The sequence below is a fragment of the Vulpes lagopus genome, chromosome 1, assembly GCF_018345385.1.
Source record: "Vulpes lagopus strain Blue_001 chromosome 1, ASM1834538v1, whole genome shotgun sequence".
NCBI lineage: Eukaryota > Metazoa > Chordata > Mammalia > Carnivora > Canidae > Vulpes > Vulpes lagopus.
The window spans coordinates 93,031,470-93,319,827 of NC_054824.1; the positions used below are offsets into that span (position 1 = coordinate 93,031,470).

Consider the following 288,358-nt stretch of genomic DNA (forward strand, 5'->3'; position numbering starts at 1 on the left):
ACTATTTTCTGGGACTATCTTAAGGATAGAGGTAGTGAAATTATAGCATCCTCTGGCTCTGTATTTGCAAGTCCCCATCTCCAGGGCCTATTAATATTTGGATTTTACCTATGGCAGTCACTATACTTCTGATATCTTGACATTACAAACTATATATAAATCTAGTTTCTGGCCATAAACAGGGTGGATCCCACTGACGTTCAAGGACCATCAATTTCTACAGTTAATTTTAGCTCATAGCTCATTCCCTTCTCTGCCATATCTTTTTTGTTTCATCAAAAGTTATTCATTCAAGTTCTATTTGCCCTTTTTCCAGCATAATCTGATCCGGCCTTGTTTTTTTACATGTCAGGTGAGTAATTGAATTTACACTGATATAAAGCAATTTCCTTCGCTCTCAGCACCCCTCCCCAATCGTTTTACTATTTGGACAAGCTAGCATATATTAAATAGTTTCACATATTGTGCTTACCTCCTTTTCTATTTTTAATGTGGATTTTACAATACATGCATCATTATGACCTCTTTGGAATGAATCCTACCTATTCCATTTCAGACTTCAAGTAAACATTCTTTGTTTCTAGAGTGATAAGCTTCCTTAACTGGTTAAGTATTACTTATTAGTATTAGACTTATTGAGAGTCTCCTCAAATCCTGATTCAGCCCAGCTCTTTAACTATGGATTATATATGAAGTTATTGTAAAGTTTTGTCTTCTCTTAAATTTTGATTTCTTAACCTTTGGGGTGCCTGGGTGGCTCAGACAGTTAAGTGTCTACCTTCAGCTCAGGTCATGATCCTGGGGTCCTGGAATGGAGCCCCATGTTGGGCTCCCTGCTCAGCAGGAGCCTGCTACTCCCTTTCCTGCTCTCCCTGCTTGTGCTTTCTCTCTCATTCTGTCAAATAAATAAATAAATAAAATCTTTAAAAAAAAAAAAAAAGCTTAGCCTTTGATGATACCTCAAGAGAAGTGTTGAGGCATTCCTAATAAAAAGGCTTACCCATTTCAGGCAGTAGCTAAATGTCATTTGATGTCTTCTTTCACATAAATGTTGAATTTAGTCCATAAGAGAAATTGCCTAAAGTGGATTTGAAGACTCTTCCTTTGATTCTAGTGTAGAAGTTGTTTAAGGTAAACTTGAAAAACTTTCTTGGATTTGGGCCTGCTGTGTGGTAAATTGTGCTATCCATCCATAGAGTTTGGGTGTGTGTGTACATGTGTGTACATGTTTTAACTGATGAATAGTGAAAAAGTTTATTTATTCAATTAACAAGATAGATAAAAAAAATAGCTGAGTAACATTTTGGATGAAATATACTTGAGCTTGAGCTTAAACTAACAAATGAGCCCATAGACCACAACTAATCATATAGAAGACTGCCTTAATAAGCTTACAGTCTGAGTAATAACTAAGTCCAAATATATTCTGTAAGTCCACATATAGCAGTATTCATATTTGAGCATCATACTTTTTAAAGACTTTATTTTCTTAGGACAGTTTTAGGTTCACAACAAAATTGAGAAGGTACAGAGATTTCCTTTTTTTTTGTTTGTTTGTTTTTAGATTTCCTATATTCCCTCTGCCCCTACACATGCATAGCCTCTCTCATTATCAATATTGACCAGCAGAGTGGTACTTTTGTTACAACTGATGAACCTGCATTGATGCATCATAATTACCCCAAATTCCATAGTTTACCTTAGGTGAGGATCATAGTCTAAGAGAGAAAAATAAGTTGGAGTATGACCCTTTAGGGTTAGAAACCAATGATCTTGATGACTAGTTTAAGAAACTAATTTATCCTAAACAATAGAAGGTTCAGCCCTTGTGCACTGTTGGTGGGAATGTAAATTGGTAGAAACACTATGGAAAATGGTATAGAGGTTCTTCAAAAAACTAAATAGAGAAATACTGTATGATCCAGTAATTCTACTACTGGGAATTTACCCAAAGAAAGTGAAAATACTAATGCAAAAAACTATATGCACCCTTATGTTTATTGCTGCATTTTTAAAAATAGCCAAGTTATGGAATCAACCTAAGTGTCTGTTGATAGATGAATGGATAAAAAGATGTAGCATATATTTAAAAATGGAATATTACTCAACCATTAAAAAGAATGAGATCTTGCCATTTACAAAAACATGGATGGACCTAGAGGATGTTATGCTGAGTGGAATAAGTCAGACAAAGAAAGAGAAATGCTATATGATTTCATTTCTGTGTGGAATCTAAAAGACAAAACAAATGAATAAATAGACAAACAAAAAGCAGAACAGGCCCATAAATATAGAGAACAAACTGATGGGTGATTGCCAGAGGGGAGGGAGATGGGGGATGAGCAAAATGGATGAAAGGGAGTGGGAGATACAGGCTTTCAGTGATGGAATGAGTAACTCATGAGAATAAAAGGTACAGAGTAGGGGATATAGCCAACGGTATTGTAATAGCATTGCATGGTGACAGATGGTAGCTACACTAGTTGTGAGCATAGCATTACATATAAACTTGTAGAATCATCATGTTTTTACACTTGAAACTAATGTAACATTGTGTGTCAATTATATTTCAGTAAAAAATTAATAAAATTAAAAAAATATGTACTTAAAAAAAGAATAGAAGGTTCAGGGGGCTATATGTTGTCATACTGATATATTGTGAAGAGCTTTCAACCAAAAAGAAGATTGTGCTTTTCTCTATGGTTTCAAGTGGCAAAAATGAGGTCCCTGAAACATCTCTGAGTACATAGATTTGGACTGTCTGTAAGGAAGGGCTGTCTTCTTACAATCAGAATTAGCTAGATGGGAATGGAATCCCATTCTTGACTTCTATTTTTATCAAATACATATATGTTCATATATGTTATCTTTTTACTTCATTTAATTTTTTAAAAAAGATTTAATTTATTTACCTGAGAGAGATAATGAGAGAGAGAGAGCACACAAGTAGAGGCAGTGGCAGAGGGAGAAGGAGAAGCAGGCTCCCCCTGAGCAGGGAGCCCCACGTGGGGCTCCATCCCAAGACCCTGGGGTTATGACCTGAGCCGAATGCAGATGCTTAACCAACTGAGCCACCCAGGCGCCCTGTTATTTTTTACTTCATTTAAATTCATATTCAATGAGTGTCAAAGTCATGATCTTTCTTCTACTTTAAAGTGTGTCTAACATTTATCCTTCTAATTTCTCCCTACAACCCGTCATTCCAGATCCCAAACTGCTGAAACCCAAACTGAGTCAATAGTTTCCTAGCAAGAGCCCTCATTCCTCTTTTCTTTATTTCCGTATTTTCTTAGACAGCCTACCATACTAATAACAATGTCCCTCAAATACTGATTTTATTTTCCCCTTACCCTCTTCGGTAACCCCAAAGCTCCCTTTATACTTACCAGATCTGTACAAACTCCCAATGACATTAGACTCTGAAAAAACACATCCCCATCAATGTCCACAGGTAAGAGGAAATGCTTCCATCAGGTGCATTGTGGCTAAGAGGCAGAGAATAAGCCATCTACACCAGAATTTGGAAAATATTCTTGCTTGAAAGCTGGATGAACATGGTAGCACCTCAGTTTATTTTTAGTTCTGCCAAGAAATAGCTAATTTCATACAAGAATTACCTTGACCCTGGCCCAGAGTGAAGACTCTCTGGCTATTCTTTATATACATTAATGCAATAGTAGCATTGTTTAATACTTTAAAAAAAAAGTAAGGACAAATATGAGAAAAAGGAGAGAGAGACTTTTAGGGTATGAATTAACTTCCTTCCTTCCATCCTTTCGTCCTTCCTTCATCCCTCTCTCCCTCCCTCCCACCCTCCCTCCCTCCCTCTTTCCTTCCTTCCTTCCTTCCTTCCTTCCTTCCTTCCTTCCTTCCTTCCTTCCTTCGGCAGACTTACTGTAATTGGGGAAAAATTGTTAAGAGATTTAGCAACTGGGAAGAGTCAAGGTGGTTATTTACTCCAAGAATTTTTATAAATATTTTTTTCTAGTGCTTCTTTCAGAAATTGACCAACTTTCGTAGGTGGTAGTTAGGTGTCTTTCTCTCTGCTGTTGATATTAAACTCCCACAATCCCCTCGTTTATTTTTCTATGTACATTAAAAAAAATCAATGCTCACAATTTTGATTGCTTTCTCAGCAATCTTTTGTTACCTGTGGGAGTAAAATGGAAAACTGAGAGGAGGTCATTTAAAGAGCAGGCATAGGAGAAGAAGAGTAGGAAATTAATTGTATTCATCACCTCAGTCCCTTCCCAGAGGATGCCTTCCAAAATGCCATCTTTTATTTTCAAACCCATTTTTCTTCATATTTAGATGCAACTGTAGCTGGTAAGCAAGCTTTTGATCTATATTTCATAGGTCAGTATTATTTATGTGAATATTCCTTTTCATTACTGTAGAAAATATAAGCTGCTCATATCCCTTGACTGAGCCTCTCATCCTGGCTTGCTGGTCATAAAATTATATTTTAAAAGTACATCTGTTTTCTCATTAATACCAAAGATTAAATAGCAACATGAAGCCTTCTTGATCTTTCCTTCTAATATTGGAAATAGACACTTTCTTCTGGTTAGCAGGCAAAATGAAAACAAGATGTGACAGAGAAAAAAATGCATATAAATTGACCAAGTGACTTCCTGCTGGGGAGGTGTTTAATGTGGCGATGGGGTGTTGGGGTGCACAGAACCAAAATCATCAGCCCTACCCAAGCCTGACATTTCATAAAATGCTACTTGATGAAGACATCCTACTATCCTGGGATGACATGTAACTATTTGGAAAATGATAACACATTGAGCTCATGTACCAATCCTGTGAGAAAATTTGTCATCATTTTCTAACCAAGCAAGTGGGGGATGGGGACATGGAGAAAGAGCAGGAGGAGAGAGAGAAAACAGGAGCTGACCTGGAAAAATTGAATACAACCTGAATACTGTGTATACAACGTGGGTACCCTGTGCCATTAAAGAACAGGAACAGCTGGGTCCTAGTAATTGGAGATTGGTTAAGTAAAGCAGGTTTAGTTGGATGGGTCACATAAAGGTGTGAGAATGTGTGTGCATGCACACGACGTGTGGAAGGCAATAACATGAAGTGAGACAGGAACATATACATCCTTTACTCAGATCGAGAAATTAATATGACATATAGTAAGGCATGTGGTAGTCCTGAAAGTTGGCTGTGGTGTGTCCCATGTTTCTGTAGGTCACCTTAGAAGGCTCCTTTGTGGGGCACCTGGGTGGCTCAATGGTTGAGCATCTGCCTTCGGCTCAGGTAATGATCTCAGGGTTCTGGGATAGAGTCCTGCGTCGGGCTCCCGGCGTGGAGCCTGCTTCTCCCTCTGCCTAAGACTCTGCCTCTCTCTCTCTATGTTTTCGCATGAATAAAGAAATAAAATCTTAAAAAAAAATCTGTCCTACTAAAAAAAAAACAAGGCTACTTTACTTCTCGACAATTACTGTGTCACTCAGTGTGAAAAGGCACAAAGTTAGTGGTTAAAATATACAAATGGATAAAAAGCCAATAACCCTCTTGATTTTTAAAAATGTCCTTTGTAGTCTGGGGCAACTATTTAAAAATGGTAAAATGAATTTAATAGTTTTGTTTTTAAATGTTTTATTACTTTGTGAAAAATATATTACCATGAACATTTTAATTGATTGATTTTTAAAGATTTATTTTAGAGACAGAGTGAGAGAGAGAGAGCACACACACATACATGCTCACACGCGTGACTAGGGAGAAGGGCCGCAGGAGAGCAAGAGAGAGAGAATCTCAAGCAGACTGTACATGAAAGTATATCTAATGATATAAAAGGCTACGAAACTGTAAAATTTTACACAAGCACCTGCACGCAGGCTGAGCAAGTAGAATGATTTCTTTTGAGGCTGGATCATTATAACATGGCTTTGATGATGCTGTGATGTGTTAAGACTCTACGTGAAAAAGATAAGCATCTTTTCTTTTCTGTGTGCCATCTCTTCCTTCCTGACCCATCTTGAACCTTAGAGCTGATCATCTCAACTATACTATCTCAACAAAAGATTTGATTTTTTTTTTTGATTTGTTGATTTCTTTCATTTCATTTTGTACTTCTGCAACAACTGTTCAATCAAAACACAAACCTGTTTTGGGGCTATGATCTTACTTTCCCAGCACTATCTAATCCATGGTCTCCAAACTCCCCTGCATTCTTAGGGTAGATTCTGTGTCTTTCTCTTGTCCTTTTTCTTTTCTTCAACTCAAAACCTTCACCCTCTTAAATCCTCTTCAATTTGAGAAGTCTAGGTTGTTTACCACTTTATCTAGTAGAGTTAGAAGCCAGCAAACATGGCCACCCTCAACCTCTTATCACCTCTAGAAATATATTTATAATAAAAGTATGCACACTTTTATGGAGATTATTATTTAAATATTTTTCTCTTTCTCCCTTTTCATTCTCAGAGGGTCTCCTAGTCTTCCTTTCTTGTAGGATAACATGCCCCTTAATCTCTTTCTTTCTAATTTATTTCTTGACATGTACACTCACGCTTAAATGTTTTTCATTCCAAAACTTTGCCCTCCCTAACTCCACCCAATTCTGTGTTTATCCATAGATAACATCTAAGTTCTCTTCTCCATCCTTACACAGATTCCTTAAAAGACTAATCTCTACTTTTCTGTTCCTCGTATCCCATTCTTTTCTTTTCTTCTTTTAAGATTTTGTCTATTTATTCATGAGACGCACAGAGAGAGGCAGAGACATAGGCAAAGGGAGAAGCAGGCTCCCTGTGGGGAGCGTGATGCGTGACTCGATCCCAGGACCCCGGGATCACAACTTGAGTCAAAGGGAGATGCTCAACCACTGAGTCACCCAGGTGCCCCTCATTATTTTATTTTTTTAAAGATTTAATTTATTCACTTGAGAGAGAGAGAGTATATGAGTAGGGGGAGGAGCAAAGGGACAATCAAACTCCCCACTGAGTGTGGATCCTGAAGCTGGCCCCTGAGATCACGACCCAAACTGAAGTCAGATGCTTAACTGACTGAGCCATGCAGGCACCCTCATATCACATTGCTTTCAACTCATTCTTCAATTGACATTGTTCTCATTAAGGTCACAAATGGTCTTTCAATTACTAACTCCAATGGATATTTTGCATTTTTAATTGTACCCCTCTCCTACGATTGAAATTGTTTTTTGTGGAAACACTAGACTCCCCTGGTTTTCAGGATACCACACCCAACTGGTTTGTGATCCTCCAGCTTTTTGTGATTTCTTCTTTTCTCTGAATTTTTTCTCAATGTTGATCTTTAACGTTCATCTCTCAACTCAATGTTCGACTTATCCCAGATAATCTCCCTTTAGGCGATCACAGCTCTCAGGTATTACTCATTTGTTAATGTTGCCAAACCTATGCTCATGTATTTCCAATCATCTCACTAAAATATCCTTCTGCTTACTTGATAGTTGCCTTAAATTGTTTATTTTTAAAAACCAAATTAATTTTCCTTTCCCCCAAAATAGACTATCCTTTGATATTCTCTGTGATAATTGTTGAGGTTCTCTTTTGCCAAGTCATTAAAATTGGAATATTGATCATCATTCTTGACTCCCTCCATTTTATGCACTTTCCATACTCATGTATTTATCAGTGGCTACTACATTAATTAAGCAGATTCTCATCCTCAGTTGCTAATTAGGGTCCCCTAGTGAACTTTAAAACCATCCTAGATCAATGAAAGCAGAGTGTCTGGGAGGAAGGCTCGGAAATTTGTTATTCTAATAGGCAGAGAAGATTGGAAATCAGTTTTTTTTTCAGTATTTCTCAAATATCTCACTTGATTTTGTTTTTGTTTGTTTTTTACCTCCAGTACCACTGTTTCATTTTAGGTCATTCATCACTTATTGCATATGCTCTCCCTTGCCACTCTGGTTTCAATTTTATCCCCCTATTGTCAATCTGACCATTAGGATGAACACTCTGGAATATGAATGTTACAAACTCATATACCTCATTCTTCTAATCCTGTGTACTCTCCCCTGGCTTAAAACCCTTCAATGGTTCCCCATCAAAAAAAGATAAAATCCAAGTCATTAATTGGGTACCTGAGGCCTTATTTTAATTTACTTTTCATTTGCCACTTTTTCCCTTTGATTTACCTTTCTCTGCTTCCCACAAAATGGACCCACTTATTCCCCGTGGATACAAAGTTTTTTTCTTTCTTTTATGTCCTTATATGAGGCCTCCTCTGTCTAGTAATGACCTTTTGTAATTAACTGCTAATCCTGTTTATGTTTCAGCTTTGTAACCACTTTTTCCAAGCTGAGCTAGGTGCCTTTCCTCAATTTCTCATAATGATCTCTGCCTTAAGAAATTACTGCTTTTACCACTCGAGTTTATAATGATCTCTGAATATGCCTGCTTTCTCTTTGAGAACAATGACTAGTGCTTAATCATCTTTGTATTCCCTGGTGTCTAGCATAATGCTTGGCATATATTAGATGCTCAAAAAGTTTGTTGAATAAATGAGTAAATGAACAGTTAGATGTCATAGCTGATAAAATAAAGTTGGATGCCTAATAGATGCTTTGTCTGAAAACAATCAAGAGATTTAAAATAGAAAAGGATAATTTTTGTCTGTTGAGAATTGGGAACTTGGGAACCAGTAGGGAGACATTCTGTAGATTTAGAATATATTAGATCTCTGCTGACATTATTAGAGCTACTCCTGGAGGTAATGTGCTTCTGATTTATACATTCTAGAGCTTTCTGGTTATAATTTGGCTTCATGAGTAGAGAAAGGAATATAGAGCTGGTCTATATTAATACTGGACTGATTAGCAATTATATTTCTCGCACGACGATGTAGTTTGTATATTACATGTTAATCTCCTGAATTTGAGTGTATTATCTATATTTTTTAGGGTTCAATCACCATGAACAAATTTTCCACTTTCCAGATCTGCCAAACTGAGTGATGTGATCGGCACCCAAATCCCCTTCAGCTTTGAAATTTTGAATTTATATTTTAATTGAAAAATTAAAATAAAAATTCAAATTTGTATTAATGTTGTATAAATCAAAATGCACAGGGACTGGATAGAAATTATTGTGACACATTCTATCAAATTTTACATTCCTTACGCGTACTCTTGAGGGGAAAGAAAATTATCCACATTTTTCTGAATCAAGGCATGGTAGGGGAACATGGAATATGTACTGTGAAATATGAAGAATGCAGTGGACGTATGAAAGAATACAGAGCTGAGGAAAAGCAATAGGTTTGACCCAAATTGTGAAGTAGTTATATTTAACACATTAGTGTAAGTCCTTTTTATTACAAACAACTGTTAAACCATTTTCTGGAAGATAATTGAGATGATTGGTCTGGGAATCAAATGTTCAGGAAAGATCACAAAGAAGTGATTTTTAAGGTGTTTTTTTTTTCTCACATAAGTAACTGTCTAATCTGATAAACGCTTTTACAGTACAACTGTATTAAGGTGGTTGCTTACTTGGTTTTGCCCGTTCTACCTCCTGTGATATTGAATTGTTCAGGATAACTGAGCCCTCGTGCTGTAATGAGAATTACATATAATTTACTATGCGTACTTTCATATAATAAACTTTAAGCATATATCTATGTAGTAATAACAGACACTACTTTTTGCTAAGGAACTGATAACTTATTATAATATACATATTTATATATATGTCATATATTATGTATATTATATTATACACATATATGTATATGTTCTGGATTTCAACTGAGTATCCTACATTTTCATTATTCCATACCCCCAGCATTGGAAACTCTAGTTTTTGCTTAGACTGATTTATTAACCATAAGTTTATGATTAAAACTATAGTTTTAATCACCAGCCTGTAAACTATAGTTTTAATCATAAGTTTAATTCTTAGGACAAAATCTTTGTGGTAGGATTTGCCAGTTTCCTCCCAAACACCTATTAACTAACCCCTTTCTCTTTAGAATCCAAACTCTAATTTTAAGTTGGTTATATTGCTTCCTTTTTTTTTTAAAGATTTTATTTATTTATTCATGAGAGACACACAGAGAGAGAGAGAGAGGCAGAGACACAGGCAGAGGGAGAAGCAGGCTCCATGCAGGGAGCCCGATGTGGGACTCGATCCCAGGTCTCCAGGATCACACCCTGAGCTCTAAGGCAGTGCTAAACTGCTGAGCCACCGGGGCTGCCCTATTACTTCCTATTATAAAAAGCACATTGTCTTCCAGACATTTTTGCAGCTAAGTATGGCCATGGGACTGAGTTCTGGTCTTTAAAGAAATATTTGCGGGAGTTCTCTGAAAATTGCTTAAAGGGGATTGACTGAGCTAGAAGTTCAATATAGCCTTTCCTTTTCTTCTTAGCTTGTAGTCTGAAAAATCAGTGGGAAGAGCTGGAGCACCCACAGCCACCTTGGGTCCTGGGATGATACAGAAGAAAGATAGGAACCATTCCTATCTGTAATTCCTACTTCCAGACTTCTGTGTGTGAGAGAAAGAAGGTTCTATCTTGTTTGTTATTCTTATTTTTGTTGTTGCTGTCACTGCTAAGGAAGAATTCCAGCTGAGCCCAAGCTTGTGCTCAAGAGTGGTTATGTCTGATGAAACTGTATTTCCACCAACCCTTATTGCCAACTTTTATTATGTGTTGTTAAAAGACAAACGGAAATCTATTCCTCTTAACAAGGAATGACCTGTTAAACCCACATATGACGAGGCAGTAACGTTCTTATTTCTCTCTAGCCTGTGAATTTGTGTCCACTCCAAACAAATCTCTGGAAGACTTAGGTTTTTTTTTTTTTTGTGTATGTGTGTTGTGTCATTTTCTATTTTTGTGTTAGGAGAGGCATTGGAAATCTGCCTTGCAGGAAATGTAACATCTTGCTTAGAATTGTGAATACAGTGGATTCTCCATTGCACAGAAACAGGAGTGGCCTTATATTTCCTACGTGATACCCTTAAACAGTCTATTCATTCATGCAACAAGTATTTTGTTTTTGAGTAGCTATTATGGGTGGAGTAAATTATGGGAAGGCTTTGTTACTAAATAACATGTCTATATCAGCTCATGTCTATTATCACATGACACCTGTGAATTTGGAGAAGTTTGGAAAAAAGAAAAAAAATTGAACGAAAAAAAGTCTAAAACTTTGTCCCTAAAAGTTATCTTCCTTTTAAAAGTTTTTCCCTGTGTTCAAAGATAGGACTATAATCTACATTCCCCAGATGGCACCAGCCTGTAATGTTAAATATGAATGCTCAAATTACAAGGGTTCACCAGTTGCCATTACAAAATTTCTCAGTAATCCTGCCACAAAGTCTTCCAGTCTCTTCTGGGAGTCCTAGGGGAAGGGTCTCCCATGTGCTGATGATCAGCCCCTTCATATTTTTCACTTACTGGCTGCTATGCTGCTTGCAAGACTCTTAGGTGGGAGTCTCTTACCATTCTGGCTCAGTTCAGGATCTTCTAGGAGAGCACTCCTCTCCTGGAGAGATGCCATATCCAAGTTCTCTGTAGGTTACAAATCACCACACTGGCAAAGGATGCTGCTTTCATGTTAAACTGCACTGTGATAGAAATGGATTTGTTTCATGTAGATATGAGAAAAGTATTTCTCCAGTCAGCTCTGCCACCTTGAAGCACCATTGTGTACGCTCCTAAGTCTCCTATGAACGCTTCTCCCCCCCATCCTACAGCCCCCCCCCATCCGCTCATATGTATAGTCCTTCAGTATGCAGCCCTTTCTTATACCCTATCATTTGTGTTTCCATTGGAGGCTCCTGGGATATGAAGCTTTATCCCAATAGGTCCTTATTTTCCCATGTATATCAACTCATGCTAACAGCTTGCAGGAAGGGCTACTGCCCCACCAATTAATCAGACATAACACATAATCAGACCCTGAACAGCAGTTTGGGCTCAAATGGGAACTCTGCTATGTCAGAACTTGAGTTAGACTCTAGATGATTTTGACAAAGTTGAAAATGAAGCGGTAATATTTTATGTTGTGTTTGCGTATATTATATAGGTGTGCATATATATATATGCATATATGCATTACCGTAGCCCATAAAGCTTATAATTTGTATCAATATGATATGCTTGAAACACAGGCAATGCGTTTTCTCACTAAGTCATCTCTTTCAATTACAAAACTAATGGAAGAGGAATGCCACATGCTATAACATGTATTTTACTTACTCTACACTTATCCAGATGTGAACATGAGTAATGCACTTAGTTATAGTGTTCCCTTAAGCCACTGTTTTCCTACGTGCTGAAAAACCTATACACAGTTTATACACTTTTGAATTTATTTAAGAAGGGGACCTAATAAATGTTTCCCTTTTGCAGCGTTAGCAAATGTAGCTCCTGTTACCACGAGTAAAGGAGATAGGAATGGGTGGAGGAGATATGGAGAGGTCAGCACTATTGTAGATAAACACAATGTAAAGACAAGGAACTACTCTTTAATTATTGGCATAGAAATATTGGCAAGAAACAAAATTACTTCCTGAACGACGCTCCATCACCTGACTAGCAGCAAAGAGCTCGTTTTGCCCGTTTTCACCAAATGAAAATCCTAACCACCTGAATTCAGGGCTGTAGAGTAAATGGCAACAACTCAGGACCCTTGACAGTGGTCATCACAGCACTAAAATGTTTCTTTAGCTGGAAAGTGGTTAGAACCATTGCGAAATATTTTATCAGGTTAACAGCTTAGAGGAAAAAAAAAATAGAAATACTTTTTTTTTTTTTTTTTTTTTTAAGACACAACATATCACAACATCTGAGAAGCCAAAGGTGTAAAGCGTATCCAGCACTACCAACCACAGTGGAAAGAAAATTCCAAAGCAGGACAACCCAGAGCAATTGTTGGTAGCACCTGTGGTAGGAGTGAAGCTAAACAGAAAGAAACAGGGGGCATTTGTTTAATGTATGATCTGTTGAAAGAAGGGCCCTGGCACAGTAGACTTTTTTTTTCCCCTTTTAAGACTAGCCAGATGTGGTTCTTTCAAAGGGCATAGTGAGGGGACCACAGAGGAGAGCTCACAAATGCTAGAGGCGAGCGGCAGATGCAGTAAGGGGGTTCTTCAGGCGGCATCTCTACAAAGCTGCCTCCAACAAAACACAACAAAAAGCTGTTTCCCCTTCAGTCATTTTTGCAGAAACTTGTACTAGGTTAAAAGGCGTGAGGCACGTGCTAGCAATTGCTGCAGCGCCCGGGCCTGAGTAGCGGAGACTGGTCGGCGCCGTCACCTGCACGGGCTTCATCAGCCCGCTCCCGGTTTGAGCGGCACCGCCCCGGGGGCTCACCGTAAGAGGGATCGCTCGGGAGCTCCGGGACTTCGGGCCGGTGCGCGTCCCGTCCCGGGGGCGGCGGCGCCCGAGCCCTGGGGGCTGCCGGGATCCCGCGGCCGCGGCCCCGCCCCCGCCCCCGCCCGGGACGCCCTCGCGGCCACTACTCCGTTGCTATGAAACAAAAGACCAGGAAGGTGCGCGGAGCAGGAAGTCCCGCCCTCCGGCCCCCGGCGGCTGGGCCCGGGATCCCCAGGCTCACGCCCACCCGCCCACTCCTCATTGGCCCGTTCCCCGGCGCCTGGCATCCTTTCTCCCATTTCCTTGCCCGTTTCCACTTTCGGCCCCGGGTGAGCCCAGGGCGCCCATGTCCCCCCCCGCACCCCGCGTCCCACCCCCCGAGGCCCTGTCCGTGGGGGACGTGCCGCGAGCCGGCCTCGCTCGGGGCCATTGTGTACCGTGGGAGACGTGGACCGGGAGCCGGGGCGAGGGGCACGGCCGCCTCCCGCTCATTGGCGCCGCCCGCTGTCGCGCAGTGCGGCGGCGCCCGGGATTGGCCCAGCCGCGCGCGGCCCCGCCCCCGGCCCCGCCCCCGGCCCGCCCCGGCCCCCGTGTGGGAGTGCGCGCGCGCGCGTGTCCCCGCCAGGGGTGGGGTGTCCCGCCAGCGGTCTCCGCCTCCTGGAGCGGCGCTGCGGCGGCCCGCGGCCTCGCCGGGAGTCGGCCGGGCGGGGAGGGCGGCCGTGGATCGCGCTCGACGGTAATTGCAGCGTCTCCGCGGTCCCGGCGGCCTGCGCTCCGGGCTCGGCTCCCTCCTCGGGGACGTGCGCGCTCCGGCGCCCCGGGCTGGCGCGTGGAACGCAGGGCCCGCGCACACGCGTGTCTGCGGCCGGCGCGGCCGGGGGGCGGCCCGGGAGCCTCGGGACCCAGCCGGCGGGCGCGCAGACCCGGGCGGGCGGGAGGGGGCGGCGGCGGCGGCGGCGGCGGCGGCCGGGCTGCGTCCGCGTGTGCGCGCCTCGCCCCGCGCTGGGCCCGGGCGGGGCGCGGAGGGGCCGACCCCGCTCCCGACCCCGCTCCCCTGGGGGGGCCCACGGAGCGGCCAGGCCACGGGACTCTCCTCCTCCCTGCGCCCGCGCTTGTCAGTTTCTCACCGCTCCTCCTCTTCTTCTTCTTCTTCTTCTTCTTTTTTTTTTTAAATGGGTTATTTGTTGGTTTACTCGGCTCCTAACTTGGAGCCAACTCCTGCCCGCGTTGCCGTAGAGAACTGCGTGTGCGTGTGTCCGAGTCCGTGCGTCCCTACTTGTTGGTTCCAGCGGGGACAGCCCAGGTCCTGAGGCTGCGTGGACGACACGCCTGCCCCTTGGGCTCCTGCAGAACCGTCGTTACGTTTGTAGAACTCGGCGGGTCCGACCGTGCAAGTGAGGTTCCCTGGGAGCTCGGTGCAGGGTGCGCTGCGTTGAGATGAAGGCAGGGATGAGGAGGACAGTGTGTCCTTATCTAGTTGGGGGATATCTAGTTGGAAACCTGTGCAAGTTGTGGGGTTTTTGTTTGTTTGGGTTTTGCTTGTTTTGTTGTTGTTGTTGTTGTTGGTTTTTTTTTTTTTTTTGGTGTGTGTGTGTTCTGAGGAGTTGGGTGCTAGTGGAGGCTTTGCTGCATGAAATGTGAGAAGGGTGCATCTTTAACTCTTAGTGCCCCCAAAGCAAGTCTGAGGCTACTTACTGTTTGTCCTGCGTACAGAGGGAGGGTGCAGACTCAGAGGCTCTTGAAAAGTTGAACCTGGGACCCTGGATTTTGTTCTCACGGATGAAGGAGGATGGAGTTGGGTACAAATTAACCTGTTCAGTTTTCTGCTCGGGGAACATTTTCATGACCAACTAACTTTTTTCTTTTCTTTTTTTTTTTTTTTTTTTTAAAACTGCCTTTCAAAGAACTAAGGTTCCAGATGGCAAATTCTATGAATGGCAGAAACCCTGGTGGTCGAGGAGGAAACCCCCGAAAAGGACGGATTTTGGGGATCATTGATGCTATTCAAGATGCAGTTGGACCTCCGAAGCAAGCAGCAGCAGATCGCAGGACGGTGGAGAAAACTTGGAAACTCATGGACAAAGTGGTAAGTTCCGTATGACTGCGCCTGTGCATTGCCTTATTTGTCCTGGGTATGGTTTCTTCTCCTATGGTTGTACTTACACCACTCATTAATGTTATTGTTACCGTTAATTCATAATTATTGTTTTGGCAACAGCCTTTTGATTTGGAGTGACCATTTTTCTTACATCCACTCTGTGTGTTTTAAAAAGTTGGATTCAGAGCAAAGACTTGTTGTTTTACCTTTTGTCCTACTCTTCAAGGTTCAGAGTTCCTCTATATGAGTCAGATATGCAAAGTTTTTACTGTTGGCTGCTCTTTGTTGGTACATGGCCATAGAATACTTTGGAAGTGTTTGCTCTGTCTTTATGAGGTTGTGTTGCTGTTGAATAACAGAAGAATGCAAACAAGTATTTTTAAGAAAACCCTCTGAGGGACCACTCTTGACAACCACGGTGGGTGACGCTGAAGACAATTACTTAGGGGAAGAACCAGATTAGACCTTAAGTGAGGAAGCAGTATCTGAGAGAGAGTTTCCATTTTCATCTGTGACAATTCATTTTCATTAAGAAACTTTTTGTTTTTGTTAATGGTAGAGTTACAGTTTCTTTCATCTATTCCATTTTGAAACAGGAAACCTTTTCGATTGCACATTGTTTATTGTGAAAGGAAAATTTATGATGGAGGTGGTGGGGCTGAGAGTATCAGAAACCTCTGTGGTTTCTGCATGTTGCTTTCAGATGAATTATAATTTTACAAGAAGAAATCAAGCTGGATGTCAGTACCCTGAGAAGTCTAGGCATGCTGGATATTCTACAGGAGTCTCCTGAGAAACTAGCTGTCAGTGTCCTATCTTACTAAGGAGGATTATGAAATAAATATGATTAAGGTGTAGCTTGCTGCTGTGCAGAATTAATAGTTCTTGTTTTTGAAGCAATAGTACTGTCCCCTGTATGTCGGTAAATGTTTGTAGCACCATCTGGTTTCATTTCATAGATATTTGGGGCTAATTATGAATGTAGTTGATGCAAGGCTCCTGATATTTTTGTGACTGCAGAAATAGAGGTTTTTTTTTTAAAAAAAAAAATATCCTTTGTAGGGATGTGCTGAAGCCTCCTTGAAATCATATGGTAGCAGTCGCTTTTACTTTGGCTTGTAACTGTGTACTGATATTTGCCACAAAAAAGCCACTGTCAGCGTGTAATTATCAGCGATACAGGAAGGTAATAAGATTTGTTTTATTTTCATTTATGCTTATGGAAAGTACAAATGGATAGATGACTGATAGGCCTGCCATTCTAGAGCCGATGGTGGTATATGCAGAGCCAGAAATCTTTGCCAGATAAATATCCTTAGTTTTGGGCTTCAGTGTGACCTATTTAAGCTTCTGCCAATTTATTCAAATTGTGATTTTAAAATGCTCCAGACAGAGTGATGTCATAGTGTCAGAACATTACAACTTGCTACTTGAGGTCAGGCTTGGATTTTAGCATTGGATACTTAAGAATGAAGAGTATGCAGTGGGAAGAACTGCGTATATTTGGCAAACACAAGACTAGCTGTCTTTGCTTTTCTAAAGAGGATGCAATTTAAGGTCACTCTCATTGCCTCAATCATTGGTTGGGCATAAGAGAAGGCATTCAAGGTTTTCCCCTAATTCACCTGTTATATGAGTGGCAATACATGGGTCAGATTCTAGCAAGCACCTGCACCTCCCACCTTTCTGTGAGTGGTCAGAATTTGTACATTTGTGAGTGAACATTAGCACGTCAAATAAAAAAAAATGATATTAGGAAGTGGTGAGCTATAGTTAACATAAAGCCATTATTATTTCAAACATTAAGAAATGTATTCATAATTTTGGTTTGTAACTGATGGTTAACATAAGTTTTATCCACTTTTAATGATTTCACCATGGGTTAGGGTTAAATAGATGGTTTTTGGGTAGTTAAGCTTCTGCCATTGTTTGTTTTATTAACCCTTTTGTGGGTTTGGGTTTGGTCTCTCCAGTTGAGAAACTTGACTCATAAGGAAAACTGTTATTGAAAGTCTCTACTTAGTGGAATGTGGGTAAGGGTGTTGGCAAAGGTGCACTGGTATGGCCTTCCCTACTTCATTATTTGTCAGGAAGGGCAATTATTGTGTTCATTTATGAATGCATCTATGGGCTTTGTGGAGAGGAATCACATAAATAGCTAAAAAAGAGTAGATATCACTATCACACAGTGATAAAAAGGCATTGATAATTCCTAACTGAAAATATATTTTATTTAATTGTGTAATGCAGAAGCATCCCTCACATGTGTTTACCTTTTTTTCTTTGTCAGTGATGAAGGAAGTGGTTCATAATCTCAACATTGTCCTGGTAATCACATCAGGATGCTTATTTTGTTAGTCCAAAAGTTAATCCCTCGACATATTATCTAACTGTTTTATTTATTTATTTATTTATTTATTTATTTATTTATTTATTTATTTATTTTTTAATAAATTAATTTTTTATTGGTGTTCAATTTACCAACATACAGAGTAACACCCAGTGCTCATCCGTCAAGTGTCCCCCTCAGTACCCGTCACCCATTCACCCCTACCCCCCGCCCTCCTCCCCTTCCACCACTCCTAGTTCATTTCCCGGAGTTAGGAGTCTTTATGTTCTGTCTCCCTTTCTGATATTTCCCACACATTTCTTCTCCCTTCCCTTATATTCCCTTTCACTATTATTTATATTCCCCAAATGAATGAGAACATACACTGTTTGTTTATCTGTTTTATAAAATAACCGCGATAATCTGAGTTTAGCTTGTGAATAAGAGAAAACAGTAACTTTCAGGTCTAACTGGTAGTTATGTGAAAGGCAGGGTTAGGTGTTTAGTTAGCTTTTTTTTTTTTTTTTTTCTTTAGGAAGCCCCTTCCCACAAGGGCAGATCTTAGAAGTATAAATATAAAACAAACTTTAAGTTTGGTACATTTCAGCTACCTACAAAATAAAATAACTTCTTTTACAGGGGATAGGAAGCAGTCTCAGACTGTAGGAGGAATGCCCAGTAAGTGTGTCGTTTTACTGTTCCCTGACCCTTAGAATTTAAAACAGTCAGCTGAGATTCCAGTTCCAATGAATTGTTCTGTTGGCAGAGGACAGACTTTCTATACAAGGTCACTGAGAGTAGGAGGGAGTCATTGCTCAGTTGTGTGTGTGTGTGTGTTTTGTTTTGTTTTTGAGAGATGTTAAGTGTTTTGTGACCAAACATCAGTCTACTGAGAAAAAGAATGGTGGCATATCCCAAAGCATCTCCTTTGGACATATTTTCTGGCCTTTGCTCTGCGTCAGTTTAAGTCAACAGCTCACCCCGAACTCTTCCAATCTTTGGATGCCTGGTTGATACAGTGATAGAGCTGTTACTCATGACTACGCATCCCGGTTCAAATATACCTGAAATACGGAATCTGCTCCAAAGCTATTACAGAGATGGGTCTCTTAAACCCTTAAACATTTATTGAGGGCCTACTGTGTTCCTACTAAGTGTTGTCACGAGGGACACAAAGCTAGATACGATGTAGAACTCTGCCTCTGACCTGTGAGGGAACACGCACACCACCAGCAGAGCCAGGCATGTAAATGATAACGTATTACTTATATTATATTTATCAGGTAGTTGCCGTGTAGTATGGACGAGGCTGTGATACAGACCTTTGGGAAGTACAGTGGGGGCAAAGTGAAGAAGGACTTCCTTGTTTTTTGGCCACTGTTCAGACAGTTGTCTGTCTGGATTCTGCTGGGCACTAGGACCAAATGCATTATTGTACTCTTGTTGGAAATGCTGAGGTGAGGGTAAGGAAATGATGGCTAATCAGTATGGGAGGAATGATAATTTATTAATGTGAGGTTCCTGAGTATGGTTTTCACAAGCGTCTTAGCCAGGTGACGGAAAATGGAAGAAACAGTTCTCCATCTAATAGATACTAAATGTACTGAGCTTACATGAATGTTCAGGAAATTAGAAAAGAATTAATTGATGCCAAAGAGCAAAGCCAGTTGAGTACCTGCCTACGTTTTGTCTTGCTGTCCTTGTCATTTATTTGAAATTACATTGTTGAAAGAGTTTTAAAAGCATTTAAAAAGTGATGATGCCAAATAGCCTTTTCCTGCCTTTTACCCTCAGTACATTCAGTGCATTTGTCAAGCTTGGAACGTAATTCATTCTCGATCTTTATAATTTTACTGCGACTATATTTTAAAGGTTGTCAATCAAAGGTACTTGGAATACATGCAGCTATTTTGACAAATAATAGTAGGTATTCTTTTCTAAGATGAACTCCTCAGTCTTCTGAAAAATACTATATGTGGGATAAAACTTAGATTTTGGATGCCTATTGTTTGTGTTTGTTGGGTTTGAGAGTCCACTGTCATTGGGCCCTTGGAATAGGGAATATCGTTTACTTGAATTATTCTTCATGTACTTCCTTGTTCTCAGCAAGTTTTTCCATGTTAGCAGAATCATGGGCACCACGAGACTTGGGTAGATGATAACATAGTAGGTGTCTGACCAGTGTTTAATACTGAGATTTTGAACTTGTGCTTGGCTAAGTGAAGTGATCCCAGAGTTTGCTCCTTTCTACTTTTAGGGAAAACTTTCGATAAAGTAAAAGGTTTAAAGGAATCCTGCCATGTTACTTTGGTTTATCCTTGTGACATAGGACATTCATTTCACAGAAGCCTTACTCAGTTAGTCATCTTTTCAGCCCTTATAACATCTTTACCATTCAGATTTTAAATCAATTCTTCCTTTCTTCAAAGTTGCTTTGTGTGCTCTCTGTTGATTTCATCATTCGTTTATCAAATTCCATCTACGGAAAGATCGAGATTTGTAAATACCCATTCCATTCCATTCCATTCCACTCCATGTAGTGTGTTCTATATACTGCAGAGTGTAGTAAGTGCTGTAATGGGGTTTAAATAAAGTGCTGTGCCATAGGGTGTGATGGGAGAGAACATGCTTGCTGGGGGTGAAGAGTTGGTACAGAATGCAGCATGGTAGAAATGTTATCCAGCTACTCTCTCCAGAATGTTTTGGATTCCAGTGAGGTGCAGGACACATCAGGCTGAAGGAATGTGGGTAAAGGGAGATTATTGAGAAGGTAAGTTAGAGAAAGATGGAGAGACTTGCACTCTTTCAAGGAGTTTGGACTTTATTAGGTAGAAAAGTGTTAAAATTTTTGAGCAGGGTGTGAAAAACAGTCAAGGCTATTCTGTGGTAGTTGACTCCCTTGACTCTACAAAGGACGGATGGAGAGAAAAGAAGCTTAAAAGTAGGAATAATGATCAAGAGGAATTAAAAAGATTGGGCAAGAAATAATGAAGGGCTGAGCCAGAGAATTCAGAGTCAATGGAGCAAGTGTAGGTTCAAAGGTGGGAGGCATCTTGAAGGTAAAATTTACAGGTCCCTATGACCCTTTAAAGATAGAGGATGAAAGAGAAGGTGAAGTGAAAGTGACTCGAGGTTTTTAGCCTGAAGGCAGCAATGCTCTTAATGAGACAAGGAGCATAGTAAAAAAAAGAGGAAGCTTGGGAACTGGTGCATACGTTTGTTTTTGGCCATGTTGAGTTTGACTGCCAGAGTGAAATCCATTTTGAAGTCAGAAAGTTGAATGTGCAGTTAAACAGAGAAATAGAAACTGGAGACATATATTTGGTAGATATGCCCACAGAGGTAGCGTTTTAAGCTGTAGACCAGCAAGAGGTATGCAATGTAGAACAGAAGATGAGAGTCAGAGAAAAAGTCAGAGATTGGCATTTTGGCTCTGTATGGGGTTGTACTTAAAATTGGATGGCAGTGAAAGAGAAGAGAATCCTGTGAAAAACAGTGATGAGAGAGGTAGGACAAGAATTAGGGCCGGCTGATTTCTTGGGTAGAGACAGCTTCAATTAAGGAGATAGTTTCCAATTCTGAGAAAACCAGATTCAGGTCCAAGTGGAGAAAACCAAACAGGATGAAAATTTAAGAAGTCGCTGAATATCATGAGTAGAGATCATTGTTAACCTTTCAGAGTAGTTTCATTTACACGATGGGGCTAGATTAAAAAGAGTGTGTGGATTACTGAACAGTTGTTCTACAAGTATGCCAGCTGGTGAAAAGGAAGAAAGTTCCGATAGACAGCTTGAGAGTTTGAGCCGAGTTTAACTTTGTGTGTGTGCCTGGCACCATGGGAGAGGCTCACAGATTGAGGGGGAGGGATGTCTATAGGAAGCGCTCTAAAATATAAAGGATGAAGAAATCATTAAGTGACCTCTGAGATTACAGTGTGGGAGGAAAAGTCTAAGGACAAGCAGAAGAGTAAACCTTGGTAGGTAACGAACTTCTACTTAGATAAGAGGGAAGAAAGGAAATATACAGAGTTTTGAGAGAACTTGTAAATTTTATGCTGGGTTGTCAGGAAGTGATATAAGGCATAACATTTGTAATGTTTAAACCACGTTTCAAAATTGTGTATTATTGAATAAACAATATATATTTTAACCCGTCTCCTAGCAATTAAGTGGGTAAATAAGTAAAGCATTGAGATAGAAATGAGTTCTTATCCTGTATATTAAGATCATTTTGGAAACATGCTGTGACTTAAGTGATGCCACAACACTACTTTTGTCTCCCCTGCTTGGGCATATGGGTTAGTTTTTGTTGTTTGTTTGTTTGTTTAGTATTTGTCAGCTGCTGCTATTTTCCTAGTAATGAAAGAAACATTTCAAAAATGACCAAATTTTTAGCTCTTTAACATATTAGTGTTTAAATAATTGTTAAGCTCACTCATGCTGTCTTCCAATAGCAATAACAAAAGTAGTTATGAAAGATTCCTCATCAGCTGAGTACTACCGATGTATTAATTCCAAGTCAGGGGTACTGACCCGGGCGTATTACTGTTTGCTGCTTTGCTGCACAAAACGCTGCAGACTTTCACAGGGTTTCAGGTAGTATAAAGAACTTTAGGAACTTAAAGAACTCCTGTTAATCCTCAACAGGGCAGTCAGTGCCCTTGGTATAATTATCATATGTAGGCAAAATCTGCCGAGTTTACCGTGTTGTGGTATAATATAAAATTTGGAAGAAGAGGAAGTACTGAGAAGTACCAAGTGCCAACTATGTGCTAGGTGCTGTGCAGAGTACTTTACATTTCCTCCTCTCAGAATCATAACATCCTAAGAGTTTTCTGGAAGAAACCGGCCCAGAGTTGTAAAGCTAATTAATAAATGTTAGCACCAGATCCTACGTGATTGATTTTGGCATCTGTGTTCATGGTATGAAAATTCATGCACACCGTTCCATGGAATAATACAATTCTTCCTTTTCCCGTGAGAAGTGGATCAAAAGGCTCTTTACCCCCTAATATTTGATATGATCCCATTCTTCTCAAAACGTTGTACCCATTTATACAGGTTTACTCACTATGGTTGTCCTATTTGTTATTTCCTTCTTCTGAGTTCTTTCTTAGTTCCTCTCCTACACTTTCTTTTCCACCAACAAATATTTATTGTGCATCTACTATATGCAAGATTCGACATTAGGTGATGGAGACAGACCAGTGAGAGATATGGTCTCCACCCTTAGGGAAGATCAGTTGTCATTTGGAAGGAAGATAGTGAACAAATGAATGCACAGTTGATATTTTCATTACAGCTAGTCAGTTATTTAATGATGCTTATATTTAAAGAAAGCTTCATTGAAATGATTTGTTGTTGCCCCCAAGTCCTACTATAATTAAAGTGGGAAGAACTCGAAGAACTCATGGATGCTTTGTATCATAATAATATACTTTTGTGTAATTGCAGTGAGGAACCTCTTAAAACATTTATGTGAGGAGCACAGACTAAGGATTCTTTCAGGTTTTCCATATTGTTGTTAAAAATGGAGTTATTTCACTTCGTGGGTACATTACTTGATTTAATATAACTGAATCCTCCATGGAGTGAAATGTGCTTTATAATGAAAGTCTGTTGCAGTAGAGGCACAATTCCTTACTGTGGAAGTTTCCATTTGCTTCAGTAGAATTTCTTTCATACATTTCAGGGACTGGGGTGAACCTGAGAAATATGCTAGCTGACCTAATGCCTCTTTGTTAACTTTTGATTCCAAGTTTTAATTAAGGCACAGTGGGGAAACTCTTTAAATACAGGGGTGCTCCAAGAATAATTAATGGCTTTAAAATTCTTGTAGCACTAGCAAATCCTGTGTTTATATTTGTACCTTTGCTTTGATATGGTCAAATATATATTTAATGTATGTGAATACATATTCATACATAACAGTATATATATAGATTAGACATATTTTTATGTATGTGAAACGGTGCAGACATATATAGAGAGGCCCTCATAAAAATCTCTAAATACATTCAAATAAATACAACAGGCAGTTGCATAGTGTTATAGAGAAAGAGCCTGACTTTCAAGTCTAGACATTAGGGTTTGGGTTATTATTTTTATTTTATTTATTTATTTGACACAGGGAGGGAGGCAGGGAGGGGGGACAGAGAGAGAGAGAGAGAGAGAGAGAGAAAGCATAAGCAGAGGGAGCAGCAGGCAGAGGGAGAAGCAGTCTCCCCGACCCATGCAGGGCTGACCCATGCAGGGCTGACCCATGCAGGGTTGATGCAGAGTGGGGCTGATGGGATGCAGGGTTCCATCCCAGGACCCTGGGATCATGACCTGAGCTGAAGGGAGACACTAAACTGACTGAGCCACCCAGGTGCCCCTAGACATTAGGGTTTTTAAACTCAGATATGTTCCATTTTTTTGGTTTTTTGTATTGTTCCATCAAAAGGAGAGAATTGGTCATTGTGATTTCCAAGGTCCTCTTTAGCTCTAACATCCTCTGACTTGATGACTGTAATGGAATTTGTAGCCTAATTCAATACTAAGCGTTTTGCCTTTTAGTTCAAAAGCAAAGAGTAACATTGTTAATGAACCAATCCTTTTATGCACTAGTTGGTGCCCTAAAAAGTTTGTCATTGTATAATGCGACTGTAGATTTATTCTTTTTAAGGCTTTTCTGTGTTGGGAACCACTTTCATTCTAGGGAGCAACTTAGATATTTCTAGAAGACATCTAAGTCATTTGAATCTGAACTTGAACTTTGTGGGGAGCTTGATTTTTCTCCTTAACATACTGCTTTTAGAAAAGCAATTTTTCTTTCTCTGACTTTCGCAGTTCCTTGCACATAGCAGGAACTCAATAAATATTTATTGGATTGAATTTGACCTGCTTAGAAGTCATAGTCCTAGCATAGGGTTATTCATTTTTGGCAGAAGCTGTCATAAATCACAGAGTTTAATACTAATCCAACTGATGAACTGTACATTCAGCAGCATATCATAGGTCAGCATGGTATGTTACACTTTCCCAAATGCAAATTTAGAAAACTGTGTGGCCCACAGGGGCCTTGATGAACGGAATCTATCCTATTTTGAATCTACTTGTGCCACTTACCCTCAGGCTCCCTGTGCCCTCACCTCTTAGAGTGATTGCATGGACTCCTGGCTTTCTGCTCTTCTCTCTGGGTATGCCTCTCAAGCCTTTGCATACCCTTTTGCCTGGAATATTCCTTTTGCAAATCTAGGTATGCCTTTCTTGATACTCTCATGACAAGATGTGAGTGAGCTGCTGCTTTATCCTCCTCCAGCACTTTGTACTTCCCTCCGTTGCGGCACTTAAAGTCTCCTATAATTCTTTTTTAAGCCATCCGTCTTTTCCACTGGAAAACTCCTTGAGGACAGGTCTGTGATTTATTTCATTCTGCCTTCCCCAGGGTCTGAAACAATGCCTGACACGTCGACGTGTGTAAAATTAACAAATGGGCCCCAACGTTCACGGAAATTTGCAAATGGGGTCAAAATAAAAATGTAAATGAGGCTAGCCAGGGATCATTAATTATATGCCTAATTCTAATTAAATTGTGATAAAGTTAGAAAGAAGATCAGCCTGAGATTCAGAAGATGCAGGCTCTTGTGTTGGATTAATGATTTTTTAATAGCCCCTTAATCTTTGTAGTTCTTAGTTTCTTTATCTGAAAATGAATGGATTGGACAGGATCTTTCCAAAGATTCCTTAGAGCAAGAATTACATTGCTCCTAAGTTAATTATAGAGAACTAGGTCTCTTCTGCAAGACTCCTTGAGGCAGGAAGTATGTTCTAGTCGTCTATAATTTCCTGGCAGTAAGCTCAGTACTTGGTATATAGCAGTTATGCAAACAATTGTACTGCATAAAGCAATACATTTCCAGATAGAATTACAATTGAAATAGAGCAAATGAGAAAAAGGTCAGGTAGAGAATAGTAAATTAAAAATCCGTAGCACTTAAAATAATCTGTTAAAGAACATTTACTTTAAACGTCTGAAGAAAATACCTGAGAGAAAATTTTTATCAGTTAAGTGTTCACCAGTAGACAAAATTAATATGAAACTGCCTATTCTCCTAGCTACAGGTTAATACTTTATCAATTTGTGACAGGCTGTACCAAGTTCTGGGTTGCTGACATTAGACTGTGCCTGCTGTAGCATGTGGCTGGCAGTATATTTGAAATTTGTGGTACTGTCTTGTAGTTTTAAGAATTGAAAAACTATATACTATATATCTTTTTCAACCAAGATTTGTTAAATCATTGACGTACTTGGGACTTCATCAGTCTTTAGGGCACAATGAGCTTCTCTGGTTGTATCAAAGTCGCACAAATAAAAAGAGGGTAAAAAGCTTTGTTAACCCCTTTAACTATACTTTTCTCATGATTTGACATTATTTCCTAAATTATATGCATCCTACCTAAGAGATTTTGAGGATCGAAATAATATTCTTATATTTAATCTTCGCTTGTGCCTTTGGGTTATTGATTTGAATACTAGTATATTCAATCATGAAAATAAGGAAGTAATATAATCATACTATTTGTGTGTGTGTGTGTGTGTGTGTGTATGTATATGTATGTGTATAATATGTACATACATGAAGTATTTTAGAGACTCAATCAGCCCAGCCATCTATACATCCATTTATTACACCGGTACTATATGCTAGGCTAGGTACTTCTGTTTTAGGTATTGTATAAAACAACAAGGAGGAAGATATGATAATGCCCTCAGTTAAAGTGAGAAGTGGTTGTCTTAAATTAAGGGCTGATGCTTGATAGTTTGAGCCAGATTTTTCTCCCTACCAAAAAAAAATAAAAGTTATTTCTTAAAGCAAGTGTGATAATAAGTGTGAATACTTTTTTTCATTTGTTGTTTCCTGGGTTTATTGTGTTTGTGGTTCTTGAAATTATTACTGTTCAACTTTTTTCTTTTTGACTCAAGCACTCTGTGAGTACCAGGAGTTTTGTAGAAACTGAATTTGGAGGGGTCCTTTTAAAGAAAAATAATACAAAATTGGGTATGAAATTGAGTATGAAAGTGAATTTTTTTCTATTGACAAAAGAGACACAAGTTGTAAAATTTTAAAACATTGATAAACCCACAAACATCAGAGAAGTAATATCGACTCTATACACTTTATACTTTGATTCTCTTCCATTGCCCAAGTATATTTCCAGTCCTGGGTGCCATTGGAGACAGTTAAATGACCGTATCTGAATTGGGTATTCCTCTCCATGCTGTGTGCTGTCCATAGGTGTTTGGAGTATGTCTGAATCCATTGTGGCATTGCTTTGGCTGAAAACAGTTGTAACTAGTTCCAGAAGTGACTGGGCATCTCACATACCTCCTACAAAGCCACACTAAGTGGATTTCCAACTCAAATCCCCATCACCCCGACTCAAAAAATGTGCCACCTAGCAGGAGGTTAAGTCATACAAGAAAAAGACACCTCAACCAATTGTGTTTAAAGTATCTTGCTCTTAGAAGTGTTACAAAGAATGTGTGATGAAGGCTTTGGAAGAGGGCTAGCTATTGGAGGGACCCTCACACTTATGGTTCACTGGCTTCTCAGTGAAGCTGCCTCTATGTGTGAGAGTGTACTCCTTTACACTATGTATGCTCTTGTGCAATAGCCAATGATTTCATTTAAAAATTGTTTGATTGGTGGTTCCTTACACCCTGGTTTGAGGGGTAGGAATAAGATGGGTTAACTTACTTTTTTTTTTTTTTTTTGGGTTAACTTACTTTTAACAGAAATTATTTTCAGCTCTGCAGGCAGCCCTGAATGCCCCAGTGGTTGGGTGGCACCTGATGGAGTGACTGAACCATTATGTAACACATGTTTAGAGGCATGGGATATAATATGGGGAGGTGGAAAAGACTCGTTCTGACCTGGCACCCATTTACTACTTAATAACTCAGTTAGTAAAATTGTACCTCTTTGTTTTATTCTTCTCAGGGTTTCAGGAACAATATACCAAAGCATTAACTTAAATCTATGAAAGAGCTTTAGTGTGGGGAGTTCGGTGTAGTAAAATAATATCTAAATGTGAGACATTAGTTGCCAGCAGAAGGGGCCCATTTCCTAATTTTTATTTTAAAAAAAGAGATTATTGGTGGTGTACAATGATTAGCACACTGGAGTTCTGTGAAGCCACGAACAATGGGATATTGTAGAAGAGAGAATGAAAACTTTAGAGGTGGAAAGTAAAGATGTGACTTAGAAAAAAATGAATGGAAGGAGAAAATTGGATTTAATTGTATCAAGAAGGATGCAGATATACACCAGTTCTTTGCAGATTGGAGATAATAGTTTTAAGATCAAAATGTATATTATGGAAAATGAAGAACCGGTACAGTTTGGTAAATTTCTTAACTTTTCTATGCAAGATATTATTGTGGTTCATATGAAAATATTTTATGTTTCTCTTTTTTTAGGTCAGACTGTGCCAAAATCCCAAGCTTCAGTTGAAAAATAGCCCACCATATATACTTGATATCTTACCTGATACATATCAGCATTTACGACTTATACTGAGTAAATATGATGACAACCAGAAACTTGCCCAACTCAGTGAGAATGAGTATTTTAAAATCTACATCGATAGTCTAATGAAAAAGTCAAAGCGGGCAATAAGACTCTTTAAAGAAGGCAAGGAGAGGATGTACGAAGAGCAGTCACAGGACAGGTAAGAGTGTTTCAGCTTTTATTGTTTTTAATGGTAAGGTTATATTTATGTGGCTTTTTGTTCACAGCATAAATATCCCCAAGTATTTGTTTCAGAAGAAATATTGCATTTCTATATTTACTTTTCACATTATTCAAGCCTTGTAGTTTTATTTAAATTTCTTTGTGATAAGAGCTACTTCATGAGGCACTGTTGTTGTTGGTTTTTTTTTTTTTTTTTTTTTTTTTTTAAGACTTTAGTTCTTAGAGCAGTTCTGGGTTTATAGAGAAATTACTCCAAAGTGCAGAGTTCCCATTCCACGCCCCCACGCCCCCACCCCCCCACCAACATGCATTTCTTCTGTTATTAATATCTTGCCTAATGTGGTACATTGATAAACCAATATTGATATAGTATTATTAACTGAAGCTTAAAGTTTATATTAGGATTCACTCTTTGTTTTGCACAGCTCTGTGGTTTTTAACAAATATATAATGTTGGGTATCTACCATTACAGCATCATATAGAATAATTTCACTGCCCCAAAAATACCCTGTGCTCTGCTTATTTATTGCCCCTCTACTCCCCCACCGCCTCCCCTGCCCCACACTTTCTGAATCCCTGGCAACCCCTTGTCTTTTTACTCTCTTTATAGTTTTTCCTTTTTTAGAGTGTCATACAGTTGAAATCAAATAATATGTAACTTTTTCAGACTGGCTTCTTTCACTTAACTATGTGTTTAAAGTTCCCCCTTGTCTTTTTGTAGCTTGATAGTTCATTCTTTTTTTTATTACTGAATAATACTCCATTGCATTGATGTACCACCATTTGTTTATCTGTTCATCTGTTGAAGGATATCTTGGTTGCTTCTGATTTTTGGCAGTTATGTATAAAGCTGCTATAAATATTTGTACACAGGTTTCTATGTGCACATAAGCTTTCAGTTCATTTGAATAAGTACCTAGGAGCAGGATTTCTGAGTCTAATGGTAATAAGCCTATAGTAGCTTTGTAAGAAACTCCCATACTCTCTTCCAAAGTGGCTGTATCGTTTCTGCATTCCTACCAGCAACAAATGAGAATTCCTGTTCCTTCCCATCCACCAGTATTTGATATTGGAGGGAGTGTCTTTAAGACACAGTCTTGATTGGATATGTGCATATGATGGATGTGGGTGGGAGATGACTCTTGATTCTCAGGGTTTGACTGCTGAGTGAGAAACTGAACAGGAGTGGCAAAGACATCAACTGAATCCTCACTTTACAGCCAGGATTCCAGATTTAGAGACTCCCCTTTAGGACTTATTCCCTTTTTTTAAAAAATTTATTTATGATAGTCACAGAGAGAGAGAGAGGCAGAGACATAGGCAGAGGGAGAAGCAGGCTCCATGCACCGGGAGCCCAACGTGGGATTCGATCCCGGGTCTCCAAGATCGTGCCCTGGGCCAAAGGCAGGCGCTAAACCGCTGCGCCACCCAGGGATCCCGAGACTCCCCTTTAAAGTTTGTTGTTTGGCTATTTCAATGTTACATTTCATGATCTATCTTAAATTAAGATATTAAATTAAGTGAAAGAAATTAGTTTTCCATTTCTTGGATATTTTAAATATATCTAGAATATTGACAGATGTCAATAGTATATTTACATTCCTAAATTTGAAAACAAATATTAGTTAAAATATATGATATTTTAACATAGGTAACCTGAATTTTAGTTTAAGACCCTTAATCTCTCTGGATTTTAGTTTCCTGACATATAAGGAAAACCTCCAGGGAACCTCTAATGTTTCTTTCGGGTCAAAAAAAACTAGCCTCATGTAGTCTGATAAAGAATAGGGTTGTATAATAGCAAATTCACTTATCTAAGTGTGTAGACTGAAAACTTGTCTGTAAATAATGGCCACAAAATACCCAGAATGAGTAAAGCCATCAAAATCAGAGAAAAACTCTCTGCCAAAATGTAAAATGGCATAAATGTTTACTTATTTATAATTTTTTCTCTAAATTAGTGATGAACTCTAATGTAATCATGAATGTCTACCCAATTATAACTGTGGGCTCATTGCTTAATATACTTGGATCACAGTGTACACATCTTGAGGGTGGTGAAATCTTGCAGTTGCCTTTTAGTTTTAACCCACTAAGAGTCTCTTCAGGACTGCTAAGAAGAATGTGAATCACCACATGGTATCAGAGTAGAGAAATATGATATTGTTTCAAGAATGGTATCAGAAGTAAAGTAGAGAAATATTATATTCTTTCAGAAATGACCAAGGTTATGGGGAAGCCAGCTGTTTATATTTAAAACTATGTTTTTACTTTGTAGGTCTACCAGTGATCTAGTTAAAATCAAGTTATTTTATAACTGTATTTATACTTCCTGCTCAAATTTAGTAGCCCTGAAATTCTTTATGAACCAGCAAAGGAATCCGTTTAATTTCACTTATTAAGATATCAGGTCAATGAGAAGGCTTATAGTTTCTCAGTCTGGGAATTTGAGTGGATACTCAAATGAGTGTTTTCATTGGATGTAGTCATATATGAGGTGGTAAACCTGTACCCCACTTTTATGACTTCTTTGGAAACCTGAAACATTTTCTAACCCAGTAGATGTCTTGTAATTACCATTCCATTTATAAATTTTGATATTTCTGGCTTTTTTGGGGAGAGTATCATGGGGAAATCTCTATAAATAATGGTTGCTTGTGGTAGATTTCCACAGATGATGATAGGTTGCATAATGCTGATGGATCATGTTGAGGTGACTATAAATTCTGTGTTTTAAGTGTCTAAGTAAATTTTGTCACTCTCCTAAATTCAACCCTAAGGCAAAGCTTATTAGTTTCTATGCTGGTATGGCATAATCCTAAATGAGTTTTATTCTCATTCCTGTTCCATTTTCTGATAGTGTTCTGTGACCAGCTCTTTTTATGCAGAACTTACATTTGATACATGTTTAATCAAAATTCGTAATAATGGACCATTCTTGGTACACCATACCAAGGACATAGATTTTGATTTATGTTTCTTTTGGTGGTAATCTATTTTTACACATCTACTTCTGGGTTTCCTTGGGGTTTTAAATGCAAACTGGGGCTAAAGTGTGCCATTATACATGGAACTCTGGGACGTTTTGCTCTATAGAAAATAAAAGAATCTTCTTAGAATGTTCTTATGGTTCTTAGGCAACAAGGTATATTCTATTTGGTAGAATAGGTGACACCCTGATTACTGGGAATATTCTAAATTCTCTGAAAAATCTTTACTTCTGCACATAACGTCAGCAGGGACATTGGCATTATTAAGCTAAAAACTGAAGGGGGCAGATATAGGAGAAGTAGTGATTTGGAGCTCACTGACTATACCAGTATTGCCCCGAGTAATAATGTACTCTATTGAAGCAAACTCTGTACGTTGCTGGGTGAGTTCATGAATTAAAAAAGTTTAATGTTCCTGCTGTGTCAGGAATAAGGTTCTTTGTGGATTTGTTCTAAACATAAGGGCAAGTGGGAAAATTTCAGATATCAGCTTTGAATAAGCTCAGTTTTAATTGCTGAAATGTGAGTAGCCTGATTTTTTTTTTACAGCAATTTCACATGATTGTGACAAACACCATAAATAATAAATGAAGCAATATAGCAAATGGCATGCAATGTATTTTGTGTATAGGTGAGGGGTAGAAATATAAACATATTTATTTGCTAGCAAAATAGATATGGCTTTTCACTATGTGAAAGCCTCTTTGGGAATGGATGGAATGGTGATTTCTGGGGAGAGGCATGCTACATGCTTTGCTTGACTTTTACAGTAAACCTCTTCTCTAGTATTGCTTCTCCCAAGTTTTTTTTTTTTTTTTCTCTTCTCCTTCCTACAAACAGTTGAACCTCATACCAAGTTAGTGCACCTCCAGCTGAATGTCTAAACCATTCTGAATTAGTGTTATGGGGAGGAGTAGTTCATTGATTTCTGGCACACATAAAGTTTTCGTGTGTATGTGTGGGGTGGAAGTTGGGGATCATGGAGAGAAGGGACAATTTGTAGTCTCAAGCATAGAGGAGAGGTGAAACTTTTATCATCTGGCTTAAATTTTTAATGGCAAAATCAAAAATGAGTGTGAAGGTAGTTATAATTAAATGTAGAATTGACAGGAGGGGCCCTTCTTCAGAATGTGGATGCATAGTTTTATCAGTTGGCTGTGTCAGTAGTAAAATTTACTCTTTCATATAAAACATGTGCTGTTCACCTGCTCAGCAAGGCCTGGTTTGGGACTCTGTTTTAGAATACCCAGAGGGGATGGCCTAAGGATACTCAGATTTTCCATATTTCAGAGCTGCTTCAGTGAGCCAGAGTGCAACAACTAGTTTTCCCCTCCCACACACTGGTTTATAACCACTGAAACAAAACCAAAAGTTAACTGAGGTGGAAAAATAGCTCTGCATTTGATGACCTCTCAGTGAAGAAAAGAAAGGCTTTTAAAAAATTCATGCCAGAGAGTAATACATAGATGTTGTCTTCTTATTAATGTCATTTCAAAGCCCCTGCACCATTCCTTATGCACATGAATTGTAGAAAATCATAGTGTGCAATAGCTTGTATAAAATAGGCTTTCCAAGAAGATTTTTTTAAAAAGTATTTCAACATAGAAAAACTAGTCCTGGAAGATGCTAGCCTTTATTTAAAATCCTTCAGGAGTATCAGGCAAAAATCTTTCTCTCCACTGACCATTTTAACAAAGAAAAATGTATTACCTGCTACATTAATAAAGTGCTTTTCCTTATACAGGACTATAAATCACTATGCTCCCTGTTTATACCTGTGCTGTAATTTATGAGATAGTGTATCAAGGACAGTCTGGGACTGATATTTTAAAGATACATGGTTAAGTTAAAAGTTGAATAAAAAAATATCAGCAACAACAATAACAGGAACAGTAAAACACAAAGCGGCAAACAAACCTACTTGACTTTCTTCAGACCACTGTATGCTGACATTGCTTTGGCCAAATCATAATGTATCAATTTAAATGTTTAAATTTGTATAAATGCAATTGATTGCGTCAGTCATGGAAGTAGTCATGAAATTCCTCCTGGATTTTCAGTTTAACCATATAAAGAGATCTACCTGTATGCATAATTTGGGCTTTATGGAATAGTTTTCATGATGATTACTAGAATTTATAGGTTAATAGCCTTGTTTAAAATGCCACATTAAATTCAGCATTTTCTCCCAGGCAGCTCTGTATGTTACAAGAAGAAAATGAGGAAAGAGTGCTATTGAACAGTCTGATGCCATCTCTTCTCCAAGTGTTCTTTGTAGCCTTGGTTGGTTTCCTGACTCCAATCTCTGCTTTTCAGTCTTTACATTATTTTCTGTATGGCCACCATATTTTTTGGCTCAATCATATCAACATCATAAAACAAAGATGTAGTTTGTTTCAAACCAAAGGCTACTGTTGCTGTGTCAGTCTACTAAGTAATCTTTCAAATCCAGTAGTAGTTTCTAGTAAAAACACTGTTTTTGTTATTACAGCAATCATTTTCAGGAGAATTAGTCTTAGGGAAGTTATGTCTTTCTTGCTTGTATAAATAATTTGTACAGTATTGAATGTATTTCATATGTTTTATGAAATATCTGTTTAATGATAGATGAGAATGATTTATTCTCTTAAAAAGTAATCTGACATTAAAAAAATTAACCTAGTTTTTCTATTTCTCTCTCTCACTTTTTTTGTTGTTGTTTATTAATGTTGCAAATTGTAGTGCTTTTGCATTTCATGAGGACAATGGACAAGCTGCAGGTAGAAAAATATGATTTCTAAATCAAAATAGGTTACTAATCTTTTTTGAATGCAAGTGCTTTAGTATAAACATTCATTTGCTATTTAACTTTTCAACTTTTGCTTTCTGAGCATGTTTTCTTATCCATAGAGAATAGAGGAACTAAAGGATTAGTTTTTGATATTTTAAAATATGTAACTTGGATTGAGAGGACAAATAGTAGTCAACCCTTTTGAATAGCAGTGTCTGCCAGGTAGGAAATGGAATTTTCTTTAGAAAGCTTGGACATCTTCCTTTGATTGAGTTATCATAAACGAATAGAAAGTTTATTTAGTCTTGATAAGAGAATGCTTCCATTCATATTTTTTAAGCGTCTGAGAGATGTGAGTATACTTTTCTAAAGTTAGGAAATGAAGGGGTTATTTCTTAACACACTGTGAAAGGAGAGACCACAAGAAAGTTATTTAGACAAATGTTTTCAAAGTTAAACAAAGGGAGTCTGTTAGAGTGGGCAGGTGAGAGCTTGAAGAATCTTTGACTGTTAAGAACTTTATGACCAACTACATCTAATCTGCTTTTGCTAAGTAGATACAAAGTAATTTTCTTATTGATTTTCATGTAGGTGAAAAGTGAAAGGGGTTTTGCCAACAATTTCTCCTTTGGAGTGCATTTTTAAAATCCAAAGAAGTTACTAAGATATAATTTAAAGTTAAACCTGCTGTTTTTAAAAATTTTTAAATGTTTACATTTAATTCATTTTATTTATTTTATTTACTTTTTTCCTCCCCCAGCCCTGTTAATATCAAGCAGCCTCTAACTTCTGATTTATTAGCTTTTAAAAGCTTTATTGGAATTTATTTAAATTCCTTTCAAGTCAAATTATATATTATACCCATATGAAAATTTGATTTTAAAATTGGAGAATTTTTTTCTCCCCCTAGCTTAGAGCTTATTAAATGTTTACAAATTCCTGAGAACAATAAGCATCATATTCTAAGACAGTAAGCTAGCTCACAAGACTCAAGTGAACTTAGCTTTATGGTTGAATACCTTTTATGTTTTTCAGTCTTAAGGCAGCTTATTAAAATTGATGATTTCCTTTCAGTAAATATCTGGTGACATTCAAATTTGATAATTAAAATCCAAAAGCACTCAAGAAAGAATGCCTGTTTTTAGTTTCATAATAACCATACTCTCAACAAAGAAGGTTGATGAATGATGTCTTTGAAGGAGCAGATTTGTTATTTAGTTAAAGACAGCTCCTTTGGCAGTTTCTTAAAAAACTAAATTGAAGTCTGTTTATAAAACAGACAAGCTGCAGTAATAATCGTATAGCCTAAGGAATGCTTGGAAATTTAGCCCAAGAAGCACCTTTTTCTCCCCCTAGTGATTTAACAAAGTGGAGTTTCCCGGAATCCAAACAGATTAGCATCCAGCACTAATTGGGTAGGTCATAAAATAGTACTCATGTCTGACTGTTTTGAAATAAAGGGCTTCAGAAATATTCAGTTTTCTAAATCCATTTTTAATATTAATCTTTAGTCTCTTTAAGTGCACTGTTAGAACATTGAGTTCTTGTTTGAGTTTGCATTTATATATCAATTGTTTACAGATGCACAGGATACACATATGTGAGGGTATTACAGAAAGTACTCATTTATAGATTCAGGTCATAGAGATTGAGGCTGTTCAGTTTGGTAGGACCATAGAAGAAAAGATAATTTAGGTTTATTATTGAACTGTATTACTTTGAACATCTGATCATATGATTATGTAATCGTATGTAATCAAACATGTTCATGTGTTGCTTTCCTAGGATTGCCCTAAGAAAATGTTATGAGCTGAGTGGCTATAACAACAGTTTATGTTGTTTAAGTTGATTCTCTCACACTAATGGAGCCTGCAGTCTGAAATCAAGGTGTCAGCAAGGCTGTGCTCCTTCCGACTCTAGGGCAGGTGCTTCCAGGACCCTTTCAGTTTCAGTAGCTCCAAGCTTTCCTTGGCTTCTAGCAGCATAACTTTAATCTCTGCCTCTGTCTCACAGGGTGTTCTTGTCCCTCTGCATGTGTCCCCATTTCCCCCTTTCTACAAGAAAGAATACCAGTCACATTGGATCCGGGCCTTGCCTAATGACCCTATCTTAACTTTATTACATCTACAAAGATCCTGTTTCCAAATATGGTCACATTTAAGATAGGGTTGAGGTTAAGATTTCAATGGTCTTTTTTTGTTTGTTTGTTTTAGAGAAAGAGAGAGAGAGAGCGAGTTCAGGGGGTGCAAGTGTGGAGAAGGGAGAGAGAGAATCTGAAGTAGACTCCACACCAAGATCAAGCTCATTAATTTCTTGGTTAATTTTATGCTTATATTAAAAACATGGTATGATCTACACTTTCATCAATATATATAAATCAACATAAATGAATTTATAAGTACCTTGTTACAACAAATGTTCTTACTGATTTCAATGTTATGTCTCTCTTTAGAAATTATTAATACTATAGATTTGTATGATTAAAGGTTATAATACTAATAGCCCTGATTATCACTTGATTGAGATACCCTGTTTTACTCTTTTATTTTGTGATAAAAACTCTGAAGGATTAATTAAAATAGTTGATTATGACTTACATCATTATTGTTAAATCTGTTCAGAAAGTTTTCTGTATTGCAAAAAAAAAAAAAAAAGTGTGAGGCGGGCTCCACATTGGTGGCACATAGAAGGCTATATCTTACATCCACTTGTGCCTTTAATATTAAGATGTAAAGTATTGTAAGTATGGATTTCAAATTAAAATTTTAGGGAATCAATTCAAAGATCTTTGTTTGAACAAGAGTAAATAATTGTTTCTAAAGTGGCATGTTGAATAGCTTAAACCAGGGGGTGGCAAACTATATAGAGTTAGATGGTAAATATTTTAGATTTTGCCACATGGTCTCTGGCAACTACTCAGTTGTACCTTTATAGTAGGAAAGCAGACATAGACCATATGTAAATGAATTGACATGGCTGTGTTCTAATAAAACTTTATTTACAAAAGCATGTGGTAGACTAAATTGGCTGTGGGCTGTAGTTTGCCAACTCTTGGCTTAAAGTACTTATCTCATTTTTGGACGCTAAAATTTTGAAAATGTTTCATCAACACGACCAAGTGTATAAGCTGCATGCATTAAAAATGTGTTTGGCTAAAAGTAGCAGTACCTGATCAACAATAGTTTACGAGTACAGGGATATATAAATTTCTCAACGATGCTGTCAGAGACTCAAGTTCTTTCTGGCTTTGTAGTCCCCTTCCTTGGTTGGGTTTGTTCTCATTCTAGTCACCTTGTGGTTGTAAAGTTTCTGCTCTGGTTTCATCTTTGTTAAGGCTACTAGACAGGAAAGAAGGGCAGGCCGGCACCACATATGTCCGTCCTCTTTATATCATAGATCAAAAAGATGCCTGGGAGCTTTCTACCTGACTTGCTCCTTTCAGCAGATTTCTCTGAGGCCTTTTTAGGACGCCGAGTCTCCTCTTGCTGCAAAGGTGGCTGGTCTATTGATAATTTTACATTTCAGTGTCCCTATTAGTTGAAAGGCAAGGGAGAAGGGAATTGGGAATGGGTATTCAGTCTACAGTGCCTGCCCAAATAGATAACCCAATATGCAGAGACGCAATGAATTTAGAAGTACTTTATTTATTTATTTATTTTTATTTTTATTTATTTTTTTATTTATTCTTGAGAGATAGAAGGAGAGACAGAGCCAGAGACACAGGCAGAGACAGAGCCAGAGACACAACACAGGCAGAGGGAGAAGCAGGCTCCATGCACCGGGAGCCCGACGTGGGATTCGATCCCGGGTCTCCAGGATCGTGCCCTGGGCCAAAGGCAGGCGCCAAACCGCTGCGCCACCCAGGGATCCCTAGAAGTACTTTAGAGTGTAATTTGGCTTTAGGGCTTAGTTCTTTAAAAGTATGTTGTCAAAAAAAAAAAGTATATTGTCAAGAACTAATTTCAAAGGTATGTTGTCCAAAAAAAAAAAAATATATATATATATGTATATATATATATATATATATATATATACATATATATAGTCAAGAACTAATTTCAAAGGTAATCAGCCAAACTTCATAAATACTGACAGAAGACATAAGAATGGTTGGAGAAAGGGGGATCCCTGGGGGGCTCAGCGGTTTGACACCTGCCTTCGGCCCAGCGCATGATCCTGGAGTCCAAGGATCAGGGGACTCTTGTCCATCCAGTGGGTTGCACCAGAGAAGAACCCTGAGCTTAAGGAACCTGCATCTTTTATAATGGGAGGTAAACTGGCCTGACCTTTGCACTGGAAGGAGACACTGGAGAGTAAATCTTGTTTTTGTTCCAGAAGGAGACACTGTTGCTGTCCTCCAAGGCCATTTGCTATAGAATGTCTCTGAAAGGACAGTCCCAAACAAAGGGTGTCAGTGTCTGTGTTCATAATGCACGCAGACATGTGAGAGACCCATGGACAATTTTCTCCTGAAAGGTGTATGTTCATTTCTTTCCTAGAAACCAGAATTGTGTCTTACGAAATTTGAATATCACCGAAGAATAAGATATTATGGTAATATTTCACGTTGTTAGTTGGACCAAAATCTTGGGTTCTGCTATATGTAATAAGTTGTGTATTATTAAATATCTAATATATATTTTAGGAATCTCATATGTATAAAATAATTGTGACATCCAGGACAATAGTGAAAACTTTTTAAGACTTTTCTATTCTTATCGGCTTTATAGGAAAAGTGGTATTTAAAAATAAAACAAGGGGGGGCACCTGGGTAGCTCAGTGGTTGAGTATCTTCCTTCGGCTCAGATTGTGATCCTGGGGTCCTGGGATCTAGTCCTGTATCGGACTTCCCGTGGGGATCCTGCTTCTCCCTCTGCCTATGTTTTTGCCTCTCTCTCTGTGTCTCTCATGAATAAATAAATAGAATCTTTAGAAAAAATAAAAATAAAAAAATAAAAAAAGGAACAAATTTACCAAGACAGTTTCATCTCAACCTCATTATCCTATAAAAGAGAAAACATTTTTTTTCTTTTTTTATTGAGTAATACCTCTTTTAAACCTTGACTACTGTAAACTTAGGTTTAAACACAAGTAATTAAAAGCAAATACTTTGTTTCAGTGGTAAGGAAGATTGAAATTGTTTTATAAGAAATATGTTTTTTATCTTTGTCATCAATGACTACACCTCATGAATAGTTAGTATTCTAATTCCCTTTTCTGTTTGGAGAAGCCAACTTGATTGGAAGTTACATGACTTGACAAGAATTGTATATATTTACATGTGATGTATTTCTCCTCTCTTTTTCTTTCTTTCTTTTTTTTTTTTTTTACATGTGATGTATTTCTAAATGATGACTCGTTACCAAGTTGGCATGTGTGAGCCTGCAACCATTGGCATCTGAAGGGTATCAGGATTGCAAACCTTTTCACCTTTATTTCAGGAGGACTCCTTTGAACAATTAGTACATTTTATACTTGTGAAAATAAGGTGTTTTCTTATCTTTATTAAATTAGTATTCTGTATGTCAAATGGTCAGTAAATGCAACTTTTGTTTTAATAAGACAGCTTATATTTGTTAGTTAAATTCAGGACTGTTTATTGAAAGCTTCATTTCATATGCCTTTTTGTGTGTGTTGTGTGTGTGTGTGTGTGTGTGTGTGTGTGTGTGAGAGAGAGAGAGAGAGGGAGGTGTGAGGGAGGGAGAGAAATGTTGCCTGAGAGAAAGAAAAATACTGCCTTTTATGCCTTTAATTTTCTAGATGAGCAGGGTATTTTTCTTTTTTTCCTTTAAGGAAGTTGGAAAGTTTAACTGAATTTTTTTTTTCTGAACTTTTTTTTCTTAAAGTAAATTATTAGCTTATTTTACAGATGCTGCAAACATGTCAGTGATGGTTTTGTAAAGCAACTGAAGTTTGGAGTTGGCAATTCATCACAGTACTTTTGTAGTACTGATAAAGTACCCACTTTATCAGTATTTGGTAAACTGCAGCCTGTGGGCCAAACCTAGTCTGCTTTTCTTTCTGTAAATAAGATTTCAGGGGCACGTGGACATGCATTGTCTGGCTACAGTGGCTGAAGTGGGTAGCTGCCACAGATTATATGGCCCACAAAGCTGAAAAAAATTTGCTATCTGGGACTGTAGTGACCAAGTTTACCAACCCCTGCACGACTGATCCAATCGCCTCTGGCAATCTGAGAAACTTGGTATTTTTAAAAGGAAACATTTTCCTCACTTTTCTTTTTTCCCCTGTTTCTGCCCATAATGCTTTATGAATTGCTGGCCATTGTAATCCTTTAGGGGCAATAAACTATTAATGACGGGGGCTGTCCGTGACCTAGGGCTGACGTTCTTAGAGACCTCCATTTCCAATCTTGTGGCAGTATTCTGGTGTATATAATTTTAAAGCACATAACATTTAAACCTTTCTTAATCAGAAATAAATAAATAAATAAATAAATAAATAAATAAATAAATAAATAAATAAAACCTTTCTTAGTTTTTTTTTTTTTTTTTTTTTTTTAGCACAAGATATGTTACTAGTGTGTTTGGTAGTCATCTATCTAGTGTCTTCACTACAAAGTCCATAGACCAGGGACCAGGTGCTGCATTCTCATCTTTTAGAATGTTAGATTGCAGTCCTTGACTTTGTACTGTACCTCTGTCCTTACCAGCTGGCCTCTGAGTTTCCATATTTTTAAAAGTGCCCTGGCTATGTTTGATGTCGTGCTTGTTCTCAGGGCCTCCCTGAGTGAGAGCACCTCACCTTCGATGTGCGGTTCTCAGGGACTACTGAGAGGGTGGAGGTGGACGAAGATCCTGGGTCTGACTCCTTTTATCACCACTGCAGGGCCCCACTCCCCGTCGTGTGACCTCCAATCCGGTTAGCTTCTCTACTCCCAGGTGTACCTTATTTTATTTTATTTTATTTTATTTTATTTTATTTTATTTTATTTTATTTTATTTTATTTTATTATTTTATTTTATTTTATTTTAATTTAATTTAATTTTATTTATTTTATTTTATTATTTTATTTTATTATTTTATTTTTTATTTTTTATTTTTTTTAAAGATTTTATTTATCCATTCATAGAGACAAAGAGAGAGAGAGAGGCAGAGACAAGGCAGAGGGGGAGAAGCAGGCTCCGTGAGGGAGCCTGACGTGGGACTCGATCCCGGGTCTCCAGGGTCACGCCCCAGGCTGCGGGGGGGGGGGGGTGCTAAACCGTTGCGTCACCAGGGCTGCCCTTTTCTTTCTTTCTTTTTTTTCTTCTTCTTTTTTTTTTTTAAAAAAAGATTGGTGTACCTCATTTTAAAGGATCCCCAGGAAAGAGAAGTTTGGTGAGGTCTTTGAAGGAATTTTGCTGGAAAAGAAGGATTGTAATGACCTTTTTAAGGTCATTGAAATGACCTTTCAAAATTCTTTTGAGAATTTACCTTGGTGTAGCCTTGTATCCTATCATTTTCCCCTCACATCTCCCGTTTGTGTGGATCCTTTCTAATTATTAATATAGCTAAAGCCCCCGCTTGGTCCCCACTCTCATCCGCTTCTTCTGATCACTCTTGCCAAACGCCTCTTCCCCCATTTATCAAGGCCTTTCAGGTAGTGCTTAAATATACATTGTCAAATAGTCAAATATTACTGTCTTTTGTTAAAAGGATCATTTTAAATATTTCATTACCTCATCTTGAAAAAGTAAAGTCCCGTGTAATCTTTCACAGTATCGAGGATTGCTTCGTTGGCACTCATAACTCTGTCATTATTTTGGTGAACTTTTTTTTAAGATTTATTTATTTATTTGAGAGAGCACTTCAGTGATGATAAAGGCCTGAGATCCTAGAAACATTGAAAACATTACCCTGGAAAGTGTCCGGAGGCGTAACTTTTAGAATTTGTAAATGAGCTCTGAATATCAACTTCAGATTTAGCAATGAGTGCCATTGATTTTAGAGGTTAACAGTGTCCTTAAGCATAGTAGTCACACCATTATTATTTATTGTAGATTACTTCTATTTTAAAACAGTTTTTGAAGTCTATGTGTACACAAAATATCTTTAATGCAGCAATATTTTTGGGTAAAGTTAGTGAAATTACTAAGGTTGGGGAGCATTTCTTTAATGGAGTGACCTTGTAGTTACTCTTAGCACCCATACGATAAAGCCCTTAAAACCCACAGCTTTACCATTCAGCCTGTTCCCACAAACTGCACATGGCAACAAGCCATGGCTCTCCTATTGACTTATTAGTTCTCCATCTGAGCTCTTATGAGTGTTTTCACTTCCTCTTATTCTGATTTCAACATTTCTTCAAAGACTGTTTTTGTTTCTGTGCTATATTGTATATATGACTCTGAATACACAGGCCTTTTCAGCAACTGGGGAATCCTCCAAAAATCTATGCTTTCGACATGAATAGTCCAGTTTCGTTTGTTATGTATTTTGCCAAAAGTACTTCATCCTCTTTATAGCTTGCTGTGCGGCAGACGGTAGTTACATCATTTCATGACTCTTCCGAGAGTGCCTAAGTATGTGTGCACCAATTTAAGAAGTCTTATTGTAGGAATCATCTTGCGTTCTTATGGATCGGATTCTCTGATACGAATAAAGATTTTCAAACTTGAAAATCAGTTTTCAGATTTTAGGTAAAATTCTTCTGTATTTATGTAAGGGCCATCTCTTTTTGCTTCCCTTTGTTTTACTCTTTTAAAAAAGATTTCTTTGTTATTTTGAGAGCCACCGAGAACATGCAGTGGGGAAGGGTGGAGGGAGAGGGAGAATCTTAAGCAGGCTCTGTGCTGAGTGTAGAGTCTGATTGGGGGTGGGGAGTCAATCTCCTGACCCATGAGATCATGACCTGCGCCAAAACCAAGGGTCAGATGCTCAACTGACTGAGCCAAAAAGGCAAGTTTGGATGGTTGAATCTGGTATTTCTGCCATATATACTGTCTGGGTTTTTTTGTTTGTTTGTTTTTATTTTTGTTTTTTGCATGAGGGTACTAGCTCTGAGGGACATCTGAGACATTTTGAATTTGTAGACAGGGATTTTAAAGAAAGGAATTGCTGTTCTCTTACATCAACCATGCAGACTCAGAAGCAGACTTTAAAGGAAAACAGAGGCATGTGTGTTCTCACTGTGTATTATTGTTGCGCCCCCTCACATAGCTGTTAGGATTTGTCAGCAGTTTGTTTTGACTCACTATACCAAGGTGGGGGTGGTTTTGTGTGTTTTTGTAAGTTATCTAGTGTGGGATGTCAGTAATCTCAACTTTACCATTTTGATTGGCTGTGATCCATCCACTTCTTAGCCCATATTTTAGTCCTGAAACTTGCCCTAAAAGTATTTGCCAAATAGTTTTTCTCTTTCTGTAACAAAACCTGATTCTTAAGATATATGCCCTTTTTTTTTGGTTTCACATTGCCTTTGTGATATATTCATGGTATTTTCCTACACTAATTTGGGAACCTCCTTGAGTTACCCTTTTCAATTTCTCTTGATAGTTTTTCTTCCATAATAAAATTTAATTTTATTTATTATGTTGAGACTGGGAACACTCCTAAATCCACATCTCATTTCCTGGGAGGTGGTTTTAGACACATATAACCACAATAGATTGTTTTGATCAGGGATGAGGAAGTCTCTGTCTGAAGGAGAAGATAGGGCTCCTGAAATTGATTTAAATGGGTCTTCTGATTTCAGGAACCATTTATAAAGAGAAGGTGGTCTAGGCAGACATGTCTTGACCCTTTCACTGTGTTCTAAGAGAAATGGCACTCCAGGGAGTAATGGCACATGATGGTCCTGGCACATCGTTTACATGACTTTAAGGTGGGGGAGTAAAGCCTTAGATGAGACACAGAAGGCAAAGTGTTTTCCTTTAATCACCCAAAGTAACCATTACATTTAAAGGATAGTGTAAATGTCTTCTTGGGCCCCTGATAACTTTCCATTATGTAACTACTTTTTATTTTCCTCACTATATATGCGGCATTATTCCAACAGCAAGTTAAGTTTTTCACTGTATGCATTTACCATAAATTGTCATTTATGTGGGATTAAAATAACTGGAATACTTTTAGCATTTTCAGTACTTGACATTTAGGAGAGAGACAGATGGCAAGTAAAGGTGAGGGCAGGACTTTATTTGCTGTATTACAATCTCAAACTACTGTAAATAATTTTAATTAGATGTTATTTTAGGAAGTTTCCAATTCACTGCAGGTCACTGAAGCTTGGACTGAAGCAGAATGCACACCGAGTGTTTTAGTAGATCAACACAATCTGCTGCATGTGGCTGAAAGTTCGTCTGGATCTAGTAGGTTACATTTTTAAGAGTGTAAAAATTTTACTAGATGGGTCCTGGTGTGCCTTAGAGCAAAACTATTTTTCTTCTTAATTTTTAATACTATTTTAAACTTCTAGTTGAAATTCAGAATCAAGTATGTTTGGTTTAAAGATTGAAAAGTTTCTTCTGATATTTTTCCTTTTTAGTAAGCTCATTTTTGTTTTTCTTCATGGTGATTATTTTTAATTTCCCACAGCTCTACCGAGGTTTTCTCACTGCGAGGTAGTAGTTGTTACACGTACTTCAAAATTCAGTTCTTCAGTTTTCAAAAAGAATTTCTGTGAAATAGGACTTCAAAGTTGTTGTTGTTGTGGTGGTGGTTGTTTTCAGATAGAAGCTAGTTTTAGAACTATTCATGGTACAGGAAAATAAAGCCTTCTCCAGTTATTCTTTGTGTATTTCTTTTCATCTATACAAATAATATGAAGATCTTGAAAAAAAAGAAACAATTGCTTCTCACCATTAAAATAAAAATAAAGAGCCTAGAAATATGACTGGTACCATAGTTCATGGAGGTCAGTAAGTGATATATGCAAAGGCAGTCTGTTCTTGAATTACAAAATATTGCATAGTCTGTACAGCTTACCAGCTCTGGTAATAGCATGTATTTGTAGTTGAATTAGTGGACAAGAAAACTTCAAATGAAAAGTTCTATAGATGATTCTTTTCTCTCAAGATTACAGTATTTCTGAAGAATAGTCTCTCCTGATACGGCAGTAGTGAAGTTAAAATTGAAAAGCCACTTTCTTTAAATGTTATAAACTTAGAGAAGATAACATTAGAATTTTGAGAAAGACCTGTAGACACTGTGTGTTTTGTTTGGTTTTAACATGAGTCCTTTTTGTTTCTTTTTTCATTTTGGGTTTGTAATTAATTTACATAGTGAATTTTGTGCTAAAATTTGTTATAAATACAGTATGATACCGATATTATGTAGTCCTCTCCCCTCCTTAATTTTATTAATCTTCTGGATTCTCTTCAATTGCTAGAAATATATTTGTGTTTCCTTCAGCTCATTTGTTTAAGTAGCACTTAGCATTGTTTTATAGGAACAATACCACCTGCTGTGTACAAATGTATAAGAAGTAATTTCTTAGATTCTGAGTGAAAGTCCTACAAATTTGCCATCAGGAAGTCTATTATACTATTGTATGTTATAGAATTTTAAGAACTATTCCTCCAGATGATGTCAATAGGGTAAAAGGAGTGCAGAGTCATGACATTCTTATTTGGGCTAGATCTTCCCCATGTAATCTGTCTTCTTATTATCAGAGTTACATCAGTCCTTAACAATTTATTTTTGAATTACTTGGCTCATTTGAATATGCAACTGGGAAATCTTGCTTGATACAGTTCTTAAGGAGGTAGAGTTAATTACGGTTTGCAGTGAAAGCCAAACAAAAAAACCCAAAACATCAGTAGTAAAACAGAGAGGGGCTATTTAATGGATGATTTGAGAGGGTCTGTTTATCCTGGACCTGAAAATCTTAAGATGTGGGGAAAAGAATAACTTTTAGGTTTTTTTTTAATTAAAAGTTTTACATAATTATCAAGTTCTAATTCCTTTAGAATACTGGCGTTTAGTAACTGTTCAGCTGTCTTAGAGGAAACTGTTATAGAAAGCTCAGAATTTTCATTTTAAAAATTTTGCTGTTCCAGGATTAAAAATAAAAAAGCTGTGTCTCGAAATTATTCATTATTGTTGTCACTAGATTTAAGAGAGAAGCATATTTGATTTTTGAAATTTCTATGAATAATGAAATTTTTGAATTTTTAAGGAAAATGCCTAAGAATGTGGGCCTTCCTTTTTTTTCACATCAGGATTAAAATTGGACATTTATGAATGCAACACCTCTGGATACCGAAAACAAATCTTAACAGCATTTCTTATTCAGAAAACGAAAGTGATCATAAGCAGAACGAAAATGTCCTACTGATTGCTTGAAAACCACGAGTTGCAAAAAACGTAAAAGTCAGTGACTTTAGTCTTACATTCAGGTTTAAAAATTTGTCTTTAGTTTATACTGGTCATGGAAATTAATCAGCCCATTTGACCCAGAGAAGGTATTTAGTCTACCTTCATTCTTCTCCTGGAAGGAAGACTCAGGAATGCCGTCCTGCACGGTCATGCCAAATGAGTCATTTTTCTTTGCTAGCCTCAAAAATTGGTTCTCCCCGTCCAGGGCCGATGGTTGAGATGAGGAGACTGCGATGGCTAGAACCCAGAGTCAGAAGGCAACAAACACCACTGTTTATACACATGAGTGCTTTGTTATTCCTGGATCTCCGTTCCCTTTCTTTCCAGCCTCATCTCAAGACAAGCTCCCTCAGATTTTTGCTTCGGCCCCTCGTCTTTCAGTTTTTCAGGCTTTTGGGACCTCCACCTCTGCAGCTTCATCTGCCCAGAGGCTTTCGGAGCTGTTTCACGCTGATTCCTCCTTCAGGTCATAGCTTCAGTGTCAGACCCTCGGAGGCACTTTCCTTGACCCATCACCCTAAGCTCTTCTGCGCTTTAGTTTCCCTACAATGCTCTGTTCTCTCCTCTCCAGATCCTGTTGTAGCTTATATAATCTTGCTTTGGTTTACCACTGCCCTCCTGGGGCCTGCTCCAAACCCTACACACAGTAGGTATGCAGTAAACACATCTGCCAGGCACAAGGGATGTCCTCAAATGCCAAGCTGTGTGCTATTTAAGGAGTCTCTCGAAACTTCTAGGCGTTCTTGAACCTATATATAGACAGAAGCTGTTGTTGGTTTGTTTTTGTTTTGTTCATTTTTCTTTATGGGGATGGAAGGAGAAATTTAATAGTTACTAAGCCAGAGAAATTTAATTAAATTGGGTTTACTAATCTTCTATGGTCCAGAGATACTTCTTTTAATCATCTGGGGATTTTATTTTCATGCGACATTATAGAAAGGATGAAAACCTTGAAGCTGCATGCATGTTTCTTCCTGTTGACCCATAATTAGAACCAGTGTCTAGAATCTGTTTTAGTATAGAACTAAAGAGCACAGAAACATCAGCATTACAAGTGAAACCACTTGTCACATATTTGTTTGTTGTCTGTCCTTTACTGCTTCAAATTAGCATATTTAAAAGTTTTACTGAGAAATATGAAATTGGAATCCGATGTGTCCATGTCATGTTTTTCTTCATGGAACGTAAAGTAAAATTTCAAAATCCCTATAGCAAAGCTCATTGGGTAGTTTTAGTCGTAAGTTAATGAACATGATATTATGAATATATTAAATACGGGAGTCCTTTGATACATGACTCTCATCATGAAGCAGGTGAATAATAATCAGGCATTACTGCCTTCCTAAATGAATTACCATCCTCTGTTTTAATCATTATATCATGCATGATTATTTTTATGACAGTTTTTCCAGTTGTATCAGCCTGAACTACTTGAACTAGCTTTTGGCTCTACCCTGCTTTTCTGAACTATATTCTCTAGCTCCATCCATTACTCAGTATCCCATACTACAGTATGTTCTCCACATAGTTTCATTTATTTAGTTCCCTTAATTTGAAATAATTTTAAAAATTACCACATTACTCTCTTGCTTTCTCTTGAATAATTAAACTTTGCCTTACTTGTCTAATTCCTGGATTGTGCCAACATCTTTTCCACTTTGTTGCCTTTTCAAATACCTTTCCCTTCCTAAAAAGCTCTTCCCTTCACTTTTCATATTTTTAGAGGTTGAGGCAAAGATCTAAATGCACATGTCACCTCCTTTGATGGGTCTTCTTTGACTACCCTGAGATAAGTTGTCCCAATTAGTATTTTGAATGTTTGCTGATGTTTTCTTCTTTTCCCCAATTATGTCACTTTTCTTTCAATATATAATTGAAGTTCTAATTCTTGATACATTTTTCTCAGTTAATTAAGTGCTAGAAATTGAGTTTTCTGAGCTTTTGCTATTTGTCAAAACACTGTCATTGGTTGTGTAGAAACAGAGTTCAGTCTTGGTTCTTTGGATGTCTGATACCCAGTTGATGAAACTCAGGGTCCTCAGGACTCACAGAGGAGGATACCTGAATCCACCTGGGGGTCAGGGAAGATGTCTGGTGGGGAATTACATATGAGCTGAAGCTTGAGGGTTGAATAGCAGGGCAAAGGTATCATGGAAGATCTTTTAAAGAAATGGAGTGTACCTGTCTCGCTCAGGAGTATGTGAAAGCATATTGTGTTGGGGTTATGTGGTTTTGGGTACTAGAAGGGTGGGAGTTTGGGGATTAGGGTTTCTGTTTTTAGGCTTCTCCTCTTTTGCTCTTCTGACTTTTCCACTATGCATATGATTATGTTTATGATGTGGGGATCATGTTTATGATGAAATTGAATTGTGGGGATATACAACTGGAAAAATTGTCATAAAAATAATCATAATGTTATGATTATGTTTTATTCCCATGGTGCATTGGGACTAAAAAGAAAGGAGGACACCTTGATAGTATACCATACAACTTCATATTTAAATGACAGTTTTGCATTTTGGATATTTCATGTGTGTGTTATTTTAAAGTTTGGTACTACTGATTTGTAGTTTTGGTGTTTCATTTGTTTTAAATGCTTTGTCCTACACCATGTGCCATATGCACAATGGGCACTCAGTTAACACCTGAAGGAATTGATCAATTTTTGAGAAAAGAGTTTGATCTTTAATTTTGGTGACTTTTTTTCGTTGTGCCCGATTGAAGTTGCAGTAGACATTGCACTTCCCATTAGGCTCAGGAGATAATCAGATGTGTGTTATTTCTATACCCTACAATGGTTTTGTCTTTGAAATTATATAATCAGATATTTTCCTATCATATAATTTCAACTCTAAAATTTAATCTTAAAACTACAGGTTGTTGTTGTTGTTTTTAACAAACTGTTAGTGACAGAGGTGGTTTTTTAAAAGAAAAAAACCATGTAGTTCTCATCTGTCTCCTGTCCCTCACAACAAAATCTGATCTTTCATATTATTATATGATGCTTCACAAAATTGATCCTGAATCAAAGTTACCAACACTTTCCCTAACAGAAGAAAGATATTCAGATTCTTGTATTACTGACTCAGGGGAAAGTATTACACACAGAGGAAAAGCCTTTGGTAGACAGTGTTGCTTCCTCTAGGAAATGAAGTACAAGGATCTAAATAACTGTCATACAAACAAGGGCCAACCTTATTAGGCAGTTTTGGATACCTATTGAGTGGCTTTATTACAAGATTTTTCCTACCATGGTTCTCCAGGATTTATCAAGTGGTTATGACACAGACAGTCTCATAAGTTGTTTTGATGTTGATAGCAGTGCATTATGGGGGAGGGATAGGAAGCACAGATTATAACTGTGCATTATTGCTTGCTTGCTTGCTTGCTTGCTTGCTTGCTTTCTCTCAAGAGGGAGAGAGAATCTGAAGCAGGCTCCACTCCCAATGTGGAGCCCTGCTTGGGGCTTGATCTCACAACCCTGAGATCATGGCCTGAGTGGAAATCAAGAGGACATTTACCTGACTGAGCCACCAGGCACCCCAGCTCTTAATTCTTTGTTAACATCTAAAGCAGTAGAATTCCCAAGTAAGTGTTTAGGTGAAAATTGAGTCACATCCAATATGATTGTTGGGGTTCTTTGGTTTACATTTGTGCTAATTACATAGAACATGAGATAGTTCTTTAAATTAACAGTCAGTATTTGAAAACAGCACTTCAAATATTGTTATCAGGACTGTACTGTACTGAGTTCAGTTTTCAGTAGTAATAAATTAATTCCACTTCTTGTAATGACTTTCAGTAGCAGGAATTTATCTTGCAGAGAAATTTGTTAGCAATATGAAGAGATGTTTCCAAAATGATAATGTATCTTTAAAAAATTGTGATGTGCTAGGTGAAGTGATAGGGAATTTTATTTTTTATATTTTTAAAGAAATTTATTTATTTGAAAGAGAGAGCATGAGTGAGGTGGAGAGGGGCAGAGGGAGAGAATGAGACGCAGACTCCCCAGTGAGGTGGAGAGGGGCAGAGGGAGAGAATGAGAAACAGACTCCCCACTGAGCAGGGAGCTCAATGCGGGATCGATCTGAGGACCCTGAGATGTTGACTGGATGGGAGTCAGGCTCCAGCTGAGCCAGCCAGGCACCTGGTGAATAGGGAATTTTAGATTAAAGGGAATGCTAATTAGCTTTCAGAGGATTTTCTTTTTAGAGTCTTGGTTCATCCTAAAGAGAACTGGGGGAATTGTGGAGTGATGCAGGGCTAGGGATTACTGGAATCAGGTCTCATTCCAACAGAAGTAGAGGAGGACATAGAAAAATTTGACTTTAGAAGGAAATCTTCCATCTCATAAAGACTGGGACAGTTTTGTGTATAGGAGTTGATCTTCTGTCTTCACTGGGGGAAAACTATAAACAGTATTCATTACATTTATTTCACGTGTGTGTTTAACACTAGAGTGTTTATTTAGCCATAAACCAGATTGGAACAGTAATCTGTATTTCCTGATGTATACATACTTCATGAACTTTATAAAAATGATATATATTTTTTTAAAGATTTTTTGTATTTGTTCATGAGACACAGGCAGAGGCAGAAGCAGGCCTCCTGCAGGGAGCCCGATGTGGGACTCGATCCCGGGATCACGCCCTGAGCCAAAGGCAGATGCTCAACCGCTGAGCCACCCAGGCGTCCCTGTAAAAATGGTATTTTAAGATATTATTTTATTATTACATTACCGGACATTACAGTGTCTCTTTAGCGGTTATGACATGAAGGGGATAGAAGGTTAAAAAAAAATTGTTAAATTGCTTTTTACTTTCATAAAGGACTTGTAACTTAAAAATAATTGCAGCAGGTTGGACATGTTAAATGTTCTGGTCTAGAAATGTGGCATAGAATTTCCCTAGAAGCTTCTGTTCCATTGTGGTTGAAGTGTTTTCTCACCTTTTTAGACTACTTCATTACTGCTGAGGTAGGTGATACTTTGAGATGTGCCAAGAGAAAGTTGTGTAAAACTTCCTTTGACCTTTTCTATGCTAAAGGCTAAGTGAGATGCCTTAGACCTGCTGATTACTTTAAAAATCAAGTAGATTGTGTTCAGATAAGTAAGTTTACTTATTAAAATACTTCCGTAAATATTTCATATATAATCTTCTCTCTCTTGTAAATTTATCATTTAAAAAAATGGTAGTATTTTGCCCCAAGGTTAAGAGCATTATCATGGAACATTTTGGTACGTATGTATTTGTTTATTATTTATTACTCCGTGCTAAAAATATTTGAGACTAAAATGCAAAAATGATTCATTTTAGTGTTTTAAAAAATATTCAGGGTTCCACAAAATCCTATCTTTAATGTGTCTTGACTTGTATCTTCATATTTTCTCCTTTAAGGAAAGATGATCTGACTTGGCTTAATCCACTCCATGAAACTGCATTTATATCGGGTGGAAGTCATTTTGTAGTCTCCATTGTCATCCGTATTGAAGATTAGTAATTGGCCCCAGATTCCTTTGGCTCCTTTTTGATCATACTATGTTCTTCCAGTGGGATCGGCTCATAGCAGAGTGTTTCAGGGGCCCTCGTGGAGCTGATGTAGTCTTGTGAGTAAGTTCTGACTAATGGGATATGAGTAGAAGTGAGGTGCGCAGCTCCTAGATCAGGCCTCTGGAGGGAGGCCACACACCCTCCCACCTCTTTTCCTGCTCCCTTCCTGTTGGCTAGAACGTGAAGATGCTTATGAGTCATGTTGCACCACGTGGAGGGGAGTGGTGACATGGAAGTGGCGCAAGTGCAAGGCAGGAGGAGCCTTGGTCATTGACCATTTTGTAGAGTAAAACTGCTGTACGTGTAGGTGAGAGGGACATCATCATCAGCATGCACCACTATTATTCTGTGTCTCCGTCACATATGGGCCAAAACTGTGTGCTAGAACCCACCACTGTGCTGAAAGCACTAACCATTTCTGCTACCATTTTTTGAGATTTAAGTTTCAAATTGTCTGATAGTCATAAGTGAAGGCATGGCCATAGGAAATAAAACTTTATTAACTGTGCCTTGTTTAGCCAAAAGTAAGCGCTGAATCCATGCCAATGAGACTCTTTAACATTACATTGTTGTGAATTATATATTACACTTATTCTGTTACTCTATTTTGTGACTATCCCTGTCAGATTTCATGACCCATTGAGAATTTAAGCAGATATTATCTGTTGATGGCCCAGATTTCCTTTATTTGTAGTCTTTGTGTCTGCTCTCCAGTATCTCCCTTAATCTGCATCCCCCACATCTTTCTCCTCCCCTTCTACCTTTGGCCAGGGTCCGAGGCGCTCTGGCCCAGCTCTGGCGGGCCAGCTCTCCGGAGTCCTAGGACCTTAATACAGACCAGGTGCCTGGCCTTATTCCTGAATACGCACACTGGTGAAATTCAGTTACTTGCTTAGGGAGATTGTGGGCTTACATTATAATGAATGGAAAAATGTTCTGTGCTTTGCAACCTTTTAGACTTAAGTAATAACACTTACAAGAAATTATGAATGTTAAAGGAACCAAGTTCTGTGTGGGAGAAGAGTACTAGGAAAAAAAAGTTTCATAATGAGTGAGAAATTTTCAGAAAGCATTGTTTAGTTTTCAGTCCAAAAGGCAACTTACATCATCACACTGGGGATGGGATAGAGCTTCACTGAATGATGTGGTTTGCTCCCAAAGTTGTTCAGTTATGTTTCATTATATTGAAATCATCAGCTCCTGGAGAATCATTGTAAATTATGTGTGAAGCTCTAAGTGGGGAAGTTGAAAGAAGGGCAGTGTTAAATTACAAGAACAATGCACATGCTGCTCTTGGTGTCCTTTCTACGTTCTCTATTTGTGGCTGTGCCAAATTCCATCACATTCTGTATGCACAGTATAATTGCGTGCGGACACCAGGCATCTTGCATTTTAAAGAAAGCTAGGGAATGGCCAAGAACTTCCTTGCCTGTGGTTCACCCTCACCTTAAGTTTCATTTGATATGTGCATGGAAAAGGAGAAGGAACATACCTTCCTTATCAATGTAGAAAACCCTCTAGCGGCAGAGTCTATATTCTGATCCTTGGAGCGATGTTGCAAGTCTCCTGTTTCACTGGAGCCACCTGTGTATCATTACTCTTCTGTTTACTTTCGAAAAATTTTCCTGTCAATATTTCCCCAATCTTCTGACTCCTGTAGTAGGCACAGCCTTACAGATGTCGATATTAGTCTTCATAGTGTTCACCAGCATTTGAAGGGAACTTTTCTGTAGTCTTTTTGCACTCCAGATGTTATCTTCATTCTAGGCAGCTGTAATTCTTGCCTTACTGACTTCACTGTCGGGGACTCTTACCTTTATTCCACTCAGCCCTGTGTTATCCCTGGCCACGTCATGCTACCCTTTGGAATCCTTAATTCCAAAATGTCGTTCTGCAAATGCAGCCTCATTCCTTCTACCCCTCATATTTCCTTATACTCATGAAATCCACTCTTAAATGTCATGGGTATTCCCTGTTATACCCACTCCATTCTTCTGGTCCCTTGATTTTCTTTAGGCTTCACTGATTTCTATACCCAGCTTGGATCCCATTAATCATTTATCAGACAGTTAAGAGTTCAAACTGTAGCTCTCCTAGTTACTACTGGTAATTTAGGTAATTTACCTGACTTTTCCACCTCTCAGCGTCTTTACTCTTAAGCAAGCTATTATAATATCCACCTAGTGGCAAGGTTGAGAGTATATAGGAAAACATTGGTTAACCGCCTAATATAGTTCAAGACAATTAGTGGTTATTAAATTACTGTGAGCTGTTTTTACCTTTAATATGATTTGAGAGAATGATAAAAGATGATGAAAAGGTGAATCAAGTCGGCGACAAAGTAAGGGAGGGTTAAGGAATGTAGATTTGATTTTACAGAAGCTGAGGAGAGACATTGTGGGTTCTTCAGAGAAGTGGCACTATTTAAATAATGCACGTGAAAGGTGATTCAGTTACACAGTTTATTGATGGTGGTAAATGCTAGAGAACAGAGTAGGAAATTTGTTGGATTATATACTGAAGCTATCGTGTTCCCAGGTTAGCACGTCTCATTGCTTATTTTATCTCTTTTTAATGTAGATCATGTTTTATATTGTTATATTTCGTACCACATGGTTTTATTACTTCTTTATGAATGACTTAATAGAGAAAATTTTATGTATATAGTAAATGTGAGTTCATTTCTTTGGTCAAGGAGATAATGGATTTCTTTTGAAGTATCTACTATGTTGTTGCCTATTAGAGTCGTGCAGTGAACTTGAATCTGCATAAACTAAATAGGAGACGTGTCATATTGGAACGTCTTTATTTAGAAATCCAAGATGCTTGGCTTTAAATTTCCAGAGCATTTGGATTTGTTGTTTCGGCACTTAATTAGAACAATATTCTCAAGATTTTAAACCTTATTAAATCGATTTTGCATAATATCTGTGAATTTATATGCTATCACAATACTCTCAAATAGGCCATTCAGATTTCAAATGAAATATGAGTGAAAAAGATTGGGGTTCACTTGATGATATAGTGCATTGTTTACTATACTAGAAAGTGAATGCTTAACATCAGCCTAGGATGTTGCTAGGCTTTTTAAAATGACTGCCTTCATACCTTTGCATCAGGGACAGTCAGTCAGAAGCAGGTAAGAATTTCAACTACTGGTAAACTGCTTTGTACCTTTAAAACAATTTAATGAGACGTTGTTTTTAACCTGAAAACTGAGGCAAGAGACACATGGCAGTAAAATCTGCTATTGTTAGTTTACGTTAGTCTCCAATTTTTATTAATTCATGTATTTATTCACTGGTTCCTTCAATGTGATTTGTTGAGCACTGGCTCTGTCCAGGCCCCGTTTTAGCCATGCAGGGTAATTATCAGTTATTGAACTTGAACCCTCTTTCATGTGTATTAGAGCATGGACAGAAAATATCGGGAAAACTAAACACTGTGTACATTTTACTTTGTTTTTTTTTTTTTTTTTTTTTTTTTAATTTTTATTTATTTATGATAGTCAGAGAGAGAGGCAGAGGGAGAAGCAGGCTCCATGCACCGGGAGCCCGATGTGGGATTCGATCCCGGGTCTCCAGGATCGCGCCCTGAGCCAAAGGCAGGCGCCAAACCACTGTGCCACCCAGGGATCCCGTACATTTTACTTTGAATGCTTTTTTTCCTTCTCCTCTTTGTTGTCTTCCTCCCCTTCCCCTTTCTATCTTTGTTACTCCCCCCCGCCCCAGCTCAGCATTCCAGGAGATGAGGAGGTGGGAATTTGGAGTGGAAGATTGGTTAAAGGGAATGGTTTTCCCACCATGGGTTTAAATCATGGCACAGTGTCTCATAGGACATTAGCTGCAAATCCGTGAAAGGGGAGATGGCTGTGACCAGATTGATGCCTTCATGCCATCTATCGAGGGCCCTTGGTGTGCCGGCCGTACTCCAGGCACAGGGGAGCCCGTGGTGAACAAACCAGTTGTAGCTCCGGTCCTTGTGCAGTGTACATTCTAGTGGGGGAGGCAGACCCTGAAAATACCACATACAGAATGCTGCATTTTCAGTTATTGCTAAGCTCTCTGAGGAAGAGTGATTCAGGGTAAGAGGATAAAAGAAGAGTGCTTGCTTCTATGGTAATGCCACCCCCCACCCCCCATTAGATCTAGTATGGTCTGCCTGGCTCTGTCATGGTCAAGCCTTTCTCAAGAAGTAGGGGTCGTTCTTTCTGTAGCTGTACGTCTGAAAGGGAGAAAGTGGAAGAGTGACCTCTCCTTTTCAGCTGATATGGAGTGGAGTGACTCCTGTGTCAGCTTCCTTCTCCACTTGCACCTCTGGTCTCCCACAGTCCCTGTGCAAATCCTCTCTCAGTTGTTCCAGCCGTAAGCCTGTTGGGAGTAGGAACGGGTTAGGTGATAGGTGACAGGCACCAGGGAGTGGTACCCCAGAGGGGAGGGCGGAATTCACTGAGCACAGCCCAAGTCTGCCTCACTGCCTCCCTGAACCGAGGCCAGGTGTGCGGGCCTCAGCCCCCTCCAGGTGACAGGAGGGCCGAGGCCTTTGGTTTAGGTTCTAGGTACACGTTTGTTAACGAAAGCAGCCTTGCTTGGACAGCATGAAACCGGCCTATAGTCCCATTTCCTGGGTTGGGGGGGGGAGTATTTGATTTGAAATGGAGGCTGTGGTAACAGTTTCCATAAATAGTGCCCTCAAGGAGGCCCCTTACACATCAGGTGCCCTTTAAAGAAAGAAGACTGCAGCTACCTCCCATTTCTCCCCGCAGGGAGGTGAGTAGGGCTGCAGGGGACTTTGGATGCCTTTGACGACTAACAACCTGGACTGTGGCGAATTGTGATTGCCTAGGAAGAAAACCCCAGTCGGCCTGTGGCGAAGCTCCCGGTTAACTGTTCACTGCCTGCTCCTGGGAGGGCTGATGGGAGAAGACTTTACCAGGAGGGCGGGTCGAGAACCTCTGGGTTCAAAAGATGACATAGGACGGGTGGCCACATGGGGAGAAATGGGAAGGAGGCGATTTAGAACTAGTAGTAGGGCCGGGGTTTGGTAGAGGTGTTGGGGAAGGAGAGTAACGGAGGGATTATAAGGATGGAAGCTCCAAGGAGCTTGTCACCCTCGGCAGGGAGAATTTCTGAGGGCAGACCTTAATGGGGACCTTGGCAAGTTGGAGCTCAGAACAAGAGAGGATAATTTGCAACTTGAAACAAAGGGTAATTGTGAACAAGACAGAAAAGCACCCTCCTTTCCAAAGGTCCAGATTGCTGAGGTGCAGGCTCAGCCCCTGTTCTGTGGTAGGAAGAGTAACCCAGGAGGAAAAGCAACAGGCTGGGCATCAGAGGGTGAAGGTGACTGAATCAGGGGTACTTGGGACTGATTGATTGATTTGGAAGTAGGATGTAAGCGAATCAAGAAACATCAAATGTCCTGTGTGTTTCTTAAACCGATGACTTAGAACTCAAGGTTTTCTTGTAATGCTCAGTGGTTTGTGGATCTGAACAAGTCTGAGTCACTGCTGTGGCCCTGAAGGCCTCTGGTGTAGACCCGTGTGGTTCAGTGTGCAGGGGGAGTTGTTCTCGCCCTTTCTTCTTAGGCGTGGGGATGGAAGATCTCCAAGAGAAGCAGGGATGAGATCAGGCCAGGGAGTCTTCTGTTCTGTGTGGTTTTGTCTGTCAGTGACTCTGCTCAGAGCCAGAAACAGCTGTTTCAGGGAGGCTCAACCTTGCCATCTATTTTCGGTAGAAGCAGGAAGAATGGCAGAGGTGATGTTTGAATTTTAGGACCTTTTATGAGGGCCTCAGCTCACTCTGTTTAGACCTTCTGTCCTCTGTCATTTCACTTATCAAATTCAAGCACAGCCTTTTAATTTCAACACACTTAACTTCTGGGGATGAATAGGGCATTGAACGGGTTCTATAAACAAGTACTTCTCTGAGCCGTAAACAGGAACACAGCCTCACAATGATACCATGTCAACAAGGCAGGGGACGTGATGAGGGGGGCGAGGTTGGAGAGCTTTCTCTGCCCCAATCTGGGGAAGCAACTCTGTTATCTTTGAGTTAAGGAACACGGAAGTTATAACTCAAAATGCTCATGTACCTCACTGTCATTATTCAGTTCCCTGGATGGTGCTCCTGGCTGATATGTGAGTAATACTATATGTTGAGAAGGTACATGTTGCTTTTTAAAGAAACCATAAGACGAAAGGCAAAACAAAATGGGGTAGAGTCTTTGGGGTCCTAAGGATAGTGGAGGAGACTTTGAAGAGAATTTTCAACCCTCTCACAGAGGCGATTTATTTCCCTGTCCATGTCTGAAGGGGTCCTACTATTATCCCTTCCCCTATTTTAGATTTAATTTGTTTGTTTACTTTGGCTCTGAGTGTGCCTGAAGAGATACTAACCCTGCAGCAACTGTAACTGAGTGAGAACATTATTTTAGTTCACTTTCAGAGGGAGGAGATCCCATTCACAGCACTCAAAATAGAGAGTACCAGTTCATTCCAGAATTGACCAGCCATGGAAAAACTTAGAATCTTTGTTAGCATGCTCATCCTAAGAAGAGAATCTGAGCCATTGGGGTTGTTAAAGAATTGACAAGCCTGAGAACTGCTAAAGCTCTTTCTTTCTTTCATATATGCCAGCTTTTCTTGAACAGCTTTCCCATGCCTCTTGTGTTGAGAGGCATTTAACATGATATATACCCCATTCAGAAGTTTAATTTGTTGCTAAATGGGTTAAAGGTTGTCACCGTATGTGTGCATATACCATTGCATTTATATTTATATATTTTATATAAATGTGTAGGGATAAAAATAATTATAAATAGAAATTGTAATTTTCTAAGTGCATAGGAATAAACATAATTATAAATAAAAATCACCATCGTAATTTATAGTAGCAAATGACAGAGAAGCAGTTAAGGGAATTCAACATTCATCCAGTGAAATATTTCCATTTATAAAAGTAATGAGTTATATTGATATGTGCTGGTATGGGACAGTTTTCAAGGTTTTACACACACACACACACACACACACACACACACAAAAGATGCAGACACGTGTGTTGAGTAGTCGCACGATGTGAACAGGAATATATGAAGCCACACTTATTCACATCTACACTTGCTTATGTTTGCACCATGAGAAAAAATGACAAGGGCTGGCGCCATGACCTTGGAAATGAGCCTCTCTGTTTCTTCCTGAGATAGGAGGAAGAAGAAGTTGGATAAAGATACCGAGAAATACTCAAATGACAAAACATTAGTTGAGGAAGAAAGGAAGGGAAGTCAGCACAAATCCTGTTTTTTTAAACGCACTTGTCAGTACCTGGGAATCTTGAGAAAGCAGCCTCGTTAGTTGGGTGATTGTACCATTTCATGTGTTCAGGGAAGAGGTTGCAAATGCACACTTGGCATATAGCACTAGCATGCTAAGGTGCTACTGAAATTTCTAATCAGGTTCTCTTTCTACTTGCCTCCAGAAGTTTTCTTTCTTATGTCTCTCTCCTCCCACTCTTTTTTTTTTTTTTTTTTGCAGCATTTTATATGAATCTGTACCCTTTTAACATCTTGTGTACACATTGGTTTTTGTGATAGGATGGTGCTACCTATTGGTAGAATTAGAAAGGACTTACTATTTAGATCATGTACTCTGGCACTTGATTTTCAGGAGGTGAGTATACACCTTTTAACTGTTTGGCATTGAAATATTGATGGGTCTCTTAGACAGATGTTCACCATTTTAATAGTAGGTTGTGCATCTCTGATCTGTAAGGGACAAGGATTGCTAAATAATGTTAGGCACCTAAATTAATTTATGTTTGGATGTAGGGGACAGAATTAGTACCTGGTTCAATTTTCTGAATCCTATAAAAACAAGAAAAATAGAAACAATGGAATATTTGGTTTACTTGGCATTTGCATACAATTTTAAGTGTTGGAGATCATGGAGTCTTATGGCCCCTCACAGCCATCATTTCCTGTCCTACCTTTCAGGAAGTAGGGCACATAATTTCTTTAAACCAGATCTTATGAGTCTCCATTGAAATGTTGAATTACTAGTTTTTCTAAAATTAGGATTTCACTTTTCCTGGTAAAGAGCAAAATTGAGTGAGGAGTAGCAAAAATGGAAAAAGAAAATTTTGTAGGACTTTTTAAGCTGAATGAATTTTCAGGTTATCAGCTCTGTTGATTTCCTTATATTGAGGCAAGGTCTAGTTTTTTTGTATTTATTTTCTTGATTTCGTGGTATAAAATTCTTAAAACTTAAAGAATCTCTTTCTGTCCTCTTTGAGGTTTCATAGTCTTAATTTTGTGTGCATGTGAAATTCACACAACTTAATTATGGTGACAGGTTTAAAGCAAATGAGTTGATGCCCTCTCTCTAAGCTAAAGGTTATTTTAGCTTTAGCTCAGGTTATTTTCCTTAGTTGCTATAAAAAAAGACAAGAAGATGGGGACATAGAACTGCTAATTGATGAGCATGGACTATATCTTGGCCTTGATTACTAGAATCAAATTAAACATACCCCTCTTCTCGAATCTTGCTTCTACTACTTTAAACTCTTTCTTCTAGCTTCTTCTTCCTAAATCCTAGTATAGTTAGGATAAGTGGATTTCTATGTGAAGATAACATTTTCATTTTAGGATTTTTTTCTTCTGTGTAACAATTGGAAAGTAGTGTATCTGTGGAATTTTGGAACTGTTTGATATTCTGCATGTAGAGTGAGTAAAACTGAAAGGAAATCTGGAGTCCATTTAAAGAATTTTGCTGTATTATTTATAGTATCCAAGATACAGAATTTTTTTTCAAAGATTTTATTTATTCATGAGAGACACACAGAGGCAGAGATATAGGCAGAGGGAGAAGCAGGCTCCATGTAGGGAGCCCGATGTAGGACTTGATCCCAGGACTCCAGGATCATGGGCTCCAGTTCTGAGCCAAAGGCAGATGCTCAACCGCTGAGCCACCCAGGCATCCCCAAGGTAGAGAATTAACCTGAGTGTCTTTTAATAGACAAATAGATACACACACACACACACACACACACACACACACAGAGGAATATTATACAGCCATAAAAAGGGATGAGATCATGTCATTTTCAACAACATGGATGGACCTGGAGGCTATTATGCTAAGTGAAATAAGTCAGACTGAGAAGAAGGACAAATACTATATGAATTCACTAATATGTGGAATCTAAAAAACAACGAAATAAAGAATTTTACTATAATTGCAATTAGTGCACAATTCTGGTGGTACTATGTTTCTAGAAATGTGAGTGAGACTTTTCAGGAGCAAGGAAACAAAAACATGAGAATACGACAACATTGCTTGATTACTATTGATTACTCTTGACCAGAATTTGAGTTGTAGAGCCACTCAGTTTCTACACTAAGTTGTTATTACCTACTTTTACTTCATTATATATTTTCATGAATCTACTGATTTGACTTTAAGAGAAACCAAATGCTCCAACTTAAATATTTATAATTATTCCTTTCAAGTACTTTACACAATGGTTGTGTATATTTAGCTGATATATTAGTCTAGACTTAGTCAAGTTATATCATTTTGCCAACTATGTTTGAAGCATAATGGGGTTATTGTCTACGTATCAGTAGAAGTGGATTTCTGTCTTGCGGATTGACAGGTGCAGTTGTAAAGTTAGGTCAGAGAAGGCTGAGTTGAAACAGACTTTCTTCACTTTCCTTTTGCTCAGTGATGTAACAAGTTTTTCTGAAGATTATTTTACCAAGTTGGTAGCACAGGGCAGATCTGCACTTTCCTCAATCTAAATCTTTAGGCTTTCATTTTTATTCACTATTCTTAATAAGCTACTAATGCTGATAGAGTAGCTTAAAATGGCTGTGTACTGTATTGTGTGTGTGTGTGTATATATATATATATATATATATATATATTTTTTTTTTTTTTTTTAAGCAAAGAGAGAGGCAGACACACAGGCAGAGGGAGAAGCAGGCTCCATACAGGAAGCCCGATGTGGGACTCGATCCTGGATCACGGCTGCAGGCGGCGCTAAACCGCTGCGCCACCAGGGCTGCCCTTGTTTATAATTTTTAAATGAAACTGACCTTCCCAATTATACATTTTTCTAAACTCCTGTGGGCTTGTTATAATTTAATTTATTGGTTAAAGGATTCTTACAATTTTTGTTGTGTTTGGAATTATTTAAACACTTTGCATTAAATTCACTGCTAATATACAGTTGTTTATGGCATATTTATTATCTAAAGTAATTAAAATCATGCATGAATTTTTGTGCTTATAATTTAATTTTTAGTTTTAATTTGTTGCATTAACTTCAAAAATGTCATTACTGTTTCTCAGCATTGTTATTGAAGTGAAAACACTCTGTAGTCATTGTGATTTATTTTTAAATTGTTCTTATACTTTCAGTAGGGAATACTAGTAACATGAAGCCATTTCATTACCTTTTTGATGTGTCTCCAGTTTTCCTAGCTGCATTGTAAATATCTGGAGATTTTCTTTCTCAGGCCTTCCTTTTTTTTTTTTTTTAAAGATTTTATTTATTTATTCATGAGAGAAAGAGAGAGGCAGAGACACAGGCAGAGGGAGAAGCAGGCTCCATGCAGGGAGCCTGATGTGGGACTTGTCACCAGGATCACGCCCTGGGCTGAAGGCGGCGCTAAGCCGCTGAGCCACCTGGGCTGCCCTCAGGCCTTCCTTTTATCGGTACAGTAGTATCATATCAGTACTTGTTGATCATTGATGATGAACTGTTAAAATTAATGGTTTATTTGTTAAGTTGAATTATGAAACGGAGGGTTTTAGTACTGAAGTCTAGAATTTGATTTTATAAGATTATGCCCATAAATATACGTTATTATTACCAATTTTATTAATTTCCATTCGTTGGAATAATTACTATCTAAAGTTCTTTCAGGACAAGCTTTCACTAATTCTGACCAAGTTTGTAGTATTTTTTTTAAGCCACTTTAATAGCATTGTGATATATTTAAATGGAATCACAAGGATTTCTGGAAGCCAGAATATTTAAACAAGAGATAATATAATTAAACCTTTGAAATAGTGATTATTTTTACAAGGCATTTTCATTCCTGGAAACACGTTTCAGCATAATGATTTAAAGTGATAAATTAATAAGACATAAAACTTAATGCAATTTAGATTTTATTGGCTCTGACAGTGTTCATTGCTTTGTGTATAAGTGTATAGTACCTCAGACTCACAATATGCTTATTAAATACCAACTTCTTTCTCACATCAACCTGAAACCTTCATGAGTCACTTTTCTGCCTGTCTTTATTGCCAAACTAGTGGTGTATGCAACTCTATTATGTCTTGGACTTGGGCATTAGTATTATTCCAGTTTTCAGAAATTGCTCTAAGATTTCCCTTGACCTTATTGTTTAACTCTGTGGCTTGGCCTCTGTTGCACTGGCCTCTCCTCCCACTGGTTTTTGAAATAATCGCTTCTCTGGTTTTTAGTAACATCATCTACCTCAGCTCCTTTCTTACCTCTAAACCATTCCCATATGCATTCGTCTTGTTGGATTCTCTCCCTCCTAATGCTAGTGTTCCCCAAGGCTCAGTCTTTGACCCATGTCGACAATCTCCTTGGTGATTTCACTTAACTCTCAATTATCATGGTCATGCTTCTGGTTCTCTTGTTTGTAATTCTTTCTGTTCAACTAAGCTCTGGTTCCATGTTGCCTATGAACACATATGCTTGGAACTCATAGCATCATCTCAAAATAATGAACTTGAACTCCACCTCTTTATTCCTTTTGTTAGTGTCATCAAGCTTTATTTAAGCATCTATGACTACTCATCCTTTTCATTTGTTTCCCCTCTTCATTTAGTCCTGAGTTCTAATATATCTCCTCTCTCCCCAAAATAAACTTTTCTGCTTCTTCCTGTTCCCTATTTTCTTGCAACTGTGTTGTATTTCAGTCTTCCCCCACACTCATGGCTAGATTACAGTTACTGGCTGGCCTTTTAGTATCTTGTTCCTCTGTTGTGCTAAAGCTAGGAAAGTCTTCTTTAACACTTTAATCCCCAGTTATGGGCATTTGCCTTTGTTGCAAAAGATTGAATGTCTTTTTGTCATCTGGTTTTCTTTACATATTCCATCTCATTTCTTACTGCTCCAGTCTCATCCATTGTTTTTTCATTCCTCAATCCTAGCAACATGTCCTGGTAATTCTTGTCTCTGTGCCTTTGGTGATTATTTGCTCTCCCATCCCTCTGGAAACTTTCCATTCTATCCACCCAGTTCCTTTCCCAGTTCTAATATGAGTCGATAGGGCTTGCTGGTCTGTCCTTTTCCTGAACCTGTTTTTAGCATTAAAGAGCTGGATGCTCATGTATTTCAAAATATACTTTGTTTTACATTGGTTGCAATTGTGGGAGATTTGCCACTTCAATCGAAATTTAGATTCCTTTGTCAGAATCCTTTATTTTTAGATGTCCTTTGCAGTAGCCCGGGGCCCATATTTGGTGCTCAGTAAACTTGATAGTTGATGGAGTTGGTCAAAGAGGGGATAATGCATTCCCCGAATAGAGGCAGTGTTTCTTGAAAGCATTTAGCTTGAGGTTAGGTGAACAGCCTATGTACACAAACACGTAGAATAGAGTCTAGTGTATGTATAACTTCTGTCGTTATTTCTAAAAAGTACTTTTTGCTTCTTTTGTAGACTACTTTCTGGAGTGCTTTTATTTTTTAATTTTTAAAAATGTACTTTTAAGTATAGGGAATAATGATTAGTATTTATTTGTTAGAGTTCCATTAGTAAAGAATCTTGGGAACTTTAGGTGTACACAAGAGTTTAACATAACAAAATTAAGCTTTTGTGGAAAGAAAAGCTTAAGTGCTAAATATGAAAGTTGAGCAAATCTGCTTAGTGTTTAGTTGTGTTAAATGGTTTAGGTGAAATTACTTGACAGGTTGGCTTCAAGTGGCTTTGTGGCCCTCAGCTTGCTCCTATTAATTTTATAGGTTAGCAAAGTGGAAAGCAAGATTAAATCAGATGACATTATGCAATTTATGTATGTTTCAGTGGAACTAATAAAAGTTGTCATTGATATTTCATAGTAATATAAATCCATTAACAGCCTTTCTTCCTGTGGTTTTGTTTATCCTCCTTTGAATGGGATGGATTCTTTTATTTGTCTATCCTTCACAATTGCACTCAAAGGGAACAAAGATGTTTTTTATTATTTATTCAGTAAAGACATAGGTACCTACAGGTGTGTAAGGCACTCTTAGATTTAAAGCTTAGTTGGCCCTGAAGGAGTTACCAAAGTAGGGAAATAATACAGAAGTCATTATTATTTTGTATAGAAGGCTGATGGAAAATGCTTTGAAAGAAGTGTAAAGAAAGAACTCTGGAAGAGGGAGAGATTTCTCATGCCAGGCTTTCCTGATCATGGAGAATTCTGTGGAGAGCATTTGATTCCAGCTTAAGAAACAGATGGGATATGACTGGGGACTTGACTTGGTGGGAGATAGAGGCACTGTACTGTGCAGGGCATAGGGGCAGCAGATGCAAGGTGTGTGGTGGTGATGGGAGGGGAGGGGTAAAATTGGCTCTGGAGGTCGGTGATACCAGATCTTGGATGTACCTGACTCTTAGACTGAGGAATATGTCTCATATTCAGTAGGCCATGAGGAATAATTGAAGAGCAGTGACACTACCAGAGGTTTATTTATGAAGATTTGACACCACTTGTGTGGAAAGATAGGATTTTGATGAAGTTGGTGATTGGGATACTTTTATAGAGACTGTTGGTTGGGGCTTTTTTTTTTTTTTTTTTTTTTTGAGAAGGAGAGCAAGAGAGGTGGGGGTGGGGGATAGGGGGTAGGGGCAGGGCAGAGGGAGAAGGAGAGAGAGAATCAAGAATCTTAAGCAGACTCCACACCCAGAGCAGAGCCTGACTCAGGGCTTGAGCTCACATCCCTGAGATCATGACCTGAGCTGAAATCAAGAGTTGGACACTTCACTGACTAAGCCACCCAGGTGCCCCTGAAGCCTAAATTTATGATAGTCACAGTGAGAATGGGAACTAAGGAATGGGCATAATAGTGATTTCAGAAGAGTCAGTGAAACTTTGTATCACATCCCTTTATGCCTCTATGAATCTATTAAGTGACTTGTTCAGGATATATTATACATTTATACTATCATCCTCAAATATGGTCAATGATGAAAGATTGAAAAGATTAAAAGATTTTACTTGTAGCACCAAAGTCTGTTTATTCTCATGACAAATAACCTAGATTTGTTATAAAATTTAAAGTTAAATATACTACTTTGCATAAATGAAAACAACAGGTTTACTTAGCCTCATTAGTTAATTTAGGTATATTGACAGATTCTCATATCTGTATTCTCTCTTGTAAGCTTTATTTTTCATCAAATTATGTTTATCTTATTATCTTTGATGAACATATAGAGTACATAAAAGCTTTGGTTGGGGGAGTTTAATCCTGTCCAAATTCCTATTCAGATTTTGAGTCCTACTCGTTTTCTCCAGTTCCCAGGTATGAATGTTTGAGCATAAAAGCCAGATGACCTTTCTTTTCACTTTCATTAGTGAGAATTTTTTTTTTAATCAAAATTACTTAATTGAACTGCATTTCAGGTCAGCTGCATTTGAGTTTCAATGTCATCAAACAATCTTTTCTGCCCCAGGATCTTTCTTCATGGGAGAATCTAACAGGCTTTACAGGCAGCACATAAGACAGATTTTCTTTCTTTATTTTTTTTTTTTTTTTAAGCAAAGAGAGAGGCAGACACACAGGCAGAGGGAGAAGCAGGCTCCATACAGGAAGCCCGATGTGGGACTCGATCCTGGATCACGGCTGCAGGCGGCGCTAAACCGCTGCGCCACCAGGGCTGCCCTTGTTTATAATTTTTAAATGAAACTGACCTTCCCAATTATACATTTTTCTAAACTCCTGTGGGCTTGTTATAATTTAATTTATTGGTTAAAGGATTCTTACAATTTTTGTTGTGTTTGGAATTATTTAAACACTTTGCATTAAATTCACTGCTAATATACAGTTGTTTATGGCATATTTATTATCTAAAGTAATTAAAATCATGCATGAATTTTTGTGCTTATAATTTAATTTTTAGTTTTAATTTGTTGCATTAACTTCAAAAATGTCATTACTGTTTCTCAGCATTGTTATTGAAGTGAAAACACTCTGTAGTCATTGTGATTTATTTTTAAATTGTTCTTATACTTTCAGTAGGGAATACTAGTAACATGAAGCCATTTCATTACCTTTTTGATGTGTCTCCAGTTTTCCTAGCTGCATTGTAAATATCTGGAGATTTTCTTTCTCAGGCCTTCCTTTTTTTTTTTTTTTAAAGATTTTATTTATTTATTCATGAGAGAAAGAGAGAGGCAGAGACACAGGCAGAGGGAGAAGCAGGCTCCATGCAGGGAGCCTGATGTGGGACTTGTCACCAGGATCACGCCCTGGGCTGAAGGCGGCGCTAAGCCGCTGAGCCACCTGGGCTGCCCTCAGGCCTTCCTTTTATCGGTACAGTAGTATCATATCAGTACTTGTTGATCATTGATGATGAACTGTTAAAATTAATGGTTTATTTGTTAAGTTGAATTATGAAACGGAGGGTTTTAGTACTGAAGTCTAGAATTTGATTTTATAAGATTATGCCCATAAATATACGTTATTATTACCAATTTTATTAATTTCCATTCGTTGGAATAATTACTATCTAAAGTTCTTTCAGGACAAGCTTTCACTAATTCTGACCAAGTTTGTAGTATTTTTTTTAAGCCACTTTAATAGCATTGTGATATATTTAAATGGAATCACAAGGATTTCTGGAAGCCAGAATATTTAAACAAGAGATAATATAATTAAACCTTTGAAATAGTGATTATTTTTACAAGGCATTTTCATTCCTGGAAACACGTTTCAGCATAATGATTTAAAGTGATAAATTAATAAGACATAAAACTTAATGCAATTTAGATTTTATTGGCTCTGACAGTGTTCATTGCTTTGTGTATAAGTGTATAGTACCTCAGACTCACAATATGCTTATTAAATACCAACTTCTTTCTCACATCAACCTGAAACCTTCATGAGTCACTTTTCTGCCTGTCTTTATTGCCAAACTAGTGGTGTATGCAACTCTATTATGTCTTGGACTTGGGCATTAGTATTATTCCAGTTTTCAGAAATTGCTCTAAGATTTCCCTTGACCTTATTGTTTAACTCTGTGGCTTGGCCTCTGTTGCACTGGCCTCTCCTCCCACTGGTTTTTGAAATAATCGCTTCTCTGGTTTTTAGTAACATCATCTACCTCAGCTCCTTTCTTACCTCTAAACCATTCCCATATGCATTCGTCTTGTTGGATTCTCTCCCTCCTAATGCTAGTGTTCCCCAAGGCTCAGTCTTTGACCCATGTCGACAATCTCCTTGGTGATTTCACTTAACTCTCAATTATCATGGTCATGCTTCTGGTTCTCTTGTTTGTAATTCTTTCTGTTCAACTAAGCTCTGGTTCCATGTTGCCTATGAACACATATGCTTGGAACTCATAGCATCATCTCAAAATAATGAACTTGAACTCCACCTCTTTATTCCTTTTGTTAGTGTCATCAAGCTTTATTTAAGCATCTATGACTACTCATCCTTTTCATTTGTTTCCCCTCTTCATTTAGTCCTGAGTTCTAATATATCTCCTCTCTCCCCAAAATAAACTTTTCTGCTTCTTCCTGTTCCCTATTTTCTTGCAACTGTGTTGTATTTCAGTCTTCCCCCACACTCATGGCTAGATTACAGTTACTGGCTGGCCTTTTAGTATCTTGTTCCTCTGTTGTGCTAAAGCTAGGAAAGTCTTCTTTAACACTTTAATCCCCAGTTATGGGCATTTGCCTTTGTTGCAAAAGATTGAATGTCTTTTTGTCATCTGGTTTTCTTTACATATTCCATCTCATTTCTTACTGCTCCAGTCTCATCCATTGTTTTTTCATTCCTCAATCCTAGCAACATGTCCTGGTAATTCTTGTCTCTGTGCCTTTGGTGATTATTTGCTCTCCCATCCCTCTGGAAACTTTCCATTCTATCCACCCAGTTCCTTTCCCAGTTCTAATATGAGTCGATAGGGCTTGCTGGTCTGTCCTTTTCCTGAACCTGTTTTTAGCATTAAAGAGCTGGATGCTCATGTATTTCAAAATATACTTTGTTTTACATTGGTTGCAATTGTGGGAGATTTGCCACTTCAATCGAAATTTAGATTCCTTTGTCAGAATCCTTTATTTTTAGATGTCCTTTGCAGTAGCCCGGGGCCCATATTTGGTGCTCAGTAAACTTGATAGTTGATGGAGTTGGTCAAAGAGGGGATAATGCATTCCCCGAATAGAGGCAGTGTTTCTTGAAAGCATTTAGCTTGAGGTTAGGTGAACAGCCTATGTACACAAACACGTAGAATAGAGTCTAGTGTATGTATAACTTCTGTCGTTATTTCTAAAAAGTACTTTTTGCTTCTTTTGTAGACTACTTTCTGGAGTGCTTTTATTTTTTAATTTTTAAAAATGTACTTTTAAGTATAGGGAATAATGATTAGTATTTATTTGTTAGAGTTCCATTAGTAAAGAATCTTGGGAACTTTAGGTGTACACAAGAGTTTAACATAACAAAATTAAGCTTTTGTGGAAAGAAAAGCTTAAGTGCTAAATATGAAAGTTGAGCAAATCTGCTTAGTGTTTAGTTGTGTTAAATGGTTTAGGTGAAATTACTTGACAGGTTGGCTTCAAGTGGCTTTGTGGCCCTCAGCTTGCTCCTATTAATTTTATAGGTTAGCAAAGTGGAAAGCAAGATTAAATCAGATGACATTATGCAATTTATGTATGTTTCAGTGGAACTAATAAAAGTTGTCATTGATATTTCATAGTAATATAAATCCATTAACAGCCTTTCTTCCTGTGGTTTTGTTTATCCTCCTTTGAATGGGATGGATTCTTTTATTTGTCTATCCTTCACAATTGCACTCAAAGGGAACAAAGATGTTTTTTATTATTTATTCAGTAAAGACATAGGTACCTACAGGTGTGTAAGGCACTCTTAGATTTAAAGCTTAGTTGGCCCTGAAGGAGTTACCAAAGTAGGGAAATAATACAGAAGTCATTATTATTTTGTATAGAAGGCTGATGGAAAATGCTTTGAAAGAAGTGTAAAGAAAGAACTCTGGAAGAGGGAGAGATTTCTCATGCCAGGCTTTCCTGATCATGGAGAATTCTGTGGAGAGCATTTGATTCCAGCTTAAGAAACAGATGGGATATGACTGGGGACTTGACTTGGTGGGAGATAGAGGCACTGTACTGTGCAGGGCATAGGGGCAGCAGATGCAAGGTGTGTGGTGGTGATGGGAGGGGAGGGGTAAAATTGGCTCTGGAGGTCGGTGATACCAGATCTTGGATGTACCTGACTCTTAGACTGAGGAATATGTCTCATATTCAGTAGGCCATGAGGAATAATTGAAGAGCAGTGACACTACCAGAGGTTTATTTATGAAGATTTGACACCACTTGTGTGGAAAGATAGGATTTTGATGAAGTTGGTGATTGGGATACTTTTATAGAGACTGTTGGTTGGGGCTTTTTTTTTTTTTTTTTTTTTTTGAGAAGGAGAGCAAGAGAGGTGGGGGTGGGGGATAGGGGGTAGGGGCAGGGCAGAGGGAGAAGGAGAGAGAGAATCAAGAATCTTAAGCAGACTCCACACCCAGAGCAGAGCCTGACTCAGGGCTTGAGCTCACATCCCTGAGATCATGACCTGAGCTGAAATCAAGAGTTGGACACTTCACTGACTAAGCCACCCAGGTGCCCCTGAAGCCTAAATTTATGATAGTCACAGTGAGAATGGGAACTAAGGAATGGGCATAATAGTGATTTCAGAAGAGTCAGTGAAACTTTGTATCACATCCCTTTATGCCTCTATGAATCTATTAAGTGACTTGTTCAGGATATATTATACATTTATACTATCATCCTCAAATATGGTCAATGATGAAAGATTGAAAAGATTAAAAGATTTTACTTGTAGCACCAAAGTCTGTTTATTCTCATGACAAATAACCTAGATTTGTTATAAAATTTAAAGTTAAATATACTACTTTGCATAAATGAAAACAACAGGTTTACTTAGCCTCATTAGTTAATTTAGGTATATTGACAGATTCTCATATCTGTATTCTCTCTTGTAAGCTTTATTTTTCATCAAATTATGTTTATCTTATTATCTTTGATGAACATATAGAGTACATAAAAGCTTTGGTTGGGGGAGTTTAATCCTGTCCAAATTCCTATTCAGATTTTGAGTCCTACTCGTTTTCTCCAGTTCCCAGGTATGAATGTTTGAGCATAAAAGCCAGATGACCTTTCTTTTCACTTTCATTAGTGAGAATTTTTTTTTTTAATCAAAATTACTTAATTGAACTGCATTTCAGGTCAGCTGCATTTGAGTTTCAATGTCATCAAACAATCTTTTCTGCCCCAGGATCTTTCTTCATGGGAGAATCTAACAGGCTTTACAGGCAGCACATAAGACAGATTTTCTTTCTTTTTTTTTTTTTTTAATTTATGATAGTCACAGAGAGAGAGAGAGAGGCAGAGACACAGGCAGAGGGAGAAGCAGGCTCCATGCACCGGGAGCCCGACGTGGGATTCGATCCCGGGTCTCCAGGATCGCGCCCTGGGCCAAAGGCAGGCGCTAAACCGCTGCGCCACCCAGGGATCCTAAGACAGATTTTCTTTACTGAATTGCTGCCATTGGTGAGGAGGAGGAGAAAAGCTGATTTCCCAGGAGTGGGGAAGCCAAACGAATAGTCACAGTTTTCTAAGAGTAGATGAGTAATACCCAGCTTGGAGTTCTCACTATTGAATTTTTTTGGTATAGGCTTACCAGTTATCTGCAAATATTGGTTCTGTATGTCTGGCTGCTTTCTTGTGCCTCCGATGTGAGTCTTCCTTCACAGAAATATGTTCTCAAATATTTCTGTGATAAATTATAAATGCAATATTATTTCTGGCTCTTGGGGACATGATCTTAAAGACCTTGAAAAATGAATTTGTATTTACCATTTGGACTAATATTTTCATGGTAAAAATATGCTAATTCTTAGAAGAAGGACAGATGATGGATTTTGTAACTTCACTCAGAAAACCTCTAGATAAAGATTATGTTGTAAATACAAAATAGTTAAGGAGTACCCATTTTATATTCAGAAGAAATTTAGAATAGCCAATAGCTACTATCTATAAAGTGGGTTTTATTTTATTCCCATATCTGTCATTGCCAATCTTTTAAAATATTTTCCTCCATGAAACAGGCCAACAGTGATAAAGTCCAAGATACCCATATTGAAGATTTGTTTTGATCTAGTTAATTTGACTTCTTCCTGTTTTATTTTTTACCTGTCATGTAGAAAGAATGTGTTGTGATATAGTGAAATATTCTCTAGAGTTTTTTTCTTTTTTTATTTAAAGCATTTATTTATTTATTTATTTATTTATTTATTTATTTATGAGAGAGAGAGAGAGAGAGAAAGAGAGAGCATGATCAGGTGGGGAGGGGTGAGACAGAGGGAGAAGGAGAAGCAGGCTCCCTGATAGGCAGGGAGCCAGGTGCTGAGCTGGATCTAGGACCTTGGGATCATGACCTGCACTGAAGGCAGCCACTTAACCAACTGAGATACCCAGGGTCACTTGCATTTGCATGATAGTTTGATTCTTGCCTTTCTCACACTGACCTGTAAATTCTGTGATCCACCCTGCCATGCCTAGGTCTGTTCTTATTCACTGTTGGACTTCACAGCGACTGGCGGAGATATTGATACATAGGGGTTTGCAGTAAATGTTTGTTGGATGACTGGATGGCTTTGTGAAACTATGTTGACTGAACTTTCCAGCATAGTCTCTTAACACATGCAGTCAGCCAGTCATCTTTGTCAGTTTCTGCACCGTCCTCTCTTAATCTGTGTGCCGCTAATGGCCAAGCAGTGATGTGAATATAACTGGTAGGCTCCAGTTATTGGAGGGTCAGTTAAAACAACAAACGGGCTGCCTGGGTGGCTCAGCAGTTTAGCGCTGCCTTCAGCCTGGGGTGGGGTCCTGGGGTCCCGGGATCGAGTCCCACGTCGGGCTCCCTGCATGGAGCCTGCTTCTCCCTTTGCCTGTGTCTCTACCTCTCTCTCTCTATCTCTCATGAATAAATAAATAAAAATTAAAATTAAAAAAGAGACAACAAACAAGTATAGAAAGGGAAAAGAAAAGAAAGGGAGGCAAACCAAGGAGAAAAAAAGAGGTGAATTTTTAGTTACAAAGTTTCAGAGCTGAATGCAAGATTGGAATTTATCTAGGCGTCTTTTTTTTTTCCCAGCTTTATATTGGACTTTCATCCAGTCTCCCCTAATATTTGCACCTTTATAATTGAAATGCAATATCAATAGCTAGAAATTGACATTGGCATCATCCACAGAGCTCATTCAGGTTTCTCCAGTCATACGTGCTTTCACTGGAAAAAGAGAGAGAGAGAGAGTCTGTGTGTGTGTAATCACTTAAGATGAGAAAATAGAAGTTTATAGGCTTACTTCAATGACTTGCTTAAGGTCACTAAGCCATGAGACTAAATAATTGATTCTTAAATTCCATGTTGCTGTGGAGTTCTATCATAGAGTTCTAGCAGTCTTGCAATTGTTCATTAACATTAGTGTCAGAATTTGACTAATCTTCCTGTCTTGAAAGATATTAACTCTGCCTCTTAGCCAACTATGTTCATGCAGATTACAAAAATTCAATTTTATCAACTTGAATCTATGTCAGAAATTGGAATTAAAGCCTAACTGTCGTTTTTGCCCAGCAGGAATCCCCTAATATTCAGGGAAAGGCCTAATTAAGGTTTCCTGAAACTACTCTTTAATCACTTGGATTAGAATAAAAAAGAAATATTTTTAATCACATACGTATCTGCTAATGCTTTTCTTCTGGTTACTAATTGCTTTGATAATAAAAAGTGGTAATAAAAGTAGAGACTTACTGGCTTCTTAAACATGATTTCTGAACTATATATGTTATAGAATATGTATACTTAATGCATGATGCAATATTTTAAACTTCTATCTGTGAAGTACTTAAGGTTTATAATTGATCCCTGGGCAACCTGAGTGCTTTCTGGAAATAGCAGGCCTTTATGCCTAACAAAAAGTATGATGAAATTAACATAAGAGTTTGATTTGGCCTTAGAATGTGATCATCAAATTTCTTCTGTGTTGCAAGTCATTCTGTTTAATCTTGTCTATATTTTATGATTGTAGAAAAATGGTTCATCATTATGGAGTATTTTCTCAAACTGTGGAATGTTTGTGATCGGTGTCATTAATAATGTTTTCTAGATTTGACATGACCAGCCCAGTGTTTACCTTTCTTCTGATTTTTAATTTTGAGATTTAGAAATATAATGTTACCAGGATTGGCTATTTCTATCCTAAGTTCAAGTTATACCTAGTTTGTTTTTGTAATTCATTAGGATAGGCTATCTATGGAATATAATTTGTCTTTTTGATGTGATTTTCATGAATTTAGAATAAAAATATTAAACTGCTTCAAATCTAATTCACAAAAAGTATTTCTAGGTATCTTAATTGAGTATTTTAATTTTTTACAAGAATTTTTAGAAAGATTTTTGAGCCAAGAAATTTTTATTTTACTAATAGAGAATCCTGTGCTGAATATACTTAAAAATGTACACCATATCATTAATTTCATTTAGTAAAAATTAGGAAGAAAACATTTCCCAGTAGGAAATGTCTTTGAATTGGCACCATTTCCAGGCAGTCATTGATTTTAAATGGGCATAAATCCATAACAAAACCAGTTTCACTTAATTTGTAGAGCTCCTAGCCAGGCTGAAATCGTATTCCTGGGTATATGCGTTATGTATTTGGTGGATCGTTAGTTTATATATTCTTCTTCTTGATGTCAGTGGAGAGTTTCAAAGTTTCTTTTTTTTTCTTTTAATATCTACATACATGTTTCTTTAGGAATTTTAGACTTGTTTTTGCTGTACTAGCTGTATTTAGTTATTAGAGTGCTGACTCTGTAAATGTTCCATCTTCATTTTTTACTAAATTTCTTCGTTTCAGAAGATGATAATGAGACATTAAAACCACTGTGTAGTTACCACTGCTTTATTGTTTTGCTACATACCATTAAACAGTGTCTGTGACCTTTGCCCCATCTGAGCTCTCATCTGTTTGAGAAGGCTGTTAACCAACCAGGATTTGCAAAGGAAAACAATAAGAACAGTGTTTGGCAGTTTGCTTGGTCTGCCTGGGATTTGTACACATTCCTGTCTCCCAGTCCTTGATTTTATGACACTGATAACTGTAAACAAGAGTGAGCATAAAGCAGACTTTTTATTAGATATGTTGGGATTAAAAAAATACAAGATAATGACAAGGTTATTTTATTTTCAATTGTACGTCTTTAGAATTTTAAGTTCACAGCAAAAATGAGAGTAAGGTACAGAGATTTCCCATATACCACTTGCCCTCACTCATAAATAGCTTCCGCCATCACCACCCTCCCCCATCAGAGTGGCACATTTGTTATAGTTGATGAACCTACATTGACACATTCTTTCACCCAAATACCATAGTTGACATTAGGGTTCACTCTTAGTGTGTATACTTTGTGGATTTGGACAAATGCATGACATATTTTATCATTCTGGTATCATGCAGAGTATTTTACTGCCCTAAAAACTTCTGTTCTCTGTCCATTTTCCCCTCACCCAGCACTCTAGCAAGCACTGATTTTTTTTTTAGTGCCTGCATAGTTTTGCCTTAGGTTATTCTTTTGCGTAATGTTAATCTTTACAATGTGTATGCCTAAAAATAGTCTGAAGGCGCTGCTTATAGGCTGACCAGTGGTTATATGACAGATCCGTCACAGTGAGTTGGTTGTACCGTGTCCTGTTAATCCCACATCAACTCTTAGAACTTTACATAGCAGTCAGATGATCGATACAATTTTCAAGTAATGATCATCCATTTGTATCATTCAGTTACACTATTTTAATAATCACTTATGATTAAGCTCATGGTGAGTATATTTTTTTCCTGAGCTTTTCTTAGATGCAGTGTGCTGTTTATATACTTTTTCTTCTAACTACTTCTGATTTTGAAAGGGTAGCCCGGGTGGCTCAACGGTTTAGCACTGCCTTTAGCCCAGGTCCTGATCCTGGAGACCTGGGATCGAGTCCCACATCAGGCTCCCTGATGGGGCCTGCTTCTCCCTCTGCCTTGTGTCTCTGCCTCTCTCTCTCTCTCTCTCTCTCTCTCTGTCTCTCATGAATAAATAAATAAATCTTTAAAAAAATACATCTAACTACTTCTGATTTTATTATAACAAAGTAGACTTCAGTGAAACCAAAGTTATTTTTTCAAAATTTGTTTCATCCAGAAATTTGTCTATTTTCATCTGACTCTCCATTTGTATATCCAAGAATTTTTTTATACATTCACTACTATATTACTTTTGCCCAGAATTGTGCTTGTTAGATAATTGGGCTCAATATTTGGTGAGTAACAGAAGGAACGAATGAATTTGTGTAGATGTTGGGTTACTTTGTGTTTTTTTTATTTTTTATTTTTTATTTATTCATGAGAGAGAGAGAGGCAGAGACACAGGCAGAAAGAAGCAGGCTCCATGCAGGGAGCCTGAGGTGGGGGGGACCACTTGATCCCAGGTCTCCAGGATCACACCCTGGGCTGAAGGCAGTGCTAAACTGCTGAGCCACCCAGGCTGCCCTATTTTGTGTTTTTATTTAAGCAGTTGGCAGAGCACTGATTCTGATTTTAGAATCTAAAAGCTACAATAAGTTGTGGCTATTGCTTAGTTTTCAGGAATTTTTCTTAACTTTCAGTACTCCTCATTTTTTAATATAATTTAGTCTTGAATAACTAAAATGATTTTTTAAATTGTCATGTGAAAGTGTTCACTAGATACTAGTTTCTCTAAACAGAGTAAAACAAGCCAAATAAACAAGTAACTTAATTTTTTGAAATATTGGTAATGAGTAATGTCTACTAATGCTATCTTCATGTTTAAAGTACTTTATTTACCGAGGATCCTTGGGTGGCTCAGCGGTTTAGCGCCTGCCTTTGGCCCAGGGCACGATCCTGGAGTCCCGGGATTGAGTCCTGTGTTGGGGTCCCGGCATGGAGCCTGCTTCTCCCTCCTCCTGTGTCTCTGCCTCTCTCTCTCTCTCTCGCTATGTCTATTATAAATAAATAAATAAATCTTTAAAAAAAAATAAAATAAAGTACTTTATTTACCTTGAATGATTGTTATTCTGATGTCTCCAAGAGTGAGATATAAGTCCTATATTCAGTTATTTTGAGCTATGTTATTACATATTTGCTATGTAGAAAGCATGTGGAGCAAAACAAAAGAAATAGAAAGTATGGCTCCTGCCTTCCATTACCATAAGAGTATATAATTGGGTAAATACAGTAGAACAATGTAAGAAAGTCTGTGATATAGCATGAAGCTGACATGAAGTTTATATTGTGAAAACACAGAGTTAGCCTTAATAGGATCTCTGGTGAATGAATAATTGCTTGAACAGCTTTCCGCTAAAATAGATTGTAAAACAAATCCACATACAGATCCTTAGATAAACAAATATTCCTATAGAATATGGGTCATGGATTGGACTTGACCTAAGGTTGAGGTGGAGAGAATAAAATTAGTAATTTAGTCTTATAGTTTTAATGTTATTCTAAGGGTGTTTAGAATAAATTTTATACAATTCTTAAGTATTTTAAAAAACATCATTTTAGATGAAAAACTGAATAATATTTTATAGAAAGATGAGAAATTAATTTTTTTCTCTTTAAACTTACATGCAAAATCCTTTTCTTATGGTTTTATTTATTTATTTATTTATTTTTTTTTAATTTTTAATTTATTTATGATAGTCACAGAGAGATAGAGAGAGGCAGAGACACAGGCAGAGGGAGAAGCAGGCTCCATGCACCGGGAGCCTGATGTGGGATTCGATCCCGGGTCTCCAGGATCGCGCCCTGGGCCAAAGGCAGGCGCCAAACCACTGCGCCACCCAGGGATCCCTCTTATGGTTTTAGAAGGCTCAGTAGAAGACAAATACTGGCACTAAAACCTAAATAGCCAAGCCAGCCAAACAGACCGAGGATCAGCAATATCTTTTGGGAAAAGTTTTGTAATCACAGGTTCACAGAAATCACAGGTTTTCTGATGCTGCTGCATAAAGCAAATGTGTATTTAATACACACACAATGATAGTATAATGAATGAGTAGTGAATGAAGTATCTTGAGATTCTGATTCCAGAGATGCCTGAGTGGCTCAGCAGTTGAGCACCTGCCTTCAGCTCAGGGCATGATGCTGGAGACCCGGGATGGAGTTGGGACTCCATCAGGCTCCCTGCATGGGGCCTTCTTCTCCCTCTGCCTGTGTCTCGGCCTCTCTTTCTGTGTCTCTCATGAATAAATAAATAAATAAAATCTTAAAAAAAAAAATTCTGATTCCAGTCCTGGTTCTGCTTCCAGATGTTGTATGGTGTGAGGCAAGTTTTTTGGGCTTTTTACCTTATTTCTAAATTCATGGAGTTATACCTCATAATCTCTAAAGTTCTTTACAACTCTTCAAAAACAGTAATTCTGAATAATCTTTGGACTAACAGCATGATCTTGAGAAGGATCACAGTTTCTTGGTTTGTTTTTTGGTTTATAATTTTCTTTTTTAGAACAAATAAGTTTTTTTTGTCTTAGTTATAAATTCTTCTTTGGTATATATGTATTTATAGTATATATTACATTATATAGCTATGTATTTGTTATATATATGTTTTCCCTTAATTGTATGTGTTTCTCTGAATATTGTGGTTATTACTTCACAAGTAAAATTACTATATATTGAACCATTAAAAATGCTTACCGGACACAGCCAGTTCTCAGGATTCTTTACAAAATTACAATGCTGGTGAGTACACTAATTAAATGCTGATAATGACACACATCCTTCTCGTAATTTTTTTGGTGAAAAATAGACTCTTTAGGAAAGTAGGTGATTAATCTTTCTGTAAAATTCTATCTGGTAAAATTCATTTCAGTGAAATTTGGATGTATTAGGAGGAATTTGCTTAGAAAAGTTAGTTTCCCTTTGTATAATGGTATTCTATTAGGTATATGTATTGTCTACTATTCTAATTGACTTAATATTAATTGACTTAATATTTAATATGGTACTTGTTTTAATGAAAACTATCTCATTGCCAGAGTTAGACAGTGAATAAGCCTAAGTAAATCTTGATTTGTGTCTTTGAATAGCTCAGCAATGGTAGCTTAGTAATTTCTATGGTTCCATTTTTAGCTTTGTAATGAAAATGAATTGCTTTAATTTTTAAAAAATTTTTTGGAAGCAACAATGAATGTTTTATACAAATCTATAGCTAGAATTAGTCCTACTTAAGCTTCTTTGCTTTGGGTAAATTAAAATTTAGTTTCTAAACATTTCTATATTATTGATCTGTATTTTAACAGTTTTCCATGTTCTTTTTTTCTATATCTCCTTTTTAGAAATTTCTACTCATTAGTTTTTAACTTAAAAATAAAAATAATGTGGTATAACATGCTGTTTCCTGTGGCATATCTGTTTTCTTTGAGCTGCTTTTCAGCCTTGTATTTGGCAAAGCTTAGCGAGAGGTTAAGGCTTACCATATCTTTGTGACCTTTAAAAAGACTATCCACTTGCTGATAACAGATAGGGATCTCCTACTTACTATCTCTGTTGTTTTTGAGAGGTTTTAAGAGTCATTTCATTAGACCATATGAACAAATAGTTCTACTTTTGCTTTGAAGTGGAGTTTAGTGAATATTCAAGAATATAGGCAACTTGGAGGACTGAGTGCTATTGTCTTGAAATTTTGTGTGGTAAATATGGTTTTGTTTGTTGAGACTTTTCCAGGCACAAGGTATCTGAGTGTAAGAAGCTAATTCATTTTTTCATTAACTCAGCACATGTAACATGCAATGCCACATGAAAGTGACAATTAAAAATCTCTTTGAATTTCTGACTTTTTAAAACCAGGACAAATTTCATTCATACTATTCTATATTTAGCAGACATTTTTCCTATGGAGTCCCTGCTATGTGCAGATCCTGAGAATAGTACTTTGGGGACATAGTGCTTACATGACTTGCTTCCTATCCTTAAGAATCTTTTTTCTGCTCTCCCCCTGCCCTTTCCCCTCTTCCTATCCCTCCCTTTTATTCTTTTTTTTTTAAGAATCATAGCAGAGGAGACAGAAATGTGAATATAATTCAAGCGAAGAAAAATATAAATGCTGCACTGTTGATTTGGGCAAAGTGGTATGGGGGCTTCAGAGAGCAGAGTAGTTGTTTGCAGCTCAGGGGCTGGTAGGATAGCTTCACTACTTGGAGGAGTGGTATTTGGATAGCAGCCATTCGAAGGAAGGGTCTTACATTCTGAAGCAGTATGTAAAAAGAGTATGTAAGCAGTATGTAAAAGAGTGTTCTAAATGCACTTGGCATGCCAGGGAATTCCAAGTCATAGTATAAGAAGTTAAGTCAGATGTTTTAAGAAGAGGTCTAATGAAAAAATGTGGTTGGGATTGTCAGTTCAGGCTAGAGAGAATGAACAGGGTGCTCAGAAATGGAACTTTATTAAAATTAGGGTACCATTGACATTTAGTTCAGGAAGTGAATGAAGTCATATAACTTGTGCTTTAGAAAGAGGATGAGTCTGAAAGGGGGTGTCTGAAAGTGTATCAGAGGAAATAGATTGGAGGCACGTGAACTGATAGGTGTCCATGACTATTGTTTGGATGAGAGATACTGAGGGTCTGACCTCGGAAAAACAACTATTCTGGTGTTAGATGTGGAAGTTACTGTGCCATGAGGAAAAGAAACTGATGATTATAGTGTTGCTTATTTTCTGAGATAGCTGGTAGTGAAAGGTATGAGATGGAAGTTCTCTCACTTGTGAAGTAAGGATAGAGGAACAGCTACTCTACTATAATGGAATATGTAAGTGGATTCAAGGATCCTTAAAGAGGAGACAAAAGCTAAAGAAAAACAGAAAGAAAGCAATAGATGTAATAGAAAGTGGGAGCAGATGACCTCTAAGGGCATAAAATTTTAAATTACCTAATGGATATGTCAAAAAGTAAAAAGTCGTAAGTGAAGTTAATTTTAATAATATTTTGTTTAGCCTAAAATATCATTTCAACATGTAATCAATATTACAAATTCTTAGTATTTTGCATTCTTTTTTTTCATGCTTAGTCTTTGAAATCCAGTATGTATATGTACTTACAGCAGATCTTAGTTTAGACTAACTACATTTGAAGTGTGAGCAGCATGCGTGCCTGATGACTTGTATAGGGCAGTGCGGGCTTGGGAAGTCATTTTTTTTTTTTTTTTACGTTGTCTCTAATTTATACATATTAGAAATGTTGGAGTTATGGAGTTTATGCAGAGAGCTAACTGAAAAATGTTGATTTCTTGAAATAAAGTAGCTTAAGAGAGAAAAAACAAAACAAAACAAAACGCAGTTTCTTGGCCGAATGGAAGAAACTTCTTTCAGCATTAATCTAAAAAGCACTCCTGTAATTGAATGTCTTGCTAGTTCCAGTAACTGTTGCTAGTTTCCAAGATTTTAAGCCAGCAGTACAGTTTTGAGGGGAAAATGTAACTTAACAAGAACGAGCATAATGAAAAAATAAGCAGCCACTCAAGGGGTATAACAATAAATTTAAGTTTATTCCATTGTCTTCAATAATATATATACAGCTTGATTAACTGTCATATTGATCAACTTCCAGATGATTTTCTAAGAATGAACTGCTCCCTCACTTCCCTCCAGTAGAGTAATAGAACAAATAATTAATTACAACTAGCACCTGAAAGAATTCTGGGACATAGCCGAGAGGGGCAGATGAGCTACACCTCCACTCCATCCCACCCCAACTTTCAGTTCAAGGAAGATGGAAGGTGGGCACAGAATGCTTTGAGGTGGGCTCCTTTTTACTGAGCTTTGAGAATCGTGAGGAGGTGGCTCACTCAACAAAAAAGTACCCTGAATGTTTTTAATGGTACGCTTGACGCTTTGAAAGGAGATGTATTTAATAATGAGTAGCAGTTACAGTGGGGAATCAGAGACATAGAAACTGCCACACAAAGGTATCTCAGTAGGGGCTCGAAAAATTAATCTCAGACCTCATAAATTCAGGCTCTCTCCTCAAATACTGAGCCTAAAGAAATAAACAGAGGTTCCATAATTATTCCACAAATTGTGTATTCTAAACCTCTTGGGTAATAATCGCAACTAAAAATTACACATTACAATAATCACAACTAGCAAATTACCTGGAATTGCTTGCTCAGTGCATATCTTTCCATAACCAAAATTTGTACATAACATGACTATGCATGAGAGCTATTTATAATGGAGTGTTTGTTAGCATTGGCTGGTGTGAAGACTTCACTGATTTCTCTAATTTTCATCAACGCTACAGGTTTAAATGTTGGCTGCCTCAGTATCTATGTCAAAGAGTTGTCCTATTCTTAGAATAAAGCAGTTAAACTGGTGAAATCAGGTAACTATTGCAATATATATAAATATATTTATAAATTCCAAGAAAATACTAACCTCTTCATTTATGTGTTAATTCTCTTGTTAATGTCATAAAAATTTTTCCCCATTATTGAATTCAGTGTCTTCTCAAACAAATATAAATATATAATAAATACCAAATTTCAATGTCTTCCAAATGTTTTAGGGGACAGTTAACTTAATAGTAGAATCCACTGATAATACTATTAAATATCTTAGCTGCTTCAACTAAGCTATATATCCTGAAATACAGATTGAAGATATGTCTAGAGGGGGTCAGCTAAACATCTTCCTCTTTTCTGACTTTCCTCCAAAACATACGGGCAAGCGAATGATTTTTGGGGGTAGACTCTCATGGGATTTGAATATTTTTTTCATCTCTCAGTCCTGCCTGTGAGTTCTTTGGAAACTGTGCGACCTTCACTGGTAGTGGCTGTTAGCATCTGAGACCGTAATTTGGTGTTTGGCACACATGCAGTATAGAACTTCGACTTCAGTTTTTAGTTGGCAACTCTGGAGGGCACTGGTTCCTAACCTCTTGGTTCACAGAGGTGGATTCTTTTTCCCATAAAGATGCACGTAAGCACATGAATACTTTTGCATTAGACTAAGGAGGAATGAATGAGGCTAAGAAGCAAAGTGGGAACTGTTCCAGCTGAGGAGGACTGGATGTGAGAAGGGACACTGATGCCCCAAACAGAAGGACCTGTTTAAATCTACTGCCACTTGCGTGTGTGAAGGTTGCAGTAAGGAATGAAGCTGGAGGCAGGGAGCAAGTAATGAAGGAGGGGGTCTGACATCCAGAACAATGTGAGTGTGTGTGGGTGTGTGAATGTCTCCTTGAGCGCTTTTCTATTTATGTCCCATTAGTGGCTTGCTTACAGGATTATCCTGAAAATTGTGATTATGATTGAGCTAATTATTTTTTGGCAAATTGATACCCCTTATCACCTCTGATTTAATTATGTATATTTTCCTTTATGTGTTTGAAGAAAGCTGTTTCAACTCCCTTTTACAATCCAGGCAGCTTCCTCATCTTTCCCCAGACATCCCTGGGCTCTTTCAGGATTCTGTCCTAGGCTACAGCTCAAAGTGACACCCTGACAGAGGTGAACCCCTGAGCTGGTCCCCGTTTCTGAAGCATTTTTTTGAGGAAATCCTATTATTCTTAATTTTTACTCATAAGAATTTTAACTGACTTTTTGTCGATGTTGTTAGTTTAGAGGATCTTGCCCATGCCCAGTACTGACAAAGACAACAAATTGGGGGGGAGGCGGGGGCACCTTCAAGATGGCAGTAGGCCCAGGCCCAGCCTGTTGTAGGAAGTCCCCTCACTTTTCATGGTACCACACCGAGTGAAGGAAGAAGGCCATTTCATGTAAATGAATTCAGTGATGTGGTTAAGCACAACAAAGTTCTTTACAAAATGAAAATTAAAATTGTTCAGACCTGTCTTAATGCTTAATACTTACTTAAAAGGCTAAATGACTAATTGGACTAGCCATTTGTTAGATTACTCATTTTAACCTTTAAGTTCATTATCCTTTAAGTAGCAAAACATATTTTAAATAGTCTCTAATAAATTGAAATATTAAAAATATGATATGCTTGCTCATTAAAAATACTATCTTTTTCCACTTTCATAAGTACGGTATTTAACACAGTAATTAAGTATCATTTGAGTCTCCTGTACCTGGGTTTGCAAGCTATTAAAGTTATAGACCATTTATGTGTTAATAATGGCTGCTGGTGCTTTTTATGTTATTTTCCTGGGTGCTTTAAAGATTATTTTTATTACTAAGCCAATATTTCAGTGACAGGGAGAGGGTAAATCCTCTCTAAAATTTGGCTTTCAACCTGCTCTCAAGTCACGAATGATTAAAAAAGTTTTTCTTTTTCTTGAAAACTTATTAGTCGAACATTCAAAAAGAATAAGTGTTTTAAATCCTTTTGCAGGATTTTTTTTTAATATGCTGAAGTAGCATATTCACGTGATTGAATAAGTCAAATGGGTCAACATTCCTTTTTTTTTTTTTTAAAGATTTTATTTGTTTGACAGAGAGCACACAAGCAGTGATGAGGGGCAGAGGAAGAGGGAGAAGCAGGCTCCTCACAGAGCAGAGAATCCTACGTGGGGCTGGATCCCAAGACCCTGGGATCATGACCTGAGCCAAAGGCAGATGCTTAACTGAGCCACCCAAGTGCCCCTCAACATTCTTTTTAAGTGAAGTTTGCATTTGATAATCTTTCAAAATTTGTTTTTATTTTTTTAAAGGATTTTATTTATTCATTCATGAGAGAGACAGAGAGAGGCAGAGACATAGGCAGAGGGAGAAGCAGGTGCCTCACAGGGAGCCTGATGCAGGACTTGATCCTAGGACCCCGGGATCACACCCTGAGCCAAAGGGAGTCACTCAACCACTGAGCCACCCAGGAACCCCTCACAATTTGTTGTTATGTTTATTTACTAAATTTGATTTATGTCATTTTTTAGTAAAACCCAAATTATGTCTTTATATGTCTTGTTCTTTTTTTTCCTATGTCAATTCTGTACATATAATTTCCCAGTAAATCGGAACATATTAGGGATTTATAGAAAAATTATCAGTAGATGTCCCTAGGATGTTACTTGGCTCAGTTTTGGATTGAGGTTAATGGTTTTATATAGATTTTGTTTCTCAGAAATTTGTAATTCCGGGTTTTTGTGAACAAACCCATTGTAACTAGTTAAGTGCTTGCCATTTAAATAATTCTAAAGTTAATTTTTCTGTAAATTAAATGTGAATCCCAATCATGGTGCTGTATCAGAATCACCTGGAGAGTGTTAAAAGTAACACCAGGACCTTGATACTCTGAGGCTCTGATTGACTTTGGCTGGAGTGGGCCATGGCATTGATGGGCTGTGCATGCTCCTCGTGATTCTGATGTGCATGCAACCCACCGGTGGAACGGTTGAGTGTTGGAAGGTTCCTGGGGACCTCCTTACTCAGTGGTTTTTAACCTTGGCTGCACATTGGAATCACCTGGGGAGCTTAAGCTTCTCTGGTACTGGGCCCCATGCCCCCAGAAGTTTTAATTGTTCTAGGATGTTGCTTGGGCATGGGGATGTTATAGAACAGCCAGGTGATTGTAACACAAAGGCAAAATTGAGAACCACTGCTCACTAACTTTTTTTCAGATGAGGAATTTGAGATGCAGACCAAAGAGATTAAGAGACTTGTCCAAGATCCATAGAGGAGAACTTAGAATTCTAATTTTCGGACTTGTAGTCCAGTGTTTTTTCCCAGGACATCATGTATTTCTTGAAAGTGGAGGTTTGGGCTTATCATAAGTACCCCCAACATTATGTTCCTTGGCTGCTTATCCAGAAGATGACAAATGTTTTCTGTTTTAATACTAAAAATGTGAAAGTTCATTGCCCAGATTGAATCATTACCTCTGTTATGACATAAGAGAAGTCATAAGAGCTTTGAAGTGTTCTAGAACTTGTGCACATTATCTGGAAGACAATTAGATAATCAAAGTGAAATGTGTTAGGCTGGGTTAGCTTCATGCCATAACTTCTACAGCAGGAATTATAATGCTTGTGTTTATACTTGGGTCACTCTCTAGGAGAAGGTTGCACAGGCCTATATGGTTGGAGTTAACAACTATAATGTATAATACGAAGTGTACTTTATCAATGACATTAATGGCAAAGGCAGAAATTAGAGCAGTGGTTTAGAAATATAATGTTCAGAATGTCAGGAAAGGGGAAATGTTAGAAAATGTTATTGGCTCGCTATATAGTCTCATATATTTGGAAATCAAATGTGTGTTTGGTACTCTTAGGGCAGAGGGAAGGTATAAGGCAGTTTTTACACTTCATCCCACATCTAATTAATTCCCCAAACAAGGTTTTTCTCTAGGCCTCCCTCTAGCCTCTGTAACACCTCTATCTTACTTTACTTATTATGCTTGTCTTTCTGTTGTCTAGCTGAACATCTTCATGAACATAAGGGTGTGTTGAACGAAGCAGACTGTAAACTCTTAGGGCAGGGTTTTGCAAAATATGATCTGCAGACCAGCAGAATCAGCAGCGACACCACCTTTGGGAAACTTGTTGGAAAGGCAAATTCTCGGTCTATCCCAGAATTACTGAATTAGTCATAAGATAAAGATTACCATACCTTTTGTATTCAGTGAAGGACCTAAAATAAAAAATAAGATGCTAGCATTTGTAAGGTAATCATAGATGCCAGGTAGTATAGGGCTTTACAGATATTATTACAGTATTTGGCACTTAACATGTTTATCAGTTTGCTTTTGTTGCATAGTGAACCTAGTGGCTTAAAAGAACAATTATTTGTTATTTCTCTTGATTCTTTGGATTGGCTGGGTGGTTCCTCTGGAGCCAATAGCTTAGCTATTTGCTGGACAGCCTAGGATGGCGTCCCTTTGTGTGTCTGCGGCCTCACCTGGGTGTCTGGAGCTTCTCTCCATGTGTTTCATCCTTAGGGAGGATAGCCAGGGCATGTTCACAAGATTGCATAACAGTTCTCAGCTGCAGGAGAAGGGACCAACCATACACAAGGGCTATATAAGCCTCTGCTTCTGTTGCATTTAAGAATGGCTCATTGACGAAACAAGTCACATGACCAAGCCTTGCTTAAAGCAGTAGAGCGTGAGTTTCCACCTTGGGGGGGGGGGCGGGGACGAGGGGGGGGCAGTCACATCGCAAAGGTATGTGGATCCAAGTATGGAAGAATTTATTGCTGCTATGTAATTTATTCAGTATTTGTTGTTGAATAGCAACTTGTTTATTCTTCATAGAATATTAATGGCCTAAAGGTGCAAGATAGATGTCTTTTGAAAACAAAAGGGACACTTCAAAAGAATTTCCTTTGTGATGATTTGGTCACATCTTACTCTTTTTATCGTGGAGAATTGTTTTATTCCTGCTTCTACAGAAAAAAAAGGGTCTTTGAGGACCTTATTTGTTACAAAGAAATTGTGGATCTGTAACAGAAATGGGTACAATAGATGACAGGTTCAATTTTGAGGTATTTCAGTACAGCATTCTTATTGTTTTTAAAATATGATTAAATGGATGTTTGTTTTGGAGACTTGTGGAGGTCTTCCTGGGAGTAGGTTTATCAGTTGTAAAATAGCCTGGGGACGCCTGGCTGGCTCAGTCCCTACAGTGTGGGACTCTTGATCTCAGGGTCATGAGTTCAAGCCCCATGTTGGGTATAGAGCCTACTTTAAAAAAAAAAAAAAAAGCAATATATACATCTGATTCTAAGTTGGGTATATGTGTATCTGTATAGGAGAGAGGGAATTGGAGTAGACACGTACATAAGGTACATGGTAAACTCCCAATTGTTAGAGAACATTCTTTCATGCTGTTCACCTCATACCTTAAAACTGAATGTTTATTTTTTTTTAATTTTTATTTATGATAGTCACAGAGAGAGAGAGAGAGAGAGAGAGAGAGAGAGGCAGAGACACAGGCAGAGGGAGAAGCAGGCTCCATGCACCGGGAGCCCGATGTGGGATTCGATCCCGGGTCTCCAGGATCACGCCCTGGGCCAAAGGCAAGCGCCAAACCGCTGCGCCACCCAGGGATCCCAAAACTGAATGTTTAAAAGTCTGTTTTATTCTTGTCTGGATTGTAGTGTGAATAAATAGTCATAGAAAATTTGGAAATAATAGAAGTATAAACAAATACCAAAATAACAATCACATGTGTATAATCTTACCACCCAGAGATGACATAGCCCAAATGTTATTTCTGAATCAAATGCTGAAATGCTTTTTTTCTCTGCTGCTTATGCAAATATTTTAATTATAGATGGGACTAGTCTGTATATATGAGGTACTAAAGCTTTGGGATGCAACTACTGCCTTATCTATTTAACAAATATGTACTAATTATGCCTATTATATGTAGTTAATAAAAATGTAAAGACTTAAAAGGTAGCTTTTCCATGCTTGCCTATTTTTTTTATAACTTTTACATTAAGATTCCTGATTGTTTTCCTCTGTTCTTTTTTTCGTTTAATTTGTTTTGTTAATTCTCTCTGTGTTTTTCCTTTGTTTTTTCAATTGCAGCAATTTTTTTCTTCCTTTGCTTTTTCCCATATTTGTCACATGCTCTTTATTCCACTGATATTCTTTCCTGCATTTCCATCATTGTCACTCTGGTCATTTTTATATATTTTATTTTTCAACCTAGGTATGTTATTAGATTCTGAGAGATTAACAACAAATTATCATCCTGGTGATCTCTTTGTATTTTTCACTATTTCTTCTTTTTAGAAGTATCGATGTTTCTTTTAAAGGAATCGGGTCCTTCCTTGCTGCTTAGCCCCACCAGGTACTCTTCTGAGGAGTCCAACTTCATCAGCTTTTTGCTTTCCCTGTGTTGCCCTTCCATCCTCAAACAAAACTGAACCATAAGTGTCTCCCTCAATTCCTGACATCCTCACATTCATTCACTAACAGGACATTTTGGCATCTAGGCTGCAACTTTTCATTTGAAACCTTGTGCATTTGCTTCAACTCATGCCACTCAAAATAAGCAGCAAGGGGGAAAAAAGGGTAGTTCTTGGGTTTTAAAAGAGGAAGTTTTCTTACCCACCCCTAATCTCTATCTCTAACATCTGGTTCTGACTACAGATGGGGGAAAAAACAGACTTAAACCCCCATTCAGCCTGCTTTTTACCCCCAAACAGCTTGATTTCAGATAGCATTTCTATTTTTATTGTGGTCTGTAGGGTCAGATGTTTTGGTTAATGACTTGTAACAGGAGCTCTAAAGGTGGTGCCCGGTGCCTTGTATTTTTCTGAGTTGTCGTAATGCCAAATGCCAGCATTTCAGATTTCTGGATAGGGTTAAATTTAATCATCCTTTAATGAAACTCTGAAAGAAAGAAATTATTGTTGAGCCCATGTGTTTCTGTCTTGTTTTAGAAGCAATAAAAAACAGACATATTTAATTCATCTATACACTTAAAACATCTACTTGTTTTAGAAACAAGAAACACATTTGGTTCATCTACTGTAAAAATAATTCACTTTTATATTTTAACTTTTGGGTAGGTAATGAATTCACATGGGGAGAATTCAAATGGTGCTATTGGATATCTGTGTATTTGTAAAACTACACATTTAAAAAAAATTTAGGGCTTTACATCTCTTTGTTGAACCAACAAGTTTAACATAGCATTTTGTTTAAAGATTTTATTTATTCATGAGAGACCCAGAGAGAGGCAGAGACCTAGGCAGAAGGAGAAGCAGGCTCCCAGTGGGGAGCCTGATGCAGGACTTGATCCCTGGACTTTAGGATCACGCCCTGAGCTGAAGGCAGACACTCAACCACTGAGCTACCCAGGTGTCCCTTAATGTAGCATTTTAAAAAAAGAAATGTGTCATGATTTCTCAAGATTATTCTGTATGTTACCTTTTCTCTTACAAAATCTGTGGCTTTTTTTAAAAAAGGATTTTATTTTATTTTATTTATTTTATTTTATTTTATTTTATATTTTTTTAGAGAGGGAGGGAGAGCAGGTGCAAAAGCAGGGTTTCTGAAGAAGGGTCTAGAGAGGGAAAGGGACAAACCGACTCCTCCCTGAATGTGGAGCCCGAGGTGGGGCTCGATTCCATGATCCTGAGATCGTGGGCTGAGCTAAAAACAAGAGTCAGACACTAAACTGACTAAGCCACCCAGGTACCCCACAATATCTGTGTTTTTGATAATGGGTGTCTCCTTAAAATTTGGAATGACCAAAACGAGCTGGTCTGGATCTGCTTTTCACCTGGCACTTGATGTCTGCTCAGTAAGTAGCACTTGCCTCACTTTGTTGTAGTGGATATATCCAGGGAAGACTGCCTTGTTCAAGCTTGAATAGGTTAATGAAAAGGATAGAGCTGCTGCTGCTCAAATTATTCTTTCTGCTTTAGTGTGCAGAATTAGAGGAGATGTCTGAGAGGGAAGGATAATACCCAAGAAAATCAAGCTGTCCTAATGTCTGAATTTATAAATTACAGACTTAAATTAGGCCTAATTTTACTTACATTGTTTTGCATGTTTGTATCAGAAATTCAGGAGTATTTTTTTTGAAAACTAAATTTTTATTGAAATTTGGAGTTTATTATAGGAAGTTAGTTGGTGGATTTTTCAAAGGAAGGAAGATGGATTTAAAAAAAAAAAAAAAAAGGATGATATCCATAATGGCAGGTTGAAAAAATGATGAGACTGCTTTCTTTCTGATATTAGCCTCACTTTGGCAGTTTCACATTTAGCTTTAGGGGTGTTAAAAGATAACCTGAGGTATATCAAAAATTTTAAGAGTTTATTTGAACAAAAATCAATTCAAATCTGAGAGCATCCAATCTAGCGGAAAGAAAGGAACTCTAAGGAGCTTTAGAAAAAGAAAGATTTTTTTATAGGCTGAAGGGAGTGGGAATAAGGTAGTTATAAAAGGACAGAAAGCAAATTGGTTACTTTAGGGGCTGGCAAGGGTTCCTCAGAACTATCTAACTAGTGCCAATCAGGTGATTCCTGATCGACTGACTTAAGATTCTATTTCTGGGAGAGCCAAAACGTTTGGTGAGTTGGTTTGGTGACATGGGACTTAGCACAAGTGACTCCATTTGGAGCTTGTTGTCTTGTTTTAACAAGGGGTGCAGTTGGACTGGAAACTAGCCCATGGGGAGGTCAGTCTCTTGAGGTCATAAGCTTGTATTTCAAGAAGTGAATGTAAGCGGAAGTCTTTTCCTCCTCCTTTACCCAGAGAAATGGGGGGAAATGTGTGTGTTGTGTGTGTATAAAATGTACATATTGAATGTATATCTATCTACATATTCGTGGGTATCTATATCAATAGGTAATATATCCATATATAATTTAAATATTACTAGAGAACTGAAGTGGTATACATTTTTAAAAGATTTATTTATTTATTTTAGAGAGAGCAAGCATGGGGGAGAGGGGCAGACGGAAAGGGAGAGAGAAAATCTCAAGCAAACGCCCCACTGAGTGTGGAGCTGGACACGAGGCTCGATCTCACAACCCTGAAATCCTGACCTGAGCCAAAATCAAGAGTCAGATGCCTAACTGAGCCACATAAGTGCCAGATGCCTAACTGAGACACATAGGTGCCCCATATGGTATACATTTTTGAGTCTCTTTTACTCAACCTTATGATTGAGAGAATCGTCTTATTGTTGCATGTTATTCTAGTTCTTTTTCATTACTGTTTGGTATTCTATTTTGTGAACATTCATTGTCCATTCTGCAATTGATGGACATTTGAGTAGTTTTGGTTTGAATAATATTGCTGTGAAGGTTCTAGAACATGTTTTTGGTGCACATACGCATGCATTTCTGATATTCTGAAATATGTATATGATTTCTGGGTCATAGGGTATGCATGTATTCCCATTTAGCAGAATATATGTATACATTTGTGACATTTTCATACGTTTATATGCTATCTATTGCTAACTTTCTTGATTATTTAAAAGTGAGTTATGGCTTGATTAATTAGCTAGTGCACAAGAAAGTATTGACTATTTATATTAGGGGCTAAATGTATGTGTGGTTTCAGTATAACTAGGAGTTCAAAGACTCAGTTCTGGCCCCTAATTGGTCTGTTATATTGGGCCTGTCTTAGCCCTTTTGAGTTTGCGGTTCCACTTTTATAAATGAGAAGATAGAAATAATTATATGGTTTATAATTATGGCGATTTCATGTCTACAGTTCTGAAGTTATTTTGAAATGTCCTAAAAATGTGATCTGCGTTTGCTTTTGTGGTATCAGCTAACTTGAGGAGCAAAACTACCTAGTAAAGTTATGATTTCTGATCATATCCTTTTCACAGTAATTAACTGGTGTTGGAAATGCAGGTATCTACTCGGGCTTTTCAATAAGCAGGCATGATTTTTAATAATAGGCTAATTTGTGTAGGATCCATGCTAAAGTGTTTTTTTTCCTTTATATGGTAACAGTTTTCAGGAAGTTTAACAGAATATTTGAAATTACAGTACTAAATTTTACTATCTAAATAATTTGATAACCTAGAATTTCATGTCCAAAGAATTCTTTGAATTCTGTGGTAAACTTTCAGTTGAGCTAAATGAATCAAATGGGAACCATTGTGTTGGGTCTTATTTTTAGTGTCTGCTGCATTTATTTTAATAATCCATTCTTCTTTCCCATGGCATTTTCCCATGTATAATTTGTATTTGCAAGTCAGTGTCAGAGTTGGAGAAAAATGAGCTAATATTTAATAGATGAATAATAATTAGTTATTAGCAGGCTGTATTTAGTTCAAAGGTAAGAACCTTCTCTGTCACTTTTTGTTTCATTTCTTTTCAAAGCCTGTAGTGTGTCTCTAGCTCAGTTCTTCACAGTGATTAGGGGCGTGTGGAGGAGCTGCAGGGTGCATCTCCAAGACTCTGCAGGAGTCCTGGACTCCTCCTCATAGACCTGTCCCTGGCCTGGAACTGGAAGTCATGGCAGGCATTTCAGTGAAGCTTTCCTGGAGTTCAGTTTATTCCACTTAGAAGAATACATTTTTTTTTCCTTCTGAAATTCTATCCCTCTCTTTTTTTTTTTGTGGTGTGGAAAATATTATTTAATATCAAATAGATGATGGGTTTCGTGTTAGTGCTCTTTTGGTGGAATAAGTTGGAATCCTTTGTTACTTTCCCCTATTTTTGTTGTGAAACATTTCAAGGTCTTTTAAATAAAAACATCTGGAAGCCAGTGGTTCTTAGAACATCTTCCTCCATCAGCCCTTTATATTGAAAAGGTTAGCTTCTCTGCATCACAGTTTTTTTCAGTGTACCTTAGTTAATTTTACCCCTGATTTATTACTCCAAGCTGGCCTCTCAAAAAGCCACTCTGGGCACGCTATATATTCAGTGCCAAGAGAGTCTCTTTCTGCCTTTCACTTTCCTTCTTTCAGGTGCCAGAATGGAGCAGCATCACCCTTAGGATAACGCAGCTGCTCCTTTCAAACCTGGATGCTCCCTGGCCTTGTTCCAGCCTGTGGTGTTGTGTGCACCACTCCCCCACAGGCAGTCCCAAGATCTTTTTCTCTTTGATTAGAGGTTCTTATGATAAAATTAGTTAGCTGGGCTTGATTGACATCTTGTAAGGATATTTATGCTGGTGGATAGGCAGGGAGGCCCTGATTGTGCTTTAATTATTAAGTTACAAGGAGATACATAGCAGTGGGAAAAATCAGTTCTAGGTGGAGAAAGCACCTTAGTGGCATTTGGAGAAGATCTTTTTAATTTTTCAGCTGGCAAAGAAGTTTCTCTAGGCTGCCCACCCCACTCACACCCTTTGTTGTTCCTAAGGATAGAACCAAACATTTTGGTTTCAAATGGTAGTACACCAGGGGCTGAGAGTCTGCCAAACATAGCAGACAGATGGTTGCTTGCGTTTAGGGATCTAAAGGTTAATGGCGACGGAGGAAGGTTATTGAAGGGAGAGCTCATTTGCTCCTTTTTGAAATGAGGCATAGGTGAGCCCCACGTACGCTGAACTAGTGATGTGTGTGGTCGTCTTCTATTTCCTGTGGTGGGAGGAAGCATGCCTTCTCTCTGACTTCTGGCAATATGTTAACCACTCAGAAGAATTTAGTCCTCTTAGGATAGAGTTGTGGGGGTGAAGTGGGGTGTGGCAGTGAGGTTATTATCAGCCAGATGTTGATATTTATGAGTGTGAAAAGTACAGACTGTCCCAGGACTGGGCCATCCAGGACTCAGGGTGAGCTCTTCAGGGTTATTGAGCAAGAGTGATGACAAATGAAAGCCCATCAGTAGTTGCCCTTGAGTCTGTGCTGAAAGAGCAGCTCAGTCCTTCCAAAACAATGACTTTCCAGCCCTGTGATGACATTAGCTGACTCCCAGCACGTTGGCTGTGTCATGAGAGGGACCAATAGTTACGTGATTTGGAAAACAGAGTGGAATCTTTCACAAATCTTTAATTAGGTACTTAGATCTTGAGGCTGATTTAGATGCAGGTTTACTTAGAGGCAGAACACTGAAAACTAAAAGATCTTTTGAGATTCCTGCTAAATAGTACTTTACAGATGTTAAGCATGCGCTGGAATCACCTGGGGGTCTTATTAAAGTGCAGATTCTCAATCAGCTGGTTCTGGGCTGGGGTCTGAAATTTCGCATTTTTAATAAACTGAGGTGACGTTTCTGCTGCTCGTCCAAGGACTGAAGTTTGAGTATAATTATTAGACATTTAATTTTGCTCTTGCCCTAGATCTTGAATGCTGAACCGAAATCTAAGGCCCACTAAGTAACTATTATCACCTATCCTTATTCATGTTTAGTCTTTCTTTCTTAACACTTGACTATGAAAATGCTACTCATAATGAAGAAGATATATTTTGTCTTTCCCTGGGGTGTATTATGGGAAGAACAGTGACCAATAATAGTAATAGTATCCAAATTAAATCCACCAACCAAAATACTAGAAATTCTTTCTGATTGGAAACCAAATGCTAGGCTACACATTGCTATTTGCAGACATCTCCATGTGGTACCATATTCACATGTGTGTTATACCTAACAGATGTCTGCAAAACAGATTTTTGTGACAGATTTTGACACAGGAAATACATCAGGCTCCATAAAACTTAATGGGAAAATGTATTGCTTAACTGCAGTCCATTTTTAAAGAGCAGATTGCAGTGCATTCAGTGGAATCATTTGGGCCTTATTCTTGAGGGCTTTGGCAGAGGCTCCCTCTGCCAAAAGGGAATCCAGAGAATTCTCTATGAGAATGTCACCTGGTGGCACGGTACTTGATTGGTTATTGATAATGTTGTGTTTGGGGTTGGCCATATTCCGCTCAGGATTCTATTTTAAATCATGGAAAAAGGACGTATTTCTTCACTAAATTTTTATCTGATGAATCATTTCTGGAAGTAGGGGAATTACTGTGGTATTTTGAAATAGAAACACATCTTTTCAGATGTGCATCAGCAATGTGATCTCTGAGTCTGTTTCAAATGGTAATACACCAGAGGCTGAGAGTCTGCCAAAGTGGAACATCTGCTTCTAAGACATGGGCTTCTGCTGCATTCCTCTCTGTGCACTATTGTTTTCTTTTGTTTCTTTTGTAAATTTGTTAAATCTAGATTATATTCCATCAAGGACACCAGGAAGAAACCCTCAAAATTCAAATCACCATCGAGAAATCTTCAACAAAAGCTTTTGAATTGGGGTAGAGATCTAAGAATTCCTACTTACTAAATTACACCTGTACTACATTTTATTAAAAGTGGCTTTGCATTTTGTGGGCTTTTTTGGTGTTTTCTTGTTTTGTTTTGTTTTTTCAATCCCTCTTTAGATGCTGGTGGAGTCATGGTCGGATATGTAGACCTCTGCATCCTTGAGCAGCCTTTGCTGCTGGTGGGCCTGTGCTAGTACAGTGGGCAGGCCCTGATAGGAAGGCAGTTCCATAGCTGTAGCAAGGCCTCGGGACCCAGTCAGCCTCTTCCCTGATGACAGATTACTTCTGACTCTGCAGGCTGGCACATTGCCAGCCTCCTCTCCACACACAGGCTGGTCTTACCAAGCTTGCTGCTTTCATCTGGCATGTCCTTCTCCCTTTCCCCTGCCTCTCTTGCTAAGAGGTCCACGGTTGAGTACGGTTGAGTACGTTCTCCCTTTAGCTTCTCTGTTCCTGAAGCATACTGAATGCACCTCAGTTACACAGTTATACTGTATTGTAATTGTGTGTTTTGATACAGAATTACTCACTTAAATCATAAACTCCTTGAGGGCAGGAGTGTAACTGGTTTTCATCTTATTATCCCCACTGCCTAGTACTAGTGGCAGATCAGTGTCGAGCCTCAAAAGATATTTACTGAGTGAATAGCTTTGTTTAAAGTCACTGGAATTCCATATATATATATCTCCATATATCTGTTATCTCTAGATCCTAATTTCTATGCATATAAAATTATTCTAAAAAACAGGGAGAACTTACATTTGTGCAAACAAGTTAGACTTTTCAAAGAAGCAGGGAGCTGCATCCTGAGTAAGATGTACCAGCAAATGAAAAGATTAACTGGTGCTGCTGTTTTAGCCTCATCTTTTTGGATTATTTGTAGCTTTTCTTTCTCTCCTAATATTTGATTCCTTAAAAAATACTTGATTTCAAGTATTTATGAAATAAGATTTTCATAAGTTAAATCACAGTCTTTCTCCCATCATTCTGATGTTTAACTGAAATATTAAAAATGGTTTCTCCTTTTTAAATATTTGGATTTTCTTATTTCTATTAAGTTTTTAAATGGTAGGAATCTCCAGGAGAGGAATAATGATTGATTCTCATGCTTAGTATGATAATTAAATTTTGCAAGTTTTGGGTATAGCAGTACATCTGTTGAATAACCATTTCACTAAAAGCCTTTACATGGTAGACAGGTACAGGAATCCTGTTCAGCAGGATTTTTAAATGTCTTCTCAAGTGACATTACAGTGATGGTATGGGTACAGCTGAAAGCCAAAAGAATATGCTTAAAAAAATCAGTGTATATACTTCAATGTTGTTAAGTAAGGGATAATTAATAGTGCTTGACTTTCAATCAGAGACTCCAGTGAATAGAACTACGTAAGTCAAAATCGGGATGCTTTCCTACCTAGACATATGTTAAATCTAGTTCTGTAAAGTCATCTTCAGAAAACAAGGAATTTAAATGGCAACTCAATTTAAAAGACCTTCCTAAGCAGTGTATAAACATTTCAGGTCTTTGCTTATATTTTACATACATATAATACTAAGGTGATTCTCTACTTGGAGCATTTAAGACTTCTAGAAGTTAAGTTGTCAGTATAAATCAGTGGATTAGCCTAATGGTATTTTCACAGTTCAGTTCATTGTGGGGTTATGTAGATAAATATGTTTTGGAAATTAACTGTGGTAAATTTCTTCTGATCCAAATCTGAGTAGGCTGCTTTCCAATTAGTGTAGTCTAGATTTTGTCTTAAAAAAAATCTCTCTTGGTTGGTTTTAGTATCAGAAAATATAGAGGTTGTAAACTTTATAATTTCTAGTATGTCAGAATATTTTTGTTGGGTAGGAATACAACTCTTAAATGATGTGATTTTTTTTTTTAAATCCACGTTACTTAATCATATTGACAGAGGAGGGTCCAATCCTTTCAACTGCTACTATTGCTAATGATAACAATTATAATAAGTTAGTAACACTTAATACTACTAGTAATAATGATTAACATTTATCAAATGTTTGCTTTGTCTCAGTTTCCCAAGCCAGTAATTTACTTCTGTGTATCAAACCACTACAAAACTTAGTGGTTTAATATAGCAACAATTGTTCTTTGTTGTGATTTTGTAGGTTGATTTCATATGGTATTTGCTCAGGTATTGTTGATTCAACTGGAAGGTCCAGTGGCCTCTCTCGCATACCTAGCAGGTGTTGTTGCCTCACAGCTGGAGACCTATTGGGCTTTTCTGTGTGACTGCTTGGGCTTCCTCACAGCATGGCAGCTAAATTCCAAGAACATTTTCCAATATGCAAAGGCAAAAACTGCAGGTCCCTTAGGGCCTAACTTCAAAATTTACACAGCATCATTTCTACCACATTCTATTGATCAGGCATAGCCTGATAGAGGCATAGCCTAAACTAGGTACAAAGGAAGGGGAAGTAGACACTACTAATAGGAGGAGTGGCAAAGAATTTTTGACCATCTGTAATTCTCCACTAATTTGTGAGATTAGTACTCTCATAATTTATATATTTTTTTTTAAATATTTTTTTTTTAATTTTTATTTATTTATGATAGTCACAGAGAGATAGAGAGAGGCAGAGACACAGGCAGAGGGAGAAGCAGGCTCCATGCACCGGGAGCCTGACGTGGGATTCGATCCCGGGTCTCCAGGATCGCGCCCTGGGCCAAAGGCAGGCGCCAAACCGCTGCGCCACCCAGGGATCCCTCATAATTTATATTTTAGAGGTGAGGAAACTAAAGCTTAGAGGGCATAGGTTAGTACCTGAGGTCATTCAGCTACTAAATGATTTAAGCTCAAATTGAGGTTAATTTGACTCTGGAGCTGGTGCTTTTAACTAATGTTATATACTGCCCTAATGTCATATTAGTTCCTCAGAATGTAGGTAAGTTAAATCTATTTGTCTTTCTACTCCAAAACCAATATCTGAGGGAGTTTTATTGATGTGGGGGTTATTCCATTTGTAATCAGACTGAAACAGAGGGATTTGATTCATATTACTGGTCAGCCATCTGTGGTAAACATGGTTGTCTCCCTAAATGTGGACATTTCTAAACGCTTGGTTGAGATGAAAGTTAAAGTTCTTAGACCCACCATTATCCATTGCTTACTACACATATTAGCACATTTCCTTACCAAGAACAAATAAATAAAATTAAAATTTTAAACTGTAAGTTTCACAGTGGGTGTACTCTATTTTAGCAGTCTACATTTTTCATATGGTTTCAATATCTTAGAGTTTACTATTCATTAACATGAAACATAGAGTTTTAAAATTGCCTTTTTTGTTGTTATTGCTGCTGCTTTGTGGTTTTCTTTCTTTTGAAAGCCAATGTTTTTCAAGGATTTTCCTTGTTGAAAAAAGATAAATGTCAGAGATGCCTATTATGGTAAAAAAACAGAATGAAAATTACGGCTTCCAAATAAACTAATGATTTTTTTATGTTTATTATAAGTTCACTTTTCTGTGTTAGAGTTTTCAAATCCTAATTTAAGGATTTCTGCAATCTCCGACTAAGCATATTAAGGAAAGTCTGTAACTTAAAGAGGTTATATAGCATCTCCTACTTTGTATAACTGCAGGTTATGAAATGGATTCACCGTTCTTGTTTGAAACATATGGGCTTTGTAGTACCAGGGCTTTCTAGTCACTTCCTACTGGCTGGAATAAAAGTGATGATAGACTCATAGAATATTGTGAGGTCCCATAATCACCTCATTTTATAGAGGAAAACCTTTTGAATAAGAAGTTTTCAGCCCTTTTTCATATCATGGAGCAATGACACCAGTAGAGCTGTGTCTAGAACCCTACACTACCAGTGCCATGCTTTCTTCCACTATATTAGACTATGTCCTTAATGAGGCTTGTTACTGGAAATGTAGAAACCACTTGTCTAAGAAGGTCCCATCACCACCACTCAGCTGCAGAATAAGTTGAATCCAATTTAACTTTCATCAGTTTAAGAAAATCTTAGACCTAAAAAAACTTTTGTTTTAATGTATCTGTTTTTGCTACGTTCAGAAAGTTTAAGAGGTTTATGGCGGTCCAGAGAGATCATACTGCTAACAACTATGATTTCCTATGTTTTCCTATGATTGCTGTACATTTTTGTTCTTCATTTGAAAGGGAAAAAATGTCTCCCTGAACCCTAGTATTTCTCTGAGAGGCTGTAGAGTTGTAAACTAGCTTCTTTCTCTTAAATCATTAGCATATGTACATATCATATCATATATTTGGTAAACTGAAGAAAAAATGTGGATAATTGAATCACTTGGTAATATGTAACTAGAAATTACTTTCTACTTTCCTGCTGTTTGATGACAAAGAATATATGTGATGTACTCATTTGCCTGTATAGCTATCGAACTATGTTCCTAAAAGTAGCTCAACTTGAATTATGTTTTCTTTTTTTTTTTTTTTTTTAAAGAGACTAGTATAAAGGTAGGAGATAAAATCACCAACGAGATTTAAGGATAATGAGACCTAACAGATTGAGATGACTCCTTATTCTGCTTAGCTGTTATTCAATTGTTGACCTTTGTATTCCCTGCTTAATGTTCTAAAACTGTGAAATTGTAATTGAGGCCTTCTTTTAGAGCGGGATTTTGAAAAATACTGGTGTGCCATTGGCACACCGGTCCTGTGGCCAAAAGGCTAATCCATTTTAGAAAATTGAGAATTAGTGGTCAAGTAGAAGGCGTGGGGGGACTGCACTGTAGATACCTGTGCAACTTGAGAGCCAGAGTGGCCTGGATATCAGTGGGGCCTGCCCCAAGATGGGGACATTGCAGTGGGTGTGGAAGTCTGCACATTTTTCTGCATGTATGTTGCACATTTGCCTGAGAACATCAGTAGAAAAGCTCTTCGGTGACATTTTTGTTTCTTGTTGAAAATTGGAAAATTCAAAGAAAAGAATGTCGAGAATACCAGAGATTACTCCTATTTATATCTTTGTGTGTAAATCCTATAATTTTTTTCTATTTATCTATAATGTAGTCAGCTTTTTAATAGAACTAAAGCTGTACTGGGATTACTATTTATTTTCCTTTTTATTTTTCACTTCATTTACTCTGTGGTAAACTCATGTACATACACATACAGAGTGTTAGAATGTGGTATCCACATCTGATTATACCAAAAATAAATGAGAGTTGCTTGGAAAAATGGTGTTCATATTTCTCCCAATCATTTGAATGAGGATAATATTAATGACCCCAGGGGAAGAGATAGGGGGGAAAAATCTTGTGATTTTTGCTTTCTTTTGCTGGTAACACACAATATGAGTACCAGAGAGATGAGCTTTATTCTCTTTTTTCTTTCACTTGCTCAGGAGAGCAGGGTTGAAATGGGACAAGGTTATCAATAAGGGAAATTTCCAGAGCCAAAAGAAAGAAGTAACAGTTGTTAGGAGCAGGTAATGTGATGAGAAACTATGTAACGCTTCCTCAGAAAATACTACAAATGTGTTTATTTTACTTGAGGTTCTGGAAACTACCATGGGGGATATAGCACTAATTTCCTTTAGCTTGCTGGTATTATATTTCCATTCATGAGGAAATTAGAGAAAAGGGGAAGAAAGGAATCTTAAAACTCATAGAACAAACATTTTTCTCTAATTTATAGTCAAGCCCCAGATTTTTAATTCTTAATGCAGTTTTTGGTAAACTTTCTTTTCATCAACATTTGGAGAGTTGATGCTTTACTAAGTGGCATTTCTATTAACTGTTTTTATATACTGCTCCTACCTAGCTGTTCATTAGCACCGTTTGGGGTTCAGGAAAAACGTTCTCATTTATAGTTCTCTAAATATTTCCATGATCCTTGAGATGAACATTTATTGAATGTCTGTTATGCATAAGAAGCTTTTAAAAGTATAAGACTTTCTGTTATCTAAAAAGGGAGTTTTGGTCTGATGGAAGTGAAATGCAGTGTGTGTATAAAATAACCACACTGCTCTTCAGAGAAACCCTCGGCAGGTAATATGAAGTGGTGGAGGTGGTGTCTGATAGATCACATCGAGAAAGTACGAGAAAGGTACCCTGGGAGTACTTTTACAGGAAATTGATGCACGTGAAGGTTCAACAGGCTGTGACACAGGAGCTTTGTGGCAGAGATGAGGAACAGATGGATCAACCCAAGGTGTGGAGCAGGAAGAGGAGACTGGATAGCTGGAGGAGAGCAAAGAGCAGTGGTGTAAGAAATGGCAGAAAAATAGTTCTGTCCTATAGACAGTAGAAATCCTTGAAGGAAATACCATTTTAGGACAATTTTAAACCTTATTTTATTGAGTAAAACAGAACAAAAGCCATCCATGAAGTGTCAAAGGTAATGAAATATAAAAATGTGGAATAGGGAGTGTAACAAGTGAAAGATAATTCAGAATTTTCCATTAGAAGCAATAAATACCAACATAATTCAGATTACTACTTCAGTATAATTTTTTTTTCTTACAGTGGCTTATAGGGAATTGCAAAGAACTAAAAATCCACATTAAGAAAAAGAAAAAGCATTCCTTCAGGGTCAGCTTTGGTTTTGCTTGTTGATGAGACTTGTCTTTTATCACATTACCCCAGGTCAGAAGTATAGTTTGAACTTCTAATGTTTCTTTTTCTTTTGGGGGTGGGGGGACCTAACAAAGAAAACAAAGTTCTGTGTTCTGATTACTTCTATATGAATCTCATATAGATGACTCATAATGATGACTTTCCACTTAGTTCTTAGAACTTTCATTGTATTTTATCTTAAAAAGAATGTAGGAATGGATTTTTTCTCTCTCAAGTAATAGACTGGTCTACATTTTTAAGATTTATTTTACAAAAGGATACTTGTTACAGATTAGGTTTAGTCAAAAGACATCCCATACTAAAGACAAAAGAGTTTTCTTTATTGAAGTGAATATTGTTAAGCTTTTAAACCAACTGAAAGTACTAATAATCATATCATCCTGTAGTAGGTTCTCATAGATTTTCCCTATAAAACTGTTGGAATCACCAAAGAGATGTTGTTAATCTCACTTGGGCATTGCCACAAAGTTAAAATAACTGACATTAAACAAGTTATTTGGGGGGCTTTCTTGAATATATTGAGATAAGGTTGATTGTCCTTTTCTTCATGCAAACTGTCACAGTCATAGGAAATGTCAAGATGCACACAAATGACCCTGTTCAACCTTGGAGTAACTGAATTCCTAGCTTAAGTAGCACTCACCCTACTGTACCTGCCTGTTGCAGGGCCACATTCTGGTCAGTTCTGCATCACCCCAGAAATTGTCAGTTCCTCTGCCTCTCTCACTGATTACCACCTCTGGTTCTTTCAGAGTTATTCCCACTTCATTGTCCTGTGTGCCTTTGGAGATGTCTGAGCCCCCTAAATTCATTAAGAGTAGGATTGTGCCATCATCTTTGCATTATCTGTGCCTAAACCAAACTTAGTATCTATAGATACCCAAGATTTGTGGAATAAGTGACTGAATGGATGAATCGAATACTTGTCCATTGTATGCTGTGAAACTAAAGGGCTACCTTTGACAATTGGTGTCTTAATAAAGTGTGAGAATGATGATTTTTGCCTTATTAAGATGGCCATCAGCTTAATGGACAATAATGATATGGAAAAAAGATCAATGATAAATACTTATACTTTTAAACAGAGGTGGTAGGTAGAATTAATAATAACTCTATTAATTGTTTTTAAGAGTTGATGTGGTGGGCTCTTATGGACATGCCTTATTTACGTGTGACAACTCCGTGAGACAGGCGTTTTTATTTAAAATTTTAGAGGTAAGGAAACTGGTGCAGACAGACCGGTTAAGTAACTTGTTCAAGAGTAGGGATATGAACCTAGTACTATCAAACTTCAGGTTAGGATAGTTGACAAATTAAGCAGAATACACACACACACACACACACACTTATTTATTTATTTTAAATATTTTATTTATTTATTCATGAGAGACACAGAGAGAGAGGCAGAGGGATAGACAGAGGGAGAAGCAGGCTTCTTGCAGGAAGCCTGATGTGAGACTCGATCCCTGAACCAGGATCACGCCCTGAGCCAAAGGCAGACACTCAACCGCTGAGCCACCCAGGCGGCCCAGCAGAATGTATTTTGAATGTTACCTGGGAACAAAGGATATTCTATTTGAACATAATAGACATAGTTCATGCTTGAGTTAAGTTTAAGTAAGGCATTTATAAATTGTCCATTTAAAACTGTTTTAGAGAAGAAATACATTTACTAGGAGAGCAGCATCCTTATTTTGAGCAAGCTAGTGTCTTGCTCTTCTTAGTAGACCTTTGCAGGCAACACATTCAAGAGTTTACCAGAGAGAGATCAAAGGAAGTCTGGGGTTCATCCTTCCCCGCCACAGTTTTGAGCTTGCCCTTCCCAGCCATGTTAGTGGTAAATGATGTGTTCTTTAACAAAGGAAGAACACCTTCCTTAGTTACCCAATTTAGTGCATTTTTTGGACTGACATAGTTTGCTAACTTCCTTTTTAAGTGAGCAGTTCAGTTCCTAAAAAGTAACACAGAACAACTTGAAAAACCCTTTCCCTTGCTCAGATTAGTTTTTGCTCACACTCTTTACTTTTCTTATGACTTGGGGTAGACTCTGAGTTTTTGTTGGTAACTGCCTCTGGCTCCCCTTAGCAATATTGGAAACCTGAAAGCAGTTGGGCAGGGAATGGGTAGGATCTTGTTTTATTTGAGGCTCTCAGGACCCATCTTAATAATAGTCTTTATTCCCATGAGGGAGAAATGAAAGACAAGGCTTACATCAGCTTAGTCTCCTCACTTTCTTAGGACTCAAAATGTTCCCAAGGTCAAAAACAGTGTGAAGTAACTCTCTAAACCTATCTTGGAGGGCACTACATCAGAAATACAGTGAATGGAAATTGCTCTTTAACTGGACGTGAGTCTCATTTTAAGTGCCACTGTTTATATTCTTTATGTCCTGCCTTTCTTTTTATGTTGAATTTGTTTCACCTTGTAAAGATTAAGAAGAGCATGTTCTACCTTTTAAATGTGAGAATTGAATTATTAATAGTTTTTGGATAAAAAATGGTCTCCTGTTTCTTCTACCAAAGGTAGTACATTCTCACAAACTTTGGACCTTACTGATATAGAGTGTCATTTGAAGTTTTCCACTAATTCAGCATTTAAAACTTTTTATTTCTTCCTTGATTTATGACACAGCTGTTTCTTGAATGGAGAAAATGCAAGGACTACATGCAATCATGATTAGATTACATTCTTTATGTGTCTCCCACATTTCGTGGTGGCTGCTCATCAAATCCTAATATATTTTTTATTCATTTTTCAAGTTTAATTCATCATCCCATGATGGCTATAATTGGTGTGTTGCCCCCGATAATCTGTTCATGTCTTTTTCTCCCATGTGATGTGCTAGTTTATTAAGGGTAGGATTGTGTCATCCCCAGCAGTGTGTACCCCCAGTCTCTGATGATTTTGGCTGTAGCCAACTTAAGCTGCTGAAACTTATCATGAGGAGTGAAACTCCATCATTTTTGGAAGTCATGCTCATTCACTCTGGTTCAACCTCACATTCTGTGCAGTAATGTAACTTGACTTTTGGATAAATTGATTCATAGCATTTTAAAGAAATACAATAATAGATAGCTGAATCCAGGGTAGAAAGAGGTACCTTGCTTCCTTGCTTTGTAGGCAATATACTTTACTTTTCTTTTCTTTTCTTTTCTTTTCTTTTCTTTTCTTTTCTTTTCTTTTCTTTTCTTTTCTTTTCTTGTCCATGAAAGTGAGGCAGGGGTGGGGAGGGGCAGAGAGAGAATCTTAAGCAGGCTCCACGCCCAGCACAGAGCCCGACACGGGGCTCAATCTCTTGCCCCTGAGATTATGAAGTGAGCCAAAATCAAGAGTCAGATGCTTGACCAACTGAGCCACCTAGGTGCCTCATCATAGGCAATATTCTTGATACAGCTGATGCATTTTATGGTTTTTTAAATAATGTAGCTAGCTTTCCTCCTCCCCCTCTTTACCTTCCTCTTCTTCAAGTTTCCTGTACTATTTATTTCTTTACTGGTTTACCCAATATTGCCATCTGGAAGCTACTTTTTGATTACCTGATACTTCAAGATACTTCTGAGGATTATTTCTTAAATAACAAAATTTTATATAAAACTTCACAAAATATTTTTAAAATATTTTATTTATTTATTCATAAGAGACACAGAGAGAAAGAGGCAGAGACACAGGCAGAGGGAGAAGCAGGCCCCATGCAGGGAGCCCGATGTGGGACTCGATCCTGGGTCTCCAGGATCATGCCCTGGACTGAAGGCAGACGCTAAACTGCTGAGCCATCCCGGGATCCTTTTTTTTTTTAAGATTTTATTTATTTATTCATGAGAGACATGGAAAGAGGGAGAGACAAAACTTCACAAAATTTTTAAAAATAGCTTAGTTTTTTGGGGGGGAATAGACATATGGTAGCAGTTAGTAAAATAAAGTATCTCTTATATGTGAAAGTGTTGCAAATTCTTTGTAAAATTAATAAAAGTTATGTGTACAAGATTGTTGAGTGTGGACAAAGTTTTTTACTTCAGTTGTTTGGAGTAGGAGAGTTTTAATGATAGAAATGTATTCTTAATTAGTAATTATCAAATCCTCTATTAAGTAGTCATCTTTTTGGTGTTATGGTGAGCAGCAGTGGGCTTAGGGAAAAATTGGCCAAGTATGGAAAAATTTCATAATAGGATAAAACATATCATCCAAAAAGATGTATAGTTGTTGCCTTTCTTCTGTGTCTAGTTGGTTAGAGGTGACTATATTCTTGGATTTTGTTTTCAAAATTGGAAGTTATTTTAGAAAGAAGAAGTGAAAAGGGGGATTAAAGCACAATAATATATGACAAAATAATGGCAAACGAAACCAAACCCCACAACTATATAAAAGACAAACACCATATACTGTGACAATAATTTAAATGACATTGGATAGTACGATTAGGTGTCTTGTCTTTTCATATCTTGTGGATTTCAACCTTTAAAAACAGCGGTCTTTTAAATAATGAATTTCCAAGGTGATCGTTTGCATGTGTATGGTATTTATATGTGTTTACAAATTAGACATAAAATAAATCTATATTCTGGTCTATTTGAAAATTAAGGTAAACAAAACTGTTGCATTCACATATTTTTAATAACTTAAATTTGAGTTTCTTTAAAGATTAAAGAAACTTTAGTCTTTTATAAAGTGTAAAAGTAACAAATGTGGTGATCTATTTGGGCAGGGAACCTGATACCAAGCTTGACCTGAAGACCTAGGGATCATGACCTGAGCCAAAGTCAGGCCCCTCTCACACAATTTATAACTAAAAAGAAATTAAATAGGTAGTAGTGATTACTAGAGCTTCTAGACTACAAATTATAGAGATAAAATGTTACTATTTCTGCTTTGAGGTATAGTGTCTTGTAGCCAGTGGATCCTATAGCTGAGATGGGTAATCACTGACATTGTTCTCCAGACTTTAGATCTAACAGATAAAAATGAAAAACATTTGGATATGATTATGATTAAAGAACAAAGACATAAGAGGATGGAGAGCAACCAACTCAGACATAAGAAACAGTTGGTTTACTCTAATTATAGCCATCTTGATTTTTCTTTTTTCTCCTGTGTGTATCAATTGGAAGTTTGGTGGACAGTTAACCCTTTTGCCTAATTATATAAATAAATTTGTTGCAGATTTTCTAAAAGGACTTTCTGCCCTTCCTTAAACTCAGATTTCAGAAGTCAGTTGCAGTTTATACTGGCCACAGTTCTTCCCTTTGATGTAGTTCAATAGTTCAGTTTTCATTTCCTACAACTGAATTTCTTGTATCTACCATCCTCGAAATGAGGATGTGCTGACATAAGTGAGAAGATCAAAGATTCAACTAAAGAATTTTCACATTTGGATTAGGCTGAATTGTGTGGAAGTGTGGCTGGATCTTAGAAAATAATGGCACATTATGTGTAACCAGAATGATTTTGCAGATTGTTTATTGTTGCCAGTCAAGCATTAAAATATGGCCTAAAATCCTGACTCTTCTTTCTCATAAATCTTCTCATAGGTTATAATCATTATGGAAATTGGGACAGTTTTGGTTTGCCAATACAGATGAATTCATTGAGGTGTAGATTATACTCTTACTTTCCTTTCGTTCCTACTTTTCCCACTTTTTTTCTTGAGTACCCTCATTTATCCTGTATTCACCTTACAATGAGAAGTTATTGGCTTCTTTTCTAAATGTTTTAGAAAGAGTGCTACTCATTGACTTTATTGACAGGTGCATATTATATGATCTCCTAGGTACCTAACATGTTTCTGCCTATTATCTGAGGGTCTTTTAACACAGATATGTGAATGAAGAACAGGAGGCAGAGAACCACATCTCTCAGTGTCTAGGCCTATTGAAACACTATGAGGTTTGAAATGCATTGCAGATTTGATGGCTTTCTCTACTAATCATCCCCTGTATTTACTTTAGTCCAAAAGCAATTGCTTCCTCCTCCCATCCTCACATCCTGACCCCTCAACACACCCACAAAAGCAGCTGACGCTTCAAAATAGAATGATGTTCTATATGTCCCTATTGAGTTCTGGTGATTCTGAGTAAACAGGAATGTAAAGAAGGAAGGTCAGTTCAAAACTGAAAAGTTCTTCAGTGTTTTGTGTTTCAGTTGCTTCTTTGCTGTTTAGCACTAGCAGTTTTGGACTCATTAACATAATGTTGTAAACTTCTTAGGAAATGGCAGGAGGGGAGTGCCTGTGGTGGTAGTGTTTTGAAGTACGAGTCATGTTTTGAATCACGTTTCAAACCCTGTCAGAATTTCTGGAACTTAACCATGGTAATTAGAATGGAGACGACACCTGGCTTTCCCTCCATTCCAAACCATTTGTTTCTTGCCACCGTAAATCTTTCTTTCTAAAACAGATTCAATCATGTGCTCCATTTTGTAAATCCATTTGGGCTCCCCGTTCCTTCTAGCAGTAGCTCTTGACAAGAGGAGTGCATTAGAATTGCTCAAGGAGCTTCTGAATTATGCACATATCTGTAACTCATCACCAGAAACTCATATTTCTTAATGGGAGTAGAAAGCTTATTTGATGAAGTTTGTTCATTGTTTCAGGTGCCTCTTTATATCCTGTCCCTACCAAAGTTTCTCATCTCATGTCATGCTGTTTCCTTCGATCACCTTCTGCTCTTCTCCAGCTGTGCTAAACCTGGATATGACACAAATTGTTCTCTTCCGTCCCTCTGTGCTTTTGTATAGAAGCTGTTTCTACACTCCAGCATCTTCCGCTCGTCCCCTCTTCCTCCAAGTCTTTCATCTGTCAAACTACTTAAACTTCCGCCATTTTCCTCTAATGACAAATCTTTCCTTATGCGTCCCCATGTAGAAGTACCCTGCCTTTTGTGTTTAGTGTTTATATTTGATTATGATTTTTTCAGGAGTGCATCTTCCCATTAAACTGTGAGCTCATTGAAATCATGTACTTTGTCTTGTTCACGTTTATGTTAAATGAACACATGGGTGAATAATAAAGTTGAAAGCCTCTTAGGAATTTACATGTATAGTTGGTGTGAACATTGTTTTTAGATGCATTATTAAGTTGAGGTTCATGATCAGCCACCAAGACCTATGTTAATACTGTACATAATTTTATTTTTCATAGTATATATTCCCATTAAAAATTGCACATATATTTATTTATTTTTCATCCCCCTCCCCCCTTGTGTCTACAGACGAAATCTCACAAAACTGTCCCTTATCTTCAGTCACATGCTGGCAGAAATCAAAGCAATCTTTCCCAATGGGCAGTTCCAGGGAGATAACTTTCGTATCACGAAAGCAGATGCTGCTGAATTCTGGAGAAAGTTTTTTGGAGACAAGTAAGTACAGATCATTATAGTCTGCATCCATTTTTGAAGAATGACCTAGTCCTGCCTCCAGTTCCATATGGTATAGATTTTACTCAAATACTTGGAGACTCTACTTGTGGGTTTTTGATGAGTGTTTTGATTGCTAATTTTTCTGTTCAGCCACCAAAAGTATGCTTTAATAACGGAACAGTTTTATGTTATTGCAAAGCAAATATCAGTTATACTATATTTACTTGATGAGCATTCATTGAGTTGTATAGTTTGCTCTAAGAAGCAAAGATACGTAAGATGCTGGTAACTCTTTATGACTTACTACACACTTAAGGCACATGCACAATAGAAAGCAGAAAGGGATAGGTACTATAAAAAATGGCATGAATAAATTGTTCTGACAACTCAGAGAGAGCAGCAGTTGTTTCATGATTGAATGAATCAGGGACAGCTTCTCAGAGGAGGTGATGTGTCAGGTTGATTGAGACCTGATATTTATGTGGGAGAGAAAGCCTTGGCACCCCAATTCAGGCTTTCTTTATATAATTACACAGAGAGTAAGTGTGTAAACAAGATATAGAAATGAGGATCATGTTATCACAAAATAGCAGATAAAGATGATTTCCTTTAGGTACTGCCTCCCCAGACAGAAACTTTGGTGAGCACCCTCACAATGTCCTTGAACGTAGGCAGAGCCCTGTCTGATGGTTAAGGAGGAACAGTGATTGCTTACACACTGATTACTGTTTTCATCCCCTAGTTAAAAGTCTATATTTATACATTAACTAGTGAAATGAGACCTATAAAATGTTGGTACACACTTTGATGGTCTTAGTCCTTGACATCAGTGAATTAGCCAGAACAGTGGGCTTCTTTTTTTTTTTTTTTCTTTATGAAATATTAAGCTTCTTTAAGAGAGTGCTAAGTGCTTAGCTTTATAACTTTTGGTTTTGGGATTATTAAAGCCCTTTCTGTGTTTCTTAAATAAAATGTATTCTGAACGATTGTTTGGCACTAAAGGGAGAAATACTTTGTGTTCCAGAAATCTTGCTATTTATAATGCTCCTGTATCCATTCACAAATGCGAAATTACAAGGAAAGGTTCATCCTCATCTAAATTAGAATAACAGCCAAAAGTACACTAATTAAATATTTGTGGAACATTGAAAGCAGAAAGGCATTGCCCAATTCTGGGAGTCTGAACTGAGAGGGTTTCTTTTTTCTTTTTTTTTTTTTTTTTCTGAGGGGTTTCTTAAAGTCACAGCTCATATTAACACTTTGAGCCTAATGCAAACAGTGGGTAACCTTCAAAATCTACTTTAGCTTAAAATTTTAAGAAAATTTATAGGACAAAATGTATTTCTTTTTGAAAACCAAAAAATTCTGGTGAGTTATGAAATTGTTCAGTTGTCAAAAGGTCAGTAAAAAAAATGGAAAGATTGCTCACACTTTTTTTTTTTTTTTTTAAGAGAGGATTTTGTTTTGCTGGCACCTCAAGCCACAAAGAATTATGCATTTGAGACCTCTTTATTTCCCCTTATTTATAGCAATAGACTTTAAGAGACTGATATTTCTGTCGTATGGCAGTCCAACTGCTATATGAGTGAAATCACTATTAAATCAAATGGGATAATCTTGAAATACAGATGAAATACTGTCTTACCTCCCAAACCTTTAAACCTTCCCCCCTGTCTTACTTGAGAAAGCTGTTTCATTTTTCTTTAACATTTTACTTTTGGGATGAGAGCCAAATTTAAAGCTCCTTCTGGAACTTAGACATATTTCCATAGTCATCAAAATTAATGATTCTTTTATTAGATCATTGGAGAAACCATCTTTATATTCTCTGTGGGTTTTTGCCTTATTTCACAATATTTTATTGAATGAACAAGCAAATGCATGAATGATGAAGCCTTTCAAAAGGTTGAATTCTTTTATCTTCCTTATGCTCTAATACTAGTTTATATTTTTGCATAACTTAGATCTCATATGGAGGCATTTCTGTCATTTATCTTGCTACACATTGAAGCCACGTGAAAATGCGTTCATTTGATCTAACAGTGCCTGAAACTTAAGAGCAGAATTGTTTCCAAAAACAGAATCATTGAGGAGTTAGTTCCAAAAACAGCCAAACAGGTTATGATTTTTAAAAAGCAATTTTTAAACTTAGGGAGTATTGTAATTTTTTTTTCAAAGTAACTGTCAGAGCAAGATGTTAAGATTGAATTAAAATTGGGAAAAAGCTAATTTTCAAAAGATTTTGTTAAACTCCTAAAAGCAATTTTGGTACTTAGACCTCATAAAAACAGAAAGAAGGCAAAAATTATTTTATTTTTATTTTTTGAAATAATAATTCTAGTATAATTAATGTAGAATGTTCTATTAGTTTCAGGTTTATAATATACTGATTGCACAATTCTATACATTACTCAGTGCTCATTAAGATAAGTGTTCTCTTAATCCCCATCACCTGTCTCACTTAATCTCCCCACTTACATCTTTGATAACCACCAGTTTGTTCTCTGTATTAAGAGGTTTTTGTTCCCTTTTCCTTTGTTCATTTGTTTTGTTTCTTAAATTCCATATGTGACTAAAATCATATGGTGTTGCCTTTATCTGACTGACTTATGTTTAGCATTAAACCTCTAGATCTATCTATGTTGTTGCAAATGGCAAGGTTTTATTCTTTTTATAGCTAAGTAATATTCCAGTGTACGTACATACCACATCTTCTTTATCCCTTCATCTACTGATGGATCCTTGGGCTGCTTCCATATTTTGGCTCTTATAAATAATGCTACAATTACATAGGCATGCATATATCTTTTCAAATTAGTGTTTTTGTATTCTTTGGGTAAATACCCAGTAAGGGAATTTCTGAAGCATATGGTAATTCTAATTTTAATTTTTTGAGGAACTTCCATACTGTATTCCATAGTGGCTGCACCAGTTTGCATTCCCACCAGTAGGGCAAGAGGGCTTCTTTTTCTCCACATCCTCACCAATACTTGTTTCTTATGTTTTTAATTTTAGCCTTTCTGACAGGTGTGAGGTGATACCTCATTGTGGTTTTGATTTGCATTTCCCTGATGATTAGTGATGTTGAGCATCTCTTCATGTGTCTGTTGGCCATCTGCATGTCTTTGGTGAAATGTCTGTTCATGTCTTATGGATTTTTTAAATTGGGTTGTTTGGGGGGTTTTTGGTGTTAAGTTATTTACGTTTTTTTAATACATTTTAGATACTAACCCCTATCTTTCTTTTTGGATACTAATCCCTTATCAGATATGTCATTTGCAAATATCTTCTCCCACTACATAGGTTGTCTTTTTGTTTCCTCTGCAGAAGGTTTTTTGTTTGTTTGTTTGTTTGTTTGTTTTTGTAAGCTCTGTGCCCAACATGGGGCTTGATGCCCCTGAGATCAGGAGTCTCATGTGGTACTGGCTGAGCCAGTCCGGCTCCCCCAAATCTTTTAATTTACTTTTACTGTAATCCTAATAGTTTATTTTTGCTATTGTTCCCCTTGCCTCAAGAGACCTATCTAGAAAAAAGGTTGCTATAGTCAGTGTCAGAGAAATTACTGCCTGTTTTCTAGGATTTTTATGGTTTCAGGTTTCACATTTAGGCCTTTTATCCATTTTGAGTTTATTTTTGTTTATGGTGTAAGCTAGTGGTCCAGTTTCATCCTTCTGCATGTGACTGTCTAGCTTTCCCAGATTTTATTTATTTATTTATTCATGAGACACAGAAAGAGATTGAGACCTAGGCAGAGGGAGAAGCAGGCTCCATGCAAGAAGCCTGATGTGGGATTCGATCCCGGATCCTGGAATCACACCCCGAGCCGAAGGCAGACGCCCAACTGCTGAGCCACCCAGGCGTCCTTGTGTGTCTTATTTTTGTAACAATACCATACTATTGATTACTTCAGTTTGCAGTCTATCTGGAAATCCAGGATTCTGATATCTCCAGTTTTCTTCTTCTTTTTCAAGATTACTTTGCTATTTCAGGGTCTTTTGTGGTTCCATATGAATCCCAGGATTATTTGTTCTAGTTCTGTGAAAAATGTTGTTGGTATTTTGATACAGATTACATTATTTTTTTTTTTACAGATTACATTAAATCTGTAGATTGCTTTGGATAGTATTGACTTTTTAACAACATTTTTTTCTCCCAATCCGTGAGCATGGGATGTCTTCCCATTTTTTTGTGTCATCTTCAGTTTCTTTCATCAGCATTTTATAGTTTTCCGAGTCCAGGTCTTTCACTTCCTTGGTTAAGTGTATACTTAGGTGTTTTATTCATTTTAGTGCAGTTATAATTGGGATTGTTTTCTTGATTTCTCTTTCTGCTACTTCATTATCTGTGTATAGAAATGTGACAGATTTCTAAGTATTGATTTCGTATCCCAGCAGACAAAAAAATCTTTAGGTGTCATATGCCTAATACTTCATTTCTGAGCTTCTCAACCTTTTCAAAGTCATGGAAGAGTCCACTTCTCTGCTCAGGACTCAAGCCCAGCTGCCAAGAGCTTGTGCCTGACTGGAATCCCAAGGAGATCAATAACAGTTAGGTGTCCTGGTTAACTGGTTGGGAAAGTCTGCATTTGTTAGGTTTTTATGCAGAGTCATTGAATGTTTCAGTGGTTGAATCCTGATTTTGCTTTCTTAGTCTGTTGACCAGGAGATAGTAGAAATATGTAGAAAAAGAGAAGTGACATTACTGAATAAACGTGTCTAAGTAAATTCTGCAAAATAAGGTCAATACCAAACTGAATCTTTGCACTCTGGAATAGTAGTTTAGAATCCACAAACTTTAAGCATGAGCCTCAAAAAATGGATTACTAACTGTTTAAAACAACAAAAATCCATGGATATGGTTAGACTGTGGGTGACAGTCATTTTTCTAAGCAATTCGGGTAGTAGTTTTTGGGCCACTGGTGCTAAGGACTTCTTTACATAGAGAAGGTTTAGACCTATATTTCCAACCAAATTATAATTCAGCAAGAACCATGAGTTCTTTTTATGAATCTGCATCTTTTTATGTGTCCTCTTCTGTCCATCCTTACTTCAAGTTCTGTTCTTCATGGTCAAGTTCAAGTCCTTCCCTGGATTATAGCAACTGCCTCTAACTGGTCTTTGTATCTTCAGTAACAACCTCTCCTCTTGTTTTTCTTAGACTAGAGATCTCAGTAAAACACAGAACTAATCATTCTGGTGTTTTGTTTTGTTTTGTTTTGTTTTTGTCTGAAATGCTCCTGTGAATTATTATTGATTCTAGGTTAAAATGTGAAATCCCATTAATAAGACAAACTTTAGGAACTGTTTTTTTTTTTTTTTTCTGGCCTCACCTCTTTGTAATCTGCTCATCCGCAAAGAAAGAACGTAACTACACAACAAATAACATGTTATATGTATTTCCCAATGTGCTTTTTTCCCTCTCCTCATTCTTCGTGTTTTTGTTTCCCTAGATGGCATCCACTGCTTAGAAAGCCAGTCACCCATGCCACTTTGGAAGCTACTCTAGTCTGAGGTGGATATTTATACTCTTTGCTTCCGAGTGCCTTTGCTCATATATGTCCTATTAAACTGCATTGAACTGCTGACATGATCACATTTCCTAATAGACTAGAGAGGTTTCTTGAAAGCAAGGACCTGCTTTCCTGATTTTTGTTTCTCATAACCTGGCACATTTCCTGAAATGTGTACACACTAATGTTAACAGACTGTATGAATAATTGGATAGATAGGTGGATGGACAGATGATATTTATTCTCTGCTCAAAATTGTCAGTGACTTTATTATTTACAAATTGATTTAAAAAAAAATTCTCAGTTCCTACAGTTCAACTCCCTGGAAGCCTCCCTAGCCTCTTCTTCTATTTATTACCATCCCAGGATTCTTCACGTCTGGTTCAGAAGTCCCCTTGTCTGGAATGTTCTAATATACCCCTTCCATATGTTCAACTTTAATTGTTCTATGCATCCTGTCCCTGTTGTGTTTTAGACATGTTTGTGTTTTTGAATGTATGTTTACTTTGTGGGTCTTTCCTGCTTGACTGTGAAGCACCTTGTTGACTTCTTATCTAAAAATTTTCATTCAGGTACATTAGTTATTACATGTCAAACTCTGTGTCCAATGCTTTTGTGTTTGCTAACTTCATTTTTAATATAATCATTAAACAGTATCCTTTAAGTGTATTGAATGAATCCTTTATATACTGTATGCATAACAGACAGTAATTGTTGGATGAATTCATGCATTTTCTAGCATTTGCTTCTTTTTTTTTTTTTTAAAGATTTATTTATTTATTTATCATAGACAGAGAGAGAGAGAGAGAGAGAGAGAGAGGCAGAGACACAGGAGGAGGGAGAAGCAGGCTCCATGCCGGGAGCCCGACGTGGGACTCGATCCCGGGACTCCAGGATCGCGCCCTGGGCCAAAGGCAGGCGCCAAACCGCTGAGCCACCCAGGGATCCCTGCATTTGCTTCTTTTACTAATGTCCTGGTCTTTAGTCAATTTGGATTATTTGGCTCTTTCCTGACATATCAGCAATTACAAGTTTCTAGGTCTATGCTCATATCACTCCTCCCAGTTGAAGGCTTTTATATTCTCTAGCATATATGTTCTTAGCAATCCCTCAAAGTGAATCTTGCTCTTGATTCTGTCCCTATTGTTATTATTAGATCTCTTCTTAAACCCCTCTGAGCTCTTGCTTATCCTTGTCTTAATTATTTTTATTGTTCTCAAATTATTTTTGAGTTATTTTACTTCCCATTAGACTAGAAGCTCCAAGAACTGACATTTATTTCATTCAAATGAGTTGAAGAGTAAAGGAATGTGTGTGAATGCATATGTGAGATATAGACAGGGACACAGTTTGCTTGTTTGATTGATTGGGAGGCAACAGGCTTACAGGCAGGTATGTAAGTAGGCTGTCTACATTCAGGTCTGACTGTAACATTTCCTAGGTTTGTGACTTTGGGCAAGCTACTTGGTTTCTTCTCCATGCATCAGTTTCTTTTTCTATAAAATGTTGATAATAACAACAATATCTCCTATCCAGGGTCGTCATGAAGGCTAAAAGAGCTAAACTCTACTGATAAGGCACATAGAACAGTGTCTGGCACATAATAAGCACCCTATGTTGTGGAATAACAAACCAAATTAAACCTTTTGCCTTATTCAAAACACCCTTATATTTATTATTAATTCTGCAAATAATACAGTTATTCAACTTTGTATGACAGATATTCCGTAGACCCTAGAAATCCGAAAGCAGAAGCCAAAAATAAATAATAAATTTTCTAAAATTGGGTGTTAGGACAGAACATAAGAAACTGTCCTGCTTACCATGGAAAAAATGATCTATTTAAAGCTCAGTTCACTGTCTCTACATTTGATTTCCTGGGGAAGTGGTATGGACCTTCTTTGGTTTCCTGTATTTTCTTTTCACTTTTAATAAGAAACAAAGGACAATAGTTTCTTTACCTTCTCAGTGAGTGAGATACGTGTTTTTCTATCACATTAACTAGATCAGGGTTTCCTCTAGTCAAAGGAAAGGCAACTTAGTCATATTTAATTAAAGAAGGTTGTGCACAACAGAAATTAAGGACTTGTACAAGATAACTGGACAGCAGCAGCTCGGAGAGAAAGGACAAAACTGACCTAGAACTCAAGTACTGCTATTTAATATTTCACTTACTTAGTCAACTTCTATTATTGCCTATTTAAAAAAAAATCTAAGGATCTTTATATTAATAAGGAAAACAAACTAACAGGCCTATTTTGTTTAACTCCTTATAACAAGATCTCAGATACAAAAAAGCAAATAAGATTCAAGTGATAATTTTCTCTCTTTAAGCAGAATGTATTCAATTTGGGGAAGATAGTATATACAGACTTGATAAATATTTAAAACTAGTTATGTGCCATTCGAAAGGTGCCTAAGGAATGTCACAAATACTAAATTATGTATTTGCTGGAGCGGTTGGAGGATCACTCTGGCTCATGGAGGAGCTGGTATTTGGTATGGGTTGCACATTTGTTAATTAGGAGTCTAGCAGCCTGTCCAGTGGAAAATGTGTTTGGGACTGAATTGTTATAGTGTCTACTGGAGTTCAAAAGAAAGATACAGCCGACTTCAAGATTACATAAATGCCTTCATTTTTTTTCCTCTGTTATTTTCATCTTTCTCCTTCTCTCCACTCTGAATCCTTCAGTAAGTGACCTTTACCTAGTGAAATCACCATGATTTAGGTTTTGGTCTCATCCTTGAAACCTGATTTCACAGAACCAAGAGTATGTTTATATAATGGACACAATTTAACTGAGCTCATAAACTGATCTATAACTCAGAATTTTTTTTAAATTTACAATGATTAATGCCACTGTCAGGCAGATGAGGATATATGTGTCATGGTAGATAAACTATATGTGGAGCCATATCAGAATTCCTTGGTGAACATGGAATCCAAATAAGGGGTAGGTGTGTGATACACTCTAGGTGTTACTCTGCTTCAAGGACCTAAGTGCTCCAATTGTTACCCTCTTTCTCTAGAACTGTGCTTTGAAAGCTCTGTCCTTTTCTGCCCCTTTGTACTTTCTTCTTCCGTATACAAAGTTACATTTTTAAAACTCTGTTCTTTTGGGCCCTGAGAACAATGAAACCCATTGATGGGTTTTAGGTAGGGAAATGGTCATACTTGCTTTTTAAAAAGGTGGGTGATTCTTGCTGAAGTATGAATAATGAATTTGAGCAGTTGGCTTCCAAACCCATTTGATTATATTTATTACTCGCTTATTATTAAATACTTTTTGAGCATATCATTATTTATCATCTGCATACATACATATATTTTTGTACAAATTATGTATATTCTCATATATAATACAAATAAAGGACATATAATACAAACTTTAAAAACTACATAAAGGGGATGCCTGAGTGGCCCAGCGGTTGAGTTTCTGCCTTCGGCTCAGGGCGTGATCCTGTAGTCCTGGGATTGAGTCCCGCATCAGGCTCCCTGCGAGGAACCCGCTTCTCCCTCTGCCTGCGTCTCTGCCTCTCTCTGTGTGTCCCTCATGAATAAATAAATAAAATCTTTAAAATAAATAAATAATATTACATAAAGTGGACTGGGTGGCTCAGTCCTTTCAGTGCCTGACTCTTGGTTTCAGCTCAGGTCAGAAGCTCCTTTCAGTGCCTGACTCTTGGTTTCAGCTCAGGTCAGAAGCTCACTGTCTTGAGATCGAGCCCTGCATCAGGCTCCACACTCAGCTCAGAGTCTGCTTCAGGTTCTCTCTCCCTAACCCTTTGCTTCTGCCCCGACTCACTCTGTCTTTCTCTCTCTCTAAAATAAAATCTTCAAAAAGAAAAACAAAAACCCTACATAAAAATGCAAGTAAAATTTCAATATTTTCTTTCCATCTTGAAAAGAATCATCTTGTGTACTCCCTGGGGTCTGACTAGCCTCCCTATCCCCACACACTTTAGAAGCTGAAAAATTAGAAATAGGAGACTAATAGGTAGGAGGCTATTATAGAAAACTAGGTAGCAATTATAATAATATACATAAAATAATATATTGGAATGTAATCAGTACACAAACTAAATTTTACATATATATACATAAAAGCAGTACATGGATTTGAGAATGACATAAAGATAAAAATAACCATACTTGGGAACCTGGGTGGCTCAGTGGTTGAACGTCTGCTTTCGGCTCAGGGCGTGACCCTGGAGACCCGGGATAGAGTCCCACATCGGGCTCCTGCGAGGAACCTGCTTCTCCCTCTGCCTGTGTCTCTGGTTCTCTCTCTCTCTGTGTCTCTTATGAATGAATAAATAAGTAAATCTTTAAAAAATTAACTTACTTGATTATTAAGATATATGAGTTAAAAGAAAGGAGTCAAAGGTGATGTCTCAATTTCTTATTCAAACAACTGGGTACCCTTCATTGAGAAAGAAAAAATAGGAAGAAGAGGGGATTTGGCAACCAGATAAGTTCAGTTGGGTGTATGTTTGATTTTGTGGACCTACATAAATCCATGTGGTGACATTCATTAGTAAGTTGAATATACAACCTTGAGGCTACAGAAAGCATATAGAATAAGGAATAGAGATTTTAGAATTGATAGTGTGTTGATGAAAGTTTGAAGATTGAGAGCCTATGGAATATTTTCTTGGCCATATGACATATTTAACTAAAAAATTAATGGTAACTTTTAGAAATGTATTTTCCATAAAATATTGCATTGAATTTCATTGACAAATCGGGAGTGATGGCGCCACTGGATCTGAGTTCTGACATGGCAGCATCAGGCTAGACGTGCGTGCCAGCTGCCCAGTTGACATGTACTCTCCTTTCATTCATTGCAATCCTTACCTGGATCTTTTTACTCATTTCTGTTAACTGCCTGGTTCCCAGATATTTGAATTTATAATCTCTGAAAGCTATGTGAAGCCATTGGACTAACTGATGTAGACCATGGAGAATGAAGACGATGGGTCCTTAAAGAATTCTGGTAATGGGGGGTGCCTGACTGGTGTGGTCAGTTAAGAGTTAGATTCTTGGTTTTGGCTCAGGTCATGGTCTCAGGGTCCTGAGATCAAGCCACGAGTCTGGCTTCACGCTGAGCATGGGTGGCTTGAGATTCTCCCTCTGCCCCTCCCACTTGTGTTCTCTCACTCTCTAAAATATTCTGTATGTTGGCAAATTGAACACCAATAAAAAATAAATTTATTATTTAAAAAATTATTTAAATAAAAAAATAAATCGTTTAAAAAACGGAATTCTGATAAATGAAGAATGCATAGAAGAAATTTGAGGAAATTGCCACAAAAGTAGGGGAAGGTGGTATTATAGATGTTGAAGGAAGACAGGATTTCAAGAAAAAGGGAGATGAACCAGATAATAGTATTGAAGGATCAAACTAGATACTTAAGTTTCCATTATATGTAATAACAGCAAGAAAACTTATAACCTGATTTATTTTCTCTTTTAATAACTTCTGTGAGTGTCCTTTATAACCAAAGCTTTAATAGGCTCCATGTGGTAATGCAGTTTCTTGCATGAGTGTTGTAGAAGTGTTGTTAGAAGTTGTATATTTCTTTTGCCTCAGTTTAACTTCGGCAAGAAAACCGAAGTATCTACCAGACTTAGCCTATTGCTTATTAACTTACTTGACCTTTGTAGAGAGATTTATGAAGAATTTTGTTTTATTATTGACTTTGTTGTTTGTAAGACTGGCTGGGCTCTTAATGCTAAAGTGGAGATCATTTTAAAGCCTTACTTAAGGCCCTTTGTTGCAGGACCTTCTAATTTTAGGATCTAAAACTTCCTGATTCTTTTCAATCTGACCTCAGCAGATCAAAGGTATCTTGCTGTGATCATGTATCTTATGTGTCTTACAAACCTAGCAAGTATCACTAACTTTTCAAAGAAAATACACTGAAGAAACTTGAGGAAAGTTGTCCATCAGAAAGAAAAGAATACTCACTGTTTTAAAACCAACATCTTTGTTTTTCTATGGGTAATGGCTACCAAGTGGAAAAATTAAACATGGAACTTTGACATATTTTTATGGATTATATTTACGGTTCCTCTTCCCATCCATTTTTACCAGTAAACTTTATTTCAAAGCCATAAATTGAATGGAATTATGTCCATTTCATGGCTATAGTAAATTTATCATGTTCAAAAGTCTGGTTGTGAGACCAGAAGTTAGAAAGCATCAAATCTATCATATGAATGAGATACTGAGAAAATCAGGAATAATGTTGAAGCAGCTATTTTTCTTGTTTCTTCAATCTTATAAAAAGTGTTTGATTCTAAATTTAACTTTCAGAATATGAAAATGAGAATGATACTTGTCCATTTGACAGAGAAGTAATGCTTGTCTACACTACAAACGTTATGAACGTTTTTGACGAAATATAATGACAAATACCCAGCATCTGTGTCTTTCTGTATGAGAGTCAAGAATTTTCACAGGAATGGCTAGATCTAATTATGAATATCCTTGATAACCATGGTTACCATCCTGTCCATGATGAGTTGTAACTGTCTGACCAGAGTTTTGATATGTTCTTTGTGTGGGTTGCTGGAAAACATTTGCCTTTCAAAATCAAGCAAAAACATTTGTGTTTAGAAACATTTGTGATGGAAAAATAAGAACAGTATAGCCTGATAGCAATCTATTTTCATATCCTTTAACAAATTATGGAAGTAATTACAGAAAAAAGATTAGATTTAGCGAAACTCTATATATAAAATATCAACAAACTTAGGAGTCACAATACTAATATTTGCATCCACAATAAAAATCAAAACATACTAAATATGTAATGAATGTTTCATTATCTTCTAAACAAAGCTAGCCCTCAATTTAAAGTTATTGATACTAAATATATCTTTGTTGGTCAAAGTGAATCTTCTGACCAAATTCAGATGAAATTAAAAGTAGGAATGGGTTACTATAGATAGAACAGATTTTCATTGAGTTTAAAATCAAAGTGACTGGGACAGCCCGGGTGGCTCAGTGGTTTAGCGCTGCCTTCAGCCCAGGGCGTGATCCTGGAGACCTGGGGTCAAGTCCCACCTCGGGCTCCCTGCATGGAGCCTGCTTCTCCCTCTTCCTGTGTCTCTGCCTCTCTCTCTGCGTGTCTCTCATGAATAAATAAAATCTTTAAAAATAAAATAAAAGTGACATTTTATCTCTTTGAGCTAGAATGAATTTTAAACTATCATCACCACCCCTACCACCACAGCAACAAAACCAACAACTAACAAATAAACATTGACTTCCTTGTTTATATTATGGCAGATACTACATCTGTTCCCACATTTTCTTCTCTTTTTCATCGTAGAGTTTTTTTTTTTCTTTCTTTTCTTTTCTTTTTTTTTTTTTTTGGTTTTATTTATTTATTCACGAGAGACACAGCGTCTGCCTTCAGCCCAGGGTGTGATCCTTCATCGTAGAGTTTTTATGTAAAAAAAACTGAGCCACCCAGGTATCCCTTCATCGTAGAGTTTTTATGTAAAAAATTTTAAAGTTTTATATATTCAGTTTAATATTCATACAGAAATGTATACAAATCATAACTGTGAGGTGAATTTTCATGACATGAACGCACCAATGTAAATACCACCCAAATATATAGCCTATTACCTGTAATAATAAGGAGAACGCTCCTTCCCCCCAACCCCTCAGCAAGTTCCATACAGCTACTTGGTATCCTGACTTCCAGTATCATGGAATCATATACAGTTGAAATCATGCAATTAGTTCTTTAAAAAAAAAAGAACTGGCTCCTTTCATTCTTTATGAAATTCACACATGTTCTTGAATGTGACAGACTGTTCATTCTTCTTGTTCCAAGGTGCAGCTGTACCTGTTAATTCTATTGATGAGGCTCATTGGGTTCTTTCTTCTTTGGATTATTATCAGTAGTGCTATTATGAACTTTTCCTTTTATACTTTTAAAAACCTATTTGTGCATTTCGGTTGGATGTAGATCTAGGAATGGGATTGCTGGCTTTCAGTTTCTGCATAATTTTAGCTTTAATAGCTTTTAGTTTTCTAAAGTGGCTTACCAACTGAATTACCTATGAAAAGTGTCTAAAGGTTCCTGTTGTTCCATATCTTTCCCAGCCCTTTGATATCCTTTGTCTTTTCTTTTTTTTATTCATAAGCCATACTAGTCAGGTCAAGTGGAATGTCACTGTGTTTTTAACGTACATTTTTTTTATTATTATTTATTTATGTAGTCATACAGAGAGAGAGAGAGAGAGAGAGAGAGAGAGAGAGAGGCAGAGACATAGGCAGAGGGAGAAGCAGGCTCCATGCACCGGGAGCCCGACGTGGGATTCGATCCCGGTCTCCAGGATCCCGCCCTGGGCCAAAGGCAGGCGCCAAACCGCTGCGCCACCCAGGGATCCCTAACGTACATTTTTTAATGTACATTTCTCTGATGACCAATGAAGCTGAATATATCTTTGTTTACTGAACATTTTGATTTATTTGTGTATGTGAAAATCATTTGCCCAATTTTAAGTAGTTATTATTAATATTTAGATGTGAATCTTTTCTTGATTATATGTTTCTCCTAATGCATGCTTTCTTTTTCGTTTTTCATTTTTCTTTTCATGAACACAGGTTTTAATTTATCTTCCTTTATCCTTTGAACATTTGGGTCCTATTTAAATTTTTTGCCTGCTCCAAAGTAATGAAGATATTATCTAGTTTCTTCTTAAAAAAACCTTTAATCTTAGACCTAAATATGAAAGATAAAATGATAATCTAAAATAAATTTTTATATAATATTAGGTAGGGGTCAAGATTCAGTGTCTTCCATATGTATATCCATTTGACCCAGCAGCATTTATTGAAAACCTCACTCATTCCCCACTGCTGCTAACTGATATTGCATACCCAGCCATGTCTGAGGCAAATACTGTTATAATTTTTGTTTTTAATTGATTCTTTCTATGATTACATAATATATTTTAATATATATTAGTATACTAATAAACATTAGTATATTTATTTCTAATATACTCTAATGGCTTATACAGAAAAAGAAAATAATCACTTAAAGTCCCATCATGATTTAGTTCTTATCAGTTAAACTATGTATTGATCTCTTCAGACATTCTAGATAGTTATTAGCATTCATTCATAAAGGTTATATAATTTCAAAAATGGTATTCCCATTTAAGTGTGTCATGGACACTTTTCTATGACAATATTCTTTTGTACTACTGTTAATTGCTGTTAAAATATTATAGTCTTTGAATGTAGTATGTCCTGTTATTACCACTGAACATATTTGTTTATAATTTTTTACTATTATGAACAACACTATATTGAAGAGACTTATGGGTGGATATTTGTGCATTCATTCATTCATTTATTTATTTTTAATGTAATTTTGTCAGGTGACATCCCTAGAAGTAGGCTTTTGAAGCTTGATGCCAAATTGCCTTCTAGAAGAACTATATAAATGCTCATTCACACCTGAAGTGTATGACTTTTCAAATGCCCTAGCCTTTGTTGAGATTAACACCTTTGTTATGTGGATTTTTTTTTCATATGAGTTAAAAATAAAACTTGTATCCTTTTATGAACCTGTGGTATCATGAAAATGTTTTGCCTTTCTTTTTTTGGTGACAGTCTCCTAACATTTTTTGTCTTCCATTCCTTTTATTGTTTTTTTTTTTTAAACTGCAAGGTATTCAAGTTAGAATATGCAATATACTCTTCCACTTTTACAGAAGAAAGAGAAAAGCCTGGAGGATTGGAGTGACTTGTCAGTTGCTGACCTACTGACACCTTTTCAGTTTTGTTTCCCTGTATCTGTTTTTATCTGAAAGTACACTTAGTCTGTTTTCAAGACTTAAAATATAGTTACACTTGGTTTCTTGATAAACATACCAAGACTTATCATCTGATAATAAATAATGTAGCCTTATATTAAGTTCTTATCTCTTCTGACTTTATATGAACAGACTATTAGTCTTTCCATCCTCAAAAGATTCTGTAGGGAGAAAATGATTGGACATAAATTTCTAGGCTCCTCCATGTAACACTTCTTGCTTTCCCTAAACACAGTTTAATTTCATTACACAGATTTTAGTTGTGCACCTTGTTTGTCTTCAGCAAAGAAGAATAAGATACAATTTCTGTTTTCAAGGAGCTTCATCTCATGGGGTTTCCAAGACACAACCATTTTTTTCTATAATAATTTTTGCACATGGCACAACAATTTATTTACAAGTCTTTCCACTTAATTTGATTGTGACTTGATTTATATTTCTATTCTGAATCTACCACGATGTCTGGAATATACAAAGTCTTTCCTAGGCAAATTACTTAACCTCTTTTTAAGCCTCAGTTTTCCCATCTGTATCATGAGGATAAATATATTATCCGCCTCATAGTGTTATTGTGATAGACTCCAGTAAGAGATATAAAATACGTGGTGATTGACAGAGAGGGTAGACTGTCAATCAGTCAGTCAGTAAAGCAGACACCAATAAATGGCAGCTTGTACCCCTATTGGAAGTCTGTGTCTGGCTAACCATTGGCCTTGTATTCCATTCTTTGTGGATTAACAGCTACTTGTACTTTTTAGTTGATTTTAAATTAACTCAACTTGTAATTAAAGTGACATAATTGTAAGTGGCAAAAAAGGACAAATTAAAGTATTTCTGGTTGGTGAGAGCTTGAAGCTTTTATATTCTGTTCCTTCTCTTTTTCTTCCTCTTTTCTATTCCCAGATCTCTGCCAGCACCATGAAGTTTACAAGGGTTTGTAAAGCAATTTGTCATTAATATTTTCTCTGACTTGCTTCATCTCTAGGGAAAGACAGTAGAAACCACTGCTCTGTGCTGTGGCTACAGTTTAATTAAAGGTGTGAAAAGCCATCCTCTCTGTTTCCCCCTCCCCCCGTACACATTAGGAAAGAAGGTGGTGGCAACTTGAAGTCCTCTTTGGAAAGGTTAGATCCTTAGTGCAACAGTCTTAGAACAGTTGTTTTTTAAAGACATCATTGCCTGCTATTTCTGTTCCTCACTCATGAAATTCTCCTCCTCCCCACCATTCTCTGTGGTGGATGTTTGGCTCAGGTGATCAAAGCAGAGGTACCTGTTGTACAAATCTTGTATATAGTTAGTTAACCAAATAATGCTCTTTCTTCTTAATCCCCGTTACTACCCTTAATCAAGCTTGTTTGGACCTTAGGTTTATCACAAGTGAACTGTGAGCAAGTGTCATTTATACAAGTACTGTGGAAATGTAGCTGCTCCCAAAGTGGTATGTTAGACTATAATTTTAGAAGTTTGCACATTTTTAAAGAATTTGCTCTGGGAAGTCATTGGGTATTGAAAGGAGTTATGATCTGCAAGCGCCTTAAATTTTGGAATGAAGATAATTTTTTTTATAGTAACAGATACCAAACGTGTCTGGTCAATTGATTTTCTTTTATACTTCATACACAAGACAAGTTTTTCTTAATACTTCCATGTAAAAGTAAAACATACACTATTCTTAAATCAGTAGTTCCTTGTGTAATTTTTAAAAATTTGAATACTATGGTTCACGTCCCTTTTATGTGTTGAATATTTGAACCTTAATTAGGAAAAAAAAATGTGCTTCTTAAGCGCTACTTTCACTGTAACTAATGAAACTGGACACAAGTGCATATTTACACTTTGCCATAAATCAATAGCCTTCTAACATTATCAGAAGTTTTCCTGGTTTTCTTAAAACAGCAGAATTTTGTTAACCTTAATCAGAGCCTGACGTGTGTTTCTTCTAAACGGCGTCTGATGTGGTGGCTCTCTTCGGTTCTCTGCGGTTTCCTGTTTTTTTCATACATAGAGAAAAGCCTTTTGATGTATTCAGTCTCATATTTTTCTTTCTTTTAGTGGTATATCAAACCTAAACTTTTTTTTTTTTTTTTATAAGTACAGCATAGTATCGTAAGCCTGTCCTACCGTTCATTTATTCATCTTGCCGCAGACCACTCCTTCTCTGGAATTCCTCCAGGACGTCCTTATATATCCACTCCCACCCCACCCCCATTTTTTTTTTTTTTTTAGCATTACATGTCATATTTGTACCCTGTATGTATGTTCTTCAAGGACAGATGATAGTATCTCGTATTTTCATGATTGTATTTATCCACAGTGCTGTGCCTTAGCAATTAAGAGATCAGTGACTCTCCAACTGTTGTCCCCAGACCAGCAGCATTAGCATCACTTGGGAACTTGTTAGAACTCTAAGTTCTTTAGCCCCACCTCAGTCTTAATGAATTAGAATATCATGGGTTGTGGATCAGCAATTTTTGTCTTCATGAGCCCTTCAGCCATCCTGATGAATGCTCAAGTCTGACAAACCACTGCAACAGATAATTATTGAATGAATATATAATTGTACATTTATGATAATCCTTCACTGGAGGAACTGGACAGGATAGGGCCAACGTAGTCCTTTCTGCCTGAGTCTTTTATTTCTTAAAAGGTGCTAGTAAAGAAAAATGTAAGAGTTAAATATTTATCATCTTAAAAGAGGGTATATATAGCTCTTATGATGCCCTATTATGAAAACTGCAGCTTAATATTTTAAAAACATGAATGATTTCTTCCACCTCTTCAGGAGCAGGCATCTAACATCCCAAAAGGAGGAAAATTAACTAAAGGATGAATAATGAGTGTTACTTATTTTCATGGTGGGGAGGAGGTGGCGAATGTCAGAAACTGGTCAGGTGGGGGACAGACTGGGAGATCTCCCAGGATACCATTTTTTACCCTTCTAAACTTTTAAACTGTGTAAATGCTTTTACTTAATTAAAATTTTGATGCATGATATTTAAGAAAAATAAGTAAGTTTTTAATAAATAAATTTCTATATGCTAACCAGTGTGGTTGATTAAAAAATTTTAAATTTCCTTTTGTATTAATATGAAAGGTTAGATACTGTGCTTTTTTTTATCTGCAGAACACAAGGAAGTAAGAGTTAATTAAATTAAATGCCTTCATGACGTTTCACCTGAGCTTTCGCAAAATGGTGGATTTAATTACTCTTTTGGACCTTAAATAAAGAATTCCTACTCTTATATGAGCCCATAGTTTATAGTTGTTTTAAGGAAATAAAGAGGGGGGAAATTTAACTTGATTCAAAGTCTTGTGTATGCAAGAGGTCAGACACACAGGACTTTGACTTACTCCTTTCTTTTGAATGTATTTTTAGAAATATCTTTATAGCCAAGGATTGTTTGAGAGAGAAACTGATTTAGATTTCTGTCACATTCTTAGCAAATGGGAAATAATCCATTTAGCAAAACCCGTTACAGCGGTTCTAAATTATGAACACCTATTTGTCTTATTTTTTTGGTCAACTCTATCATTTAGGACAAATGCAATTAATTAATGTTATGATTGAACTGTGCTGTTTTGGTGGAAGATAGTCTTAAATGACATTTGATTCAATTACTCCTTTTTTTTTTTTTTTTTTCCCCTTGCACAGAACTATTGTACCATGGAAAGTATTCAGACAGTGCCTTCATGAGGTTCATCAAATTAGCTCTGGCCTGGAAGCAATGGCTCTGAAATCAACAATTGATTTAACTTGTAATGATTACATTTCAGTTTTTGAATTTGATATTTTTACCAGGCTCTTTCAGGTAAGCTTTTTATTTGGGCTTAATCCTCTCCGTCTTTCTAATCTTCCCTGTGTGTGCAGGTAATGTGCATATGTTCATTTGTGTGCACATGTATGTATACATCTCTCTCTTTCACACACAAGCATGAGAAATAGTCTCATTTTTGGTAGTCTATAATTTCGAAGTTGGTGATGTAAGTTTTTGGTCATTGCTATAAGTTTAGGGCTTAAGTTTGGAGTATCTGGTGCTATGAGGCTGGTGATTGCTTGTTAGCTTTGAAAACAGTCATGCAAAGGAATTTTTAGAATTTCCTATTTAGTTTCTCACTTTACTTTGTCTTTGTAGCCCAGTAACTGACAATTCAAATTTTATGGGTGGGCGTTTGCTGAGGTTGTATCCCAGCTTCTCCCCTCTACCACCGGCATTCATTTGGTGAGAAAGGAAATAGTAAACTTGGCAATAAATAGTAACTTTATCAGGTTCTGCATAGGAGATTCCAGTGGTTTGCACTGTTTTACTTAGACTTACATTGCTCATTCAACCATATGTTACAAATATTTTTTCATGTCAATAAATCTTTTTCATCAATATAATTATTGATTTTCATTTGCTACATAATATTCCATCAAAATAGTATGTCATTAATTTAACCAATTCCTCATTTGGAAAATTTGGGGGCTTTTTTCCCCATTTTCTCACTAATATGTATGACTGTGATATTATCCTTCTTGTCCTATTTATTTTAATTTTTTAATCTGTCCTTTAAAATTATCTTCGCATAGCTTTTCAGAAGCAAGTGTCATTCAGTGATAAAAGCTAGATGCTATCATTTTATTCTTTTGTATATCTTCATGGAATGACCTAAACATGAAAACTTAAAATTTGTGTTTTGAATTTGTCTCCACCACTAAATTGTGTATCATCTATTGCATTCAATTCAAGTAGTCACAAAAATGAAAAAAAAATCCCACTCAAAATCTTTATGATTGTAGTAGTTCTATAGTAAGTGAAATAAAATTGATCAGAACACAAGTTTGCTTATATTCTGATGCAATTTTATATTATTTTAGCTGCAGTAAGATTTACTTTCTTTGAAACATGCTTTCAACAAATGTTAGGGTATAATATTGGTTCGCATGTTTCCCATGTTATAAGAATTTCCCTTTTCTGATTTACGATTCTGTTTGGCACTAGTTTGCAAGGATCTGGTGACTGATTTATGTAAGAAACTAAAATTGTGTGGGATTAACTTTTAAATTATGAAAGGACCTGTTAGCAGAAGGCAAATTAACTCTTGTCAACAATACTTATGGAATACATTTTATTTCATTACAACTTTGAATTTATAATTCTACTTAGATGTATAGGATAAGAAATTAGATAAATGATTACAGAAATTGTGCTTTTGCATATTTTCAGTTTATACTAGTTTCATGATTATTCCCTTGGTGTATACAGGCACATCTTGCTGCAGGTTCAGTTCTAGACCTGTACAATAAAGCGAATATCACAAAATAAAGCAAGTCAAAAAATTTTTGTTTTCCTAGTGCATATAAAAGTTTTATTTACACTATACCATAGAATATTACATGTGTAATAACATCATATCTTTAAAAAGCAATGTATTTACCTTAATTAAAAACTACTTAATTTCTATAAAATGCTAACCATCATCTGAGCTTTCAGTGAGTCATAATCTTTTTGCTGGTGGAAGGTCTTTGCTTCAATGTTGATGACTACTGACCAGGGTGATGAAAGCTGGGGGGGCTGTGGCAGTTTCTTAAAATAAGACAACAATGAAGTTTGCTGCATTGGTTGATTCTTCTTTCACAAACAATTTCTCTGTAGCACATAGTAGGGTTTGAAAGCATTTTACTTGCAGTAGATCTTCTTTCAAAAACTGGAGTCCATCCTCTCAAGCTTTGCCGCTGCTTTATCAACTGATATTTTAAATCTATTGTTGTTTCAACAATTTTCACAGCATCTTTATCAGGAGTAAATTCTATGTCCAGAAACCATGTTCTTCACTCATTCCTAAAGAGCAGTTCCTCATCCATTAAAGTTGTATCATGAGATTGTGGTCATTCAGTCCCATCTTCAGGCTCCACTTCTAATTCTAGTTCTCTTGCTATTTCCACATCTGCAGTTACTTCCTTCACAGAAATCTTGAACCCCTCAAAGACATCCACGAGGGCTGGAATCAACCCCTTTCAAACTCCTGTGAATGTTGATATTTTGACCTCTTCCGATGAATCACAGATATCCTTAATGGAATCTAGAATAGTGAATCCTTTCCAGAAGGTTTTCAGTCAACTTTGCCCAGATCCTTCAGAGGACTCACTATCTAGGGCAGCTATAGCCTTACAAAATATCTTTTAAATAAGACTTAAGGGCTCCTGAGTGGCTCAGTTAGTTGAGCATCCTGCTCCTGGTTTTGGCACAGGTCATGATCTCATGGGTTGTGAGATTGAGCCCCACATTGAGCTCCACACTCAGTGGGGAGTCTGTTTGAGGATCTCTCTCTCTACCCATCTAGGGCTCTCTCTCTTTCTCTCTCATAAATAAAATCTTAAAAAAAAATTATAGGACTTGAAAGTTGAAATTACTCCCTGACCCATAGACTGTTGTGTTGGCAAGAATGAAAACAACATTAATCTCATTGTACACCTCCATCAGAGCCCTTGGATGACCAGATGTATCAACAGTGAGCAGTAATATTTTGAAAGGGAACTTTCTGCCTGGAGAATTATGTTTGAAAGGGGGGCTGAAAATGTTCACTACACCATGTTGTAAACAGGTGTGTTGTGATCCACACATCCATTTCTAGAGCACCAGCAGAGTAGATTTAGTGTAGTTCTTAAGAGCTATAGATTTTCAGAACAGTAAATGAGCATGGACTTCATCTTAAGTCACAAGTTGCATTAGTCCCTATCAAGAGTCAGCCTGTCCTTTGAAGCTTTGAAGCCAGGCACTGGCTTTCCCAACCCCCCCCGCTAAGGAAGTCCTACATGGCATCTTCTTCCACTAGAAGGTCATTTTATCGCCATTGAAATTCTCTTGTTTAGTGTAGCTACCTTCATTAATTGCCTTAGCCAGATCTTCTGGAGAACTTGCTGCAGCTTCTACATCAATCAGCATTTGCTGCTTCACCTGACAGTTTTATGTTACACAGATGGCTTCTTTCCTTAATCCTCATGAGCCAACCTCTGCTGGCTTCATACTTTTCTTCTGTAGCTTCTTCATCTCTCAGCCTTCCTAAGATCGAAGAGTTAGGGTCTTGCTTTGGACTAGGCTTTGCTTAAGGGGGAAGGTTGTGGCTAGCTTGATCTGCTCTGCAGACCATTAAAACTTTCTCCATATCAACAATAAGGCTGGTTTACTTTCTTATCAGTCCTGTGTTCACTAGCGTAGCACTTCTCATTTCCTTCAAGAACTTCTCCTTTGCTTTCACAACTTGGCCATCTGTTTGGTGCAGGAGGCCTAGCTTTCAGCCTGTGCTGTCTTTCAACATACCTTCCGCTTAATAATTTCTAGTTTTTGATTTTAGGGGGAGATAAGTGTGATGTCTTTCTTTCATTTGAATAGTTATGGGCCATCATAGTGTTATTAACTGTCCTAATTTCAATATTGTTGTCTCAGGGAAGAGGGAGCCTGAGGAGAGGGAGGGAGATGGCAGAACACCTGGTCAATGAAGTAGTCAGAACACACATTTATGGGTTACATTTGACATCTTATATGAGTATGGTTTGTGGTGCCCCTCAAAATTATAGCAGTGGCATCAAAGACCACAGATCACCATAATAAATATGATGATGATTTAAATATCTGAAATATTTTAAGAATTACCAAAATACGGGCCATCTTTTTGGCTCAGATGATGATCTCAGGGTTGCAAAATTGAGCCCCTTTCTCCCCCACATTGGGCTTTGTGCTCCATGGGGTGTCTGCTTGCGCTTCTCTCCCCCTCCCCCTCCTTGCTCTCTCTTTCTGAAATAAATCTTTAAAAAAATTACCAAATAATGACAGAGAGACTTGAAGTGAAAAAATGCTGTTGGAAAAATGGTGCCATGGTAAAATTGTTCAATATAGGGTTGCCACAAACCTTCAATTTGAAAAACAAAACAAAATAAAACCCACCAAAACCAACACAGTATCTGCAAAGTGCAGTAAAGCAAAGCACAATAAAATGAGGTATGCCTGCGTAGGCCATTAGCTTATTTTTTTCAATCATTTTTAAATACATTTTGTAAAAAGACTATGTTACCTAATACTATTTTATAATAGAACCTCTCCTTTCTTTAAAGGTTTCTGATAATTTTACAAATAATTTGTTTCACATAATACAAGGACATTTGAAGTAGTAGAAACCTTGTTTCTTCCCCTTAGGAAGGAAGAGAGAAAAACTATTTTCCTACTTTAAACCTAACTGTTCGTTCTGGGAAAAGTGTTTTTTGTGGGGAGCCTGAATGACTTTTTAGTGTGGATGTTAAATGCTAGAGTGCCTCAGTTACTTATGAAAGGTATGAGGGCACCTTAATGTTGGTTAAACACTTACCTAAGCTATATTTAATGTGTGCACGTATTTTCTTATAAGCTGTTTCACTTTAAAACAGCATAGGTAATCTTAATTTTTTATGTCTTATTTATGCTTGCTGGGATGGGAAAGGAAAAGAATCTTTTTAAGTAGAGGTACCATGAAAAGTTTTAGGTAAAAAAAAAAAAAATACACCTGTGGACCCAAAATGCCCAGTCCCTTTTTTTTTTTTTTAAGATTTTATTTATTTATTCATGAGAGACACAGAGAGACAGAGAGGCAGAGACCCAGGCAGAGGGAGAAGCAGGCTCCATGCAGGGAGACCGACGCGGGACTCGATTGTGGGACTCCGAGATCACGCCCTGGGCCATAGGTGGACACTCAAACGCTGAGCCACCCGGGCATCCCTGCCTAGTCCCTTTTAAAACACATAATTACAGAAGTAGCTAAAGAACTCTCATTAGCTCCTATATGCTTCTGTGATTCTTCACTTCTTTTGGTTTCGTTATTCAGATGCTTTAACTAATACACATGTGCCTTAAAATTAGGGCTATGCATAGAAAAGTAGATTTGTTAGCTTCTACTGATCTTTTGTTTTTATACAGCTTTAAAATTAAGGAATAGGTTTTTTGTAAGTTATAATTATGCATTCTGTATGGAAAATGCATTTTGGGATGCCTGGGTGGCTTGATGGTTGAGCACCTGCCCTTGGCTCAGAGCATGATCCTGGAGACCTGGGATTGAGTCCCACGCTGGGCTCCCTGCATGGAGCCTGCTTCTCCCTCTGCCTGTGTCTCAGCCTCTCTCTCTCTCTCTCTCTGTGTCTCTCATGAATAAAAAAATAAAATATTAAAAAAAAATAATAGAAGAGGCTACTTAAAAAATATATATGTTTTGTTCATGTAAGTAACCACATGAACATATATTCTTCTGTAGTCACAGTGGTGGTGGTGATTTGGCAGTGAATTCTGATATCTCTAAATTGTTGAGAGTGTGAGGTATTTAGCAGGATGGGATCTGAAAGGAGCTAAGGTAAGTGTTCAAGATTGGGACCAGACACAGAGAACTAGCATAAAAGATTTCAAGAAGTTGTCAATGGAGACAGGAGATGAGGTTGAGAATTGTCTAGGAAATGAAAGAAGAAGGGAAGAATGTAAAGCTGGCTTCCTAGTTACGTTCTTTTCCTCTCTTCCCTTATCCTCAAATTCTTCCACAACTGGAACAATGCCAGGAAGTCATTGGAACAATCTTGTGGAGCTACCTTCCTCATTTCTTCTTTCTTCTGCCTTTAATTTTGTCTTTCTCCTCTCTGAGTATTTCAGAGATGCTGGGATTGGCAGGTGCAAACGTCCTGGAATGGAAATAGGGATTTTGCTTCCCTCTTCCGTCTCCCTGGGGCTACTGCTCCCCTTCTCCTTCCATTTCCCCACTACTAGAGAAGATTGGGTTGCCAAGAAATGGGGCAATAAATTTGAGGGGTGGCATGATAAGGAATGTGTGAGTTGGGGGAATATATTCATGACTATGGAATATATAGCATCAGTGGAATAGGGAACAAAAGAAGAGGAAAGCCATCTGTCATAGCAGACCAGTCCCCATCCAGGCCCCTCTTCTAAGAGAAGTTAGAAGTCAGGGACCGCCCCGGTGGCTCAGCAGTCTAGCGCCGCCTTCAGCCCAGGGTGTGATCCTGGAGACCTGGGATCGAGTCCCACGTCGGGCTCCTTGCATTGGAGCCTGCTTCTCCCTCTACCTGTGTCCGTCTCTCTGTCTCTGTCTCTCTCATGAATAAATAAATAAAATCTTAAAAAAAGAAAAAAAAAGAAGTTAGAAGTCAGGAAAAGGCTATTCTTGAAAATAGTAGTATTTTGGAAGAATGGAGGGAATAGCTTCCTTAATTCATTCAATTAGTTTCTGTAGTCATTTAAGAATCTCTAAGTAATTTTGTGTTGGTGAGTATGAAAACATTTCTCTTAATCTAAACAAATTGCAAAAATAATTCTTATTCTCCAAAGCATTTTATGTTGCCTTCTTTAGGCCACTTGTTAGCAAAATACTTAAAAAAAACAAGCAAACAAACAAAAAAAAACGGAACTACCATGTGTTTCTGACTGTGGGTTGCATTCACAAGGAAGGCAGTACACAGACTCTTTCTATTACAAAAATATTTTTGTAGTTAGAAGCTGGCCCTCTGGATTATGTACTAAGAAATGGTTGCTTAATACTGTAGCAGTTGGCTCAAAACTTCAATTTCATTTTTTTTCACTTGTATTCTGATCTGCATATTGGCTGTCCGTAAAGTTCAGCATCTTTTTTAACAACTCTTCCATTAATTTTTGTAGACTTTAATGGAAGTGACCCAAATATTTTATATTCTTTCCATCCTTGTCCTTTGCAGATGGGGAAGTAGAACAAAACAAAACCCAGTGCCTAGACTAGCTGTTATTTCTCAGTTTTTTTTTTTTGAAAAACATGTGCTGATATTCTTCCCAAGTATTGTTTGTGTAATTTTTAGTCATGATTTTAGAAGAAAATTAGAAACATGTTTTTTCCCCCCAACTGCATAGATAGGACCTCTCCTAACAGTGTTCTCCAGGGCTCCTTTTTGCCCAATTAGATATTTTAGTGTGATGGGGGAATGCCCCAATGATTTTTCTTGTTATGTCAGAAAAGGTTAAAGAACTCTTCATTTCTAAATCATTCTTTCCCTTGTTATCCTCATCTCAAGAGATACCATCCACCCTGTAAATCTGAAACTTTCTTAACAATAATGAGGAACAAGTCTCAAAACAAAAGCAGGAGCCCCTCTACCAATGATCATGTCTAGGATGCCCATCTCAACAACTTTCACTTGGCAACATAAAATACCTTTCTCTCCTTTTCTGTAGAAGATATGAGTTAATAATCTGGCACATCAGATAGAGTATGATGCCAAGTCCGTGGAATAAATGGAGCTTCAGCCTTAAAAATATGGCAGAGATGATTCATTCACACCCTCAAGCAAAATTGTCTATCACTGTCTTTTTTTCTCTTGCCATGGTAACTTGAGGGCTAACTAATCACATGAAAGAATGGTACAAACTCTTGTGTGTTCATTTATGTATTTTCATGAAAGATTTTTAATTTACTACTACATCATAAATCCTCTGTAATTGTACAACAGTTAGCCAAATCTGAATACAGTGTATGTCACCATGGAAAGAATGGTTGGTTGGGAGTCAAGACCTTTCATGGAAAGAACGGTAGGTTGGGAGTCAAGACTTTTCAGACAAGTCATTGTTAGAGGAGCTTCACGACAGTTATGCCTTCCTGATCACTGTATGCTGATACCACATGATGCTGGTATCCCTTTAGTGAGCAAGACAGGCATGTTCCTTAATCTCATGTGGCTTTTGGTTAATATATTACCTTTGCCAAATCACTTATATTCTATGGTATGGCTTCTTATTCCAGAAAATTAGATACCTTAAAGGTATAGCTTTGAACGAAACAGACCAAGGGAGATAAGGAATGTGATGAGAACTAATAGTATTAAGTAGAGTGGTCCAAGAAGGCTTCATTGAGGAAGTGACACTGGAGAGGAATTGCCTAGATATTTGGAGAACAAATTCTAGTAGAGGAATCCGCAAATATAAAACTTCAGGGGGGAGAGTACCTTTGTGTTGAAGCCAACTACAGAGAAGAAGCCAGGGTGCCTGGAGAGGAGGCTGGAAGTGCAAAAGTCACAGCAGATGGAGAGGAAAGGGAACTAGACATCACCCCTAAAGTCCTAGACCTTTTATAAGGACTTTGGCTTTTACTCAAAGTTAGAGAGTTTTGAACAAAAAAGTGATGTATGTATCAAAATGATCACAAATGCCGTATTGGGATTAGAATTTGTGAAGAAAGTATGTAGTTTTTCTTTTTTTTTTTCTTTGTATTCTATCCTGTTTTCTGCCTAAAATTTCTCAAAAAGAGAATAAGGTATGGCATGTTTGCTGTTAGGTGATAAAAGTTGACTCAAGCCACATAAGCTCATATTCACTTAAAAAAAATCCGAGAGTTTCAGTAACTATATATTAAATGATGGGTTGGTATATAATTGGTGGTTGATATTACCTAGATAACACCTTTTCATTTATTCATATTTTTAGCCTTGGGGCTCTATTTTACGGAATTGGAATTTCTTAGCTGTAACACATCCAGGTTACATGGCATTTCTCACATACGATGAAGTTAAAGCACGACTGCAGAAATACAGCACCAAACCTGGAAGGTAAGCCTTTTCAGCAGTAATATTATGTGGTATATCTAATGATGAAAAGTGCTCTCTTGTCCATTTAAGTAAATCAGTAACACCCGTGGCTGGAGGAGGCATGGGGGGGGGGGGGTTGTTGGGGAGGAAATGCTAATAGACCACAATGGTACTTCTTAATTGAATCCTTTATATTGATTCATTGTATTTATACTGTGTTCATAAAGTGAAAGAGTATATGGTACCATGTAATTTGATAAACTTAGAAATGTATTAAGTCTCAGAGCTCTGATTTTCAAATTGGAGTATTAGCATTGTCTGTTTTCATGACACCTGGGTTTGTGTATAAAATTGTAAGTGTATATTGAATACTTGAATATTGTGCTAAAGACAAAATAAATCCGTTTCATGTTCATTATTTTAGGGTATTTTTCAAAATATTCAATTTGGTTCTATGCTAAACATAATTACATATAATACATAAAAACAAATATAAGTACATAAAAGCATACATATATGTACATGATAAACATGCATAAGTATCTAAACATATATAAACCCATTCCAACCAATTTCGTGTTCTTTTTTTTTTTAAATAAATTTTTTTTAAATTTTTATTTATTTATGATAGTCACAGAGAGAGAGAGAGAGAGGCAGAGACACAGGCAGAGGGAGAAGCAGGCTCCATGCACCGGGAGCCCGATGTGGGATTCAATCCCGGGTCTCCAGGATCGCGCCCTGGGCCAAAGGCAGGCGCCAAACCGCTGCGCCACCCAGGGATCCCCAATTTCGTGTTCTTAAAAATTCTTTTCATACTATCTTATTCTTTGTAGTTTCAGAATTCTTGTTTTGTTTTTCCAGATGATGAAACTAGGTGAAACTCACAGAAGTTGGGTGTTTGTTCAGCCCCTGTGGCTTTGAAATTGTACCTTATTAATGACAAATCTGGATCAGAAAATCTCTTTCCTGGTTCATGCATTTACCCCATGTGCCATTTAGAAATGCATTAGTTACATGGTAGGTGTTTGTGCTTTGTCAAGCAGTGTGCTGAGTATGGCAGCAATGACAATGGAGACCTGTCCTCACACGCTGACATTTTAGTAGGAGATAACAATCCAACATCCATGAGAACACTGGATGAATGTGGGAATGAGTTTGGCTGTTTTTTTTTTTAATGGTTACACTTTTCTTTTAATGCCATTTTTAAAATCTGATTTGTAGTGCAAATGGTGTTTGTCCTTTAACAAAGTAGTTTCTAATACAAGCCAATACTGTCAATTCCTTTTCCTCTGCCATAATTAAAATTCCCATCTTTTTTGTTTTTAAGAATTTATATGGTATATATAAAAAAAAAAAGGTAGTGGGTACAGAGAACAGTTTGGCTCCTATTGAATGAAGTCTTCCGTTTAGATTAGGAAGAGTTGGTTCTCATTGAGATGCTGACAGTGGCTTAGATGAGTCATTCTCTTTTGGTCAAGCATCCCTCCTAACCAGATTTTTCCATAACGTCTACTCTATAGATTGGTATCAAAGTATCTTTTTGTTCTTGGAGTATTATTTGAAAGATGTGCTATGTTTGGAATTACACAATCATACAAATTTAACACAGAATTTATTTGGGAAATTAAGAAACCCAAGTCCCTTTTGTATTCTTTTATTCAAGATCATGGAGATAAATAATGTTGGGAGAGAACACTGTTGGGAGCAAAAGCCAGGCCTCATCACTATTGGACTAGTTCTCTTAAGAAAAAGCCAGTGTCCTCCAAAAGGACGTCTTCCTTTTCTTCCTAACTTGCCGTGTAACGGTTTATTCTACTAAGTTTTAGGCAACGATGAAGTGGTCAGTCTGTGGTACAGTTATGTGTGAAGTGTGATGTGGTATTTGAAATGTAAACCTAAGAAAAACTCGGCAAACAGATCAAACAATTTTGATTAATACTTGTTTTGCAAAATACCTGTTTGTTCTCTTTGGAAAGTGTTTCTTTTCTTTAGCTTCATGGTACAGAAAACAGTAGGACATTCCAAGGACATTGGAGTCTCTCAGGTTGCTTTTTGGGGGGATCCAACTGACAGTCTGTGTGGAACGGTTTTGCCTGTAATTGTGATTTAAGGGTTCCATTAATTGGCAGGTCTGTATTCTGTTTCCAGGCTCTCTAGGAGAATACGCTTTTGGGCTTTCTTCAAAAGTCCTTTCCAAAGATTCCAAACAAGTGTGAAGTTCTCAGTATTTAAAAGTCACAACTTCTTTCTTTCTTTAAGAACCCAATTTTTGGAGCACCTGGGTGGCCCAGTGGTTGAGCGTCTGCCTTCAGCTCACGTCATGACCCCGGGGTCCCGGGATCAAGTCCTGCATCAGGCTTCCTGCATGGAGCCTGCTTCTCCCTGTGCCTATGTCTCTGCCTCCCTCTCTCTCTGTATCTCTAATGAATAAATAAACTCTTTAAAAAAACCCCACAATACCGATTTTCTTGGTGAAAGATGAAATCACCTTGCAGTATTAAATATACAATGAAATTGAATGACTATGTAGCCATTATATGTGTTATTTTATCCTGTAAAGTTATTTTTATAGTACTTGGTTCATCAGTAACTAATGTACATTAAGAAATATGAATTTCTGTCACGTATGTATAGCAATCAGGGTACTCAAATACAACCAACAGATTGTTGACCTACTTTTGAGCTGCTTAAGGGGTTCTAAAATCCAGATCTGGTTGTCATGATGGCAAGACTGAGTGCAGTACACTTAAATAAAGATAAATGATCTAAAATGAAATAAGCAGACAGCTGTATTAATAAATAAATAACAATGAATTTAAAACCAAGTCAACGTCTCCTTGTCAGTGTCATTAATTTGATTTATATTTTTGAACTATTTTAACTTCCTACTGCAGGACATTGAACTGGACAGGGTTGGGTGGCAGCCATGAGCTTAATCTAGTTTGCCTTCTCATTAGTATAGTTCAGCTCTTTTGATCTTTCATTTAAAGATGAATGGCTGGAACACTTAAAAGAAAAAAATATTATTTTTAAACAAGTCATTCACTAAAAATGCACAATTTTAAAATGACAACGTAACATATTGAATTCCATGGTAGAAACGGACTCAGTTTCTGTCTGAGGTGAACAAATTAAATTTTTACTTTACTTCCCAAAAATGATTTCTGTCCCGGCTGTTTCATACCATCACACTTTCATACAGAGCACCTGCTGATGGGGATGGCAGTGGATTTTTTGATATTGAAGTGCATCAACTTCAATTCTTTAGTCTTGTAGCCCTGGAAGTATTTAAATGGAATTATTGTCAGTGCTGCTTTTACAGATCAATGAACAGAGAAGGACAACGGTGTAAAAATAAGATAGAGCCTTATTTCACATATTCTAAATGATTCCGTTTATTTCTTGACTTTAAAAAAAGTCTAACAGATGGTTTAGTAGTTAACATACACTTTGAATGTGACTAAACATAATTTTCTCATGCTTTACAGCTACATTTTCCGGTTAAGCTGCACCAGATTGGGACAGTGGGCCATCGGCTATGTGACAGGGGATGGCAATATCTTACAGACCATACCACATAACAAGCCCTTGTTTCAAGCCCTGATTGATGGCAGCAGGGAAGGATTGTGAGTATGAGAAATGGGAGTCAGGGTGCTTATTATTCACCAATTTGAAAGATAGACACTGCTTTGCGATGGAGAGAAAAGATAGTAAGGCTGATGATCTGGCAGTTTTGTTTTTTTTTTCTTATTTCAAGACTCAGAAATGGAGTGCTCCTTAGTTTTTATCGTTCATCTCTAAAATAGTGATTTTAAGGTAACTGATTTGAATTAAATTGTATATGACAGCCAGTCAATTCCAACATCAGATTAGAACACGAGTTTGTATCTTTTATGGGAGAAAAAAAAAAGGTACTGAAAAGTAGTTTCAAATAGATGAAAAGCTTATTAAGAAGATAATTCTTTAAAATCACAGACTTCTGTTGCTTCGTGTAACCCTCCTTTTTATTTGACTAGATTTTCCTTTATTTTCTTACCCCTTTCCTTCCTTTTCTCTTTGTATCTTTCTTCTTTTGGTCACACTGATATCCAATCCCTATTCCAGAATTATCTGTTATTAGCTGTATTCAGTTTAACTTAAGCTATGCATTTTTAAAATTTTAAAAATAGGTAAGTTCTCCTTTGTCTTTCAGAGTAAGAAGGACTTTTTTTCTTCCACACAGTTTAAACAATCTGATAGGTGCCTTCCTGGTAAATATCTCTCATTTGTTTTAGTCATGTGCCATTCCCTTCATCTTTTTGTTCTGTTTCCTGTTCTATTGTCATATCATCAAGCTTACTTTTCTTGCCCTTTGCCCTTACTGAGTGACTTAGAGACAGACGGCTGTTCCCTTATTTGCTGCAGCACAGATGGTGATATAAACCTAGCAGGAGAAAGTCCACAAGAGTTAGCAAAGAGAAGAAAAATTACACCTTTTCTAAAATAATTGCAAAAAAGAAAATAAAAGTGATAGGATATATATGAAGAAAAATGCATTTCTTATAAGTTGGGAGCTTTCGAGAAATAGTTACATAAAAATTGTGCGGCAAACTGGTAACAAGTATGTATATCTGTTTCTTTAACTTATCATAAATTTGGTCTCCTCAGTTATTTATACCTTACTTATAACGCATCTAAAGATTCATCTATGTAGCTTTTGATTCACTGTGATTACAGGATTTTGTTTTTAATCAAATGTGATGTAAGGTTTTACTTTATAAATAGAGGTTACGAGTGGGTAAATTTGTACATGTGGTCATTTTGATACAGTTTATTTATATGTTTATAATGCCTTCCATCTATTCTTGAAAAGCCAATAAAATATTATTGTAATCAGTAGTTTGGCCTCTGAACTCCTATGCAAATCAGCTGTTAATATTTACATACACACACCCCTTCAGAGGCAATTAATTAGTTGAACTTGAACTTCAGTGATAGATTACATTAAAATAGGTCGGATTAACATTTTAATCTTATTTAAATCTAGGTCATATTTTTAGATTATATTAAAATAGATATTATTACTGTAGACAGGGTTTCCCCCCCCCCCCAATATCAGTAAAATGCAGGATATTATCTGGCCCGTCTATCATCAGAGTCAGCTGTCTTTTCCTTATAGTTAATGCAATATGTTATGACATAGGTAATAAAGAAGTTTACTTCCATAACCAGCTGAGATTCTTTATTCCTTCCCTACTTTAGAGAGGGACTTATCAGTAGCATCCTGGTTTACTGAGGAGGACAGTAATCACTGAATTTCCCCTTGCACATTAGATAGACCCTTTTAACCTTTCCTCTACCAACCTTATTATCGTTTTTATAATATTTCAGTTTTGAATTCTTCTTAGAATTTCTCTATGTTAAGCGTGTGATGAACAAAAATGTTATATAATAACTTAAAAACTGGCCATTATTTAGGATATAAAAGGAAAGTTACTTATCAACTCTCACTTATCACTCTTCAATTAATATTTGTAGAACTTTACCCCTGTGAAAACACTCTAAATTTGTCATTTCAGATGTGGTCAACCCTTTCCTAAATTGTAAACAAGAAAAACAAACAAATAGAAATCTCACTGATCTACTGATTTGTTCCTTACCCCATGAGAATTGTCTGTCCTCTAGGTTCATTTTTATTCTGTATTACTAGGAAAATTTGAACATTCATGAAAATATTTATAGACTATGTAAGGATAAATATTTTTTGTTACTTCACAGAACACTTCTAGTATAGTTTTGCCCCTTAAAATAATGATCACAGTAGCATTCTATTCTGAGTTTTTCATTCAAACTATCTAGAACAGAGAGCTACCAAACAAAACTAACTGTATAACTTAATCGGTCAACATAATGTAGTAGTAATATTATCATTTTTTCAAAATCTAAAGCAGGTATTTACCAACAGAATAAACTTCATTTTTAAATGAATGAATGAATAAAAGCTTTTAACAAGATGGTCTCCTTACTGTAACTTTGAGTTCTTATTTTAATTCTAACAGTGGAATGTCAGATTTATAAATGATTTTGTGTGTGTAGCTTTATTTGAAGTAAATGAAATATATAATTGTAGCATTTTCTGATTTCTTTAAACATGTGTATGTACATGTGTAGACTTGTGTGTTTGTGTGGGTGAATGGAGGGTGAGATGAGAAGACAGGATGGGAAGCTGGAAAACAGGAACACTGTGGAGGTGTCTACACAACTTTTGTAGGAAATTTGTGGGCTTTCGTTTCGTTTTTCTCTTGTGTTACTAAGCGTGGAAAATAATGCACCTAACAGTAACTGTGCTTCACATGAAAGACACAACCATTGCAAGTAGGTGTACATTCAAGGTATTTTGGAATAGAGCATAAATGACAAGAAAAATTTTTAACTTACCTAAAGGACATACAGATAAAGGTATTTAACTAGACATAGTTGCTTAGTGGCCAAGTCCATATTCATTATGTATTTCTCATATGAAAATGATTTCTAAATTTTTAAATGTCTTGAAAGTGACTTATAATATTATGGAAACAGTGGCCACACAAGTTCTCACAAGTTCTTGATATGTTACATTAAAAGGAAACTTTTAGAAATATAGAAAATAGAAAATCTGATTAATATGAAATGCACTTAAAAATTGTTTTTATGGTAATAAAGTTTCTGTTTATAATCCAGCTATCTTTATCCTGATGGGAGGAGTTATAATCCTGATTTAACTGGATTATGTGAACCCACACCACATGACCATATAAAAGTTACGCAGGTAAGGACAATTTCTGGTAACATATTTATAATTGTTAAGTATCTAATGCTTTTGAAATAAAAAGCTTCCTCTTATAGTGTAGCTAAAATTATTAGTACAGATATTTTTTGCAAAAGATACTTTGAGGAATTCTAAAAGTGAGAAAAATACATTACTTTCTCCATGTTTTGGATAAAAATTTCTGTTAACATTCTTGCTTCCAATATAATATTGGCATTTATGCAGATATATAGATAAATCCATAGGTAAGTATATAGATACAAAGAGAGACCATAGGTTTAGAAAATTCCAAAGAAGATTAGAATAATGATATGCATTAGCTTTTAGAGTCAAATGAGTACTTGAAGCTTATTGAAAATAATAAATATATTCTTATAAATCCATTGTTGGCAGCCTCATAGATTGAATGGGAATGTAAATTGGTAAGCCTTTCTTGAGGGTGATATTCAGTAATTATCCAAATCCAAATAAAAACATTTTTGACTCTGCTTTCTGTATATACCCCTCATATAGATGCAGAAAGATCTGTACATTGGGGTATTCACTTTAGAATTTTTTCTAACATGAAAAGTTAGAAACTATTTAATCATAGGTTAAATAGTGCATTCATATTGCATTATATCGTAGAATCATTAAGAGGAGGAAGGTAGCTCCACATACTCATATGGGAACTTCGGCATCTTTATTACATAGAAAAGTTCCATTACTGAAAGCTCAATTATGTAACATTTCATTTTGTAAAGTTATATTACATAAGTTCAATTTCTGGAAAGAAAGAAAGGAAGAAAGAAATTACCATATATGAACATATGAATATACTTTTTAAAAATAAGAAATACCAAACTGGTAATAGCACTTAATTAAGGAGGTAGGAGGGTTTGGGGAGTTAGGAAGAAGATGAAGGGGATCCCTGGGTGGTGCAGCGGTTTAGTGCCTGCCTTTGGCCCAGGGCGCGATCCTGGAGATCCGGGATCGAATCCCACATCGGGCTCCCGGTGTATGGAGCCTGCTTCTCCCTCTGCCTATCTCTCTGCCTCTCTCTCTCTCTCTCTCTCTCTGTGTGCCTATCATAAATAAATTTAAAAAAAAATTTGAAAAAAAAAAGGAAGAAGATGAAAGGGAGAACCTGAGTATTTTATTTTACATAGAGTCTAGTTTTAAAGTATTTTATAATTTATATATTTTTGTGCTTTGTATCACAAATAAAAATCTAATAAAAAACAGAAATTATAGATTTTGGGGAAGACAAGAGGTAATTTTAAATTTTATTTTGATTTCTCCAGATTTAGTGGTCTTGGTATTGTGTGAAGCATATTTTTTGACATATGTACAGTTGATGGACAGTTTTTAAAGTATACCATATAATTGACATCGTTTTACTTGTGTAGTAATTATGTTCTAATACATGTAAAAGGACACTCACAAAAGACACTTCCTCTTCATAGAGTCATGGTATAAAAATACATATTCCGGAGTAATACTCAATTAAATTTTATAAATATTTGATTAACTTACCACTTAGGTTCCACTGAATTCTGCAGTTGTAATCTTAGCTTACTGTAATTTTTTAATAATTGCAAACCAGTCTTTGGATGTCATAACAATATAAATCCTTAGCTATTATTTTTATTTTAGAGACTTCAGTGACTTACAATTTATTTTTAATTGCTTTAGATTTATTTTTCATCTTGATCCATTCTCATCTTTTTTCTTAATTTCTTTAAGAATTATACAGTCATACATACATACCTCATGGCAGACGCAGCTTACATAGAATGTGTATATGTGTATATGTATCTTTGTATGTATATATGTGCTTTTTTTTTCTCATCAAGATCTTTTGGTAGACTAGGAGTTAAATATTGTCACTTATTTATCCTGCCCAGCGCCAGGTACGTAATAGGCACTTACTGACTGAAACATTGCCTCCTTTAAATGAATTTTTATTTCCATAATTCCCTTTCTTTGTATCCCTATTAATTTTCTTTGTATCCCTATTAATTTTCCTAATTTCTTTACATGCACTGATGTATTTGTGTCTTCTTTATGACATAGATCTTTTCAGTATTTGGACACCAAGAATTTCACTATGCCAAAATGTTCAAAACTAGTATATCAAGAGAATAGATGTTTAATAAAGCATTTTTGGTTGCTGAAGTGATTAGTTTTCCTGACAGTGCTGTATTGGGAAAAGAATATGCAATTTAGAGATTTAATATAGAATTTGAGGAAAACAATCTAAACTTACTGAGCCTCAGGTATTTTTTTAATTCAATATATCTTATTATGCTTTGGAGACTATATGATAAATGTGGAACACAGCCCCTAGCATGCAGGAAGGTCTTGGCAAATGCTGCTTTTCTTCTGTTCTGGAATTTCTAACGGTAGTTAAGAAATAAAATTTAATGTTCAGTCAGTATCATATATAAATATATATGATAGCAGGTATGTATGTCTGTATATTTGCAATTTTACAGTAAAATTAGATGAGTACTTACAAAGAAACTAAGGTTATTTACATTTTCTTTCAAAACTGTAAGTTTTGCCTTTTGAGTCACCATTGAAGCAAGTCCCTTCCCAAAAGAACAGTCCAAAACATTAAATAATCTAAAGTATTAAAAAAGATTATGAAATTGCTGATAAAATCTCACATCATTTAAAAAATGACTTTGTAGACCAAATTGTGATTACCAATTTAAAACATGTCTTCAACGGTAACATATTCTCAATAGGATCGAGTATAAGGAATTTACTGTAAGTCATTGTATTTGAGATAATTCAGTTTTTAGAGTTCATGTTAGAAATATATTAACACTGCCTTTTTTCTCCCAAATTCCAGGAACAATATGAATTATATTGTGAAATGGGCTCCACTTTTCAGCTCTGTAAAATTTGTGCTGAGAACGACAAAGATGTCAAGATTGAGCCCTGTGGGCATTTGATGTGCACCTCTTGCCTTACAGCGTGGCAGGTATGATCCAGGCTTAATGGGCAACACTGATGTCTTCCTTGTATCCCCTCTTACTATTTCTCTTTTCCATTTTCTTCATCTTAATGATTCAGGAAATGATCTATTGAATGCTGTTTTTGAGTAGTTGTTTACAAAAATCTCATGTGTTTGATTTTCTGCTTTATATAATTCCATTTTTCTTGCTGTGTTTTATGTTGTTTCTTTGGCATGTGTAATTTGATTTTAGTATTTAGTCATAAACAGTACCTCCATAACACCACTGATCTCAGAATGTCACTTATCAATATTTCCAACTCTTCATATTTATATGCTTTATTGCAGGTCAGATTCTATTTATAGTAGGTCACATTCCGAAGCAAAATAAATGCTAGTGTATAAATCTTGTGTTGATGTTTCAACGAGCCCTGTTCTCCTGAGGAAGTGTGGTTCCTGTCTCACATATGCGTGCAGTTGCCTCCTCAGGCTAATAAAATAGGACAATCAGACAGGGAGAGTCTCCTAGATACTTAGAGATCTCACAGAAACAGGCTAAATTTTCCAATTTGCAGAAGCAAAATCTAAGACAAACTGCCTTCCCCTCTGAATGCAGGTATTCAATAAATATAAATTGATTTGGTGTTTTAGACTAAGACCTGGAGAACAACTGGTTTCCCCAAGGGCTTTCTTATATTTCTTTATCTGTAATAGAGGTTGGGGTTTAAAAATAGATCTTCAGATAGATTTCCAGTTTTGAGTATTTGAAGGATTTACAGAATATTTTGATCAAGTCATTTTTAACTGTTTAACACAGTATTGAAGTCAATATTATTGATGGGGTTTGGAAAGCAAGTAATTACATTTTCAAACCTTTTTAAAAAATTTTCTCTTTAGGGATGCATGGGTGGCTCATCAATTGAGCATCTGCCTTTGACTTAGGGCCTGATCCCAGGGTCGAGGATCGAGTCCTACTTCGGGCTCCTGCGTGGAGCCTGCTTCTAAACTCTGCCTATGTCTCTGCCTCTTTCTCTCTCTGTCTCTCATGAATAAATAAATAAAATCTTTAAAAAATAGTTTGCTGTTGAGTATATAATTGACATCCTTACCCTGTTCCTGAGCCCTCTCTGTCCTTGATCTTCTGTTCAACCCAGAGCCTCTGCTTTGCCTGTGGAAGGAAAGCCTCAGAGGATCAGGCAGGGAGAATGCAGACTCAGGACCACTGGTACTGTTGAGCTCATTACTTCCTAATAAAATATAATGATTTTCACATTTCCACAATCTTACAAAATGGACCTCCTTCTTCCTTTGGGGAGATTTGAGAAATTGATGAAGAAAAAGAGGAAGGACAAAGAAATGAATTAGAATTGATTTATGTTCTCTTTTCTTTCTTAAAAAAAAAATTTATTATTTGAGAGAGAGAGCAAGCACATGAACAGTGGGGAGGGGCAGAGGGCGGAGAAGAGAGACTCTAGCAGAGTCTGACTCGGGGCTTGATCCCAAGACCCCAAGATCATGACCTGAACCAAAATCAAGAGTTGGACGCTCCACCTGTTGAGCCACCCAGGCACCCCCGATTTATGTTTTCAGTGTCATTTCTGAGCTCCAAGATACCTTTCCTATCTCAGTAAAAATTGCTCAATATCCCTACACTTCTCCTTTTCAGTATGCACTTGGTTTATATTTTACTTTAGCTTTTCCTTAATATAAATGCCCTAATTTCCCTTTATCCCTTCATATGGTGAATTTTGCAGAGTATAAGGAGAAGTTGGAAGAAGAGTGGTGCTCAGTGTGACATCAGCATGCTGATTCTTAACGTCTAGGCACTTGATTGCTATATAAGTTACATTAATTGTTCTGCAGACTAAACAAGGTCTTTTTATAAATGACTTTAAGTAAGTTAGTCTGGTAGAGAGAGAACTGTTTGCAAGTGGATTTCACATCAATAGAAAGTATTACAGAGATACTCAGAGCCCGACTGACAGATTGGACTGTTAGGATGATTTGCTTTGCCTGAGACCCATTCAGTATCTTAGGAGAAATAGACACCAATTGTGTTTGTCACCCCTTTGGATTGACTTATGACTTCGGGATGGTGTTACAGTCCTGATGGTACAGAGAAGCTAAAAACTTTGTATTTCTCCCAAAGAAAACCAGAGTTTAGGCTGGTACAAACTCCTAGTATTCTCTGGCCCTATGCCTGGCCTGTGTCTTTGGCCTCTCCTCCTGGGGCCTCAGTCTGGAAGCATGCGCATATGTACATGTGGCAGGATTTGCCATCTTCAACTCAGAAGGAACCCTCACGTTTCAAAGTGAAGTGGGTTAAAAGTCAGAAGCCCCCATTAGGTTGGCAAACCCTTTTACTACCAAAGATTATTGTTTAAAGCATCATACAGAATAGCTGTTTGCCTTGTATGTAGCCCAGTGTAAGTAAAAGAGTGTGACTGAATATAAAACAAACAGATTTCATCTATTTTACTTCTTGTAGACTTCTCAAAAGGAATTTACATTTTAAAATTTCAGGGACAGTACAGTACAGTCTCTTTAGTAAGTTTGTGAACTATTTGCAATAAATAGGTGTGTTATGTACAAAAGACACAGGAGCATTTCCCTGTTGCCAGAGCTGTATTATTAATCCTTTGTCCCTTACATCACCACAACTTTTCTGTATATTACTGTGCATTCTCCGAATGGTACAGTTCCTCTTGCTAGTGGCTAATTAGTTCCTTGATTCACTTCACGATTTTTCTTATTGGTCTAATGGTCTTATGTAAAGATGTGCCCAATCATATTTGTAAATCGTTAACATTTGCATTTTTTTCTTTATTACTCTGAAATACTTCTCAGTTTTACTTTTAGAAATTGAGGAAGTGCCTAAATTGCCAAGCACTGAAAACTTAGTCTTTGAGTAAAATTTCAGGAGATCATTATAAAGTAGTGGTTTACTAAGTGAAGTAGTAACTAAAAGGTGACAAATGCAAAAATACTCAGAAAGTTGAAATCATACTCAACTCACACTCATGTTACTAGCAAATAATGTTATCATTTTCATCTGATCATAGGAATTTGTGAATAGGTTAATGAAAAATGTTCAAAAGCATTATTTTCAGCTTTATTTTTTAATTCCTCCCACACAAGAGGCTTTGCAAATAAATATTCTTCTTTCTTGCAAATATTGCAAATAAATATTTTGTGTATGTCTCCTGTAAACTCTTACCTCGTTGTATTTGTATTGTAAACATTACATATTTACCTGTTTTTCTTGGAGAACCTAGTTTAGAATCCCTCTCTCCTAGCATGCTAGCTGCCGCCACAGTGGCAGGTATTCGGTAAATATTTATGGACTGTATGCTAGATAGTGTAAAGAGAAGATGACTCAGATTACATGAAAAAGATGTTAAATAGATAAATTGTTGATATTGTAGATCAAATGTCTTTAGTTCTGATCATTTTTCTTTTGAAAAGCATCCATGATTTTTTTCAAAGACTTTTTATTATGCTCAAGACCTGAGAATAAATTCTAAGTGTTTTAAACCTAAGATCCATTTGTTCCATTCAGTAGCTGCTGGATGATTCCCTTCAACTTTTCACATTTTGATTTTGTCCACTTATTTTTGAGCCACATTATTTTACTTTTATTGCTTCCAATAATACTGGCACTAGGCTAGAGGCAGTAAAACTGAATTTCTCTTTATTACTTTTTTACACCAAGAAACGTGCGTGGTGATCCCTGGTTCAAGTTTTCTCTACCCTGAAAAAAATTGTTCTTAGGCCAAGGTTGCAGAATTCCAAAGGGATATTCCATAGTCTTTATATCTCAGTGGGATTTTAGTGGTTTAAGGAAGAGTCAACTTTTGAACATTTCCACTGTGGGATAACTTAAATATTTCTACCCTACATGTAGATGTCATGAAGTGGTGCTTCCTGCCAAACAACAGATCTGTTTGGGCTGTTTTCATATAATATGAAGAGCAGTGTTTGACAATCATTTAAACATGTTATTGCAAAATGCCCTCATTACTTGAAAAAAAAAAAGAATTCGTATAAAGTTAATCCACTTAAAATGCATTTGACAAACCATTGGTATGCTAAAAACCTTATATCCTGGCCTCCATGAACTGCTCACAGGACTTAAGCTGATTGATGGTGAATATGAGAAGTAAAAGAACGATTATTGAACACTTCCATAGTTCTGCGGTATATGGCCAAAGGTTGTATCTACCCTTGTAGATGCAATGTGGGAAATATTGTATGACTGTGAAGTCTGGGTATGAGTACACACAGCAATGTCTCTCTTTCTCAGTGTTCTCCTTATGCAAATGGGTACAGTGCTAGAGTTCATATTTTCTTACTTTAAAGCCATTGTTTATGTCTGATACTCTGGTTTATTTTTTCTGTAGAGAAATGATTGTTTTCAAAACTAATTATACATAGGGATGGATCACCATGGTAGAAGGCTACATGCATTGTCTTTTAAAGACTTTATTTACTTGAAAGAGAGAATGAGCACAAGCTGGAGCAGGTGCAGGGGTATAGATTGCAGAGAGAGAACACGCTCCCCGCGGAGCAGGGAGCCCAACACTGGGCTCGATCGCAAGACCCTGAGATCATGACCTGAGCTGAAGGTAGACGCTTAACCAGGTGAGCCACCCAGGCGCTCTGACATGGATTGTTTTATCCATCATTCGCCAGTGTCTCAAACCCATTTACTTATCCATTTATTTAGGAAACATTCCTGGGCAGCTGCTATGTCTCAGGTTCTCTACTAATCTCTGAGCTAGGAAGAATGCTAAGACCCAGGTCTGACCCTCAAGAAGTTAAAATTAAATCTGAAAGTTTTATAAAGGAGCATAGGATTAATAATAATTACTTGAAATGAACGTCCTGTTATCCTTCAAATTTAATTATGGATTCGAGACATCTTTTGTTACTTTCAACTACTTTGGTTGGGCATGCTGATTGGAAAAGGATTTTAAAGGTTGCATGTCTGCCAAGAAGCTCTGATAAATCACTCAGAGTCCAATCGGAAAGAAATAGTAAACCCTGACCATAAAACATAATGTGTTCAGCCAGTGTGCATTTTTAGCGAGTCATTCTTCACCAACTTTTCTTCCATTTGATGCCCTACTTTGGTTTAATTGAATTCATTGGAAACTAAAATCTTATGTAATTAATGGAAACCCTAAGAAATGCATGGTAGTGGTGTCAGTTAGTTGTTACAGGCGGCAAGTGGTTACCCTTTCATTTCTATCATAATGGCCCATTAGTCATGCCTCTGAAGAGGTGTCAGATACTTTTTTCTCCTTCTGAAACATCTGTGTTATTTAATAAATTGAATAAGCAAGCCAGAGTTTGCACAGAATACTAAATAAGTTGAATAATCACCTCTCTGGAGACATTCTTTGAAGCAGGATCATTCTGGGTGCGGCATTTCTGTTCTGTCTTTGCCAATAAAATTTGCAGTTTTCTTCCACTTCCTTGCTATTCCAGAAAACATTTTTCTTAACAAAACATTTGTCTTCTTTATCCAGAGCTGCTCCACACCTTTTTTTTTTATAGTTACATATTGCATAGCAGTGATGGTGCAGACTTACCACATTAGGTATAACAGGAGGAGGGACTGTTTTCATACTGTTTTCTTTTAATTTTTCCCCAGGAATCTAGAATGTGGCTTCTGAGCTTATGGACAGCATAGATTCTAAACTGTGTTCTCCACATCTTCTTTTCAAAATAAAAATGAATATATATATATAACTAAATATTTGTATGTTTATATATATATATATATATATATATATATATATATATATATATACACACACATATCAATTGGATGTGCAGCCTAGTTTTGAATTACTGCCAAGGACTTTATTTCAATTAAAAGTAAAATTAATTTATTCCTGTGATTATTTCTTCTGCGTCTTTTCCCAAATAGTTTAAAAGAAAGATATCTGGAATATTCAAAATGATATTTCACAAAGTCATTAGATAAAAATCAATAAGCCCTGTTTTTAATATGGGCATGATTAAAGAGATTTATGGATGTCCTATATTTAGAGAGAATTGTTGGGGGAAAAATATGTAGTTATCTAAGAGGTGAGAAGCTAGCTCACATGCTCACATTTAAGGCACAAAGAAATAATCATTTACTGTATCTTCCTCAAAAGCAACCAACCTTCACATTTCTAGCCTCAGTAAAACTTTTTAATCTTAGTACTACAAATAAGAAAATTCTGTTTGCCTTTAAGATGATTTTAAAGTGGTATTTCTGCCCTTGATTACATGTTGTGGTTTTGGGGGGTTTTGTGTGTGTGTGTGTGTGTGTGTGTGTGTGTGTGTTTTATAAATGTGATAAAATGTTGGAGCTCCTGTTTCACTTTGGGAGTAATGTAAGGGCTACCTGAGTCATCCAGAAATGTTACAATCATTTTGTGAATGACAGTGATGCCAGTATGAATGAAAAAGAGAAAATAAAATCTGGTAGAGCAAATACTTGACTCTGAGTCCAGTGACTATATAAAATGCGGGTTGGCCTTATCGTAAGGTGCCTGCACAGTAGCGGGTATTGGCACTTGGGAAAAGTTTCTGGTTGACTCTAACAAAGGCCTTCCATAGATATTTTAAAAGTTGATTCCATTAAATGAATCATCTTTAGAATGCATAAGCTTCATGCATTAACATTTTAAGTTGGACTCTAGCAACAAATATATTAAAAGCTCTTACTATGTAAAAAACGTATCCCAAGGAATACTCTAATTACTAGGACAAGTTTTTCATCTTCCTATTAAAAGCTGAAACTTTTCACTTAGAGCAAACGATATTTATTGATTACAGTAGTTTAATTTTAAAATTTGCAATTTGAACCAAATAGTTACTTTTTTTCATTTTTGAATGATCGAGTGGGTAGCTATTTTAAACTTTATTTTTATTTTTTTAATATATTTATTTTTTATTGGTGTTCAATTTACCAACATACAGAATAACACCCAGTGCTCATCCTGTCAACTGCCCCCCCAGTGCCCGTCACCCATTCACCTCCACCCCCCCGCCCTCCTCCCCTTCCACCACCCCTAGTTTGTTTCCCAGAGTTAGGAGTCTTTATGTTCTGTCTCCCTTTCTGGTATTTCCCACACATTTCTTCTCCCTTCCCTTATATTCCCTTTCACTATTATTTATATTCCCCAAATGAATGAGAACATATAATGTTTGCCCTTCTCCGATTGACTTACTTCACTCAGCATAATACCCTCCAGTTCTATCCACGTTGAAGCAAATGGTGGGTATTTGTCATTTCTAATGGCTGAGGAATATTCCATTGTATACATAGACCACATCTTCTTTATCCATTCATCTTTCGATGGACACCGAGGCTCCTTCCACAGTTTGGCTATTATGGACATTGCTGCTAGAAACATCGGGGTGCAGGTGTCCCGGCGTTTCATTGCATCTGTATCTTTGGGGTAAATCCCCAACAGTGCAATTGCTGGGTCGTAGGGCAGGTCTATTTTTAACTCTTTGAGGAACCTCCACACAGTTTTCCAGAGTGGCTGCACCAGTTCACATTCCCACCAACAGTGTAAGAGGGTTCCCTTTTCTCCACATCCTCTCCAACATTTGTTGTTTCCTGCCTTGTTAATTTTCCCCATTCGCACTGGTGTGAGGTGGTATCTCATTGTGGTTTTGATTTGTATTTCCCTGATGGCAAGTGATACAGAGCATTTTCTCATGTGCATGTTGGCCATGTCTAAGTCTTCCTCTGTGAGATTTCTCTTCATGTCTTTTGCCCATTTCATGATTGGATTGTTTGTTTCTTTGGTGTTGAGTTTAATAAGTTCTTTATAGATCTTGGAAACTAGTCCTTTATCTGATACCATGACCAAGTAGGATTTATCCCCGGGACACAAGGCTGGTTCAACACTCGTAAAACAATCAGTGTGATTCATCATATCAGCAAGAGAAAAACCAAGAACCATATGATCCTCTCATTAGATGCAGAGAAAGCATTTGACAAAATAACAGCATCCATTCCTGATCAAAATTCTTCAGAGTGTAGGGATAGAGGGAACATTCCTCAACATCTTAAAAGCCATCTACGAAAAGCCCACAGCAAATATCATTCTCAATGGGGAAGCACTGGGAGCCTTTTCCCTAAGATCAGGAACAAGACAGGGATGTCCACTCTCACCACTGCTATTCAACATAGTTCTGGAAGTCCTCGCCTCAGCAATCAGACAACAAAAAGACATTAAAGGCATTCAAATTGGCAAAGAAGAAGTCAAACTCTCCCTCTTCGCCGATGACATGATACTCTACATAGAAAACCCAAGAGTCTCCACCCCAAGATTGCTAGAACTCATAAACTTTATTTTAACCTCTGTTATGAATCCAGTATTGAGAAACTCATACCCTACAAATAAGATGAAATGGCTTACCCAGTGTCACGCACCTATAATTAGTGGATGTAGGATTCTAATTCACATGTCCTGATTCAGAACATCTGTGCTCTTTTTCTGATTTGCTGTTTTCATGGGTCTTACAAATTAAAACAGGAAGAGTCTAGATTAACCAACATCTTCTTTTCTTCTCATAAAAGAGCACCAAAACCAACCATCCCTTTAACTCTGGGTTCTTTATTCTAAGATTACTATTAACTATCCTTATTCTTTTTTTAACAAGAAGTTATTGAATTTCTGTGGGAAATATTGTGCTCTGAAATGCTTAATATGGACACAATTTATTCTCAGTATATGTATGTATTTTTCCAGTTACTTATTTATAATTTTTCCAAGTATTACAAAAATGATTTATGGTAACTTCAAATCTATGTGAAATATAGCAAAATAATGTAAATTAGAAGTTACTGATACAGAAAGCATGCATGCACACACAGTAAAAAATATAAAATGCATTCCAAAATAAGACTCAAGAAGTTTTACTTATATTTCCAGGTCCTCTAGTATATTGAGCATGTAGGAAGCCATGAAGTGATTAACCTTAAAGCATGACCTCTAATAATTAATCATCCTGAGAGCAAATAAATTGTGCTGTATATAATGTGTATCTTAAAAAAAATAAAAAAAGGTATTTAAGAGGTAATACCCATCTAAACAATATTTAATCAGAAAGAACATAGAAGCTGACCAGTACATCAGAATGAATGATGGTGATGATGATGATGGTGATATGATACTGATATTTATTTGGATTTTTACATAGGGTGTGAGTGGGGAATGGGTAATTTTGGAGGTGAAAGAATATTTTTTCTGTTTTTCTGTCAAGTGTTAATTTGTTCTCAGGTTATATTCATACTTGATATCATTAACTGAGTATCAGTGGTTGGCATAGGAGTCTGAATTATTTTGTCATGAGCATATTACTTAGTTAAGTTTCAGATGAGTGTAGTACACTCATGGATAACTTCTGTTTCTTTGGTTTGGAAGTAATTCTTTTTTAAGGAAGTAGAATCTACTGAGTTGTTAGAATGAATGGAATCCCAAGTACTTCCTCTTCACATTCTCAGAATATGAATACGTCGAGGACTAGAAAAGGAATTATTTATTGGTCTTTCTTCTTCATTAACACGTGTTCCTTGATCTTACATTAACCATATGTTGACAGAAACATTATTTTAATTATTGAGGTACAATCCTAATGAGTTCTATGCTATTGAAGACGTTCTCTGCGTGTATTATCAGTCATCTGACAGAAACTAGGGCAGAATAATACCAAAGTGGCTGTATGGTGGGACTTAATTTGCATATGGCAGTAGTCAGTTTACAGAGAAAGAGTGATGGGTGAGGTCATATTTGTGTAAATACCATTAAGGAGACAGATTCAGCGTGATCTATGTCTGGATGTACGTTTCAGCTGGGGTTTTGGGGGGGAGTTTTTGTTGTTTTTAACTGAGTCACGTTGAACTCTCAACAGAGGTAAAGCTAAACAGAAACTATGCTTTCTCATATATATTCATAAAACAGCTACTTGAAAATACATGAGTGATTTGTACAGTATTAAGCTTCCAGATAGTGGAGATGGAGAAAACCTAATTTCAGTAATAGATGAACTTTTCGTAGTCTTTTCCTAGGTGCCACCAAGATGCTATCACTGCCCTTCAACTCTTCTCTTTTCCAAACTCGTCTTTTCAGTTACCCTCTCTCAGGAAATGGATCATATAATCCAGAAGTCATCCTTAACCAAAACAGCATGCAAATGGGCCTTGAAGGTTCTAAGAGAAGCTTTTATAGCTGAATACTGTGGCATACACATTCCAGGCACTGTACTAAAAAAATAATGACTAATGGGTTAGATTGAGTGGACTAATTTTTGCTTACGGTAATTATGCTTTAGTTAGGTCTTAAAAGATTTTCTATTTTTAGATATGCCTACTAAAACATTTATACATGAATTTATGTAATGTGCAGCGTGTGCTTCAGAATAATCCAAGGGTGGAAGGAGTAAGTGAAGGTGTAGATTAAACGAGATTGAACATGAATTGATAATTGTTAGAGTTGGGTCGTAAATGCATTCAGATTCATTACACTTTTCTCTCTGCTCCTGTGTATGTTTGAAATTTTCTATAATTTTTTTAAATGTGCTAGTGAATGATGTGTCTACTTGGGGCCCAAAGTATTACTTTTCCATCCTTCGTGCATTAAAGACCAGAGGAAACATTAGCTCTTTCCCATCTTGCTCTTATATATTAGAACTATCTTACTGAAATAATTTTATGTAGATCTATAAGAAAATTCCATCACAGGCACAGAATATGGATCCCTTTTGACTTTAATGACAAGGGGATTTTATCTAGATGATATAACATATATCATCTATGCACTTGGCATTTAATGTTATCAAAAGACAGGAGAAAAGTTTAACTTTCCTGAAATATTTACTCCCATGTTAGGAAATGTTAATGTCCTATAAAAGTATTAAGTCTTAGTTTTAGCATCTGTTAAAATGATGGAGCAAAATATTTAAGTTGCCTTGAAGTCCACCAATTTAAGCATATATAGCAGTAAACATCAAAGGATTTTGTGTTAGCCTGCCTGTATTTCTCCACACCACCTTAGTTCAACTACTTAACCATCCCAAGTTTCTTTCCCAAATTATCCAACAGTAGAGGAATAAGGGAATGTTGTGTTTTCATTAACCGGTGCAAAGAGCATTTGTTTTTCTTCTTTGACAATGTATGTGGCAAAGGGAGATGTTCACTTGTTAATCTGGGTGACGTTTGGAAAAGAATAACTCACCTAACCACAGGATCTGCCAGAGTGGATGCCCAGCAATTGTCAGTGAGAGGAGAGCAAAAGTATTACTTCACTGCTGATCAGAATGTCCATGTAGGGCATGTAGCCAGTTTCCCATCATACCAAGTGGGCGGGACAGTCCTGAGTTAAGTACTGAATGGTTTCTTTGAAGATGTTAGCTCTCTTTGCATCCCTTGTTTCATCTCTCAAATGGTGCTAATTCATCCCATTTCTGCCTTAAAATGATTGTATGATTTTTACTATTTTTTAAATAACACTACTAAAATCAGGGTAAGATGCAGAAACAAAAACATGGCAGCGAGCACCATACACCATCTATCTCTGGGAGGCAGCACTGCGTGCAGGGTGAGGAAATGGTCTTGTTCTATTTCCTTGCCAATTGTGAATTCTTAATTCAGTTAGTTTTGAGAAATGGACTTGGGAGACTTTGAATATAAAACCTTCAGTAATTACCAATAAATAAGTTTCCAGTCCAAAAGTATTAGTACAGATCTTTTTGCAGTATCTAGTTTGAAAGCAAGATGAGGGGTGAAATTTAATATTTCACATGGTTTTATATGCCAAATAAGCTGTGTCAGAATGACAGGCTCTCTGAACAGTTGACGGTTCCTAGATGTTAATTTGCTTTATTTTTTCCCCACCAATTACAAATCAAGATTTTTTGAAACCTAGGCAATTGATGGAAATATTAAGCCATAGGTACATGCACAGGAACTTTTCCAGAAATGCTTGTTCTAATTGGTACTACTACTTTATTTATAATGAATTTGTATCAAAATATCATTTTATAGAATGTTTAATTAGCACTGGAGCCTTTTGGGGAAAAGAGAAATGATTTAATTATCACTTTTCTGTAGGACTCTCGAATTTTGATACATTACAATTGTAAGTGAACATTCAGGAAAATGAAGTTAGAGTCCTTTTCTTTGGCAAATCAAACTTTTTTTTAGAGAAGTTTTTCTTTGAATATTTGTGATACTGAACATTTAACATCTATTGTGTTGGATCTCTGTTCTACTCTGTTATTTCTTCAAGACAGATCTTCCTTCACTCTCACTGCCTACTCTAAAACCTCTTGTTTGCAACTTCTTTTTATAGTGGGAAACATTGGCCCTTATCAGCACTGATTTATTTGAACAAAGACCAATCATATTTTTTTGTTTGTTCAGGAGTCGGATGGCCAAGGCTGCCCCTTTTGCCGCTGTGAAATAAAAGGAACAGAGCCCATAATCGTGGACCCCTTTGATCCAAGAGATGAAGGTTCCAGGTGCTGTAGCATCATTGACCCCTTTGGAATGCCAATGCTGGATCTGGATGATGACGATGACCGAGAAGAGTCCTTGATGATGAATCGGTTGGCAAATGTTCGAAAGGTAAAATGATAGAGCACAGGTTTAATCAGGGTGGTGTGTGGGCATGGAAAAGCAATGATGCTGTCACAAAAGGGCTATGAATGAGTTGGTTTGGGCTTGGGAAAGGAAGATGGAAGAATCAAAAGGAAGGCGAAGACCTAAGTCATGTTGATAGGCTAATGAAGTCATAGATTGAGAAAGAACTAGTGTCTACTCAAAGTACTCTTGCTGGTTTTAAACTTCAAAATGAGAGATGGTGAGAGCTTTCATATAGAATTAAACATTGTCTAAGACTGGCAAGAACAGATCTGTGAAGAAAAAATTAAGAAAAATTAAGAAAGAAAAAGACAGAAAATATAAAAATTGGAAACGAGGAAACTGAATAAAAACAGTCTTTGTTGAAGTCTAAAGGAAGTATCTGTTAGAGTTATTTTCTTACCAGGAAAGCCAGCCTTCCTTTCGGCTACTGAGAAGTCAGATAAGATTTACCTTTGTGAATTTACCATAGTGTGTGCTCTGCTTATCAAAATTGCTGATTCAGAAAATTGACTTTGTCAATTTACTGAGAACAGATGCTGCTGCCCAGTGGAGTAGCTGAGCTCACAAAAGACTAGTCAATGAACTAGAATGCCAACTGAATAATTTACAAGCCAGAAATATCATAGTTAAGATTACTGGACTGTTAGATATCAGGTTATTCTGTGTACAGAAAGATCTAGGAGATTAGGATTACACTCAGGAGTTCTGTGTTCTCAAAATCAGAAAAATGGCAATGAGTGGTATGAAAGGATCTGCAAATGGAGTGTGAAGGTGCCCCCTCCCAGCCCTCCTCCTGACTCCAGGCAGACAGGGCTAATCAATCATGGCACTCATCCCTGCTGAGGTCACAGCCTTATAGAACCTCCACTGCAATTCATTAGGACTTGGCAGGTAACGTGAAACCTCTCTGCCATCTAGGTGGAGTGATAACAACGCGTAATGGCATCAGATCGTTTGCATCTGTCCCTGAGGTAGGGAAACCCTTGGTGCAGGGAACAGACAAAGCCTTTGTTTGCGTTACTCCTTCTTTAGGATATCCAAATTGAGTTCCTGTACTTTCTATATTTCAGTGTTGCACCTCAACAAAGATGTATATCCTGGGTATTTTTTACGTGTACAGATACATCACCATCACCAACGTGGCTACTCTGACATTTTCGGTCTGAGATTCTTTTCTTCATCTCATTAATTTTTCATAAATATCATAATTTAACTCCCAGAGAAACTACTCTTGATTCTACCCTTTAATCCTGAGAACTTAGTTTTGAAGCACATAATTCCTTTGACCCAATAGATGGAAGAAAGGAAATAGTTGTTACTCAGTATCCTTTATATGAGCAAAGCACGTTTACATATTTTACTCTCTGAACAACTTGGAGAGGTAAATTTTCTTCTCATTTTTCAGGTAAGGAGTGAGGTACAGACTACAACATGTCACCTGGCTGCATTAGTAAGTTGTGGACACTAGATTCTAACTGACGTTTTCTGGGTAACAGTACAGCGATGTATCCCAAATCACACGTGTAGCTCTCTCCCATACTGAGTCATGAAATGGTTTCTACTAAGTCAGATTATTGAGTGTATGCTAGAACATTCCTCATACAATATTATTAATTTTAATTGATAGGGGTAATAAAATGGTACATTGATGATAAAATAGTAATGTAATAACAGGGCACTGTTCTGGGTTAAGTCCTTGATATCATTTGATTATCTCACCACCCAGTGAAGAAGCTACTGTTACTGTCCTGTTCTACAAAGGATAAATAAAACTGAGGAAGAAAGAGGTGAAAGAGCTTGCCTAAGATCCCAGTGCTACTCTATAGCAGAACCAGTACTTTATTCCAGATCTTCCTAACTTCAAAACTTCAGTTGTGAACCATCACCCAGTATGCCTCTTTTGCCCTCCTTGCAACATGCCACACACATTGTCCTTGATAGAGTGTAACTACTTGTCTTCTGAAGGTCTTTCCAGTTCTGTAATATAATGTATGTTATGAATAATTACTGACCCCCCAATACAGTCTTAACCAGAAGTTAAAAGTAATTTGAATTTGATCTGTTGATAAAAACATAAAATTATAAAAATATTTATGCCCTATAAAAAATATTTATACTCACACGTACCTAATGGGTCACCAAAAATCAAGCAAATTCAGTTAAGACCTGCTAATTAACACATAATGACTACTAAATCTGTTTTCCAGTATACTAGCCATATGTGGCTAATTTAAATGTAACTTCAAAATAATAAAAGTCTAATAAAGTGTTCCTCAGTCACATCGAACATATTTTAAATGTTCAGTAGCCAGTGTGTTTAGTGGGTACCATATTGAACTATACAAATATAGAATATTTTCTATGGGTATTGAGATATCTTTTATTGATATAATAGAAATAGCTATTCTCCAGTAGATAATTCTATTGGACGGAGCTTTCTTGGATCATCCCTGTAGGCTCTTAATGGAAGAAGCTAGGTCTTGATGCAAAATACCTTTCCATTTAATTTAATAAGCTAATGGTCTTAGCTTGGCCTGGATATTTGACAGATATCTAGCCCTGGAATCAGCAAGCTATGGCCTGCTTTTCTTGGTTTGTTTTTCTGTGAGCGAATGATTTTACATTTTATATGAGTATATATATTTAAATGAGTTTATAAGTACCTACCTAATTTCTTTTCTTTCTTTCTTTTTTTTTATTTTCTTCTTGGCTTGGCTTGCAAAGCGTAAAATATTTCCTGCCTAGCCCTTTAAGAAAAAGATTTCATCCCCTGGGTCTAGGACACAGGAAGCATATAAAGAATGTTTATTGAATGCGTGGATAATAGGGAATGACAGAAAAGTATTTGAGAAACATACAGCAGCTCAAGTAGTTCACATGACCTAGGAGGTAATGTTTCCTAGCTAGGGAAAAGGCATTTCACTTTTCTTCACTAAATGGATTTTCTTCTTTCAGTGATTGATGTCAGGGGAGGAGAGTGGGGACTTAAGAGTAATTCTTTCAAGAACTTTGTATACTCTAACTGCGTGGGGCAGGGGCAGGGGGGGAACAGGCGCTGCCTCTGTGAGGTTAGGGAACTTTGCGTCTTGGTCTGTTTCCCATTGAATGAAGTGGAAGCTTGAGCCCTGCTTAGTAGTGGCACTGACAACCGCAAGGAGTCACTGGTGACATAGAATGAGCCCCAGAATGTTCAGGGCGACTCTCATGGTTCCCCCAGCTCTTCTCGCCCATTCTCACCGCGCATGTTTTGTTCTCCTGGGCACACTGGTGAGCTTTCTGTCAAGGGAGTTGAGAGGTTTTTACACTGATCTTCTTTTTAGTTTACCAAGAAAAGGATGGTGGTCTCAGGCATGTGTCGTTCCGGAAGTCCCACTTCAGTGGCTTATTTGGCCGTCACCAGTGTCATTTCATAAAGCTGCCCTACACTCGGTGTTACTTCTCTACTTTCCTTTGGCAGTTGTTAGATATTGGAGAAATTTAAACAACTCGTAATTATTTGTTTTTTTTTTTTAAGTCGAGTCATATTTCAATTATATGTCTTTATGTGCACTGATCTGCTTCTAGTCAATTAAACAGATTGTAAATTTTACAATATTTCATAAATCCCTGCCACTTCACTTTCCATAAAACCTAAATTTTAGTGTAGATACAAGCATCAGTCTTTCTGACTAATTGGGAAAAATGTTGCTATGACATTATGTTCTCATGGCTCTTTATATGTGCTTGTGTTTCAGGAGTTACACTAAATTGTTTTGTTAGATTTAGAGGACTGCCTTCTCCATTAGATGATTAATTATTAAGGCTGGTGCCAATGTCTTCTTTCTTTTTGTGTTATCCTGGTACGTAAACACAGGCAGTAAATATTTATTAAATGAAATAATAATATGTACATGCATGCTCACATGTTCTTTGAAATCAGTGCCCTGATCCTATACATCTATCTTTATTCCAAACTGAAGATTGAATATAAATATACAAAATACCAGATTATAGGTTCTATTGAGTTCTGTCTTCCATCAGATTATAAACAAATATCACACTATCATTTTGATGCAACAGCTCTTCTATCTGAGTTTTCTTCCTCTCTGGTTTTTCAGTCTGTTGCATCATTCATTCACTCACCCACCCACTCGCTCATTTATTCATTCATTTTTAAAACATTTTGTTTTCTCCTTTCTCAGAATGACTGTAAGTCATTGTCCAGTGGAATGGTTCCATTTTCTTCCATCTGCTGTTTCAAATACTCATCTTCCTCCTGTTTCTGAGCAGGTTGATGACTGTGTTGTGAGATAATTCCTGCCTGTCTTAAGCATATTGCATTCTTTAAATTAGTAATGCTTCTATCATAGCATGGAGGACTGTGCTCTTTGTATATTCCTGTTACCATGGTGATATCCTGTAGCTGGAGTTTATAAATAGTTGCATATTGAACATATAGAATATCTTTTCATTGTTTCTTTTATAAATATACTAATCTTCCAGAAGCAAACAGAATGTATAAAGCTACAATACAGCATATGGGTTACCATCCTAGAAAGTAGTCTATTTTATGATTTTAACTAGAAGATGTTTTAGATTTAGCCTGAAATTGTACCACAGCCTGAGTCTTCAAGCTGTCAGAATTTCTAGGATAATTGGATCTGAGTAAGTCTGCAGAGGAAGTCTAGGGTGTGATTGTAAGATCATGGCCTTCTTTTCTGACTTCAGTCAGATCAGAGCTAAGAAAAGGTGTCTGTTGCCAGTCAGAGTTTTGTTTCATTTTGTCAAAGGTGTAAGGAGTCTTAACCGTTCCTCAGCAATTATGTTGATAGAACATGTTTTTCACCAAATACATAAAATTACAAACAAAATAAAGATTTGCATTCAAAATGAAAATGTTGACAGTCTGACCTCATATATGAACTGAATTCCATAGTTCTTAACTGTTATATTTTCTTAAAAGTGTATTTAAAACTTTAATGCCTGGCCATGTAAAAAGAGATACAGGTGTGAGCAGAGATCAAAGGAATTGTTCTTTTATCCTTCTTTATACATTCTCCTAATGTTGCTATCACTAGTTAAAATACATATTACTAATTTAAAAACTTCATATATTACCTAATTCTTTTCCCAATAATAATGTGTAAGGAAAGGACCCTTGATACTCTTGATCCTGAGGAAAAGAGTTCATGTGCACAGATCAATGTTTTTAGGAAAATGTTTCTTTTTTTAATGTGACTTAGGTTCTGACCACAGGGCTCAGGTCCATGTTGGAGGAGTAAAGACAAAACTTACCACAACAGTGAAATACAAAAATAATAGACGTTCAAGATATAAGGCATGGTTCTCAGCTACAGGCAGATGTACCTCCTGAAGGTATTCAGAAATATGTGAGGACATCTTGATTTTCGCAATGACTGAGGGGTGGAAGAAAGCTGTGGGATCTAGAGGCCAGAGGTAGAGAGATCCTGCAACCCATGGAACAGTCCCACCCAAGAAGAATTATTGTGATCACATGGCAGCAGTCCTCACCTCTCCCCTGGGCAGTGCAAGTAGTCATGGTGACAGTAGGCCATGCGAAGTCAACAGGTTCATTTGCCATTTAATTGCATTCTGTCTACTGATTTTTCTTAAACTCACCATGCAAAAGAGTAGTGCTTTTTATTAATATGGGATTCACAAAGGGAAACGCTGCCTTGTCCAAGTGCTATGTGATGGTATAGGCGACTGCAAAGATGTTGTTACAGATTCCTTTAAAATGGCTTGAATAATTAGTTTAGCAGGAGCAAGCCCTTGAGCTCTTGTACTTTGTGTGAGTCCGCCTCCTGTGGTAGACTGGAGACTTAGGCTGCGTGCCTTCTCTGCTAGCCTTGGCCCTTTTTTTCCTTCCCAGACGCTTGCATAGTGCCTGGCACACAGTGTGCCACTGAGAAAAGTGTTTGTTTTTGTTTTTAACTGAATGATTAGTAGTGACACTGAAGAACAGTGCTATTAAAATTCCTGGAGTCCAGCAGCCTGGGTCTTTGTTCTACTTAATATCTATGTCCTTGCAATTGGTTAGTTAACCCCTGTGCCTCAGTGGCCTTGTCTGTGAAACAAGAGAGTAAATGAGGTAACACATACAAAGCCACTGGAACATTGCTGGTGCATTCTAAGTGTTAAGTATTAGTTGTCATTAACATTATTTTTGTATACTGTTTTTTATTTTTTGATTTTTTTAAAAGATTTTATTTATGTATTCATGAGAGAGACAGAGAGAGAGGCAGAGACACAGGCAGAGGGAGAAGCTGGATCTCCGGATCATGACCTGAGCCGGAGGCAGATGCTCAGCCACTGAGCCACCCAGGTGCCCCTGTATACTGATTAAGACTCCTGCAATATTGCTGTGCATCTAGAAATTAAATACCAATATTTTTGAGATGTCTGTGGAAGTTTTTTTTTTCTTTAAGATACTGTTAGCTATCATTACTTAGAAAGAACTAGACAGTACCACTGTGTTGGTTTGGCAAGCAGTTGGTTGTATTTCATTACTCTATTAATAGCTATGGAGTTCTGATTTCGTTGCATGGCGACATTAAAATAATTTATTATAACATCATCCTTTAGGTTTAAAATTCCAAGAAAATGCAAAGTTGCCAGCATGTCAGCTGAAATCCTATTTTAAACACTAAATAGAGAAGCTTACAGTAGTCTTCTTTTCCACCTAACTAAATTGAAATAATTAAGTAGTCACTAAAGTACAGCGAAGAGCCACAGTAACTAAATAATAATTGTTTGTTGTCCAAGCGGGCTGTACCTGGTATTTTGTAAGGCAGCATGAGTTTCACATGAGGGCATTTTTCAGTGACTGAAGTTTATTCCTTTAATCCCCAGAATGTTCTTGTTTCTCAGCCATTTTTATGGAAATACTGCTGAATTATGTGTCACCCTTCCCTGACTTTTCAAAATTGGTTATGCAGCTGAGTGAATCAAAGGGCATAAGAAGCCACCACAATCGGCATGACAGACTTCTTGAAGCTTACATTCGCTGTAAGATTTCTGGGGAGGTTGCACGAAGACAGGGGAGCCATCAATTTAAATTAAAATCACATAGAATATTTGGATCAGGATGCAAAATTTATATAAATGTTTAAAATAAAATATAAACTTCAAAGAAATGTCAGGGTTATGGAGGCTGGTCACAAGCCAGGGGATTATGTCCTCATAACAGGTACTTCAGTGGGAAGCAGCAGAGCTCAGCGTCCTTACCCGGAGGCCGTTTAACATTTTAATGGGGCTGTGCCTCTGGGATTATCCACTTGTGAGGCCCTTTGCACCTCCTGACAGTGCAATTTTATCAACTACCTCCCTGTCAAACCTTAGGGAAGGCAACTCTTTGTTCTCTTAGTAGTTCTCCCAGGATAAGTTTCTACCCATTTTCCTCTTCTTCACTGCTTCTAATTTGTAGTATCTAAAAAAAATTCTGGAAGTTATTAGTAGAAATGTAAACAATAATGATAATTTATAATAGTGAATCTCTTTTTATACACAAATCAAATATCCATATACTTAGTGCGGTTAACAGGGTGTCTACGTTATGCTCTTAGAGGAAGAAATTACCCCCCTTTTTAGAGGACTTGGTGGGGGGGGTGATGCTGGTTGGTTGTTTTGTTTCACTTTTGTATTTTAAGACTTTCAGAGTGGTTTTAGATTTACAGCAAAAGCAGGGGAATATACAGATATTTCTCCTGTACCCCCTGTCCCCATACACATGTAGCTTCCCCCATGATCAACATCCTCCATCAGAGGAACAGATTTGTTACAATTGATAAACCTGCATTGATACATCATTATCACCCAGAGTCCATGGTTTCCATTAGGGGTCCCTTTTGGTGTTGTGCATGCTATGGATTTGGACAAATGTATAATGACACGTATCCACTATAATAGTGTCATGCAGAGTATTTTCACTGCCTTAAAAATCATCTGACTCCGTCTTTTCTAGAATGTCATATGGTTGGAATCATACACTATGTACCTTCTCAGATTGGTTTCTTTCACGTAGTAGTAACACTTAGAGTAGACCACCAAACTGTCTTTCAAAGTGACTGTAGCATTTTATATTCACACCAGTAATGAATAAGAGTTCTTGTTGTTCCACATCCTCTCCTGCATTTATTTAGTGTTGTCACTGTTCTTGATTTGGGCCATCAAAGAAGTGTATAGCAATATCTCATTGTTTCAATTTACATTTCCCTGATGACATATGATGTGGAGCATCCTTTCATACATGCTTATTTGGCATCAGTATATCTTTGGTGAAGTATCTGTGAAGGTATTTGGCGATTTTTTTATTTAGTTGTTTTCGTACTATTGGATTTTAAGCTTTTTGTATATTTTTGGATAACAGTCCTTTACAGATGTCTTTTCTAAATATTGTCTCTGGTTTGTAGCTTGTCTTTTTATTCTCTTGATGGTTTCTTTTACAGAGCAGAAAATTTTAATTTTAGTGATGTCAAACTTGCCAGTTATTTCTCCATGGTTCATGCCTTTGGTGTTATATCTAGAAAGTGATCAGCAAACCCAAGGTCATCTGTGTTTCTATTTATCTTCTAGGAGTTTTATTAAGTATTGTGAAGGTACAAAGTATGTGTCCAATTTTTTTTTTTTTGCATGTGGATGTCTATTTGATTCAGCACCATTTGTTGAAAAGACTGTGTGACAAAAGAGCCACAGATTAGTTCAGTGTTTTTATATGGGTCTATTTCTAGGCTCTAGGCTCTTTATTATGGTCTATTGAAGTATTTGGCTTTCTTTTGACAATTCCAGAGCCTTGATTATTGTAGCTTCGTTTTAGGTGTTGAAGTCAGGTAGTGTCAAGTCCTCTAACTTTGTTCTTCAATATCATGTTGATTTATTTGTGGTCTTTTGTCTCAGTATAAACCTTAAAAGTTTGATGATACAAACAAATAACTTGCCAGGATTTTTATTGGAATTGCATTGAATCTGTAGATCAAATTGGGAGGACTTTTCTCTTTTGCTCTCAGTTTCTTCCCAAATTCCTACAGATAAAGCTTCTGGAAGTGTGACTGTGGATAAGCAGGGTATGATTATATTGCTTTAACATCACATTCCTCATGTAAGTTTTGTTTATTATCTAAAAGGAAACAATGGTACAGGATTCCAAAACAGACAAGTCATAAATACATATGGATGTGTGCATGTGTGTGTGTGATAAATGTTTTTGTAATGGACACTTTCGGAATAATAGTCTGTATAGGCTGTTCTTTAAAAGACCTTAGGTTTTATGTTCACTAATTAACATGAAAAAAGAACCAAGAGGATAGTTAGCAGCAAGGAAACTATACTTAAAATATTACATTTTAATGATAAAAGTTTCTCAGTATCCTTCATTAATTTTCTTGCATTTAGAGAAAAACGTTGATCTTCCAAGAGTCCTTCTCATCATCTTTATAATACGTGGATCTACCTTGTTCAGAAATGAAAATTCATTAAGTAAAAACCTTGTTAGAAATATTACAAAATTGACTTTGATTATCTCTGGGATTGTCAGTACTCTCATCTTATTAGTAATTGGAGAGGTTTTCTCTTGTCCTGTTTTTAATAATAGCCTGGCTGGGTTTGAAGTTTCTTACCAAATGTTTTGCCATTTCCATAATAATGGATCGTATTAAAGGTTTTATAAAATCACTCTTTAAAAGGTGTGGATGAAATGAAGAATGACTAAAATAGAATAAATCCCTGATTATTATTGGTAATTGCTGAGCGTGCTGAGATGAGCTTTTGACTACTTTACTTCTTGGGCCTTTTCTCTCAGGATTTTCTGTTAAAATTGCAAATTCGGATTTCCCTATTCATTATGGTGGTCATTAGCATCCTATTCTAAGTGCTGAAGAATTCTGTAAGATTTGTCAGAGAAATAAAGAATAGCATTTATTCGTTTCAGGAAGCAAAGGGCTAGGAAAAATTGGTAAGTATGTAGACATAAAAGAATCAGATGAGGTTTTTAAATTTCTAGAGCACCAGGATTCCAATTTGTTAAAGATGTACTCATCACTACCAGTATTAAAGAATTCGGGAGAAATTGTTAGACGAATATACTGGTATGATGGTAATACAGGCAGGAGTTAAGGTACTCGGCTTCTGTATTTTGAAAGGAGCTGAAATGAAAAAAGATAATTTATTTTAAAGTTCTGAAAGCAAGTGTAATAGTAGAAAAAAGTGAAAATTACCCAAAATCAAGATAAAGCAATGAAATTATAAAAATCAACCATTCTGTATTGTGAAAGGATGGTTCCATCTTCCCAAATCTCGTAGTTGCATTTATGTAAATGATTGTTTCATATGGCACAGTAAATTCTGCACAATTAATTCCATGTCCATATCCTGCTCCCTATACTTGTTAATTTTTTCATAGCTTTCCATTTCTTTGTCCTAACTTAATAGAGTAGACAGTTAAAGATGGAGTGACCAAGAAAGGACCCCATTTAATGTCCTTTGAATGGCAGAAAGGACATGATCTTTTAAAGAATCCCTTGATTAGTATGGCTTCTTATTCTGCTAACTAGATTTTATTTATTCTTTAGGAGATTAAAACCAGAAGAACAGAGGTAAAGGCTCTACCATAAAATAAACTAGGAAAAGAATATTCACAACAACAGTAATGTAATAGAGGTTCACTAATAAATAAAGAGCTCATTCCAATCAATAAGGGGTACATAAAATAATATAATAGATAATGAGACAACAAAGTCAGTAAGCCAAAGAAGAAATACACTTGGCAAAAAATACTGCTTTTTTCCCCCCTAATTATTAAAGCAGTTCAAATTTAAACATTAACATGTGCCACTGAAATGCCAGTCAACTATTGAAGTTAACAAAAAATTCAAAACTATAAATACTTTATGCTTTTGAAATTTGTGCAGTGGTACCACTACACATAAGTGATAGGAGAATAAATTCATTTTACCATCTGGACAGCAAAAGGTCTTATGACCTCCTACTGATTCTCATAAATTTTTACCTACCTTAGTTATGAGCCTATTATCTTTATACTCAAAACATTCTGTGAGTCTACCCTTAAAAATTAAAATGCACGTGAATTATAGTCAAATAAAAAGGCTTTTTAATTAAATAAAGTAAAAGTCAAAATAAAATGTGTATTACCAAAGACATTTTTTAATGTTATTACTTAATAATAGAAACATTTCAGAATAGCCCAAGTGTTCATGGCAGGAAATGTTATGTAAATGTTGGTATATACATGTGATTTAGCTTTTAAAATTATATTCATGAAGAATGTTTAATGGCAGCTAGAATTCTTTTGCTATAATGTTAGCCAATCTAGAGTAGATTAAAAATTGTATATGTGATTAGGAAACATCACCAGTGACTATGTTCGTGTCCTCAAAGCCTTTTTGTATTTTCCTGTAATTCCAAATTTTAAGCACTGAAATTACGCCCTTTAAAATGAGGGGGGGGAGGTGGAATGATGAAAGTGCAGTTGTGAAAACACAAGATGAGCACCAAAATCAGTACAATTTATTTATCATGGTGAAAAATTGACACAATATGCATACCCCTAAACCTTTTAACCTCCTCTTTACTACTTTTGCTCTTATTTATTTCTCTACGTAAGATGCTTTCCAGATCAAGATGAAAAAAATAAAAATTTATGTTAAATTCTAGAATTTTGTGTTAATGGTAAGAATTAATAGCAAATAATCCAAATGACATGTTTGATTTTTGAATGCATTGTAAGACTTTAGTCTAATTATTTGTTTCGTATTTAATTTTGTTTAGGCCTGACAGTGAGAGGAATTTTCTAGGACAAAATAAGAAGGGTAGGAACTTTTTGTTTAAGGATATCTCTAATAGAATTATTGTTTGATAGTGAAGATGAGCAAACTCTGACTGGAATTTTGGAGATGTAATGGAATAGATTGTATTGTATCACTTCTATGTCAAAAGAGTCGATATTTCTAACTATATCATCCAAATAAATTAAATGTTTTATAACCGCTTTTATTTCATATTTCATTTAATTTATTATTCCATAAAGTCTCCATGAAATAGATTAACCTTTTTTTAATCTACAGGTAATTTGTGTAAGACTGCATGGCATTTTAAAGTTCTAGCTGAAATTCAAATATTACGTATAGGAAATATATGTGTATGAAGTCTGATTATAGGTTTGATTATATGATTTTTTTAAATTATATGATTTTTTTTATAATCAGTTGGCTTTAGGACTTCAATTTGACAGTCACATTTCACATTAACATATTCCAATCAAGTGTATCCCTATCAATAAAATATTTAACTGTTATTATTCAGGATTTAAATAAATGTTTTCCTACCCTTCTACTCAAGAAGTTTTATGTACATGTATTAAATCTGCATTTCTATACAAAATGGAGATGGTAGTGATTATAAAGGAATATTGGACAAATCAGTAGGAGGTGATTAAGTTAGCATAGTTCAGTTTTAGAATTTAAACTCGAGTCAGAGAGTAAGTTCCAGGTTTTTTGTTTGTTGTTGCTGTTTTCCCCAACAACTCCCGCTATCACATATCAGAAGTAGAGAACAGTATATGGCCTGAGTGATCTTGGGTTGGGGATTAGACCTGTAGAAGAAGACACAGGAGGAAGAGCTGAGGGAAATGTCTGATTATAGAATCTGTTTGGAAAATACTATAAATCGGTAGACTAAAGATGACCGGCCACATGTCCTTTGCACAGCTCAGCTTTAGAGCATTTGTTGTTTCTATATAATGGGAAATTCTGATGCTATAGAATCAAAATCCTTTGAAAGACCATTAAATATCCAAATATTATATAGAGATAGAGGTACAGTTTAAAGGAGGAATAATTTTAGACCTACACTAAATCAGTCTATTTGCTTCTCTTTATTTTTCAGAAGGAAAAAAAGGGCCAACTTTCTGTTCTTCTCATTGAGTTGATAAATTTTTATGTCATGAATTTTTGATTTCTCATCTAAGAATTTAATTATGAGAAAGGGTGTGAAGCATTGTGTTAGGTATCTTTTCTACTTAGACTATCAGATAGGAAGGAAAAAATTGTGATTTTTTTCAAATAAATTAAAAGTGGCCGTTTATGGAACCATCTACTAAAACTGCCTACTAAAAATGTCTACAAATGCTCATAGTTAACATTGAATTTTGCCAGCAATAATAGTTAATGCAAAGTTTCAGTACTCTTGATTACAGAATTATTCATAGAGCAGAAAGTTCAGCAAAGAATAATATGTTAGTATCTAAAGGGCATTGTTAAATTATCTACTCTTACATGGGGATTTTAATATGATTCAGGGTAACTCAGGAAAATAAATAAAATATGATAAATTTAGTCTACATAATCAGTAAAGATGAAACATATTTTGTTTATTCACATACAAATATATTCTCCATAAAATCCTTCTAACTAAGTCAACTTAGAGATATTATAATGCTTCAAAATGAATTAGTTTTTCAGGAGGATGGTATATAATTGCCTTGAGAATACAATATGAATTATGCTTAAGCAAGATCTGCTTCCAGTTACATTCACAAAGCTGTTGAGAATATGCTTCTCTAGAAGTATCTAGAGAATACTCTAGAGAATTACTCTAGATTGCTGCACCCCACATACTGGTTTGGATGTCCGTCCTGAGAATTTTCAGTATATCCTTTCAAATCTAACAGTTCACTCAATTCACCTCAGATCTATCCCTTTATTTAAACATATTAGGAACTTGGGAACTGTTTAAATATTAGTAATGAAAGCAGAAGTTAAGGTGTGAGGTGGTCTGTTGGCTGTGTCAGAATTCTCTTTTTCAGGTAATGAAGGAAGCAGGAAGATAGCTGTGGAAGGAAAGTGCTCAGATGAGCAGAGGTTTTATTCAGCAGTGTCCATTTTGTGCACCTAGCGCTGAAAACTTTCTCTGCAAACAACTAAATGGATAAAGTGCTATGTAATTCTCTCTCTCTCTCTCTCTCCTCTCTCTCTCTCTCTCTCTCTCTGTGTGTGTGTGTGTGGCAGGGAGAGGGGGTGGAATAGGAACTGTAGATAGTTTTGCTTCTTCAGTCTTTTTTGTAAAGGATAATTACCAGGTGACCAAAGCATTTTTGTCAGGTGGTGGTTTTGCAAATTGTCCTAATGGGATGTGTGGAGAATTAGAGGTCCTGTGACGTCTCCTGATCTAAGATACTGTGATACTGTGATGCACATTGTTTATATCAGGAATCCTTTCTATTATGTGTATGATCATTTTGGGGTTGTTTTTATTCCAGAAGGTTCAAATTCCTGACCATGTAAGGACTCCATGAATTTTTGGGTAGAATTGTTTTTTTGTTTTTGTTTTATAAAATTTTATTTATTTATTCATTAGAGACACACACAGAGAGAGAGGCAGAGACACAGGCAGAGGGATAAGCAGGCTCCCTGGGGAGCCCGATGCAGCACTCGATCCCAGGACTCCAGGATCATGGGCTGAAGGCAGATGCCCAAACACTGAGCCACCCAGGCATCCCAGTAGAATTATTTTATTAAGAATAGTGGCTACATTAAAATCGGTTTATTATGACTACAGAGTTTCTACTTTTTCTCTTCTAATTTAGTAACAATTGAAATTTTTTTTGTCTTATCACAGGGTAAGAGATATAAAAAAGAATCATGGAATTATTAAAAAGAAGAAGAGTTTCTTAATATGTCATGTAAAATTATGGGTAAATTTGTTGACCTATTTTAGTTATTTGGCACCCTAAAGAGAAGCAAAGAATTGGCAGTTCAGCAGTGTCATGACAATATTCAGGCATATCTGAGAGATGGACTAGATGATTTTGTTGAGCCACTCAAATTTACTTTTAAGAATACCTCAGGGTGCCTCAGTGGCTCAGTCAGTGAAGCATGTGACTCTTGGTTTCAGCTCAGGTTGTGATCTCTATGGGTTTGAGATCAAGCCCTGTGTTGGCCTCCCCACTCAGCAGGGAGTTGGTTTGAAGATACTCTCCTTTGCTTCACACCCCCCCCCCCATTCTCTTTGTCTCTGTCTCTAATAGATAAATTAATCTTTTTAAAAAGCAGCCTTTACAGTGGGGACTGTAGCTCCCCACTCTTTAAGTGTGGTCTGTGCATAGTGACTGCCCTGCAGGAAGTACAGAATGGACAAGGAGAGTAAAAGAGAGTAACTTGACCACGAAGAAGCCTTGACAGATAGCCCTTAGCTGTATAATCAAAGGCCAGCATCAACAGTGAGGAATCATTGATAGTGTGGGCCCTTGATGCCATGTGGTTAAAATATTACTTGACTTTTGTCTTCCTTCCAAAACCCCATAACCCTAGTCTAATCATGAGGAAAAAACACCAAACAAACCCAATTTTAGTAAAGCCTTATACAGTGTAACTAAGTGTGGATATGAACACAAATCTATCATCCCCCCTCAGATAAAGACAGAATGGCTAAATCTTTTTCACTGTTGCTACAGTTCAAATTAAATTGTCAATTGTTCACATTGACTGCTCTTATAAAGATGAGTAATGTTAGGGGGAAAATGGGTTGATAACCAGCTTAACGCTGAAAATACTAACATTAGGAAACAGATGACTATCAAAGCATCAGTAGGTATAAAAATCAAGCCTAGATCTCCAAAGAGCTAGTAACTTAGCCTTGAAAAGGGGCTGCCTACTATTTCATAACAATACTGTTTACGTTGGTGAGGCCATTTTATTAATTAGTATGATTATTATATGAAATCACCAGCAGATTATGTCACATTAAAAGAAAAATCCCAAAATAAAAAAGGGTTACATACGTACAAATCAGAGTACTTCTTGCTGGCTTTTCATTGCCATTTTATCTACAAGACAATGTAGAAAATTGCAGTAGAAATACAAAACAATGTAGAAAACCTGCAGTAGCAAAGAAAAACATTTAACTTGATATCTTTTCCATATGAACACCTGCGGAAAATACAATTGGGCTATTTTTATTTTAAATACACGTTTTTATTTTTTAAACCCTGCTTGATTTAATTAGGATGTACGAAAGTAGGCTATGCACTGATGCATATTTTATATGGAAAAAAATGACTTCTGAGTTCTAGAATACACTATAAATCAAAGATTTAAGAAAATTTCATAGTATAGAAACCAAGAGCAGTGTGCATTACTGCATTGTATGTTTCTGGTTTCCTCATAAAATGTGGACGGGTTCTGAGGGAAATGTTTGCCTTTGATTGTTTTTACACTATGTTTCTGCTCTTCATTTTTTCCTAGGCCTTGTCTGCAATATGTAAGAGAAACTTACCCATTTATTTTTTTCCCATAATACTGCCCTTGAGGGGCCATGTGAGTGCTTCCCATCTATTAATCAGAGTAAACTGAGTTTAACAGATGTTCAATGGCAGACACCTTCTCAAACCAAATGTCTTCCTTAAGAACTGAAAGGCCTGCACTTTGCACATCAAATCAACATCCTCTTTCTCTTCTCTGTTCTAGTGCACTGATAGGCAAAATTCACCAGTCACATCACCAGGGTCCTCTCCCCTTGCACAGAGAAGAAAGCCACATCCAGATCCTCTCCAGATCCCACATCTGAGCCTGCCACCAGTACCTCCTCGCCTGGATCTAATTCAGAAAGGCATAGTTCGGTCTCCCTGTGGCAGTCCCACTGGTTCACCAAAGGTAAACCGATTTTACTAGAAACACAGATCAGTAAAGTGACAGTTATGGATTGCTCAGATTCCTTTGAATTCCATTACTTGTATTTCTTGTGCTCTTAATTGTTTATGAAGAACTTTGATGTGTTTCTCATTTTGTTTATGCTGAGCCCACTATCCTATTTTTGCTTTATTACTATAAAAGTTACATAATTATTCAGAGAGCGTAGGTCTATAGTGTCTCCCTGATTTGCAAAAATGCATAGAAGAGTAAATATAGTTATTCTGTAAGATGGATTTTAAAAGTCATTATATGTATTAAAATAAATTGCATGCCCTTATCGAATGATATTTTACACTCATTTTCATAGTGTCATGACAAGAAAAATGTGATGGAAGTATATTTACATAAGGGCTTATGATGTGATAAATTATCACCCAGGTTTCAAGGTGACTCAGAAGAGGCAATTATTTGTATAGTACTTTTTATACCTGAAGGAATTAATTACAAAGAATTACAATATTTGCAGAGTAATTACATTACTCTTTATTATTAAAGACGTAATCCTAACTGTGTAAATCTAAGCCTACAGTTTGTTTAGTTTTGTGAGGACTTTTGTTTCCAAACTTGATAAGGGTGTATTTTGCTGTATTAAATATAAGACTTAAAAAGTTAATTCCATTTGGTACTATACTTTAGAGAGTCTAAGATGAGTCAGAAGCACAATATTTTAGTATTTGATTGTTCTCAATTACAGGTAACTTGATTTTAAGATCAGATTAAGACTTTTTAGGATGGCATTTAGTTAGAATTACGTAAACATTCAGCACATTCCTTTTTTCCGTAATATTTTCTAACGATAAAAGCACAAAATCATCATCAGATGAACCATGTAAATAAAAATAAAACCATAAAAGTCATATAGATTGAATTCAGCTGCATGTACCTTCATATTTCCATATGGGAATTAGATTCTTTTTTATATTAAGGATCCATAAGAATTCAGATAAGTTGTAGAAGTAATTCTCTATTATTTGTGATTTTCCACTATTCTAGTAATAACCGGTAAAACACAGGATCAGAGCAAATTTGCCCCTTTGCTTTATATTGCAGCAGCAAATAGGAAAATGGCTTTTATTGTTTCAGAGATGTTACAAATCAAGTTGCTCTTTCAAAAAGTAAAACAACAATAACTTTGCTAGTTTCTTTTCTCTCTCCTAAATTGTAAAAGGGTGCAAATAAATTAAGGACTGCATATTATTTTCAATGAGTCAAAATCATTGTATAATTTTGATATTCTGCTACTTTTTCCTGTGTAGTCTTTATAGTCCATAACATTCAAGTTTATGTATTCATTTTCTACTTAAGCTTCTCATTAATTTTTTTCATGTCATTAACTGATGATAAAAAGAAACATTAAAAGATGGCACAGGGATCTAATAAAATTCCATTATGGCTTAGAAAACAAAAGTGATAATAGACTAACTAGCCAAGAAATCATTTTTCAGTTCATGGTGCAACTTCTAATTCATTTATTTTTCCATTGTATCTCGTCAGTCTTCTCCTTGCATGGTGAGAAAACAAGATAAACCACTCCCAGCACCGCCTCCTCCCTTAAGAGATCCTCCTCCACCTCCACCTGAGAGACCTCCCCCGATCCCACCTGACAACAGACTGAGTCGTCACTTCCATCACGTGGAAAGTGTGCCTTCTAGAGACCAGCCAATGCCTCTTGAAGCCTGGTGCCCTCGGGATGTGTTTGGAACTAATCAGTCAGTGGGTTGTCGACTCTTAGGGGATGGCTCTCCAAAGCCTGGAATCACAGCAAGTTCAAATGTAAATGGAAGGCACAGTAGAATGGGCTCTGACCCTGTGCTTCTGCGAAAACACAGACGCCACGATTTGCCTTTAGAAGGAGCCAAGGTAAGGAATAAGCAAAGCAGAAGCTAAACAGTCTGCTCAAACTCTTCTGACAGGAGGTAGTATAAAAGGTTAGGCAGTGTTTTTTTGTTTTTTGTTTTGGTTTTTTGCCTGGTGTGGCACTTCCCTGAAGGTCTTTAATTTTCTCCAAGTTATAAATAATCAGAAGCTCATTAAAACTTAAAAGAAGTCAGGAAGAAGGTTCTAAGTGATGATTTAATTTTAATGTGAAGACACCAGACAATTTGCAGGAGATTTATTTCACCTTCCCTTATTTCATCTGCCAAAACTTTTTCCTATTAATAACTTGTAGGTGGGAGAATCAGTACTGTTGTGTTTTTTTTTTTTTTTAACTCATCTGGTTCTGTCTAATCTGAAAAAAGTTGACTGTAGCATATCATAAATCGATCATTGGAATTTTTGCCAATGATAGTCACCTTGTGCGTCCAGGTAAAATGAACGTTTCCCATATATAAAGGCACCACTTGCAGTTCACTCTTACAGAGCAAGCTCTTCATCCATAAAACTGAACGAGACCATCACACACACATGCATATACATGTGTGCGTGCTCACACATGCTCATCTGCCAAGGTTAAGTGGTAAAGAGAACTTTGTGTATTTAACTTCAGTGATTCTAGGGTAGCCAGGATATGAAGAGTCAAAATGTCTAGTTTGGCATTCACAGCAAGGGGAGGAGTGGTGGGAGTTTGCCCTGACTCTGCCAGTAACTCACCTTGGTACCTTCGGTATTTTAAATATATCATCTGCTTTAAATATGAAGAACTCTAAAGGTTTCCCCCAAGGTCGTCTAGAAGGTAAGTGAAAGAAAAAGTACTAATAAAACCACTTTTATAGTGTCTTCTGAAAATGGAGTGCTTTATCATCCTCAAATGTACATTCCCACAACCTGAAATCTGGATTGGAGGGATCTGCTGGGTTTTTTTTCTTTTTTCTTTTTTCTTTTTTTCCTTTAGTTTCTATTCCGTTTCATTCATATATGGTCCTACTTGTCTTGAGAAGAGGATTGGAACAGCCTCTGATGTGAATAGAGGTTATATCTCAGCAACATACTACAATTTATTTCTTGAATGGACTTTGGAAATACTTAAAATAATTATCTTAGCCAGTTCATTGAAGACTTTTTATTTCATGGTTCTTTTACATAATATGTTGTATAGTGTAAGCACTAATACAACCTGTCCTTCTAAGCCCTAGAACACTGGCTGTTAATTTTTGTATGGAAGGTTACCATTTTTTAAATTGAAGTTACTATTTCATAACTTATAGGTATGAAATTTTATTATGTTAATTATAGGTATGAAATATTAATAGTGACTTCAGTTGTGAAGATTCCTTCAAATGTTTTGTATGTGAACTTCTGTGTCTTGATCATTGATACATATTAATATGCCAGAGAACACTGAGGAAATTGCACAGTATCTCACTGAAAGGTGGATTTTAATCTTATTTAGTTTTGGCTAAATAAGCTTCATTAAGATTCTTTAAGGCCTAATCTCATATATTGTGTGTATTAATAATGCAGTGTTTATATTCTCAAAGTTAATTTCACATTACAACCAGATACAAAGTTTTAACCAAAATTAGACTTCTAAGATTTATGATTTCAGTCTATTTCTTCAACTTCTGTGGTGGATGATAAAAGAAGGATTTATATATAGTGAATGTAATAAATGCTGTAAGACAGATCTCTTTTTCTCTCTCATGATCTTTATGAAGGACCTTCAATAGGCTACAAGGTACATTATAAGTTACATACAGTAGAAAAAGCCTAACTCTTCTTACTCATTTCACTGTGGGGAAATGTAAGAGGCTGGCTTCTGCTAACATCTAACAGAGGACTGGGTCCAGCTGGGATCTTGCGGCCCTCAGTTTCTGGGCTCCTGCCTTGGAGTTTGTTTCTTACATCTTTATGGTGCTTCCATCCAAACTGATTAAATTTCACATTTGTAAGTGCTTTCTATATGCAAGACCCTCGTGGTGTTCAGGATAACCGGCATCGCAATGCTCTCTCCCCTTTCAAATTTAACCAAATGTTTTAATAGCAGAGAAACCATTCAGCTCCTTCGGGCAGAAGGAAAAATGACAAGGATAAGGCAAAGCTGATAGCTGCGTTTTAACCTGACTAAAAATCTTACCAGCACAGATCAACCAGGCTCTGGACTCAGAACAGAGTTTTATTTCCTGCTCTAGAATTTACTGGCTTTATGAATGTGAGCAACTTACTACGTCTTTGCCCCAACTCCACTTATTTTTCTTACCTTTTTTTTTTTTTATTTTTTACAAATAGAAAGATTTACTTATAACGTAAAAAATATCTTATTCTTTTTTTAATTTAAATTCCAGCACAGTTAACATACAGCGTTCTGTTAATTTCAGGTGGTCAGTGTAGTGATTCCACGCTTCTGTGCATCACCTGGTGCTCATCAGCACAAGTGCACGACTTAGTCCCTGTCACCTATTTTGTCCAGAGGGTGAGCAAAATACCTCCCCTCTGGTTACCATCAGTTCTCTAGAATTAGTGTTTCTTGGTTTGTCTCTCTTATTTTCCTTACTTTATAAAATGGAAGAATAATAGTACCTTATCTAGGAGAACCTTATCTAGGAGAATAGTTAACCTCCAAATAAATCCTCATGCTCCTCAGGCCTGGAATCAGAAGTAACAGGTAGATGTGAAGTAGCAGTGTAAGTTGTAACAGCTGACATTTTCATTCAAAATCATCATCTCTTTCTCCTTGCTCTCTATTTAGCATAATTCCTAATGAGTATGTGGCAAGCACTTGGTTGGTGAGTTAGTCCAGTATTTAAGCTGATGGTAGAAGCAAGAGAGTGTGGGTGCGCTGGGGTGGGGTTGGGCACGGGCAGGGAAAGGGCTTGGAAGAAGAAGACATCCACCATATATACAAGGAGGAAAACCCATTTTTTAATATATTTTTTCAGCACTGGCCTCCAGCCAAAGGTAGAATGTCATTTTCTTGTTTGAAATAGGAATTATTTTCCTCCTATTTTAATGAGAATGTAAGTGTTACGGTGTATCTTCACTCTCTGTACTATGAAGCATGCAGTTTTTAAAACATTTTATCCTGGGAATAAAGGGGGGTGGGGCTCTAGAATGGAAGCTGATGTATCTCCCCATAACCCTCCAGTCTCTCCAGTTGTAAGCCAATACATTCTTGTGTGAAGTAGGGACAGCACTCACTTAGACTTGTTTTCATTAGAGGTCATACTTCAAATGAACGCTTCTCTTCCCATTTTAAAGATAAGAAAACTGGAGTAAGCATGAAACGCTTAAATGAGAACTAAATGTACCTGAAGAGGAGTTCATGTAAATGAGAGACAACCCGCTTTCCTTCATCATGTGTAGTCCTCTCTGTTTGCCACTGCCCACCATCCCCTGGAGGCATTTGCCCTTTGTATTTGCATCTTCTCTGGATAAATGGTAGGGGGGGAACAAGAATAAATTATATTCTAATCACACCGTTTGCTACCTGTAGGGAGCTGTGAGGGAAAGAGCCATTGAGTTCATTGTTGAAATGAAGTGTAAGAATTCTCTGTGACTTTCTTTGACTTCCTTTCTCTCCTCCCTCCCACCTGGCACAATCAAATTAGCTAAGGTAATACTTGACTTTTAACGGGAATCTGTAAGCTAAGCATTATTAGGCTTATTTATCATCTTTTATTGGTAAGAAATTTCTTTCCTGTACTACTATTTCCTTTGTCTGAAATTCTCGGATTCTAGCCACATTTAGAAACCTGCTCTTTCATAAATGTTTTGTTGGCTAGATGTTTATTGTTGGTGGTGGTTTATTTTAATTAGTTGAGGTGAAAATATTTGCATTAAAATGTTTTAAAGTATCGTTGGATACTTGAAATTTATCTACTTATATCCAGATACTAACATTGCATTAAACTATCTTTATTCGTTCCTCTTGAAAGTTCACAAAACCCACTATTTCTAATGTGATAAAAACTATCTCTCACTTGCTGTGTTACTGTAAGTGACATTATTCTAAAATGACCCTGTGTACAAGCATCTTTTGAAGATGCTGCTTGAAATACATCAAAAGATTCCCCTTTTTGAGATTGTGGCTTTTGCTTTTTGGTGGAGAGGCACATATTTATATGAATGACGTCAAACTTATCTATAAATCTCAAGGGGCTATCAAGAAATAAGTCCTCTGTGTACATGGGCTTCATTTCCAATCTGATGTTGTAGAAGGACAAATTATAGTGATATTTTGGGGGTAGTGTTTGTGTGGGTTCACACATGTGGGATGGGGAAAATGGGTTGCATTTGGGATTTTGTATAAATAAGTTCTGTCTTAATTGTACTAAGATTATCACAAAAGTATGTGTTTGCCCTGTATATCAAGGGTCCCAAATACTTAGAAGTATTTAATTTTAGCTTAATTTTTAGCTAATACCTGAATCATAAGAAGACATTTCATACTTCAAGATTAGCACTAAATGCTATCTTGAGGCATGTAGAAACATATTAATCTGGGATAACCTAGAATTTATAATAAGTTACATGATAACTCAGATTAAACTTCTTCCATAAGTCTAAACTTCCCCTAATATATTCACATTTCTTCAGCCTGTTTTAGCTTTATGAGTACTTAGGATATTCAAGACACCAGGGGAAATACAAAATGAACAAAGCAAAGTCTAGTGAGAATGAAACAGGTATATGATTAGTTAACTAAGAGAATAGACATAGGAAAATCATTCAGAAAATACAATACGGGGTCCTCAAGAGGAAAAAAGAAATCTAATTGAGCTGCATTGTAAAAGAAGGAAGAAAGCTATGCATAAGAAGGTCACTGGCTACAGACAAGAAAAGATTGGTAGGTGTTTCTGTAGACCTGACAGGAAGGAATAGCAAGAAGGTGGGGAAAGTAGGCATAGTGAAGAAGTCAATTTTGGATGGACGGAATATGGAGAGAAAACACGTAGGGTAGATTGAAACCAATAATAGGGATCCCTGGGTGGCACAGCAGTTTAGCGCCTGCCTTTGGCCCAGGGCGCGATACTGGAGACCAGGGATCGAATCCCACGTCAGGCTCCTGGTGCATGGAGCCTGCTTCTCCCTCTGCCTATGTCTCTGCCTCTCTCTCTCACTGTGTGCCTATCATAAATAAATAAAATTTAAAAAAATGAAACCAATAATAGAATTGTCCTGAGTTCTACACTGTTATCTTTAGTTTGTGAGACAGGAAAAGGTTTTAAAGTTTGTTGTTGTTTGTTTGTTGGCAGAAGAGTAATAGGATCAGAATATTTCAGTTGGTACCATTTTCAGTGCAATTGTGGCTGATTTGGGACAGTCAGCTGGGAAAGCAGAAAAGAAAGATGTCTCCGTTGAATTAAAGAAGACCTGAATCTGGGGTCCCTGGGTGGCTCAGTTGATTTAAGTAACTGACTCTTGATTTTGGCTCAGGTCGTGATCTTAGCACAGGGAGCGTGGAGCCTGCTTAAGATTCTGCCTCTCTCTCTGCACCCCCTTCCGCCTGCCTTGCCGCTCTTAAGAAGAAGAAAGCCTGAGTGCATGGGGTTGCACAGTAAACTGCTTCAGTTGGTGCTATCAATCTACACATTTGAGAAACTATTTTTCTCTCCTATTTATAAACAGGCTTTTCAGATTTCCAAAGAATATAAAATATTTATTTTTAGCTCAACTTGTAACTTACTGCACTCACGCAGGTAGTGGCAGCTAAAATGATTCTAAGTCTATTGGAATGGGTGCAGGTGGGAACGTGGAATTTAGAGTGAAACGGTGTTTGCGATCTGTTTTATCATAATGTGTAACTATCATATGGCCTCTAACGAGGGAGACGTGCAAAAGAGAAATTGGAATTCTAGCACAGGTCCTAGTTTTTAGATGAAACTTCAGTGCTATAAGATCTAGATTGTGTAGCTCTGAATGTGTAGCTCTAAATTTGTTATATTTCAAATGTGTTCTTTAAACCATGTTTCTTATTTTAAGTTTATAGAGAAGGATGTGGACTTTTAAGCATTCTAAAGGCTTCAGTACCATTTCAGAAATATGAGGGGAGGAAAAGAAATTGGTAGGTCATAGATGGTGCTATAGAGCTATTCAGGTTATATTATAGCCTTTTGCCCCCACATCAACCTACCTTTTAAATATGAATTAGTAAGAGTTTAGGTAAGAGCCACACTATAAAACTCTAGTGATTACTTAAAGATTTTAAAATACGCCTAATTTTTTTTGTACGTGCGTGAATATACAAAGTTATTTTCTCTCTCTCTCTTTAAATGGCTTTAATTTCAAGTTGTTGGATTAGTAACAAGCAATTGTTCAGTCCCTGTAGTGTAACTGAGAAACCTGGAAATCGGAAATTCTTATTCTGAGTAATTAAACACTGGTTCTCTACGGTACCTTATGAGCAAGGTAACAGTTTTAGTTTGTGTTGTTCACACTGAAAATTCCATTTAAAATTGCCTGCACTTTGAAACCCAGAACAGGTCTCTAGTTGCCAATAGTGTTGAAGCTCCAAGCCTTGAAAGATGAAAGGCCTTTCTGATTGTACTCATGTACTATTTTATCAAGAAGTTTAAAAATATTCTATTAACTCCAGAGAGAGATGATTTAGAACACTTTTGTTTGGGAGAATTGAAATAAGAATTGCACCAGTACTGCTTTCTTTTTCCTAGAGAGAATGGTAACTTCTCAATAAAAATTTATTGGTATTTGGGGAAACTTTACTATCTTTGTATCTAGCCAATATCTGATTTATAGAAATTAAAGTACATATTCCTTCTCAATATGTATAAGAATCATGTTGTATTATATGTTTTACCTATAACTCGGTACTCCTTTGGGTGGTAGTGAATAATCACTATGGTGCTACTGACTCCCTAAGTAAATTATATGATATTTTACTTGTCTAAATAAACTGAAATTACATATTCTTTTCAAAATTATAGTTCTTCTAAGAGCTGCTGCTGTTTTAAGGTCCTCCACAAGTTAAATTCTAAACCAACCCTTTGATGTCCTTTCAGGTCTTTTCCAATGGTCACCTGGGAAGCGAGGAGTATGATGTTCCTCCCCGGCTTTCACCTCCTCCTCCAGCTGCCACCCTTGTCCCTAGCATCAAGTGAGTTACTTGGAGATCATTTGTCCGTGCATAAAGATATGATAATAGTGGATGTGAAGTACACAATACAGAAAGTACAAAGTGACTAGAAACTTGAATAGAAAGTCAACAAAAATGATCTAGCCAGGTTTAGAAACTAAGGTACCAGAAATCAAGATCCTTCCTCTTCTTTGCTGGTAACCACAGCATCTATGATACTTATCTAACTCTGGGATTACATGTGGGATTGCACATGGAAGAACAGGGAGAGAAAACTTACGTCATCTTTGTACCCGAGAAGAGGAAAGATAGCACAAGGAGCTTTCCCTTCCAATTTACCTCTCTCCCTGAGTGGTGTCACATTTATCCCAACTATCCAGTGTGGTATCAGAAAATAACCTTTGATTCTTTCAATTTTCTTGATTCCTAAACTTATTCAGCCACTAAATCCTATTGATTGTTCTTTTGAAGTTTTTTATAATCAGCTAAATCTGCCCCATTGCCTCAGAGTTGGACAACTGAAAGAAGCTTACACATGATATGTTATGATCTTAGTATTAATGGATTTTAAAATGAGTTAACTGAAAAATAAGTTAACCTGGGTTGTCTCATTTGAAAAACGAGGACACAAGAAACACATTGGACAGTCAGTTAAATGATATATGTACCCACGTCAAACCAGGATAAAACCAGGTCTCCTGATTCCCATTTTCCTACTCTTTATGTATTTTTTTAAAGATTTATTTATTTATTTATGAGAGAGAGAATGAGAGAGAGAGAGAGGCAGAGACACGGGAGGAGGGAGAAGCAGGCTCCATGCCAGGAGCCCGATGCGGGACTCGATCCCGGAACTCCAGGATCACGCCCTGAGCTGAAGGCGGCGCTAAACCGCTGAGCCACCCAGGGATCCCCTCCTACTCTTTATATTAAATAAGACTACTGGGAGGCCCGGGTGGCTCAGCGGTTTAGCGCCTGCCTTCAGCCCAGGGCGTGATCCTGGAGTCCTTGGATCGAGTCCCACATCGGGCTCCCTGCATGGAGCCTGCTTCTCCCTCTGCCTGTGTCTCTGCCTCTCTCTCTCTCTGTGTCCCTCATGAATAAATAAATAAACTCTTTATAAATCAATCAACCAATCAGACTACCTGCCTTTTCTCCAATAGATTTTGTTTACACAGCTGAAATAATTTAAATTCTACTTTCCCCAAACCACTTTCCTACTTAAAACCTAGCATTGTTTTCTTTCTTTTTATATGCTCTTCTGCTAGCAGTAAGATCCACAGGATTTTACTCAACTAAAATATTGTTCAGTAATTCCTAATGCTTGCCCTCCAGTCTTGTCTTGATTTTTTTGTTGTTGTTGTTTTTTGAGTTTTTCAAGTTCTTCTCGCCTGTGCACCACCCTTTCAGAATCTTTATTCTAAAGGTCCATGTCTCAGGCTCTATTTCTTTTTTTTTTTTTTTTTTTTTTTTTTTTTTTTTTTTTTTTTTTTTTCAGGCTCTATTTCTTTATGAAAACTTCTGTGACCCTTCATTCATAATGATAGTAAGTGGTAAAACTAATTCTCATTTTTCCTACAGTTAACTCTCTACACATTTAACTATGTAGTCTGCTCCATGGTTTTCTAATTTTAAAGTGCTTCTCCACATTGAAAATATTAGGGTTTGAGAACAAAACCTTTTTTATTTTCTGATTCTTCCATAACACCGTATTGTTTTGAGGTGTAGTGAATATATTGAGAGTACCTGGTTGCTTGGTTGATTATTGGGTAAGAACTCACCTCTAATTGAAAGTCTTAAAGCATCTTAACTTCTTCCTCTGCTGGTCCCCTAGAGACCCCTATACATATAAATACAAAAGAAGGATAAGCTAAATCCCAGCCCCCAAGAAATTTACACTCTATTTGAGAAAATAAAATTAAATTACATGGAATCTCTAGAGAACATTATGCACTAAACTGTACAATTCTTACTTGTTAGTTTTACTTAGGCTTGGAGGAAAACTGTTACAGGCTTTGTAAGTCCAAAAATGTTTAGTTGAGAGGATGGAAATCCCCTAACAGAGAATAGACACAGATCAAAAAGGGAGCAGACGAGAAAAAGCAAGAGTGTGAAATGTGACATCACTCAGGGGACAGTGGGAAACTAAGGTAATTGGAGCATTCTCCAATGGTAACTCCTGGGAACTGCCAGATAACGTAGCTGACATAAAAGTTGGAGTCAAATACACATATTCTGTATAGGAAGCTCTAAATCAGTAAGAACTATATGATAGCCTCAAATGAACTCTGGATATACGTATATGTAGTAAAACATCTAAGTTCAATTAACTCTGATAATTCAGAGAAGATCAGAAAATGAAGTAAATAAAATCTTGCCAATTGGGAGATTAAATTTGAGTATCATTTATTAAATTCATATTGGCAAGTGGGATAAAAAGCAGAGGTTGCAGTTTGCTTCCTATATATTTAATATTAGATACCTGTTTCTCCTACAAATTAAGAATAAATTCATAGGATAATGTATTTTATTGATATTTTTCTACTACTTCAGTTTGTAAGTGCATGTGATTATATATTGTCCCCATTTACTCTTGATTTTTCCCTCAGAAACAGTGCAGTTGCTTTATTTAAACAGAGAAATATTTTAACAACATATGTTTAACAGCAAATTAGTTTTCAGTTTTACGTGCTGCAAATTAACCATAATTAACAATACAAGTGTTGACTTTTAATGGCACATTTATCTTTTCAGTTTTTTATTCTGACAATATAGGTAGCAGTTGTTTGTTCTATAAAATATGGAAACTGTAGGAAAGAATTAATGAATATATAAATACAAGTGTATACATGCTCCAAATACTAATGTCTAGAGTTTTAACGTTTTGACATTTTTCAGACTTTTACTTTGTAGTGCAAATTTTTACTAAATTATATGTGTCTTGAAATAAGTTGACCAAAGCTGAGTAAGTTATTCCTTGGCTAAATAGCATACATACCGCCTTTAAAGCCAAGATAAGAATTTTGGTTTGGTTAGTTTCAGAAGGTTTCCATCAGCACTCTGACGTGACCCTGGTTTGCATTTTTAAAGAATTTCCCCGGCTGTTATGTGGAAAATTGTCTTTGGACAGCAGAAGTGAAAGCAGGGAGACCAGCAGAGAATATAGTCATCTGCTGTGGTAGACCAGTCAGAGATAGTCAGGACTTTGCCTGGAGTAACAGTGATGGAGCTCCTGGATCAGCTTTGGGCATATTTTGATGCAGTTGTACCCATTAATAAATTGGATATCTGTGAAGTATGAGAGTCACTGATGACCCCTACATGCATTTTTGGCTAAAGAAACTGAATTGTTGGTGCCATTTCCCAAAGTGAGGGAGACTGGAGAAGGAACAGATGTGGGAACAGGACAGAGGTATAAAATTGAGACTTAGGGATCTGCTGAGTTTGGGATGCTTATTACATACACACACACACACCCCTAAATAGAAGTGTTGAGGGAACAGGTGGACATACCATCTAAGCTTTAAACTTTATATTATATTCAGGTTACTATTTCAGTAGGTACCATCTAAAGCTAATAAATTTATTTCTACATGCCCAGTGCTCAAATTTAGTAGATGGGTTACACTCTTAGACACATGAGTAGAATTCTGAAATTTTTAACAATATGGAACTTATATATTAAAGCATTACATTGCAGTAGACTATACCATTTCCCCCTGAAGTGTTAATTATAGAAAATATATTTAGAACACTTCTATAGAGTAAAGTTTTAGTAGACATTTTTGGTTATTATCAAAATATCCCCATTTATATACTAAATTGCTAGGGAAAATAAACTAGAAATGTCACTTTGTGAATGTAGCATCAGCATCTGTGCGTGTGAACGTGCGCGTGGTTGTGGTTGTCTTTAAACAGTTGCCAGAAAGGTCTCTATATAAATCTAAGTGTGATACGATAAAAGCTAGATCAACGTGAGCGAAATGATTTGGCAAATTCATGGTAGGGGGAAATCTTTGTTTTGTTTTGCGTTTAACTAGAAAGTGGATGACAGAGAAAGAAGAGGAAAAAATACTAAGCCATGAGTGATATTAATACAAATACCACACTGTAATTTAAAAACATTTAAAGGAATGGAAATTTTTCATTTTGTATGTGGCACTGGGCTTCATTGCTTGTACTTAGTGTCAGAAGAGCCCGAAAACGTTCCATTATCGTTCACCTGAGGATCAGTGTTGACAATATGTACTTTGATTTTACATGAATCCTCTCTATGCTCAGTGATAAGAAATTAGTATTATCTATTTAAATATAAGAAAATATGGTAGAAAACTTTTTAATGGAAGACAAAGCTGTAATTAAGGGCTACTCTATTTTCTTAATCCTAGCAAATGAATATGTTTGCTCTTTTATTAGTTTCAGAACCAGTTTTCCTCTGGTACTGTAAAATCTTTTTAAGACTTGCCAAGACATTGCACAATTTTTGTTTTTTTTACCTTGGGTCAATGAAAAGGTGCTCTATTACCCAAGATGGCAGTCTCCTATAAATAACATAAATTTAATAACATAAATTGTTATTTATAGGACATGATATATAGGGGATGGTAGAGAGTAGGTCCTTCTTTTCAGTTTGTTCACTGTGATCGCTGTGGCATTCTTTTGTTGTATCATGTAGAATGTTTGTGAATTTGATTTTGACCTACTGATGTGACTTAATATTTGAAACTCAAATTTAACTTATGAATCAGTGAGATTATGCAGGAAAATACAGTTTTGTTCAAATCTCCTGCAAAGCAGTTTGCCCATCCTAAAATAGGTTCTCTGGTGTTCTGTGGAGAAGCCCTAGAACCTATATGATACATTGATAAAAACAGTTGAGGGTTGCAAGTATATAGTTTTAAACCAGACTCAACAGAAAAAGCAATAATGTGTAGAAAATGTACGAGATAAATATGAATATTATTTTTCTCATTTTTATTATACTATTATAATTTCTAAATTCACGTAGAATTGCAATTCCTTCTCCTCTTCTGTGGGAAAACATTTGGTAGATGGCTATAATCTGGATAGGAGGGAATGCCACTAACTCCAATAATGTTTAGTTTTCTCTGACTAAAAGCTATGATGGGAACGGTTACAACATTGATCCTAGTAGTCTGACAAACCTATTACTTATAATTTACAAAAAAAAAAAAACATTTTATGATCACAAAAAGTTAGGTAGCCTTAGAAATGTGAGCCATTTGGGTGCCTGGGTGACTGAGCTGGTTAAGTGTCCGATTGGACCTTGGCTTCCTTAGATGTGAGCCCCATATCAGGCTCTGCACTGAGCATGGAGCCTGCTTGAGACTCTCTCTCTCTCCTTCTCTCTCTCTCTCTCTCTCTCCATCTCCATCTCCATCTCCCTCTGCCCCTCCCCTTGCTTATACTCTCTCTCTCACTCTCTCAAAAAAAAAAAAAAAAAAAAACAAAACAAAAAGTGAGCCACTGGATTCTATTTAAATATACAGTATAAAATGTATTCCTTATACGGTCTCTTTTTTGTCCCACAGAGGCATAATCTATCATATATTCTCCATTTCTCCATAAACATACTGATCTATTGACAGAAAACATGTAGGGTTAGAATGAGGTTCTGTTTTCATTTTAAGTGAAGGCATCTTTCTACAAGATTCTATAAGATTCAAGCATTTCTTAGTTCCTGTTAATAAGTCTAAATTCACGTAGTAAGTTAGTTATGTCATCTTATTTGAAAACCACTAAGAATATTCAGCGTATTTGTGAAGGATGCTTATCTACAATATCTGAAATGAGTTAAAATGAATTTTTAATCTTAAAATGAAATTTTTCCAGTGGTTAAAGCATAACTTATGCACAGTAAAATTCAGCTTTGTGAGTTCTAATGCATAGCTTTGTAATCACCACCACAATCAAGTTATAGAACAGTTCCTTCACTCCAAAAAACACCCCCGTGCCTTATGTCAGTTTCTCCCCTCACCCCAAACTCCTGGACATTACCAATCTGATTTATGTCCATGTAGTTTTGCCTTTTCCATAAGGTCATATAAATAGAAACCACTAAGAAAAATAGAAAATAGAAACATGCGGTGCATAGCCCCTTGAGTCTGGCTTCTTTCTACTTAGTATAATGCTTTTGAGATTCATCTATGTTGTCAACTGTATCAATAATTTGTTCCTTTTTATTGCTCCAGCGTAAGCATTCCAATTTAAAACATACTACAGGGGCAGCCCCGATGGCGCAGCGGTTTAGGGCCGCTTGCAGCCTGGCATGTGATCCTGGAGACCCGGGATTGAGTCCCACATCAGGCTCTCTGCACAGAGCCTGCTTCTCCCTCTGCCTGTGTCTCTGCATTCTCTCTCTCTCTCTCTTTCTGTGTCTCTGTGAATAAATAAAAATCTAAAAAAAAAGTGTTAAAAAAATCAAATAAAACATACTACGGCTTGGTTATCCATCCCTCCACTAGGGACACTTGAGCTGTTTCCAGTTTTTGGCAATTACAAATAATGCCACTTTAAATATCATCGTAAGGTCTTTAACATCCAACATATATTGGAAAGATAGATTCTCAATAAAGGTATGTGTTTCCTCGGTATCTACTTGATTTCTAAAGCAGAACCCTTAAAAATTTTAGAGATCTATATTGGTTCTGAATAAGTTCCCTTAAAAAAGTCACTTAAAATTTTTTCTCCAATTTATATACAAGTCTGTGAATGCTATAATTAAAGCTTATAGGAAGGCTTAATGTTAAACTTAATAATAGACCACACCAACTTTTCTTGGTGTCATGAAAGAACCTTCAAAATCACTCTGATGTACTGAGGAAGTTATTTGTGGCATATATGCAATCACTTCAAATACAGCTTTATTTTATGTTACCACTTCTCAGGGCAAGGACTTCCCTGAGTTAACTATTTTCCCTGTTAGTATTGTGACATTAATACAAGAGATATGGACTAATATATACAACAGGTTCTGAAGATCTGGTTTTAAGAAAATACATTTTTTAAAACCTTGTCTTCAGATATGATTAAACAAACATTTTTACATGTAGAAAACGAGCAAAATAGTATATTTAAGATGCTTTTCTAGATTATGAAAGAATCCTTAAAAACAAGATTGTTCTTTTTCCCTTAGCAGCTTGGTCACCTATTTCTCTGATAACCACTCATTTTTGTCTAAAAGCTGTGAGTGCTCCCCTGGACACACACCTGCCAGGCCTTTGTTGACTCAGGGTCTAGCTGGAAGCATTTTGCAATTCAGGACAGAAATAGATGACAGACATAGATGAGTACATAGAAAACACAATGTCCGTGAAGGAACATATACCAAATACACATAATTGAACAAATTAAATTTGAAAGAAACCTGTTTTGTCAGGCAGTGTCACAGGAGGTTTGTCTATAGACAATAAAAATGGATATTTCTACTTTGCCTTTCTTCTGGAAAAGTTGATGGACTAAGTGCGTTACCAGGAACTCGCTCAGTTGAAGGAAAGAAAAGCACATGGCAAGGGTGATGTTGGAGTTCTAGGTTACCTAAATAAAGCCAGTGGGATGTGCAGGTCACCCCCCTCACACCAAGGATATAAAATGCTCTAGAGGGGTGTATCTGTGAGTTGGTTATGAAATGTAAAAATCACTAAGAGCAGCATTAGAAAATATATTCTCGGTTTCTTTCAAGTGTGCACTTGCAGAAAGCGGATGTATTTCTCACGAAGGCTCCAATAACTAACACACAGTGGATTTAACAAGAGGTGCAGGTGGGGGAGAAAATGACTGTGCGCCTTTGAGAGAATGTGTCCTTGTGCATTACCAGCGGATTAACTCCAGAATGACAGCCACCATGCAGAATGCCGGGCCAGCGTATGAGGCTCATGTAAAGGGGATGAAGTAATGGGTGTAAGTGGCAAGACGGTTTACTTGGCAGCTTTACCTTGGAAGCAGCCAAATGCAGTCTGCTCTATTTTGTTCCTCTGATATCCTAAACATTTCTCAGAAGCCAAATCAAGGACCGAAAATTTTCTAGTGTCCATAGGTTAGGTATTTTCTCCGCTGCCAAAAGTAATCATACATGATAGCTGCCGAAAATTGTTAAACTTGTTATTTTATCACTTACTTAGTTGCAAGTAAAATCGAACCTCCTTTTTAAATTAGTTTGTGAAGGGGAAGAAAATCCCACATACAATTACAAATCGTGTAATTTATGTGCAGAGATGTCTCTTATATTAATTGTATACTTTCTTTTTTTTTTTAATTGTATACTTTCTATACAACTTCTTTATCTTCTGTGTACCTTGTCTTTTTATTAAAACTATTTTTTAGAGAAGTGTAGAGTGATGAGAGGTTTTATTTTTTTTTAGATTCACAGCACAATTGAGAAGGTATGGTGGTTTCCCACATACTTCCCGCCCCCATACATGCCTTGCCTTTTCCAATATCAGCATCTTCTACCTTCATGGTACATTTATTAAAACAGCTGAACCTGTATTGACACATAATCACCCCAAGTCCATACTGTACATTCCCATTTTTTATGATAGAAACTGCTTTTATTTTTCCCCTTCAGAACTGGATAAGATTAATTTGATATAAGAAGTTATATAATGCTGAATAAAATGCACTGGAGTGAGGGGCACCTGGGTGACGCAGTCAGTTAAACGCCCAGTTGAGCATCCAGCTCTTGGTTTTGGCTCAGGTCATGATCTCAGTCAGGATTGTGAGATTGAGCCCAGCCTTATACTCCGTGCTGAGCATAGTGTCTGCTAAAGTTTCTCTCTTCCTCTCCCTCTACCCCTCCCCCTCCCCATGCATTCTCTCTCTAAAATAAATCTTCAAAAAAAAGTTTTTTTATGCACTGGAATATTATAAACTGGCTTACCTAAGTAGAATATTATATTGATAGAAGTTTGCATTAAAAATACAAAGAAAAATCTGACTCTTTAGAACTTATTAAAACGCTGATAAATGGGATATCTAAGCACTTTTTTGGATTTAGATACAAATGCCACTTGAAGACATTTTTCACTTCTATATATAATCCACTAAAATCCATTTAAGCTAATAATCTATGATTAGTAAATTTTAGCTTTAAGCCCTTATTATTCCATAAAATCTTAGATGGGCTTTACTTCTCATTTTCTTCAGAAATACCCCATCTGTTGATTTGCAGGAAGGCACAAGGGGGAGGTGTGTGAATTACCCAGATGAAATTCTTTATCGTTGAAGAGAAAATATAGAATCAGCCATAACGGTTGTGGTTTCAAAGACTGCCCATTCTTGTCTCAACATGCAGTCCTTCTTTGGAAACTCTTAAATCTTTGGAAGTAATCCACAACAGGCAGATAGATGGTAGACTTCTAACATGGATGTTGTTGAACAATTGGTCAGTAAGTCTTTTCCTTTTTCTTTTATACAAGATATGCTTGAATTGCATAGGAAAACAGGATTCATTATGAATGAAAGTATATTAGGACATAGAAAGGATGTATATTGTTTGATTTGCTAATAGAACCCATTCTGGTCCTTGACTTAGGTAAATAGATGTCTGTGTTTATAAGACTTAGAAGGGTCATGTTTGAAGTCCCTACTCTAATACCCATCAATCGGATCACCATTTTGCAATTCATGTTCTCACCAGCTCTTCTACTTCCTCTAAGGTTGCACCACAGGAGGTGTCCCCCTTAGGTTATTAATAAGGTTATGAGCTTGGGCTCTGGGCAGGGACAGTGGACTTTCTGTCACTGTGCTTTCATCTCACTCTAAACTGTCATCTGAATTCAGAGATAGCTCAAACAAACAAGGATTCAAAAATCCGCATTGAAAAAAGTCTTCAAAGACAGGTAAAATATGCTTTTGAAAAGTCTTAAGAGAGACATTTCTTCTAATCTTTGAACTTTCTAAGGATTCAAATACATAGTTGAAACTTGAAAACTTGAACGTTTTTCACAATGTCTTCTTGTTATGGGCGCAGAGAAAAGCCCTTAAAATTTTTCTCATTCTAGCTAGTGAGAAGAAATCTAGATGAAGTTATTTCAGGCTTGATGGCACATATACCAAAGGACTCTTGCTCCCTCTACAGAAGGTGCTTCAATATTGCAGTCACAAAGATTTTTTTTTTTTTTTTTAATATTTTTAATGAAACAGAGGTTCACAATGATTAACAAAAGCTTCCGATTTATATATTAGCAACAGTGTCTTGCAAACTGGTTGGATCTCCTAAAGTTAGGGTAGGTTTGTGTGTTTCTTGCATAAGCAAGGGTCGGATTTAACTTCATTAGCAACAACTGTGGGAAAACGGTATGTTTTGTATTCTTGTTTTGCTTTGTTTTATTTATTCTCATAGATGGGTAAAATGCCTGAAAATTTCTTTTGATATTAGGTAATTGTTGTACTCATTCTTGTTCTTTTTTATTTAGCCAGGGAATTGAAGCCATAAAAATAATGTACTGTACCTCAAAGACTTAATAAGTTCTCTTATTATCTACTTCTAATTGTTCCAGTCATTTTTAGTTCTTAGTAAGGGGGAAAAAATTAACAATTTGAATTGTACTTGAACTTTACAGGAGAAAGAATTCATTTAATTGAACTGAATTTTTTTCAGCTATAGGTAATATTCACAAGAGACAGAAAGTTTGACCTTTCTATAAAGACTTCACTAATACATAAAACTACCATGCGTATATATTTATTATCTTAATTTACCCATTTAAGTTAAATTGGAACAAAATGGTAATATTTTAATGACTTTGGTTTGGATAATTTTATACATCTTTTTAAACTTTAAGACCTTTTTAATCTGACAGGATACTAGTTTTTCATACTGTGCCATTTAAAGTTATAAGTATGAAAATTCTTTTATTTCATCACTAGAGTCTTAACAAAAGATTGAAAATCCTTTTCATTTGTATTTAGTATAAGAACAGCCCTTCGGATGTTACCCTGTAATGGAAAAATGAACACAAGTGACAAAGTAGTTCCTTTGATTTAAGTCTATCACACCCGACTCCATGTTTTGAATTGTTATGCTTAAACTAGACTGGATTTTCTTCCCTCTCTGGTAGGTGTACTGGCCCGTTAGCAAATCCCCTTTCAGAGAAAACCAGAGACTCAGTCGAGGAAGATGATGATGAATACAAGATTCCTTCATCCCATCCTGTTTCCCTGAATTCACAACCATCTCATTGCCATAACGTAAAACCTCCTCTTAGGTAAGCATACGGGCAGCTTTTATCACCTCACATCTCACAGCATAAACATTATCATGTGTGGTTTTTGTTTTTAAGCATCTGAATCACATGTATTTAATTAAAAATCCTTCCTGTTCAAAGCCTTCTCTTCCTATATACCATTTTCTGCATTATTTTCAGGGAAAACTCAAAGATGCAGATTTCTCATTAATCAGGAAGTCATTTAATTAAATAAATTGACGAGTAAATCTAATGGACCATTTTGTTGGCCCTCTCCCCACTTAGAACAAATTATAGTCTGATAAAACTTTGCTGTACATTATGTATTGCGGTGATTCATGAATTTTCAGTACACTAGTTTCAATGCATTTTATCAGTTCTAAGCACCTATCTCAGAAGAGAAATCAGTGCTCAGAAACTAAAGTATTATCCGACCTTCCGTGGAATTTTTTTTCATGATATAAAGACTAGTATATATTCATTTCCCTTCTTGATATGCTACCTACTTCTATTCATCATATCCTGAAGAAGTCAACAAACAAAAACACAACCAAAAACACTAAAAGTATTTCCCTTAACTATCTTTTTTTTTTATCAGAAACTATTTTACCTTTCCTTAGATCAAATAAGAATGTGAGGAACAGTGTTTTTCTTTTTTTTCTTCTTGTCAGTCATTTGTTCTTATAATAAAGACATTCTTGGTCTTCAAAATGGCAGCTCTACTGAGGTATATAAGAGTTATTAAAAATGAGTAGTGTGGGGCAGCCCGGGTGGCTCAGCGGTTTACCGCCACCTTCGGCCCAGGTCCTGGAGACCCAGGATCGAGTCCCATGTCGGGCTCCCTGCATGGAGCCTGCTTCTCCCTCTGCCTGTGTGTGTCTCATGAATAAATAAAATGTTTAAAAAAAATAAAAATAAAAAATAAACATGAGTAGTGTGTGTTGAAATATTGATGTTTTTAAATTAGAAGGATGATTCTACACTTACATAATTGAGTTAATAATCTGTGGTCTCAAATATTTTTCTTTTTTCTCACCTGACTTACATGAGGTACTCAATAAGTCAAATCTCAGTTTTAAACCTTACTTTGTGAACTCATTTCCTTAATGTGACGGAATCCCTGGAGCTCTGCTGGGCACACTGCAAATGGCTCAGGCCCAGCCTTCCTGCCTCCCAGCATCTCTCGATTGAGGATAGAACTGCCAAACACCTCAGCCATCTATGTCATCTTTACTTCATGGGCCATTTCGTTTTCAAGGTCAAGTCCATCAGTGGAAAGCATTTTATTTTATTTTATTTTATTTTATTTTTTTAGTGGAAAGCATTTTATTAGTGGAGTGTTTCTTTCTTTCCAGATGAAAAATCTAAAAAATGTTTTAGTGCCTTTCTTTGAGTATCACACTGAGGTGAAATCCAATGCTTGGAAAAGAGGAGCAAATCTTCATTTTAGCCAGAGAGGTATCTACAAGAGTGACCCTCGTTCGAATTATCAACACTCTGCAGAGTTCTTATCCAGGATTACTAACATTCTGCAGTCTAGGGTTCCATATTTCAAAACAAAAATCAAAGTATTTCTTGCTAATCACTGGTGTTTAAGACATTAATTGATAAAATGGTGTCACTGAGAAGATAAATAACTGAGAGGCAATTTGTTATATCAGAAGAACCAAATGTCTACTACTTTTATTAGAGGGAAGTTATTCCTTCACATCAAACACAAATTGTCACAATTCTTAGGTCTTTTGGCTCTTACAAATGTATAGTAATTTTTAAAGACTGAAGTAAGATGAGCTTTTTTGGTTTCCTTGGGATTTCATTTTTTTTCCAGAAGCTGAAGAAGTGAGAGGTATAATTTCAATGCTTTAAATTTTAATTGTCAGATCATATTGGATGAGATTTTTGATGGTAGGCCTCCCAAATCCTGAAAATAAATTTGAATTATGACCACCATTACCATCTTTCTATTGTTATAGAGAAGTAATAAATGTTGATAATCCCTAAACTTAATTGGAGAGAATTTTTTATCTAATTTGTTCTTGAAAGCCGATGGATCAAGTACCTTCTTATGTCCTCCACAGAGCACTCTTTAAGCTTAAACACTTCTTTCCCAGTGCATTTTCCCACTTTGGAATATCAGAAGAAATTGTCAATATGTGGAAAAAGTTAAACAGTAGATGAATAATTCAATTCAGTTTCAGTAAAAATCCATCATTATTATGAAAATTCAATACATGATAACTATTTTCAAATGAACCATCTCTGGCCCCTGAAATAGATGTGGCCACCAGAGAGAATGGAAATGAATTTCAGATGAAGCCACTCTTGCAGTAACTATTTAAATATCCACTATCTCCTCCATTATGTATGTACTTTTACTTTGCCCCAAGAATTCAGAGTAAATCAGAAAAAGGAAAATATAAACTCTGCTTTCTATAGTTTTTTTGTGAACAGAATAACTTGGTGAGCAGAGTTCGTTGTTACACAGCTATATTCTAAAGACAAAATATGGGATGCCTGGGTGGCTCAGCAGTTAAGTGCCTGCCTTCGGCCCAGGGCATGATCCTGGAGTCCTGGGATAGAGTCCCACATCAGGCTCCCTGCAGGGAGCCTGCTTCTCCCTCTGCCTGTGTCTCTGCCTCTCTGTCTCTCATGAATAAATTGAAACTTAAAAAAATACAAAATATGCCCTGAACTTTGTCTTCCCACTATCTTCCCATGCCCCAATTTTGTCCATTATGTTCAGAGTATGATTCCAATGTCCAATACAAATAACAAAAATACTTTTTTAGTAAGTATTATCTTTCACAGACCCCCAGATTCAAATATATGTTGTGTACCCAAGGCCTTTGCCAATGCCACTTTTCTACAGTTGTCAGAAGTGCGAGAGTTTTCATCCTAACAGTAGTGAAATCCGAAAACAGACCTCAGGTCTTTGAATATGTCTATCAGAATTTTAATGAAACTACAGAACATTTAATAATTCTTTGATGGGTTCAGTTTATTATAAGGAAAGCTTAAAGTATAGAAATAAAAACATGTTAAATACCATCAACAAATAATAAAGCTGTTGGGACTATTACATATTTGTTTTGCCTTACTGCATGTTTTTCTTCAACACTTGACAAGGTACTATTGAACTTGTCCAAATATATGTTAATTTTCACAGTTGTGTTTAGCTTATCAACAATTTTTGTGGCCCTTGTAATTGTGATTTCACTTTAAGAAAAGATTGTCTTTCATGAGCTATTTACTCCTTCTTTGTAAAAATAGTTCTGAGTAAGAATGTCTAGGAAATATTTCTTATACTTTTTCCAGAAAAGGAAATTACATTTACTTTCAAGCTTTAGCATATGATCAGGATTGCTAGTTCCTATCACCCCTCCAAATTACTTTTAAATGGAAAATAATTTTTCTTCTGATTTTTGTCCTGTGATCTCTGCTTTAGGTCTTGTGATAATGGTCATTGTGTATTGAATGGAACACATGGTACATCTTCAGAGGTGAAGAAATCAAACATCCCTGAATTAGGCATTTATTTAAAGGGTATGTATAAAACATATTCTCTTTGTGTTCTACATCTTAATGGTCAGAATTTAAAGGCAAAATTCCGTGCCATTGTTATACTGAAAATACATTAAGATTTTGTGTTATCCTCTAGGAGATGTTTTTGATTCAGCCTCTGATCCAGTGCCATTACCACCTGCCAGGCCTCCAACTCGGGACAATCCAAAGCATGGTTCTTCACTCAACAGGACGCCCTCTGATTATGATCTTCTCATCCCTCCATTAGGTTGAAACCTTTAAAAAAAATTTTCAAACAAGCCACCCTGCCTCTTCTTTCAGTTAATATCTGAATGATCAGAGTTCAGAGTTCAATGTAACACAGACTTACAAGATTACAAATCTGTCTGAATTAGAATGGATTCTCTAGGTAGCGGTGGCTCTCAAGTTCCTGTAAACACTATCCCGTTTATATGATTGAAGCGATGGGTACAGGGCTGGCCATCAATCTGCATTGTAAGCTGTCTCTTCATGTACTGAATGCAGTCCAAGAAACCTGTGAGAGCATCCTTCCTTCCCCCTGAGCCCTTGTGTTCTAGTAGATTTGAAGTGTTCATCTGAGATTTTCTTTAAGTACAATTCTTAATGAATGTGTACTTACTTTTTCTTTCAGCATAACATGACCCAGTTCCACTTACTTAGCTAATTACATTATGGAAAATTACATATCTTATTGTAGAGAGCTGAGAAATAGACTCTGTCTTATAATCATTGCAATTGCATATCCAAAGAATCTCTGTCTCTTTGGTTCAAATTTTAATATAAAATACACTAGTAGGTACGTGTGCAAAAAGGTACACGTGTGTATGTATATTAAAGCTGGTTGCTGCTGGTACCTGTGTTAATTCTAGGAAGCTTCTCACCCTATTTTTAGAGGAAGACAATTGGAATCTCCACACATCTTCAGGCTTCACGATAACAAGTCACCATAACATAAAATCATGTATGATCAAGGTCTATCTATAAACTTCCCTGAATTAATTATTAGGCATCCAGAAATGTGAAATGACCCTTTTGATTCTTCCCCAGACACCGTCAACCAATGGTGTTTCTAGTTATAGAATTGCTTCTGCTCTTCCTGTAGCTCACTGCTTCATTCTCACCAACATCAATTACAAGCCTCTGCCAACACTTTTACTTACAGTTTTTTCTCTCCCTCCCACTTCTTCCTATGTGCTGGTTTTTGACCTGTTACCCCAGTCTTCATGACCTAGATCACCACTGTCCAGTAGAACTTTATGTGGTGATATAACGAATCTGTATATTCACCTGTGCAACTGTGGGTAGAACTGAATTTCAGTTTTAAGTAAACAGCTATCTATGGCTGGTGCCGGCCGTGTGAGACGACGCAGGTCAGTGTTGCAGCCTGTGTCTGTAAGTCAGCCTTCCTCTCGCTCTTCATGCACATCTATGCTTGATTTATACTGTTTATTTTATACCGTTCCCTCTGTCAAGAAGACACCATCCTTGCACTTAATAAATAAATGTTTTTGAGCCTCTGATATCCCGGGCTTACCTTGCTGAATATCGCTTTCTGCGTTGCCTGTCCCTCTTACAATTTAGAGCTCTCTCCGTGAGACCAGAGGCACTTTCACCTGTGAATCATACCTCTTTGTGAGTTTCCCTTAGATCTTCTGGTGGAATCTAAGCTCCTTGCGTTGGGACCTTGTGATTTTGATCTTCACATTACCTGTGTGCCTAGCATGGTATACCTGACATTTAGGGGCTGAAAAAAGGACTTGGATGAGTAAGATAATGAAAGTAGCAGATAGCTGAAGGTTGGAATGATAGCAAAGTTCTTTCTCCTCCCCTGCCCCCTGTTGCCCACACCTTCAAATATTTTAAGTTAGAAAAAGACTTCGATCATTAGAGAAAATACTTTGAATATGTTTCATAAGGCAAGTTGGGTTAATGGTAAAGCCATTTTTCCTTAAAATATACCTTTGGCTTAAGTCAATAAATTTAAATACATGAATTTTTATTACTGGAATCTGTAGGTGTTTGCTTATACCCTGTTTCATTCACTAGGTATTTGAGATTACTTACCAAAATACATATATTGCAATATTGCAATTTTTATTGTTTTAAAGAATTGAAGTATGGGAAATATGAGTAGTATAGTAAGATGTGGCAAGGGAAAAATAAGTAGACATAAAAGCATGCTGCAATATTCTGTAGTTACGAAAGCTGGGAAATATGCAAATATAAGTAGTTTGGGGACCAGAGAAGATCGTTCTATATTTAACTGTTCCTCTTTAGAGATATCTGATAAGTAGAAAAATATATTTCTCTTCTAGAGGTACGTTTTCTGTATTTTGACAATGAAATATATGCAACATTAGTTTTAAGTGAATTAAAATCCAGAAGAATAAACTTTGAAAGATAATCTATTCTGTGACGTTAAATTATTTGTACATAGTGTGATTTTTCTAATAAGAGGCTGTGAACTCTTACTGTTACACTAAAAAAATTCTGTTTTGATGGTATGAGTTAGAATAATTTTTAGTTCAAACATCATGTCCTTAATATTACAAAGGTTACAAGTAGATAATAAGCTCTTTCATAACCTGCAGAGCTGCCTTTTACCAGAAAGGCCTGGAAGATAGAAAAACATTGCACGTGAACATGTATGTTTGTGTGCCTGTGTTTCTCTTCCAACACTCCCCAAAAATAAGTAGCTTTCATTCTCAAAGTTGGTAAATTGTGAGATAAACCCTGCAGGTGAAGTTCTTTATGAGCAGCAAGAGAAAATCAATCATTACTTTGGCCTGATGCTGTGTTTTCATTAATGAAGTTCTGCTGTTGACACTGACCTTTCTTTAAATGCAGGTGAAGATGCTTTTGATGCCCTACCCCCATCCCTCCCGCCTCCCCCACCTCCCGCAAGGCACAGTCTCATCGAACACTCTAAACCTCCCGGCTCCAATAGCCGACCACCCTCAGGACAGGACCTTTTCCTTCTTCCTTCAGGTAAGAGGGAAAAGCCAAAGGAAACTTTTCACTCATTTTCTAAGATTGTACTGTCAAATAAGCATTAGTAGTGTATGGTTCCTAGCTCCTTAGCAGAAAAATCAGGGTAGAGAAAACCAGCAGTTGGGCAGGTTTGCTTGTCAATTGGTTAATTTAATGCAAAGGATTATAAAAATGTCAGAAGCAACAAGAATCATAGGTGCTGCCGAACTCGTCCAATCCAGGTAACATCGTTATGCCACAGAAGGCGTCCCTGAGAACCAAAAGGGCTCCACGATGGGGCACTAGTGATGAGGACAGAATTGAGACTCTCCAGATTTTGAGCTCAATATTTCTTCCTAGTAAGTTTTAATTTTACTAGCTGTGGCTGAGGGTCATAATTGTGTTCAAAAAGACAGTGTTTTGGTAAATTGCATTACAACATTAATAGATTTTTCTGAAATATCTGATTTTATTGTTACCATTGTTAATTTTTAGTATCAGTGTATCAAACTATTGTTTTTCAAGGAAAAATCAACACATAGCTTTTTTTTTTTTAACCTTTCGAGTGAGGAATAGAAATAAAAATAAAGAGACTTATAACAAACCATCCACTCCATTAGCACTTTCAGGAAGAAATAATCAGTTACATTAAATCTGCTGATATCATCCAGTATGTCATGTTGATGAGACTATGATCCATATTCAAATTTTTGTCTCAATTTGGTTTGGATAAACATAGAAAAATTTTTTAACAATTACATTTTATATTAGATAAATCTAGAAGTTTTTAATGAGGGCTCAATTTGATTTTGGGCCGACTCTAGCTCAGTGAAAACTTGGGAATCTTAGTCATTACCATTCACCTTTACTACTCATTTTCCTAAATTTTTCTTTTCCAGTCATTTTGGTAACTAGAAAGTTTGAGGTGATTCATGGATGAGACACACAAATTATACTCCTGTAACTTGAAGTAGGTAGCTTTGGCTTCTAAAAGAGGCTCATTTTTTAAGAAATAATTTTGAGTTAGTTTTTCATCAGTAAGTATTGCTTGAATTGTCCTTTGTGTCACCTGCTCTATGAGATGCCCCCTCCCCTCCTGGAGTCCATGAATTCACTGGAAACTATGAATCAAAAAGCAAGGGTCATACCCCTTCTAATCCAGGCAGAAAGCATGGATAACTATTAGGCTCCTATTAATTCCTATATCATAAATACTGATAACACTTGCTGTCTTTTTCACTTATTCAAATCTTTGTTTTATACATGAACTTTAACATAAAAGAGTCACTCTAAAACCAGTTAACCTTTCCCAAGGCTAACTTCTGGATAATCTCTGGTCAGATTCCTACAAGGTACCTATCACTGTTTGTATATGTGGTTTAAGCCCCATGAAATAAAAGTCACTGTAGTGCCTTCTTTTAAAATTGAGTCAAGCTTTCCAGGAGTTGGAAGAGAACATTTTTACACAAATACACACTTTTACTTGTTTTTAATCAAAAGAGCTAATTATAAAATGTTTTAGTTACCATAATTTTATTTTTCATTGTGCTTTAAAAAAAAAACTTCATAAAAATGCTGTGGATATTACTAAAAAAAATTACAAAATGAAAATGCCCCTTTTATTAGGTAAAACAAAAGTCGTATAAACTGTTTTTATTTCATATATAGGTTTACTTGTTTTCATTTTGCTTGACTGCCAGGCAGCTCAGCAACGACCGTCCGTAACCTACTGTCTGAGGCTAGCGTGGGGCCAGGGCAGTGTCATTTGGACCTGTTGACTGTCTCTGGACCTTCCCTTGTACATGGAGGTATTCTGATTCTACTCCCAATAATGTTGATGTCACTTGATAATAAATACTCCTGAGGAAAAAAATGATAACTTATTTTCTTTCCTCTTCCAGCCTTTCATATTATTAACATGGCAGATTCTAGTCTGTTGCTAGATCCTTTATGGGATCCATTGAGATAGCAATTTTTAATCAACTCTATATATTTTTTATTAAAGCATAATTAACATACAATGTTATTAGTTTCATGTGTAGAACATATTAATTCAGTAATTCTATGCACTACTTAGTGTTCTCACAGTAAGTGTAGTTACTTCTGTCATCATAGAGTGTTCTTATGCTATTATTGACTATTCCCTATGCTGTACATTTTTTTTTTTAGATTTTATTTATCTATTTGACAGAGCACAAGCAGGGGGAACAGCAGGGAGAGGGAGAAGCAGGTTTCCCACTGAGCAAGGAGCCTGATACAGGGCTTGATCCTAGGACCCCGAGATCATCACCCAAGCTGAAAGCAGACGCTTAACCCACTGAGCCACAGGTGCCCCACCCATACTGTACTTTTAATCTCCAGGATTTATTTTATACCTGGAAGTTTGTATCCTCTTAATTTCCTGAGACCACATATATCAGCTTGCCTCCTTTTCAAAAGAAATATTTTAATTTTTCTTACATAATAATAAATAGAGCATGGTTTCTTTTGACTCATAAACAAGCATTTGAGTATCATTTTGCAAATTAATACATTATATATCTAAAATAAAAGATTTGTGACCTTTCTTCACTCTTATGTCCATAAACTTCATTAAAGAATACCCTTTAAATAATAAATGAAAGTTTGACTCACTAGTTATAGAATCATAAAAGGGAAATAGAGGTGATTGCTGTATTAAAGCAGAGTGTATGAACGTTGTAGTGCTGTTGCTTTCACTGTTGTTCATGCTGTAAAATTTTAGTCTAGTAAAATGATAAATCTTCGCTGGGCATGATTGAGAATTGGTTTCCTTAATGAAATCATTATCCCTAATTAAAGACAAAGGATAGATGTCTTAAAAAAAAAAAAAGTTGGATTTCTTTCTGGTGTTGTGCTAAATACCTGATCAAACGCCCCTCTTTATTCCCAGCATTCAGTGCCCTCAGTGCCCTGCATACTTGAGTCAAGTTCACCTTTGCAGCCTTATAAGCCCACTGACTTCTGTGTAGCAACAGTTTTCAAACTGTAAGGTCCTGTGTTTCTGCAAAGGAACCTTAGGACTCCTGCAGAATGTGGGGGGAAGCAAAGCAGGGGCACGGCTCTGATGCTTCTTTTATCTGTTTTTGGTGTTCAGCCTTCATGCAAGATTTCTTTTGGCAAATAGTAATGCCCACTGCTGTGCATGAGCATCTATTCTGGATGGGCTAGTCCTCTCTTAACAAAACCTGAAGAATCTTCAAAAAAAAGCTTTCTACTTTGCTAGCAGATATGTGCTTTTGTTCAGATTACAAAAAGGCACTTCTTTTGTGCTGGTGGGTTGAAAGAGGCAGCCCCTCCTTCTACCTTGTGCCAGGGCCAGTGCTCCAGGAACAAAGCCAAGGCTGCATTTCAGTCTGCTCATTCCCATAACTACATGTCTTTGTGCAGTGCACAAAATACACAACATGCCTGGCAGCCCTTGGTTGAACCTTTCTTTCACTGTTTTTTCTAACCTGGAATCTCTTTTGAAGTCCTTATCCAATCCTAAAGTCACCATTCAACTCTAAAAGCCAAATAATTTGACTTGATTACAGTTAAATGAAAGTTTTCCAGTTGGATCCAGAAATGCAATTTCATAAGTAAAATAGAATACTTGGGTCATTTAGCAAGAGTTATGGAAGAGGATTTAGGCAGTTCCGTTAACTGTGACCTTTATGAAACAGTCATGATGTGACTACCAAGGGAGCTCCTGCCATCTGAGGGTGGCACTTCCAGAGTTCAGACCAGAGAAGGAGTGAGGTTAGGTCCAGTGCTCAGCTGGCCCGGAGACCACTGTGGGGAAATGTTGAAGAACTGAGGGGCTAGAGCTGGAGCAGTGGTTGGTTCTCAAACCGTAGTCCTCCAGCCAGCACCATCAGTGTCACCCGGGGGTCCTACTTAAAATTCATAGGCTCCAGGAGGACTTACCAAATCAGAAATTCTGGGAGTAGGGCCCAGCAGTCTGTTTCTACCGGCCTTCTGGGGGATTGTGAGGCATACTCAAGGGTTAGAAATACTGAGCTGGGGTAGTCCTGGCGAAAGGCAGCCAGGGCGGTAAAGAGAGTTTACACCTGACCGCAGAAACCACAGCGCATGACAGGAACTGCAATGTTTAACAAGAGAGATGACTTTGAATACACATATTAGAGTTGTCTCTAGTTACAGTATTTGTGAAAGGAGGACTAGATTTCCTCCATGTTTCCTCAGAAGATCAGACCAGTGAATATGATTAAGAATGAAAATTTCATCACAATTTTCTAAAGTAAGAATTCTTAAGCATTGTATAAAAGAATTATTTTTTTAGAGGGGTGGTGAGTTCTCTAGCACTGAAGGATTTAAGTAGTGGCCAGATCACTACCTAGTTAGGGAGTTTATGAATGTGAGTTAAAGAGTGAGGGCCGCAGAGAGGGAGGAATTTCATTTCACCTAAATAGCTCTTCAGACCTTTCTAACAATGAGATCCTGCATTGATACTCTTTTAAAATTCGGAGGATAACTGATAAAGCAACCAGATGGTTTTTGGACAGCCCCACAGGAAAATACACCACTATTTTAACTGTCCAATTTTATTTGCCTTTTTTTCTACACTTGAGTAAATATTTGGGAAGTGTTTCAGATAATGAAAAAAAAGGAATTAAAAACATTCCCCAGTGCCACCCCCTAGAGATAACCATTTAATAGGTTTCATTCTTACGCAGCATAATTTCAATCAATGCATATTTCCGCATTTCTTTTATAGTGAGCAAACTTTTCCTCCCAGTCTTCCCTTAGATTTCTATAATCTCTGAACTAAGTATTAAAATTTTAATTTAGCATTACCATACTGTAAATCACAGACAATAGTACTTTGCTTTTTAGAATAGATTAATGCCATCGTGTTTATTCACTCATTTCTCAAACATTTATTACTAGATAAATGGTACATTGGCTATTATATTTTCAGTTTCTATGTTTTAATTCTAACTGTGGATATAAAATTTTACTTTAATTAGTTTTTGAAGGATTTATTTCTAAAAACTCGATTGCTTTTCAAAATTATCGGGAGACAGTTGATTATTGTGCTGTCTGTAGTAACTGGGTTGATCTTTTCCTATTGAAACCTGAATACTTTCAACCTTGCTATAGAAGCCCAGTGTACCCTATCACTGGACTAGTAGCAAATTTAGCATAAAGAAAGACATGGGGCAGCCCGGGTGGCTCAGCGGTTTAGCGCCGCCTTCAGCCCAGAGCGTGATCCTGGGGACCTGGAATCAAGTCCCACGTCGGGCTCCCTGCATGGAGCCTGCTTCTCCCTTTGCCTGTGTCTCTGCTTCTCTCTCTCTCTCTCTCTTATGAATAAATAAATAAAATCTTAAAAAAAAAAAAAGGAAGAAACGGATGGTAGTGATTTATAACTGACCTAAGTATTTTTTGCCATTTATGGTAATATTTTTAGTATACCTAGTGACTTTTTAAGTGAAATAGTTTAAAGGAACAATACCCTACACAACTATATATTTTGTAGTCTCTTTATGACCCTATAGTATATCCAGAAGCTAATGTTTAAAGTGCACAGTTAGTATGGACATAAGTATGTTTGACAAACCTATAAATTACCCCTAAAGAGATTTTTTAATAAGTGTATGTATTGTAAAAGGCATGCTTTCCTCTGATCTAATGTTATATCAGCAATGTTTAAAATGCACAATAATGGAAAGTAAATTTTATTGAATATTTAAATCTAAATCTTCGGGAAATTTCTAAACTGATGCAGAAATCAGCATACCTAGTTCCAAATACTTACTCTTCCAAATCAAAGGATAAACATTTGTTGCATGAATTTATCTTCTCAATGCTTCCTAAAATGTTTCAGCAAAATTAATGAGGCTGAACCATTGACTTTTTAAATATCAAAAGTGCAAAATCTAACATTAGTTTTAATCTTGAATTTTATAGAAAGCAAGTAAAATAGCCTTACTTAGGTCAAAAAAGTCTCCAGCAAAGCTAGGAATAATCATTATACTCAAAAAGGGGAAAATGACAATCAAGATTTCAACTCTTGCCTTACATTACCTAGTTAAAAAATCAGTGTAAATATGTGCTAATTTTCTTCATAATCAGATTCTTACATATTCTTCATGACAAATTTAAAGGGACATTAAAACAATAAAATATAATTGGATCCTTAATAGTTATGATTTTAATCTTATGTTAGTAATTCAGATTTCACTAATTTTGAATTTATGAAAGATATGAATCAATCTGGATTTATTTTTGGTAGTTAAAAGCATAGATTTATGACGTTCAGGCCATTTGCCTAGCAGTGTGCTTGGTACTGTGTGGTAGGTGATATAATTTAAACACAATGAGAACACAAGACCCCTTCCCTCGAAAGAACTTACACTACCTCTGGAGATAAGTGGCAGACATAACAGAAGGTAATATGAGAGAAGAAAACAGAGGAGCTAGAGATAGAAGTGGTGGCTAAGTAAATTATCAGTGAACCAGACATTGCAGAGATAGCGTTTATCTACTCAGAAATGAAACCAGTTCTATGGATTTAAACCTATATGCTACTAATTTTAAACCAGTTATATTTTTGGTCCTAACAATTTAATATAGTACACTGACAACATTTATTTTTCTGCCTTCAGTTCCAATTAATAAACATCATTAGAAGTAGCAAAAGTAAATTTAATTTGTGTATAATTCATAATTTGTACTATTTCAGATGCCACTGTTCTGCCAAGGTGGTTAAAACTACAACTTTTTACTGTATGTAAAAAGCTTAAAGGTACTAATACCACAATTTTTAACAATTGAATCTACTGTTCAGTGACCCAGTTAAAAATGACTTTTAGCTTAGGATGCCCAATGTAGTAATTTAAGGAGCACTTTATATATACAGGAGATTTCACACACATGAATTTATTTAATCTTCACAAATCCCAAATGTCAGGTACATTTTATAGGTTATGCCTAATGCTTAGAGATTAACAGACTTGATAATGGTGCTTACAGGCAGAATTCAAACCCTCTTTTTTTTCTTTTACTTTGCAACAGTTTCTTTTTTTTAATTTTTAAAAATATTTATGAGAGAGAGCATGCATAAGCAGGGGGAAGGGCAGAGGGAGAAGAAGACCTCCGACTGAACAGGGAGCCTGACACGGGGCTCAATCCCAGGACCCTGGGATCATGACCTGAGCCGAAGGCAGATGCTTAACCAACTGAGTCACCCAGGTGCTTCTACTTTGCAACAGTTTCTATTCATTATACCAGACAGAATGGGACAGAAAATAAAAATTTGCAGCAGCTTTTATCACCAAGAATTTTATAATTAGATCTGGAAAATATATAATTAGTATTTTGTATTGTCTAGGAATAAATGTGAAGAGCATATTTGAGCAAGTAATGAATAAATTAGAAAATAGGATTAAAAGAAGGTTAATATCAGTCATGAAATTATTGTTCTAATTTTCAAAACCTTTGATCTTTATAGAGCACTTCTAGAATGTTTTTCTTCAGCAATTTGGTAGAGATCATTTTAACTTGAAAATTATCTTTACTTTTAAGACCCCTTCTTTGATCCAGTAAGTGGTCAAGTCCCTCTGCCTCCTGCTAGGAGATTACCAGGGGAAAATGTCAAATCCAACAGAACATCACAGGACTATGATCAGCTTCCTTCAGCTTCAGGTGAGTTGGCCAATAATAGTTAAAATGCCTTCCTAACGTTCATATCATGCTTTTTCCTTTTCAGAACATCTTTTTATTCATTATATAATTTAATGAGCAACTGCCAGCCTAAAAAGTATTTTTATCGCTTTAAAATTTGCTTATAAAGCTTGTATTATGAAAGGAATGCCTACAAAACTGCCTCATTAAAAAGAAAAAAAAAATGATACCTTCATATTATCTTTTGTTCACTTAGTAAAGCACATAGTCTGACTCAGAACCTATTCATTCTCTAACTTTTGTTTTGCCCTACCAGATAGGAGCAATGGGAAAAATCTCTTTGTACATCAAAATGCTGCATTCTCTTATTTTTCAACTAAAGGAAAAAAATCTCTTTAGAATTAATATTGGCACCAAACTATTAATTTTCAAAGGGATGTGCTGCAGTGCTCCACTGGCAGCTATTAAGCAGAATGGGAGAAGGATGTGCCATTTTAGTAAATACCAGTCATACTCCTAGCCATTAATAATGAAATGCTGATGAAATTGCTTCTTCAGGAGGCCTTCCTCTACCACTATATCTAAAATAGTCCCATATACCTTATGTAGTCATCTTCTATACCCTCCTTGTGCTTTATTTTTCTTCAAAAAATGTCTCTATCTGAAATGCCATTCATTTGTTTGCTTGGTTTGTTATTTGTCTGTCTGTCTTTGCTAGAATATTAATGCTTTGAAGATAAGGGTCTTGTTTGCTCCACTGCTATGTCCCCATACACTCACAAGAGAGGGCCTAGCACACGATTCTTGGATAAATGGTTGGCTGAATAGGGGAATAGGTGGGTAAAAGGAAGAGTAGCCGATGTATATGCTGTGCTGAACACACATTTTTCTTTGTTGAAGTGCAGTTGACCCAATGTTACGTTAGTTTCAGGGGTACAGCGTAGGGACTTGATAAATCCATACTTTATGGTCTGTTCACTGCAAGTGAACCTACCCTCTGTCACCATTCAGTGCCATTACAATACCACTGACTATATTCCCTGTGCTGTACCTATTATCCTTGTGACTTACTCATTCCATAACTGGAAGCCTGTATCTCCCACTCACCTCTACCGATTTTGCCCGTCCCCCACACTCTACCCCTCTTGTAACCATTGGTTTGTTCTCTGTGGGTCTGTTTCTGCTTTTAGTTTTTTATTTGTTTTGTTTTTTAGACTCCTCATATAACTGATGTCAGATGTATGTCTTTTTCTGACTTACTTCACTTAGTATAATACTGTTTAGGTCCATCCATATTATCACAAATGGCAAGATCTCTTTGTTTTTTATGGCTTTTTTATGGCTGAGAAATATTCTGTGTGTATATACACACAGACATACACATATATACATACACACACATCAGCTATCAGTGGACACTTGGGTTACTTCCATATCTGGACTATTATAAATAATGTTGCTGCAGAAAACGTGCATATGTCTTTTCAAATCAATGATTTTAACTTCTTTGGGTAAATATCAGTATGGTATTTCTGGATCATATGGTATTTCTATTTTTAATTTTTTGAGGAACCTCCAGACTGTTTTCCCCAGGGGCTGCACCTATTTACAATCCCGACAGTGCTTGAGTGTTCCTTTTTGCACATCTTCGCCAACACTTTTTTCTTCTCTTTTTGATTCCAGCCAATCTGACTGGTGTGAGATGATCTCATTGTGGTTTTGATTGGCATTTCCCTTGATAGTGATGTTGAGCATTTTTTCATGTGTCTCTTGGCCACCTGTATGTCTTTGAAAAAATGCATTCAGATCCTCTGCCCCTTTTTGGTTATTTGCAGGGAGGGGTGTCGGGTTGTAGAAGTTCTTTATATATTTGGAATATTAACCTCTAATCAAATATATCATTTGCACATAGCCTCTCCCATTCAGTATGTTACCTTCTGGATTTTTTTTTTTTTTTTATGGTGCTTCTGGAGTTTTTTGGAATAGTTAGAGGAGAATACTTATGAACTCTTCTTCAAATATTTGGTAGAATTGATCTGTGAATTCATCTGGTCTTGGACTTTTGTTGGGAGGTTCTTAATTCTCAGTTCAATATCGTTACTATTAATTATCTGTTCAGATTTTCTGTTTCATCCTGATTTAGTTTCAGAAGATCTAGGAATTTCAGAAGTTTCTAGGAATTTAACCATTTCTTCTAGTCTGTCCACTTTGTCAGCATATAATATTTTTGTAGTAGTTTCTTACAATCCTTTGTATTCTGTGATTTCGATTGCTATTTTGTTTCTGATTTTGTGTTTTTATTCCTTGATAATAAAGGTTTATCAATTTTGTCTGTTTTGTTTTTGTTTTTTTCCAAAGAACCAGCTTTTGGTTTCATTGATCTTTTACAATGTGTTTTTGGTCTCTATTTTGTTTATTTCTGCTCTGGTCTTTATTATTTTCTACTTTAACTTGAGTTCTCTTTGTTCTTCTTTTTCTAGTTCTTTTAGGTATAAGTGTAGATTGTTTGAGATTTCTGTTGTCTTGAGGTAGGTCTGTATCACTATAAATTTCCCTTTAATGCTTTCTCTATAGCCCAAATATTTTAGGCCTTTGTTTTCATTTTCATGTTTCCATGTGTTATTTCCTCTTTGATTTGTTGACTGATTGGTTGTTAGTAGCATGTTGTTTAGCCTCCATGTGTTTGTCCTTTTTCCAGTTTTTCCTGTGATTGATTTCTAATTTCATAACATGTAGTTGGATAAGATGTAGGATATTTCATTCTTACTAAATTTGAGATTTGTTTTGTGGCCTAACGTGATCTATTCTGGAGAATGTTCCATGTGTACTTGAAAAGATGTATATTTTTTTGCATGAAATATTCTGTATATATCTGAAGTTCATCTGGTCTGAAGTGTTGCTCAAAGACATTATTTCCTAATTGATTTTTCTGCTTGCATAATCCATTGATTTAAGTGGAGTGTCAGTATCCCCTACTATTACTATAGTATCCTCAGTAGTGCTCCCTTTATGTCTGCTACTTATATGCTTTATGTATTTAGGTGCTTTGGTGTTGCTGGCATAGATACTTAAAACCCATTAAACCTCTTGTTGAACTGATCCCTTTATCATTGTGTAATGTCCTTCTTTGTCTCATGTGACAGACATTGTTTTAAAGTCTATTTTGTCTAATAAAGTTTCTACCCTAGCTTTTTTTTTTTTTTCCATCTCCATTCTCGTGGAATTTTTTTTTTCCCATCCTTTCACTTTCAGGCTATATATGTCTTTAGATCTGAAGCAAGTCTCATGTAGACACCATGCAGATGGATCTTGTTTTTTATCCATTTGGCTGCCCTCTGTCTTTTGATTAGAATATTTAGACCATTGTTTTTTGGTTGTTTTATAGTTTTTATGCTCTTCTTTCCTTGCTCTCTTTACTTGTGATTGATGACTTTCTGTAGTATTATGCTTAGCTTTCTTTCTATTTTTTTTGTATCTGTTATAGGTTTTGAGTTTATAGTTACCATGAGGTTCATATATAACATCCTAACTATATAGCAGTCTATAATAGTAATGATGATCACTTAAGTTTGAACCTGTGCTAAAAGAGCTTTCTTACTCCCCCTCCACATTTTATGTATGTTTTCATATTTTACTTCTTTTTATTCACAATTTTCTTTAACTATAAGCTTTTCTCTTAAAGGAGTTCCTTTGAGATTTCTTGTAACATTGGTTTAGTGCTGATGAACAACTCTTTTTTTTGTCTGGGAAACTTTATCCTTTAATTTTCAATGACAGTCTTTTGGGGTAGAGTATTCTTGGTTGTAAGGTTTTTCCTTTCAGTACTTTGGCTATGTCATGTCACTCCCACTGGCCTGCACAATTTCTGCTGAGAGATCAACCTGTGGGGTTTCCCTGGTATATAACTTTTTGCTTCTCTTTTGCTGCTTTTAAAATTCTCTTTATCTTTAACCTTTGACATTTTAATTATTATTGTGTCATAGTGTAGATTTCCATGGATTCAACTTGTTCAGACTTCTCTGTGCTTCCTGAATCTAGAGGTCTCTTTCCTTCCCCAGGTTAAGGATGTTTTCACCTATTTCCTAAAATACATTTTTCTGTCTCTCTTCTCCCTGTGGAACCCCTATAATGCAAATGTTTGCTTGATGTTGTCCAAGAGATCCTTTGACCTGTCCTTATTTTTTAAATTCTTTTTTCTTTTTGCTGTTTATCTTGGATGCTTTCCATTATCCTGTCTTCCAGATCTATATTTTTGCATCTGCTAAACTACTGTGAATCTCCTCTACTGTATTTTTCATTTCAATTATTGTATTATTCAGCTGTGGTTGGTTCTTTTTTATATTTCTCTTCGTTGAAGTACTGAGTTCTTCCATTCTTCTCTGCAGCCAAGTGATCATTTTTATGATCATTACTTTAAACTCTTAAGCAGTATGCCTGATAATCTACATTTCATTTAGTTCTTTTTCTGAGGTTTTCTCTCGTTCTGTCATTTGGACAGCATGTTCCTCTGTCTTGTCATTTTGATTTTTAGGTCTATGAATTAGGTAGAACAGCAACTTTAATCTTGAAGGAACAGTGTTGTATATGGTTCTCCCTTGTATAGACTCTGTACTTGTAAGATTAGCTGGCTGGAGGTCCCTAAGTTGAAATATTTATGGGCTGGAGTGGTCGCAGGGCTCTCCAAGCAGAGCCTGCCCTGGCAGGACAGCTGAGGCTGAAGTGAGGGCAATCCAGGGTGTCACGGGGTGCTCAATGCAGAGGTACCCTGGAGGGGTGACTAGAGCTGAGGCTAACACAGGCTTTGGGGGCACGGGACACTCCATGCAGCAGGTGCCCTGGCAGGGCAGGTGGGATGGGCATGGGCTGGGGATTCCTACCATGCTCCATACTGGGGAGGGGGGAAGGGTGTCCCAGCAAAGCAGTTGGAGCCAATGCAGGCATGAGCCAGGAGGTCCCAGAGCACTCTGCATCCCAGGGTGCCCTAGCAAACCATGTGAAGCTGAAGTGGTATGGGAAGTTTTCTAGGGTTCTTTGTATTTCTGCCACCTCAGTGTAACACCTGGAGCTGCAGCAAGTGCTGACCAGGGTGCACACTCTGGGGATGCCTAGGTGGGACAGCTAGAGCTGGTGTGGACTAAGGGCCCAGGGCTCAGTGGGGTGGTTATCCACTTAAGGTGCTGGACCCTGCTCCCATCCATTCTATCAAGGTGGAGGGAGAATGGAAATTGTGATTCAACAGCCTCTCCAACCTGGAGAGAGTTTTAGTAGTGTCCCCATTGTGTGGCAGGGTTCTAGGGCTAGTCCTTTTATAGTTAGTTGCTCTTTTAAACCCCAGCTTTGTTTCCATGCCCTAGTGCAGACAAATTTGCTCCTGGTCCCCCAAGAGCCATCCCTCTACAGTGCAGTTGGCGACATCGGGTGGGAGTTCCCTTCATTCCATCTCTCCTGCTGTTCTGTCTGTGGTCTATCTTTTGTTGTACAGAAGCTGGTCAGTCAGCCCTCAGTTCTTCAGGAGGAATTGCTTTGTAAATAGGTGCAGAGTTGGCGTGTCCATGGCGGAGGTGAGTTTAGGGTCTTCCTGCAGTGCCATTTTAGACCAGAATTAACAATATTTTTGCCTCATAATTGTAAACATCAGAAGTTTTTCCTTTGTAGATTCTTATCTCCTTTCAAGAAGATTTGTTGATAGTGACAGCCATATATTCTGTAACCTCTGAATCAAGATAATTAATGAGTTGCATTGAGAATTATCAACATAGTAGTTCTTATGTACTTGATGACACGAATGGGAGAAGTAGAAGTCCCTCTATGATTTTACGTGTTCTAATGTTTGAAGATATCTCAGAAATGTTTAGAAAATTTTATTAACCTGTTCAAATTTTGGTCCATGCTGTCTTCGTATTTACTTGTAATCCTTCCAAGATTTCAGATATATCCCTAGGTAGCCCTTGAAACATTATAGTTCTGATTTCCAGATATGAAAAAAATGTGAAACTCAGGAAGAAGTGACATTATCTGGCAGCTTCTATATAAGAGAAGGAAGCAGATCCCTTAAGGAAATAACCTTAAACTATAACTTCAAGGAAAGTACCATGACTGATTTAAAATAATATATTCACTGCCACCAATTCTGGATTAAAAGAAACATGTATTCAAGTTTTTTGAAGAGTTGTGGCCAAAAGGCTGTATTTACACAGCTGCTTTACAGTTTTGCTCCATAATATGTGGGTGTTGTAGAGCCTAAAGGAGCATCATTCACATATGATTTCAAATGTTAGGAATTCTGATTAGCATTACATTAGAAATTTTAAGGAAGAACTTTTGAATCACAACCCTTGGTGAAATATCCCCAAATAAGCATTTACCAAGGAGCATGAACTAGCTTTTACCTGAGTGATAAAATCATCTTGATTATTACTCTGAGGGCCTCAGCTAGCTGTAACATCAAATATTTCAACCTACTCCCTGAACTCTCTTTACAAACACAGTCAACCACAGAAAATAAGATACTTTTTTCCCATCAAGATATTTGCTGACATGCAGCTCACAGGCTGTTCACTGGTTTATTTCACACCAGCAGAGGGACTGGGCTTGTCCTTTGGATTAGGTTTGTCCATTAAAAACTGGGTGCCAGGGATCCCTGGGTGGCGAAGCGGTTTGGCGCCTGCCTTTGGCCCAGGGCGCGATCCTGGAGACCCGGGATCGAATCCCACATCAGGCTCCCAGTACATGGAGCCTGCTTCTCCCTCTGCCTGTGTCTCTGCCTCTCTCTCTCTCTCTCTGTGACTATCATAAATAAATAAAAAAAATTTAAAAAAAAATAAAAAAAATAAAAATAAAAACTGGGTGCCATGTGCCTTTAGGATTCTAAAATCCCTTATTTTGTAGTGATGTTTTTATTAATGTCTTATAAAGATGACCTTTAAGGATTCTAGTATAATTGCTGTATCTTACAAATTCAGTTTCTCTTATCTTTATGATGTTCTAAATAAATGATAGTGCTTTATATATGTTTTCTGTGAAAAAAGATTTTTTTTAATTAAAAGTATTTTTTTCATTGATTTAAAAAATGTTTCCTGTCTAAAAAGAATGCATGCATGTATGTCTACATGGACCAACAGCGGTTCCAAATATTTTATTCCTCCCCTCCAAAATATATTCTTAGATGTAACAATTGATATTTAGTGATATGAATGTTAATAATAAGTGGATTTTTTTTTTAAATTTTTTTTTAATTTTTTATTTATTTATGATAGTCACAGAGAGATAGAGAGGCAGAGACACAGGCAGAGGGAGAAGCAGGCTCCATGCACCGGGAGCCCGACGTGGGATTCGATCCCGGGTCTCCAGGATCGCGCCCTGGGCCAAAGGCAGGCGCCAAACCGCTGCGCCACCCAGGGATCCCAAGTGGATTTTTTTTAAGTGGATTTTACCAGACTTGTTAAATTCACATATACTTATATGTGGGGCAGATAATTTTTTTGCTAAATTTCTTTATATGCAAATCTTAGTTATATGGGGCTCATGTCTATACTATCTATGTGTGAGCTTTTATAGATTTTCCAGTTTGCTTTTCTCTTGTTTTAGGTTATAATGTGCTACATTTTGAATACCATTCTTTAAAAGTCTAGGGAATCCAATTTATAGTAGAATAAAAAAGTCATAATGATGTGTTTGTGCTCATTTGGATGAAGTGCAGCATTAGCTCTTGGGAAACCTTTTCCTCTTCTTGGTATTTAGAAGGCAGTTCAAGGTAACACTAAAAAAACTAGAATATCAGCACATGACTTATGTTAAATGTGTTTGTAACTGGTAAAACATTTTAAAGGAGGTCTCATCATAAAAGGAATTCCAATACTACTTTTATTTTTACTAGCTTAAAGGAAAAGTAATGGAATATTGAATGAATTTTATATTAAGACCAAATATTCTATAGTTCTCTCCCTTAAGATCTCAGTTGAAAATCATGGCTTCACTTCACTCAAGGGTTGGAATTGTGTATTGTCATCAGTGATAAGATGTTTGAAGATAAATTGTTTGTAAGATTTTCTTGTGTGTTTCAACAAAGGAAAATGCAGTGTTTACAAAGTTTTACTACAATATAACTCTCTTCCCTTACATATAGCTCTAGTTTTCAAACCACAGTATCTGGAATCTTTTTTCTTACAAATTTAATAGTAATATAGTTTTCCTATAACCATTTTCTGGATATATTATAAAACCGTATAACTTTAGCCTTAATTATCATATTATCTATCACTGTGTATCTGAAGATTTTTTTATTTGTAATTTAGTGAAACTATATTAATACATGTCCTTATAAAATTATTGTATCTATACTGATAGCAATTGAAGTTTGTGGTATATTGATCCAACTTCCAGTGGGATAACAGAGTCATAATTATGTATTTAAAATTTATTTTAATGCCTTGATCAGTTAAATTTATATTTTTAATTCTCAGATATTGCTATAGTTGAGAAAATCAGTCTGAGTCTTGATGTCTATCTCAAATATCAAATATTACCCATGAATTAGAAGTAACTTACATGTCTATCTTAAATATCATCCATGGAATAAATTATCCATGAAGTAAGCAGTAAGTAGTTCTACTTACTTAGTAGTCAGTACTTCATGGATACCATGAAGTAGTAAGCTACTCTAATTTAGAGATGATGTCTCAGATTGTACATAATAATCATTTCTAAATTTGTTAGGCAGTTACTGTGAGCCAAATGTTAAAGCTAGTATTTTAAATATAGACATATAGGTATATGTGTAACTATATAATTATATATAAATGTACATTTATATGGAGAGAGTTTAACATACATATCATTTATTGGATATATTGAAGAATTTATATAAATAGACATAATTGTATTCCTCACAACCAATCTGAAATAGTATTAATGTCAATTTATAGAAGAAAATAAATTACCCAGGGTTTCACAACTAGTAAGTACCTGTGTAATAGGATGTGAATTCTGTGTATTATCAGTAAGCTATTTGTGTATATTTGTTATCCTGCCTGCAGCTAAGCCAAATTAAGTTTTAAAAAATCACACATGTATGTAACAGTGATAGCTAAACTGAGTTTGGAGATGCCCAGTGATAAAACCTGATAGTAGCAAAGGAATAGTAATGACGACAGAGGGATGGAACAGAGTATTAGGAATTATACTAGAGATTTTGAAACCTGAATCCTGGTCCTTTTTCACATGATCTTAGGAAGCCACCCACCATACGCTTTCTATACTTTATATATCAGGTTATTTCTCCATGTTGGATCTTTGAGCAGTTTAGACCTGTAAAGCTAACAGAGGGGATCTGAAGCTATTAGTACATGGACGTTGGAGAACAAAATACAAAAACAAGAAAAAGAAGTCATTTCTAACCCATCATCAATCAGGAACATTATTGCCATTTGGAGTACTTCCTTCTAATGTTTATCTGTGTGCATGTTCACAAAGTCAAGATCACACTCAGTATGTCAATTCCCTCTCAATTCCATTTAACATAGTTTCATAAGTATCTTACCACATCATTAAATTTTTTTATAAAGTGTCATTTTAAATTATTGTATGATAGTCCATCATTTATATGTGCTGTCAAAGACTGACATTTTAGAAGTCTAACAGAAATCCCAACTTTATTTGCAAGAAAAATGAGTTAAATGCCTTTGCTTTTGTCTAGAAATACAGAAACTTGGTGTTTGTTTTATTAAATAAGGTTAATATAACAAATGGTGTATTCATCGATGTGATGACATTTACTTATTAGGCAAATCTTTCAAAATTTAGACAATGAAGGAAGTAATAAGGATCTCTTGTGGTGAGATAGCTGTTAGCCCCTGAAGTGGAGGTGTCATCAACCCTGAGAAATGTGAACTACAGCAGCGTAGCTTGCCTTTTTAAATCATAATCTGCCCAAGGACTCTTTTAGACCTTTCTTTTTTCCTAATCACTCCTGCAACAATGACAGTTTAATACCACAGATATACTTTATATTTCTGTGTACCCTTTCAGCACCTAAGATGTTTTCTTGTCCCTTAAGGACCAATTTTCACCCTCTTGGGGATACTGCCCTCATTTAGAATGCATGACCTGGAGTAATCATTTAAGGTATTCTAACCATGTATTCAGGATAATTCCCATGCCATCGAGGATTTTTCTTGATGCCGCTTTGCTCATTTATATGCTCAGAAAATGAAAATTGAATCCAGATTTAACCCTAAACCAGTACTTCTCAAATCTTTTAGCCCACCAAGGGGTTAACTCAATCAATTTCCCGATTGTCCATTTCTGGTTAAAGCCTCAGTGTTGTTCAAAGTCTGTTTTATCTTAAAAATTCATACAAATTTTACATTTTCCTCCTTGATAAATATGTATTCATTTCAAAATCTTAAAAAAAAAAAATGGGGCAGCCCACATGGCTCAGTGGTTTAACACCGCCTTCAGCCCAGAGCCTGATCCTGGACACCCAGGATCGAGTCTCACATCAGGCTCCCTGCATGGAGCCTGCTTCTTCCTCTGCCTGTGTCTCTATGTCTCTCATGAGTAAATAAATTTCTTTAAAAATAACTTTCTCGCATCCTTAGGTAAAATTGATGCTCCAGAAAGATGTACTGTTTATATCCTAAGACTCCATATATTCTTGCACTTACTTTGATATGGTTGCCATTTCTCCTAGTTAGAAAATACGATGAGCATGGGCAGCAGCATTAGAATAAACACATGTCATCCTTAAGATATCGAAAGGACATTTATTCTGGTACAGAAATTGCCATTGAGTTGATAAGATTCATAGTTATTACAATGTATACCCCCAAATTATAACAACTTTTGGAAAACTATAAGATAATTTCATCTTCTGTCTCATTGCTCCTTTCTATTACCTATCCATTATAAAGGCAATAAGAACCTGATGTCTCTTTTAGACATTGTGAAAAAAGAACAAGTGGGAAAGTGAAGGCTGTCTGTAAACTTTGGGGAAGGATATATAGAAAGAGGGATTGCTTTTAAGCAGTTTGTTCTAATGATGAGCATGAAAATGATCTGTTCTCCCTCTTTTTTTTTTTTTTAAAGGATTCCTTTTTTTTTTTTTTTTTTTTTAAGAGAATCTCAGGCAAGCTCCATGCCCAGCATACAGTCCAAAGCAGGGCGCAATCTCACAACCCTGACATGACCTGAGCTGAAATCAAGAGTTGGCTGCTTAACCAACTTAGCCACTCAGGATCTCCTCCCTGCCCCTCCCCACCCCTTCTTTTTTAATAGTTTACACTCTTAGTTCAGGTTGTAACAGATCTTCCTTACTAAGATGTTGCTTAAAAGCTTTCTATGGAATTAAGCACTCACAACAAGTTTCATGTTTTGTTCCTCTTCCACACTTCTCTGACATTACTATTAATTTATAATAATTACTGTCACAGTATTTAAATATAGCAGTTACCACAGATGTGAATTCATTGTCCTTTCCTTTTAATGTTCAGTATATGTGCTGAAAAGACCATTACATTAATTAATTTGCATTCTGCCTCACCAAGAAGGGATAAATAATACCTCTAAAAATGAAATAGGAAAATAGATTTAAAGAGTGAAAATTGTACAAATGGCTTAGCTTAAGGTCAAAATCTTAGTTGCCAAAGTGAAATGCACCTGACCAATCCCATCTCCATGTGATGTTCCTCATCTGTATCTAGAAAAGTCTCTTGTAGCTGTAAGTTACCTAGTGCAGAGCTACTCTATCCAGTTAAATCAATTGAACAAAAAATTAAGGTATGCCAGACTAAAAAAAATATTCACCAATAGAAATTTATAACAGGTGGCCAGAGTTGCAACAGATTCCATTTTACTTCTCTTTGTAGGCTCAGATACATTGATAGTGTTCAAATTCCAAACATCTGGAGGAGGCAGGGCAAGATGGCAGAAGAGTAGGGTCCCCAAGTCACCTGTCCTCACAAATTCCAAACATCTGTAAGATTCTGAAGAGATATCAGCACTCTTGAGGAAATAAACTTTGAGTTAGAGCAGTGAGGACTAGGATTAAATGAGCTGGGATATGTGACTTTGGAATTCATAGAAAATACCTATTAGGAAAATAAATCTTTACTTAAGAAGTCCCTTTTTTTTTTTTTTAAATGAAAAGTCTTTAAAATAGATTGTGATTCCTTCCAGAGGTTGTTTGAGTCACTTTCCATAGTTGATATTTCAAATATATTTTGTGTGAAAAAAAATACCAGTTCCAGGATCAGAGATATCTTCACTTCTCTAGAGTTGATTTAATCATCATGTCTGTGTATGTGTTTTTAGTTGCTAACTTAGGTTTCCTAAATTATGTTTACTACTTATTTTTTCAAGTATAGTCATCTGCAAATTCCATTGCCAGTATTTATTAGAGCCACCTTACATAACAGATAAGTTCCTTGGTTGTTCCTGGTGAAAGGTGTCATTTTTGTGTGTGTCCTTTACCAGGATCAAAAATCCGTATGTTTAGGGTAAGGACAAGATGGTAGAATAGGTAGCCCTGAGGTCACCTCCTCCCACAAACACATGAAGCCTATAACTACAGATAGAGCAACTCTTTCTGAGAATGACCTGAAGACTAGCAAAACCATTCTTCCACATCAAGAAGGGTAGAAGGAGCAGAGATGAGATGTGGCTGGGAACCAAGGCCCCGGCACAGCAACCCAGAAGCAGGAGGGATATCACAGGTTACAGAGGTCCTCCCTGAGGAGTTAGCAGTTTAACACTGGGCACCCTTCACCCTAGGGGATGTGCATCAGGAATATGAAACCCAATGATGTTTTTGAAAATCAGTGGGGCTTCACTTCAGAAGAGCCTGAGGGCCATAGAAAATCAAGATTCCACTCTACTCTTAAAGGGCCTGTACATAAACTTACTCCAAGACCCAGCACCGAGGCAGCAGTTTGAAAAGCACCAGGGCCATTAGTGAAGATTCAGTAATTATTTTAGGGTATATGCAGGTTGGGGCAGAGATCTGCAGAAACTTTTTCCAGGAATGGAAGTGTTGGCCATTTTTCTTGCCTTCCTTCAGCCTCGTTCATCCAATGCTGGTGGTCTCCAGTTTGGATGCTCTCCATCTACTTTCCTAGCACTGCTCTCCCCAACTCTGCCCTTTCCTATATAGATCTCCCCCTAAAATGTTTCTACCATGCCACACCTAGAAGGCAGCTTTGGTCAGGACGAGGGTAGAGGCCAATCCCACCCACACACAGCTCACACATGCAATACCCCTGAAGCACCTGCTTCTGATGACCAGGGGTGATTGTATAGGACACCATCTATATAAGGCCACTATCTTCAAGACCAGGAGACATAGCTGACTTACCTAATACATAGAAGCAAACACAGAGTCGGGCAAAATGAGGAGACAGGAAGAATTTCCAAATGAAAGAACAAGGCAAAACCTCAGGAGGGTGGGGAAGAGAAGCTAAATGAAACAGATGTGCAATCCATCTGATAAGGAGTTCAAATAAATTGGTCTTAAAGACACTCTGAGAATTTCAACAAAGAAAACATAAAGAACCAACCAGAGCTGAACAATACAGTAACTGAGTTGAAAAATACACTGGAGGAAATCAGTAGTAGCTTAGAGGAAGCAGAAGAATGGGTCAGCAATCTCAAAGGCCAAGGAGTGGAAATCATCCAAGCTGAACAGCAAAAAGGAAAAATAATCTGAAAAAAATGAGGCTAGGTTAAGGGACCTCTTGGACAACATCAAGCATTCTGACATTTATAATATAAGGGTCTCAGAAGGAGAAGAGAAAGGAACAGAAAACATACTTGAAGAAATAATAGCTGCAAACTTCTCTAACTTGGAAAGAAAATACTTTCAGGACCAGAAAGCACAGAGAGCCCCAACAAGATGAACCTAAAGACGTTCACACAAGCACATAATTAAAATGCCAAAAAATAAGATGAGAGAATCTTAAAAGCAACAAAAAGGAAAGCAACTAGCTATGTACAAGGAGCACCTGTAAGACTTTCAGCAGATTTTTCAGCAGAAACTTTGCAGGCCAGAAGGGAGTGCATGATATATTCAAAGTACTAAAGGGGTAGGGGGGGAACCCACTACCAAGAATACTGTATTTGGCAAGATTGAAGGAGAGATAGTGTTTCCCAAACGAAAGAGTTCATCACTATACCAGCCTTACAGGAAATATTAAAAGGACTTCTTAAGTGGAAGGGGGGAAAAGGCTTTATATAGTAAAACTAATAGATCAATTACTTACAAAACTACCCCAAAGGTTAGAAGACAAACATGGCAAACAACTGTACCTACAGTAATTACTTAAGGGGTGCACATATTACACAATGCAATGGAGTAGAGGGTAGAAACATAGTGCTTTCAAAAGGAGTTCAAACAAGTGACAAACTGCTATATAAATAGGGAGTTCTATATGAAAACCCTTGGTAACAAACTAAAAACCTGTCATACACAAAAAAGTAGAAGGAAATCCAAGCATAACACTAAAAAATGTCATCAAATCAAAAAGGGACAACAAAAGAGAACAGAGAATTGTGAAAACATCCAATAAACAATTAACAAAATAGCAATAACTACATATTTATCATTTCTTTAAATATAAATGAACTAAATGCTCCAACCAAAAGACACAGGGTGAATGAATGGATAAATAGGATCCATCCCTGTGCTGACTACAAGAGAGATCACACCTTAAAGGTATCTACAAAGAAAAGGCATGGAAAAAGGTATTCCATGAAAATGAGAAAACAAAAGGTGGACATCAGACAAAACAGACCTAAAAAGGGGGCATTACATAAGGATAAAGAGCAATCTAATGAGGATATAACAATGCTAAATACCTAAGTACCTAACATACTAACATTTAAATACATAAATAGTAACAGAATTAAAGGGAGAAATTGACACTAATGAAATCATAGCAGGAAACTTTAATACCTCGCTTAAATCAATGGATAGATTATTCAGACAGAAAATCAATAAGGAAACAGTATCTCTGAATAACGCATTACACTGAACAGACTAAGATTTATATGGAACTTATATGGAACGTTCCATCCCCAAGCAGCAAGATACACCTTCTTTTTAAGTGCACATGAAACCTTCCCCAGGATATGTCACATGTTCGGCAATAAAACAATTCTTAATAAATTTAAGAAGATTGAAATTATATCAAGCATTTTTTTTATCACAATAGTATGAATTTAGGAAGCAGTTATAGCAACTGGAAGAAACACAAATACATGGAGACTAAACAACATTGATAAACAATCTGGGTCAGTGAAGAAATCAAAGAAAAAAATTTTAAAAAGATACCTTGAGACAAATGAAAATGGAAACACAAACTTCCAAAATCTTTGGAATGCAGTGAAAACAGGGAAGATTATAGTCCTACAGGCCTACCCCAAGAAACAACGGAAATCTCAAACTATTTAACCTTACCACCTAAGAACTGGAAAGAAGAAGAAAGCCCAAAGTTAGAAGGAGAGGAAAGAAATAACAAAGATCAGAGTGGAAATAAATGAAAGACTAAAGCGGGGGGGTGGGGGGGGTTAAAAATCAACAAAACTAAGAGCAGGCTCTTAGAGAAAAAAGGATAAACCTCTAGCCAGACTAATCAAGAGAAAGAGAATTCAAATGAAATCAGAAATGAATGAGGAGGGACACCAGGGTGACTCAGTGGTTGAGTGTCTGCCTTTGGCTCATGGCCTGATCCTGGATTCCCAGGGTCAAGTACCACATTGGGCTCCTTGCATGGAGCCTGCTTTTCCTCCCTCTGCTTGTGTCTCTGCCTCTCTTTCCATGTCTTTACTGAATAAATAAATAAAATCTTTATTAAAAAAAAAAAAAGGAACGAGGAAAAGTTACAACTGACAAATACAAAGTATTATTAAAGGCTACTACAAAAAATTATTTGCCAGTAATTTGGACAACCTAGAAGAAATAATAGCTAACTCCCTAGAAACACAATCTTCCAAGACTGACTCAGAAAGAAAGAAATAATATGAACAGACCAATTACTAGTAATGAAGTTGAACCAGTGATTTAAAAATTCCCAGGAAACACAAGTTCAGGACCAGATGGATTCACAAGTGAACTCTACCAAATATTTAAAGAAAAGTTAATATATATCCTTCTCAAAATATTCCCAAAAATTGAAAAGGAAGGAACATTTCCAAATTCAATCTACGATAGCAGAATTACCCTCATAGCAAAATCAGACAAAAGATATTATTTTTAAAAATTACAGGCTGATATCCTGAGAGAACGTAGATACAAAAATCCTCAACAAAACATTAGCAGACAACATTCAAAAACACATTAAAAGCATCATTCACCCCAATCAAGTGGGATTTACTCCAAGGATACAAGGATGATTTAGTATCAGCAGATCAGTGTGATGCACATTAACAAAATGAAGGATAAAATATGATCATCTCAATAGATGTAGAAAAAGTTTTTGACAAAATTCAACATCTATTCATGATAAAGACTCTCAACAAAGTGGTTAGATGGGGAATATACCTCAACATAGTAAAGCTGTATATGACAGGCTCACAGTTAACATCACACTCAACAGTGAAAGCTATAAGCTTTCCCTCTAGGATTAGAACAAGACAAGGATACTCTCACAACTTTGATTCAACGTAGTACTAAAAGTCCTAGTCACAGCAATCAAACAAATGCATCTAAGTTCATAAGAAGTACCACCGTCACTATTTGCAAATGACATGATACCATATATAGAAAACTCTACCAAAAAACTATTAGGATAAATAAATTCAGTAAAATTGCAAGATATAGAATTAACATAAAAATTGTTATTTCTATATACTAATAATGGACCAGAGAAATTAAGAAAATAATCTCATTTGCAATTGTATCAAAAAGAATAAAATGCCCCAAAAAAGCCCCCCGCAAAACAAAGCAAAAAGAATAAAATGCCTATGAATAAACTTAGCCAAGGAAGTAAAAAACCTGTACTTTGAAAACTATAAGATACTGGTAAAAGAAGCTGAAGATGGCACAACTAAATGGAAAGATGTGTTCGTGGATTGGAAGTATTTATGTTGCTAAAATACCATACTACCCAAAGTAGTCTACAGATTGGATGCAATCGCTATCAAAATACCGATAGCATTTTCACAGACCTAGAACCAATAGTACTAATATTTGTATGAAACCACAAAGAATTTAAGCTTTGTTCCTATCTCAAGAATGCTTTAGCTATTTGAAGTATCACAGTGCCATATTAAAACTATACTACAGGGATCCCTGAGTGGCGCAGCGGTTTGGCGCCTGCCTTTGGCCCAGGGCGCGATCCTGGAGACCCGGGATCGAGTCCCACGTCGGGCTCCTGGTGCATGGAGCCTGCTTCTCCCTCTGCCTGTGTCTCTGCCTCTCTCTCTCCTTCTCTCTGTGTGTGTGACTATCATAAATAAATAAAAAATTAAAAAAAAATAAAAATAAAACTATACTACAAACTGTAGCAAAACGGCATGTTACTGGCACAAAAACAGACACATCACTGGAACAGAATACAGAGCCTGGAAATAAACCCACATGTCTAAGGTCAATCTGTGATAAAGATGAGAATATAAAATGGGGAAAAGACAGTCTTTTCAGTAAATGGTATTGAGAAAACTGGGCCACTTCACACTATATGTGAAAAGAAACTCAAAGTAGGATTAAAGACCTAAATGTAAGACTTGAAACCTTAAAAGTCCAAAGAGGAAAACGTATGTAGTAAATTAGACCTCAATCTTAATTTTTTTTGCATCTCTCTCTTCAGGGCAGGGTGACAAAAGCAAAAATTAACAATTGCTACTACACCAATCTCAAAAACTTTTGCACAGCAAAGGAAACCATCAATAAAGTGAAAAGGCACCCCCCTGAATGAGAGAGGAAATCTGCAAATTATATACCCAATAAAGGGTTAATTCTCAAAATATATAAAGAACTCCTATAACTCAACACCAAAAAAAAAAAAAAATCCAATAAAAAAAATTGGCAGAGGACCTGAATAGACATTTTTCAAAAAAAAAAAAAAAAAAAAAAAAAAACAAATGGCCAACAGACACGTGAAAAGATGCTCAACATCACTAATCATCAGGGAAATGCAAATCAAAATCACAACTGATTTTGGGAGTATCACCTAACACCTGTCAGAATGGCTATCATCAAGAAGCAAGCATTGGAAGGATGTGGGGAAAAGGGAACTCCTGTACTGTTGGTGGGAATGTAAACTGGCTTAGCTACTACAGAAAATATATGGAGATTTCTTTAAAAAATAAAACTACCATATGATCCAGCAATTCTACTTCTCAGTATTCACCCAAAGAAAACAAATAGTAATTTGAAAATATATATGCAATTTTGTATTATTTACAATAGCCAAGACATGGAAGCAATATAAGTGTCCATCAACAGAAGGATAAAGATATATATACACACCCAGAGACACACACTGGGGAATATTAGCCACAAATAGTGACATCTTGCCATTTGTGACAATGTGGATGGACCTAGAGGGTATCATGCGAAGTAAAATAAGTCAAATACCATAAAATTTCACTTGTATGTGCAATCTAAAAAAAAGAAAAAAGAAAAAACAGACAAACACAGAGAACTGGTGGTTATGTGGAATTTGGGGAATGGGCAAAATAGCTGAAGGAGATTAAGAGGCACAGGCTTCCAGTGAGAACACAGGCACAGCATAGGGAATATAGTCAGTGACATCATGATAACTTTGTAGGGTGACGGACAGTAACTACACTCACTGATATCTTGTAATGTTTATAAATGTCAAATCACTGTTTACACCTGAAACTAATATAATACTGTATGTCCACTCTACTTCAATTAAAAATACACATGGTTATTAAATTTAAAAGTTGTAAATCTTAAAACTTCATTGTCAATTAATACTAGTAGGTGTGTCTCCAGCCGCCATAGTATCCTTCCCACTTTAGGAGCATATTTAGCTGTTCTTTTCAAAGATGCTTGACATTCATATGTCCTTCTTAGTATTTTGGACAAAAGCAAAATAACAGTATCAGAAAAACTCTTAGAAAGAGTTACCTGTAGAAAATGAGGAATTTAGACTTGCATTTAAGTGTAGGTATTTTTTCTCACCCAAAAGTAAATCAGAACAGACAGGATTTCAATGTATGAATTCTGTGGTGATTGATTAAAGGGTAAGCTTGGTAGAATTTCTAACGGTTTTTCTGGAAATCATTAGAAGCAAAGTAAAATTTATTGTCCATCGCTGCAATGACATAATGGAAATACTTAATAGAAAATAAATGGAACCTAAAAACCTGGTAAGAAATGCAATTTAGCAGACCAGAATAACTTGAGATGTTTAGTCATAAATGCAAGAAACAGTACTTAAGTATGCCCTTAGATTTATCATTTGGCATTTGTCAGTGGCCTGAGAAAGGATATTAAAGAAGTGTCAGTGTCTAAAAAGTCTTAAATCCATTAATGTGTTTCACGGCATAAATTTGATAACTTCTGATCATCTTTACAAAATCTAACCTCTGAAATACAGCACCAAATATCGATACCATGGACATCCAGGATACCGTGCCTTCTCGGTGCCAGCCCGCGCCCTGTGACCTGCGAGGGGCGGGGGCTCGGAGTCTCTGCCTTGGTCATTAGGTTACTGTCTCCCCGGGGACACCAGTGTCCTTTCATTTAACTCTGAGAAACTCCTCAGGGGACGGACCCAGAGCCCGGATCTCCCCGGCCGGCTTTGCTGTTTCTCCAGCAAAACGTCGTGCCCTGGAACCGGGGTAAAGTAGGTGAGCAAAGCCGAGCGTCTGCGTCTCTGTTCAGCCTCTTTAACCACCAGCAGCTCGAAGCGTCGAGGTTGTTGACCTGAATCCGACCGGCAGGGGCGCGGGGCGCGGGGCGCGGGGCGCCTGCTCGGAGTGGCCTGGCCCGAGGGGCTGCGGGCAGCCCGGGCGGCTCCCTCGGGCGGAGGCCTGCGGAGGGCCGGAGGTCCTGCCGCCTGTCATCCCACGGGGCTCCGAGGAGCACCTGCGGAATCGGGAATAAATTCGCACTGATTCCTCAAATTTGCAACACGTGCGGACCCAGTCCTTTTTTTATTACTATTAACGTTCAGGATGGGGACAAGGCAGCCTTCCGTGCGACAGCATATAAACACGGGGAGAACGTCCATTCGTGGGGATAGTGAGAAAACAATAGGGTCTTCACATACAAGAAGACCAAGTGAGGCGGGATCTTCATCTCATCCCATTATTTACAGGATACCTCTTTTTCTTTCTTCTTCTTTTTGATCTTCACAGACGGTTCGCAGGCACCCGCCCGGCCTCCCAAGCCGCGCCCGCGCAGGGCCGCCCCCGAGGTCCAGCACAGGAAGCCCCACGGGCCCGAGGCAGCGTCGGAAAACGTGGACGCGAAAATCGCCAAACTCATGGGGGAGGGCTACGCCTTTGAGGAGGTGAAGAGGGCGCTGGAGATCGCCCAGAACAACGTCGAGGTGGCCCGGAGCATCCTGCGCGAGTTCGCCTACCCGCCTCCCGTCTCCCCGCGGCTGCACCTCTAGCGGCCGGGCGGCCGGGGCCTCCCCTGCCAGCCACACTTCTCCAATCAGGGTTGAACTGACAGATAATTTAAAGACGTTTACTTCCCTTGAACTTCCAGATCTGTGAACCGCCCCTCCTTGTTTACACGTCGGCCCACTCGCGGCCCGCGGCGCGCCTCCAGGGTCGCTGCCACGGCCCCCCGCGCCGCCGCCTCCACGGACGCTCGCGAGGCAGCCGTCGGGGCGGCGGCGACGTCACGGCCGCGGTGACGTCACGCGCCCGCCCCGCCCCGCCCCGCGCGCCGCCGGGTCCAACGCCATTTCGCCCAGTCACAAGATGCTTCAGAGGTTCTGATCTTCAACGTATCGAACTAATGCAAAAAAAAAGAAAAAAGAAAAAAAAAGGAAAGAAAAAGGAAAAAAAAAAAGTGTGTGGCCTTCACTACTGAGTCTTTCTTTTGGAAACCTTTGCTGTTGTGAGACGGGAAAATCATGAATGTATAAAGCGTTTTCTTCGTCGGTGAACTCGCTGCCTTTCTGATAAGGGGTTTTCATACGATAGAGAGGAACGTCCCTTTTTAGCGAAAGTGTTGCGATCCCCAACCTCCCGTAGTCTCCTCTGTCATCCCTGGGGTGTCCCTACTCCGCAAAAACAGGAACTAGGAGGTGGGAAGCAGCTGCTGCGGAGGCGGGAGAAGCGCACTTGCGCGGGATGACGCCGTGCTGACGTCCTAGAACGCCGTGCTGACGTCCTAGAACGCCGTGCTGACGTCCTAGAGTGCGGCTCCCTGACCCTCAGGCCTGCGTTACCGTGAGGCAGGCCGAATCCGAGGGCCGACTCCCTGAAATATATGAATAGTTTTCGGATAAAACTATGATCCTACCTTTCCCAAAGTGGAAGAGAGCTCATTTCCTATTTGAGGGTCGACTACCCTCTGGGACCTAACAGGTGTAGGAACCAGTCCATATTGCAGTGGAAAAAGTGAAATCCCTGATGCACTGTTAAGTGCCAATGCTACTGTGGCAATGTTCTGTTCTTTTTTTTTTTTTCCTTTTTGGCCAAAAAAAAAAAAAAAATCTGCAATCAAATCAGAATCCTATTCAATTTGTAGATTCTCATTGCTGCATCCGGTCAGGGGAAGGAAATTTATATAGTTTGGCTTTTTTTTTTTTTCTCCCCAAACAGAAACCATGTTATTAGTCTTAATCTGCAAATATTTATTGAGCATCTATGATGTGCGTGACGCTGTTAGGCACTGTGTTTTTAAAGCACAAACTGTCACAAGCTGATTCTGATCTGACGTTTCGTTATTCTTTATCTGTGCTTTTGATGGTAAAAGTCTCTCTCTGGTGGACAAAGCCTAATGAGAAGTTAGTGGAGAAATGGGACCAGATCTGTGTAAAATGCTTGAGCCCACAGAAGGTTTTGTAAATATGTGCTCATTGCAGGCTTGTGCACCTTGTTACCACTCGTCTTTCAACTTCACACCTTGTGTGATGTAAAAGGATGCATCTGATAGTGAGCCTCTCTCCAGGATTTGAAAGGACGGGGCCAAACATCTAGCAGGACCCCATGGAAACTAAGGTTCAAGCCTGGAGCAGTCAGCAAGTTGACCTGGGGAGGGGAACTAATGCGTTGTTTCGCAAAGTGACATGTGACACATGCCCTTAAAGGTTTGGCTATCATGACAGGAGGTACTTGAGTCACAGGCATGGGTGTTCTGATTTCTTCAAGTAGAGTCTGCACTGCTCAGTGTCCCCGGAGAGGAATTTTTACTCTTCCTTAGATGTTCCACCTGTGGGCAGGTATATGAGTGCAGGTTTTACAGTTTTAAAAATGGCATCAGCTAATCCTTCATCGATTTAGGAACCCCATGTACATCATCATGATTATTTACTTTTTTTTATTTAATCGGTCTCTGATGTCATGTTGGAGTAGCACTGTATGTTTTGTTTTTATGAGTTGCTGATCCTAGAGACAACCAAAAGCCAAAAGTTGCCACTTCATTGTGATAACATTGTTCTAACTCTAGTAGAGAATGATGTAAAATACAAATGTTAGAAAACCACAGCACATCATTCAAACAGTTGTCAAATAATGTGTGAAAACTTCCAGTGAGAATTAGACTGGTGACGATATAGTAAATTTAGACCTACATTTTTTTTTTTTAGATCTATTTTGCAAAGATGACTTCCGAGCCTCCACTAAAATCTCTACATCTGATACTCGATAGCAACCATTAGTCTTATCATTAAAAAGAATGAATCAGAAGCTTGTATGGAATGTAATAGAAAGAGGGAAACTTTCTATCAAATGCAGTCATGAATAACCCATTGCTACCTATACCAATGACTACCAAATGCAAAAAAAATATTTTTTGTGGAAATAATTAAACCAGAATAATTATAAAAATGACTACTCCCCCATTAATGATTGGAAATGATTGACACTTGGTTTCACTGTGATCCAGAAAGTTAGACATCCTTCCTGTTTCTCAAAACTTGGTAATATAATTATTTTTTAAGCCAGTAAACCCTAGAATCCATATAATTATATCATGGCCAACATTAACCTGCTCTCCCTCATCTCCCAACATATTCTGGGGATAGAAGTACTTATCCTCAACGATAGGTAAATTAGTTCCATAATTTCCTTATTTCCCCTTGATGTCTGCAATATCCTGGCCAAATTTTCTAGAATTGAATCCAAGCAGTGCTTACGGTTAACTTGAGCTTTGTTCCACAAAATGACCTTTAGCTCTTCCCTGTCCATTTCTCCTTGCCCACATTGCAAATCGTCTTACTAAAGCCCTAATTGCAACTTCAGAGGGCCCATTTGTTAGCTCGATATCTCACACACAAGAACACTTGCAAAGATTTCTTCATAATGTGAATTTTTTTTTTTTCGTTTTCAGTTCCAGAAGCATTTCCTACAGTTTGGACATTATTTTTCCTCTTGAATTTTCGACTTGAAGCTTTAATTTGCACTGAATTATCGAACCCGGTTAAAATTTTAATTTTTTCTCTAGCTGACAGATTTGGAAGCAAATTACAGTGTGTTTTCAACAATACAGGTACTGCCTGTTGACCTGGAATTTTAGTGCTTCTAGAAAAAGTTTCCAAAAAAAGACAGCAATAGAGTGAAGGGTTTTCTTCCCGATTACTATTTTTTTTAATGCCTTTTTTAAACTTGTCTAATGTGGCAAAATAGTTATGTGTTCAATTAATTTATATTCATCTTTTTTCAATTCTGGTTATTATGTAAACTCAAGTACTTTATCTGTTCTTTTAAGGTATTTTATAAAATGAATCTTAACAAAATGCGGAGTTGGTATTTTATTTTTCAAATGAACACAAACATTTCTTTCACGGCATTTCTGTTTTCTTTCTTTGTGTTAAGCAAAAGACATTAGATTTAAGAGCTAAGTAAACAAAGTAGTACAAAATACCTATCCCAGATAGTTTAAATACCCAAACCATATCATTTTAAGATATTTACATGAATTAGCTCTTTCTGTGTCCTAGAACTCAAAGTCAGTTCTATTAGGGTTCTGAACCATATCTGAGAAAGGCTGAAGATCTCCAGATGACAATTGAGAATTCCTAATCGACTCTAACATCTGCTCTCTAAATTTTTGGATTTTCTAATAATTTGTTACATAAGGGAGAATACATAAAATGGCTCAGTATATAATGGAGAGGGAACAATGGAGAATTAAAAGAATGTTAGTAACTACTTTTAAATCAAGAGCCATAAAGTGTTGTGAAAGTAATCAGTACGTGCAACATCCCACATGTAGTCGTAATAGTTAGACCCTCAAACCACATACAGTTAAATGGGGGGATATACATAAGCAAATAATTCCAATACAATAAATGTGATATAAATTATCACATTGTGCTGGAATTATGTACTTAAAGTGGGTGCTTTAGAACTTTTATTGGGCCCTTACTTTATGCAAGGAAATTAGTAGTAAAACATTTAACCCTTTCAATAATCATCAGGCCTCCTCTAGACATGGAAGGGAAGGAGGGTGTGATACATTCCTTCTGGAAATTTCGACCAGTGATAAGACTGAAGGACATTTTGTCAGCCTAAACGAGAAACAAGGTTTTTTCTGTTAACTCCAGAGGTAGAACTTTTCAACTCAGGGCACCACACATCATAAAACAGTTACTTAGGCAAAGGTGAGAAGTAGTAGGGCCGAGGAACTTGGAAAAGGCTGGGGGGTCGGGGGGATGTTGTGTCTGTTGGTAAAGGACCATGCGAGACATCTAAGACTAGGAGCCATCAGATTAGTAATCTGATGTAATTAGTTGTAAATCTGATGTAATCTGTAGTAATTAGTTGCTGGAGGTCAGACTTGACGGTAACCATAAAAATATCCAAACATGGGCAGCCTGGGTGGCTCAGCGGTTTAGCGCCTGCCTTTGGTCCAGGGAGTGATCCTGAAGACCGGGATCGAATCCCACGTCAGGCTCCCTGCAGGGAGCCTGCTTCTCCCTCTGCCTGTATCTCTGCCTTTCTCTGTGTCTCTCATGAATAAATAAATAAAATCTCAAAAAAAAAAAGAAAAATCCAAACATGAGGGTTTGCCTAACAGGAACTGCCACATCAAATGACAAGCAATAGGCTAAGGGAAATGTAATTTCCATGCCTTTTCCATATGTCCCTCTTTTGATTTTTCAGATGAAACCTGAACAGTATTCTTAACTACCTGTTTTTGCTGCTTTTTCATCCCTCCTGCCACTACCCTCTTTTAGGTCTGAATTACGACTCCTTTAGAATTTTATTTCCTGGCTCCAGTGCAAGACAGAATGAAGGTTCTGAACTTCAAATCCAATATTATTCCTCAGTGTAAAACCATTTATGGCTTTCCATGGTGGGGATTTCCTGTCTACACTCTATCCTCACCTCCCACCCCAGGCCTTCTTCACTTCTGCTGAGCTTGCAGTTGTTCAAATGTTCTTCACGTCTTTGTACGTGCCAGTTCTGAATATTCCTTTCCCTTTTCTCAGTCTGGTCAAGTCTTACATTTTCAGAATCCAGCTCAAGCATTGTCTCTGTGAAGTCCCTCCTATCTTATACCACAGGTTGAGTTAAGCCACGTCATCTTTTTATGTCATACAGGATGATATCATCATACCTAAGTGGTTCTGCAATGACTTCATTCCATAGATGGCCCAACCTAGACTAACTTCTTTAGTAAAGGGAGCATATCTAGTATCTGTATCTCAAGCTCCTCATACAGAACCCAGTCCGTAGTGCACCATAAAACATTTCAAATAAATAAAAAATGCACTCTTCAATAGCCAATACTAGAACCAGTCATGAGTTCTGGTTTCACCTCCGCCACTATCTATGTGGATTCTTTTGATCCTGCTTTCTTGACCCATGGACCAGAAGCTATGTAAGCCACTATGGGTAGATACTTTAGTTTTTGTTCACTGTTGGGATAGGGAGCAAAAATTAATAAGCAAAAAAAAATCAGATTGACCAAGTAAAGGCTGGAAGATTATAAAATTTATTTTGGTAAAGCTCAAAGCTTTTAGGAACTTGAGAGGCTAAGAGAATACTCAATGTTCGTCATCAAGAGATTCTGACGTGTCTAAGAGATTACTGCTCACAAATTCCTGTGGCAACATAACAGTGGTTAAGAGCCCAGGCTGTGGAGCCGGATTGCCTAGGATCAATCTCTGCCTCTCTCACTTCCGAGTTATGTCATCTTCAGCAAGTGTGCTAACCTCTGTGTCCATTAGTTGCCTCATAGGTAAAAGGACAATGGCAACCACACCTACAGTAAAGGATTGATGGGGGAGAAGGGGGACTCAGCGGGTGACTCCAGATAAAGAACTCAGAATATGCCTGCTACCCCTGAATCCTCGATCAACAGCAGCTCTCACTACCATATTGAACTTAAGCCACAGTTCACCTCCTAGAAGTAGACCTCAAAGAGAAGCACATCTGATTTGTTCTATCCCTTCACAAAGCAAAGGGCAGACGACAGTGGGACAAGACCGGTGTGGCTAAAATGACGAAATTTGAAATCTTACGGGAAATAATCTATCCACTCTGCTGGAAAAGTGTAGAGTTGAGTTTCTAACATAAAACCTTTACTACCATCATGCATTCTTCCTGAACTTGGTACTCAAAGCCCAGTACAGTGAGGGGAGAGCTTAGAGATGGTGAGCTGGCTGGACCACCAAGGCCAGTCTGGGTTCCCCAAGAGCTGCTTGCTTCCCTGCTGACCACCTAAACGGAAAACTCAGAAGCTCCGTATTTACAGAAAAAAGGCTTTCTTGCTTGTTGTTCTTGTTATGCTTTGAGTTTTATGATTTTTGTTTTTTGTTTAAAATCTAGTTCAGGCACCAAAAAAGTGTTTTGTCTTTAGGGTATAGAGAAAAGTGGCAAAACGAGTGGGGTTTTTTTTAGTTCCCTCATACCAAATGCAGCCAGATGTTGAAAAGGACTTTTCCTTTTCTCCTAGAATGAGGCTAAAGCTCCAACGCTGAAAACAACAGATGAAATGCATCCATATTCTAAAAACCCACCTAGCAAACCTCTGCAGGACCCATTAAGAGGCTGGTGGCAGATTTTTTTCTACAGCCTCCAAAGTCTATAAACAGAAGGTGATGGATTCCAGGGTTGGCCTTGGATTCCAGGGTTGGCCTTGGAGAAGTGAGTGGTGGATAAGAATGTTAAGGATTGAATCCCCTTCTCCCAATCCAAGTGATTATATCTCTAGAGAGCCAACTGCAGACACTAAAAAGCTGTCATTTCTTCCTACTGGATGTCTGTGCAGTGGACTTACCCATCTGCCATGTGTGAGAATTTGAGCAAAAACAAAATGGTCTGCAGTGAATCACTGATCAGCTGCCCCACCACTGAGAGGGCAAGGATGCATCTCCTTCCCTTGGGGCAAGCAGACCCCTGTCAAGGCAGCTGAGCCTGAGCCGTCTTGACAGGACCCAAGAGAGCTACCTACCAGGCACAATAACCTAAGCAGCAAAAGATTTGGGGTGTATGCCACCAAACTTGGTACAACGGAGTTCAGCCAATGGGTATCTTATGAGTCAAAGAATAACCTAGTGAGTGACCTCCTAAAGAACTCACATATGAACACAATGAGTGTCTACACTGAGGACTTACCGCACATGCATGCACACACGAAAGAGAAAAAAATCAAGGACACACTACAATCGCACTTGTGAAGAAAAATAATGCGCTCCCATTAACTCTCCCTCCCCTGTCCCAACCCTGAGGCAGCAGAAGTCTAGAGGAACAGTAGAGAAGAGCAGGTCTTGCTCTTCTTTGAGTCCTGAGGCTGATGCCTGGCCAGGGCTGAGAGACACGGGACAGGTTAAACTGGATTAGAGTATTCATGACCAAACAAGAAAAGCGAGAACTGATAAACATTGTGATATCAGAGGAGGAAAAATGATAAGCACGTTGGCAGCCTATCAGGTTCAAAGTGTTCAGTAAATTGGTTACTAAAATTAAAACAAAAATAATTTCATTTAAAATGGACTTTGGTGGTTTCCTTAGCTTAAAAAAAAAAAAAGTATTCAAAATCATAATAGGCCCCAGCACAGAGTCCTTCTCTAGGAAGATGCTGTGGGCTTGGCAGATCCATTTGTTTCTCTGGAGAAATTTCCTGCTTGGTAAGCTCAGTTCTAGCCAGCCCTCAGGCTGTAAACCCGGGTTATCCGCCCCACAGTGGAGGTTCTCTTCTGTCACCCAACCGGGCAGGCTCCAGCCTCGGCCCCACTCTCCCTTCACTGTAGACACTCCTTTTGCCCCCGTAGACTATTCAAACCACATTTGTTGGCTGGTTTATGGAGTAAATATGTGGGGCATGAAATAAAACATCTGGCATCAACTTACCTAGAATATCACTGACTACACTGAAATTACTCTCAAAAGGAATTCTACATTTCCCTGAAGAAATGTGCCAGTGTAAGATGCAAAATACCTCTGCAGAAAATTAAACTTAATCACAAGTACCTAGGCCCTAGGCTTTTCAGACATGAATCAAAAACAGCAGTACCAAGATAGCTATTTGTATAAATATTTAATCAAGAGCGACATGCAATGTTATTTATCTGGAATTTCTTGCAAAATAAAGTGGAATAGATTGTTGAAAGCACGACTAATGTATCTCTCTTGGGCTTTGTAATCAGTGCTAACACAATTAAACTTTTATCTAGCACTTTGGATTTGGGTCATTTTTCTATTTCACTTTCAAAGTTCTAATTCTCAGAACCCTTTTGAAATAGGTGCCTTACACTTAGCATCTACTCTTTGCGCTTTAGGAGAATTTATAAGCCAGAGTCAAAAGTAACTTTCCCAGGCTCGCTCAACAATTCACAAGAAGAGCTGGAATTATAAACCATCAATTAGTCCTACTCCACACATTAGATATTAAAAATAGACCTCAAAGGGATCCCTGGGTGGCTCAGCAGTTTAGTGCCTGCCTTCGGTCCAGGCACTAAAGACCCTGAAGTCCTGGGATCAAGTCCCACATCGGGCTTCCCGCATGGAGCCTGCTTCTCCCTCTGCCTGGGTCTCTGCCTCTCTCTCTCTCTGTATCTCTCATGAATAAATAAATATAACCTTTTTTTTAAAAAAAAAAAATAGACCTCAAAACAACCAGGCAAGGTCTAAGCAATTCCTTTTGTGGGCCAGAAAGGGAATTGACAACGAGCAAGTGTGACTTTCACCCGCTGCCATCATTGCATATGGCAACAGTGGGGGCCAGAAAAATACACGTGTTTATTGACCAGTTGTCTTGTATTAAGAATGGTTTGGCCACTGGTCGACACTGTCTTGCACAGTGAACAGCCAAGTAGCTGAAGCTAAACTCTACGCTGCAAATTCTGCAAAGCAGTAGCAACTTGAAAACGCGCAGTAGTTAACCAATCTGCATTCCAAGATGCCTTAGCTCTGTATGATGGGTCGTTTGAACTAGTTGTTTTCAAAGTGTATAAACACCTATTTTGTTTTTAATTGGCCGTGTACGTTAAAAAGAGGAAAAGAAAAAATTACAGCATACCATCTCTCAGCAAAAGTAAAGCAGATAATTGATCGCTTCAGTGAAAAGCCAATAAGCAGGGAAGGGGAAACAAATAAATAACCTCCCAGGTTAAATCAAAAACATCTGTTTCATTGTGAAGCTCCAACGTGTAACACAGAAGCACTTTTGGCCACCAGGCTATTAATCTCTGAGAGGCTATAAACTTGTCATGTTAAGAACACTGCAAATTCTGCTTGAATATACTTCGCTTTTCACAGTAATGGCGTGTAAGGGCGCTTATGCCTCTCATCATCTCTTCAGTGCCTTGAGAAGACCAATGTTCTTGTTCTCTTCTCAGAGGACCACTACCACTTCAGTGCGTGACTTGTCAATCCTTTGTGGTATTAACCCCTTAAATTAGATTCACTTGGAATTGAAGATTGGAAAGAGAGCACTTGCTTCCCTTTAGAGATCACACACTATCATTCCACCTGGAAATTTCAAAAGTATGCAAAGGTATTCAAAACCTCCACTGTTGATTAAGATCTGTTCTTATATGGATAAGGAGATTCAAGCTGCACTTTCCTCAGGAGAATGGTCAAGAGTTTGATAAAACATTACCGATAAAATGCTAAATTGCAGCATAGATTTAGCAGTACTCAGACTCTATTTTGTGTTCCTTAGCTAAGTTAAGCTCTACCATCCTCAGATCGTACTTCATGCCTACATTTCTTCATCTAGAAAGAAGAATATAAGCCACAAGATATTGTGAAAACCCACAGGTAAGTCTAAAAGACTTTGAATGGCTTCAGTGATACTCTCTACATTTCTTTTAAAAAGATATTAAATTCTTTATATTTTTTACAAAGATCAGGAACCCGAACTCTTTTGTTGATTGTTTACAGGCTCATTTCCCCCCAACTTCCCTAATGCATGGCTTCCATATATAGTTTCAGCTCATTCAAGTTCTTAGCAGTTCTAAAATCTTGTTCATCTCTGTGAGAAAAGGCCTCAGAAAGAGTTCTGGCTTCTAACATTGTTCACCCATAACTTCAGAAGTCATTAGTCCATGATATCATTCTACTATTAACTTCTTGTCATATAAAGACCCAAAAGAACTGTCAACCAAATCGGTGACTGCCATTTTGGCTTTTGAACCATACAAACAAGTTATGTCAACTCTCTAGGCCCATTTCTGCATCTACAACATCTCGAGCTTAGACTGACTTTGTTCTATAGATTCTTTCAACCTAAATCTATATGGGAGGAGAACACCAAGATGGCAACGTAAGTTGCTTCTGAGTTTCCCTACTCCCATTGATGCCTTGAACATACAGCTACACATGGATCATTTTTCTGAGAATCCTAAAAACTAAATAAGTGATTCCTATATAGCAGACAACTGAGAAAACACCTAAATACCTACATCTAAACAGGCAGGATAAGCTAAGATGCATTCTTGCCGTAAGCTCCACATCAGTCACAGCACCACACAATCCAGAGTGATCCCTAACCTGTAGATTTTCCCAGAAGAGCAAAGGGGTTGGTAAAAGGGTACAAACTTTTAGTTACGAGTAAGGCCTAAGGATCTAATATTAACAATGTGACTACAGTTGGTAATAATGAATTGCATAATTAAAATTTGCTAGAACTTAAGTGTTCTTACCCCAAAAAAAGGAAAGTATGTGAGGTATGGCTGCGTTGATTATAGGAATCCTTTCATAATGTCTATATCAAGTTATCACATTGTACACTTCAAATGTACCATTTTGCTTGTCAATTATACCGCAAAGCTGACAAAAATAGAGATATGAAAATATAAATCTAAATAGGGAAGTATATTCTATATAAACCACTTCAACTCTTGATCAGAACTGTACAGGCAATCAACCTTATATTTCTTTGAGGTTAAAAACTTGCATTTCCTTGTCATTAGATGACTGGTGGGGCTATCTTAATGACACATGAGTCAGACACATCTAAATCTGATTGTTGGTACCCCATGAATGATAATTCAGAAGCAATATGTGTGAAGCTTCTTTAGATGAGGGTGTACTTTCAGCTGAGCTCCGGTAATGCAGGAATTTGAAAGCCAACACGGTTTAAGGCAGAATTTCTGGGAGACCTCTGCACCAGCTTTCAGCTCACTGTGCTGCTGTCTTTGGTATGTTATTAGGAAGATTAACTTTAAGCACTCACCGGTTTAGTTCTGAGCAAGATGACTGACCTTTGTTTCCATCAGGGCAGTGGGTTTGCTATAAATCCCCAAGTCTTAAATTCTGGAAGCCTAGAGATAAGCAGCTGCTGAGGGCTTTGCAGTCACTCCTGCTATCTGACGACACCCACAGCACACACTACAAAACCTAGCCACGTGAAGAAACCTTTAAAGCCCATATGCTAAATGTGAACTTATTTGAGGCATTACTGATGAGCTATTTTCATAGATGGATAGACCTGGAAGGGCCCTCAAGAGCTCACCGTGTTCATCTTCCTGACCTCGTTGCTCTGTCCTTGTCATTTTAAGAGATATGCACACCACGTGAAATCCCGACCCGGGCTGGCCTGGATTTCTATTGCTATTCTTGGTCATTTCGTAATATTCCTTCCAACTTTAAAGGGGAGTTCAAAGCCCTCAACGTTTTCCGGTTATGTAAATTGAAAGCAAAGAAACATTGACATATTGCGAGACTATCCAGCAGTGAGGTCATGTGCAAACTTTTCATGCATATTTAGACGCAATTAAGTTTCCCTTAGGTTAAAATAGATATCCTGGCTACCTGTGATTCAAATATTGTCAGTGTTGTTCAAACTTCTGACAAACAACTCTGTTGCTCAAACTAAGAATACGATGTGGTGCCAGTTACAATTCCGTGCTTCATTCTTGCAAATGTGACTTCTGTTGAGGGCCCCAAAGAACTGCTTCACTCAAAAACACCTACCGCAGGGACTCACTAGCCAATGGGATGGAATGTATTAACCTAACAAAATTCCACACTAAATAGTGATCTTTGCTGACAAACTTTGTTAGAGACTAATTATTATAAATTATCTCTATTAATTTGTACATTAATTAACTATGTGCGCATGTGTGTGTGTTGCGGGTCGGGATGTACAGTCTACAGCTGGTTTAATGGAAGAAATCCCTGCAATTCAATAAAGGGGAAAGGAGAAAAAATGAGTGGGAAATATCAGGGAGGGAGACAGAACATGAGAGACTCCTAACTCTGGGAAACAAACTAGGGGTGGTGGAAGGGGAGGTGGGGGGGGGGTGGGGGTGACTGGGTGACGGGCACTGGGGGGGGCACTTGATGGGATGAGCACTGGGACATGTTGGCAAATTGAACACCAATAAAAAATAAATTTATATATAAAAAAAAGAAATCCCTGCAATTCTAGCTGTGTCATCATTGATGATTCTTCACATGACAGAAAGATAATGACACTATTTGCGACCTAGTCTCCTTGTCTACAAAGAAAAATGGCAGTACAGTCTCCCATTTATTTAAAAGAACTAAGAAAAAAATTAAATAAGCACTATCTTTTAAAAGTTCTGAAAAGATGACTCAAAACCAATTAATAATAACATATTGAAAGATACATTACTTTGACCACTGTGAATGAGTGCGCTAGTGCACAGTGATTCTGCCTTTAAAGTGAAGAAAGGAGGCATTTTTTTTTCTTTTTTTGAGAGCCACATCCTCATCTGAGGCATCCTCCCTCCCCTGAAATTAATCAGCACGCAGCAAATCTGCTCTTTAGTCAGTGTTAAAATTGTGGCAGCCTGCTGCGCCTGCCGTCTTGACACAGCAATTACAGTGCAAGAACAAGACATTATTATCAATCTCTAGATGCTGAGACAGTGACATCCACCAAAAAAGGGAGTAAATCAGAGGAAATGGAAGAAAAAGACAGAGAGACAACTGCAGAGAGGTGCAGGGAGCTGGGGAATGTGAGAAACAGAGATAAAACCAAGCTCTAGAGGAAAATAAAGATATTAAAAGAACAGAAAATATGGCATCAAAATCCACTGCTGGATCACATTTTACGTTCAACAGGGACATCTGTCAGATTTGGCATAATTGATTAGCACTAACAAATACAAGTTAACAGAACTTATGAAGTAGGATGTGACCCTGCAATTTATTGTGCACCATTAGAGATCTGAGATGAGAATAGGACAGTTTCAAGGGAAAAATATAGAGTAGGGCAGGGTCATCTGGGGACATGTTAGTCCTTTCCATTTAAGTCATCATACACTCATTGAATGTTTACTTGGTGTCCCATATTATATAAAATAATGGAAACGAGACACAGTCCTTACCTCAAGAGTTCATGGTGTAGGACTAAGGTGGGAAACATTCATAACTAGTTAGAATGGAACAAATCAAGGATCTACTTTCAAGTGTGAACAGCCTCTTCACTGCTGCTGATGGGTGTGCAGAGGATGGAGGCTCTCAGGGTACCTACCCTCACCCACACTCTCAGAGCTAGAGGTCGCTTTAACACTACTCTTTTTGACAATCCCCCTTGCTCTGGGATTTTCTCTGTCACTGCTCATGTCCAAGAACATTGATGGAAATTTCTGCGCAACACTGCTCTCCAATAGGCAATGACATAAAAGAAACTACTGAATATAGTCTAGACATTAAACACAGGGACTTTGGAGTCAGGCAACATGTAATTAAATCACTGGACTGCATCTTACTACTTTCATCATCTTTGACAAGTTACTTATCCTAAGTATTATCATCTGTAACATAAGGATAATTGGATATACGTCGCAGCATCGTTGAAAGGATTAAATGATCATATAGTAAACACTTAAAATGTTAAATTTGTTAAATGTTAAATTTTCTAATTTGGGGTTGTATTAGTTTTTCAGGGCGTCCATTCCAAAACTCCACAGATTAAGTGGCTTAAACAACTGAAATGTATTTTCACACATTTCTGGAGGCTGATGGTCCAAGATTGAGGCGCCATCAGGTTTGGTTTCTTCTAGGGCTTAGACTGTTGATTTGCCAATGGCCATCCTCTTGCTGCCTCTTACAGTGTCTTCTCTCTGTGCACACATGACCCTGGAGTCTCTGTGTGTCCAGATTTCCTCTCTGGCCCACCAACATGACCTCATTTCTTTCTTTCTTTCTTTCTTTCTTTCTTTCTTTCTTTCTTTCTTTCTTTCTTTCTTTCTTTCTTTTTTTAAAGATTTTATTTATTCATGAGAAACGCAGAGAGAGAGGGAGAGACACAGGCGGGGAACCCCATGTGGGATTCGATCCAGGGACTCCAGGATCATGCCCTGAGGTGAAGGCAGATGCTTAACTGCTGAGCCACCCAGGCATCCCAACCTCATTTCATCTTATCCCCTCTTTAAGGCCCTGTCTTCAAATACAATCAGAATCTGAGGTCCTGGGAGTTATGACCTAAACATATGAATTTTGGGGAGGGACACAATTCAGTCCATAACAGGGAGACTATCATGCTTACCGTGCAGTAAATTGATACACACGCAAACACAGTCACACCTATGTGACTTCCTCCTAGAAAATATAGAAATTTTTACCCCAAATGCTCCATCAATGTGCCATCCCAATCATTTCTTCTTCTTCAGGAAGTAACCACTATTTTGACTCCTTTTAGGATAAATTCTGCCTATCTTTGGGCTTCACGTAAGTGAAGTCACACAGTGTGTGTTCTACTGTGTTTGGCTCCTTTGATCTAACACTATATCTATTAAAAGCATCCAAATAGTTCCCCATAACAGTAGTTTCTTTTTTTTTTAAATTGATATGCGTGAATATAATTTGTTCATTCATCCCACTTGTATTATTTTCTGTTTGGGAGTATTATGAATAAAGCTGTTACAAACACTCATATGTCTCTTAGTGAACATGTACATCCATTTCTCTTGACTGAATTTGGTTATTTAGAGGTATATTGCTTAATTTATAAACAAATGCAATTTTTGAGGTAGTTTTTTTCTTATTTTAATTTCAGTGTAGGTAGAGAACATACTCTGAATAATTTTAATCCTATGAAAGTTGGCGATGTTTGCTTTGAGGCCAGTACACGCACTATTTTTTTGAATATTCCATGTGTCCTTGAGAAGAATATTCCACAATTACATCGAGCAATGTTCTGTAACTGTAACTGATGTCAATGAAGTTGTTTAGTCATGTGTTTTTATATCTTACACACATTTACTCGTTTTTTGATCACTAAAATCTTTAGCTAATTATGTTTTTTTTTTCCTATTTCTCTTTTTGTTTTATTAACCTTATATAGTTTGAAGCTATGGTATTTGATGCATGTAAATTTGGGCTGTTATAGATTCCTATTGAATTGACTTTTACCTTTATAAAATGTCCCTATCTTTGGTAATATTTTTCCTTAAAAAAGTGTTTTACTTATATTAATAAAGCCACACACACTGTCTTTTGGTTAATGTGTTCATGGTACATTTTAAAAACACTTTACCCTTAGGGGTGCCTAGGTGGCTCAGTCAGTTAAGTGTCCAATTCTTGATTTCAGCTCAGGTCATGATCTCAGGGTCGTGAGATCCACACTGGGTGTGGAGCCTGCTGAATATTCTCTCTCTCTCTGTCCCTCTCCCTACCCCTTCCTGCTGCCTGTGTTGTATACTCTCTCTAAAATTAAAAAAAAAAAATCGTTTTTAAAAAATGCTGTATCTTCAACCATTCTTTCTCCACATATTTTAAGAGTAGTTCATCTAAATATATGTATAGGTATATTATTAGCCAGTATGACCATCTTGGTCTTTTAATAGAGTATTTAGTCCAGATGAATTTCAATTACTCATATACTTAAGTTTAAGTCTATGGTCTCGCTATTTGTTTCTGAATGTTTTTGGTTGTGTGTTTGTTTTCTTGCCTTCTTTTGCATAAATAAAACTTTTCAAAATTATTCTACTTTTTCTCCCATGCTCAGCTTTTAATACAAACTTTCACTATTTTCTTGGTAGTTAAAAATAGTTTAAAGATTACAATACACACCCTTTACAACTATTGAATACTTAAGAATATGTTTATCTGCCTTAAAACTGAACTTCTTTTTGACTTGCTTTTAGAAGTTCCAGGTATCTTCGATTTTCTTGAACATATTGATTGCATTCACTTTAAAATTCTTTCTTGAAAAAAAATAAACTAAAATAAAATTATTTCCTGAAAATATAAATATCTGTAACATTTATTTGTCTCTTCCTATTTCCTGTTGTTTCTTTTTGGTATCCAGCCAATTAGTCTTTTTGTTTGTTGTTAGCTTCCTTTATATTCTGATTGGAAGCAAGATATCACTGCGAGGAACTGTAAAGGCTCTTGGTGGCATTTTCCCCAAAAAGCATTAAAATGTTTTTGAAAGTATTTAGAGTTCGGGTGGATCACTTATTTTTTTGAATATCAGCGTTAGTCTTTGATAGGTCTGGCCTATTTGGATTTTGCTCTTAATCCTAGGATAGGATCTCTCAGGGTGGGCCTCAGGGAATGCCTAAGTGTTTACCAGGCCCCTCTATTTGGATAAAATTTGAACGAACATCTGTATATCCCCCATGTAGCCCTGAAATCTCTATTCAGCTCTCCAACTTCTGGCTGCTGCTACCTATCTTCTAGGTTTTGTAAAAACCTTTCTGTATGTTTGTGCAGTATAGGAGTCAATACCTTAAAACGGAAATTATACATGGATTTTTTTTATCCTCCCCTCTTTATGGCTCCATTCTCTCTGGGATTTTACCCCTCTGGAAGCCTTCATGTCTCTTTTTTCAACCAGGTTAAATCATTGCTTTTTGTTTGTGCTCTATTTCCATGCTTAGTTTCTCTCAAATGTTGTCACCATCATCATTGTCATCAACATCATCTCTCTCTCACACACACACACACACACACACACACACACACACACACACTCCCATTTCTTTTTATTGGCTACTGGACTGATTTAATATCACCTAATCTGTAATGAACAGAACAGGTACTTACTGTTGAGCTATTATCTTTAATATACAAGTGTGATTCTCTCTAGATTAGATTTGAAGTTTAATAGTCATAGACTTTATTGCCTTGGTAAAATAGTGCTAATGAGTGCAAATTTCTGATACTATGACAACTCTCAGGGAAATTCTTGGTGCTTCTAGGAATATTATAGATATGACTACGGGGATAGTGTTCAGGTGAAACATGAAATAGCCTCTCAATAATTATGTATCTAGGGTTTTAAGAATGTGTATAACTAAGAGAAAAAAATGAGTAAATGAACTGGAAAGAATAGGGTGTTGGTAATTAGGTGGAAAATGCATGTCAAATAAAGACCATGAAATAAATTAAACATTCATGGCATCCCATGTGTTAAGTGCTATACTAAACACAGTAGAACTGAAGGTTATTTATTTTGGGGTATTTGGCCCCAAGAAGTTAACTATAGTCTTGAGAAAAAAGATTAAATGGAAAATTATACAAATTGAAGCGCTATATAGCTGTTTAAATAGCAGTAAGACTTCTGGAAAATGTACAAAGTAGAATGTATACATTGAACATAAAATCATCTCCATATAAAATAAGAAAAAGAATAAAACAAGCAGGATATTAGTTCCAGTTATCAGCAGGATAAAAATCTTAAATCTCTGCACCTTACAAAAACTAAAAGTTGCCAAATTGTGCTTTACCACATAGGGTGACAGGACAGAAACACTAGGTTTTGTGCCCTAAATAAAAAGATTATAGTTCTAATGGGAGCTTTCAGTTTTTCTTTTTTTGCCCTATTATCAAATTATAGGACTAGTTGGATGCTGGTTAGCAACATTTTAGACTTGGTGAGGCCCAAGAGGGTTTCAGGACATGTCATTTGAAGTAGGATTAAGACTTAATTCCATTTATACATGGCTGCACTGCAGCTTTACCGAATCATAATCTCAAATTATTTTCACCAAGCTCAAAAAAGTGTTTCTGACAGAGCCAGTTTACAAGTCAGTGTTTTAAACCACCAATTGCATTTTGTTACTTTTTAATTTGTGCAGTGCATTCAAAAACTAAATACAAAGGATGGCTGGGTGGCTCAGTAGTTGAGCATCGGCCTTCTGCTCAGGATGTGATCCCAGGGTCCTGGAATCAAGTCCAGCATCAGACTCCCTGCAGGGAGCCTGCTTCTCCCTCTGCCTATGTCTCTGCCTCTCTGTGTCTCTCATGAATAGATAAGTAAAATATTAAAAAAAAAAACTAATACAAAATGCCCCTGCATGTTCAACTTCAGTAAGATATTTTACTAATACAAAAAGAAGTCTCAAATGAAATGAAATAGATAGTTTCAAAGATTAAAGAAAAGTTAAGAAATCTTTCTTGACCATTACGACTCACTTTTGTGTGAGAGTCACATGAGAAGAATTTTCACTTATGATGCTTTAGAAAATAATGTAGAATTTCTGGTTAGGCGATATGACTGCCTAAGGAACTGAAACATTTCTTCCTAAAAATAAGTAGAGATGCTGAACACACACACACACACACACACACACACACACACAATTGGAATTCATAACAGAGCTTGCAAGAAAGAAAAGAAAATCTCAAGGTGCGAGAAACAAGTAGTGAACTGAAAACTAAGGTAATAAACATGTGAACTTATGTTGTCACTGCCCAAGGGGCTGTTATTATTCAGAATCTTGGAGGGGAGTCTTTCATTAAGCTCATGCAAAGAGAGTCAACAGGACCACGGGCCCTTAAAAGGTAGGAGCTAGAACTCCTGCATAAAACTCCAATCTCAAAGGGCCAAAAACTCAGCAGAAGGCAAATTATCAAAGTCTGCACATAGCACAAGGAATTGAAAAGAAAACTTACATGTCTTAACCGAGACTCTAGATAGAAAACAAGAATCCTTTGAAAATTTGAAGAGCTAAGTTTTACAAATCCTGCATTTTTAGATCTTGAAATGACAGTACCTTTGAAATGATAAGAGTATAATTTAAAAAAAAAACAGCAAAAATTTAAGTATTTGTTGAGGTAAAGAAAAAATAAAAACCATAAAGGTAAAACAAGAACAATAAAAAGTTTAGTAAGGACTAATTAGAACATCTAGAAACATATATTGAATAACTGAAGGATGGATCTGATACATTAGAGTGAGATTCTTAAAGGCTGTGGAAGAAAGTTTAAAAGCAAGTACAGTAGAAACACAGATCCCATACAGATAGGTAGGTAGACTGGAGAAAATTTTGGCTTCTACTTCCAGCAATGAAGACAGGAACATGATGTTACCTCCTAACATACAATAACCAGAAAACTAAGACTGTTTGAAAAAAAAAAAACTTTTTAAACATTGGGCAACAGGCAGTTTTCACACTATGGACAAGTACACAGAGATGCTAAACAGTCTGTGGCATTTTATGGAGCTCTGAAGTTGGAGCTCAATGTTCAGGGAGATCAATGCAGATGAAATTGGTGGGCGGAGTTCCAGAAATGGAGAGAGTGTCAGCAGAAAAAGTACCCCAGATGTCTGCACTGGCTTCTCTGAGTCTTTACCAAGGCCTATGCCACATACACACACACACACACACACACACACACACACACACACACACAGTAAAACTTTGCAAACAGGAGTAAAGAATAACCAGGGAGCTGTGAGGAGAGCAACTGCCAGAGCTCACAGTGGATAAGGCGTTATTTGAGTGAAAATAGCCAGACTGGAAAGTCCTCCGTGATCATTAAAAGTAAAAGAAAGCCCAGCGGTCTTCCCAGTTATACAACAAAATCCAGACCTTCAACAAAGTAATCAGCATAATGTCCAGCCTCCTGTCGAAATTACTAGATACATCAGGAAGCAAGAAAATGTAACTAACAGCCAGAAGGAAATGCGCTCAGTGGAATCAGATTCAGAAATGTCAGGGATGATAGAACAGGTATAAAAGTGGATTTTTCCCAAATTGCCGCAACATATGTTCTCTACTTGGTTTCAGATTATTACTCTTGTGTCTGGGGCAAGAAGATAACTAAACTTTTCTGGAGGTGCTAATCTTGACTCCTTGAGGGGTAGAAGAGCCTACATTTTTCTTCCCAGTTCTTCCCATCTCATTACTTCAAGACTGTTTTCCTGAGATCAACCAGGAGGTGCCTTAATTTCTATAATGAGGTAAAGAGAACAGCAGACATAGTTGATGATTCTTCCAACACTCTGACCTTCTTTGGGTCAATTATCTTGTGTTCTATTCTACCTCAAGTAGGCCACATCCTAAGTTTTGTCTTTGCCTACAAATAAAACCCTCCATAATCTCAATTTCATGCAGCAAGTTCTCTGACCATAGTCTCCCTTGAGTAACCTAACTCCTGATCCCTCAGCCCTACCAGTATCTCTAATCTACTGATCCCACCACCTCAGCATTCTCTTTCATCCCCTTGATGGCCTTTCTCCTTTCATAACATAAATGCTAGGCCACCCATTATAACCCCTTCATCGCACTCATTGTCCATTCTCTTACCCTCTCTTATCATATTTCCTTGGCTTTGTCAAACCTTGATTAGATTTAAGCCTTGGTTAAATCAAATTCTTTGTCTACTCCATGCTTACAGCATGCAGCTAAACACAGCAAGAGAAAATCACTCTCAAATCATGACCACAAACCTCAAGAGGGCCTCTAATGCCAGCCAGAAAACCTACCACATCTACCCTGGCCATTTATTCTCACATTGTCTAGATGATTACGTACTTCTCTTTCTCCTCAAAGATCCCAAAACTCCTGTCTGACCTTTACTCTCAGTTGAGAGTTTTTCTTTTTCTTTTTCTTTTTTTTTTTTTAAGATTTTATTTATTTATTCATGAGAGACACTGAAAGTGGAGAGAGGCAGACACACAGTCAGAGGGAGAAGCAGGCCCCATGCAGGGAACCCAACGTGGGACTCAGTCCCGGGTCTCCAGGATCACACCCTGGGCTGAAGGCGGCGCTAAGCTGCCGAGCCACCCTGGCTGCCCTCAGTCGATAGTTTTTCTTCTACTTCAGTGAAAAAAAATGAGAAATGTGAACCCATTAGTAAAAACTCCCTCCGACTTCCAATACCACATCTACCCACCTATGAGCATCTGCACTCTTAGACTCAGCCTCCCCGCCTGACAACATAAGAGAGCTCTATTGGCTCCTATGTGAAGTCCACCCCTCTTGAAAATGGTCAAGTGTGGGGCAAGAGTTCAAATGAAAGCCCACTCTGTGTATATAGATATATGCACATCATAAAAAAATATATTATATATATTATATTGATACACATATACATTATATAGTGTGCATGTGTATCTAAATCAGTGGTGAGGAAGACACCAATATAAATAAGAAAGGAAGTTTAGGTATAAAAGGAAGAGATACTTTTAGTAAGAAAAATAAGTGACTGTAGACTTAGTAAACACATGCTATGCCCAAGCACTGGGCTAAGATCTCTCATCATCCCATTTATTACAAAAAGTACTGTATATAAGGAAACTGAGACTCTGAGCAGTTGGATAACTTGCCCAAACCATAGAGCTAGTAAGTGGTCAAACTGGGTTTTCCCCAGTGATAGCCTGCCCCCAAAGCCCATGCTCTAGGCAATGTGCTATAAGAGAAAAACACTATAATTTCCTGGGTGGCTGGTCCTAATGAATTTTCTAGACATTCTCATTTCCAGACAGTGCTTTGTAATATATAGCTCCATGACATTGAATCAGGAGCTGATGCTTGGCTTAGCCTCCTTGGGTCTGAGTGTGACAGAGCTGTCTTTTGCTAAAGCCCTGTCAGGATGGGCCCCTCAGGCAGCAGTATTTCAATGACAGGTGTGCTGATTCTTAGATTTGGTTTTCTAATCAAGTTATAATGTGCTCTGGGACTCCTCCGGATGAACTGTAGCCTATAAGTGTAATCTGCAGTTTCATTTGCCCCACGGTCAAGGGATTGGATCAAACGCCTTGAATCAAACACCACTGCCTTGACCTCTGACTCTCTCCCCTTACCAAACAGGAGTAGAGACAGCTTCAACTACAGACAGCAGGAATCCTAATACACTTCAGCCAGCCACCAGGGTAGTAAAAAATGCGTCTAAGTGATACTTCCTCCCCTCTGCTAGAAATCCAGAGGTCCCGTGAGGTGCTGGAGCCCCATCCTGAAGGTTCTCAAGAGCTGATTATGCACATCTCTTGCCATGTGCAATGGCATCACGTCAGAAGACTTTACACTCTGAAAACAAACCCTACAAGTCAGGCATTCCCCTGTCTCTAGAGCTATTTTTACTATCCCACCACTGTAGAAGTCCCCAAAATTTTGTAAGTGTCTCAGATCCTGCCAGAAGGAATGTCATATATGAAGTGTCAGATGATTAATGTAAAGGTCTACCGTCAAAGTTCCTACTCATGAAATAGGGAATCCTGCCAAGGCTCATTATTCTTGGTGATGCACCAAAACAGGTGTTAGAGATGAACTCAACGCCGTTCAGAGCAATCCTTTCGCCAGGAGACTGGCCTTGAACTTCCTGGGCACAGATAAGAGTTGGGATCACTATCAGAATGAGGCCAGACATCTTATAATCTGTAACAGAAATTGTAGGATTTTAAAAACAAAAGACTCGACATATGATGATTCAAGGCTGCAGGACAGGTTCTTAGCAAAACAACTTCACAAGATGGTCTCTACTCCACAAACTTGTTAATTTTGTTTCTCATGAGAACACTAAAGTTCTACTGACTCTCAACAAATATCATTTTGCAATACAATCCTATCAACTATAGTCACCGTGTTGTACATTAGATACTCAGACGGAATTTATAACTGGAAGTTTGCTCCCCTTTACCCACATCTCCCTACTTCTACTACTCTATTCCCACCTTCAAGCCCTGAAAACCACCATTCTACTCCCTTTTTCTATAAGTGTGAGGTTTTTTAGTTTTGTTTGATTCTGTATACAAGTGGCAGGGTTCAGTACTTGTCTTTCTCTCTCTGGCTTATTTCACTTGGCATAATGTTCACCAAATTCATCCCTAACATCACAAATAGGACATTCTTGTTTTTCAAGGCTGAATAATCCTCCATTTGTGTATGTGTATGTGTATGTGTATATGTATATGTGTGTGTGTAACATCTTTACCCAATCAATCACTGATGGACACTTTGGTTGTTTGCATATCTTGGATATGGTTGATATTGTTGCAGTGAACATAGTTCTTTTAGTAATTTCATTTCCTTTGAATATATATACCGAGAAGCATATACGGTGGTTCTACTTTTAATTATTCAAAGAAACTATATATTGTTTTTCATATTGGCTGTACTATTTTACATTCCTACCAACAGTGTGTAAATGTTCCCTTTTATCCACATCCTTGTTGACATTTCTTCTCTCATCATTATTATAGCCATCCTAAAATATGTAAGATAATACCTCCTTGTGGTTTTGACTTGTATTTCCCTAATGATTAGTGATGCTGAACCTCTTTTCTTGGGCTTGCTGGCCATTTGTATGTGTTCTTCAGAAAAATGTTTATTCAGGCCTTTGGCCAATTTTTTAAATTAAATAGCTTTCTTGCTATTGAATCAGAAAAGTTCCTTGTTTATTTTGGATATTAACCCCTTTTTAGATAATGAGGTTTGCAAATATTTTTTCCCATGTGGTAAGCTGTCTTTTCATTTTATTGATAGTTTCCTTTGCTGTGCAAAAACTTTTTTTTTAATTTTTTTTCAGAAACTTTTTAATGTTGATTTTTGCTTTAGTTGCCTTTGCTTTTGGCATCAAATACAAAAATTCATTGTCAAGACCAATGACAAAGGGACGCTTGGGGGGCTCAGCTGTTGAGCATCTGCCTTTGACTCAGGGCATAATCCCAAAGTCCTGGGCTCCCACATGAGGCCCCCTGCATGGAGCCTGCTTCTCTCTCTCTGCCTATGTCTCTGCCTCTCTCTCTATGTCTCTCATGGATAAATAAATAAAATCTTAAAAAAAAAAAAAAAAGACCAATGACAAGGATCCTAACCTCTTTTTTTCTTTCAGGACTTTTAATAGTTTCAGGTCTTATGTTCAAGTCTTTAATCCATTTTGAGTTTATTGAGATAGGGATTAGGGATGGAGGTTCATTCTTTTGCATGTGGATATTCAGTTTTTCTAACACCATTTATTGAAGGACTACCTTTCCCCATTGTAAATTCTTGGGGTCCCTGTCAATAATTAATTGACTATATATGCATGGATTTGCTTCTGGGATTTCTGTTCTGTTACAAAGATTTTTTCATGTCTATACTGTTTATTACTATAGTTTTATAATGTAGTTTGAAATCAGGACATGAGATGTCTCCAAGCTTTGTTCTTTCTCAAGGTGGCTTTGGCTAGTTGAGGTCTCTTGTGATTCCATTAAAATTTTAGGATTTTTTTTCTTCTGTGAAAAATGTCATTGAAATTTTGAGAGGTATTACATTGAATCTATAGATTGCTTGGCTAGCATGAACATTCTTAATATAAATTCTTCCAATCCATGAACACAAAATGTCTCATTTATTTGTGTCTTCATTTTACTTTCATCAATATTTTTAGTTTTATGTGCATAGATCTTTTATCTCATTGGTTAAATTTGTTCTTATTCTTTTTGATGCTACTGTAAATAGTTTCTTAATTTCTCTTTTTGATAGTTCCAGTTGGTATATAGAAATAACTAATTTTTAAGTATTGATTTTGTATTCTGCAACTATGCTGCATTTATCAATTAGTTCTAGCAGGCTTTGGGTGGAATCTTTAGGGTTTTTATGTATATCATGTCATCTGCAAACAGACAAATTTACTTCTTCCTTTCCAATTTGGATGCTTTTTATTTTTTTTCTCATCTGATTACTGTAGCTAGGACTTCTAGCACTATATTGAATAGAAGTTGTGAGAGTGGGCATCCTTGTCTTATTACTGATCTTAGAGCAAAAGCTTTCAGCCTTTCACCTTTGAGTATGATGTTAGTTGTGAGATTGTTGTATATGGCTTTTTATTATGTTGAGGTACATCCCTCTGTATCTAATTTGTTGAGTTCTTATCATGGAAAGGTGTTGAATTTTGTCAAATGCTTTTTCTCTTTCTATTGGGATCATCATGTAATTTTTATCCTTCATTTTGTTGATGTGGTATATCAGATTTATTCATTTGTATGTGTTGAAACATCCTTGCATCCCAGGAATAAATCTCATTTGAGCATGGAATATAATCATTTTTATGTACTGCTGAATTTTGTTTGCTAATATTTTGTTGAGAAATCTTTCATCTATGTTCATCAGGGATAGTGGCCTGTAATTCTCCTGTAGTGCCTTCAACTGGCTTTGGTATCATGGTAATTCTGGCCTCATAAAATGGGTTAGGAAGTGTTGTTTTTTGTGGGGAGAGTTTAAGAAGGGTGGTATTAATTTTTCTTGAAATATGTAGTAGAATCCATCAGTAAAGCCATCTGGTCCTGAACTTCCATTGAGAAGTTTTTGATTACTGATTCAATTTCCTTGCTATTAATTGATCTGCTTAGATTTTCTATTTTTTGTGATTTAGACTCGGTAATTTGTATGTTTCTATGAGTTTATCTCTTTCTTCTAGGTCATCTAATTTGTTGACATAAAATTATTCCTAATAGTTTCTTATGATCCTTAGTATTTCTTGTTACCAGTTGTAATGTTTCCTTCCTTTATTTCTGATTTTAGGCTCCCCCCGCCCCCCACTTAGTTTGTCTAGATAAACATTTGTCAATTGGTTTACCTTCTCAAGAGAAAAAAAAAAAAGCTTAATTTAATTGATCTTCTTTAGATCTTTCTAGTCTCTATTTCATTTATTTCCACTCTGATCTGTGTTATTTTCTTCCCTCTACTAACTTTGGGCTTATTTTGTTCTTTTCTAATTCCTTGATGTTTAAAGTTAGGTTGTTTGGAACCTTCCCTTTTTCTTAAGATAAGCATTTATTATTATAAATGTTCCTCTTAGAACTCCTTTGCTGCATTCCTTAAGCTTGATATGTTGTGTTTCCATTTCATTTATCTCAAGATACTTAATTTTGCTGTTGATTTCCTCTTTGGCCAACTGGTTGTTCAAGAGTAGGTTGTTTAATCTCCACAGATTTGTGAATTTTCCAGTTTTCTTCCTAAAATTGATTTCTAGTTTCATACTATTGTGGTAAGGGGAGATGCTTGATAGGATTCCAATCTTCTTAAATTTGTTAAGACTTGTTTTGTGGCCTAACATATGATTCCAAGTTCTCTGTTTCTTTTGCTTAATCTAGTCTGTTATTGAACCCCTCTATTGAATTTTTCAGTTCAATTATTGTTTTCTTCCGTTCTATAATTTTTTTGGTATTTTAAAATATTTTTCCATGTTGAAATTATCACTTTGCTCCTGCTTTTAGTCTCCTTACCTCAGTAATCATCTCTATGACCATTATTTTGAATTCTTTATTAAGTAAATTGCTTATCTTACTTTTATTAAGGCTGGTTCCTAGAGATTTGTTTGGAAATATTTTAATTTTTTAGTTTTTATTTAATACTATGCTTTTTTAAAATGCTTTTGCACATTAAACAGGCACTTCTTTCATGACAGACTGGCCCTTGTAGACAAACCTCATCAGTCAGCCCAGACTCAGCTCCTCAACTCTTTAAGATTGAAGCAGCTGCCATCTTTGCTATTAGTGGCTTTCCAGAATTTGAGGACATGCCAAGACCTGTCAGTTTCCCAAAGGTGTGGGGAATGCCCATATGCCTATTCAGGTTCCAGGATGACTACTAATTGCCTGACCCTTCAGCTTTCTAATGTGGACTAATTAGAAGCTCAACTTCCAGGCAGCAGCTGGGAGTCAGGAGATTAGATGTGTGGTCTAACCTCCATCAGGGAGAAATTGGGAGCTGGGTGATAGATTTGCCTACCCCATGTTGAGCCAGAGAACAATCTCTGAATTTTCTTATGTCCTCAAATAAAACTACTTTGTTTTGTGTCATCACTGGGGACTCATGAATGCCAATACAGTCAGATCCTAGCACTAGGTGAGTTGTGAGCCAGTAACAGTTGGGTGACAGCCATAAGACTTGGTGTGTAAGACACACAGGTAAGCCACTTCCAGGGAGAAACTGGACACTTGGTTTTATTTTTAGAGCAAACTGGGGAAAAACAGCAAAGAATATGCCCACTAGCTCTAACTTACTCCTGGGAGGATCCCAGTCATCACATGTAAGGATGAGAAGCCAGAACCTTAGGCAGCATCTGGATAAGAATACCGTCATATCACTTCCAGGGAGAAACTGAGAGGTGGAAATTTTTGCCTACTCCGTCTGTGCTTAGTTCAGGGAAGATAGCTACAACAAGTGCTTTTATTCGCCCATTTGAAAACTGTTTTTTTCTATTACGGTCCTGTAGAGCTTGTGAAACCTGAGCCCTGCTGTATATTAGTGCTAGAAGATTTGAAAGGTCTATTCCACAGGTGGCTCCCTCAAAAGCTGGAGCACAAGATGTGTAGACAAGTTCTTGTCTAGGGAGAAAGTAGAATCTTGGTTTTATTGTTGGACCAAGCTAGAAGGAAGAAACAGGAGAAATGCACACTGGCTTTTGGGCCCCTGACAGGATCATAGTCATCGCCTACATGTAACCTGATTAGAAGACATATCTTCAGGTAGCAGCTTGTAAAGTATGCAGTCAAAAACTTTCCAAAGACTGGGAAATGGGTGTTTTTGCCTGCAGCTTCTGCACTGAGTCCTGGAGGGAATAGCCTCAGCCCCTGCTTATGTGCCTATTAACAATTGCTTCTTAGTTTGCTATTATAGTCCTGTGGTACTCATGAATGCAAGCTGCACTGGCCTTCAGAGCTAGGTGATTTGCGAGCCCATTTCTCAGGTGTTAGCCTTAAAGATTGAGACTCTACCTTGAGTAATATATAGAATTGGCAAATCACTATGTTGTATACCTGAAACCATTGATGTATGTCAACTACATTTCAAAAAAATAAATAGTTTAAAAAACTGGGGACTCTAGATGTATGGACAAACCCTTTGCTCCTCAAGGAGAATCTCATAGCTGAGATTTACCTCTCAATTTTATTGGCACTCTAGCAGAGGTGGAGTTTTTGGTGAGAGTGTATCTTAGCCTTTTCTTCCTATTCTGATGCAAGTTTTTCCTCAGTTCCTTAATGTATAGAAGTCACCCATCTAGTTTCTGGATATCTCACAGAGGGAACTTGATAAAGATGAGGGCATTGTGGATAGCTGCTTATTTGGTGTGTCCAGGGAAGGGAGGAAATTTAGGATCTTCCTATGTTGCCATCTTTTCCACTTTTGATAAAAATTGAGTAAGGGATCACTCAACCTCCAATCCACCATTCTATTAGTGAGATGGGAAAGGTGAAAACTACTTTCCAGAGTCCCTTGCAACTTAGATTCTTTACCTGAATAAAATTCTACCTGTTGGATAGACAGGTTTAAGATTTAGAAGACTTAATAGAGAGTTTTAAGAAGCAATATTTATTTTTATTTATTTATTTTTTTTAAGAAGCAATATTTAAATGTCTATTCGCTTTCTTCCTCTGTATTGAGACAGTTTCCACAACAGCTTATTTCCAAAGCCTGATTCAGAGCCCCAGAGTATTCCTGTATTTATTGCCCTCGAATTAGTGCATCTGATGGACATCTGAGATTGTCTTGTCTCATTTGGGTTAAAGGCAATAATGGTGTAATACTATTGGAAAATGGAACACACAAAACAGATTGCCTGAAATGACCAAAAAAGTTTAAATTATCCAACATCAACAGGAATAAAGGTTAAGCTTTGTTAGAACAGTAAGTTTCTAAAATAGGTCTTGATAAAGATGAGTACAGTGACCATAAATTAGACTGGCAGCTTATAATTACTCTAGATGTAGATGAAGAATGGGGAAGAGAGGAGGAGAAAGAAGAAAGTAGGAAGGGAGAAAGGAAGGAGAGAAAGGCAGAGAGAGAGAGAGAGAGACAGAACAAAGGGTAAAGGAGAGAAGGAGCGTCAAAGAAAATGAAATCAAGGCTTAAATTATTAAAGTATTATCAAGGACCTGGAGCCTGCCCTAAAATGATATCTTATCAGGATAATAAAGCTAAAAATCAAATGTACAGTCTGATCATGTAGGCTGAATTAAATAGAGATGGAGGTAGAGTGTCATCAGCCTCTTATGTAATTTAGTACAATTTTTCATAAAAAAAATAAATTGGATTCTCACTCTTGGAATGAATATACTTAAGTAGATTCAAAGGAATCTGAGTTCTCATGCCCTCCAAGCCTACTACTCCTGCCATCTTGGCAGAAGCAGCCTTTTATCCCTGTCTTAGGTAAGGCTGATTTTACTTTGTTTAGAGATCTTGTGAGTCCTCTAGTCACCTTGCAAGCAAAAACCAACTCTCCTCATGACAATTCACCAGACTTATTGCTTCTCAGAGTAGAGTCAGATCCCACATGCCCAGGGGCTAAAAGCAAATTCCAAGATGTAAAGTGATACTTTTATAGCAAAATTTTTTCAGATTTTCCTAATTTAGTATATTAGTATATTTAACATCTAAAAAATACGTGTGACAATGGATTTCTAAGGCCCTATGTGGAAAAAAAAAGGAGCACATTTTTATATCAGGTCAAATTTATCACTGTGTATACATTTACCAGAGATACTTAATTCATTGTGCTAGCTCAAGTATCTGGGAGTGCTCTGACCCAAGACTGGCTTGCTTATATGGAATGACATGAACATTCCATAGCATTCTGAGTATATTACAGAAAGAATATAAAGGCTCAGGAACAGAGTAATGAAAGAGTAGATTTATTATGTATATCTTACTCACCCAAACTGTAATTATGTCTGTAGGAGGACCCAGAAAACATATTGCTCACCAAAGCACAAAAAAATGCAGAAGTTATCAGGTTATAATAAAGTGGTATATAAATTATCCCTTGTGGATTAACAATGAGGTGAGAAATGCTGCCATATAATGGCCCAACTTACTTCACTGATGGATCAAAGAATTGTGTTGGTTAATTTTATGTGCGAGGTTTCCCAATTCTAACATAAAGATATACACAGATTGAGAGTGAAGGGATGGATAAGGTTATACCATGCAAATAGCTAAATTGAGATAACAATACTTAAAGTAAACAAAGACTTTAAAACAAAGACTGTAACAAGAGACAAGGAAGGGCATTACATAATGATCAAGGGGTCACTTCAATAAGAGGATATAACAGTTTTAAATATCCATGTTAGCAACATTGGGGCACCTAAATACACAAAGATTAATAGACATAAAGGCAAAAATTGACAGTAGTACAATAATAGGAAACTGTAACAACCCACTTACAACAATGGATAGATCATCCAGGTAGGTATCAATAAGGAAACAGTGTCTTTGAATGACACATTTACCAGATGGACTTCACAGATATATACAGAATATTCTATCCAAAACCAAACAAAATACAATTCTTTTCAAGTGCACATCTAATAATCTCCAGGATAGATCTCATGTTAGGCCACAAAACAAGTCTCAATAAATTAAATAAAATTGAAATCATATCATGTGTCTTTTCTGACCACTATGGTATGAAACTAGAAATTCATCACAAAATAAAAACTGAGAAAAATATAAACATGTGGAGGCTAAATGATATGTTACTAAACAGCCGATGAATGAAGAAAAATGAGAGGAAATAAAAAATTACATGGAGGCGGATGAAAATGAAAAAAAAAGTAGTAGTAGTAGTCCAAAATCTTTGTGATGCAGCAAAAATAGTTCTAAGAGGGAAAATTATAATTAGAACAAAATCAGAAAAAGCTCAAATAATCTAACCTTATACCTAATGTAGCTAGAAAACGAATTACAACCAAAATCCAAGATTCATAGAAGGAAGGAAAATAAAGGCCAGAGAGAAATAAACGAGAGACTAAATAATAAAAAAGACTAATGAAAAAAAAAAAGGCTAGTTCTTTGAAAAGACAAAATGGATAAGCCCTTAGCCATACTAATCATGAAAAAAAAAAAAATAAAAAGAGGACATAAATAAATAAAATGAAATGAGAATGTGGAGAAGTAATACCACCATGGAAATACAAAGGATTATAAGAGAATGCTACAAAAAAGTCCTGCCACCAATTTGGATAACCTAGAATAAATAGATAAAATCCTAGAAGCTGTCTCCTGAAACTGATTCAGGAATAAACACAAAATCTGAAAGACCAGTTACCAGTAACAGAACTGAATTGGTAACCAAAAAACTCCCAATCAAAAGTCCAGTACCAGATGGCTTCAGAGGTGGAATTCTATCAAGCATTTAAAGAAGAGTTAATTCCTATTCTCCTCAAACTATTAAAAAAAATAGAAGAGATGGGGATCACTGGGTGGCTCAGTGGTTTAGCACCTGCCTTTGGCCCAGGGAGTGGTCCTGGAGTCCCGGGATGGAGTCCCACATGGGCATCCCTGCATGGAGCCTGCTTCTCCCTCTGCCTGTGTCTCTGCCTCTCTCTCTCTCTGTCTCTTTGTCTCTGTCTCTCATGAATAAATAAATAAAATCTTAAAAAATTTTTTTTTAAATAAAAAAATAGAAGAGAAAGGCAAGCATCCAGATATATTCCACACTGCCAGCATATTGCTTCTCAGAGTAGAGTCAGATCCCACATGGAAAAACCGGACAAACACACACATACACACAACCACCTACATGCCAATATCCACAGTGAAGAGAGATCTAAAACTCCTCAGGAAATTATTAGTAAATAACTTCATCAATACATTTAAAAAACTATTCACAATCCAGTGGGACTTATTCTGGGATGCAAGAATGGTTCAATATTTGCTAATCTTTCATGATATACCACATCGACAAAACAAAGGATAAAAATCTTACAATCATGTCAGTAGATGAAGAAAAAGCATTTGACAAAACTCAACAGTTGCTCATGACAAAAACTCAACAAAACAGATTTAGAGGGAATGTACCTCAACATAATAAAGGCCATATATGACAGACCCATTGCTATCAATGTACTCAGTGGTGAAAAACTGAGAACTTTTCCCCTAAGATCAAGAACAAGACAAGAATGTCTGCTGTCACCACTTTTATTCAACGTAATACTGGAAGTGCCAGTGACAGCAATCAAACAAGAAACAAAAGGCATCCAAATAGGCAAGGAAGAAGTAAAATGGTCACAGTTTGCAGATACCATGGCCAACAGACACTTGAAAAAAATGCCAGCATCACTAATCATTAGGGAAATGCAGATAAGAACCACAATGAGATATCACCTCAGGCCTGTTAGAATGGCAATCAAAAAGACAAAGATAACAAATGCTGGTGTGGACGTGGAGAAAAGGAAATCCCTATGCAGTGTTGGTGGGAAAGTAAATTGGTGCAGCCACTATGGAAAACAGAATGGAGGATCCTCAAAAATTTTAAAAAAGAGCTACAATATGATCCAGTACTTCCACTTCTGGGAATATATAAAAGGAAATAAAAACACTAACTTGAAAATATATTTACACCCACATCTTCATAACAGCAGCATTATTACAATAGCCAACCATGGAAGCAATCTAAATGTCCATCAATGGATGAATGGATACAGGAATTGTGGTATATATGCACAATGGAATATTGTTTAGCCATAGAAAAAATGAGAAATTCCTATCATCTGTGGCAATATGATGGACCTTGAGGGCATTATCTTAGAAGAATACGACAGAAAGCCAAATACTGTATATTGACTTAAATGTGGAATCTAAAACAAATGAACAAACAAACAACACCAATAAACAGACTCATAGGTCAAACTTGTGGTTAGCAGAGGCAGAGGGTAAGATTGAAGGAAAGTGGTCAAAAGGTGCGAACTTCTAGTTGTAAGAGAAATAAGTACTTGGGATATAACGTACAACACGATGACAATGTGCAGCAACTATTGTAGCTGACACGACAGTATGATATGTAGGAAACTTGTTAAGAGTTAATCTTAAGAATTCTCATCATAAGAATTGTTTTTTTGGGGGGCACCTGGGTGGCTCAGTTGGTTAAGCCTCTGACTCTTGGTTTCAGCTCAGTTCATGACCTTTGAAATCATGAGATGGAGCCCTGCATCAGGGTCCATGCTCAGCAGGGCATCTGCTTGGGATTCATTTTCTCCTCCTCCCCCTCTGCATCCCCCTAAAATAAATAAATAAATTTTTTAAAAGAATTTTTTTCTTTTCATTATAAGATGATGAATGTTAGCTGAATCAACTGTGGTAATCGTCTCACAATATATGGAAGTCAAACCATTATGTTGTAGACTTTGAACTTACACAGTGATGTATGTCAATTTTTTTCCCAATAAGACGTGGGGGGAAAAGAGCCAAATTGAGATGTCCTGAGTTAGAAGAAATTCCACCTATGGACTACATTTAGCTCCTGCTTGAGAGTCGCCAGCCTACTGGTCTGCCTTACATATTTCAGACCTTCCAGCCCCTACAATCAGGGAACCCAATTCCTTGAATTCTCTCACTTTCTCCCTGATTTAATAGAGGACCAACGACAACACAGGAATCAATGAGCATGAATGCTAGAATAGCAGTCAAGTCCAGATTGTTAATCAAAATGCTTTAATAATTGGGAATCATTGGCAGCGGCCTAAAATATTTGGGTAAAAGATTGCTGTTATATAGATTTTTGTAAAGCAAAACAATGACAAAAAAAGCAAATAAAACTATCAAACCACAGATCTGGCCAGTGTACACATAACTTGAATTGTTATCACTGTAATGAAGTGTCATCGCCTTTCACCTTCTTCCCAGACCTGTTTTATTTAGAGATCTTTGAATCAAGAGATAACGTGTTCCTTTGACATTGTCACAAGTATATAATACGGAGTTTCTTTACAGCCTTCCACCAAAAGATTCTGCTTCTCATTGCTAGAATTACCATCAACTAGGAAAGGGCAATGTTCAGGCACTGGCTCTGCGGGTCAGAACTCCATCATGAGAAAAGTCCAACCAAGGGCTTAGGACATGAGGTCAGGGAATAAATGGAATTTCAGCCTGAGTCCATATCAGATAGGCCCAGTGAGTTTGCAAATAAACTCTGAGGTTATTTTCTTTGTTTCTGAATGCGTAGTTGATATATACACAAACTATAACTAGCAGAATCCCAATATTGGCTCCCTGACCAATGGACCCAAGGGTATTAAAATAGAAGGGGCATATTTGAAGCCCCTGAAATAATCCTTATCCACTAAACAAAACACTGAGCCTTTGGGGAAATTTCAGAAATGGGAACCAACATCAAAGTCTTGATAAAATATAGGGGTGATATCATGGGTTAAATTATATTCTCCAAAAGATACATTGCTGTCCTAAGCAAGCTCTGGATCCTCAGAATGTGACCTTTTTTGGAAATAGGGTTGTTGTGGATGTAATTAATTAAATTAAGATGACATCCTAACTAGCGTAGGGTGGGTCCAATATGACTGGTGTCCCTTTAAGAAGAGGAGAGAGACACAGAAAAGGGAAGGCCGTGTTACAATGTAGGCAGAGATTGGAGTGAAGCATCTGCAAGCTAAAGAATGTTAAGGATCGATGGCCACCAGAGGCCATGAAGAAGCGAAGATGATTCTTCTCTCCAGATTTCAGAGTAACTATGGCCCTACCAACCCTGATTTCAGACTCTTGGCCCCCAAGACTGTGAGACGATACATTTCTGTTGTTTTTTGCCACCTAGTTTACCATACTTTATCATAGCAGCCCTAGGAAAGGGATGCAGGTGGTGCTCCTTTCACATCTTTGTTTAACTTCCTTGTTTCATCATTGAAGAATTTAGACAGGTCTTTAAGAATGACATGGGAATATCTTAACAGGCCAAGTGGCAACTTTAGTTGGAGCTGACTTACCAGATATGGACACTGGACTGGAGCAAATCAACAGAGCCTCTAGTAACCGGTATGAAGTAATTAAGATGGCAAATGATTTTTTTTAATAATAAACCAAGACTATTAGAATCAATTTGTTTTCATCTGACAGAGCCAACAGTATTTTTCACAATGTTAATTCATCTGTTAATTTTCTGGTTCTCTATTAGAAGTCTGCCCATAGGGATTTTGATCATGTCACATTCCCCAGAATATCACACTGTCCACTACATTAAAAGCATCGCGTATATTGGACCAGGTGAGAATCATACACATATCTCGGGAAGAAACATGCATACAAGATGCTGGGAGGTAGACCCCAGTGAAACACAAGGACATGCCAGTTCAGTGAAATATCTGGATGTCCCGTTTTCAAGCATATTATAGCCTTCCAAGGAATGACAATTGCTGCACTGTGTCCTACCAACCACAGAGAAAAAGTTAAACAGCTAGTGGGCCTCAGACTGTGGATGCAACAGATATATCTGGGTCTGTTGCTCTGACCATTCTCCAATTACCTCGTACAACTTTCTATATGGCCTAATGAAGGCTCCCCAGCTGTCCCGGGTTGCATTACAAGCACTCTGTCACTTGAGCCTTAACACCCAGCTGACCTAATGGTGCCTATATTTCCTGTAGGCTGTTATAAAGCTAAATGGAGCCTGCCGCAAACCTCCATTTGGACATTTCAGAGTTTTGAGCAATAAAACACTCTGCTCAGCAACTATGAGAGCATCATTTGAGATTTAGCTATGGATTTGAGATATGGCTCTGGATTGTTGCTGTCCTGGTAGACAGTGAAGAAGTCCGTCACCACAAGACAAGTGACCAGGAACTTGGACTACCCATCTTATATGCAATGTCGTCTATCCCACTAAGCCATATCTGAGCATGGGTGGCAGCCGCCCATTGTCCAATGGAAGTGGTACGTAGGAGATCTAGCTCGAGTAGTTCCTAACAGCTCAAGAAATTTGCACAAGCAGGTGACTGATCCTCATAATGCACTTAAACCTGATGCACTGATTTCCTCTCTCTCAACCAACATCTTTGGTTCCATATGAAATTTCCCAATGACAGGTTGAGAATAAAAATTGGCAGCCTGCTTTACTGATGCCTCTTAAAAGATTCGGAAGCTTTGTCCCTTTATTGCTATTTCTCTTGGCAGAGTTGTCCTGGAATGGGAATTGTTTATATTTTTAAATATAGCAGAATCTCTTTGAGAGATTTGAGCTGTAATTTGAGCCATAAAATACACATATAAACTGGTCATTAATTTCTGCTTTAAAGATAATATTTTGATTTTGTTTCTATAATTGAAGATGGGTTAGCTAAAGTCGTGGTACCTGACTTTGACAAATTCACAGACCACTCACAATACTTAAGGAGTCAGAGAGATGTGGGACAACACCAAGCTTGGAATAAAATTCTAAAATAAAAAATGTGAAATGAAAATCATTAGTAGAAAATAAGAGGGATGCAGAGTTCAAGCCGAATGCCACAAGATGTTCGAAGTATATAAGGTCAGTTTGGCAGATTCGCAGCTGTCTTGAGGGTACAATAAAGGGAGCAGCATTGACAAAGTAGAGCTGACTGGGGATTTAAAAGCAAAACAAAACAAAAACAAAACAGTATGAGAAGAACTTACTAGAGATATTTTTCAGAAGAGACCAGGCAGGAAAGTATTTTAAATCTGGGGTTAGGTTGGATAGGCCTATGTTTACTAATAAAGAGAATACACACAGAAACATTCAAACCTTCTCAAAAGAACTATAGATCAGCAGATCCAGACATATCTGTTGCATTCAAAATGCACTTTCTTTCCTCACCCACCTTCCCATACCTCAAACTTTTAACATTTGCATTAAAAAAATAAAAACCTATGAACTCTCTCTGGGATTCTAATATTTAAATGTATAAATACTTAAGTATTTAAATTAGATTAATATATCCAATATTTAAACATATCTAAATTTAAAATATATAAATATTTAAAATATAAATATAAACAGACACTCTGATTGAATGCGAGAAATGGTAGAAAGCTGATAACTCCCCTGTCTTGGTCTTCTCCCCACTCTTAGCTGCCAACGGTTTGAAAATCATCAGTATTCAAGTTTCTGTTGAGAGCAAGATCACAGCTCCATTAAAAAAAAATGATACTATTGACTTAAAATGGAAAACAACCTAATTTTTCCCAAAAAATGTATTTGAAAACTATAAAAATGGTGGTTTTAAATTTGTCTCCTATAGCTTTGACAAACTTTAAGGTTATAAAACTGTCTCGACTTATTTTTTGCAGCCTCAAAAAAATCTCCGTGTGATTCTAGAAGCACAGAGTAATATGAATGCTTGAAAAAAAGGGATAAAATAGTTTATCAATTATAGTTGGGCCCCATGGGGACTTAATAATCTTATCCTACCCCTACCTTGAAGCAGGAATCAACACTTCAGTAAAACCTGTGGCAGTTTCTAAGCTTTTGTGAAATTAAATTTGCTTTGGGGGATTCCGTAAAGATTTTGTGGGAAGTTGGAGAGACGGTTGCATTTGCATGCCACACAAAAATACTTAATATAATTCCCTATTAGACACCTCAGTTCTACCTTGAGAGTTCTAATTCATCTGTAATCATATCAGTTCCCTCCCACCCCTCCAGACTCCAACTTTTCCAGATCTCTTAGCTTCAATTCCCTCCCCACACCTTCCCCTCCTCTCAGGTCTTGCTGGAATTTGACCTTCTCTTTTTCCCCTTGCCACAGAGCAATGGGACAGTCATTCTCAGCCTAACCATTTGCTCAGCAAAGCATCCAAACTTCCTATGCTCCATTCCTGAGAAGTCTGTGAACAGCCTAGTTTTCCATCCCAATTTTTTCTATCATATTTTTAACTTAGCTTTGCATGACTAATGTAGCAAATTTCCACTGACAACATGGTTTTTTTCCTCCCATCTGCATTATTTTATAGCCTTACCTCTACCCATGGCCTCTCCATGGCATATTATGGCAAACTTTCTAATATTGTATAGGGTAGTCGAGAAAGGCTAGATTATGTTGCAGCAACAAAGAAATCCAAAACCTCAGGGACAGAAAAAAAAAATCTAAATCTATATCTCACTCATTCTACATATCTGGGCGGGGGGTTGGGGGGTCAGCTGGGGTTTTGTGCCTTTTTACCACACTCAAGAACCCAATCTATCTCAAACAGTGGGGGCCACGCTGGCAAAGGGAAAGAAAGCTCTGGGGGGTTCCGGCAGCAACGATTGAATGCTTGGGCTCAGAAATGACACGTATCTTCTTCCCATACCTCATCACCTGTCCACAAAGGGGCCACAAAGCACCTGATTCTATGTGCCCAGAAGGTGGGAAGCCAAAAATGCCTGTAAACATCATAATGATACCACATTGCAGTAGTAATTTCTCAACCCATCCCTTATTTCCTCCTGCACAAAATGCACACGCGTAGTCCTCAGGTTTTGGCAACATCTGTCCCTCGTCCACTTTATTTCTTGCCAGGATGCGTTGCAAAAATCAGCTCTTTCCACTCCGCAATTCCTTTTTCTCTCCTCAGTCTCCAGTTTCCTTTCTCTAAGTATTATCAACAAAGTATTTTAAGCCTGAGGTTGAAATACGGAATTTTGCCAAGTTCACTCTAATACGGGGTTTGAAGGCTTTCTTGCATGTGAACTGTCAGAAAATAATCAGCAAGATTCTCAGCCTCTTCTAGTCAACTATTCCAAGGAATAAGGCTAAGCCAGATATAGATTTGTGGATAGAAACCAAAATTAATTTTTGTCACTTGCATCTGTTAGTCTATTTGGAAAGGGAGCAGTGGTAATTCATGAATAGGTGAAAGTTGATTTTTGTTAAAAAAAATTTCTCCTATTTAGAATAGAGGTGACTGGTGGCTGGTATCACAATTTATTTCCTTTTATCTGAACATCTAATCCTGATTTGTACATAGCAGGTGGTTCTAATTTCAATTCTTCTATGTGATGAGACACTGATCAGTTGATTCTTAGAAATGTTTAAACAGGCCAGAAGAAACAAGGAATTTTTTTTTTTTTTTTGCAATGACCTCTTACTTACAATTCCTGTTAATACTCTATATAGAGGGCTTTACATTTAACTGTCACAACTTTACAAGTATGTAGTATTTCCTCACATTTTAAGTTACAGAAACATTCTCCGACAGATTTAATTACTTCCCCAGTTGTAAGTGACAAGGGTTGTCAGGTATCCTTTCAACAGGAACTGTTTTCTCTATATAAATCCAGTATTTTTTTTTCACTCATCTACTTGTGAGGATTCTTGAAGCCAGACATGTTAGGATCCGATTCAGCTGCATAGATCAACAAAAGCAGTAGCAGCACCAGAAGTGCTTTTTTTTTTTTTTTTTTTTTTTAACTTATGCCTCTGTCTGGAGATGGGACGTCCTGAGCTGCTATGGTGACTCTAGGGAATCATTAGGGGCCGGGATCCTAACTTTCTTTCCTCCACCCTTTCCTCGCACATGGCCACAATCCATTCTCAGTAGCAGTTTAAGTTCCAAGAGGAGTGCTGGATTTCCAGGGTTTCCAACCATCAACGCCTTGTTGGGGGCTAGCATGGAGAATTGCAGACTCCTGCTAAAAATGAGTGCTTCTCATCCCAGATCTTTTTAAGCAACATTCTCTGAAGTCTCCAACACGTCCACCTACATTTCACCAATCAGAACTTAGCACGTGACCACATCTCACTATGAGGGCTGTTAGGAAATCTGGCGAATAAGGTCTTCCATTCTGAGAGTCCATGAACCCAAGGGAGCTCTAAGGGATTTGTCACTAAGGAGAACGGGAAGAAGGGGTGTTTCACAGGCAATGGCAGTCTCGGCTACAGTTGGAGAGTGGATTTCAGTTGAATTTTCTAACCATCTTCAACTTCTGGTGAACGATAACTAAGAGTTATCATGAAATTGGTAGTATGGCATTTTATCACTTCGGGGATCACACACCCATTCCACATGTGTCTTATTATCAACAGAATAACATTGGAGAGTGGAATTTGATTATCATTACTTGTCAACAGTCATAACAGCCCCCGATTCTGCTTGCCTGGGTTTGTCATAGGTGATCTATGACAAGAGGCTACACATAGGCTTACAAGAACCCCAGGACCTGAACCACTCCTAAGGCAGGACAGAGCTCCATACCCTGCCATGATTGGACTCAATGGCTTATTTTCTTTGTTCAGTAATTCAGAAAGATTTCTTGAGTGTCCAAGGTCAACTACCGTACTGGGCCCTGAGAATACACTAGAGAATCATGCTCTTGCTTTCACGAATCTTGCATTTTTATGGGACAATGTGACAGAGGAAAATATATAAGATACCAGGGTGGTAATTGTGAAGGAAAATAGAGCAGGGGGTGGGATAAGGGGTGTGTCTGTGGGAAGTAGGGAACATTTTAGAATCTAAAGTTAAAGGTCTCTGGGATTGGGGGTATTTGAATGACTACTTAACCAAAACACAGTGCCCATGTGCATACCTGAAGGAAGGACATTCCAGGAGATTCAGGGTTAAGGTATTCTCAGACTCAATATCTGATCCAGTGACCCAGTGGCTGGAGTTTTGTTAGCTAGATTACCGTATCACTGACACAATTCTATTTATCTGCCTGTTAAATGTCTACAAGGTTCTCTGTGATCAGGCTCAGTCTACTAGCCAGGACATCAAGGACATCATATTTGTCCTTGCTGGACTTTCTGGGCATTTCAAAAGCTACCTTTTTCAAACCCAGTAGTCAATTGGCACCTTTCTCTATGCTCTTAGGCTACCATGCTCCACCTGCCTCATTAATCCCCCTCATCCTGTGGCTGAGTCTGCCTTCATAAATCTGTTCAAAGTATCTGTTAATTTTCTAATTACAAACCTCTCTACACTAAGTTTCAGATCTTCTGATTTTGTCCTAAAATTAACTCCTGGGAGAAAACATAGGCATTTCAAGCTTTCTTGTGTCTGTACTTTTAAATGAAAACTTGCACTTGCCTTGAAATGTTTGTCTCCAGACAGGCAGAAATCCTCTAATACAAGCAGCTATGTGTACACACACAAAAAAATGATGAGTATTATTTAAAAAGTTCCATGGAAATGTTCTTATAGGTTTCTTCTGGAATAAAATGAAACTGATATTTATGTAAACATTGGTGTTTACAGATTTTTGTATTTATGAATTATTTTAAATTCCATGAAGAAATGGATAAATGTCCTTTTTCATAATCTTCTCTGCTCCAACCTCCTTAACACCATTTTTTTCTTCTGATGATCATCCAAAATTTTGAAACTCAGAATCTCTCCTATAGACTGAAAGCAATAGGTTTCTAAATAATCTCATTGTTAGTCTTTAACTTCTCACTTATACAACAGACTAGTTTGTAGTTAGGATGGCACTGGTATGTTAGTGTTCACTAGATAACAGACCACCTCAAAACCTGGTGATTTGGAATAGACCATTTATTTAGTTGAAAGATTGAGTCAGTGGAGCGGCTTCTCTGGTCTGATCTCTCATATATTTAATGTTGGATGGCAAATAAGTTTGTGGCTGAATGGCTTAGAAGGATGGCCTCACTGGCTGTCAGTCAGGACAGCAGAGAGAATTGACCTTCAAGTCTCATCTTATAGATTAGTCCAGGCTTCCTCACATGGCTATTGCAAGGTTTTGGGATCAGCAATAGAGAAGTCCCAGTGTGTGTTTGTCATGCTTCCTAATGGTCATAATCCAAAACCAGTCAATGATCAAAGCCTGGCTTCCAGGAGTAAAGAAATAGACAATGTCTTGCTGGGAGGAGGTACAAAGTCACACTAGAAAGGGATGTGCATGAGTATCCATAGTAGTTTTATGATTATAAAAAAAAATGGAAGCAACTTGGGTGTCCTTTAATAGGTAGATACACGAAATGTGGTATATCCATAGAACGGAGTGTTCTTCAGTGACTAAAAAGAAATGAACCATGAAAATACATGGAGGAAACGTAAATGCATATTACTAAGTGAAAGAAGCTAATCTGAAAAGGATATATACTGTGTGGTTTTAATATAGGATATTCTTGAAAAGGTAAAACTAGAGGGGATCCCTGCGTGGCTCAGTGGGTTTTGCGCCTGCCTTTGGCTCAGGGCGTGATCCTGGAGTCCCGGGATCAAGTCCCGCATTGGGCTCCTGGCATGGAGCCTGCTTCTCCCTCTGCCTGTGTCTCTACCTCTCTCTATATCTATCATAAATACATAAAAATAAATCTTTAAAAAAAAAAGGTAAAACTAGAGACAGTAAAAGCTCAATAAATACCATAAGTTTGCAAGAAAGAGGGAAGAATGAGTGGAACACAAGGCTTTTAGGGCTGTGAAACTGTTCTGTAGAATACGAATGGTGGACACATGACATGCGTTTATTAAAATTCATACAATAAACAATAGAGTGAACTCTGATTTGAACTATGGACTTCAGGTAATAATGATTGTCAATATTGGTCCTGTCATAACACACGTACCACACTAATGATGATGTTAATAGGAAAAACCATGTGTGTGAGAGTGGAAGGAGGGAGGGCAAAAGGAGTGTGTGGGAATCTATTCCTTCCCCACAACTTTTTTTGTAAACCTAAGTGCTTCAAAAAATAGTTTTTTTTTTTCTTTTGGAAAGAGTGGTACGCATAAAGGGATGAGAATATATGACTGCGTTTACCATCTACCACAGTGTCTAAGACCATTCAAAATCTGCCAAACCTTACTCTCTGGATTCATCTCATTTCCCCAGGCCACCTCGTCCAACGACCTAGAAATCCCCAACAGTTTCCCCAAATACGACTGCATTTCTAAACCCAGGTGCCTATTTTGATGTTCCTCTCTTAGCTTGGGGCTCCGACCTCCCTTTTTCTCTGAATTTCTTTCTTTTTCCTGGCCAGACTATTACTTTCTCCACAATTCATGTCCCTATCTTTTAGTCAAAAAGAATCCCTTCTTCTGCATTCCAACAACACCCTGCAAGTGGATTATCGATCCGTTGGCCTTTTACTTTGCTCAGTTTTCACATCTGTTTCTACATGTTGGCCAGTTCTTTGTCTTAATTTTCTCTGATTCAACTATAATGCCAAGTACAGTGCAAAGCACATAAGCGGAACCGAGCGAATGTCGATTGGAAATAGTAATTAAATACAGAAGAGAGGTGATAATTTAATCATGAAAGTTGTTTTCTTGCTTTGTTTTCCCTAAGTAGTTTGGATTTCCTGGTCGTCTTTCACTGCTAATGACCCGAGTGCCATTTCACTTGTAAAATATGAAGAATGGTATGGGAAGAAAGTTATTCAATTACACAAATAATAATAGCAAGTGATTTCATGTAAAGTATGTGGTAGAAAAGGGAATCCGATCTATGGCATATAAAGAATGGCACATTTAACTTATGGACTGTGAAGGAAAATAGATATAAATTATTAGCTTTTAGAGCCAGATTTCTACTATAATCGACAGCACTAACGTTATAAATATTTCATCAGATATCGCTTCATATGAATCTGGTCGTCAGGACTGTAGCATTTAGGGGTACCTTTTTTTTCTTTAGTACTATGACAAGTAGAAACAGTAGGGATTTGAGTTTCTGATTTTAATTGATAAGCAGATTGCTTTTGCCAAGTATCGAGCTCTAATGGTCTAAGGTCTGCTCACTTCTCAACACCATTTCTGTGCAATTGAAATAAAATGATCAATTAGTCTTTTAAGCACAACATCTGTGTTTCGAGGGCAAGTTGAGAACGGAAGTAAAAATCGATTTTGTGGATGAGTCTCAGAGGAGTTCTGGCTCTTTCCCTTCTGGAAAGTTCCCATCTCGGAGCTGAAGGCAGCTGCTAGAATTAGGACAGAAGTGAAAGATAAGTGTATGTTTAGTACATGACCTACGGTGAAGTTTGACACAACTGAAGGTGACAGTTGACACAACTGAAGGTCAATCTAATGCTATATTAGCTGAGAAAAGCACCAGTGACCTAAGGAGAAATGGCCACAAGGTGTTACACACCTGGAAGGGAGAGAGCCAGGACCTGGACTGCATGAAGGCTCTGCTACCAGGACGGGTGAGCTGGCCTGGGATGGGAACGGAGGGGGCGGAAGGTCCACCGGGGAGCATCCATCTGCTGCAAAACTAGGTAACAGCTTCCCACGACTCCCAGTTTGGGAGTCTGTCCTGGTCAAACAAATGCTTATAGGAACGTGCTTAGGAGCACCTACTGGAAAACAGCTCCCAGAAACGCGTGTCTGCGAAAGCAGGCTCACAGGGCTCAGAGCGGGAAATAACCTGTACTTTAAGAATCTCGGGTTAATGCTCGCACCCCAGGATTCAGGAACACAGAAGACCACGGAATATGCAGACCCCACCGTCAGGGTCTCGTGTAACCCAAGACACGTCCGGAAGGAAAAGCTCCTTGGATTCACTGACCCCCCACCTTTTGCCTGAAAAGATACTCCCCTGCTCAGTGCTCAAGGAAGGAGCCGGGGCCCAGCAGGTGGGGGAGCGCGCCCCAGGCCGCGGGCGGGAAAGGCGAGCGCCTGCACGGAGGCATCACACAGGCCTGCACCCCATTTGGTGGCTCCGACGGTTTCGGGCGCCCACACTGATGAAATGCACACGGGAGCCTCCTACAAATTGCTGCGGCCCTTCCTCCGCCTCTCGGCTCCAGGGCACCCCCCACCCCCACCCCCCGGGATTGCAGGGGCGAAGGGCCGATGCGGGAACCCACCCACCCCGTCAGCCTGGGTTGAGGCCACTGGCTGACACCCCAGGGAGCTCGGCCCCCCCCCCCAGCCTTCCTGAACCCCTCGGGTCTCCGCTTGCTGACCTCAGGATCCGCACAGGGGATCAAGGTAACGGATGGAGACGGGGGGGGGGGGGGGGGGCAGGGCGCCCCCCCCCCCGTGCCCCGCCTTTGCTTTCCCGGGGCTTCGATGTAAACTCCGCTTACCCGGACGCCCCGGAGCCCCCGCGGCCCGGCGGGTGAGCTCCCGCCTTCGGCCCAGGGCCTGACCCCGGGGTCCCGGGATCGAGTCCCGCAGCTGGCTCCTCGCGGGGAGCCTGCTTCTCCCTCTGCCTGTGTCTGTGTGTCTCATGCATGCATGAATGAATGAATGAATGAATGAATACCTTCAGAAAAATAAAAACTAAAATAAAATAAAAAATAGATCCCACTTCCCAAACTGGAACGCCCCGCGTTCTGCGTTATCTCTGAAGCCAGTTATGTCCCTGAATTTGCTTTGCAAGCTTTCTTCCAGCTTCTTTGCAGCCACTCTCTAGAGTTAAGCGGTCGTGTAGCTTTTTATCTTCTTCCACAACACCCCCCGCCCCCCCAGATGCTGGCTGCGGATGTGCAGGGGACCCTCTCGGAGGCGGGGGCTCTCGAGGTCGCGGCCTCCGCAGGCGACAGCCCCCCCCCCCGGCCGGTCTGTGCGCGGCTGCAGGCGGGGCTCAGCCTCCTCGTGAGCTGGGCCAGGGGACACCGGAGCCCGGAGCCCGGAGCCCCGGCTGCACCGAGTGAGTTCAGGAGCCAGGAGGCTGCTCAGCCCCTGATGCGGGCCCTGCGGGAAGCTCCCACCCCGCACCCTTCACAGCAGCAGCGGCGGTGGCCGCGGTCCTGTCCCGGGCTGGGGGCCGGAGGGCGGAGCCACACCCTGCCCCACCTCCCGGGCCCCAGGCCGCCCGCCCGCAAGAACCCCCGCTGGGGCCCCGCCGGGCTCCAAGCACCTGCCTCCGCTCAGAGGACAAGGGGGCGGGGCCTCCTGCAGCCCCGGAGGAGCGGGCCGAGGCTGGCGGCAAGGAGGGGACACCAGAGGCGGCCCGAGCAGGCGCCCGGGTCAGCGGGCGAGCCTTCTGCGGGGACGGCCCAGGGGAGCGGGGCCCAGGGGAGCGGGGCCCAGGGGAGCCCAGGCTCTGAGCCGCCTGGAAGCCCCACAGGGCGCGCGGTGTGTGGGGTCCCCGACAGGCCGCCAAGCAGGTCCCCCAACAGGTCCCCTGAGCAGGTCCCTCGAGCAGGTGTCCCCAAGCAGGTCCCCCAACAGGTCCCCGAGCTGGTCCCCAACAGGCCACCGAGCAGGTCCCCCGAGCAGGGCCCCTGAGCAGGTCCCTCGAGCAGGTGTCCCCAAGCAGGTCCCCCAACAGGTCCCCAACAGGCCACCGAGCAGGTCTCCTGAGCAGGCCCCCCGGGCTGGTCCCCAACAGGCCGCCGAGCAGGTCTCCTGAGCAGCCCCCCCCCAGCAGGCGCCCCCGAGAAGGTCCCCAAGCAGTCCCCCCCGAGCAGGTCTCTGACAGGCCGCTGAGCAGGTCCCCCCCCCCCCCAGCAGGTCCCCCAGAGCAGCCCCCGAGCAGCCCGCAAGCCTCCTGGGAGCCAGCGAGGGAAGACCGGCCAAGCCCTCCCGTCCTATGCACTCGGCCCTTTTCAAATGCTCTGAGCTGTCCTTTGTGGACCTGGCCTGCTGGGAGGGAAGGACCCCCTGTTGCCCTGGGGGGCCGGGGAGGGGGGCGCCAGGGAAGGGGCCTGCGCGCTCAGCAGCAGGGGGTCCCCGGAACAAGGTGCAGCGGCCCTCCCCTGCGGTCTCATTATTCCCGAAATGCGAACTGCGAGGGCTGCTTCAGGGGCTTGTCCTCAGGAGCAAACCCCCAACCCGGGCTTCTGTGGGCCCCGCTGGCCGCCTGCACACCGAGGTTCTTGTAGGCTCGAGATCAAAGTGGGAAGATTAATCTAGGTGGGTCACTGGTCAGTAATTTTGTGCCAGCTTTTGAAGGTGGATGTGGGACAGACACTTCTAATTATTTATGACACTTTTATTACTATAGCTCTTTCCTCCGAAGGAATTCTCTGAATTCAGCGTGCTTTAGAATTCTATTGCTAGTCATCACAGCTTGTTGAAACATGGGGGGATATGCAAGTAAGCAATTTAAAATGTTCTCCTTTAAAAAAAAAAGATTTTATTTATTTGAGAGAGAGAGTGAGAGCACACAAGCAGGGGGAGGAGCGAAGGGAGAGGGAGAAGCAGGCTCCCCACTGAGCAGAGAGCCCCATGTGGGGCTCGATTCCAGGACCCTGAAGGCAGATACTTAACGGACTGAGCCACCCAGACACCCCTAAAACTTTCTTTTCTAAGTACGTTTTATATGTATTCCTATCATCTTATTTTTCTGTTGGCAAGAGCACACACTTTGTTTCAATTAAATCACATATCTAAAGGCAAATTTCAAAGCTGTAACTTAAAATAATTAATAACAACCCGTAGTTGATACCACTAAGAACTCCAGGATTGAGACTAAAATACTAGGTTTAGTTTAGCCCTACTGCTTTAGAAAATACCATTTAACCTTGCCAGCCTCCGTGTCTTTAGACAGAAAACAAGGATGAAGAAGTCTCCTTGGATGAATTGTGGTGGGAAGAGCTGAATGTGATCAAGTCCATGAAAGGCACCAGGGAAAGAGTTTGATCGTTAGTGTTTTCCAGGATAAATTGCGTAGAGAGACTAGCATTGGCAGGATTGAAGGGTAGCCTTGAGGAGAGGTTCATATAGGGGACTAGGGTCCACAGATGGCCTTCCTTAGGAAGCCCATGAATCCCCTAAAATGATGTGCAAAACTTCTGAGCACCTGTGTATGTTAGGATTTTCTGGGTTGCAGGTGACAGAAACCAAACCCCTACTAGCTTATCCAAAGGGGAGCTTGACTCAAGTACAGGTGGAGCCTGGGTACCCTGGGAACAGGTGGGACCAGGGCTTAGAATACAGCTGAAATTCTCCCGCCACCCAGCAGATCCGATTCTTCCTTTATGGTCATTATTCACTTCTACACGGTTGACCGACTTCTTCAAAACACGTCGGAAGGCGTGGCTTCAGATTACATCACCCGTAGTAGAGGGGGCCTGACCTGGCTCTCCCTCCCCGCAAGATGAGAAGTCCCAAGAAAGGACCTAGATCATTCTGTCTTGATCAGAACCAATCACTGAGACCGAGAGGCAGGGGGTTTAAGATGCTGCTGGGGACTACTTGTATGTCAATCTAGGGGGAAAAAAATTTCCCCAGGGGAAGAAAGGGCTTAGCGTGTTTCTGGGGAAATAAAATTCATGTGTATGGAATATTTGGTGGAAATTTTTTTGGGGGGCGTTCTTTCTCAGATTTTCAAATGTTTTCATTCACTATAGAAGAACCACAGAAGTATAGATTTAAGAATTAAAAGATTTCCTCTTGTGGAGATTATCTTGTGACCTGTTTTCTTAAACCCAATGTTTGTATGAGTATATACAAGTTTTCATTTGACTTCAGTCATGATTAAAAAATGAATGCAAAGTATTAGTAATCTTCACATAAATTAATATTCTAATAGGAGTGCAAAGACTTTAAAATGTAGTAATTCTCAGAGGGCAATTTAGACTCTCAAAATGGCCAACACCAGTAAATAGAAGTCAATTTAACACGACGAATATTTCAATACTGTGTATCAGATTTGGCCTAGACCATGTCAAAATATAGTTGACAATTTGGGGAAAACATCCTTAGTATTTGTGGTGTCAGTTTGGCTAGGATATGGTGTCTAGATGTCTGTCAAGCACCCCTCTGGAGGTTGCTGTGAAGATATTTTTTAGGTGTGATTAACATTTAAATCAATAGACTGAATAAAGCAATTAATCTCTACCGTGGGTGGCGTCATACAATCAGCTGAAGGCCTAAAAGCAAAGACGGGGTTCTTAAAGAAGCAATTCTGTCTCAAGACTGCAGCGTGGGGAACCTTACCTGTTTCCAGCCTATAAATTGTGGCCTGACGACTGAAACATCAACTCTTCCATGAATCTCCAACCTGTTCTATAGATTTCAGACTTGCAAACCCTCACAATCACATGAACCAACTTCTTAAAATAAGTCTTTCTCTCTATATGTATCTATATCCAACTGCTTTTGTTTCTCTAGAGAATCTTGGCTAATATAATATCCCTAAACTACAAAAGAGTATCTAAAATTAAGAAGAACCAACAACCCAATAATAAAATGAGCCAAAGTACAGCAGAAGAAACAGACCACCCACCTACCTTGACATGGACCTTGACCAGCTGCTGGAGATGTCCCCTGGGGAAATTAACTGATAGGACTGTACAGGCGGGGGGCGGGCACCTGCTATTCCTGGGCTGGCGCTGGGAGTCAGCACATCATGCCGATGCGCCTGCTCGGGACTAAGTAGGAGGTGTGGCCCATAGAGAAGCCTGAGGTGGTGAAGAGGCACCTGCCTGTTATAATCATCCTGCTGGAGTTGGTGAGCAAATAGTGGGCATCTCCCAGAGCAAGAGCCTCAATCAGGTGAAAATCATGCCAGAGATGATTGGTCACCACTTGGGCAAGTTCTCTCTCACCTGCAAGCCCATGAGGCTTGGTGTACCTGCACTGAGGCCACCCACTTGCTTCTCCCCTCTCGAGTAGCCTCCTGGGCCAAGAAAAGCACAGACTCCCCGCACCCACCTGTCCACACACTGCCCCCCCCTCCCCCGCAAAGTGACTGTTCTGCACCTGTTCACGGAAAAAAGGATATTTAATGTTTCTTGAAATAAGAGATTTTGCATTAAAACTAAATTAAGAAACATTTCTTGCATATCACACCCATTGGTTGTGGGAAAACCCTACTCAAGCATTGCTGGGGAAATAAAAAAATACTACGCTGTAGACGGGTACCTTTGACCCAGCAATCCCACTTCTAGGAATATATCCTAAATTATACTGGTAAAGATTATGAATTAGAGTGTGCACAAGACTATTTATTGGAGGTTTATTAGTAATATCCAAAAAAAAAAATGCAACTATGGAAGCATTCACCAAAAGGGGATTGATTGAGTCATGGTGCGATCACCACATGGAGTACAGTGTAGCTGTAAAAAGGGAGGAGGCTGATGTCTACATACCTACATGGGATGATTGCCAGGGCGCACTGTCAGGTGAAAAAATGCAAGGAGCACGATACTATTTATCATATGCTATGTTTTGGATAAGTGTAGGAAATATGGAGATATGAACTTATTATACATGTGTGTTCATATGTATGTATCTGGGATAGACATTATTATGTATATTTATATTTTCAGAAAGAAACAAGGGAAGGATAACTTTAAAAATTTACTAATAATTACTACCTATCAGGAAGGAAGCATATAGGATAGAGAAGGAGATAGGATTAACGTATGAACTTGTGTTCTAATTTTGACATTGGTACCATATAAATGTTTTATACAATTGAGAAAAAATATATTAAATAGGAAGAAAAAATTGAAATTGAAGATGAACCGAAACCAGTGATCTCAACTGTTGATTATATAGCAACACAGAGACAAAATTACTTTAGGTTAAAAAAAGCTTCAGGTGACTACTTTTAGTAGTAGATACATTGTTATTTTAAAGCTACGATGGTTATATATTTAAGATAAAAATGGGTAATTACAATAATGTACTTAAAGAAGTTTTTTAGCATGAAAAAAAAAAAACAGAGAATAGAGTGCCTGGCTGGTTTAGTCTGTAGAGCATGTGACTCTTGATCTTAGGGTTGTGAATTCAAGCCCTACATTGGGCATAGAACTTACTTTAAAAAAAAAAAAGAAAGAAAGAAAACAGAGAAAAGAGATACCTATATAAAATATACAAGAAAAACAAAAACCTTCACTCTTAAATTTGAAACTCATTTTTTTTCTCTTAAAAAACCACATTTATTTTCTGACTGTCCACAAAAAAGGCCTAGTAGTGATGTGAACTCATGGGGTCTGTAAGTATGATTTTCTGCTGAAACATTCTAAGTTCTTGGTGTAATAGCAGACTCCAGCCAGACCTGGGGCAGAAATGAAGAAGATGAAATTGGGACAGCTTATTGTAATAGGAAATAAGCAATTTATCCAGACCAATGGCTCTATATCAAAAGGAAACGGAAACCAATTGGAAATGGCTCCCTCTCCCTGGCCTAAAATAGGATCGTGTATCAAAAAGAATAATGACGACCATGAATTGGAACACACAAAATATATAAGAATCTATTGGTTTATTAAATTTTTTAAGAATACTCCTTGGTCTCCATTTCAATCTCACTAGTCCCAGTTTCTTTAAAAACTGATGGAGGAAGAACTAGACATCTGTTCTTCCTTTCCTGTACAAGCCTTATTTTAGAATAACCAAGTAATTAATGTGTGAACATTCTCCTTTATAGAAGAATCTCCTCTAAAAAGAATCTCTTCTATGCAGAATGATAGAATTAGAAAATTGTCATTTTACAACCACTAAATTATCAGTGGAACTGGGAAAAGATCAGCAACGGACGTTCACCCGTTTCTTAAATGTCAGTAGGAAATTTCATGATCAGTACCTTGAACCCAACCCTAATCATCACTCAAAGGAGGACTACCACTTAACAAGTGTTGGTGAGGATGTAGAAAGATTGCTACCCTTGTGCGTTGTGGGTGGGGTGTAAACTGGCACAGCCACTGTGGAAAACAGGGTGATTCCTCAAAAAGCTAAAGATAGAATTGCTATATGACCCAGCAATTCCACTTCAGGGTATATACCCAAAAGAATGGAAATCAGGGACTTGAAGAGACATTCGGACACCCACGTTTATAGCAACATTGTTCACAACAGCTAAAAAGTGGAAGCAACCCCGGTGGTCATCGGTGGATGGATAGATAAATAAAACGTGGTATGTACATGTAGTGGAATATTACTGAGTCACAAAGAAGGAAGTTCTGACATATGCCACCATATGGATGAAACTTGAGGACTTTATGGAAAGTGAACTAAGCCTGTCGCAAAAAGACAAATAGTGTATTATTCTAGTACACATAGTATGTGAAGCCCTTAGTAGTCAAAATCATAAAGACAGAAAATGTAACAGTGGTTGGCAGAGGTTGGGGGGTGGCGGGTAAGGGGAGATGTGGTTCAACAGGTATGAAGTTTCAGTTTTAGGAGATGGACAGAGCTGAGGGAACGGAACCGATAGCGATGACGACCGCATAATATTGAACACCACCGACCTGTACACTTAAAAATGGGTAAGATGGTAAATTTTATGGTATGTATATTTACCACAAAGTGTTAAGAGGTGAGACTACCAGACATGTGCCTCGGTACAAAAGGAACTGCGTATCACAACCTATTAAGAGATATTTGCCTCAATGATTGCCCCTAAGTCTACTCAAGCATCCCAATTTAACTACCAATTTACAGGGAGTACAGGGCAACGAATGAGTTGAATTTGGAAGGATAAGCAGGATTTTATAGTTCGACAGGAGGTGGGAGGGATGGGAGGCACACATTAGATGCAGGTACTAAACTGCAGGAGTAAAGGAGGAGCCAGTGGTTCCCGTGGGAAATAATGAGGCCTGAGCCGTGTTCTGGAAGACCTTGACTGTCCGGCTCAGAGGTATACAGATGCGAGCAAATAAAAATAATGGCATTCGCTTGTGAATGCTTTCTAGGGACCAGGCACCGGGTTTCTTGTACTCATTTACTTCCCATAACAATCTTTTGTGGGAGGCATTATTTTTATTGTTTCACAGATGAAGAACCGGAGGCTTCAGAGAAAGGTTAAGTAACTTCCCCCAAGGACACCCAACACTTACAAATGGGGAAGTTTCCAAAGGTTCAATGTCATTGCTTTCTTAACCGTGGAAAAGCAAATTCATTGATGAGTATTGCTTATGCTGCCCCAGCTCATGCAAATCACCCTTTGCGATTTGTCCTTGGCTTCTACATGTATCATAAACTGTATTTCATTGATTCAAACGTCATCAGTTTTAAGACTTACGCTTCTTTTATGTACCAGGGAAGAACAACGCTGTCAATTCAACTATAGCACAACGCTTTATCATTTAGAAGGTGTATTTGCCACCTTCCAAAGGAATTCCTAGCGTATTATTTGGGCGTTCATTTTGAATTATATCTCACTCTACATAAAATCAATAATATTAGCACACTGTGTTGGCTAAGAAGTCCTGGAATTTCTCACCAGAGTTAAGAAGTGATTTTCCACATTGCTCTTCAATTCAGTCGTCGGGGTTTGTGCTTTTTTGCACACAGGTCTTTTTTGCACAAGGTCTCCTTGTGCCATCAAGAACCAAAATATAATTAAAGTCTCCTGGTGCTGGACTTTTAAGTCAGTGTGGCAGTGATACAGAGGGAGCCAACCTTTGAGTTCCAGTTAGAACTTAGTCAACCCATTTGGTCCAGGACTTTCCTACCTCCTCCTGCAATTATTTATATCCCGCAGGTTAAACGAATGTTTCTGATTTTCCTCCAATGTACTGAAATTCAAATCTGTGAAGTTGCGATGCTGAAGCCTTCCGCATTTTTGTACAAAATGACAACAGTGTCATGATTGCTGCCAGGCAAAGGAAGGCATCATTGGGCATGAGGTGTATCTTGATTACAGAGATGTTAAAATGTGAGAAAGCAAAACGCAGGCCTTGGGATTGTCAAATGTGTTTCTTAGAAAAAAAAAAAAAAAAGATTCATTGAACATCATGAACATGTGGAGCCGGAGTCTAATGAGACTAGTAGTTGATTGCCTGGGTTTCAATCCTCTCTTGAATTAAATACCTGTTGTGTGTCCAGCGGCCATCTGTTTCCCTCCATCCCCATCTCGATGCTCCCACCCTTACTCTGCATGTTTATGGGGTGTCGATCACAAGCTGGACATGAGTATGGGTGCTCGGAAGTCATTAGAAACTGGAAATAAGGATCACGACCTTATGTGGTTTGATCTTCTAAAGAAAAGGGAAGCATTTGATAATTACAGAGGGGGAAGATATTTTAGATGAGTGGACTATCACACATAAGCCAACCAGGTTGAAATAAATTTTTTTTTCATCTCTGCTAATGTAGGCTCTTTAAAAGTGACTTTTCTGACCTTCAAATTCCTTATTACATAAATTGTGTGTGTGTGTGTGTGTGTGTGTGTGCATGTTTGTACGAGTGGATGACACTTTAAAATCACAATACAGACAGAGTCCTTCTCCACAGAGTATCAGGTATTTTTCAAGGTGAAGAAGAAAAACTTCTACCTAAAATGGTGAGCAGTGAAATGCAAAAAGGGCAACAGCATGGAAAATGAAACATAAATGACGTTTATAAAATGATCTTGGTTCTATTTCTCTAAGGTGTTGTTTGCAGCCCAGATGACCCTCTTATTTAGCACTGAGTTCTTGGTTAACTAAGTTGCCTTTGGAGTTCCTTTGCTATCATTCATGTGTATTACAGATTTTATTTTTCCTCCCTTAAATCCATCAGAATATATACCATTCCCAGGTGCACAGACTCATTTCGAATTTGAAATATTTCCCTGGATTCTTCATATATGAACAAATCTATTATTTTGTACAGAGAATAGGTTTTTTTTTTTCCTTTGCTTGATATCACAGGCTAAAGAGCATATCGTTTTCAGCAATTTAAATTTAAATGAATCAATGTGCTCAATTTGATTTGCGTCTGCTCCTTCACAGCCACATAACAGTAGTTTGCATTAATCAAATTAATAGTAAAGGGGTTAAAATTGCTAGTTTCTAAGGGAGCGACATGTCAGTGGTATTGAATGGTGAATTTGGAATGCTCGTCCTTGCATGTTAATTATCAGCCGCCCGAGATGCAGAGGAAACTCAAGGAAATGACACTCTACCCGTGTGTTATTTTAATTCTGGGAAAGATCCTTTAAAGGATGAATTACATTTCAATGTGCTTTCTAATCAGACCATGCATTAATTTAGATCAATGACCCCAAATCCTTTAAATCTACTATCACTGGCGGTAATTGCAAGGATTCTATGAGGCTGTTTAAAAAGTTTCCTATCAGGACAAACAGAAGGTGGATTCGTTTACGAAATCGGATTTGTAATTGTGTCCAATAGAAAGCTCATCTCATTAGTTGTAATGGTGATCAGATAATTTGTGTCATCCTGTATTTGGTGGTGTGTGTCAGATTTGCAAAAGAGAAGAAGAGTGGAAGGAACAATAGGAAAGAGATTACCCCCGATATAGGTCTTGTCTACAAGCACCTGATTGCTTCCAGGGGCCTAAGTGATGTCAATTATGGACTCTGCAGGGCAAATGACCATTTTTCCTTGTTAGGCCGAGGTACACAAGAAATAAACGAGGCAAAATTAATCATTGTCTTCATCACTGTGTTGTCCGCTCAATGACTTCCAGTCCAAAGAACCAGACACTCAAACAGAAAAGAGCCTTAGTTTTAGTTCCCTATTCCCAGATGGAAACTGGAGCAAGATTCACAAATGCTTGTTTCCCCGAGAGACAATTGTCTGATTTTTGTCACTTGAAATCGGAACACATGGTCTCAAATTAGTAAGAGTGTCCAGTTTAAGATATAAACCTTTTAATCCCCAGTGAGATATAAAACTTTTCTTTTTTTCCATTTTGTTCTAACTAGGACTTGGGCACAAAATTGAGGTGTGCCTGCCCTTTCCTCCACCCCTACCAGGTCCTTGCTTTGTTTCTCAAGCTTCAAGGGCTCGGGACTTGGAGCACCGGGAAGGAGGAGGGAAAAGCCTAATGAGGTAGGAAGTTTCTTATCCACTGATGGCTTTAAGGTCTCCGGCCTTGGAGGATATTTAAAGCTGTTTATTTAAAATATTTTATTATGATGATTTTTCTCCAGCATACCGTAGTGGGCCACAGAGTTGCAATAGACTAAGAAATTAAGGAAGCAAGTCACTAAGCTGATTGAATTGGAAAGGGGTGATGTGACCCCAACATCATCCCATGAGTCTTACCTGCCCTGGGCCGTGGATGTCCACAGAACTGCTAACTGCAGTAGAAATGGACAAAATAAGATGAACGCTGGACGTGGAGTGGCCACTCTACAGCAGGTGCTGCGATCCTGTTGCCTTTGACACACCTTGACGTTGCTGTCTACTGTGCTGGGGGCAACACAGACCTGACGTAGTGTCAACTAATAGGGACACTGTTTCCTGTATGTAGAGAAGGCCATTTCCAGGAATACCCATGAAAAGCTAGGCCTGTGGTGGCCCAAGGACTCATCTATCAGACAAGACACCAAAAGCAAGTGTGGTGCTGTGACCCCAGGGAAGCTCTCTGACCCCTTTGCTTTCCCAGCATGAGAAAAGATACTGTTTTTAGTTTGCATATTTATTTTTTTTAAGATTTTATTTATTTATTCATAGAGATGCCAAGAGAGAGAAGTAGCAGAGACACAGGCAGAGGGAGAAGCAGGCTCCATGTAGAGAGCTTGACGTGGGACTCGAACCAGGGTCTCCAGGATCACGCCCTGGGCTGCAGGCGGCGCTGAACCGTTGCGCCACCGGGGCTGCCCTAGTTTGCATATTTAAATGACACCTGTCCCTTGGCTTACTGCCGCCCTCTGTGTAACCCACACTCTCTTGAACTGAGGTTTCCTGCCCTGCACTAATCTCTCAGCCGTACTCAATAGTGGGACAGTGTCATTGTCTCCTGAACATGTGCATCTTACTCTTTAAAGGACAACAAGCT

General features: G+C 37.5%; 1 protein-coding gene across 3 annotated transcripts; it reads left to right on the plus strand.

Annotated features, from left to right (window-relative positions):
• Nucleotides 1-13,957: 13,957 nt before the first annotated feature.
• CBLB (Cbl proto-oncogene B) lies at nt 13,958-235,285 on the plus strand. Of its 3 annotated transcripts, none has more exons than XM_041750956.1 (19): nt 13,958-14,066; nt 15,235-15,416; nt 28,222-28,472; nt 109,888-110,034; nt 129,046-129,202; nt 137,846-137,967; nt 141,435-141,572; nt 144,646-144,733; nt 147,573-147,704; nt 160,114-160,317; nt 176,811-176,996; nt 178,530-178,895; nt 185,933-186,027; nt 197,085-197,231; nt 200,656-200,753; nt 200,869-201,000; nt 203,601-203,741; nt 211,275-211,394; nt 231,696-235,284. In XM_041750956.1, exons 2-19 carry the CDS (start codon nt 15,249-15,251, stop codon nt 231,953-231,955), a joined length of 2,952 nt encoding a protein of 983 aa, XP_041606890.1. In that variant the 5' UTR covers nt 13,958-14,066; nt 15,235-15,248; the 3' UTR covers nt 231,956-235,284. The 3 variants fall into 3 exon arrangements, with proteins under 3 accessions (XP_041606890.1, XP_041606888.1, XP_041606892.1); XM_041750954.1 differs by lacking the exon at nt 13,958-14,066 and adding an exon at nt 14,598-14,724 and having other exon boundaries at nt 231,696-235,285; XM_041750958.1 differs by lacking the exons at nt 13,958-14,066; nt 200,869-201,000 and adding an exon at nt 14,598-14,724.
• Nucleotides 235,286-288,358: the final 53,073 nt, after the last annotated feature.

Excerpts from the sequence above, each read along its gene's own strand:
- CBLB (XM_041750956.1), top strand. The coding sequence starts at position 15,249 with ATGGCAAATTCTATGAATGGCAGAAACCCTGGTGGTCGAGGAGGAAAC. Across the intron at positions 137,968-141,434 it reads TACAGCACCAAACCTGGAAG|CTACATTTTCCGGTTAAGCT; the intron begins GTAAGCCTTTTC and ends CATGCTTTACAG. Across the intron at positions 197,232-200,655 it reads AACGTAAAACCTCCTCTTAG|GTCTTGTGATAATGGTCATT; the intron begins GTAAGCATACGG and ends TCTCTGCTTTAG.